Consider the following 288358-nt stretch of genomic DNA (forward strand, 5'->3'; position numbering starts at 1 on the left):
TGCCCTGTGGCTAGGTTCTATTTGGTGGTGGTGACTGTTATTATACTGTAGTTTAAAACTTTTTATATTGTATTTTTAAATGTTTATATTGTAATTTATCATCTTGTCTTTTATGGTTTTGTTGTGAACCACCCACAGAGCTTCAGCTATTGGGCAGCATAGAAATGTAATAAATAAATACAATCAGAATGTTAGTCCTATTCCTCCCACCTTTTAAAATACATTGTTAGTCCATTAGTGATTGTGCATACAAAACCAGGGGATGGTAGTTATTCCCGATCAATAAATTGTACAAGGTGCAATTTTGTGTATGAACTTTGGATTCTGAGGCAGCTTGTCCTAGGGCAGGAGCGGGCAACAAGCAGTCCACAGGTGGCATGTGGCCCCCATTGCCCCCCAGTGTGGTCCCACAGCCAATGAAGTTGGTGGCAAAATATCATAGATTTGCTGATGGAAAGGAGCAGCAAACCACTATGGAATGCTATAAATTCCAAATTTAGCTTGTTTTCAAGCTAGATTTGGCCCTTGTAGCATGCAAACCAGTTATTTCTGCCGCCACTGGCGCATTCCATGGGGCACTGGCAGCAGGTGTGCAGCCCACTGGGGAGGGTTTTTTTCCCCAAGGTTGTACACCCTTGTTCTAGGGTGTCAGTAATTCCAGGGTTACATTTTTCCCCATGAGAACAAGTCCTTAAACCTTCCTACTTTACAGCAGAGCATGCTGTAAGGGTTCTCAAAATGTGGATATATACAGCAATAAAGAAAAAGTGGGTCTATATCTCAGTGAAATCTATCCGCAACAAAATCCTTTATCGCAAAAACCAGAGACTGTTAAATCCTGCGTTAGATGCTTAGCAAGCATAAACCAGTGTTTATCTATTGATTTTTGTGGAGCTATGTGCGTACAAGGGCAGCTAAGGATCAACTCTTGATTTAAAAAGCAGTCTCAAACCGCAGCAAGTGCCACTTTGTGCTCTACACAATGAATAACTAGGCAGCACACATTTCAAAGAAGATACTGTGCTTTGTTTGTGGCATTCTTAGCTGGAGAAAAGAGGAAGCTGAATTAAGCTTCCAGAATGTGGGCGGCAGACATGAATTGAGATTGCAAAAGCACACAGACAAGAGCAAATTGGGCGCAATCCTGGGGCTCTGAAGCTAGTGAATTAGTGTATCCAAAGTCAAAATCTTGAAGTACAGGCTGTTCTTTTGTATCCTGAATAGACTGTTTATAGTTAAGACAACTGGGTGGGCATAAGGTAAACTGTGATCCACTGGCACATCACTGCAGTTCACCAATTACTGGTTGATCACTTGGAACAGGAGTGTGGAAGCTCTTTCAGCCCAAGGACTAAATTCCATTTTGGAGAAGCTGGGGGGCAGGGCACATCCCATTAGCGGGCGGAACCAAAATCAAAGAGGGTGGGGCTAAAAAACCCAAAATAAGACCATATTGTAGCATAAAGCTATTACTGCAAGTAACTAAGCCTTAAAAGAGGCATTTCAACCTTTAACACTGGGGGGAAAACTGCACAAAAGATGCGAAACCATGAAACGATTGGTGATTGGGGAAAGTGAGTGAGGCCTAGGGAACCCTATAGGGCTGGATTGGGACCACAGGTAGGCCAGATTTGGTCGTAGCCCCGCGGTTCTGTACCTGACTTAGAACTTATTGGTTGCTTAGATTCTTGCAAAAGAATGCTGGAACAGCTCGACCTTGATGTGCTCTTGCAGAGTGCATACTCAAAAACACGTAGTACAGATTAGTTATGCCATAACCATTATGAGATCATGACTGTGCACTCCTGCTATGTAAATTTAAAACAGATTGTTGGCCCATGTGGTTTCTAATTAAAAAAAGACATAGACCATGCAAGTGTGAAGTCAGCCACTACTAATTTGGGACAGCATGAAGGGGCAGCTGCTAAACTAAAAGGGATCTGAGATGGAAAAAAGAGAGAGCGCTATGAAAGAGTTAATCCCAAAGGCTCTGATGTATATGGCAGCAATAGGACTCAAGCATATATAAAAAAGAATTTTTATGCTGCCTCTATCACATCTGCAGAGTGCTGTCCCAGGAGGCTGTTCTAAGTGGCTGTTTTTGGGCAAGGTGATTGAGCGGGTGGTGGCTTTGCAGTTGCAGGCACACTTGGAAGAAGCTGATTATCTCGATCCATTTCAGTCGGGCTTCAGGCCTGGGCATGGGACAGAAACGGCCTTGGTCGCCTTGGTGGATGATATGGGGAGAGCTCTGGATAGGGGCAAATGCTCCTTCCTTGTTCTCTTTGATCTCTCAGCAGCTTTTGATACCATTGACCACGGTATCCTCCTGGACTGCCTGGAGGGGTTGGACATATGGGACACCATATTATAGTGGTTCCATTCCTTCCGCTCTGGCAGGTACCAGGAGGTAGCTCTCGGGGAGGAGACTTCAGACCCTTGGCTGCTCACTTGCGGGGTGCCACAGGGTTCTATTCTCTCTCCGATGTTATTTAACATCTATGTGAAGCCGCTGGGGGCTATCATCAGGAGGTTTGGGGTGCAGTGTCACAAATATGTGGATGACATGCAACTCTACCTTTCATTTAAATCCTCACCAAGGTTGGCTGTAGAAACCCTGTCCAAATGTCTGGAGTCAGTGAGTGGCTGGATGGAAAGGACTAAGCTGAAACTGAACCCCGACAAAACTGAAGTACTTTTTGTGGGAGAGAAGGGGAGGTTGGTGATGTTGACCTGGTTTTTAATGGGGTGTGGCTACCCCTGAAGGACCAGGTCCACAGTCTGGGGGTATTTTAGACTCCCAGCTGTCCATGGAAGCTCAGGTGTCGGCTGTCAGGAGCGCTCTAACTGCCTCTAACTCCCTCCAACAGCCAACTCAAGACACAGATGACGAGGATTCTTTCCAAGGCGTTATTCCTTTATTACTTAATGACTCTTACAGATACTAATCACTAGCGACTAAGCAAGGAACTGCACTGTGGTAGATAGCAGAGTAGCCTAAGCTCCAGGTAAGGCAGTTGGTCCCCGTTTGAAGGAGAAGCACGGGAAGACTCTGAACTTATGGGCTATGGAGAGATCCTCCCTCTTACCCTTGGGTCCTTGGGACGCAACCGTTGTTTTAGCGCCAAATGAGCAGAGCGCCTCCTTTCGGCGCCCTCCATCTGTCGCCGCTCTCTGCGTCTGCACTGAGCATCCAGCAAGCCCCCCTCCACTGCTCTCTCACTACCAGAGTTACTCTCTCTCTCAGGAATGCTGGCAGGAGGAATCTCTGCCAGCTACTGTGCTTGTGAGAGATGAGCGAGCTCCTCTCCCAAACTGCTGTTCTTCCTCAGAATCAGAACTGCTCTGGGGCTCTATGGGCTCAGTTTCCACCCTGACATTGGCCGTGAGCTGGGCAGCACTGTACCAACTCCATCTCATATGGCAGCTGTGCCCCTATCTCCCTAACCATCTGCTCCCATCAGTAGTTCATGCCCTGGTCTCCTCTTGCCTAGACTACTGTAATGCGCTCTATGTGGGGTTACCCTTGAAGACGGTTCAGATGTTGCAGCTGGTACAGAATGCGGCGGCCCGCCTGATTAAAGGCAGCCATCGGCGAGACCACATCACTCCAGTGCTGAAGGAGTTGCGCTGGTTACCAGTTGCTTTTTGGGCCCAATTCAAGGCGTTGGAATTGACCTTTAAAACCCCATATGGTTCCGGCCCAGTCTATCTTAAGGGGTGCCTCCAACAACACCAGGGGCGCCGCTCAACAAGATCGACCTCAGTAGGCCTTCTCTCTGTCCCATCAGCCAGGACAGCTAGGCTGGTGAGGACTAGGAAGAGGGCCTTTTCTGTGGTGGCCCTGACTCTGTGGAATTCCCTCCCTAGTGACCATGCCCCCTCTTTGATGAGCTTTAAAAACCTGGCTATTCAGGTGGGCATTTGGGGTAGGTTAGGGTTTTTTAGAGCAGTGGTTTTTTGTTTTGTTTAGTTGATTATGTAAATTTGTTATTAGTATTGTACACGGCCTAGAGTGGCCGAGTAGCTGGCCAGATGGGCGGCTAATAAATCAAATAAATAAATAAATATGCAGAGCAACAGCTAAGGAGGGTATATAGAGAATTCGCTTATTAATTATTATTTACATTTCTATACCACCCCATACCCAAAGCTCTCTACATGGTTTACAAAGATTAAAAACCATTAAAAATACACTGTACAAAGTTTAAAAAACATTTACAGAAAAACACACATACAGACAGTAGATACAAAGACAACATATCTCTAAAACAACTTATGCAATCAACCATGATCATAAGACAAATCCAGGACTTACTTAATCCATCGTATGCTGCCAAATGCCTGAGAAAAAAGACTTGACCTGGCACCGAAAAGATAACAATGTTGGTGCCAGGTAGGCCACGTCAGGGAGATCGTTCCATGATTGGGGAGCCACCACCGAGAAGACCCTCTTCCTTGTTGCTGTCTTCCAAGCCTCTTCAGAAGAGCACCCAGAGGAGGACCTTAGATGCCGAGTGTACTTGAGAGCACTTTGAATCAGGCTTGGAAACATACAGGCAGCCAGTGCAAGCTGTCCAGAGTCAGTCTTATGTGTTCAGACCTTCTAGTCCCGATGATCAAGCGGGCCGCTGCATTTTGCACAAGCTGCAGCTTCTAAACCATCTTCAAAGGCAGAATGGAAGGGGAAAGAGAGGAGGCTGCCACATGGAGCAACTGATGGAGAACACAAGTGTTAAAAAGAATGTCAAGAGAAGAGCCAAGAGAAGGAGAACAATGTGGATACAGCTGGATGACTGGAACGGAGAGGTGCACACCTACAAGCCACAGGGTATCTGTGTGAAGCCTACCGTTGTCTTCCACTAATCCCCATGGCAGGTGAAATTAATAGCAGGGAACATGATGGGTGAGCACAGTTGGGCGCAGTCCAAAAAATGATATTTATTATTTTTTATTCAAGTATTTTTATGCCGCACCTCAGCCAAAAAGGCGTCTCTCAGAGCAGCTTACACATAATCAGTAAAACAAGAAAGTCCCTGCCCACAGGTAAACAATCTAAAAAGACATAACACACATGGAAAAAGGAATGGGGAGGGAAGGGGAATTAAAGTCTTCCAGCAGGGCTGGTTGAATGGCCCTGCTTCCCACTCTCATCTCCCTCAGGATATGCAAGACCCCACAAAAGAGCAACCCTGAAGGCAGGACCATGGAGCTCAAGAAGCACTGATGAAGACATGCCAGAGGGGGAGAGGCAGAAACAAAGCACAAAGATTAGGTCTAGCTCTCACAGAGGTGGTGGTAAACTTGTTTATTAGCCTATCCTTCTCCCTGACAGGTTACTTTTCTATGTGCAGGGTGAACAGTCAATCATGTGAGCCCCTACTGCACTGTAGCAGTACAAGCCAAACACAAGTTGATCATTTCTGTGAGAACTAGACCTCATTAGCAACAATGCAGAGAGACAGAGAGTTGAATGTGTGGGGCTCAATGTGAGCTAAGCTCTGAATACATGAGGTAACTGCCTAAATAAAGTGCAGCCTTTGGTTTAATCCAACCATTTGGCAACCTGTTTGTTTAATAAGAGAAGTTTGAGTTACTGGAATACATTCAGAGCACAAACCTAGATGTCAAGTTCCAATACTAAGTTGATCCATGTATCCATGTTCAAATGAGGGGAAAGGCAAAAAAGTGCAAAACATTTTTAAAAATACAGTGGCGGCAGGAACAGCCAATGGGCTGGGGGAGAACATTCTGAAGAATGTCTGCCCCCAGTATACCCTAAGACACTGGAATAAAAGTTGGTGTCACCATTTAGGATAACATGCTGTGTTTCAAGGGTGAATCTCCACCCTTGCACCCATTTGGAGGCTGGGGCAGGAAAGATGCTAAAGAGATTTGACATGTGAAACCTGAAATGACTTCAGGCCTCTCACACTGTGCTTTATTAGTAATTTGATAGGAACACATGTCGTCATATCAATATAGGAAGCTGCATGGTGCCGAAGGAAAGCATTGCTTCATGGAGGCCATTCTTGCCTTGTTTACTCTGGCTGGTGGTGACTCTACAGGGTCTTAGCCAGAGAGGTCTTTGCCAAAGATCATAATGGGGCCTTTCCACCTGCAAAGCATGTGCTCTTATCGATGAACTATGGGCCCTCTCCCTGCCATGAAAGAGAGATGGTTTTTGACAAAGGGTCTTTCCCCCAGCTGTGTCACATACAGTGGTTGGGGCCAAAACCCAGGGCCCCATAACCTAGCAGACTCCTCAAGTGAGTGGCGGGTAGAGAAGCAAACTCCATTTTATGCCTGTACTCACAATGGTGCTCCGATTTAAGAGAGTTTAAAATGAAAAACTGCACATGCTCAGTGAATTATTAAACACACACACACACAGGGTTGGCAAACAGTTTTGTTGTTTTTCTAAGATATCACAGGAATGTTTTAAAGCTGTTTGGGATGATTTGGACTCCCAGGATTCCTGACCCCTGCCCTTGCTGGCTGGGGCTGATGGGAGTTGAACTCCAAAACGTCTAGAGGGCACCATGTGGGGCAACGCTGTTTTAAGGCGTGGAACAGCAGTTCCAGAAAGGAGCGGGGGATACACGGTAGTTGTATGCTTCACAAACTGAAGTAATACACATGGCCATATTACCACCCCCCCCCCCCGTTAAATACAGGGTCTAAAATGCACCACTGGCCACAGAGGCAAGATTAGATAGCCCGGGGGGGGGGTGTTTTTGTTTTCATGCCAAAGAGCAGGCTCTGAGGTCCCGCATCCCTCCTTTCAGGAATGAGGCAGGAGCGTAGGGTTGAGAAAGCGCTTGGGCTGAGGCCGCAGTAGGTGGGCGCGGGCGCGCGAGCTCAGGCTGACAGTTGCCGAGCGCGCGCCGTCCCTCCTTTCGGCCGTTACCTTCGCGCGCCCGCAGCGGCCAGCCGCGCGCCACGGTGGGGGAAGGGAGCGACGCAGCCCGCAGAGCGGAGCACGTCTTCAGCCCAAGCCGAGCCCTCCTCGGGCTGCTCCGGCTCCGCTTCTCCCGCCTTCCTCTCTCGGGCCCGGCCAGCCCCCTGCTTCGGGGGCGCTGAGGGAAATGGTCCGGCCGAGGCGACGCGTAGGCAAGGAGGCGCCGCCTCCCAATCGCGACGGCGGCGACGGCGCTCCTCCTTCCCCGCCTCCGCCGCCCCCGCCTCCTCAGGAAGAGAAGCAGCAGCAGGGCCGGAGCGGAGGCGGCGAGCCCGAGCGCAGCCCCAGCCGAGCGGCGCCTGCCGAGGACGAGCCGCCCGCCGCTGCCTCCCTGTTCCGTGGGCTGCAACGGTCGCTGGGGAGGCACCTTCCCGGCGGGGCCTCCGCCTACTCCGCGATGAGGAGGGGAGGGGCCGGCCGGAAAGGGGCCAAGAGCGACAGCCAGAGGCAGGAGAAGCGGGACCGCCTGGCCCACGAGCTCGGCGAGTGGCAAAACTGGCTGCGCGGTGAGAGACGGAGGGCGAGAGTGAAGGGATGGGTGGGGGAAGTGGGGAGACGCCGCCGCCGGCTGAGCCCCGGCCGAGATTCGCTTCCTGCGGCCAGATCCTTTGCATGCTGACAAGGAAGGAAGGAAGGAAGGAAGTCAGAGCGAGTTCTGTGGAACTTCTGCTTACGACAGTGCGCGAGCAGCAGAGCGAGACTCGCCTGCTTCCGAGCAACGTGCCGGGGATCGGGATGGAAGGCTGCACTTCGGTGCATGCTCACGCTGGGAAGAAGTCGCTTTGGCTTTAAGGGGAATTACGGATTTTTGCTCCCCCCCCCCACACACACATTTTCGGGGGTGCTACACGGAAGGTGATTCTCGATATTGGGTCTGCCCCCTCCCCTGATGCAAATACGCTTCAGTTGCCTTTGGCCAAATGAAAAGGATGATAAACAGGGATTTTTGCCTCCCACCCTTTTCACACCTTGCCTACCGTCTTTCTGCTGTGCGTGTTCTGAGCTGCGTGCATGATTTTGAGGATAGAAGGGAGGATGGAAGAAAGTAATCTTGTGACTGAATATTTACCAAGGTTGTGTGTGTGTTTTTATAAAAAGTGAAGGAAGCAGATCTGTTGGTGGGACCAAAAACACATTCTTGAGAAAGTTTTATTTATTTATTTATTTGCTTGCTTTATTAGCCACCCATCTGGCCATCTACCTGGCCACTCTAGGCAGTGTACAATACTAATAACAGGAAATACAATGAATTTACATAATCAACTGAACAAAACAAAAGTTGGTAGGGGACAACTCCCAGCCTAGATAAAATCCTTGTGGGAGTCTTGTCATCCTTTTCAGTGGAGCTGAGTTAATACAGCTGCAGTGAAGTGCTTTGGATATGTAAGGCTTTTGTTGTTAGCCTTGTTCTGGTCATTTTAGAGGTTTTGCTCATACAGTATGAGCACCTTTCTTTCTGTAGGTTGTGTTCTCTCAAGCTATCTCCTCAATTCTGATGTAAGCAAAATCTGAAAATGTCAGTCCTTTTACCTTAACAGTGCTGAATGTGCTTTTAACTTCCTGAGATAAAGTAATATCTTTAGTTGGACTACTGTTCCCAGGCAGCATGCTATATGCATAAGCATGCACAGAATTGCATCTTAATCTGAGTACATCCCAACCTCACTGAGACATGTTAGGTGTAAACATCCATAGAATTGGTTTTCACATGCCATAAGCTTATTAGCTTGACAGCTTTAAATATTTTTAGCTTTTAAAATTTTAACTCGATAGGCTGGATCCAGATTTAGACGTGTGCAGCTAGGCTTCCCTGCCTCCTCCTCCCGACAGCAGTGCCTCAAGCCCCACTCCCAGAGTGTTACACAAAGGATCAGGGGACTCTGCTAAATCAGGTAGGGAAGGAGAGATGCCTGAAAATTGAGCAGAGGCACTTTTCATGAGCGGTGGAAGGTAGGCACTCCAGATGCATGCATCTAAATCTGGATCCAATTCTATAGGGCCAGTTCATACGTCACAACGAAGAAACCTTAGGTTGCTCGTGAGCAAGCAAGCATGCTAGTGCATGCTGCCAGCTAAACAACCCAGAGGTGGGTTGTTTAGCATTGTGTGTGAACCAGGAACTCTATTTTTTTGGAAGAGAGAAAACCCTGGGTTGTCATGATGTATGAACTGCGTCTATGAGTATTCATAATCATACAGAAATTAAAGAATGGTGTCATTCATGTTAATAGAATTTGGACTGTACACGCAGTAACTCAGTATTGTTACATGTTGGTGCTGAAAAGCTCAAGATGCAGAGTGTGGAAGAAAAAAGCACTTAAAACTGTGTTGTAAATTTGCCCGAAGCAAATTTTTAAACACATTTTATAAACTGCTGTAACATGAAATACAACTTTTAAAAAAGGGAATTTGAGTAATAAAATGTCTAACGAAGCTGGTTCTTTTTAAACAGCCACTCTGAAAGAAACGGGAGTCTTCATCGCAAGAGCAGATAGCAAGATATGGCTGACACTCATAATGGGTGAGAAGAAGTATATGTCTAAAATTTTAATTTTCTAACATTGCACTCCTACACATGCCTACTCAGAAATAAGTCTTATTGAGTTCAGTTGAACTCACTCCCAGGTAAGTGTGTTGCAGTCTTAGATGTTAATATGCTTTTGATTCCACAGAGATAGTGTGAGTAGATTGCTTAGGAGTATAAAGTTACGTCTATCTGTAAGTTCCTATAGGAAGTTGTAAAATAATACTGTCACTGTTTGGGTTCTGTAGATAAAATTTCAGATCATTAACTTCATACTGTTAATTATTTTAGTGTGAGTATGGCCTAATATATAACAGTTATTAAAACAAAGGAAAGGTTCCTCCTGTGCAAGCACCAAGTCATTACTGACCCCTAGAGGGACGCCGCTTTCGCTGGTGCTTTCATGGCAGACTGTAGCGGGGTGGTTTGTAAAAGAATGGCGTTCGGCTTCCTTTTTGGAAGTGGTATAAAAGATCTGTACACACTTAGGTAATCAATTTTATATAGAATTTTAAGATAAGCATGTGTATTTGGAATACTTAGGAATCAAAGTAACTTTTTAAGGTGGGTGCATTACTAGTGCTTCATTTCATTTCATTTATTACATTTCTCTACCGCCCCAGTGGCCGAAGCTGTCTGGGCTATTCATAAAAAATTAAGAAGCATTAAAACCCCTTATACAAAGTACAAAAAAATAATCTACATAAAAAATATATAAACAGATCACACACACACACACAGCCAACATATATCTAAAAACAATGTGTTAAACAATCAGCCAAAGCTGATCCAGGACCTAATTAAAACTCATTATATGCTGCCAAATGCCTGAGAGAAGAGGGCAGTTTTAACTTGGCACTGAAAAGATAACTATGTTGGTACCAGACAGGCCTTGTCAGGGAGATATTCCATAATTGTGGGGGGACCACTGAGACGGCCACCCTCTGTGCCACCCTCGGAGGAGGCACCCAGAGGAGGGCCTTGGATGCTGAGCATAGTGATCAGTTCATGCCAGGAGAGGCACTCCATCAGGTATTGCAGTCCCAAGCCATGTAAGGCTTTATAGGTCAAAACCAGCACCTTGAATCTGGGTTGGAAATGTACAGGCAGCTAGTGCAAGTGGGCCAGAATTGGTATTATATGTTTGGACCTTCTTGTCCCTGTTATCAATCTGGCCACTGCATTTTGCACAAGCTGCAGTTTCTGAACCATCTTCAAAGGCAGCCCCATGTAGAACGCATTGCAGTAACCTAACCTGGAAATTACCAAAGCATAGACAGTTAAAGCCAGGTTATCCCTGGCCAGCTAGGGGTATAGCTGGGCCACCAACCGAAATTGGTAGAAAGCATTCCGTGCCAGCAAGGCTACTTGAGCCTCAAGTGACAAAGATGGCTCCAGGAGGCCCCCAAGCTATGAAGCTGCTCCTTCAGGGGGAGTGCAAACCCATCTAGAACAGGTTGAGCATCCTCCATCTAGTGAGGAGAGCCACCCACTAACAGCATCTCAGTCTTGTCTGGATTAAGTTTCAGTTTATTAGCCCTCATCCAGTCCATTGTCGCAGCCAGGCACCGATTTAGGACAGCCACAGCCTCACTTGAAGAAGGTGAATAGGAGAAATAGAGCTGTGTGTCATCAGCATACTGATGACAACACACTCCAGAACTCCATGTAGATGTTGAATGGCATGGGGGATAAAACCAAGCCCTGCGGATCCCCACAATGGAGAATCCATGGGACCAAACAATATTCCTCAAGTATCACCTTCTGGACCAACTATCCAAGTAGGAGTGAAGCCACTGCAATGCGATGCCTCCCACTCCCAACTCAGACAATCGCCACAGAAGGATACCATGATTGATGGTATCAAAAGCCACTGAGAGATAAAGGAGAATCAACAAGCTCCCACTCCCTCTATCTCTCTCATTATACACAGTGAGCAAGGCTGTTTCTATGCCAAAACCTGGCCTGAACCCTGACTGAAATGGATCTAGATAATCAGTCTCATCCAAGAATGTCTGGAGCTGGTTGACCACCATCCACTTAAGAACCTTGCCCAGGAAGCGAACGTTTGCCACTGGTCTAAAATTATTAAGAATATTCAGGACCAGGGTGGATTTCAGGAGTGGTCTCACCACCACCTCTTTGAGGCGGCCTGGGACCACCCACTCTCGCAAGGAGGCATCCTGGCCCAGTCAGCTGATCCTTGCCTTCCCGTTTTTGTAAGCCAAGAGGGGCAAGGATCCAGTACGGAAGTGGTCGCACGAACCTGTTTTCTGTCTAAACATGTATAGGATTGCACCCTAAATATAGGAAAGCCTTGCACAGAGTAATATTCTGGGTTTCTAGGGCTATCACATATATATATATAGCCCCTGAGAACTGGGCATATATTCTTAAAAAGTTGACTTGAGATTGCATTCTTGTTTTATTTTTCAAACAGCTGCTGTTGCAGGAATTCTTCACTGGTAAGTTTATCTCTAGTTGAGGGCTGCAGCGGACAAATATGTCTCATCAAGGTCCAACAATTGTGTGTCTGGTTCATGACTTAGGCCAGGGGTGGACAACTTTATTGGTCCTGAGGGCTGCATGTGGATGTGGGTTGGGGGCTGCATGTGGATGGTGGGCGGGGCTCCCTCTCCTCTCTCGCACACATGCAGAATCTTCAGTCTTTCTGGTGCTGGGAACAGCTGAGGAGTGTGCAGAGCAAGGCACTCCTCAGCTGTTTCCAGTGCCAATCAGCTGGACAGTAGGAGGAGACTAATTAGGTGGGGAGGAGGCCCAAGGGCTGCATGGAAGTCCACTGAGGGCTGCACGCAGTCCACAGGTTGCCCATATATGCCTTAGGCAAAAGGTCTTGACTTTAAATTTCTGTCCCGCATTTTGATGGATAAACATACACAGCTTCAGTCTTTCTCCCTCTCTTAACCCACACTTTTTCTTGAACTCACCTTTTCACTCATAGTTTTTCTCTATCAGAAATGGTCTATTTTCCATGGAGATGAACCCTTTCCTAACAAGCTGCTATGGGTTGGATCGTTCCCATCTGTGCTGCCGAGCTTGCAGCCTGTCATTGTTTGTGGCTCCATTGCTGTGTTAGAAGTCCGAGGAAGAATAATGCAGGCCATGCTAGTCAGCCAAAAAGTGGTATAGAATAGATGTTATGGGACAGGCAAACTATTGTGGTTGTTATGTCTTCTTCTCGCTTGTTCTCCTGACAAAGAGATAAGGTCAGGGAAAATTTCCATATGTGGATTTCGTATGCAAAGAAACAAATATTTTTTAGACCAGGACCAGTTCAGAGCTTTCTCTGTACTCTTCTTTTAGTTGGCCCTCAAGCAACAGAGAGTGGAGAACCTACTTTGGGCTCCCTTAGTAGTCATAACTACTCCTGCTGTTCAGGCAGATATGAAATGAAGGACTTCCACTTCTTCAGTTTTCAGTGCTAACAGTGCAAGTGTATGGGGTAATGAGGACCTGGGGCGGGGGTAGGGAGTCTCATCTGCTTATACCCAACTGCAGCACTTACTGAAAAACATCTCATTATTATATGCCTGGTTAAGCCATATGGCTACTTGTAGTTGTCTCTTCATTGCTAGGATCTTGCTAGTTTTAGATAACGTGCCCTGGTTGTGCACCAAGATATAATTTTTTGTTGTAGCTTGGATGAGAGAAATAGCTGCATGGGGCTATTTTTCTAAACCCAGATACATTCAAACTAGCACAGCAGTCTCAGTGTTGGTGAATCCACTCTGACTGAGGGCTACTTCAGATGTTAAACATTTCCTATACAGAAAAAGCTTAGTATTGGAAAAGTGTGAAAGCCATACGTAGGTCATTGCATGTGATACTCTGCATGTAGTGCAAATTTCACATTTTGTTTATTCATACGGAAGTGCTTTCTGTGTAGAAAGTTTGTAATGTGTGAAGTAGCTATAAAAATTCTGTGCAACCAATTGTAATGTAGCCTTTTATTTAATTACCTAGTTGGTCACCATGGGCAACAAGGCATTTCATGTAGGTGAGTGAGTGCGGGCGGGTAGATGAGGGACAAAGTGCTCCAACCCTCCTATGGCACCTCTGCATTTCTGAAGAGGGGACTTCATTCTGTGACCAGCATAGAAGCCAAGTGGTTTTCTTGAGGAGTTGTGGAGCACCTCATCCCTCTTGCAACCTGGTTGGAGAACCCCTTCCACCTCATCCATCATAGGGGCTGGTGGAGGAGGAGTGGAATACTCTGCTCCTCCCCTGTCAGTCCCTCTTATGGGTAAAAAAGCAAGGTAATAAAATTTTTGCAGCCTAGTTAACTTTTGTTGGCTTATTTACAAGGCTGTTATAATGTAATACTGGATTCAACTGATCTTCCGATTTCTGAGTTCTGTCATGTTGTTTTATAGGTATCATATAACAACTCTCTTTGAAAATGACCGTCACTTTTCTCATCTTTCAACTCTGGAAAGGGAAATGACTTTTCGAACTGAAATGGTTAGAGTTTATACTTTAAGTGAAACTATTAATTTTAAAGCTGTTAGCCATAATATTTTTTTCAGGCACCCTGTAGTGAGGTGAGCCAACAATGGATGCATACTAATTCTACAACAGTAATATATAATAGTGTATTTTATATGAAGATTTTTTAATTCATCTTTCCATGAAAGTGGTATTGCAAACATTGGTATGATACTATATAAATGAGAGATTATCAAATAATTGTTTTTATTCTATCACACTACTTACCTAGTATGTGCAGATTTGGGTTTTCAATATTAATTCAGTGTCTGTAGTCTTCCTCTCTTTTTTTGAAAGCAAACACTTCTCACAGATTCTCTTTCTGGTGTTGGAGAATGCTGGAAACAGATGCTTACTTGGAATTAGAACAGGTGTTCACTGAGTTAGTTAACGCTATATGTAACAAGCTACATTATTGGTCAGTGAAACATTATATCCCCAATATATATTTAAAATAAGTACATTGGTTTGGATCTAGACTTAGTTATACTTGGAGTAGACCCATTCAATGCAGTGGTAAGTGAGTTATGACTAACTTAAGACCCACTTGTTTTAATGGGTTTACTCCAGAAGTGACAAATGCTTTTCAGCTGAAGGGCTGGATTCCATTTTGGAGAAGCTCTCAAGAGCCACATTCCAGTGGTTTGTTGTTCAGTCATGTCCAACTCTTCGTGACCCCATGGACCATAGCATGCCAGGCCTTCCTGTCCTCCGCTCTCTCCCGGAGTGTGCTCAAGTTCATATTCATTGCATCGGTGATGCTATCTAGCCATCTCATCCTCTGCCGTCCCCTTCTCCTTTTGCCTTCAATCTTTCCCAGCATCAGGGTCTTTTCCAGGGAGTTTTCTCTTCACAATTCCAGTCGTGGGCAGAGCCAAAGGCAAAAGTGGGTGAGGCTCCCCCCACCCCAGTTCTGTTGTTACCAATTTATAGTAGGAAGCATGAGTAACATGTCTACTCACAAAGAAGCAGGACAAACTTCTATATGCCTTCTATATTCAGAAGCCAGCATGGACATTATGTTTACTCACAAGTAAGTAGGGCATGCCTCTGCAGGAGAACAAGGCTCAGAAGGAAGCAGGACTGAAAGCATTCCAAATATCAAGCCTATGCATTTTTACTCAGAAGCAGACATCACGTGTACTTGCAAGCAGGACAAGGCTCGGAAGGAAGCAGGACTGAATAACTATTTTCATTCATTCATTTCATTCAATACCACCCAATAGCCAAAGCTCTCTGGGTGGTTTACAGAAATTACCATATAAAATACATAATATAAAAACTTTAACATTTAAAACAGTTAAAAAGCTAAAAAGAGTTACAATAGGGCCTGATGTAACAGAGATATTAAAAGCCTCATGATGTGTCATCAGATGCCTAGTGGTAGAGGAAAGTCTTAGCCTTGTGCTGAAAAGATGACAGTGTTGGCACCAGGTGGACCTCAGTGGGGAGAGCATTCCATAGTAGGGCAGGCTGCATCAAAAAGGCACTCTCCCTTGTTGCTGTCTTCTGAAACTCCCTCAGAGAAGGGCCTCAAATGACAATTATAGTGTACAGGTAGGTTCATATCTCAACCACTTCCTCCCCTACCCCATGTAGCAGTGAAATGTTCTTGTTGACTGTTAGCAGCTGATCAGAGATAAGTGCTTTCCCCTGCCAAGTACTGAGAAAGGGAGCCTTTTTCATGCTAAGCAGGGAAATACATGTATTCCTGATCAGCTGGTGATTATTGATAGGAGTGTTTCCCTTCATGGCAGAGGGATGGGGTTAGGGGAAAAGCTACTAGGCCAGATGGGAAATCTCCATGGACCACAGGTTCCCAACCCTGGTCTATTCTTAAGTGTGACTAAGTCTGAATCTAACTCATTGTATTTAATTTGTCTTTGATTGTCTGCTAGTGATTTAGACTGTTTGGACTACAGTCCAGCACAGTGCAAGAATGTCTAAGCCAATTAGGAATGTTCACTTCCTCTATCATGCAATGGTTGTGGTGTTCTGTTTTTGTTCAATTACAGCAGTTAGGTGTAGTCTAGAAAAGGTTAAGTTTAATGGGACTTAAATTAGTATCTGTAATGTATTGACCTCTGTTGCTAGCAGAAAATAATTGTGAGATCCTTGCTGATTAATTTTATGTAAATATATACTCTTTAGGGTCTTTATTATTCCTATTTTAAGACCATCATTGAGGCACCATCCTTTTATAGGGGAGTCTGGATGATTATGAATGACAAGCTAACTGAATATCCTCTTGTAATCAATACTCTGAAAAGATTTAATCTCTACCCAGAGGTAAGTCACTTCTTATGTAGTGCTTCTTTTGTCTTGGGCTTAATTCCATTATATAGTTGTATGCATCTAATTATACTATTCAGAGTTAAAACATGAATTTAATTATTTTAAGTGAGATTGATGGGATTTCCAAGTAGATGTGTTTAGAACAGTCTTCCCCAACCCAGTGCCCTCTATATGTTTGGGACAACTTCCATCACCCCTATCTATTGGCCATGCTGACTGGGGCTGCTGGGAGTTGTAGTTGAAAACATATGGGGGGTACCTGTTTGGGGAAGGCTGGTTTAGAAGGTGGAAGTGTTTACCCAAAACCTAAGAACATGGCTAGATGCAGTACTTCCACAGAAAAGAAATATCGCTTAAAAAAACAAGCAAAATTTTTAGTGCTGTTATTAACATTTTAGTGGAGCAATATAACTAGCTTATGCATTGTATACATCAGCAATTAATTTATTGTAGGAGTATGTTTGAAAGGATCCTCTAACCAACGTACTTGTTCTCCCCACACCCCCTTTGGTTTTATGTCATGTTTTACTTTTATCCATTACACAACTTCTGGAGTTTCCAGAATCGTATGTCAATTCACACAGATTAAAGTAAGTTGGAACAAACCCTTGCCCAATGTGAATGACTTACAGGGGTAGCCATGCACTACTAGCTTGAGATTATTAGTAGTATTATTATTAACACCACCTGGCTAAGGGAGGTGCCTAAGATTTTGAAACACATTACACGTAGCTAGACTTCTGTTGTGAAGCAAGTGTACAGTTAGAATGTGTCTATTGACCTGAGATAGTAAATTATATTTGAAGTGCAGCCTTTTCATTACATCTTCCATTTATATTTTAAACTAGCTGATATACCCAGCGTTGCCCGGGATGTAATTTTGTCATAGGCACTATTTGTTAGAAACACATTAAGGTAGGTTTATGCTTCACAGAAAGGCCCCATAAGAAAGGTGAAAAGTTGAATCCACCAGACTTGATTAAAAAAGCACAACAATTATAATGAGCAGATTAAATAAAAAACACTACTAAAAATGCAAGAGACTGAATCTGTAAGCACTACTACAATATAATCCACAATGAATCTCATACCACTATTAAAATGTTTAACAGAGGCTTCCTTGCTGGATATTGCAGGAACAGGGGAGAGAAACTAAATGCTCTCCACAGTCAGAAAAGAAACCATGAGTAAAGGGGAGGGAACAAACAGCAGCCAGCCAATCCAAGGTGAAGGAAGTCAGAGTGAATGGGAGAGAGACCAATAGAATGAAAGATGGCCAATAGGATGAGTCATAGCTGAAATCAGAAACCTGGCTTGTACCATGATTGAGAGGGTGTATTTGTTAGTAAGGGCAAGTATGAACAAAGTAATAATGTAACCCAGTGACTCCTGTCATATACTCTGGCAAGTGAGAATGTGAAGTAAAAGCGGCAGGAACTCTAGGGCCCAAATGGCAGGCTCAGTGGCCCCTGCAGTGTGAGTAAGCCCAGGGCAGCTCCCCCTTATGCCCTGTCTTACAGATGGCCCTGCAGCCAGCCATAAACACACAACCCCCAAAATCTTCAATTCAGCTACACATAAAACTCCGCTATTTTGCTCTTCATTTTGCAATTGCCCTCTCAGTTCCCCCAAGTTCACTCTTTTATGAATAAAGCCCTAAGTCTCCACTCCACTGTGTCATCCCAGCCCCTCAGACAGGCGAGGACACACCGCACCACATTTCACATTAGTGTTAATCACACACTACTAACAGATACATCTGGCATTGAAAGGGGTAAAGATATTTAACACTAACTTGCTTGCTCGCTGGATATTGCAGGAAGAGGGGAGAGAAACTAAATGCTCTGCACAGTCAGAAAAGAAACCATGAGTAAAGGGGAGGGAACAAACGGCAGCCAGCCAATCCAAGGTGAAGGAAGTCAGAGTGAATGGGAGAGAGACCAATGGAATGAAAGATGGCCATTGTACATTTAGGGTACAATGCTATGCATGCTTACGCAGAAAAAGGTCTTACAACTTCCAGAATTCCCCAGCCAGCCATGCTGGCTAGGGAATGCTGAGAATTGTAGGACATTTTTCTGCTGAACATGTATAGGATTGCACTTTTAGTGTAACATCTAGTTTGGCCCTTAATCAAAATAGAGCCTACAGTAGGCTGTGTGTCTGTTTTACAGCATGTGATTATTAGCTCTGTAGCATGAGTTACCTAATCTCATAAATAGCACCGTAAAAGTTAAAATGGAGTATCTTGGGAGAAAATAACATCTTAAACCAGCCAGATAGTGATGAATAGCCAATAGAGGCTTCTCTTTCATCACTGAGATAATCTTAGGGAAAGTTCTTTTAACATTATAATCCTATTTTCTGCACAGGTTGTGCTAGCCAGTTGGTACCGCATATACACAGGAACAATGAATGCCATTGGTATTCAGACACAGAAGTGTTGGACTGTGAATAGGGGAGAAGGTCTCAGCCCTGTTGAAAGCTGTGAAGGCAAGTGTTGCTTCTTGTTCATTTTGGCTGTTGCACAAGACAGAATATGAAATGACAGTGGGAGGTTTGAAAAGGCTCCTTTCTTACAGATTAATAAGAAAACTGATTAGACTTTCGCTTCTAATCAATTAGTGATTTACCAAATTTTGCATATTACAAAAATCACAGTGTAGATGTCTTTTTGAAGATCACAGAATAATAGAGTTGGAAGGGGCCGTTTAGGCCATCGAGTCTGACCCCCTCCCTGCTCAGTGCATGAATCCAATTTAAAGCATCCCTGACAGATGGCTGCCCAGTCTTTGCTTGAATACCTCCAGTGACAGTGAGCCCACTACCTCCCTAGGCAGTTGTTTCCATAGTCTGACTGCTCTGTTAGGAAGTTGTTTCTTGATGTTCAACCGAAATTTGCCTTTCTGTATCTTAAGCCTGTTATTTCTTGTCCTACAATCTTGGATGATAGAGAACATCCAAGGACATCTTCTGAGTGACAACCCTTTAGGTACTTGAAAAGTGCTATGATGTCTCCCATCAGTCTTCTCAAGGCTAAACATACCTAGTTATAGCATGCTGATTAAAGGACAAGCATATTTTCTCTTAAGTGCTGTAAACAAATGGTAGAAGAAAAGGCTATCTTTAATATTTTGTTTTCTGGAAGTTTCTGTCAGTTTGGAAACCTGGAATCATAAAACCACAATGTGTCTTGGTATGACCCAAAGATGGGGATGCAGATAATTCCTACCCCTCACATCCATTGCAGCCCTGGCAGTAGTGGATTGAGTACTTCAGGGCAGGGAGCAAGGGAAGAGCCCCACTTTCCTGCTCCAGAGCCTTTGCTATGTCTGTTTGTCTTCTCTCTTATCCTGCAATAGTTGGAGTGCAGGCATGTGCATGCATGTAAGGTCACTGGGTGGTTTGGTGAAGAACAAATCTCTTCACTTCCCGCATTCAACCCAGAGTTATCTGGCTGGCAGCACTCTCAGCAATCGACTAAGACTTGGGGCAGATAGGGAGGTATGGAGAAAAGTCTGTACCTTGCCAGGTTGCTATCTGTTTTTCAATGACATGGGACTTCTTCCTGCTCCTTACATTCAACCGGAGTGTAGTTGGGTTGGCAGCAAATCCAGCCTGTTTTGCTTGATTGACTACTTCCCATTAACAACTAATATTCATACATTTGATTCATTGGAACAAGAAATGTATTTGTATCAAGCTCTGTTTTCCTTGTCCCTTCCGTTTCCATTTTATAACAAGCTACTAAATTACAATCTAACTGGAAATAAAAAATTGTGAAGTCTAACATGGATTTGTTTTCACAGATTAGGCATGCACTGTATGTAGCTTTTACGCAATTGCATCCTCCTTGTGTCCTTGTGATGAACAACTGTAATCATAAGAATTGCCTGATACAGGGATATTAAAAAATATCTCATGTTAAGGAATGACAATGGAGAAGATTTTCTCAGTTCATGGGCTCAATAGTATGGCTTATTCTTTATCTTCATAGCTGATCTGAAAATGTAGAAGCGTTGTAAAACTGAACATTGACACTTTTATTCTGTAGAAGAAAAAGGCATAGGAAATCTGTCACTTGTTTTGGTGATTGATGTGAACCTGGATCAACCAAATACATTTTTGGGGTTCCTGTTGTTCCCCTTTGTACTTCCCCTATACAAAAGTCTGATGAGGGGCCTACTATCTGACTCTTGATGTTCCATCTGAGTTGCCCTCCCCCTCATTGCCATTAAAATTCTGTCCAAGGATCATCTTTCTCTGAGAGCAGAAAAAACAGTGTTTTCCCCTGGAGCTTATCTTTGCTGTTATATTATATAGGTTTATTAATGTTTGCTGTTTTGATGACAACCACTTTGGGAGATTTGCCTGAGAAGTGATATATAAATACACTAAATAAATAAATATTAAATTGAAAGAATGCAAGTTTGAGCAAAATTAATTACACCATAAGGTACACAAGTTGTAGGCATTATGATAAAAAGTGTAGCATAAAAACATTATTTGAATATTAATTGCTGTTTGATAGGATTGGGAGATCCTGCTTCCTTTTACGTGGCTATGATATTTCTTCTGAATGGATTAATGGTGTCAGTGTTCTTCCTATATGGAACATACCTAAGGTAAGATGCACAAAGGGAAAGTTTTCATTTTATAAGTTAATATTTGCTGTTGGCCTTTGAATTCTTAAATATATCCTGCACATTGCTAAACACGCATGATGCATTTTATAAGGTTCAAATTATCTGAGGATACCAATGTGACAGATTATAGTTGGAACATGTGATTGTGCATAATTCTTGAAATTCCGGCAGGACAGGTTGTTCTCTGGAAGAGCAATCCTAAGTGGGTTTTGGGGGAGCGTAGTGGTGGACCGATTGCCTCATGCACAGCCTGCCCGCTTGCATGCTTGCCAGGCCAGAAGGGTGCATCCTCCCTCCCCCCGCCTTAGCCCAGCAGAGCAAGCTTTTAAAACTTTTCCTACCATTGGTCACGACAGGAGGGACATTTCCTATGCCAGCTGTTACCACTTTATCACATTTTTATAACATTTTGACCATTTCTGGCAATTTTTTAATCATCTGGTTCAGCTCAGAGTTTTCACATTATTACTGTTTCTGATCATAATGTACTACTTTGAGCTTCAATTTCATTGAGCTCTAAGATGTTAGGTGTAATCTTATCTACTGGAATTACTTGCATGTGTGTGCATGCACACAAACTTCTACTTTGCATGTACTTTTATCCTTTCAGTTCAGTTCAAGAATCAACTTACTCTCCCTTTTTATCAGACTAAAACAAATGTAGATTTATTCTTTTTAAGTGTGAAATGACCTTTTTATTGTTTAAAACACATTGAAGGAATCCTTGTGGATAACAGGAGGAGGATAATAGGACTAAGTGCAGAATCTTTTTGTAGAGTTGAGGAATATTTCTTGAAGTCTTCTTGTGCTTCTAAATGCAGTTCTGTCCATCTCCTCCCTCATGATCAGGCCATGTTCTCCCTCACCTAGAAACTTAATTATATCTGAGCTCAAGTTTGGACCACTTCTGGCATTACCTGTGTAAAACAGTTGTGTACTTGTAGGTCTCTTCACATTCTACAAAATTCCTCCGTAGACGTGCCTTTCATGTAGGAAATAGTGTGTTAACATGCATGTAGATCGGGGTGGGCAACACCCGGGCTGCCCCACCTCCATTTTTTTTTTTTAAATAAAGGCCATCCATGGTGACTATAGAGCACCCATATGGGCAAATTTAGCTTGTTTGCAAACTAAATTTGACCCTTTGGTGCTCTGTAGTTGCTGCAGAGCATCAAAGAGTTTAATTTAGCTTGCAGACAAGCTAAATTTAACCATTGTAGTGCTCTGTAGCACCACAGATTGGATTGCTGCCAAATTTTGGCAGAAAACCAGCAATTTTGGCACTTCTTCTGTTGTGGGGTGTGTGTGTGAGAACTGTATTGCACCTTGCAGACTGCGACCCATGCCGGGCGTCCAGGTGGCAAAAAATCTCCAGACATTACCCATGCATGATGTAGATTGTAATGCAAGATAATCCTACATGCACATAAATAGTTAAAATGGATGTAGCTTGTTAATTCCTACAGAACAATGCTTTGTGTATTTTGCAATGCATTAATAACCTTGTGCTTTCACATACATTGTTATGTAGGAAGGGTACCTGTTTTATATTTGGCAAAACTGTCAAAGCTGTTCAGAAGAACATTGATCTCAAAATGGAGGTGTGCTTATTTGTGTCTTTGAAAATCTATGTCAAAAACAGCCCTTTATAAAGGCTAAGGGTATGTATGGGAGACCAGAGTGCAGAAAGAATCTAGAAATGTAGTCTTGAGACAGCCTTTAACTTTAGCAGTTCATCCTTTTACTTCTGAATTGTGGGTCAGGTTACTAATACATGACTGTTATATCAGCTCTTACTCAAGGGGTTGAATTCAAATTAAGCTAATGGTTAATTCTGTAGCTAAAAATGGTTGTATTTCTACTAGGATCCAAAGGTCAAGGTCATCTCTTTAAAAGTGTTTTAACTGCTTTCTGATTCTGAAGACTGGTGTGTGCTTTGGAGGTAACAGCTGCTATTTTTCACTTTGCTCCTATGGAGAAAAGGCATGATTTGGAAGCATGCGTATTCCCTTGGTGGGGGTAAGGGGTGAAAAGTAGCAGCTGCCACTTTGTGGGTTTGTGTCTAAAGCTACATCTAGCCTGTAACATTTTGCAATTTAAAAATGATGAACAATCTCCTTTCTCTTGTATTTGTATAATTGATCATAATTGAGTGAAATGCTTTAGGCTTATCTGAAAGCTTGAGCAGATGAAGTGCTTAAAACATTTCAAGGCCTGAATAATCATACATGGGTTTTATAGGTGTAGAACGATTAAAATCATGCATGTTTCAGGTTCTTGCTTTTATGTTAAGAACAGTTGCATCTTTCTCCCTATTCAAGCCCTTATCCCAGCACTCCTTACAGATCATGTGTGTGTGTGTGTGTGTGTGTATATATATCTCAATATCTCAATATCAGTATCAGAGGCCTGTTGGCAAAAATCAGTTTGTTCCCAAGAATCACATCCCTGGACTTGATCACAATTTGAATTCTCAGTTTCCATGTAAAAACCAAAATAGCTGAATTTTATGTTCTACAATTTTTACCCCAGCTTTCAGTCAAGAAACCTACTATTTCTTTTATAGTGTATGTTATCACTGAGTAAATCAGTATAGAAAATGATATTTTGGGGTGGTTGTCTATAATCTAGAATTGCATTCTGAAACAATTATCAAAAATAATTATACTTACAAGGGTACATCGTGTTAGGATGTTTAAGGGTTTTTATTTGCCAAGCTAGAATACCCTTGAGCAAAGAGAATGCTGTAGTATTCACATTACTCACCTGTATTCAAAGATTGTAGCGTGTTGAATTCATCACTTAAACTTTAAAAATCTGTACTTTTGGAAGCCATTTACTTACTGTTTGAGAGCACCACAGGTCTGTTTCCAGTTTCTAAACATCCCTACCATTAACTTGAGCTTTGATGTAGGATTTCAGAATGTTGTTGGAAATTTATTCTGGTGTCTGAGCACACTAGTGATACTTGAGTTCTCTAAACAAAGTTGGGAATTCATTGTTTCTACTTGACTTCATGATCTTTTGTGCAATTTGTATCCTGACCATTTTAAACTTTAACACATTGGTAAAAGTAGTTATTTTAAGTTGTTATGAATAATGGTATCCATTTGTTACTTGGCCACTGGATGAAAAATACCATTTTTTAATTTCTAAACATACATTGTTAATGAAGTGGAAAAAATATGTCTGTTGATAACTAGTCCCCACTCGGCCATGGAAGCTCACTGGGTGACTTTGGGCCAATCACAGACTCTCAGCCCAACCCACCTCACAGGGTTGTTGTTGTGAGGATAAAATGGAGGAAGGAGGAGGATCATGTACGCTGCCTTGAGTTCCTTGGAGGAAAAAAGGCGGGATATAAATGCAATAAATAAATAATAAATAAATAAATATGAGGCGTTGTTTCCCCTTCCCCTAATGGTCCTTAAAATGCAGTCTGGGGAGCACTATTATATTGGGGACCGCCAATAAAAATAATAGAGGGAAATGCTGAAGAACTTGTAGTTTCCACCACCCACTTTTTAGCTTAAAATTTAAATTTTCCACCGAATAGCAGTTTTCCTCTTAGAAGCTAGCTCTAGGGAAAATCTTTAAAGAAACCACCAGCTATTTGCATGCTTCTCCCATATAGCTTTGTTGGATCATGGTCAAAGAGGACAAATACAGCAGTTGTGGGTCAGGAAGGATCCATTGCATACTGTGGGGAGGCTTTTAATTCCACCACTACCCCTAACCATGGACTGTCCCCCAGGGCTGGGAGCCCTCTGGAGCAGCACCACCATAAGGCCTGAGCGGCTGCTGCAAAAGGACAAACCAGACACTCATCTTTCCCCCTCCCCATTAGAACTTCATCTGACTCGGGCTTCCCTGAATCCCAGCCAACATTGAGTCGGTTTTCAAGTAACTTCCTATTAGGTAAGGAAGTCAGCAAAGAACAAGCAAACTGGAATAGTTGTGCTCAGTTCAACAAAGTTTGCTGGTCTAACTTGTGTGGGCAGCTACACCTGCTCAAGAAGTTAAGGGAACATATTTCACTCTTCCATGAAATCAACCAATCTTATAAGTGCTTACCTGTACCTTTTCAGGCCACAGGTCCTGTGGAGTCTGGGGGTTAGCCCAGTTGAAGGTACTACTGCACTTGGGTTCTGAGGAATATGATCCCCATGTAAGGGCATAGAAATGGTTGAGTTTATTATTTATTTATTTTATTATTAGCATTTATATACCACTTTATATGGATGATATTCTGGAGGTGACAGACTCGACCTTGGGGGAGCTGGGAGTGGCGATGGCCGACAGGAAGCATTGGTGTGGGCTGGTCCATGAAGTCATGAAGAGTCGGAAGTGACTGACCGAATAAACAACAACAACAACCATCTTATCTGCTAAAAAGCCATCAAGGCGGTGTACAGCAATTTAAAATGATAAACCATAAAACAATAAAAACAGGAACATTACAAATGGTAACAACATTAGAACATTAAAGTACATTTTTTAAAAGCTAACTTGAAAAGTTAGAAAAGTCTAAGAGTATGAGCATCTTTAACAGGTTTTTTAAATGAGATGATTCTCACAGAAGATGATGATTGAAAAACTGTGAAGTCAGGAGTGAATTGCCCACTCTGTGGATCTTCTAATGCGATCTTGGCATTGGTAATCAAATATCTTACAGTCACAGAGATGAGCTCCTTCATACTTCATCTCTAGTCTATGGAAGGTGGCACTTTCCACTGAAGCTTTCATGAGCTGTGAAAAATGCATTTCTTGATTGTTTTTAGGGTGTGTGTGCACAAATAAGGGAAAATATTTTCCCATTCAGAAAGAGGGTAGGAAGCATTGCTGTCATTTTGAATTGGCTTCACATCAACACATAGCCCCATATGATTCAGCTATATGACAGCATCATGCTGTCATCACACTGACAATCCCCAGTTGGCTGTGATAATGTAGTATGAAGAGTGTCTTTTAAAAAATGGCACTGATTGGACAGCAAGCACCACATAAACCGGACCAAAGGGGAACTCTTTTCCCCACTTCAAAAACATATGTATGGAGGCAAATATCCAGCACAGCAGAAATGGGGATCCATTCTGTTTGTATCATGGCAGTTTACAGGCACAATCCCATGCATGGTTAGACAGAAAAAGGTGGTACAATTCCCAGCATTCCCCAGCCAGCATGGGAGTTGTAGGACCTTTTTTCTATCTAAACATGTATAAGACTGTGTCCTAAAGCTGTCTGTGCCCCTTAGGCTGCAGTTCTTGCTTACTTAATAGAAGCTCCATTGAACCCAGTGGGCTTCTGAGTGAGGCCTTTAGTGGAAAGGTATCTGTAGGAATTTTGGGATTTATTCTCTTTGTTTCTTGATTTTTCTGCTGAGATTATCAGATATTGTATTAATGAAGGGAATGCTACAAAGCTAAGAATACACCTATGTGAATAAATTATCTTGGGTTTAATTTCCTTTTTTAAAAAGCTAGTTAGATGTCTAAAATGGAAGTTTAAAGATGACAAAAATTCTAGGATCATTAAGGGCCATTGCAAAATAGGTAAATAATTGAAAATAGCCCATTTGACATTTATATACTTAATGAGTTTGATTTCAACATATGCACTGTAATTCCAAACGATCAACAAATTTAATACTGAAATTATCATCTTAGAACTCCTATTTTTAAATTGGGGTTCTAGCAGTCCCCTAGATGGCAGTGTCTGAAAAGCAATTCATTTGATGTTTTTGGAGATAATTGTTGATTAGAAACCACACTAGCTTTAAAAATCAAGTTTCTCTACATTGCACATATTTTGTTCTCAGTCAGTTCTAGACTGCCAAGAGTATATCATTTCAAAAAGAGAGAAGCTACCAACAGTCGTCGTGAACTGCCCAGAGAGCTTTGGCTATTGGGCGGTTTAGAAAGGTAATAAATAAGTGTGACTGTAACTGAGCATCCTCTTGTAGGCAGAGGCCCACAGCTACATAAACGTCAAATCCCATTGAAATCTTTATTGTGTTAGCTTTTCTTTTTCATCTTATGTAATAAAGTACTTAAATGTGTACAGTCACACACTTCCAACTTCCTTGCAAGGGAGAACAGGATGGGAAGCGCTCTGCATGTTACTTATTCAGAGTAACTGCCACCATCATATTATCCTCCCTGACTGGAACATGTCGAATTCAGACCTGTAGTATGCATTTATGGAGAAGGACAGACCTAACTCTCCTTAAACGCTTATAGGATCGATAAATGGTTTAGCATGTGTGCAAGACACGCCAACATTTGCTGCAACATGGAGAAAGCAAGAGAATTCCAGAAAAACGTCTATTTCTGCTTCATTGACTATGCTAAAGCCTTTGATTGTGTGGATCACAACAAACTGTGGCAAATTCTTAAAGTGATGGGAGTACCAGACCACCTTACCTGTCTCCTGAGAAACCTGTACGAGGGTCAAGAAGCAACAGTAAGAACCAGACATGGAACAACCGATTGGTTCAAAATTGGGAAAGGAGTACGACAAGGCTGCATATTGTCACCCTGCTTATTTAACTTATATGCAGAGTACATCATGAGAAATGCCGGGTTGGATGAATCAGAGGTCGGAATTAAGATTGCCGGGAGAATTATCAACAACCTCCGATATGCAGACGATACCACCCTAATGGCAGAAAGCGAAGAGGATCTCAAGAGGCTCTTGTTGAGGGTGAAAGAGGAGAGTGCAAAAGCTGGTTTGAAACTCAACATTAAAAAAACGAAGATCATGGCATCTGGCCCCATCACTTCCTGGCATATAGAAGGGGAAGAAATGGAAGCAGTGACAGATTTTACTTTCTTGGGCTCCAAGATCACCGCAGACGGTGACTGTAGCCATGAAATTAAAAGACGCTTGCTCCTTGGGAGGAAAGCTATGGCCAACCTAGTCAGCATAGTAAGAAGCAGAGACATCACCTTGCAGACAAAGGTGCGTCTAATCAAAGCTATGGTTTTCCCAGTAGTAACGTATGGCTGTGAGAGCTGGACTATAAGGAAGGCTGAGCGCCGAAGAATTGATGCTTTCGAACTGTGGTGCTGGAGAAGACTCTTACGAGTGCCCTGGACTGCAAGGAGGTCAAATCAGTCCATCCTAAAGGAAATCAACCCTGAGTGCTCATTGGAAGGACAGATAATGAAGCTGAAGCTCCAATATTTTGGCCACCTAATGCGAAGAGAAAACTCCCTGGAAAAGACCCTGATGCTGGGAAAGACTGAAGGCAAAAGGAGAAGGGGATGGCAGAGGATGAGATGGCTAGATAGCATCACGGATGCAATGAATATGAACTTGAGCACGCTCCGGGAGAGAGCGCAGGACAGGAAGGCCTGGCGTGCTATGGTCCATGGGGTCACGAAGAGTCGGACACGACTGAACGACTGAACAACAACAACAAGACAAATCAGTTAGCAAAAATACTTAATCAGCTCCAGAGTTCTAATTCAAGCCTTTATTAAAGAGTGAAAGGTAAAGAAGTAAGAGAACTGAGCAAATGCATTAAAAGGAAACCAACTAATTTCTGACTAACTTTACATAGATACAAGTTCTAAGCAAGTTAGCTTAGAAAGAACCTACGGAAAGAATAGCATTCTTACGTACATAATTACATGGGACTTCTGTGGAGGCTGAAGTAAGCAAGCAGCAATCTTCAGGGCCAATGGAGATAAAAAAAAACCTATCCTATTTTTATGACTTTGGTGGTGGGGTCATGGGGAGGAAGCAAGCATCGAATCAAATATGTTCAGGTTCCGCACGTACACATGGATGACAACATTTAGCATCTTCTGTAGCCCATAGAAGTGGCTTTAGGAGGTATAAAACAGAGGTGATGTCTCTCACCTTTTCCTGCTAGATGCTTTCTGAGTATGCTCAACCTTCTCTCTGATTAAGAAATTCTTAGGGGATAGAGTTGGGGCATGGCTGGGCTACAGCCACAAAACAGAATCCAGATTAACCGAGGATGAACTATGCCACCAATAATTAGCTTGATATTCTGTCCCAGACACTGAGAACCCACACCATCATTACCTCTGTCTTCTCTGGGTTCACTCTCTCCCCATCTACCATAGCTACCACTTGTTCAGGATGAGATAGCTGCTCCTGGGTCAAATGTAAATATAGTATGCTGTCAATATTCTTTGTGTATATGTGTGAAAGAACAAGCAGCAGGAGCAGAAATGGGGAGCTATGGTTTCTTTCTAGGATATATCTATTGGATGTTAGGCTCTCTTTTCCACAGAGAAAAGGAAAAGACCAGACACTGTAAAATAGCTACTATGGTCTGCAAGGTTTGGTTCAAGCCATCAAGAATCAGGCCAAATTACATTGGAACCTAGATAGGTTTTGTGGTTCTTTAGCTGTGTGACTGTAGTTTGGCTTAGTAAAAAAGTAATGCATTTTTGTCTAGTAACATGTATAGAAAAGCCACAGATGAGGTACTGCTGCAGATGACCCAACAATAAAGTAAATGAAAAGGTTTTGTCCTTGTCCTGAGAAATGTCTGTTTGTCTAGAAAAAAGCCCAAGTCTTCCATTAAATCTCAGGCTTTGTTGCCAAAGTAAATACTGGAATTGGATATAAATCTGTGGGTCACTAATGCAAATACTGGTCTCTTTCTGCTACTGCTCCTAGATTTTCCCAGTAGACAGGTCTTTTTCTGAGAGAACCTCAGTTTTTAGGAGAGGCTTTTTGGAGGGGGTGCAGAGGAGGGGGCAGGAAATCCCTACTGTGCAAATAAATGTCTGCTCACGCAACATGTAGATGCTGCCTTGTATGTAATTTCAGTTCCATTATTTTGCCGGACATGATCAGCTGCTTTGGATGTCACAATAAACCATGGTTTATCTTGATAGGAATAAGCTGCAGTGAGCCTGAGGCTCACACGTTTCCCCCTGAACTAAGATTTCTTAGTTCAGTATAACCATGGGAGAGGAAGCATATGAGCCTGAGTACCACTCCTGATCTTTCCACATGTAGAGATGTGTGCACACAGGAGAAGCTAATGTCCAAAACCCAAAGGGACACAATAAGGAAGATCTTGTTAAGAATTCTATTTTTAAAAAATATGTGGTACTTGGATGGTTCATGTAAACTTCTATTCTCCCTCATAAAGTAAACAATATTTTTATTTTGTAGCCAAAGTTTGTGAAGTTGTTACATATAAATATTGTAAGATCTGTTACAGTTCTTCTTCTTCTTTCTCCCCACAGTGGTAACAGATTTGGAGGGCTGCTTACAGTGGCATGCTACTTTTTCAACCATGGGGAAGTAGGTCTCTCAGAATTTAAAATCTGTTGTGTAATATGAAGTCACATCATTGATTTTCAAACTGATAATTTTGATAACCCTTGAAGTAAAGTGTTACGGTTTAAACATGATAAGTTGCCTTTAAAAAGGTAGAGGGTTGGACCTATCCTAGGTTGTTGGTCAGTATTCTCTTATTTACACAGCTTCTTGCTTATGGAAAGTTCATGTAATATGCATCCTAATCTTATGCATGTTTACTTGGAAGTAAGTCCCACTAAGTTCAGTGGAGCTTGCTGCCAAATAACCATGTAGCATAGGCTGAATACTGATGTAACTTTCTCTGAGCTAAAAAACACCATAGAACTCAATAGGTTGCTTACTGGGACAGTAACAATTATAACTGTTAATTAGTTTTGTCATTATATTCTTGATTAATTTAAACAAATGGGACCGGCAAAGAAAATGTTGCAGTGTGCAGTACTCCTATTCAGGGCCCTTCTCCAGAATATTCCACTTACATTTCTCTTCGCATCCAGTTTTCCTTCCCACCACCCCAATAATTACCCTGCATTCCATGCCCACGGAGTGTGCTCAGTCCTCACTGGACTGTTTTGGATGGTCTCTCCCCCCCCCCCCCCGCCTCGGATTGTTGTTCTACTTCTTTGTATTGTTGCAAACCGTAAGGTTTTCTCAAGCCTGCTGATACCTCTTGTGTGTGGACGGTGTCATTTTGGCTACATAAGGGCTGGCTATTAGTATATACAACTGGGACCTGGAAAACATGATGGGGAAGAGAAGAGAGGGCATTAGCCTTCTCAAGCTCCTAAATAGCTTATAGTAAATATCCTGGAGATGGGGATTACGGTTGGAGGGGTTGCATGCTGTGAATTTAAAAGCCTCCCCTCCCTGTACTATACAATTCCATTTCAGAAGGAAGGAGAGGAAAAAGGGCACCTTTACCCTTTCCCACTTTTCAGAAACTTCCCATCCTTGTTACATAACAGTAAAGCACTGGATTTAGGGACTGGTCCCTGAACCTGAGCAAATATTAAGAACTATATAGCACAGCAGGGGAAGCTTTCAGGAAGGTGGGAAAGAAAAAAACATGTCCTCCTTCCTCTTTGTTCCTCTGTGAGCCTCAAACAGTCCTGCAAGGTTCCTGATCCTCACTGTCTGGTCCCTGAACAGGAACCTTCCTGTTGGGGGCTGGGATTCAACATTCTGTTGTGGGTTCCCACTTGTTTCCTATTCTAAATGTATAATATTAGTCAATTACCTCTGTCAACAGCTGACATTCACAACTTGAAAATATTTCCTTCTCAAAAGCTAAAACTATAAAAAGCTAAAACCATATGTGTGAGTTTTTTCCAATTAGAAAATCCTGAAAAGCAAAATTTGAGCTGGTTTGGACATGAGACTAGACCATAGTTTAGCATGTGCATGAGCTGTGGTGACTATTGGGCTTGTGTATTTCCCTCTTCCCTCCTTTGCCAGCAAGATGATATGAAAAGCTTACAGTTTCTATTTTAAACTAACTAAAGTTTCCTATTATATACAGACCTTTTAGTGTGTTTATTCTTCAAGCATATTATTCCATTCATAGGGTCTTGGAATCTATGAATTTCTGGTGGAACTTTCCACAATTTTAGTATTGTTGTTTATAAACTCTACTTGAAAATGCATTGTTTTGAAGAGCCCCCCCCCCCCCCCGTATTGGAACTTACAGTGAATTAACACAGTTCTTATTTCCAGAGTACTCGTGTGATGTGGACTCCCCCTCTTCGTGAAAGCTTCTCATATCCATTCCTTGTTCTTCAGATGCTATTACTAACCTACATTCTCAGGTAGTTTCCATTCCTTTCACTACTTAAATATGAAGAATTAACCCCCCCCCCCCCAAACAAGGTATTGATTTATATACTTATATCTCATGCAGAATAATACTACTAGTGTATGTGAAATACTCTCTTTTTAGCTGTATCTTCACTTGACGCTGTATTGCAGCCATCTAAAATACATGGCTACTGCAAGATGGCACGCCACGCATAGTTCTTTTTTATAGTCTCCTTCTTTTCTCCATACATATCATTTGAGTTAATACTTGATTGACTTGACTCGAGAAAGGAGAACAGTTTTCAGTAATGAAAGCAAATGAAGGGTGTGGGGAAGCGCACACCTGTCTGTAGCCTATCATTCTTGGGGCCCATGGCAGGATTACATCCCCCAGTCAAGGGCTTTTCTAAATGTTAATCCTTCTTTATCCATACATGGGAATGGAACAAATACATTTTGCTATTGCTATTTGTCCATAGCGCCCCCCCCCCCTTTTACTGGGAGAAGGAGAAAGATCACATTTGATGTGGCCAAATACCAGGTTGACCTGTATACAGGATCTTCCTGAAACTGCTATCTCTTCTTCTCTTTCAGTCTAAGGATGAATAGTGGATTCAGGGTGATCCCAGATGTATCTAAACCCAGTAAGTGGCTGAGTCAGAAGTTACTTTCTACCTCTGTAAAAGGGGTACGTGGTGAGGGCATGTGCGAGCCTGAGACTTGCTCCCTATCACACAGGGTTCAGAAGATAATATCTGACCAATGTTACATGAAAATAATATTTGTAACTTTAGGTATTTATTTTAATTTTCTGTGTTGCCACAGTATTTTTTGTAATTAGAAATATTGCACACAAAAGGCATTTTTATATCTTTCTTTTGCATAACATAACTTTTTGGTGCCTTGGTTTGCATATCTTTTGAATATATAGATGTCTAATTTATAGTTCATTTTTTATATATAATGTGTGAGTGATGATCCACATCATTATTGAGGCTTATCCAAAGCTTCTAAAACTCTACTTTTATATCAGTGACAATTTTAAATGACAATTCAAGACAATTTGCTATACTTCATTCTCTCCTGCTCTTTGCATAAATGAACAGTCCTAATATTGTTGAACTTACTGTTCTTTTATTCTTTTTCCCCAAGGACTCAGAATGTTAATAGAAGAAGCCTGATTGCACTATCTGTTTCTAATGTTTTTTTCATGCTTCCATGGCAGTTTGCTCAGTTTGTTCTTCTAACACAGGTAAGATAATTTCAATAAATCTGACTTAAATTATAATGATCCATTTATATTTATATCCCATTTTTAAAATATCTGTTCAAAGCAGTGTATTTATGCATATATATGTAAACCCTCAGCAGTCGCTAAAATTCCCACTGCAGATATATTCCTTTTGGTGGAAGGGGCAGGTCCAGCTGACAAATGAGCCTGCTGATTGTGTTGTGCTTCACTGCCTCCATAGGCTGCTGAGGATGGTTAATGGGTATCACATTTGTATATTTGAGCTCACGCTGTATTCTGTATTGCATGTTGGACATACATTAACAGAATGTCAATATTGCCAAGTCAAGCAATCAAAGGCTATAGTAGCAAAAAGCAAGAGGACAATGTTATCGTAACTCATCCCAGGTTTTTATCTGTCTTTGATAAATTTGGGATGCAATCCTATTCACTTACCTGGTAGTAAATCCCATTGAACTCAGTGGGGCTGATGTCTGCATAAACATGTATAGGTTTGCACTGTTAGGCTTCAATTTTATGGTAAGGCTTCACTTACATACAGATGAAAACAATATTTCTGAAGCCAGAGGCATTTTTTCTTTGTTTTTAGAGGATGAACATAGGTTGTTGTAGACATCATTTTAGAAGAGGCAGTCTCCTTTGTGTGAGAGAAGAAAGATTGACTCTTTTAAGATGACGCTTGCCATCTGCAGGTTTTATAAGCATTTGTATTAAAAAATAGTCTTTAAAAAATCTGCCTGATTAATTGAGAGCACCATTTTAGTCAATTACTTTTAAAAACTATTAATCTAAACTATTAATTGATTAAACACTCCATCCCTAATTATTACATAAAACATACTATGCAGAGCTTATTTGGTTCATGAAGTGTGTAAAAGCAAATGAAGATCTTTTAATACGTTTTTACCTTTGTGACCGAGCCCCAAATATCACACATTATAAAGTGCACCTAGAATAATATTTTCAGATTTTTTGCTTTTCTACTTGTATTTATCACCACGGTGACTGTGTGTTTCTCAAATGTTAAAAATGAATGTTGGTAGGCCTTTAGCATCATTTCTATGTGTGTGAGTAAAAAGATAAGCTACAAAGAAGAATTGTACATATCGCATCCTTTTATAGATTCCATTGATTTCAGACATCGGACCAAGTCTTCCCTTTAAATCACAGACCTTATAGTCAAAATAATGATAGGAACTGGATATAAACATGTGAGTCACTAATGCAAATACCAACCTCTTTCTTGTACTGCTCCTAGCTCTTCAAAGTGGACAGGCCTTTTCTTGAGGGTCCCCTGACCTTCAGAAAAGGCCTTTTGGGGTCCATCAGTGGCTACGGTGGGGACAGGACATTTCCAGTGCATGAGCTGATGTCTACTTGCATAATTTTTGGATGCCTTCCTACCATCCTCTTTGATTCAAATCTTAATGTGGTTGCATTTCAAGTCTTGTGTGCTTACGGAGCCAGAGCAGCACCACCCACACAAAAGAGAGAGGTATCAGGAGACTTAGGGTAACAGTGAAGTTTGCAGAAGTACGAAAAATATTTAGGGGAAAAACCTAAAGAGGGAGGGTGAAATCACTAAATCTAGCCCAGTGAGGACTCAGTGGCCACAGAATAATGACTGGGGGGGGGGGATGAAAAATGGGTGGGATGGGAAATGGAATGGAGTGGCTGGAAAAGGAGAGGCATAGTTATGAAAGGAGTAAAAACCATCTCATTGTCTGGATGGCTCTTTTCCTGGCCCAGACTGAAAAGCTGTTTTTAAATATCTGTAGTGATAGAAATAAAAGCTGCCCATAATAATCAGTGAGAACTCCCAACATTTTAATGTAGCTGGGATCAGGCACAAGTCCGTCCACTCCATAAAAACAAAAAAAAGTGGAATGACCCCCCCCCCCCACACACACACACAAAACCCAGCTCAATGAGGACTCCACTGCTCAGTGGGGATAGAATGCTGACAGACTGGAAGGGAAAATGGGAGTGGGGGGACTGAAACCCTGAACAGAAGCACTCAACACTATTTTAGATTAATGACAGCTTGTGATGTCTGAACCAGGGCAAACTTTGGTCAACATTAACTATGGTTAGTGTATCGCCCCCGCAGTAGGCCTCTTAATTTAGAGGTGCCCAGATAGTGATAAATCAGATCCAGGTTTACTTACAAGGAGTACTTTACTGAGTAACTTACAGAACACAGGCGTACCCAATGGTTGATCAGACAGCTTCTCTGAACCCAGAGCCATGGGGTAAAATGGGTTTTATACCATACGTGTCAGCAGTGAGGCAGCATGACAAGCAGCAAGCATTAATTAGCATTCATTCCCAGCATAGACTAACTGCTTGTTCAGAAGGAAAACAATCAGGACTTTCCCAGCACAGCCACCTGTAGCTCGGCATGAACATAGCCCCACTTCTCAGGCACATCCTAGGCCCTGATAAGATACCAGTCTTTGTTACCATGGAATGTGCTGAGGCCGCACTGTCGACCTTTGACTCATCTCACATACTCAGAGGCCCACTAGCAAGGAAATTACACCAAAAATGAACCTAAGCAAACTATTATGGATTTCTAGGCCCCTCTAAAACTACAGGTGACTTGGTTACAGGCTTGGGGCCAATACATTCCACCCCCAGATGATCAAAGGACAATACCAGTCTGCATGTCACAATCTCTTCTTACCCAGTGGGTTGGATCTTCTTTGCCCTGCTGTTTGATCACTAGGGGGTTGAGATCTACTTTACTGTATACTTTAAAATGTGACAGCCATACGATCAAGCACACAAGGCTATAAAGCTGCCAATAACAGTCACAACATGACCACCACCCCTTCTTCTCCCTCAACCTGGCACACAGAAATGAAGTGCCGAAACTCAGGATGCTGCAGGGAGATGGGGGTCGCCTTATACGTGTATTCTTTATGCAGCCATCAATCTTCTTTGGGAGGCAGTGGCGGGTGATTTGCAGGGCTTCAAAGTAAACTTCACAGTTTGTTTGTATTTGTAAATCCCAAGTTTGAAACAAGACACGATGAGGTACAGGGCAACCGAATCTTTGCCTTGTCAGGGGCAACAAATGACTCAGGTCAGGTTTTTTCTGCTAGGGTCTCAAAAAGGAAAACAGACTTAGTTTGCAGTTGTAACATCACTTACAGCATCAGCCAGCCAGCTATGCAGATCTCGGTGTTTTTGAAGACAGCTACTATGAAAAGAAATCTTCTTTTCTTCTCAATCAGGTTGGGTCTCCCAGCTTACACAGTTTGTTTGCAGCTTGAAGGAGCACGGTAGTAGCATTTTTGGCTTGGCCGGGAACATGCTGTCAGGTTTCTTGATCTCTTCAGCGCACATGCTCAGGCAGTCCAACACTGGACATTCAAATCAGTGAGATTTCTTTACTGCAAAGAATCTCACTGCAAAAGCTTAATGGTTACACTCTTCATATATAGCTGATGGTCAGTAGCTATAGGCTCTCTGAAATTCTAGAACAGTTCAAAGTTAAACACTGTTACCTTGACAGAGATCTTCAATGTGGTCTCTCTGCTTCATTCTGCTTTGGGACCATCCTGTGGTGCACTTTCTGCTCTGAGAGGACCCTAGCCTGTGCCCTGGGTGCTGCTTCTTCACCTTCATCTTGTTCCTCAGCGTCATCTCCCAGGTCTTCATCTTCAGTTTCCATTTCTTAGGGATTTCATCCCAATCAGGCGAGGTGATGATGTTGCACACCTTGTAATGCTGTGGGCACTTCTTCTGAGCTTGGCGTATCAGCCTAACAGCTACTTCTTCAGCCTCACGCTCCCATGCCTCATTGGTGGCCAGGCTATCTTGCAACCTTTCTCTACTTAACATCTTCAGATCTTGTTCTTTTCCCAACTCGTCCTTGAGCTTTTTTGCTTTCTCTTTCCATTCCAACTCCTTCTGCCTGACAGTTTGCAATGCTGTCAGCACAAGCCATGCCAGAGTTCCTGCACTCTGCGCTTCTTTAGCTGACCACTTTTCCAGCTGCAGAGCTTCCAACGCAGTTTCCAGAACCACTGGCATGCAGTTCTTCTTGATCTCTGGGCATGTTCCCGGTCTGCTCAGGACCGCCGATTGCTTTGCAACCGGACCCCACAGCTCCAACTGTAGACAGTCCGGGAGTCAATTTAACATGCCGAGAACCGCATCCTCCTTCCCTTTGAATCTGAACATAGCAGTATTCTTGGCACCCTGCTCCCTGCGCCAATTGTATTGCCCCTGCGGTAGGCCTCTTAATTTAGAGGTACCTGGATAGTGATAAATCAGATCCAGGTTTACTTGCACCCAGAGCCAAGAGGTAAAATGGGTTTTATACCATACATGTCAGCAGTGAGGCAGCATGACAGCAGCAAGCGTTAATTAGTGTTCATTCCCAGCATAGACTAACAGTGCTTGTTCAGAAGGAAAACAATCAGGACTTTCCCAGCACAGCCACCTGTAACTCGGCATGAACATAGCCTCACTTCTCAGGCACATCCTAGGCCCTGATAAGATACCAGCCTTCATTAGCATGGAATGTGCTGAGGCAGCACTATCAACCTTTGACTCATCTCACATGCTCAGAGGCCCACTAGCAAGGAAACTGCACCAATAATGAACCTAAGCAAACTATTATGGATCTCTAGGCTAAAACTACAGGTGACTTGGGGCCAATACAGTTAGTTGGAAGAAGCCAGCTTCATACTCTGTGTTTTGAAACTAGCTTGTTTTAATAAGCCATAGTTAAGATTAACCATTGTTTAGGGTTTGGATGCCATACTAAACTGCCATTACTCTAAAATGGAAGCATAAGCATCCAATCTCCTCCTTGTAGTTGCATCAGAGCAGGAGAGGGGCAGGAGGAGCTGGTTAGTCCTCAGTTTGCTGTGGCTTGTGATAGACCATAGGATAACATTATATTGGGTAATCTGAATGTTTTCTGACAAATTAAGCATATTTTCAAATGGAAATTCAAGAAGTGTTTGGGGATGCACACAAGCCCATCCCTTCCCATACACCTACCTAGAGGTGACTCCCCAAAGCTTCTCAGTATATCTCACCTTAGACACAATATTTGCATATGCACCCTAGGAAAAATATTGCTTCCCCTCTCCAGGCTGAACATCAGGTACTGTTTTCCAATATTTTTTCCTTCTGAAAAAAAGGAAAAAAATAAGATAAAAGTTATAACAGTTAAAGTAAAACTCTTTATAGGATGAATTCACAATGATCAGATAAATAAAACACTATAGCCTTTTTCAGGTGGTCCACTCCGTAACAATTATTTGGAAGGACAGAGCTGGGCTGCTCTTGCTGGCCCTACACCACTGTTGTGTCCCCTGGCAACTTCACTATGTTCCCTTCCACCTTTAGGGGAACATATGTAAAGGGAAGCTGCTGTATGCTCATCGGCCTTCCTCATGATTCCTCTGATCATGCAGGGTTCCAAATCACACATATATAGTAGGCTTTCCTTCACAGACATTCTCCCCAATGTGGGGGAGCATGGCTGACAGGTGCAGCCCCACTCTTCCCCTCCATCTGATTACAATTGCATGAAGGGAAATATCAGAAAACAGTATATATCTTCAGCATCTAAGCTACAAAACTCCTCAGATCATATCAGATCATATCAGGCCAAACAGCCGAGCTTTCTCTCTGTCTGTGGTTTGTACAGCTTTCAGCCATACTGGTCCAGATGTTAGGGCTTGCAAAGAGCAGCGAGCCGCTCTCTGTTTATTTAAATATTTATTTTAAAAACACAGTCTTTGCTTGCTTACTTAGCTTAATGCAATAGCTATTATTGGAAGTGTATAGAGATATCTCCCCCAAAGCTGGTTACTGTAGGTAAAATAATCGCCCCATTTTTAGTCACGGTTTTGAGGTGTTGAATGGCCATTTTTGTATTGACTGTTACAATGGTGTAAAATGCTTATCTTTTATAGCAGTGGCTGATTTCTTCAGGATACTTGTGATTCAACTGTCAGGATCCAAACTGCTGTTTATGCTTACATAAGAAATAAAACATTTGTCCCTTTTTTTTTTCTAGCTATTGATCCCTGTGCAGTATACATTTGAAATTCCCCTCCGTTTCCAGAGCAGTTTCCCATGCTGCTTGCAGGCTGTTTCACAAAAGCAAGTTTAAAGCCCTCCTGGCCTCGTAGAACAAGTTGCGCAGTAGTTTGGAACCTGGCCAATTTTCTTAATACTGTTCTGGGCAAAAAGTTATTTCAATTACTTTATTCTTTTTATTGCAGGTGGCATCGGTTTTTGGTATATATATATTAGGATTCATTGATTCATCTAAACTACAGAAGATACTTTATGCACATATGGTAATACTTAGTCATAATCTTGTTTAACGTTTGGGGGTGAAACCAGTTTCTGGAATGTATATGCTTTTGCTCTTGTACATAGTGTACATAGCTTAGAAATATTTTTAAATATGGTCAGCAGTGTATAAATCTATTAAATAAATGAATAAAAATGGTGGACAAAGGATTGTTATTTATTTATTTAGAAGATGTATGTCCCGCTTTTTGATCAAATCATCCTCAAGGTGGTTTACAACAGAGTATAATTACACATACACACACGAACACCACACCCACACAGTTCAGCAGCCTTTAGTCCCCTGGCCACTGGTCAGGGGCAGAGTGTACTTCCTTTCAGCTCTGTAATACTAGGGCAACTGACAGTTGGAGCCCTTGTCCTTTCTGGCAGGGAGAGGGGAGGCAAGTTCCCTGCAGCTGTTCCTTCTTTGACTGAAGAATGAGGCTAGGCTGGTCACCCTACCATAATATTTTTCCTGGGAAGTGGGGTGCAACCTCCCGGAGGCTCTTGGTCCCGTGGTTGATGGCACAGACCAGAGTGTGCTTCCCTTCAGCAATGCGGTCCCGGGCAATTTTCAATAAGAATAAAACTAGAGGAAGAAGGGGAATAATTAATTGCTTAATTTTTTAATTAATACATTGCATTATACATGTTTTTGTGTGGTTGCCAGCTTACTTGTGTGCACTCCACTGTTCATCGAAGTAGGCCCGCTTCTGTTCGCATAGGGCATTCAGACATGTAGGTCTTTGTTTGTGGCAGAGATTGGAGGAAAAAAAGGGAAAAGGCTGAGCATAATGAAATCCCCCAAAGTGCAGACTTGCAATAACCATCTTAGCACAGAATGCATGAGGTCTGTAACACCTCCTGCACTTAAACTGTTTCAAATTTCAGACTTGGAGCCATACCACTGGCCATGCACCTGATGTCAAGTGACAAGGCTAGCCCCATCTGAGCATTGAAGAGAAACCTCTGTGTGTGAGCAGTTTAGGGAGCTTTTCCATCATGCCCCCACTACTTTTTAGCAAATTAATTGGCCCTAATTAAGTATTACTGTACTGTTATTTCCAGATTTTTTTTCTAATGGATAAACATGACTACCTGCAATGTTTATGAAAAATCATAATTCAAAGTGGGGTCTTTGACCACGAATGAAAGTGCTTGGGTTTTTGTGTGTGTTTTAAGCAGATGCATGTTCTAGCAAGATACATGAAAGACTAAGGGTGTAATCCTATACCCTTTTACCTGAGAATAAACCACATTGAACTCAGTGGCGCTTATGTCTGAGTAGGCATGAATAGTATTGCTGACAGTACGATCCTCTTCACACCTACTTAAGAGGCAAGGCCCATTGAGTTCAATGAGGTTTGCCCCAGGTACGTGGGTACTGGATTGCATCCTAAACCTGCTGCACAAAACAGCTTTTAAAAAGTTAATTTATTTTCAGGTATACTACTGTTCAGAATAAACATAGTGCTATGGGAAGTGGAATGTGACTAGGAATAAGCTCTAATATGGTACATTGGACATATATTCTATATTTTGCATATTCTGAGAGATTCTTTTAGAACACTGGGAAGGTAATTGTTTTGTGATAGCTTTATTTCATTTGCAGATATTGGTTATCTCAAGATAATACCTTTTTATTTTCTAAGTTTTAGTAAAACTCAATAGTTTCAGAGATTCTACATCTGTCACATCCATTGCTACTTTGATTGTTGCATTCAAATATGTCTGTATATTTTTATCCCTTTAGGCATCACTTGCAGTATGTTTTGTCCTTATGTTTGGAAACTCTATGTTGCTGACATCCTATTATGCTGCCTCTTTGGTAGTTAGCTGGGTAAGTTAGTAAAAGAGTACTCAAGAATGTTTTGCCTTACTGTATTGGATTACTGCAATAATTCACACATTACCTAAACAAAACGAAAATAAGATTTTTTTAAAAACCTGGTTCAATATTTGGGGAAGGGGTGGAGCAGGAAAGCTTTTCCATTTCAGAAGTAAGATTAATCTAAAAGTATGGAACATTCTCCAGTGAATACATAGAGCTTTTTGTGAGCATGTCCATTCATGGAAGAAATTTTGGGCACGTAATGGGTCTTTATGCCATGATAGTACTATGGATGGGGAAGAACCTTTGCTCTCTGGAACATTTCAGTATGTGTCAGAAATTCTTTTCTGTATTAACTCTATAAACTAGAGGCAAGTTTCAGTCTCGATAAGAAATTATGTTCACACTTAATTTTAGTACCTTCTGAGTGCCCTGTGTTTATAGAAAAGGGTACTGTTTTCTTTAGTGACAAAATAATTAGCATGACTGTATGGGGTTCCATTACTGGTCAACTGAACTAAAGGAAGAATGGAAGTAGTAGAACATCAAGAAGATAAATTTAGAAGGCAGCAGAATGGCATTATAGCATGGTAGTTTTCAATTTCCAACTTGTCCTTATTGATGGTTGATTGTGTATGTTCTTGAAAACATTTAAGTATGCTTGCTTCCATGTTGTCCTGTGGCTCTTGTGTTTACACATCACAAAATTGGCCCTCTCTTGGGTCTGTCAAAGGTGGAGTATGTGATGTGCAAATAGTTTGCAACAATGTACAACAGAACTTTGCATGGCTGATAGTAGAATGGTTCAATTTCTAGATGCTGAAACAGCAGTAATAATGGGTGTCAGTGTTCTATACATATGTTATGCAATAAATCCAAAGATTTGGTTGACTACATATATTTATATTAAAATCTTGCAATGCTGGCTTCAAGCATCTCCTAACTTCATTTTTACGTATATTTATAGCTTTACCCTTCTGGACTACAATTCAGGGAAATATTGTGTAAATATTGCTGAAGTAATAGTATTAATGGAGCAATTTCATTTTTAGGGTATTCTTGAAGTGGGTCCTAAATACCTGAAAATGAATAGAAAAAATGTTCCGCTATGGGTAAGGATTAACATTTCAAGTTATAAATATTACTAGATGAAGTAGAATAAGTATCACCCTGATGGTCTGTAGACAACAGAATCAAAAATGGTAAGGCCGATTAGGGGCTTTTTCAAGAAATCGTAACATTTAAATCTGGCCAGTATTGTTTTATTATCCCAAGGCATCTGTCTATTTTAATAGGTGTAAGTCCTTTTCTGTTCCACCATGATTTTGGGATTCTGAAACAGAGATGAAAAATATGTTATCTGCTGACTTTGCTTGTTTAAATTACTGCTTCAGATTATTCTTATGGTGCTTTTAAACTTGCTTTAGTGTTGTGTTTGTTCATTTTAATTGAGTCACTGGTGGGGTTTCTAGAGCTACAATCCTATGTCCACTTACCTGGGAGTAAGCCCCAGTGAACTAAATGGGGATTACTTCTGAGTAGATATGTATAGGATTGCACTGCTTAAATAACTTTAAAGTTACAGACTGCATTCAGACATAATGTACAAGCAAAGCAAAGCCTCTCTCATTTGCATACTGCCTGCTCAAATATGTTTGATCCTCTAGGTGCTGTCTAGTCTAACATCTGTGTTGCCCTTAGCCTCCCCTCTCTTCTAAATCTGGCACCTCTGCAACGCTGCCAAGCCTTGGAGCTCAATGCCTATGCATTGGGGGCGAGTGGCACTCTGAGGAAGAAGATGGGCTAGGCTGTGCATATGTCGGTTCCTTCCCCCTCCCTTCTCTGAAGCTGTCTTGGTGGCTTGGTGGGCTATGTACGCAGTCACTTGTCTCCCCCACCCACTGTATGCTTGAGAGCATGGATGTGTAGTGGTTGACTTACTTGTTTTCATGGGGGGTAGGGGAGGTTTGATCCCTTTCGGGTCTGCAATTATGAAACCGTTGTATACACTTTGGGGTTCTCTCCAATATGCTTGAACCTCCCTTTTATGCTTTAGTAGCTCCATTTTGCTTACCAGCAAAATGTTTTTTGCTACTTATTTGGCTCTCATGATTGAATACAAAATTCTGCAGAACAAAATGTGAGAAATAGTTGCATGAAAAAATGCATATTCTAATCAAGGTATTAGGGATACTGTTGTGGTGGAATCAAAATCTGCCCTCTCATTCCTATTACTGGGTTTCCTAGCTGCCAGCAACAGGGATTGGAGTGGGGGAAGCCTTTAGCCACAAAATACAGGTCTGCCCTCCATTCACCCATCATAACAATGGGCTTTTTGATAGTGTTATAATATTAGGCTCAGATATACAATATATTTCATGTAAGCCTGTATCACTTCAGGAAAGCTTTCTTTCCATATTGAATGCCTCTTCCATTGAATGCTGAATGCTTGTTTTGCTGTTCCATCTACTCATATCCATTTTACAGGCCATTGAAGGATTTTCTTGCCTTTTGGGGACAATTATCTTGAAGTCCTTAATGTGCCTAATCTTTGGAATATCTGATGATGTGAGTAAAAACTTAAACATTTTAATGTTGTGTTTTTAATATTGCATTTCAATATTGTGAACTGCTGAGAGATTGTATTATATTCAGCGGTATATAAATACCACAAATAAATAGATAAAAATGAACATTTCATATGTTTACTGTCATGGTCTGTATTGTTAATCTTCCTATAATCCTATAATCTATTCCAGCAATTTCATATTATGTGAAAATAGAAGATTGGGTTCATCAGCAGTATTTGAAATTTTGACTTAGACTGAAGTAAGGCCTATTGAATATAGTCAGAAATGTTTGTGTGAACTGGCCTTAAGCCAGAACTGAAGCATGAGACTTGTGCACATTTCAAAGAATTTCCCCCTCCCCCAATTGCAGTGCTTCTAAAAAATTTGAATACTTAAGAAAATAATCTTACTATCTCGCCTTCAAGCTCATGATTTTTAATGTGTTATTTAGTTAGAAGATTTATATTTCATCTTTTTGCTATAAAAAGCCTTCAGCATGCCCTGCAACTCCAATTAAAACAATATTTAACTATAATAAATAATTTAGGTATTTTTTATTTACAATATTTGTGTACCACTCTACCTCTAAAACAGGTTCTGGCATGGTGAACATAAAAGGTAAAATAATAGAAAGGTAAAAGGAATTAAAACACCATATTAAAATTGTTCTTTTAAAAACAGAATGCCAATAAAACCCCTGGCTGGTCAGTTAAGGAATGCTTCTTGGAAAAGAACTGTTTTCAGGAGGTGGTGGAAGTAGCACAGTGTTGGCATCTGCCTGACCTCCAGGACCAGGAAGTTCCAAAGAAAAGGGACCACCCCACTGAAGGCTCTTCTCCTGGTGAACTCCAATCAGGCCATAGGTCCATGTGGAACCACCAGGAGCATGACCTCTGTGACTGGGCAGGTTGGTAAGGGAGAAAGTGCTTTCACAGGTATCCTAGTCCCAAGTTGTTTAGGGCTTTGTACACTAGTGCCAAAACCTTAAAACTGGCCCAGCAACAAATAGGCAGCCAGTTTGCCCAGCATAGGAGTTGTGTGCTGAAAAGGGGCAGCTCCCAACAACAGCCAAGCTGCTGTGTTTTTAGGTTGTCACTGTTCAGTTGCTGTAGCCTGATGATGTGGACAAGGTACTTGCAGCAATGCAGCAAGGTACATGCCCTCTCGAGCCTTGCCACTAGTTAGCCTTGCTCCTAGCTATGGCTGGGTGGGTCCAGGATTTGGTGAATGCTTTTCTACAGGAAGGGTGGTCCCTGCTGTCCTTAAGGAGGAAGTAATGAGACCAGACATGACGAAGTCCACCCTGGACCCAATGGTATTCGACAACTACTGCCCTTTTCTTAGGGAAGGTACTGGAGGGGGTCCAGGTCCAGCTTTCAGAGCAGCCTTAAGGCATCCCCACATAGAGTGCATTTCAGAAATCCAGCCTTGAAGTTACTAATGCCTGTAGCACTGTGGCCAAATTATCCTTGTCCAGAAGAGGCCATAGCTGGCAGACCAGCCAAAGCCGGTAAAAGGCACTCCAAGCTGCAATGGCCACTTGGGCCTCCAGTGATAATGATGGATCTAGGAGTACCCCCAAACTACGAGCCTGATCTTTCAGAGAGAGTGCAACCCCATCCAGAACAGGCAATGAGCCTACCTCCCAGACTTGGAAACCACTCACCCACAGGGCTTCCATCTTGCCAGGATTCAGCTTGAGTTTATTGGCCCTCATCTAGCCCATTACTGAGTTTAGGCACTGATCCAGGACTTGCACATCCTCTCCTGATTCAGATGTCTCAGGGAAATAGAGCTGTGTGACATCAGTGCATTGATGGAACTTGGTTCCAAATCCCCTAATGACCACTCCCAGTAGCTATACAGACATTAAACAGCATTGGGGACAAGATGGTCCCCTGCAGGACCCGATAGCTCAATTGCCAAGGGGCTGAGGGATGGTCATCCAATGTTACTCTCTGAAATTGACCCTGCAGGTAGGACTGGAACCACTGTAACACAGTGCCCCCAGAGTCGATCCAGGAGGATACCATGGTCAATGGTATCAAAAGCCAATGAGAGATCGAGCAGAATTAACAAGGTTGCCCTCCCCATTTCTCTCTCGATAAGGTCATCCATCAGGGCAACCAAGGCTGATTCGGTCCTGTAATCAGGTCAAAGTCCAGGTTGGAATGGGTCTAGATAATCAGTATCCTCCAAGAGTCCCTGCAGTTGTTCCATCACAACTCTCTCTAGTACCTTCCCTAAGAAAAGGGTATTTACAACTGGGCGGTAGTTGTCTAAGACCATTGGGTCCAGGATGGGCTTCTTCAGGACTGGTCATATTACTTCCTGCTTAAGGACAGCAGGGACCACCCCTTCCTGTACAGAAGCATTCACCACACCCTGGACCCACCCAGTCATACCCCCTCAGCTACCTAGGGGCAAGGATTGAGAGGGCATGTGGTCAGTTGCATTGCTGCAAGTACCTTGTCCACATCATCAGGCCACAGCGACTGAACAGTAACAACCTAAATGCAAACAAAATAGTAGTATATATTCCAGTAAAACAGCTATAGAGAGTTGATCATAATGACTATTAAGGGCTCTGGCAGACAGGACAAACTTAGTCTGGCACCTTAAAGATGGTGTGAGCTGAATCTCCATGGTCATAGAATTCCACAGCTGGGGTGCAGTTGCAGAAAAAGCTCCCCTGCCCTCCTTTGTCACCACTGTCTAATCTTCAAAGGCATGGACACTTGAAAGTCTGCAGAAAACCTTATTGATGGACAGTTTCATATGGGATAAGTTTATGTTTCAAATATCCTGATCCTAGACTTGGCTTTAGAATTCAAAACCAGCACTTTGAATTGTGCCTGAAAATAAACTGGAAGCCAGTGAAGATCTTTAAATACAGGGAAGAGATTTCATTATGACAAGATCCAGTTAACAACTAGGCAACTGTATTCTGAATCAGCTGACTTTTTGAATACTTTTCATGGGCAGCCCCACACATTGTAATAATCAAGCCTGGCTATTACCCAGGCATGGATAACTGCTGGCATTTCAACAAATATTGGGGAAAGGGGCTTTGTGTTATAGATGCCACTTGCGCCTCCATAAGTAATACTTGATCTAGAGCAACATCAAGCTGCAAACCTGACCTTTAATGGGAGTGTATCCCTGTCCAGTACAGGTTAAACAATATATTTGCAGCATCTCCATCTTGTCTTTAATCAGCTTCATTTTATTAGCCCTCATCCAGCCCATTATGTAAACATTTATTCATTCATTCATTTATTTATTTATTTCTAATGTTTATATTCTGCCTTCTCATCTAGGGGTAAAATCCAACATAAGTTCTACTTAGACTAGACCTATTGAAATGCATGGGACTTAAGTTAGTCATGACAAACTTAAGTCCCATTCATTTCAATAGGTCCACTCTAAGTAGGGCCTATATTAGATTTTACCCTTCGAGTTTAACATAGGGAAACAGATTTTAAAAAACCTAGGCTCTGTTTTTCATACAATATACATTCCTGAGCACAACATTTGAAAGTGAAACTTTTGCATGGGAACTGAGATCTGCTAATCAGTCATCATCAGTCATGTTCAGAATCTTCCACTGGGTGTGTCATTAATTACATTGAAGAAAGCATGCAACATGTTCATTATCCATGACCTGGTGTCTATTATATAGTATGCAAATTATGTTACTCTTAACATCACAAATTAAATGTCCTTTATCTAAAACATTTCTATGACTTTTCTTAGTAATGAATCATTTTAGGTCATGTAGCGTAATCCATAAGTGTGTACCTTTCTGTTTTTTGTGATATTTAAAAAAAAATTTAATCCCCGAGATCATTTCTCTAACAAACTTTTTCACTGTAATTTCTTATCAGGCTCATATAAGCAATCTTTTGAAGGCAAAACTTACTGGTTATAAGGATTTTGATACATCCATGTATACCTGTGCTGTGGAGTTTGATTTCATGGAAAAAGAGGTAATTAAAATCCACTGATAATAAAAATAACAGTTTTTAAGTCTTGCAGTTTTGCTCTACCTTTTCTTAATTTTGCCAGCAAATCAGAAAATACTTTGTGGCTGAGTTGCTGCTTTTTTAACAAAGATGCAGGATCCTTAACACTTTCATTAAAATGAGTAACAGTTAGCAGAATAAAACACTTTTGGGTTTGAGCAGTGTCATAGGATGATGGTTCTGCTCTCTTTAATGCAACTACATTTCTTATAGTGTTATCACAGGCCTTAAATCATGTTCATGAGCAGTGAGGGCGAAAGCCTTATCGGAAACAATCAGAAATACTTTAAAACATTATTCTGATTAGTAGTAGTATACTAAGTGGAAACCTCAACATATGTGACAAATGTTAATATGGTTTACAATTTGGGTTTAAGCCTTTGAGCTTCCCTTCATCTATTGCATTGTTTTTAGCTTCCCATACTGCCATGAAATACAATGTAAGACTCTAAAGGTAGATTTACATGTTTATTTTTGAAGTCATGAAGACCTTGCATCATGACTTTTCCATGTCAGCTAAAATGATAGTTTTGACAAGCCTCTTTGTAAACATCTTTAACTTAAGGAAAACCTGTCCAAGCTCATTTTTGCTGACTAATAATTTTAGGAGATTTTTGCTTAAGGGCTATTTCAGATATGCAGAACAACATATTCAAATTCAATGCAAAAAGTCTCCACACTATTTGGTCCTTAATGTGAACTTTTTGAGATCTGTTTTTCCCCTTCCATGGACCTTCCATTTCCACATGCACTTGAGAAGGGAAGGGTATATATTTATTCATTTATTGAGACTTTGGGAGATGATGGTGCAGCTTTGAAACAGTCAAGGTTTAAAGTGCAGTACAGATTGATGCTAACAAATTGGCACAATAAAGTACAGAGGAAGAAACTTCATTGCTCTAAGAAGAGCACAACATTAATCCTAATAACTGCTCAAGAGCACTGAATTCTAAGATAAAGATATGAATGAGAGGGAGGGAAGAAGGGTCCATTTAGTTGCTTATAATTATTTAAATTGGTCAGTTAAAGATTGATTGATTATAACCATTAGGTCATAACAGGATTTCAAAATCATTGTAAGCAAATAAAAATCCAAACTCAGAGTGGATTAACTTAAATCATGGTTTAAATCACCTAGAAAAAATATTAACTTAAATCATAGTTTTAAGTCAACTTTTCTATTTTGAAATGCCTATGTTTCCTGAGCAAGCATGAATTCTAACTGGTTGCTCTAACAATTAAAACATACTGGTTTGTTTTTACAACTAGATAGAGTTTTTATGTGAGCTTTGGCTATGCAGCTCACATATGCCTTCTGTATTGTAGAATTATATCTGCTTATAGATAACACTTTAATTTCATTTTTTATTTTTAGCTGGCTGAAATAGATTGTACGCCTCTCAACTTTACTGTGCTTGTTCTTAGTTTTTATATCAGGGGTGGGGAATCCCTGCTACCCACCCCCACCCTCCAATTCATAAAAAAAATGGCATCCATAGTGGCTGCAGAGCACCAAAAGGGTCAAAATTACACACACACACACACACACACACACATTAATTCCTGCACCTTCAGGGTGGGGCCCAGGGGTGAAAATGGCCCCTGAATCCCCCGAACTAGCCCACCCCTATTTTATATTGTTTTTCTTATAATGATTATCCAGTTTTTGTGGATAACATCCTGAAAACCACTTTTGGATGAAAAGAAATGTCCACAGATTTTTAAAAATAAATTAATTAAGGTATGTACATTTGCAAATAATACTAAGGAAACTTGCTTATTTGAAGGCTAACAGTTCAAATCGGTGCACCATTACCTGGAAACAAATACCTCTGAACACAGTGGAAGTGAATACTGAACCTAATTAGAACCTTGGACTGAGGAGGACTGAGATGCTAGGAGCCAAAGTAATCATCGCACTAAAAGCATAATAGCTCATTTAGTTTCCCCTCAAATGTCTAGTACAGCTTACTTTGCTGTGTGGAGTTTCAGAAACTTGCTCTCCTTCAGAGATATTTATAAAATGTTTGCAAAGTAGTACAGTAATATATAGGAGAGAAGTGCTTTAGAAAGGGAGGAGAGAAACACACATGTGCTAATTGAAGATACTAGGCAAGATAGGATGGAATAGTGGCACATCTGAAGTAAGAATGTCTGTCTTCTTAGAAGAAAACACCCTGCAGTTGTATTTGAAAGTTTCTGTGCCTAAAATTTACCACCAGTTAAAACTTTGCGTTTCAGACTCCAGTAAGGTACATGAAGACACTGCTGCTTCCAGTAGTTCTTGTTGTTTTTTCAGTAATTGTTGTGAAGGTAGGTCATTTCTGTTTTTCATCTGCGTTACATTTAGCATGCAAAGTATGTTAAAAGGAGGCAATTAATACTCTTAAACTGTAGCACATTGGATGCAGTTCCAGTTCATGTGGCCCCAACTAAGTACATGTTCTTCATGTAATGTTAAATACCAGACTTCTTCTTTTTTGGAAACATGTGCAAAGACATGTATGTACCAAGAAAGAAAATCTAGCCCCCATAAATCTGAAGAAGGAACTACCATTACAAAATAGCAAGTGTTCCAAAATACATAATTGAAGACATATTGGGAATGTGGTTCATCTTTTGGCCTTTGGCATGCAATTTTGGTATACAACATAGAAATATATTTATTAGATGTAGAACCTGGCACAATGTATATATGTACATTATTAAAAGTGAAGAGCACAATCCAGATAACATTGAGTGAAATCCAGTGTTGCATGAGCAGAAGGCTGCTCATGCAACTGATCTTTCCTGTCCTCACCCTGTGTCCCCCAAATAGCTTCTCCAGAGGATTACACTTGCTCAACATTGGATTTCACTCATTAGGTTGATTTAGCCTCACTGAAATCATGATTGGGAAAACACAGTTTTGTCTGTTCAGGTACACAAGGCTACTTTTAAGGTCTATAGTGGTTAGCAGTGCAATCCTTCACATGCCTGCTCAGAACCATTAAGTTCAGTGGGGCTTACTTCCAGTTAAGCGGGTGTAGGATTGCAGCCTAAATGTGCTTTAGAGAAAAGGCTGTTAACATACTTCTCTTTTAATAATTTGTTCACAGGCATTTAAATACATTTTATATCGCAAGAAATTATCTGAAAGGTAAATACAGTTTGAGTGCACGTTTAAGCAATAAAATACTACCTAAGCAACTGACTATCAATAAGTTATGTAGCTGAACCTTTCCCTGTTATTCATGTACTCCCACTCCTCAACCTTTGACATCACTGGTGTAGTTTCCTGATAGCACTGCTGACTCTCTTTATGCTATTGCCTGACCTTGCTCTCAGTAAGATAATGAGCCAGGTGCCTGGCCTTAGGCTTACAAGACCCTCCTTGCCAACAGAGAGCCTGATGCAGACATGAGGTGCCATGCCCCTATGAAAACTGCCTTGGCTTTTCTTATGTCACAGAAGGGCTTATAAACATTGAACTGTTTAGGGCCAATGTGGTAAATCTTAGCATCAGAATGTGGCTTGTGAGCAACTTTTGCTAAATTAAATATAAATACTGCGCTTCTGTCTCAAGCTTTCAAATGACATGTTGGTGGTACAGATACTCTGAACCAATTCAGCCATTCACCATAAGCAGATGATTCTTGCTGCTTACGTGTATAGAAAACAACTGTAGAAAATCGTTAAAATTTATAACTGGCTTGGAAGTGAAAGCAAAAATCAAGTGACGTGGCACTTATATAACATAATGTTTGCCAGTACACTCTTATCAAGAGCTGTTTATTCCTTATTTTGAAGAAAAGAGCAACATTAAAATTAGTTCTATAGAAGGACTTCTTGACATCTACATAAAAATATATTTTTATTAATTGCTGCTTAACATTACATTGAATTTTGGAGTAAGATGAAAAAAAATCACCAAAGCTGATACCAAAGGATGAGAAATTTGAACTCAAATTTTCTGAAACACAAATGCAGACCAAGTAGAGTTGCACATTAACTTGAGAGAATCGATGTTACGACTTCCTAAATCCAAATGGTTCACTTGTACATCTACGATCATATTTTGACTTAAGAATATAACATTTTAGGTGACAGAATTCTATCAGCTGTAGCTTGAATTGAGATAATAGGTTTTTATCTCACTACAAGTATTAATTAGCTTACCAATGCCAGGATGTATGTGTTAGCAACACTGCTTTGTGAATGGTCACTGTATTTTATATTTAAGCTTTAACGTAATTATCATAGTCTCTGTGTATTTTCCTCTGGCCTTGCTGCTTACATTTCTCTCTCTCTCTACACCAATGTGTGTGTATACCTGCCAACTGAGGATAACACTTCATGCATCAAAAGTGGACTCTAGTCCATGAAAAGTTTATATCATAATAAGTTTGATAGTCTATAAGGTACCACAAGACACTTCGATGATTTTTGTGACAGCCAACTAGCACAGCTACCCCTCTGGAAATTTTGATGGTAGTCACTTTTACCATTGGCATAATTAATATTCAATTACATTAATCACTTTCTTTAGTGATGTGCATGGGAACTTTGTTTCTCTTATTACATGTGTGTGTTTTAAGGCATGCAAGTTAGTCATTCCCAATCTTGTGGTCAAAGTGCAAAAAGCCATGAAATACAGAATCACTTTACATAATTATTCTAAGCAAATAATAGATCAATAATTATGCATGTATAAAAATGTTTACTAAAAGCAGAGTTGAAGTCTCTTTGAAATCAGTCATTGTCTACTTATATATTTCCCTGTAATTAAGTAAAATATTATCTGCTTACTCTCAATGTGTAATGTCTAGAATTAATCTAACTGTATGTGTCAGTTACTTTATTTTTAATAATAATTGGCATAAATAATTAAGGTACCCTTACCAATGGGCAGCAGTCACATTTCTGAATGAATATAATGTTAGATCTGTGTGTGTACCAAGGATCTTGGTCTTTCTTTTTCTCAGAATATCCATGAATGCATTTACAGTGAGTGGCGGGAGCACAATGTTTAACTTTTTGAGAAGGGCAGAATCAGCAGAAGCACTACCCCAGGAGGAATGGCTCTCAGTTCCCAGATTGTTCATCAGACATAGCCGAAATCAATGTTCCCAGTAGGCTGCGTGTGTGTGTGTGTGTGTGTCGGGGGGGGTCTTCCTTCAACAGCAACAACTTCTCTTCTGTACCCTTCCTCCCCAACTGTTTCCTGATTTTAGGCAAATGGAAAGAAGAAATGGACAAGGAAAGATGAATTCAGAAGGCAAGTTCTTTATCCTGCTAAGTAAAAAGGATGCCAAATCACCACACCTCCAATTGGACGAAATGACAGACATTGACAGTCCTCTGGCTAGCCCTCTCATTCCCCCTAGGGGCTTTTTGAGACAGAGAGGCTGAGACCTGTATCAGTGGAGGACCCTTGGACCTGCATCAGTGGAGGCTGTGGAGATAGATGGCAGTATAGTAGACACAGCTGACATTTAGAGGAAGGTGAACATGTGTGAGGAGCATATCAGGGAAGCAAAGCAGCACCAGGCTGTGTGTGAGCTGTCTGCCTGTATAGCTGTTTTAAGGTGGTAACCTAAAGGCTTCAAGGAGGCCCAACATAGGGCTATATTGTGGCTTGATCACCGAAACTCAGGACAGGTAAGAACCTGTCCAGAACTTCACAATGCAGGGGGATTGCTCCAGTCCCAATCTGGGTCTCCCAAACCTCGATTGCAGAGATCCTAGTCTTTCAGATCCACAAGTACAGATTTTGATCTCATGCACAGACTAATTCAATATAAGGGCTTCATTTTTAGATCTAGAGGCAGTTGTTTCTGTCCTGGATGTACAAGGTTCTTCAATCTTATCACGTAGATGCAATTATTCCAAGACAGATTCAAGGCCCTACTGCCTGGACACATTAAATTGGTTCAGAATTTATGCCAGTCCCCTGTATTCCAGGATAAGATTTCAACTTAGTTTTTATATGAATAGAGCATCATTGGAGTATCCTTGCAGTAGTGGCTCCAGATGGACAGTCTTCTGAGGGACAGCCCGCTATGGGAATAGAGGAGAGGTTGTTGCCCAGTTTGGATAGACAGTCCACTTCATGGAAGACAGTTCAGGCCTGTAATTCATCAGAAGATCAAAAGAGGAATATAGACTGCCTTGAGCTCTGAGCCATCCATCTGGCACTATTGGAGTTATGGTGAGATTATGGCACAATTGCAGCACACATTCAAGTCTTTTGCCCCAAATTTATTGCTTGTGTGGAGGACAGCTTACAGTTGAATAGCACATCACAAGTTGAGAGCACAGCTTTTATCTGCCATTCAGAGTTCTCTCTCTCAGAGAGGTAGCAGACATAAGGAAGAGGCCATATTGGAAGATACTTCCCTAAGAGCAAATTGGTTAACATTACTACAGGTTGGACTTTCTCTTCAGTGGATATGTACTTTGGACTAAACATTTTGTACAGTGTGGACTTATATAAGTAGAGCAGAAATTCTTGCACCCCAGAATGGCTGAGTTTCCAGAGATGGTAAATGTTCTTCTACCACTGACTGGAAAAGCAAAATTCTTCTCACTGTGAATTTTCATTCTAGGTAGTGGCAGTGGAGCATTCTTCTCACTCTCTTCCTGTATCAATGGCAGGTAGTTCAATTCCTGCCTATGTTAATATATTTTGGCCCCAAAATACTTCCTTTACTGTTCTAGTTTATGTTTATTTCTGCTATTGGGTGCCAGTTTGATTTGATCTTTTTTCCTTTTTTTTGAATTTGCATATTCACTTGGAAGCCCTTTCTCTCCATGTAGTGCTTCAGATTGATTCTTGCGTCTGGTCTTGGTCAGCAGTGAGGTAAAAAATGCTTTCCCAACACTTTCTGTAATTAAAAAAGCACAGCAAGTAAAATAATGCTACAGTGGTGAGAAAAAGTTTGTGAATCCTAATGATAATTACAGAAATTCCATAGTTTTACCATGATATTTCATGAATCAAAATCAGTCCTTTTATAAATATCCAGTAGGGTTTATATTAACCAATTTCATGTCTTGTGAAATAAAATGATGTATAAATTAGGCAAATGAATGAGTACTTAAGAGTCAAGGAATGTGCAAAAGTAGGTGAACCCCTTGCTGCATCAGCTCAATTAAAAGGAATAATTAGAATCAGGTGCTGAAGTAATTACGTAGATCTTCAGGGGGTGAGTCCTATAAAAGGATCAGAAACTTTGTGCATTTGGCCTTCACCATATGGTTGTGTGAATACAAGTCATGCCATGATCAAAAGACATCTCGGAGGACCTCAGAAAAGCAGTTATTGCTGCTCATCAGTCTAGAAAGGGTTGCAAAACTATTTCTAAGGATTTGGAGCTCCACGAATTCACTGTCAGATAGCCTACAAATGGAGAAGGTTCAAGGCCACAGTCACTCTATCAGGGAGCGGTCAACCTACCAAAAATTCTCCAAGAACAAACTGGCACATCATCCAGGAAGTAAAAAAGAATCCCAGAGAATCATCTAAGGATCTGCAGGCCATTCTCAGCTTGGCGAATGTGAATGTTCATGACTCAACAATCAGAAAAAGACTGAACAAGAATGGTGGTCATGGGAGGGTAGCCAGGAGGAAACCACTGCTCCCTAAAAAGAAAATTGCTGCCCTTCTGAAGTTTGCTAAAGATCACATAGATGATCCCCAAGAATTCTGGAGCAATGTTCTCTGGACAGATGAGTCAAAGGTAGAACTTTTTGGCCTCAATGAGAAATGTCACATTTGGCAAAAAACAAACATTGAATTCTAACAGAAGAACCTCATCGCAGCCGTCAAGCATGTTCGTGGGAATGTGATGGTTTGGACCTGCTTTGCTACCTCAGGACCTGGACAGCTTGCCACCATTGACACAACTATGAATTTTGCAGTGTATCAGAAGATTCTAAAGGAGAATGTCAAGCTATCCATCCATGAGCTGAAGCTGAACCAAAAGTGGGTCATGCAACATGGGAATGATCCTAAACATACAAGCAGATCTGCAAAAGAATGGCTGTTCATAAAACATGAAGAAATTCCATGTTTTAGAATGGCCTAATCAAAGTCTGGACCTAAACCCCATCAGAATGTTGTGGCAGGACCTGAAGCGAGCTGTTCATGTAAGGAAGCCCTCAAATGTCTCTGAGTTGAAACAGTTCTGTAAGAAGGAATGGGCCAAAATTCCTCAAAACCAATGTGACCAGCAGTTACAGGAAACACTTACTCAAAGTCATTGCTGATCAAGGGGGTGCCACCACGTATTGAATCTAAAGGTTCGCATACTTTTTCACACATGGATATTGAATGTTGAATTTGTTGTGGATAAATAATGTTGAAAATGCATCATTGTTTAATCAGGTTATCAATTTTATTGATTTATTTATTAAATTTCTTAATCGTCCATCTGGCCGGTCACCTGGCCACTCCAGGTGAAGTACAATAATACAAACAGTTTAAAAGCAATAAAATTAGACATTAAAACATCATTTTCTAAAATTTCCCTAGCCCACCCCAAATGCCTGCCTGAACAACCAAGTTTTCAACACGTGGAAGCTCATTAAAGCTCATATTGTTCTTTATTTAGGATTATGAGGTTAGATTAAGGTCTAATAACATTTTAGTTTGGAAATAAGTGACAATCCTAAGGGGTTCACAAACTTTTTCTCACCCTCTAAACATTGTGAACAAGTAAGCTGGGCTGCAGTGTTTAAGTAGAGACTTCAGTTCACTGTAATTTCAGGTTGTTCTTTTGAGCAGTACTCCCTCTGAAAATGGCAGTTAATGAAACCTTCTCTTGTGCTGGAATTCAATTAATGTATCAAAGCATCTTTATGTGTAGCCTCTGGATTGGTGCAAATAAGTTTACAAAATAAATATGGTAGCAACAATCTTTTTTGTAACTTTGTAATCATCTAAGAGATTATATAAATTCAAATATTGCAATGCTTTAAGTTCAGTTTACTTGTAAACAAAGGGTGTAAGGAATATTGTTTCTAATCAGTAAACAAACTTACATTTGTGGTCTTTTGTCCAGACAGGAGGATCGTTTTAATCATGGAGAGGTAAGGATCTCATCCTGCATGATTTCTGTCAGAACACCACTTGTTGAGATTCCCCCCCAATAAATTCAAATATTTGTCTTTTCTGAGAAACAGAATAAGGTCTGATTTAAAAGAAACAAAGAAAAGTGCTGAGAGGGAAGTAGTTGCACAAGTTCACACAAGTTGGTGGTACTTTTTAAGATTCTTAGAACTAAAAAAAAAATGACAGTAGAAGACCCAGTTCTTTGCACAGTTGTTCTCCATGACCAGAAACTGCTAATTTGATGTGTGTATTCTTGGCTAGTTCTGTTCCCCTAAATAGTTCTGCCATGCTAAGTATTTATCACTTTTTCCACCTTTGATTCATAATATGAAGAGAACTTTTTTCTAGTGATATTTACAATTTTACAGAAAAAGACAGAGTCCAAGCTACCTAACTTCAAAATCTTATTTCTGTCTGCCAAAAATACTTGAATTTAAGATGCTGCTACAAAAAGTCTGGCTTTGAGGAAGGAATCTTGCCTTCCACTTGTACAGTCTTCCATGTACATTGTTTAAATACATCAGGTATTATTAGGTAGTGGCCTACCTAATAAATTTAGGTTTTGCATTTTATTTTATTTTGAATATTGGTATTCTCTCACTTATTGAGCCAGCTTCATCTAGCTTAATTTTTTTTAGTGGGCTTGCAAGTGAAGCGTGCATACTGATTTAGATTGGCTTTTTTAATTTTTCACTAGCTTTATCAAGAAACTACTCAAATATGCTGTGAGGTCATTTTCTCTCGTGCTCAACAGAGCACATTTTAACAAGACCATCAAAGCAATGCAAATCTGTGTATTTCAGGGAGGTGAGGGAACTGCCTGTTTTTTAAGTATTAAAAACAGTGCCCCTTTGCTTTCTACATAGGTTTTCCAGCATTAGTTAGTCATCTTACATTTCAATAAACTTCAAAACACACCTGGGAGTGAGGGAGAGGTTATGTAAAAGTGCATAGTATGCACTGTGCATACATGAAAGTCCTGCACAACATTTTGCCATATACCTCCGTGTAAAGGGACAGCTCCATGCAGCAGAAGAAGGCACAATTTTCAAGTAAAGTGAATCAGTAAATCCTTTTTTTACTTTTGGAAGCTCCATTTGCACACCGAATTTAGTTTTAGAGCTATCTTCCATGCAAATCATTGTTGGATTAGAGTGTTTGTGTGGGATAAAGCGAGGATAAAACTAAATTCAATTCTATAGTTTAGTAAAAAAAAAAAAAAAGTGCAGAAAAATACAGTAGCGACAATGGAGCGTCAAACATTGTAGTCTCTTTCATTTCTGCCATTCCCATGGGAGTACGTGTGCTTCTGAAATATTCTATCACTGTAGTCCTTCTGTTCTTCCCCTCTCTCTGCCAAAAAAACCTGGCCCTACATTTTTAATAATAGAGGACTCCAAGGATGGAAGGAAGGGCTTAAGTAAAAAGGTAAACATTCTATTGTTTATATTTTGATACGTCTTTTAATAAACAAGTGTTTTATTATGCTGTTTTGTTTGTTTGCAGATAGTATACCATGCACTGCAGCTTATCTTTTTTACTGTTCTTGCTATTTTAATTATGAGACTAAAGCTGTTTCTGACACCTCATATGTGCATCATGGCATCTTTGATATGTTCAAAGCAAGTAAGTTATTGTTTACTTGTCATACTTCTACTGATACAGTGATAATATATTTTACAGAGTAAAATATTAGTAAAGCATCCGGTTAATATTTGTAATAATTTTATTATGAAATTACAAAAATGTAAAATAATTACTACATAATGCATATGAAAAGCAAAGCAAGTATACTGCCAAATATTGTGAGAACTAATAAAATTATATTGCATATATACAACATAAAGGATAAGTAATAAATGAACAAATTCATAACAGTGACAGTATGTCTTCTCTAACATTTATTTAGGCATAGACCTGTCCTAGTGGTTAGTATTGACATACATACCCAACATCTTCACTTCAGCCAGTGAATGAACACAATCCATGGGCAGAATAAGGTTTCTGCAGCTGGACATACCACACAGGGTGTTAAAGCCTGCTGTGTGGATGGTAGGGGGAGAGGTGGCAAAATTAGTTTCTCATATAGATTGTCATATGGCCCACATTTTTATATTAGGCATTATTTATCTACTTGTGTTCAGCCTTCTGATGCCCTGTGGTTCTCTAGGTTTGGGGACATTTTGGTGGGCTTCTAAAGACATAAAATTTGTATTACTAAAGGGAGATAAATTGATAGAAGCCCACCAAAAATTACTTCCTACACAAACTTTATGTGCTAATGGAGTACACAGAGAGAAGACACAGATGGTCTTTCTGATAAATCATGATGGAATATGAGAGGAGGCAGCATCACAGTTACACATTGGCCCAATGTATTACATGATATATGGGTAAACCATTTACAGTGCAATCTTATACCTGTCTACTCAGAAAAAAGGTCCCATTGAGTTCAGTGAAACTTACTCTGAGGTAGGATTGCAGCCTTAAATCACTTTATTTTTAGATAGCATTAACATAGATTTCCTGTTATACAAGGAGATACATTGCATACAGTATGCTATAGTGGACTCAATTTACATAAACAGTGTATGCTGTGCAGTATCAGCATAGGGTAGAAGACCAGGGAATGGAATATTGCTGTTATTTATAAGGAGTCCATCTCCCACACCAAGACACCAGTTTGAAGTGAGGGGTTTGAGTGTTTTTACCTGGTGTTGGACCAGAAAAACAGATGAGCAATTCTGCTGGTATACTGGCTAGCCTGCTGCCCATCAGTCTCTATGCCCAAGCTGGCTGAAATGGTCTCAGGTTTTGGAAAACCCTAGAATGCTTGTCTTGAGAGATTTCAGCATATATGTGAAGGCCACTTTAGATTTGGTGGGCCCCCCATGAGTAGGTGTGGTGGACTCATTAAGTTGTTCTGCCCTTGGAGACTTATGGAATCTGATGGTTTCTTGAATGCTCTGGGGAATTTTTCTGGTTGACATGGATGGCACTTCTGTTGAAGCCCTGGTTTCGCTATGGAATGGTGAGATGGAAAGGGTTGACATGATTGCTCCCAAGCATCCTTTTCTGCATTGTGGAGCCCAGCCAGTTCCCTGGTTTACCAGAGAGTTGGCAGCAATGAAGCAAGCAGGATAACTAGAACACGTATGGCATAGGTCTCATAGCCTCTATGACCTGACACAAGAACACATTATCATGCTACTTCTTGGTGGTGAGGGCGGCAGATTGTTCTTCCTTTTCTGCTATAGTCACATCCTCAGGTAGCTATTCAGCAGAGCTTTTCAAGTGATGAGGGGACTATTATATCTAGACCCCAGGAAGGATGTGTTGGAACCCTCAGAGGGCCTGCTGTGATAAATTTGCAAGGCACTTTTAGGGAAAAAATCTCACATATTTGCTTTGACGTTGGTACTGTCATTGATACAGTTCCAGAGGAGGCATTCAGAGCACTGTCTAGCCTACTTATATGGGATCGGTTTCAGATTATGCTAAGGTACTTGAAGAAGTTTGTCCAACTACCTGTATACTTGACCTTCGCCCATCTTGGTCCATGAGGCAATTAATGCCAGCTTGAGAGAGTGAGTGGTTCTGGCCACCTTGAAAGAGGTGGTCATGAGACCACTCCTTAAGAAACCTTTACTGGACCCGGTAGATGTAACAACTATCCATTCTTCTCCACGGTCTCTATGCATCACATGGATCGGGTTCTGTACCTGCACGGAGCCTCTATTCGGGAAGCTTCTATAGCTGAGGAATTTTGGCAGGAACCCTTCCTCCAACATCCTAGTTCGCATTCCCTAGCAGGTTCCCACTTATTCCCTCAGTTCTCTTTCGGCTGCCATTGCATGTGCCTCATAAGAAAAGCTCTCTTGTTCTTTCACTACTCAAAATGTTTTTTCATCTGAAAAGCTGAGGCTTTTTTCTTCTTGTATCAAAGCTTTCTTGCTGTCTCATTATTTAATTTATTTTACCTTTCCGACTTTCGTGATTGTCCTTAAGGGTGTATGGCCCGCAGGGCTCCCTTTTGAAAGTGCACCTGCTGCAGGACAAAACTGCCGCCCTCATATGGGCACTCTCTGCCTGTTCTGCCTTGGAGAAGGGCACGTTGTTGAGGCTTGCCCTCATTGTAAAGCCCTCTTGAAGCAAGAGAGAAGAAACAGGTCAGATTGGCTAAAAGCCGCTCTTGGAAAAGGGTGCTGGCATTGGTAAAGGGGACTAAAGATATAGCAAACCTGCCAGTTTCACCTTCACACCAGCCATCTGCTGCGCAGGAGCCTGCTCCAGTGTTGGGGTCGTCATCCCCTCAGCATCGTACTCATCCGAATACACAAAATCCCCCCACTCCAGGCCGATCTTTGGCACTTACACTGGCAAAAAGACTAACAAAAAGGCAAATGTCTCTAAGCAGGCTAGTCTGTCTTCCTATTCAAAGAAGAAGAAGAAAAAGACTTCTGAGTCACATGATTCTGCTCGGGATCGAGCACCTGGACCCTCGGGTTTTTCTTAGTCTGTGCGAGCATCTCATGACTGGGATTAGTTCATACAGGTGGTGCTGGACAGCACTCTGACTTGGATGAAGAGCCAACCATTCCACACGTTTCAGTACTGGCATCTCAGGATCAACAGCAACCATTGATTCCGGCCGTGTCTTCCACTGCTCCACCAATGCCTGCTGCTTATTTTATTTATTTATTTATTTATTTCTATACCGCCCAATAGCCGAAGCTCTCTGGGTGGTTCACAAAAACTAAAACCAAACAACACACAATAAAACAATTTAAAATATATAGAACATTAAAACCACAATATAACAATACAACCACAATAAAACCTAGCAGCAGTACAGGAGTTTAAAATACAGATTTAAAACAGCAAAGATAAAAATTTAGAAAGCTAAAATGCCTGGGAAAATAAAAAGGTCTTCACCTGGCGCCGAAAGGAATACAATGTAGGCGCCAGGCGAACCTCACTAGGGAGCTCATTCCAGAGCCGGGGTGCCACAACAGAAAAAGCCCTCCTCCTAGTAGCCACCCGCCTCACTTCCTTTGGCAGGGGCTCACGGAGAAGGGCCGCTGATGATGATCTTAAGGTCCAGGCAGGCACATAGGGGAGGAGGCGATCCTTCAGGTAACCTGGCCCCAAGCCGTTAAGGGCTTTGAATGTTAACACCAGCACTTTGAATCGGGCCCGGAAATGGACCGGCAGCCAGTGCAGTTGGAAAAGTACTGGCGTAATATGAGCTCGCAGGCCAGTCCCTGTTAACAATCTTGCTGCCCTATTTTGGACCAGCTGAAGTTTCCGGACCATTTTCAAAGGCAGCCCCACGTATAACGCATTGCAGTAATCCAGACGAGAAGTTATCAGAGCATGGATAACTGTAGCTAGGCTATCTCTGTCCAGATAAGGGCGTAGTTGGTATACCAGCCTAAGCTGATAAAAAGTGCTCCGTGCCACTGAGTTCACCTGTGCCTCAAGTGACAGTTCTGGATCCAAGAGCACCCCCAAACTACGAACCTGATCCTTTAGGGGGAGTGCAACCCCCTCCAGAACAGGTTGATTATCACCTAGCCGGGCAGACGAACCACCCACTAACAGTACCTCCGTCTTGTCTGGATTGAGTTTCAGTTTATTGGCCCTCATCCAGTCCATTACCGTGCCCAGGCACTGATTCAGAACAGCCACTGCCTCACCTGGTTTTGATGAGAAAGAGAGGTAGAGCTGGGTGTCATCCGCATATTGATGGCACCTCAGCCCACACCTCCGGATAACCTCCCCCAGCGGTTTCATGTAGATGTTAAACAGCATGGGGGATAGAATAGAGCCCTGTGGAACCCCATGGCACAATTGCCATGGCACAGAGCAATAATCCCCCAGCACCACCTTCTGGAATCGGCCATCCAAGTAGGAGCGGAACCACTGTAGTGCAGTGCCTCCAACTCCCAACCCAGACAACCTATCCAGAAGGATACCATGGTCGATGGTATCGAAAGCCGCTGAGAGGTCCAGGAGAATCAACAGGGTCGCACTCCCCCTGTCCCTCTCCCGGCAGAGGTCATCCCACAGGGCGACCAAGGCAGTTGATTTCCTGCTGCTTGAATGATGTTACTTGTACAAGCAGCCTTACCACTGCTCTGCCAATGTTATTTTCACCCATTCTGATAGTGAAACCTGTGCAGCAAGGAGAACCCATCCCATTAACATCTATGTTGAAAGGGGGAAATCTGACACCTGTGTCCGACGGAACCAATCCCTCATCCACCTCAACATGATGGATGGAAGGCCGGAGCACAAGCAATTATTGGTGCTCACGTTCGCCGGACTCAGTGTGGTCATTTACCTCCACTGCCAGAGGTCATGCGTCTAGTTTTTTTTTTTGAGCAAAGCCAATATCGGGAATCCTAAAGGAAATCAACCCTGAGTGCTCATTGGAAGGACAGATACTGAAGCTGAAGCTCAAATATTTTGGCCACCTAATGCGAAGAGAAAACTCTCTGGAAAAGACCCTGATGCTGGGAAAGACTGAAGGCAAAAGGAGAAGGGGACAGCAGAGGATGAGATGGCTAGATAGCATCACCGATGCAATGAATATGAACTTGAGCACGCTCCAGGAGAGAGCGCAGGACAGGAAGGCCTGGCGTGCTATGGTCCATGGGGTCACGAAGAGTCAGACACGACTGAACGACTGAACAAGAAATACCGGGAAAGGTCCAGATCACTATTCTCTGAATGGGACATACCTTCAACAAGGGACGTGCAGTACAGGAGAGCCCAAGATTGGGTTGATTACTCTACCGAGCTATATGCCCTGTACTGCCCTCACCATCCTGATCCTCCCTGTTGGGGAGAAAGTCAATACCGTCGACAACCGTTGGCTATGGTTTTGAGACCCCCGGGTAAACCAGGTGATCCTTGCCCTATGGCACCATTAATGCTGCCTATTCAGCAGCCACCACCAGCTTAGCAGGAGATTCAAGCGATTGTACCATCTGTCCAGCAAGCCCAGGTGACTTAACAACAGACTATCTTGCCAACTTAAAGCATCCACGGTCTACACAATTACAGGCTGCTCTGCCAGCTACTCAGCCATCATCTGCACTACCTTTTGTTGCGCAACTTGATGCAGGCAGTGCACAATCACTCGCTATAGAACTAAGGGAGAAGTCCTTACTGCTCCAGGTCCCTGCAGGGGAGTCTCCAGTGTTCAGAACAGAGGGTTATCAGTCGAACAGTACATTCCAGTCATCCTGATCTCTTCGCCAGACACCATCATTGGCTCCAATGAAGCCACAGCCCCATCAGAGGATGTAGGTCAATTTTCTAACCAAATCCTCAGAATGGCACATCTCCATAGACAAATCACATCAACACTACCTCCGCTTTGCCATCACTACCAACGTCTACCAATTTCGGGTGCCGCTCCAAGGGTATTTACCAAGTGTATGGCAGCGGCCTGCTCCCACCTGCGACTGCAAGGCATAGAGGTCTGTTTGTACATAGATGATTGGCTGCTGGTGGCGCCAATGAAAGATCAGCTACTTTGGACAATAGAGATAGCCTACAATCTCCTTCAGGAGCTTGGACTTTATATTAATGCAGAGAAATCACACCTTGTAGCAACACTGCAGATCCAATTCATGAGGGCATTGTTGGATTCCCAGCTGGGCCATGCCTTCTTACCCGACAGCAGGGTAAAAGTGCTGACTTCCTAGCACCAGAACTGCAGATCTACCATGGTGCTCAAGGTCCAACATCTCCTGGGTTTCATGGCTACGACAATGGCTGCCGTTCACTACGGTCGGTTGCTTATGAAACAACTCCAAACCTAGTTCATACACAACTTCGATACCGATGCCCGTCGAACCAGACCTATGCCTCCTATTGTGGAAGGTGGCATTTCTGGTGGCCATTACATCTGCACGCTGTGCCAGTGAGCTCTGTGCGCTCAGAGTAGACCAGCTTTGTCTCACCTTTCACCAAGATAAAGTGGTGCTCAGACCTGACCCTGACTTTTTACCTAAAGTTGTGTCTGCGTTTCATTTAAATCAAAATATTGTTTTGCCTGCTTTCTTTGCTTCCCCTTCTACATCTTTGGAATTGACCCTGCAACCCTGGCCTTTATAAGTCAAGGACTGAACAGTTTTGACTGTCACCCCACCTCTTTGTCTGCTACGGTGGCAAGCACAAGGGCCATCATCTGTTGACTCAGCACTTCACATCTTTGGTTGCTAAGACTGTCGAGCTGTCGTATAAGCTGCCTGTGCTCAAACTGTCTGCCCGAGTCTGAACTCACTCAACTTATGTGGTAGCAACATCGGTCGCGTTCAACCGGGGGGGAGGCATCCCTGAATTGTGCTGCGCTGCAACCTGGTTGACACCTTCCACCTTTGTAAAACATTACAGACTAGAGCTGACTAGAGCTGGTCATGCTGTCCTGTCCTCTGTATTGTAGTAGGACACTGACCCACCTCCACTGTAAGTTAGCTTGCTACTCACCCATATGTGTGATGCATAGAGACCATGAAGAAGAAAGGTTGCTATCTGTAACTGTAGTTCTTCGGGTAGTCATCTATGCATTCACACAACCCACCTGCTATCCCCTCTTTGGTGTCATACTCAAGTTCAGTGTTGAGTACCGAAGGTATTCTTTTGTGCAAATTTATCTCAGGTACAAGGGTGCAATGTCAGTCTCGAGGAACTGAGGGAATAAGTGGGAACCTGCTAGGAACACATACATGAGGATGGCAGAGGAGGGGTTCTCGCCAAAATTCCTCAGCTATAGAAGCGCCTCGAATTGAGCCTCCATGCAGGCCCCCATATGTGTGAATGCATAGATGACCATTCAAAGAACTATAGTTACTGGTAGCAACCTGTCTGTAGTCATGAATATCACCTTTTGGGTGCAAGGTGCATCTCCTCCCATACCAACCTGCCCATGCATTAAGATAATCAGGTGAGGCCTTTTTCTGAGTGCCATTGTTAAGAATACTGCCTTATGAAGGCAGTATTTGTGGTGATGTCACCCCAATTCTGGAATATCCTCTCAAGGAACATTGACTGGCACCAACATTCTTCTCCTTGAGGTGCCAGGTTAAAACGTCTTTATTTGCCTGGGCATTTTAATGTGTGCTTAGCTTAATGTTATCTGTACATTTTTAGCTGGTTGAAGAGTTGCTGTTTTATCCCTCTCAATTTTATTTCCAGAGGTTTATTGTGTTTTATTATTGATGTGTTATTTTATCTTGTACCCTGTCCTAGAACCTGCTTTTCTGGGTGAAGGGCAGTTTTGAAAATTTTAAATAAATACAATAATAAACATTCATACTGATATTAAAGTTTATAATTACTACTGTTAATGTTAATGGGAAGATGTATTGTTAACTGGGTTCTAAAATCTTTTCATGTAATCTGTTTAAACTTTTTAAGAATGAAAACTGTTAGAAACTTGAGTAGTATATAAAAATAAATCCCTTTTAATTTCCTTGTACAGCTCTTTGGATGGGTCTTTTACAAAATCCAGCCTGGAACACTTGTCCTTGCAATTTTAGCAATGATGGCATTTGAAGGGATAGCAAACCTTCAAAGAGAATGGAGCATCGTGGGAGAATTTAGCAACTTGCCTCAGGAGGAACTGTTATTATGGATAAAAGCAAACACTAAACAAGGTAAAAACAAAATCAGCTCCCTTTTTGCAATAATTTATTACAACATCTCACAGATCCATGGGGTTGGAAGGGGCCATCAAGTCCACCCCCCTGCTCAATGCAGGAAGCCTGTCTTCCATCCAAGTACTAACCAGAGCTAACCTTGCTTAGCTTCTGAGATCAGATGAGATCAGGCACATCCAGCCCTTTGCTCGTCTACTGCACAGCAGGCAACCATCTTGTGTTCTGTGCAGTTTCTGGAGCAGAAGATCATGCTCTTAAACAGTTTTCTCTGGTGTCATTTTATTGTAGCTTAAATGGTCGGTCTTTGTAAATATGGGCATCTGTAATTGCAAATTGCTTATAGTATACAAAGACTTGTATTCAGTAGAGAAAACTTGTGTGTGTGTTTTGTGGTGGTAGATTACAACTTTAAAATAGCAAGTACAGATTTTTATAGGAACCATTTTTTGCATGTAAACCAATGCAGTTTTAGATTTCCATGAAAAGTGAAATTAAGGCCCAGTTTACAAATCATGGTTATTTATGTACCTTTTTTTAGTTCTTAGAGTGAATGCCATCTAAACTAGTATGCATTTTTACAATATTCCCCAATTATTCCTAGATGTTTAGAAATTCTTCTCTGTCTGTCTGTCTGTCTGTCTTTCAGATGCGGTTTTTGCAGGTGCAATGCCTACAATGGCAAGTGTAAAATTGTCTGCTGTTCGACCTATTGTGAATCATCCCCATTATGAAGATGCAGGGTTGCGGTAAGATTTTAAGTTCATATTTTAAGATTAATCACAATAATATGTTGTGGTTTACTTATACACTGTAGGAATTTTAAGCACTCGCAATGACGGTTGACATGAAAGTATAGGCTATGTTCAACATAGAGGTGTGTGCAATCAGACTCCAAAGAGCTGTGTGAATAATCTATATATTGTCCTCCCTGAAGTATATGAGTGCATTTTTGTGGACAGTCTGGAATTCCTTGTGGATTTTTGCAGATTCCATCTAAAATGCTGCATTTTATGTTATGATTGTAATTTTTATCTTTTCATTGTTCTGGAAGCTGCTATGAGTTTATTAGCTAAAAGGTGGCATATACTCTTTTTATAACACACATATAAATAAAATGGGGCTGGATTGAATCTTTCTAGTCTCTTGGCTAGGGGTCTTACTAGGATTCTGTAGACACCTCTGGCCTTCAGCATGCACTGATGATGTCATGTACATACAATGAAAGCTCTGGGTTAAAAAGGATCCTTTTTATCACTGGATAGCTTAAAATGAAATCTGGCTGAAACACAGTCTATAGAGATGAATAAAAAACAAAACAGCTAAGTCTCTTACTTTTGATGAGTTCAGAGGCAGGATTAAAAACAGGTGTTTTGCATCAGCTAGGCACTTCCAAGTAAATGTGTTAATTGGTTTAATATAGAATTGTGCTATGAAGATGTATTAGTTTTTAATTGACTAAATAGATGAATAAATTTGGTAATTGATTTTAGACAAGAGCTTTACTGTGGAGAGAGAGAGAGAAGGATGAATTGGTAACTGATTTATGTTTCCTTCAGGCATGCAAGCTCATTAATCCCATGGTTTCTCCTGGCTTAAATAAAGAGTGTAGTAGTCCTTGATCAACAAGCAGGAGAGCAGGCAGCAGCAAAGGGTAAACTCATCCTTCAACAAAAAGCAAGGACTGCAAAAGGAAAAACTTGACATACCTTCCAAGGAAGAGAGCTCTCCCAGGTTTGGGGGCGGGGGTTGCTCTCCTTCAACATGAACACAGCATGTCTTTGCTGCTACAGAGTTCCTGTTTAGGAGTAGAACTTTGTTTTGTTTTGTTTTTAATTTGCTGATTTCTCTTCAGAATTTTCTCTCTCATCCTAATGCTTCTAGACAGATGGGAAAGGGAAATATAGGTAGGGAAAGATAGGCCATATCAGCACCAAATCACCTCCAAACAGCAAGTTTAATGAGTTTCCAGAGAAGGTGTGCCTTTTCCTCCAGTGGTTGCTAAATCCAAACAACCTAGCCAAGGGAGCACCGGTGAGAAAACTATTATGCATCTACAGAACCACTGATGTCAGCCTGCCCAGGTGGAAGAATCACTGCCAAAGGAATGTGGCCTGTGGAAGCTGTTGAACCAGTCAACTGGCTAGAACTGATGGGAGCTAAACATCCTCTGCACACATTCTTGGACAGCATTGCGAATACGTTATGATTTGAATAGAGCTTGACCACTGACGACCACATCAGCCATCAGGTGGCACTTTGTCCAGCAGCTTACAAGCAGATTGTGCATCTCTGATATTATGGATGGACATTAGCCTCTTATCCCTCTCAGCAGGGTATATTCAGAGCCTCAACCAGATGGAGTGGGTCCTACATGCAGTTGTTTTCCCGCTGAATACTTGATGGTGGGAAGCATTGGTCATCAATCTCTTTGCAAACAAGAATGATGCCAAAGTGTTCCACTGCTTCCCATCTTTTCCTGTGGAAGTTGCAGCTGCTCTGTCTCATAGCCACAGGCTCCCCTTTATGCTTCTCCCTCCCCTCATCCACTGCTTCCCTTCATAGTGAGAATTATATAGCAGTGAGAGCAGTATAGGTGTAGAAGAGGATGGTAGCTGTGTTCTGGCCTAAGAGGTCATTGTTCTCAGACTTAATGAAACTCAGAATTCCTGGCCATGGCCTCTGCTATCTCTAGAAATGATCCTTCACCCAGATCTAGTGTGGCTCTATCTGTACACTGTTATCTGAAAATTGAGGAATAACAGTTTTCCAAGAGAAGGTTTGCCGGAAGATGTGGAGATGGTCCACACCATCCTGGCTTTCCATCAACAAGAGCTGTGACATGATATGGAAGGTTTTTCCGAGGTGGTGCAGGTGGTGCTGTCCTGGGTACTAATTGTATACTTTCCATGACAACTCAGTAGTTCTCTGACTGGATCAGTAATTGGTTCCCAAGTACAGTTAAAATGTAATCCCACACAATTTCTGCTCCAGTTCAGTCCATCCTAAGGGGAAGCAGTGGCATAAGTTGGACATACTCTATGCCTTCTTGATTTATCATTGCCATTATTATAACAGTTCTTCTCTTCTGTCTGGAGATTGTCAAAGTGAACAACTTTTAAAAGCATAAAAATAATAACCATTGCTAATTTAAAACAACAGTGCCAGCGTAATCTCAGTAAAACAAAACTCCAGCATAAAAACAGATCTAAATTTTTACATTAGGGCTGATTAAGATTAGGAAGTTGCAGGAGTTGTGCTGTCCCTGGCCTCCTTCCAATCTCAATTGGAGGCAGATACATGACTGGTGGGCAGTAAGTCTGTGTTACACAAGCCAAGTGCATGTGGTCAAGGTTAACAGATTCACCATTAGCATTTGAGTAACAGGGTATAGTTCTCCAGCTACTGCAGCTTTATTATGCTAAAAGCAGGCCTTTCCACAATGCAGATTCAAGGAAGCTCTCAAAGTGCCCCAGGCTCTAAACGACTATTCTAAGATCTCTGTTAGGCAAGGCAATCCACAGGGTATTGAAGTTGCCAGCAGTTTGCCTGTGGACACCAACAGGCCAACCTGCCTAATAGTGATGCCCCTCCCTTAGGGCGGCTCCCTTCTACATTGGCTTCTGAGTGACTATCCTGGAAGAGCATCCCTAACTCTGCCCATTTTGACTTGTGATGCACTCTGGCATCTCTCAACTCATGCCCCTCTTTCTCCTCCGTAGAAACTTGGGCAGGAGAGGAGGCAACCCGACCTGGGTTATCAGTTTGTCAAGGCCCCCTTTTTTTGGAACCCCCTGCCCCTGGACACTGTGTTGTTTCCGGCGCCTCCTGAAAACAGCACTGCTCCAGGAGACATTCCTGAACTGACCGGTCATGGTTTCTATTAGCATTCTGTTTTTTAAAAACATAATTTTAGTACGGTGTTTTATTTTTTAAATTATTTTACCATTTAAAAGTGAAATAATTAAAATATTTTTTAAAATTATTTTACCATTTAACTTTTATGTTCACTGCTCCAAAATCTGTTTTAAATATGGAGTGGTATACCAATATTGTAAATAAATAAATAAGATTGTCTCCCAACACCTGGGGGCTCTGGGGGAGGTTCCTAGCTGTTCTAGCTCTGATTCAGAATTGAGACCTCTCTGTGGGCCTGGGCTCAACCCTGACATATACAAGTCCAAGGGGCAGTCTCACCAAACAAGTATCACAGCCCGTTCATTGCAAAAGGCAACTATTTCTGCCCTGAACAGCAATGCCAGCCTGGATGACACATGGTCACTTTTAGTTATAGTCATCTTGCTTGTATGCCAATTTTCCATATATTTTACATTCAGAACTGTCCACAACAAAGCATGAAAAAATACATCACTATCAATATGAAAGACAATTCAAAACAGTGTTAAGAAGAAATAAAAAACACATAATAAAATATCAATATCAATATTTTATCAAATATTGAACAATATCAACATTTATAATTAAGAATTCAGTTATCTGCAAGAACAAAGTGAAATATCCTCTTGCCTAGGTAGTAACAGCAAATGCAGAGTGAATCCTCTTAGAGAGCTGTTGGGGGAGGCAAGGTTGAAGTCCTCAGAGGTGTTAGCAGGTACAGGGTGAAACATCCTTTGATGTAGATGGTAAGCAGCAGGTAACAAAACTCTCCTCTGTTGATGATGGATATCTTTAAGGCAGCCACTTGGGCAATGCTTTCCATGTTTGTATTTTGTTCTTACAAAATAGATGTGTTTGCCTCTGTTGATGACTCCTTCAACAGGAGGGTTCTCCAGCAGATGCTGTAAACATGGTGTCTGTTCTCCCAGCCTAAGATATAGGCACTGCTTGGTGCATGATCTCCTACTTATTGACTCAGAATTGGAAATTGAACTTCCCCTGAGGATCCTTTCTGGTCAGCAGGCAGAAGAGCACACAAACCCAATCAGTAGTGTAGATATGTTGGCAAAGAGATGCATTTTCCATGTTTGCTTGATTCACTTTTAGTATAGGTGTTAGTAAGGGACACTTGGAGTCCCTTCTGTCATTTAATGGTTATCTTTTCTTCTCATTCATCTTTGTTTGGCCAAAACAGTGCTCCCCCCTCCATCCCAGAGTTGTTGGAACTATGGTACTTTTTTTCTACCGCAGTCAAGTCCTGAACCTTGGATGGATCTGCTCCCTGAGAACCAATATCAAGTGCTTTTTTTTCGGGCCCTGCCTTCTTCCCCAGGAGGAGTTAATCTTTAGCTGCTCACTGCCCCTTTGCTTGTTGACCAGAAGGAAACTTCATGGTAAGCCCAGTTTCCCATTCTTACTACAGAAAGCAATTGCCTCCCATTTGAACTTATATTCTGTTTTGTGCCCTAGCAATTGTTTAGTATTCATGGCTGATTAAATGTTTGTTCAATATTATATTCATTCATACATATGTTTTCTTCCCTATTTCCTTCTTTTCTAATCTTACTAATTTTGTTCATCCTCATTGTATTTTAGCACACTTTTTATATGTACTTACTGCCTTCTAAGCCCATTTTGTGCATCTGATGAAGTTCACTGTTGACTATAAAAATGTATGCCAGAATACATCAGCTGTCTCCAGGATACCACAGTCCTTCATGTCTTTTCTTCAGTAATTGGCTTCTTAGCTTAAATTAGTTCTCTTGATTGGTTGATATATTTGTGGCTTTCTCTTCCTCAAAGGGCAAGAACAAAAATAGTTTATTCCATGTATAGTCGAAAGCCAGCAAAAGAAGTTAAAAGGGAATTGCTAAAGATGAGAGTAAATTATTATATTTTAGAAGATTCTTGGTGCCTGAGAAGAACTAAGTAAGTATTCAGTAAGTAACCTTGGCCATTTCCCCAAAATGATCAAGGGGGTGGGTGCTTTCTCTACAAGGACAGGGTAGGATATAATATAGGTTCTGATGTTTGGGACCCTTCCATAAGTCCACTTACCCTTCATTGGAAAACTTTCTGTTTAGCCTTTGAAATAGTGCTAAGCATATTCTAGTCTTTTTCAGCAAATAAAATTCAGATAGTTGGTGCTAATGGTTAAAACTGATCTTTTAAAAATGATTAAAATTAAAAGGTTGTTTTTGTAGTCATTGTGTGAGGTACAAGATATGTTAATGCTTTTAATTTGCCCTTTATGTTCTGAATATTAATAAGATCCAGCTTTGGTCTCCATGGATTTTCTGAAGCCCTTACTGTGCTTCCTTGTGGACATGGAGTTGGCATTTGAATTTAATGATATGGTGATTATTCTTGAATTTTTGATAAGCTTTAGTAAGGATTGGTCATTTAATTTAAATGAGTCCTTACATAAATAAATGGCATGTGTGATTTAAATTCCTCTCCTTGGCCCTCCAGTCTTGCTATATGATTATAATAACAGATTCTAAATGCCCTTATTTGAGCAGGGCTATCATTGTAAGGTTTCAGGACTGCAACATTTCACTGTATTTTACCATAGACTGCACCATTTCAATTCTGATATCGAATTTAATGACTTGGAGGAAGTTCATGGGAGGAAAGTTTCCCATCCCCTTCTACCCGCTGCAGTGCCTCTCTGGACAGTCAGGGGACCCTCCTGAACAATGTGGGAGTGGGATGCAGAAGGAGGCTGCTGTGGGGAGGGGCGAGAATCATCCCAAGTCATGCGTAAGGTATGTTAACTGGTTCACAGAAGGAAACATTCCTGTCCTCTCTCCCCAGCAGCTCCCACCCTGTGCTCCGTTCCACGTTGTTCAGGTGGGGCCCACTCACCCTCCAGAGAGGCTTTTCTCAGGGACTGCAGGGGAGGGAAGGTGATGGAAAACTTTCCTACCATGAACTTCCTTAAGTTAACTTACCTTGGGATCCAAGTGACAGTGAAGAAAAACTGTTAATAGGGGGGAAAAAAATTAGCCCTCATCAGGTTTTCATAGGTCACACAATGAGGGGGAAGAATGGAGCCATGCTCACGGGCCCTACCCTTTCTGTTGCTGCCCTACATTGAGGGAGAAGGTCTGAAGCATGATGGTTGATCATGCAGGCTCCCTTTGATGGACCTTCCCAACTATGTGTGACTGATGGGGGTTGTGATAGAGGAGGTAGGGCCAGTGAGTGCATCCCTGTTCTCCCCTTCCATGATGGCAGTCAAGTGAGCTACAAATACCTGAAGAGGGCTTTTGTTACCTGTATAAAAATTATGCATAATCAGTTTTGTTCCTGTTGCATTCACCCAGATGGTGTGTCCTTGTTCACTGATGGTATTTTTAATATATTTTTAGGCCTGGCTGCAGCATGCCAGAAATTTGGGATATAGAAGATTTTACCAACATTGGAAAAGTTCCCTTATGCAACCTCATGAGCAAGGATTCCAGGCCATACTTCAAAACAGTCTTCAACAACAATATATTTAAAGTATTAGAAGTTACCAAGAAATGAATCTTCTGCGCAACACATTTTCTGAAAGTATAATTTTTTAAATAGTCAACTATTTTAAATACCTCTCTGAATTCCAATTCTACTAAAATTAACAGGAGTCTTGACAGTAATTTCAGTTGATAGCTCCATTATACTTAGGCTGCATTCCAGAGAACTCTGTGCTCAGGAGGTCCCTTTGTCATATAGGAACTGTAACTTGATGTCTATATAGGCTTTATCCCTTTTCCATATAATACAGTAGGATAGTCCCTCATGCTCACTCAGGGCTAATCCACTAGATCAGGCCTGAGTTCAACTGTATTTATTTGCGAGTATGTTCCGTTGAATAGATGAGAGTGACTTCAGAATAAATGTTTAGAACTGAAGTGCTAGTATGCTAGGAGTCCAACACGCTGACTGGAATACTAGACTTCTAAAATATTTTGTTTCAAACTTGATGATTTCTATTTCCGGGTCAGTTTTTAAAAATTTGCTATGCAAATGTTTATGCATTTAAACAATTCTTAATTAATACTGATCCAAAGCATCTGAGCAAAACCAGCTGTAGAAAGAATACCAGATTTCAAAATTAGTGAAATTGTGGAGGCCGATTATCTTTCCTAGCAAAGTTGGTGCATCTTTAAACCCTTAATAGCTAGGAATTAACAAATGGTAGTACAGTATTTAAGGTTCCATACAATAGTCATCACATTGTATTGCCAATCCTACTTCCCCAGCATGCTTCTTATATTGCATCTTTTATGAATATGTATCGTTTTGTAAAGAAATTGGATAGTTTCTCCCATCTATTTATGTGCGAGTGGCTGTTCATTTTATCAAAACTGAAGAAAGCTCATTGATATTTTAATGTCATTTTAGAGCTAGGTCATATGTTTAAACTTTTGTTCTACATGGAAATTACTCTGAATAAGTTTTCAGAGTGAATGTGCATAGTACACATTCTTCAGTTTTACTTTTTAAGCAGTTGCTAAAATCAAACCACTGAAAACTATTTGCAGTAAGCAGTATTTTTGCTGCTGACCGTTGAAATCTTTTGAAATCACCTTGGTAGACAAAACTAACCAATTTTGCACATATGATACTTTAGCAAGGAAGATATTTTCAGGAAAGTCTTTTTATTGTTTGGCTTTAATGCAGAAATAGAAGATATTTTGCCCTTCTTGTAGAAAGAGAGTCTAAATTAATAGGAAATAGCATTTGTTCCCTGAGAACTAAAATGTAACCACTAGAGCAGTGTAAAATGAATCTGAAATAAACTCATTTCATTTTCATTTAACTCTTCAAATAGAGTGAATTTATGTGACAGGGAAAGCAGTAGTGTGGCAAATATTAAATAAGCTATAAGAGTATTCTCTTGTCTACCTTTGAAAAACAAAACCCCTTATTTCTGTCCTCAGCAGGAGTCTGCTGATAATGCACAACTAAGTTTCAGACAAGAATTCAGTTTCTGGTTTGGTAAAACAAGACTGTCATACAATGTGCAGAAATGACTATATGCATTATGTATATGCAACAGCTGCTGAACATTTTTGCAACTCATCTAGATAGCAACCATCTGTTTTTCAGCCACCTGCTGAATTTTAATTTCTGTACTGCAGTCAAAGCTTTGTCTAACAGTAGTAAATTATGTACTGGGAAGCATAGTTTATGACCTAGCATAGTCAAGCAAGTATTAAAATAGAGGTATAATACAAATTAACTCGGGGTGGGCAAACTGTGGCTTTCCAGATGTTGGACTACAACTCTCAGCATCCCTGACCACCGACCATGCTGGCTGGTGCTGATGGGTGTTCAAACCCAACAACATCTGGAGGCCATAGGTTGCCCATTCCTGGATTAACCTTAGTTTGGTTTTCTCTCAACTTGTTAAGAAAGTGAAGAGCAGCAAAGAATAATTTTTAATTTAAAATTTAAGATCTCATTTTGTTCCCTGTTTATTAGACTGGACCATTAATGAGGATTGGGCAGTGGAAAATTAACATTCAAGAAACAGGAGATTGGTGTCTTTATTTTGTAATTATATTACAGCACAAAAATACTGTATTTTTATGGATTTTATGCCAATTGTTGATGTTTGTGGTTAAATAAAAGCTTGATTCATAGTTGTGCTTCTGTGTAATTATTTCTCAAAAAGACCAGTACGTTCTTGTACTTTTTGCCAGCAAATAATTAGAAAAGGGCATTAATTTGCCTTCACTCCAGACTCTCGCACATGGGTATGATTGAGTTTAGATTTTAGGGTGAAGGAGAAACTGAAAATAAGTACACTCAAATGTAGTTTGCACTGCTAAATTTTAACCCTGTCTACTGAATCAATTTGCAGTAGTTCCAATATATAACAAGTTACAGCCAATCATGTCTTGGAAGTGAACGTGCTGGCCAGGCATTATGACCCCTCTGGCGGTATTACTTACTTACTTACTTATTTCATTTCTATACCGCCCAATAGCCGAAGCTCTCTGGGCGATTCACAGAAATTACTGATGTGATGTTCTTTGAGCAGATACAGAGACCTAATGCAATTCCTCTATTATTTGCCATAATTGCATATACTCTTAAGTGAATGATTAATCCTCTACAGAAACAGTTTTAAGTGTAAATAAAAAGAAATGTTTCAGCACATTCTTGGAATATTGTAAGTGGGGTGCTCCATACGGACCCTTTTCTTTCTTATGAGCTTTCAAGACAGAAAGCTCACACCTTGTATGTGATGCAGTAGCTGTTCTAGCACAAAGCACATAAGCTTCATGCTGTTATCACTTGCTCATAATGGTGCTGGTTCGGTCAAATATGTAACAGCAGTTAAGCTTACAATGGCTTAGGCTAACATTGAGCAATAGGTTGGAGTTGAGTGTGCATAAATGGACAAAAGCACCCTAAATTAATGTTCCATTTCTGCTATCAATGTAGCAAATACTTCTCTTGGCAAAAAATATCCACAAGCATTGTACTTCAAACAAAAGTTGGTGGGCCATGGAATTCCTTTATGTGAGCAATCACCAGAACTTGACATTCCCTTTCATACAACTGGGGGAAGCGGGTCATAGTGCAGTGTATTACAAGTAATGACTTTTCAGAACAAGACAATGTACTATGCCATCAAACAAAGAACAAATAGCATTCTGTCTCAAACATGCTTTGATTGCACAGATGTACTTATCAAATATGACAAAAATTTCAACTCAAGCCCCTGGGGAAGACTTTATTTTCTGAGCAAAGTGTGCGAGCGGCAGAATGCATCCAGGCTATGGCATAGATTTACTGCCTATGGCAGACATTTCAGACATTTTGAGTCTTGTCAATAAGTGAATAGTTTTCTAAAATAAACTTACATGACTAAGTAGTTTCAGTTTGGGGGGAGGGGGACAATTATAACTCACATTAGTTGTGAGAACTGGTTACACCCAAACGAAGATGTGGTTTGAAGTATCACCCATTAAGCTTTCTCAGGTGCTTCAGTGATGCAATGGGCAAACTGGTTGAAAAAGATATTCGATTAACAACATAGAAGGGACCAAGTGCAAACCATGGGTCAAATCTAGGATGCAGTTAGAAATTCATGCAATCAACTAATGTCAAGACAAATCCAGCTTTATGACTTTTTGAAAGTCCCAGAGACAACTGTAAAGTGGTTTTAAGAACTGAAAGAGAATTGGCTTATTTGGGGCACTTAAAATGGTTTAGGGAGCAATCCTATGGCCCCTTAGACAGCATCTGAGGGGCCGTACGATTGTTCGGAGTCTGCTGTAAGGTCTGAGACAGTGCTCCAACCTCAGAAGGAGGTGTTGGAGATCCACCTCCCCTCCCCCGCAATCCGGTACAGAAAGAACTGCACTGGCTGTCCTCCGAGGTCGAAAACCTGACTTCTCAGAGGAGGAAAAGGGTGCAGGGAGGGGAGGAGACTGGAGAGGCCAGGATATGAGCTGCCCTGAGCCTCTGCCAGCCTCCCCCCACCCTGAAATGCCTTTGCTAGACAGACCAAAAAAAAAAAAAAAACCCTCACAAATACCATTGCATGATCTGATTTATGGCAGGGGAAACCTACTTTCTAGCTTTTTCAGCACTAGGAAAACATCAGAAAACTGAAATAGTTTTTTATTGCAATGTTAAATAGCCCTACATTTTCTATTAAATCTTTAAAAAAACAATCAGAAATAAGTAGTTCCATTTCACATACTTTAATGAACCACAGTACCCCGCCCCCTTAAAAAAAAAAATAGAGGGCCCATCAGTTCTGGTTAATGATGTATGAACTTCAGTAAGCATAAGTCCCCCAGTATTTTTTTGGACTACAACTCCCACGATTCCTTTCTTTTGTCTATCCTGGCTGAGGCTGATGGAAGTTTTTTTTATGACAGCTATTTAATACATCTGGTTACTATATTCTGCCTTATCTCAGGCCAAACTAAGAATCTTTCTACATCTTTTAGTTTCAGTTAGAAACCTTATCTTTACTGAGTTCAACTTCTTAGCTCCAATTTACTAGTAGGTGCTATAACGATAATCTTTGAATTGTTAAGATTTTCTCACTCTAGTGATTAAACTTCTCTCTTCATTTTAATTTATCACAGTTATTCTTTCTGGCTTGTTTAAGATTATATCCTGACCTCGCATGCTGCTTGTTATCTCAAGCAGTGGCTGCCCCCAGGCTGTGGCTCTCTGTTGAGGGAAGCTGCAGTGGCCCCCACTCGAGTTGCCCTTTGGCTGGCAGGCAACATGTCTGTTCTGGTAGGCCTTTGGCATATAAACTGGTCTGTTGCTGAAGGAGGTTTTCAGGGCCAGTTCCCCTTAGATCCCAGGTTCCCCCCCCCCTTTCTTACATTTTATCTCACACTTCCTCCAAAGCACTTATGATGGCATCCATGGGCATCTGCAGGAAGGGGCAAGAGGGTACAGTTGTGACTGCCTCCCCCCCCCCAGCTAGATGAGCCATAATTTCCAGATTCTCAGCTTTCATTTTTCTTAAAAAAAAAAAAAAAAAAGAAGAAGCAAAAAAGCATGTCTAGTCCTGGTAGAACCCAAGATAAGAGGCAAAATGTGCAGCCACTATCTTCTCATTCGTTCTGTGAAAATTTAGCCCGCTCCCAACTTTCAGTATCGTCAACGAAGGAAGCCTAGCAATGGTTAACACACTACCTGGGTGTGTTAACCCTTCTGGGTATGTTAATATGGGGGTCTTCCCTGTTAGGAACTGTTTGCAGCCTTATAAAAAAAAAACAATTTAGAAATCAAGGAGTTTAGTGTAGCTTGAGTTTGGGCAGAAAGCAAAGTTTATTATCTTTCTAACTCAAGGGGTTCTTAATGTATTTTTGTCTAGTTTATAAACAATAAAAAAATTACCTGGACCATGTGTGCAGATATTATACCCATAGTACAGGTGGTGGGGCTGTGGCAGAGAAAGTGTGAGTTACACAACCCCTGCAAAGTAGCCCAGTATTGTTATTACCATTTTGCGGAGGGTGGTGGAGTGTAAGACAGCTTTGTAGTATAGTTATCCAGCGTTGTTATCCAGTCTTCTTAAAATGTGTTTTAGGGAAATGCAGATGGGGCTGTGAAACCAACTGTAGCAGCAGTGCAATTTGTTAAGAGCTAGAGGGGCTTGTTTGTGCGTCTATGGCTTTAAGAGAACCTGCCGTATTTAGCTGTTGCAGGAGGCCCAAGTGGAGCCTCTCCACACCTCTCTGTTAGTGCAGGCCTTGGAGCAGAGACTGTGTGCCACGCAGCTCCTCAGAAGCAAGCGATTTCTGACGTGCTGTAGTAATACATGACCCTGTTGCAAAGGTACCTGGATATATTGTGTGTTGCCTACAGAGCAGAGCCTAGGACTGGACTGCACCCCACCCCCCAACTGGCAGTATTAACCGCATCCTTCACCCCTGTAATGGTTGTTGGCCCAAAGGGCCAGTACAGGGGTGAAAGGAGACAAGGAAAGAATTGAAGGCTTCAACTGTGGGTGGAAAGATATTGTTCAGACACCAGGTCTATCCATGGAGAAACAACAGAAGGGGAGGCCTGGTATACAAATTTCTCAGAGGCCAGGACTACGTATCTTGGAAGATATGGTGCCCTGACCTTATCACTGCTCAGTCACCAGATCTACCAGAAATGGTGGACCTGTACTCCAGATGTTTTGGACTTTAACCCCCATCAGCCCCAGGCAGCATGACCTATGGTCATCTAGTCCAAAACATCTGGAGTGCGCCAGGTTGGGGGAAACTGCTCTAAATAATGTTCATCAATGTTTCCAAGATAAAGAAAATCATTCCAGGCAGTCATGTGAAGTTGCCAATGTTATGATAAGAGCAGTGATGCCATAAAATATCTGATAGGATATTCTTAAAACAGCTGCACTGTATTTGTGCATTATTATTATTTTTTCTCTTGTTCCTAGCGGTGTGTTTTTATCCCTCACTCCAAATAAAGGTTTGTTGGAGTTCATGACACTTTTTGAATATAACACTCTTTTGCATTTGTGCCATTCAATTCCCAGGATCTTCTGATATTTTGTGTAGGCTTCTAAATGTCATGGAAAATTATGCCAAGCAACAAAGTGTACACAGAAGGAAACTGCCCAAGTGTGCTGTGGCAGCACTTGCTATGTGTGTGAATTACAACCATAAATTGCTGTGACCCAGTACTTTTCTTGAAAAACAGGTGATGATTAGTTGGAGTGTGTTTTCCAAAGGCAAAAAGAAAAAAATCCCATCCCCAAAATTTGATCATGCACCTGTCATTTCCGAAGACTTTATCATGCAACCAGCATTTGTTTCAAGCAGGGCTTGCCATTCGGCCAAGCAGAAAGGCCAGCTGTTTGAGTGGCTTCATCAGCCAACTAAGCATTATAACCTTCTGTTCGAACATATGTATATGATAAGAGATCTTGAGCAGAATAATAAACAGAATTAAGGTGCATAAACTTACACCTGGTTCCCTGCAGAGTTAGAGAGAGAAAAAAACCCAACGGTAGCAGTAAGGGAAGTACTTGTACTAGGACCTAATGTATTTATGTATTTATTTCATTTTTAGACTGCCCAATAGCCAAAGCTCTCTGGGCAGTTCACCAAATTAAAAACACAAAAATACAACAGAAAATACAATATAAAATATAATAGATTAAAACTACAGAATAAAAATACAACCAGAGTAAAACCTAGCAGCAGTGCAGATATTTAAAATGTAATAGCAGATTTAAGACAGCAGACCTAAAAACTGGAATGCTAAAATGCTAAAAAAATTCCTGGGAAAATAAAAAAGTCTTCACCTGGCACCAGAAAGAGTACAACGTAGGGGCCAGGTGAACCTCTCTAAGGAGTTCGTTCCACAACCAGGGTGCCACAGCAGAAAATGCCTTTTTTTCCTGTTAGCCACCTGCCTTACCTCTTTTGGCAGGGGCTCCTGGAGAAGGACCCCTGAAGATGATCTTAGGGTCTGGGCAGGTACATATTGGGGGAGGCGATCCTTCAGACAACCTGGCCCCAAGCCATTTAGGGCTTTGAATGTTAATACCAGCACTTTGAATTGGGCCTGGAGAGGGACTGGCAGCCAGTGCAGCTGGGAAGTGACTGGCATAATATAATCTCATTGGCCAGTTCCCGTTAACAATCTTGCTGCCCTGTTTTGTACCAGCGGAAGTTTCCAGACCGTTTTCAAAGGCAGCCCCACGTATAACACATTGCAGTAATCCAGACGAGAAGTTATCAGAACAAGGATAACTGTAGCTAGGCTATCTGTGTCCAGATAAGGCATAGTTGGTATATCAGCCTAAGCTGATAAAAAGTGCTCCGTGCCACCTGTGCTTCAAGTGAAGTGACAGTTCTGGGTCCAGGAGCATCCCCAGACTACGAACCTGATCCTTTAGGGGGGCTGCCACCACCTCCAGAACAGGTTGAACACCTAGCTGGGCAGACGAACCACCCACTAACAGTACCTCCATCTTGTCTGAATTCAGCCAAGGACTCTTGTTTTGTATCATGTATTTTAAACCAGCTAGGTAAGCTTCGGGTTTAATTTTTCAAAATGATATTTAATGGACACATGTATTTATCAAATTTTGGAGAATAATGGAGTAGGCCTTGTATATGGGGAAGAATGACAAATAGAACATTATGACCTCAATCCAGCTGTAGTCACAGACAGCTACATCTACTTATGTTTAAAGCGGGGGGGAGCCCACACATTGGATGTATATCTCTATTCATATCAAAAGATGTATCTGGCTAGTTGAATAAAGTTCAGAAGGGCACCACAGTGCAGATGGGGATGTATCTAGATCAGCAATGCATGCAGAAGGCTACCCATATCCAGGGGGGAGCGCCCCTAGCGCCCCTTTTGTTTGTGAAGCACTGCTGTGCCAGCATTCCCCCCCCTCAAATGTCACCCCTGCTTGTGGGGTGGGGGTGAGACAGACACACGAATGAATACCGCGCAGTGTCCATTTTCTAACTTGACTGAGTGCCATGAACTCAGTCGCTACTGTGTCTAACATAGCGTCGTAATTGCAGTAGAATTAGGGGTTTGAAAGGTTGCATCTTTTTTATTGTCTGTGTTTGCAGCATGAGCACATGCCACAAGCCTTGGTATAGTGCTGCAACTACAGGAGAAATGGGGCAGGGCATGCTGCACTTTCAGCTTGGTTTTTGGGGAGACTCTGCTAACTGCATGCACATCTTTGATGCTGTGCAGGAATGGAGGTTTAAAAATAAATGGTGTGGTTATTCCTAGCTGCATAGCTTTGGATATAGAGAGTGAAAAATAACTAAAGGGAAAATCAGGAAGGAGGATGAGGAAGATGGCAGAGGGGGGAAAGAGGTTGGGAAAGTCATGGTGCAATTTTCAGTGTGTGCTTCTTAAGCCTAGTAACAGCATGTGCACGTTCATAGCTGTGCAGAATGGTTTAAAAATAAATTGTGTGGTTATTCACAGCTGCACAGAATTTCCTTATATTGGCAAGATAAAACACTCAAGTAGATTGGCTCCCAGTCTCTCTCACTGGATTGGGTGATAGTGTTTATGCCACCTGGGGATGGTAGGAGTTGTAGTCCAACATATCTGGAGGACACCAGGTTGGGGAAGCAAATTTCAGACATCCTTAACTATCTGATGGACCCTCTGCTATGCTTTTTTGTAAACTGGTTCAGGAAAGTAGTGGAACTAGTCGTTTCTCATTTGTTGTTGTCAATTTTAAAAATGTAGAATTATTCAATAACATTGCAATAAAAAACCATTTCCCAGTTTTCTCTCTGATATTTTCCTAGTGTTGAAAGAGCTAGAAAGTAGATTTCCCCTGCCATCCTCCTCTTTTTCTGATTCCCTTACAAGTTCAACTTGAAAGTGATGCAACAGCAGTAATATATTTGTCAATATGTTTGTCTGAGTGTGATGTGATTTTGATTATCCATTTCCTTTCTTTTGAAGGGAAAGCTTGCTTTTTTTCTGGGGTACATTTTAGTTCATTTAAACATGAGTTAAGCTATGGGCACTTCCCAAATCAGATACCCAAACTTCACATCATCTTATACTGTTCTTAAATGCAATATAAAAACATACCATGCAGTCACAGAGGTGCTGTTGACACAATTCAATATATAGGGGTCAAAAACCACCCCAATTACTTCATAAAATGAGTACCACATCAGAGACTGAGCATCTGGGCTAGTTCTAAGGCTATTTTTATGATGCCTTCAGAGGTGAGCTGTTTCTGCCCTATAGGAACTTCCCTTATTTTTTCTGTTCAACTCATATTGAGAGCCAATTGTCAGCAGGAATTGATTGTCTCGGAGTGGCCTGAGATACAGCATCAGGTAAATGTGGGGGTTGTGCTGATGGTGTGGAGACAGGGATCAGAAACCCGTTATTATCCCCCAGGTCTTCTTTCAAAACAGAACAGCCTTGGGTGCCCTGGGGAAGCTAGTAGCCATCACCAGCATGACAAGTTCACTCCTTGGGAAATTCCCGGTTCCCCTAGGATCCCATCTACCCTGCAAATGTAAGTGAAAGGCATAGACCTGAGTTCAGATCCCAGCTCAACTATCTACTCCTCAGTTGACCTTGGGACAAGTTAGTCCAACACATCTGGAGGGCACCAGGTTGGGGAACAGTGTTCTAGAGTGTAGCAAGCTACCCATTTCTCAAAGGGTCATGTAAAAGGGAGGAGGATTCCTGGCCAGTTCCCCTCAGTTTCTCTCCTAACAATTCTTCCTGGCTCCTGAAAGAATGGTAAACAGATTTTTCTGGCCAGTGCTTGATGCATTGGTGGTTTCTTTCTATATTGCCAACATGGTTGCCTGGTGGCCAGCTGTTGTTAGTGAAATGGCCGATGAGAGAAAATAATTCATTACAGCCCTAGGTAGGGATAGGGGAGAAATTCATTCAGTTCTCATTTTAATATGATCTTGCATAATTTTGCGCTTCTGAACCACTCTGCGGACTGTAACTCAGTTATTCTGCACTTCCCCGAATTTTGCGACAGAGGTCTCCAATTAAAAATGTGTACAAAGATGCATATATCAGGGGAAAGTACATTAAAAATGCATTATATTAGGGAAACTGCTTGCAAAAATGGGTACACTAGACAAAAATGCATGTAATAGGAGAAACGCACACAGAAATGCTTATGAATTGTCATGCAAACCTTCAAAACAAAACAAAACCATTCTTAAAGTTCCGGACAAACCAAACTTAAGATTGGAGAAATTAAGACGGGCAAGTCAGTTTATTTATTATTTATTTACTGCATTTTTATCTGGCTTTGCAGACAATTGTCATTTCCCAAAGCAGCTTACATCAATAAAAAGAGAGAGACAGACTGTGCCATCAGGTTTACCTCCCCACCCCAAGTCATCGATGCACATTTCTTTTGTCCAGCGGTAGATGTGGAGCCTTTCTACATGAGGCATTTATTGGGTGCTCATGATTCTTCACTTACGGTAGTCTGGGTGCTTTACACAACGTCGTCATCCTCCAGGGCCTCAATCATTCTTTGTAACAATATAGCTTCTTCTTTTTTTTTAATGAGGGAAGTGGTATTTCTCTGAATGGTGTCATGAAACCTGGTATATTTGCACAATTCTGCTATACAACAGTGCCACCTAGTGGTTGTGTAATGGAACATATAGAAAGGCAGAGAAAGAAAAAGCCCAGAAAAAAACACGTGTAAAGGAGCTGATCTCAAACCATGAAGAATCTGGAAGCAGAAGACTTGGTAAAATGGCGGGTTAAAAGCCTCATGTAGAAAAGCCTGTGATGTCTGAGACAGTTTTCATACTGTTTGGCCAACACCCTATTTGCACAAATTATCTAGGCCGAGATAGGCTTGCTTGCTTTCCACCAGCTTTCCAACGGTGCCCTTCTGATGAATGGGCAGGGAGATTAGAAACCAGCCTGTTTGTTCAATAAATCCATCCCTCCACTTTCTAAGGCAGTTATGGAGGTTGAGGAGATGACATCTGTTCCTTTATGACAAGGGTGTTGAATCTCTTTCAGCTCTTGGGGCCAGCATTCCAGTGGGGCCAAAATACCAAAATTGCCAGTATATTTCAGCTTATAGCTCTTACGGCCAGTAACTAAGCCTTAGGAGAGGCATTTCATCCTTTGAGAATGGGGAAAACCTTCACACAAAAGCCAGGAAACCATCAAACTATAGGTAGACCAGTGGGGAGGGGAAGCAGGAACCACCTAGTGACATGGAAAAGAAGGGCATGGCTTTCTGGGGAAACCCAGAGAGTTGGATTGGGACCTCGGGCAACCTGGATTGGGACTCCAGGTCTGAGATTCAATGCCTGTGTTTAAGCAGTAAATGTGCATATTATCCAAACTCAGATATCTTAAGACAGGCATTGTAAAGATGAGAAAAAGAATGGCATTTCTTCCGCTTCATTTCTCTTCCCACAGAGAGACAAATTACTGCCGTCATAGATAGCTGGGAATAGTTCAGTGTTCTGGATGCCTCTGGCCCAAGATTGGCCCATATGAACAAGCAAGGGGAACGTTAATAAACATTGCATAAAATACTCCCCACACTGTTAGAAATTTCCAACGGCAGGAGGGCCCAAGGATCCAGATGGGATCACATATGTATTTTGTTCAACACATGTTGAGCGTGAGATTTAGATTATGGAAATAAAGTCAATATTACTGTAACACTTCAGGCATGCAAAACAAAATGCAAGCAGCTACAATCTTGTAAGAGTATCTTCATCAGGTTTCCTGATCCCCCCAGTGCACATGCTCAGGCAATCTGACATCGGACACCCAAATCAGTGAGATTTCTTTATTGCAGGAAATCCCACGGCAAAAGCTTAATGGTTACACTCTTCAGAAATCATACAGCTGATGGTCAGTAGCCATAGGCTGTATATAATGCCAGAACAGTCCAATGCTAAACACTACTACCGTGACTGAGATCCTCATCAACGTGGTTTCCCCGTTGTCATTCTCCACGGTTCTGAACACAAGGGATGGGACTCTGGATTCCTGGATACCTAACCCAGGCAATCCTTTCACAGGGTTCCTACCCTGGACATGGAAAGGGAATGATTCCTGGAATGACCCCACCAGGCAACCGAGGGATAACAACTTGAAGAGCCTATGCAAACCACACCCATAGAGAGTCCAGCTTTGACTCTTTTATTGATAACTCCATGCTACATAGTCAAGACCTATCAAAATCAAAGGAAGGGTAAACCCAGACATGCAGGGAGTTCAGTGTCACCACTTTTGCATTGGTAACGCCACACTGCATGCATCCAGGCAGAGGAAAGTCCAGAAGTTGTAGATCAAACCCAGCCTGCCAATACGCTGAGCTGATGACAAACAGACACACACAATCCACAGCAACGAGAGTTCAAGTCTATGAAAAACCTCACAGTACTTTTCATGGCAAGTCCTTAACAATCCAAAGTTCCAGTCCATGTGCAGAGTGCCTCCAAAAGCCCAGACAATGATGGATCCAAACAGAAAAGGCTTTGGACAATGAAGACAAGATGTTCCTAGCAAAGGCTCTTCGCCTTTGCTTCAGCTTAAAAGGGACAGCGGACTGTAAGACACCCCCTCCAGATCCCTTGACAGACAAGGGCCTTTAGCCTTTCAGCAAGTTCCCTGTCTAAACAGGGCATCACTGCTCAGCCCTCCAGCAGTGACGCTTCAACCTGGGCGACCCTTCTGCAAACCCCACCCCACCTCTGACAGCTTCCAGTCTCTCTGCCTGCCAAGGCCAGATCAGCAGGTGGGCAGGGAGTTGGGTGACTCCCCCTGGCTCTGCTCTGGGAACACTGACAGAGATGAGCTCATACTAGGGGTGTACGAAACTGCCTTACCTTGGGTCCGCGGGGTCCGCGGGGAGGGGAGGTGATCCATTCCTCCCCCCCGGAATCCTCACCAGCCCCGGCCAGCTCCGCTCCATGGTGAGTCCGCAGAGCTGCCGGCCAGCTCCGGCTGCTGGGACGCAAATGGCATCAGCATAGTGGTTGCCATTTGCGTCCCTGTTCTTTGCAGTAATAGGCTACGTAAATCTTTACAAAGCCTATTACTGCAAAGAACAGGGACGCAAATGGCATAGTGGGCGCCATTTGCATCCCTGCCATTTGCTGTGATAGGCTACGTACATCTTTACATAGCCTACCACGGCAAAGAACGGGGACGCAAATGGCATAGTGGGCGCCATTTGCGTTCCTGTTCTTTGAAGTGATAGGCTACATAAAGATTTATGTAGCCTATCACGGCAAATGGCAGGGACGCAAATGGCGTTCGCTACGCTGGATGCCATTCGTGTCCAAAGACAGGCAGGAGCAGGCAGCAGTGGCCGGCTGGCAGAAGGTAGGATCCGGCCCCACGCGGATTCCCCTGGGTGGTGGAGGTTAGTCTTTCTTAGAATCCGGCCTCATTGGAGTCCATGGCGGAATTCTCCGCCATCCCTAGCTCACACAGGTTCTGACATTCCAGAGGCTGCATAGGCCCAAGCCCTTCCAGGCTACTTCTAGTCAAATCCTGGCTATAACCTGCAAGGCCATGACATCTCCTTTTCCAGTATTCTAGTATGTTATGCCGTGCTTATCATTACTACTAAAGAGATGAAGAAATATGATTGAAAGAGACACTGATAATGATTGCAAAATTCAAAGTAGAATACATTTTTTTCTGAACTCCTGAAAACCAATGGGAATGTTAGAGCCATTCCTTGAAAAGTCTCTGCAGGTTCTTGAAATCTGCTGAGAGCACATTGAAGTTTTCCATTATTTATAAGGATGTGAACTGATTACTCTCCCTCTTTTCTGATGAGTTTGCATTAAACGAAGGCAACTACAGGTGAAATATTAAGAGGAATGTATAAAGCAATAGAATAGGTTGCTTTAAGGGAGAGTGCAATGTTCTTACCTGGTTGTTTTCAGACAATGAGTAGCCAAGCTTCTACAAGGACTTCTTTTATATATGAAAGCTCCCGTTTTAGTACTCAGTGACTGTATTAGATGTTCATGGAACACCTCCAACCCTATTTGCATAGGTCATGCTAGCACTTTTCCAGTTACAAGTGGACAATAACCTACCAACACAATGTAGCACTTCAATGGACTGTTGCTGTTCAATGGACTGTTCAATGGACTGTTCACTTTTCTTCTGGTCATGGAGAGCAAGGCAGTATTCTAATCGATCTTTCAGATCCTATATTCTTGCTTCATTCGCTGAACATTTTTGTGCCTCACATTCCAACAGATTCACCTCCAGTCCTCACCCCCCCCCCAGCTGATTCTCATATTATCTGCCAGGGCCCAGTCGCAGGGCCCTACTGCTACTGCCTGGAGTTCCAGAAAGCTGTGGGGGTGCTGTTTTAATTTCCCACAATGATCAAGAGCAGGGTTAGGCACCTGGCACCCTCCAGATGTTTTGGACTTCAATTTCCATGTTCATTGACCACTGGCCATGCTGGACTTATGAGAAGATGTAGTCTAAAACAGCTGGAGGGCACCAGGTTGCCCAGCCCTGCTCCAGTAGTAATGCTATGTTGGGGCCACTCTTGAGCATTAAAAGAAATGTGAGTTTCCAGCTCCCACAGGGCTCATCAAGGTTCCCCATAACTGTGTCATGGATTAATCGACTGGCCCTCTCACTGGGCCACGATTAGAAATCCAAATGTGCCCATGGCTCCAAAAAGTTTGGATATCCCTGTTGTAGTGCTAGGAGGACCGTTATGAGCTTCTTAACATGGAGCTGTTATCCTCCTATTGTGATTGGTTACTCATGGAAATTTGTGGGTCCTTTAGATGACATCATGAACCTCCGGGGCTTCTCCTGCACTAAATGACCTTTATTTATTTATTAAATTTATTAAATTTATTTATTAAATTTATTAATCGCCTATCTGACTGGTCACCCAGCCACTCTGGGTGGGTGACCAGTGGGTGGGTGACCAGGGTGGGTGGCCACTCTGGTCACCCAGCCAGCCTTTATTCCATTAAAAAATTGGAGATAATGAGCTATCAAATTACAGCACTTGACTTACGCTTCAGTTCCTTTGTGAAAAGAGAAAAAACCACAATAAGAGGATCTAGACCAATGAAATATATGGACGACTCATATAAGGGGGAAAAGGGGCGGGGGAAGGAAGCACATGTAAAGGGAATCTGTCGTGATCCTGCATTTACAACAGAAGCAGGAAGCCCCATTTTTAATGCAGGATTTTAGGCTGGTGTAGAGATGCCCTCTAGCTGCTCAAACCATCCATGATCACATTAGCTCTAGTTTCACTCCCCAGTCGTGCAGTGTTGTTTCCAAATAATGCTTGCCCCACATACCCCCATTCTAACACATCCACTAACAGACTGCAAATTTGCCCTTGACCCTGTTGCAGGGGTGGAGGAATGTAGAGGAAACATCCTGTTAGTTGCAGTAACAATATTTATCTGAAACACAGGGCAAAGAGTGGATTCTTTTAGTTAAGAAAGCCAACCCAGCATGGAATTGTACTCGGTACCACTTTAATCAAACAGTGAATGAAAACTGTCAAAGACAGGCCACTTTTGTTCTTTCATAATTTAATGACAGCTAGAGAGAAAGATGGGTCTTGGTAGAGGAATAGGTTTATTTAATTGAAGCAGTGTAGTGTAGTGGTTAGAGTGTTGGACTGGGAGTCAGGAGATCCGGGTTCTAGTCCCATTCAGCCATGGAAGCTGACTGGGTGACTCTGAGACAGTCACAGGCTCTCAGCCCAACCTACCTCACAGGGTTGTATTTAGCTTGATCATTGATCAGCAAGTAACATATCCTATGCCATATTCCCAAAGTGGCACCAAGGAATCTCTGGCTTTACAACATTCCTGGTATTAACATATAGGGTTTTTTAAAAATATCAAGGGCATCAAGGGTACCCTACCCTACCCTGGGAATATGGGCAGGGGGGGGCAGTGGTAGGACTCATGTTTGCATGCAGAAGGCCCCAGATTCAATCCCCAACATCTCTAGACAGAGCTGGAAAAACTCCTGCCTGAAACCCTGGAGAACCATTGCTGCCAGTCAGTGTGGACAATACTGGGCTAGGTGGATCAATTGTCTGGCTCAGTATAAGGCAGCTTCCTATGTTTCTGTGTTCATCCTAGCTCAGTAAATAGCTATGACTGGGATGCCCTTGGCCGAAATACTGGATTGTATGTCATTTCACTCTACTGTAAATCTCATTCATTTCAGTGGTTGTACTCTAACTAGGACTAACTTTGGATACAACCCATTCATATGGAAACAGCACAGTCCTGGAGTTGGTTCCAGATTTAGTCATACTTCCTAGTAGCTGCACTGAAGTCAATGGGTCTCCTGTAAGCAAGACTAAACCTAGAATAACCCCTGGCCAGCAGGTAACTCTTTTTTTTTTCTTTTTCTTTTTTAATAGAAGCCATATCTTGAACTGAATAAGGGCTGAATGGCTAGAGTCTTGGGCTCCACTCACTGATCCACTCCCACATTAGTTGAGATATAGGCAAAAGACTCTTTCACCACTTCCTCCCCACAGCAAACAGTATACGGAGGCTTGGGCAGAGCCCTTCTCTTATATGGAGCTCCTCCATTCACTGCAAAGCACAGAAAAGTGAGAGCAGGAAGCTGGAGTACATACGACAAGAACTCGGGCAGAGCCTGTGTTGCTGCTCATCGTGGGAGGACGGGGATAACAGCCCTTTTCTTGCATATTGGCCTACATGAGGAAAAGGAGCTGAGGTGTGTAATAAGGGCAAGGGTTTGAGGTTGTGCTGGGGGCCACATGGTTGCCGTTTGACTCTATTACAACACAGACAAACCTACTGTGATCCCTTTGCGTATGTATTTATTTAGTGATATAGATTAGTTGTTTACATTAAATACATTTCTAAGCGGTGAACATTCCTAGGGATGCCTGTTGGGAAAAGTGTGTTTTTAGTGACAGGGAGTTCTAGAGCATGGGCCTGTGACACTAAAGGCCCTAATCGAAGCCAAGAGGGACCGAACCCTCGCAACCTTGGGCATCATCAGCTGGGCATCTCCTGATAAGCATAGCAACTGAGCTGGCCTGTAGGGGATCAGTCAATCTCTCAAGTATCCTGGTCCTGAGTTCTTTAGGGTTTCGTAAACAAGAACCCAAACCTTAAACCCAGCCCGGCAGTATATAGGCAGCCAGTGAAGTTCCCTCAGCATGGGTGTAATATGCTGGCGATAAGCTGCTCCTGTTACTAACCTGGCTGCTGAATTCTGCACCAACTGCAGCTTCTGAGTCAACCTTAAGGGAAGCCCCACAGTCATTCAGTTTTGAGGTCACCAATGTGTGGACCAGAGTGGTCAAGCTATCCCTGTCCAGGAATGACCATGGGTGTCTTACCGCCAAAGCTAGTAGAACGCACTCCTAGCCTCCAGTGACAGTGCTGGACCAATGAGCACCTCCAGACTGTGCGTTTGTTCCTTCAGGGGTAGTGTAACCCCATCCAGAGCAGGGAACTCCAGTTATCCCTGTGTATGTGGATATGTACTTTGGTTATGCAATGTATAGGAGTGTGTGTGTATGTGTGTCTACCCAACCTAAGGAGCTGCTGTGACAGATTTGTCCTTGCCTAGTGATATTATGATCTCGGATTTTTGTATTTAGCTTGATCATCGACCAGCAAGTAACATATCCTATGCCATATTCCCAAAGTGGCACCAAGGAATCTCTGGCTTTACAACATTCCTGGTATGAACAAGTAGGGTTTTTTAAAAATAGAAGACTGTGGGATCAGATGTGTCTTTTTATCTTTTACTTCAAAATCTTAAGCAGTTTCTAAATTATTCACATTTGATTAGGGATGGCACGGACGCCCGACTGGGTCCGGGAGTCCGTCAGGCTCCCCCTCCCGCCTGCTTCCCAGGACCATGCCCACCGAGCCCCTGGCCTCACTCGCCCCTGCTCATGCCCTCCCGGATACTTCCCCACTCACTTGGATCTGTCCACGAGTGCTGGCCATTGGGGCACAATGCCTCTAATACTGCGTAGACCAAGCTTTCCCAGCCCAAATGTGCACGCATTTAAATGTGTGCATTTTTAATTAGGTCTTTTTTTCGTAAAACAACAACAACAATCCCTCAGCAAAATGCTGGGTGCTCGCAGACAGGGCCCAGGGTGAGTGTGGGTGGCTCACCGAGCTTGTGGGGGCTTGAGTGCAAGTCCGGAGGGGCTTGAGCGGGGGTAGTGCTTCAGCGGGCACCTGCCGATCCTGGATGGAGGTGGGTTCGCACATCCCTACATTTGATATAAGAGCATTGAATAAATACAAAAAAATACATCATTGTTACAACCGTAACACCTTTTAGAAGCATTTTAGTTTAGTTCTAGGAGCATTGCCTTTTTAAAGGTTAACGCACCTTACCCAATTACATTTCTGAGCTGGTAGCAAAACAGAGTACAGCAAAACTAGTGCCATTGTCCTCCTGAGGACAGGTGTAGCATCCTGTGTGAACCAATGTTTGGTCCTGAAGTCCCTGTATTTTACCTCTCATATTTAAATGATTTCTTCTGAACTGCTGATGTATGTTTCTCACAAAACAAGAATTTCTCTAACAATTAGTTATTTTTCCCCCAAAGTTCTCAGCTATGGTTTTGGAGTGATATATTTACTTCATATTTTGTCAGCTTTTCTGAGACATACTTCCTTAAGTTCCCCAAACAGGATACCACCTGGTTCTCTTTCATCGGTCCTGTTCATTATTTACAATTTTTTAAGTTCACTTATTTGCATCATAACCTGAACATATACAGTTGTTTAGTAAGCAGTTATCCTTCCTTTCCCCAGCTTTCTTATCTGAAAAACCTGCTGACCTTTCCTGAGGTCAGCTGGGAAAATTTCTTCTTTCCCATAGCTGGCTCCTAGGTCAGTGAAAAGTTCAGTCAAAAGTCAAAGCATCATGAATGATTCTGCTAGAATGCCTCTGTTAGAATCAAACTGATTCAACTTTGTAATGTTTGTATATAATATAATACATTTTAATATTTTATGAAATAAACCATATTCATAAAAATTAAGCTTTATAAAAATCATAGCTTAGGGGAGTTTAGCAATGTAGAAGAGAAATGTAGAAGACCAATGGCTCTTTATTTTGGATAAATATTTTCAAGGTAGCCTGTTATATGCTGGAGTCTTGCAAGATACAAAGACTTTTGGGGGAAATATTCATCACACCAATTCAGAAGTTATGTTGGAATATACAGCCATTCACTGATTTAAACAAATGGCTTGTAGCTGTGATCTTTAAATTTTCATAAGCTCAGACATGATGAGGAGTATATGAGGCTAATGAATATTTTTGTATTTTTAGTGACCTTTTTCCAATTCTGAAGCGGTCGGATGGGCTGCAAAACCCTCTTCAACTAGAGAGGTTGAGCATCTGACAACACTATTTATACTAGGGCATAATGGTTGTGGGACCAAGGGGTGGGGGGAGACACTGTTAAAAGCACCAGATTAATTAGTTGGAATTATTTTTTAGGCATTAAAAGCATATTTAAAGCTTTGTGATAGATCAAATAATTTTTCACAACTGAGCAGGTTTATAAATATGGAGGTATGTTTCGCCTTGGATGTTTGATTCTCTCTTAATACCCTCTCAGTGAATTGTTCAGTAATCATGTAAAGGACAGTTATTTGTTACTGGGGGGGGGGTATGTTTTCCCCATCCTGAGAGTATTTAAAACACAGATCCTGATATTTCTATACAAACTGAAGATAACTTGAACTGGGAGTCTATGAACCATGTGCACACTCAGCCTGTGCTAACTCTGGCACTTTCAACATCTAAATCCGCCTTCCCCAACCTGCTGCCCTCCAGATGTGTTAGGCTACAACTCCCTAGGCTACAACTTCCCCAGCCAAGGTTATGTGTCTATTTGCTCATCCAACTCACAGCTCACCCCGTTCAGGAGGGTCTTCTGACTCTCTGTCAGGGGGCTAGAGGGGCTGCTCTGGGAAGGAGACCATGAGGAAGTCTACTTCTATCAGTGCAGTTGATCCAGCATAAATCTGGATCCAACCCTACATTTATAGGGTATCCTATATTCTAGGGATATAGGGTACCATAGGGGTTGTAGGAATGGAAAGGAGGGTATTTTATTTAAATCTATAATAGTACAGTGACGACATAAACTCAACCACCACTTTATGTATGAGTTCAGGCCCAGCTCTGTGAATTTATAATTCAAAAGCTTAATGGCAGAAGAAACCCTCAAGCTTGTCAGGTGTGCAGGACTGTTGAGTTTCAGAAGTGTTTTGTGTGGCAATGACATGGGGACGGCAATATAGCTATGCCTTTGAATGGTAATCCACTAGTTGATAATTTCTTATTAATGCAGTCATAAAGAACTTCTTCTTTTTACCAAAGTTCAAACAGCAGGCTCATCCAGCAGTATATTTTCCTCATTACGCAGTCTTTCTTTACAACAAACAAACAAAACCCCAAGTACTCCTCTCCTCAGCTCCAAGTAACCTGAAATTCTTAAAGCCAAACTGTAGGTGTTGTTCAGTCATAGAGATCTTTTTATGCAATGTTTTCTGCTTTTACGAAAGGCAGCCACAGAGGCTGCTATCTGCACAAGAACATAAGACCAGCAATGCTTGGATCGGACCAAAGGCCTACTTAGTTTGCCATCTTGTTTTCACAGTGGCCAACCAGATTCCTCTAAGAAGCCCACAAGCAGGACGCCACTGTTTCGCCTCAAAGTCTTGGCGTACTTCCTCTGAATATGGACATTTTACTGTTATGATTAATAGCCATTGATTGGCCTATCCATTAACTTAACTAATCCCCCTTTAAAACTAAAGGCCATCACTATGTTGTGTGAGGAAGGACTTAGTTTTGTGTGGCTTGAATCTAGAAACATAGGAAGCTGCCTTATACTGAGACAGATCATTGGTCTACCTAGTCCAGTATTGTCAACACTGACTGGTAGTGGTTCTCCAGGATTTCAGGCAGGAGTCTTTCCTAGCCCTACCTAGAGATGTTGGGGATTGAAGCTGGGATCCTCTGCATGCAAACTATATGCTCTACCATGGAACAACACTCTGTCCCTCCTACTGTCAATCCATTCCAGTGGGTGAATCCAAGTTCTAGTATTGGTTTGCAGTGGTTTTGTTCTACTTGGATGGTCGGCTCCAGAAGGTGGTTGTTGAGGAATATTGCTCGGCCCTGTGGATTCTCCAGTATGGGGTTCCACAGGGGTTGGTTTTGTTGCCCATGCGATTTAACATCTACATGAAACTGTTGAGTGTGGTCATCCGGAGTTTTTGAGTGTGTTGTCATTAGTAAGCTGATGACACGCAGCTCTATTTCTCCTATTCATCTTCTTCAGGTGAAGCTGTGGATGTGCTAAATCAGTGCCTATCTGTGACAATGGACTGGATGCGGGCTAAAATAAACTGGAACTCAGTCCAGACAAGACTGAGATGCTGTTGGTGGGTGGTTCTTCTGACCGGATGGAGGGTGCTCAACCTGTTCTGGATGGGGTTGCACTCCCCCTGAAGGAGCAACTTCATAGCTTGAGGGTTCTCCTTGAGCCATCTTTGTCACTTGAGGCTCAGGTGGCCTCAGTGGCACGGAGTGCCTTCTACCAACTTCAGTTGGTGGCCCAGCTACGCCCCTATCCGGACAGGGATAACCTGGCTTCAGTTGTCTATGCTCTGGTAATCTTCAAGTTAGATTACTGCAATGCACTTTATGTGGGGCTGCCTTTGAAGATGGTTCAGAAGCTGCAGCTCATGCAAAATGCAGCAGCCAGATTGATGACAGAGACCAAAAGGTCTGAACATATAAGACCAACTCTGGCCCACTTATAGCGGCTGCCTGTATGTTTCCAGGCCCGATTCAAGGTGCTGGTTTTAACCTATAAAGCCTTACACAGATTGGGACCACAATATCTGATGGAGCACCTCTCCCAATATAACTTACCTGTACACTGCACTCAACATCTAAGGTCCTCCTCCGGCTGCCTACTCCAAGAGAAGCTCAGACGACAGCAACAAGGGAGGGCAACAAACACCACTCCATGGTGGCTCCCCAATTATGGAAAGATTTCCCCAATGAGGCCCACCTGGCGCCAGCATCTTTTCGGCACCAGGTTATGATCTTCCTCTTCTCCCAGGCATTTGGCCACATATGATAAGTTTTAATCGATCCTGGATTGTCTTATGCTTATGGTTGTTTGCTTGAGATTGCTTGTTTGAAGTTGTTTTACATACACGTTCTCTTGTGTATATTGTCTGTTGGTGTGTTTTTCAGGTAAATGGTTTTAAATCTCTGTATACTGTATTTTCAATGTTTTTAATCTTTGTAAGCTGCCCAGAGAGCTTTGACTATTGAGGGTTATAGAAATGTAATAATAAATAAATATTATTTTGAGAGGAAGAGAGACAGAAAAAACATCTATCCCCTTTTCTATACCATGCGCTATTTTATAAACCTCCATCTGCCTCCTCTAAAAAGTTCCCAAACATGAGCCCCTTCTCACAGGGAAAGTGCTCCAGCCCTTTGTTCATGTTGGCTTCCCTTTTCTGTACTTTTACCAGCTCTACAATATTCTGTCTGAAGTGAGACTACTAGAACTGTACACAGTAAATGGTACACAGGGCAGTGGAAGACCAGCAAAGATGGAGCGGCTTTTTAGTGTTTTCGCTGCTGCCAGTTTTCTCACTAAATATCTCACCCCCAAACTTCTTTTGCTCGTGTGTAGGGAAAGATACAGCCATCTGTAGCCTCTCACTCATGCCAAGACTTTCTTGAGGATTATCAGATTGGCAGGCCTCTACAGCAACAGTAGTGATAACCCATCCCCTGGCACTTCTTCCTGCTACTGATAGAACTTCTGGAACCCCATTTTATAAAAGAAGAAAATGTCATGGGAAAACTACACATGACCGAGTGTCACGTGTAGTTTGGCCCTCACCATGAAAGCAGGTTTGTTTCAAATCCTAGCGCTCTCAGTGGTCCACAAGCGCTACCTATTCCATTGGCAGAGAGGACTGTCAATCTAAGTCCTGCAGGATCTCTTTACATGAGCGAGGGCCCACCTATATCCCGCCTTTTTGCCTCAACAAGACCCTTATTCAAATGTCATGTTCAGTCAAAGAGGAGATCCAAATGAGATGAACCATCCACCTGACTTGCTACTCTAAAAATAAAGTGTTATATAGAATAATTTTCATGTACTTAAAGAAAACACAACAATCTCTTCTATTAATAGGGACGTTACACTATAAATAAGTCACAAATAATGAATGGTCTAAAATGTCTGCTTATATAAGCAAGAATTGACATCATCCATTATAAACAGCTATATGCCTGTCTATTTTTTACTTATAGAAGACATTTTATTTCATTAGTAACAAAAAAACAAAAACAATTACCATTTCTATTTTCATAAACAGGGCTTTTATGTTGTTTGTGTTTGATGTAGCTTGCTTTGTTTAGAGTTTTGTTTTGTACCAGGGAAATATTGGGCAGATTATGCAGTCTTGGATTGTGTATGTTTATTTTGCAGATGACAAAATAGCTGGAAAAGGGTTTATTTATTTATTTAAAATTTTAAAAGGCATACAGACAATTTCAACCAATTTCACCTTACACAGATGTAATTATGGCATGAGAAATAAAAAGCAGATTAAAAATCGATCAAACAATATCCAGCAAAACAAGAGGGAGTACAAATTTGGAAAAGATTGGGTGGGGCTTTATGATGGAGTTATTAATACTGATGTTAAAATAACTTGCCTGGCAGCCAAAGTCATTTGTTTTAAAGGCATTTGCTTTTAAGTATGAAAACATTAAGGAAAGGGGTTTCCCTGAGAAATTCTGAACGGGAATTCTAAGAGATGTCTCACACATTACAGTTGACATGGGGTTGCCACCAGAAATGGCCTCCTCCATGGCAACACATTCCTGCCCTGACTATAATGTGGAATACTACTCACCATATGGATCAAGACCATGACATGTGAGTCTCTGACCCCCTCCCTGTGTTCCCAGTGGCCACTGGAAGGAGCATGGATTACATATTCTAGCTCTATTTCAACAGAATGTCCACATCACTTTCAGAAATTGGTTTTGACCTTTAAAACCCTATACGGTTCCAACCCAGCCTATCTCAAGGAGAGCCTCCAGCAACACCAGACAGGTTGCTCAACAAGATCAGCCTCAGATGGCCTTCTCTCTGTCCCATCAGCCAGGACAGCTAGGCTGGTAAGGACAAGGGAGAGAGCCTTCTCTGTGGTGGCCCCCACTCTGTGGAACTCCCTCCCTAGGGAACTCTGCCATGCCCCCTCTTTAATGAGCGCCACGCATTGAAAACTTAGTTGTTCAGGCAGGCATCTGGGGTGGGTTACAGTATTTTTAGAAAATGGTGTTTTAATGTTTAAATTTACTGTTTTGGATTGTGTTTGTACTGCTGTACATCGCCCAGAGTGGCTGGGTGACCAGCCATATGAGCGATTAAATAAATAAATAAATGGGGTGTGCCAATCCACAGTTGGTGGATATGCTATACATACTCGATGAGTCTTCTACTTGGAATTATTACTATAGTATTAGATGGCTACGGAGAAATTGAGGCTGTGCTTGAATGTCATAATAATCCAGGATTCCCCAGAACCCTGGTTTATCAGTAACAAGCAGTGTAAATGTGAACCTTGCCCGATTGCACCCGCTTGGCTCCTCTGGCAATCGAGAGTGGCCAAACAAACCATGGACCCTCCATCCGTGATTGATTTATCATGATATCTGAACTGGGGATTCTGGTTTGTCTCTCCCCAAACAAGCCAAAGTCATAAGCCATAGTTTGCTGTTGGCTTACGACTCCAGTTTGTTTGGGGGAGAGACGATCCAGAAACCCTGGTTCTGATGTCACAATAAACAAACCACGGATGGAGGGCCCGTGGGTTGTTTAGCTGCACCCACTTGCAGGAGGAGCCAAGTGGGAGCAGTTGGGCAGCATGCATGAGCACACTGCTCGTAAACAACAAGCCAGTATGATCTGGAACCCTGATTGCATCTGAGCACAGCCTGTCTCTTGAAAAGATCAATCATATGATTTATTTATTTATTTTTACTGAATTTAGACTGACAACTTTCTTGGTACGTGTTTTTAACCCTTTAGTTTGTTTGTTTGCCATCACACTTCCATATTATTTCTGCAAGAACATCGTCAGTGAATACTAGACTTTTCAGAATGTGACACCAATCTCCTGGATCCCTCGCTGACTTGTGGGCCCATGTTGCTGCGAGAAATCTTTCTCATTTAACTGGAGCCTCTGGCACCCAGATGTGACATCATCAGCCGGCACCATGGGATTCCCAGCCAATCACATGTGTGGAGCAAGACAGGCCTTAGCACAAGGGTAGGGGGAGTGCCAAAGGGAACTTGAAGCGGACGTTCAGGTCTGGTGGGGAGGGGAGAGAGAAAGGAAGGATGGGGCAGTGACCAACTGGCAGGACAGGCCAAAAAAGGAGGCTGCCAAAGTTCCTTGCATCTCCTTGGCAAAAGACAGGGCCATCCATGTTCCTTGCCTTAAGCTTTGATGAAGCAGCCCACAGGGCAGGGATTAAGGGAATAGAGACCAGCTAGGTACCTAATAGATATGGGGCTTGGAGCTATGCAGGGTCTCTTCTTATGCATATGCAAGAGTGATGGAACTGCCTGGAATAAAAGGAGCATTTGTCTGAAAGGATATGGGTGGCTGTGGAAGTCTCCGTCACTGAACCAGAGCAAGTATGGTTTGATGCCTTTCCTATGGATGTGCTCTTGCTGGGGAAGCAGCGAATAGAGGGATATAACAGATGCAGCCTGTAGAAAACTGCACTGGTGGCTTTGTGCTATATGATCGTCTTCCCCAATGAATGTTTTCCGGCAGGTCATTAGCTTGCTTTGCTACATGTAATCAGTGAATGTTTTCCAGCATGTCAGTAGCTTGCTTTGCTATGTGTAATCAAGTACAATGGCAATATGCCTACCCGCTTTGTAGAGCCAGCGTGATGTAGTGGTTAGAGTGTTGGACTGGGACTCAGGAGATCCAGGTTCCAGTCCCCACTTGGCCATGAAGCTCACTGTGTGACTTTGGGCCAGTCACTGACTCTCAACCTAACCTACCTCACAGGGTTGTCGTGAGGATAAAATAGAGAGGAGGAGGAGGAGAATCATGTGCCCCACCTTGGGCTCCTAGGAGGAAAAGGCAGGGTATAAACGTAACCAAAACATAATATTTGCCTGGTGCAATAAGTAGCACACCCCATCCTAAGTATATTATTTTATTTAGAAACATAACAAGTTGTTTGACTATATGTAGGATGTAGGTTTATAGAATCATGATTCTTATATTCAGGGTCAATATGGTGACTTAAACATCTGTTCCTACTGGGAGCTTTGCAAAGCATTTCGACAAAAGCCTGGACTGGATTTAGTGAAAACAACATAGCGTGCATTTGTTCTGTGCGTTGAAGTACCAGCCATGGCAGGAACAGTTTTATAAACAGGACCCAAGCTCCAAGTGGCATCAGTGTGCTTTATAATGTAACATCAGAGGCAAAAAAGGAGAAAATCTCAGTGTCGGTAGGAAGAATAGCCTTTGGATGATAATGTATTATGGTATCATCCATAGTTTTCAAAACTGAATTTTTGAAAAAGATTCTTTAAAACTGTGGGACAGGACTTCCCAAAGAAGTTCATTTAAACCATGTCTAAAGTGCTAGGTTAGGAGTAAAAAACTGGAAACATCTGGGCCAAATCTGTCCCCCAGAGTGCTGCCTCCTTCCCTGCCCCCTTCCCACCAGTTGACAACTTAGAAGTGAAATAGAAGAGAAAGTGGAACTTGTGAGAACATTTGCTGGCATGTCACTGGCCGGCCTTGTGACTCATCGAGTAGACCACTGCCCAGCAGCCATGTGTTACGGTTTGACAAGCCCCCGGTTCCCAGCTGCAGTCTATTGCTGGGTTGACTGGGCCTTTGGTGGGCCACCATAGATGGTTGGGAGTGGGCTTTTTTAAAAGGGAAATTTGAAACGACACTGTAATATGTAATTGTAATTCATGCACACAGTGAAAAATGCATGCTTCTCGGATTGGACCCAATCCTTGCACAAGCAGGAGTCTGCTCATGCAACAAGACTTCCACTTGCATGACAGGACTTCCCTATCCTCTCCTCCCCCTGCAGCTCCCTGAGCGTGCCCCAGCTCTGCTCAAGAGGGTCCTCCAACCCTTCAGAGCAGATAAGGGGGGCATGCAGGTGGCTGCAGGAGGGAGGGGGAAATTGTTCCGCCAGTGGTTTCCTCCCAGACTCTTATGTGTGTGAATGTGCTTTACTGCTTAGAGACAAATTCATAGAATCATAAATAGTAGGATTGGAAGGGGCCTATAAGACCATCAAGTCCATCCCCCGGCTCAATGCAGAAATCCAAGTCAGAGCATCCCTGACAGATGGCTGTCCAGCCTCGTCTTGAATGCCTCCAGTGTGGGAGAGCCCACCACCTCCATACGGAATTGGTTCCATTGCATATTGCTCTAACAGTCAGGATGTTTTACCTGATGTTCAGCGGGAATCTGGCTTCCTGTAACTTGAGCCCATTATTCTGTGTCCTGCACTTCGGGATGATCGAGAAGAAATCCTGGCCTTCCTCTCTGTGACAACCTTTCAAGTACTTGAAGAGCGCTATCCTATCTCCCCTCAGTCTTTTCTTCTCAAGGCTAAACACACCCAGTTCTTTTAGTCTCTCTTAATAAGGCTTTGTTTCCAGTCCCCTGATCATCTTCGTTGCCCTCCTCTGAACCCTCTCCAGCTTGTCTGCATCCTTCTTAAAGTGCGGTGCCCAGAACTGGACACAGTACTCCAGATGAAGCCTAACCAGTGCTGAGTAGAGGGGAACTAGTACTTCCTGGGATTTGGAAGCTATGTTTCTATTAATGCAGCCCAAAAGAGCATTTGCCTTTTTTGCAGCCACATCACATGGCTCCTATTCAGCTTGTGATCGACAACAATTCCAAGATCCTTCTCGCTTGTAGTGTTGTTGAGCCAAGTCTCCCCCATCTTGTAACTGTGTATTTGGTTTCTTTTTCCTAGGTGCAGAACTTGGCATTTATCCCTATTAAATTTCATTCTGTTGTAGGGATGTTAGAGAATTCCACCACAGATCCCAGGGAGGCCGAATTCCAGTGAATTCGGCCCCCCGGAATCCATGGCAGAACGGAGCAACCCGCCCCACCACCCCACGAAAGCCCTGCAAAACGGAGCCTACCTGGCTGCGGCTCTGGCGGCAGCGGCAGCAGCAGCAGCTCCGGTGGCTCCAGCCATTGCCGGGCTGCAGTCGCAAATGGCAGCAGCTACGGCAGCCGCCATTTGCGTCCCTGGCAAGCCGTGATAGGCTACGTAAGTATCTACGTAGCCTATCACGGCTCAGGGCAGGGATGCAAATGGCATAGCTGCTGCCATTTGCGTCCATGTCTTTAGCCATGATAGGCTATGTATATATTTATGTAGCCTATCACGGCTAAAGACACGGACGCAAATGGTGGCGGCTACAGCAGCTGCCATTTGCGTCCCTGTGCAGCCCAGCGGCCAGATATCCGGCTGCGGGCAACCCTGGCCGGCGGCTCCACAGAGTTGCCATGGAGCAGAGCCGGCCGGGGAGGATTCCGGGGGTAGGGACGGAGCACCTCCCCCGCACCACGGATTGCCCGGCGCGGAGCCAGGTAAGGGATTCATACATCCCTATCCTGTTGTTTTCTGCCCAGTGCTCCAGTCTATCAAGATCACTTTGAATTTTGTTTCTGTCTTCCAAGGTATTAGCTATCCTGCCCAATTTTGTGTCATCTGCAGATCTGATCAGCATTCCCTGCACCTCCTCCTCCAAGTCATTAATAAAAATGAAGAGCACTGGGCCCAGGACTGAGCCCTGTGGTACCCCGCCCATTACCTCTCCCCAGTTTGAGAAGATCCCACTGATAAGCACTCTTTGAGTCCGATTCTGTAGCCATGATATTTAAAAGCCTACACCGAGTGGGACAAATTCCCCCAGACTGGGAATTTGACAGTACTTCTACAGAAGAGTGTTATGTTGAAGCTACACATACTGGGGACCAGACTGGCTGCTGTGCTGTGACGATACTGTCAGTTGTCAATGTTTTGTGTAGCTTTGGCCCAACACGTTCCCTGTTAAGAATGTCAGATTGGATATTTTCTGGCATCGCTGCCCTTCTCATAAAATTGACAACTTCATGTGACGTATCAGGAAAAGGGCCCCCGCATTCTAGAAGGATTCCCTTCCTCTTTGAAACATTGGTGAGCACTGCGGGGAGCAGCAGTGGCAGTGTGTCTGGCAGGGGGAGGAGAAATAGGCAGACTTGATCAGGGTATTGCATTCTAAGGGAGCCGGGCTACTCACTTTCCATTTCACATTCTTATCAGTCACTTTTCACATCAGCTAACACAATACCATTTTTGCATGACATGAATTTTTGTACTGCACAAATGTTCTTTTGGGACTGCGCATATTTCCCCCTGGAACTGCACATTGTGTGTCTGGTTGCATACGGAGACCTGGCTGGCTGAGGCCACTGCTCCAACTCTTGCAGCCATGTGTCCAGCCGGATTTTCGTATGCACGGCAGCCGAGGGCTGGGGATCGGGGAGGGGGAGTGGCTGTTATCTACCGAGAGTCCTTGGTCTTCACCAGACCCCCTCTCCGGGAGACCAAGGTTGCTGAGTGCATGTACTGGAGCTTGGGCCCAAAGGGCAGTCTGGGGATTCTGTTTGTGTACCGTCCATCCCGCTGCACGACTGCCTCCTTGGCCGAGGTGCTTGAGGTGGTCTCTGATGTGCCTGTGCAGTCCTCTAACTTGTTGGTGTTGGGGGACTTCAATGTACATTCAGAGGCCATCCTCACAGGAGCACCTCGGGACTTCATGGAGACCATGGCTTCCTGGGAGCTGCACCCTATTCTAAGTGGGCCCACCCATGTAGCCAGTCATGCGCTAGACCTTGTGTTTGTTTCTGGAGAAGCGGGGGGTGATCTGGAAGTCGGGGGTATATCCACCACCCCCTTGTCATGGTCAGATCACTATCTGGTAACATTGGACTTCTCGGTTCCACATCCCCTCTGCAGGGGTAGAGGACCCATTAAAATGGTCTGCCCCAGGCATCTTATGGATCCAAATGGATTCCTGAACGCGCTTGGGGATTCTCTGGAGCACGCCAACGTCGAGACCCTAGTGGGTGGCTGTAATGCCGCAATCACTGGGGCATTAGATCAGGTGGCTCCGAAATGCCCTCTCCCCCTGAACATGGCTTGGACTGCACCATTGTTCAATCCGCAGTTACGAGCTCTGAAACAGGAGGTGAGACGGCTAGAGCGCCGGTGGCGGAAGTCTCGCTCCAAAGGCGATCAGACACGGGCTAGAGTTGTATATTCAGCCTATTATGTGGCGGTGAAGGCAGCAAAAAAGGAATATTATGCTGCCTGTATCGCATCTGCAGAGTGCTGTCCCAGGAGGCTGTTCCAAGTGGTCTGGAGCCTGGTCAGTCCAGTGGCTCCGGAACCACTGGAGCATTCCAAGGCCTCCTGTGAGGCCTTGGCAAGGCACTTTGCAGATAAAATTGATCGGATTAGGAGTGTTACTCAGTGTGCTGTGGATACAGTTAGTGAGCAAGAGGCAGCCTGTGGCAAACCGCTTTTGTGGGATCGGTTCCAGCTTCTTACTTCTGATGAAGTGGACAAGGTGCTTTCATCTGTAAGGCCGACCACCTGCTTACTTGATCCTTGCCCATCTTGGCTCATTATGGGCTGCAGAGAGAGACTGGGTGACGGGATCAGGGCGGTGGTGAATGCCTCCCTTGAGGAGGGAGTGATGCCATCAGCCCTCAATGAGGCAGTGATAAGACTGCTCTTAAAGAAGCCCTCCTTGGATCCCCAAGTTCTGAGCAACTTTTGCCAGTCTCGAATCTGCCATTTTTGGGCAAGGTGATTGAGTGGGTGGTGGCAATGCAGCTGAAGGCACACTTGGAAGAAACCGATTATCTAGACCCATTTCAGTCGGGCTTCAGGTCTGGGCATGGGACAGAAACGGCCTTGGTTGCCTTGGTGGATGATATGAGGAGGGCTCTGGATAGGGGTGAATGCTCCTTTCTTGTTCTCCTCGACCTCTCAGCGGCTTTTCATACCGTTGACCACAGTATCCTCCTGGACCGCCTGGAGGGGTTGGGCATTGGAGACACCGTATTGCGGTGGTTCCAGTCCTTCCTCTCCAGCAGGTACCAGAGGGTAGCACTGGGAGAGGAGGTTTCGGACCCATGGCTGCTCACTTGTGGGGTGCTACAAGGTTCCATCCTCTCCCCGATGCTATTTAACATCTATGTGAAGCCCCTGGGGGCTATCGTCAGGAGGTTTGGGGTGCAGTGTCATCAATATGCGGATGACACGCAGCTCTACCTTTCATTCAAATCTTCACCAAGGTTGGCCGTAGAATCCGTCTGGAGACGGTGAGTGGCTGGATGGGGAGGAATAAGCTGAAGCTGAACCCTGACAAGACCGAGGTACTTTTGGTGGGAGACAAGAGGAGGCTAGGGAATGTTGACCTGGTGTTGAATGGGGTATGGCTACCCTTGAAAGACCAGGTCCGCAGCCTGGGGGTCATTTTGGACTCCCAGCTGTCCATGGCGGCTCAGGTGTCAGCTGTGAGCCGGACAGCGCTGTATCAACTCTATCTGATACGGCGGCTGCGCCCCTTCCTTCCGACCATCTGCTCCCATCGCTAGTACATGCCTTGGTCTCCTCTCGTTTAGACTACTGTAATGCACTCTATGTGGGGTTATCCTTGAAGACGGTTCGGAAGCTGCAGCTGGTACAGAACACGGCGGCTCGCCTGATTAAAGGCAGCTGCCGGCAAGATCACATCACTCCAGTGCTGAAGGAGTGGCACTGGTTACCAGTTGTTTTCCGGGCCAAATTCAAGGTGTTGGTTTTGACCTTTAAAACCCTATATGGTTCTGGCCCAGCCTATCTCAAGGAGCGCCTCTAGCCACACCAGACAGGCCACTTAACAAGATCAGCCTCGGATGGCCTTCTCTCTGTCCCATCAGCCAGGACAGCTAGACTGGTGGGGACGAAGGAGAGGGCCTTTTCTGTGGTGGCCCCCACTCTGTGGAACTCCCTTCCTAGGGAACTCTGCCATGCCCTCTCTTTAATGAGCTTCTGCCATGCATTAAATACGTGGTTGTTCAGGCAGGCATTTGGGGTGGGTTAGGGTATTTTAAAAAATGTTTTTATTGTAGAATTTTATTGTTTTAAACTGTTTTATTATATGCTTTGTACATTGCCCAGAGTGGCTGGGTGACCAGCCAGATGGGCGATTAATAAATTTAATAAATAAATAAATAAATAAATAAAATATTCTAAAAAATCCTGGGCTGGTGGGCTGCATCCAGCCAGTTAGGTCACAAGTGGTGCAGGCTTTCATCCTTGACCTTCCCTCTTAAAGTGGCCCTATAGGAAAACGAGTTGCTCTATGTTCTGTCACAACACTCTTCCAAATCTCCCTCTCTACCCTTCATTTCCTCTGTCCATCTTGCCAAAAAGTCTATTCCCCTCCCTCTTAGATTTTTAGGACAGTGTTTTAATATACAGCAGGAAGGAGCAACTCTCTCTCTCCCCTCTCCCTTCCACCCCTAGCTAGGAAAGTCTTTGGAGTTACCACTTTACGGCTGTGACCATACAGAAGGCTGAGTTCCATATTAAGTCCATGAAGCATGTAAGCACCTACTTATCCTAACTTATTCTAGAAAGCCCCTTGGCGTGCCTCCTGGTAAGTTTAAGGGCTTTGTTGAAAGAAACTAGAGCACCAACAAACTAAAAGGTTAAAATGCATTATTATTTAAATGAATATGTCCATTTGAGGGAACTGCCCAGAACCAAACTGCACATTACACGCAGTTGCACATCTTTTCATCTTAAAGAAAGTCGCAGCCATTGAAAGTGGAAGGGTAGAAGGGAGAGAGGCCTTTTCCTTCCTGCCTTTTGTCTACATAAAATTGCTCCCCACATCTGCTTTCACACCCAAGAGGGAAAAGAAATGGGGTACCAGACTTGTTTTCTTGAGGATGGGAAAGCATCGGGGGGGGGGGAGATTTTGAGTGGACAAACAACAGGAAGAGAAAGACATAAGTAGCCACTTCCCCCACTACTTTTTTGCTCCTGCTTTTCATTTAAAAAAAAATACCAAAAGGGAAAGAAAACATGTAACTGTACATAATATGTAGTTTGGCCCTTGAAGACAAAAAGTCAGAGGTAATATTATTCAGAGCACTAACAGCGCATGTAAAACTATCATTAAGAACATAGATATAAAAGAAAATGATCACAATCCAACACAGAGTTAAGCAAGCTAAAGTCCACTGATTTCAATAGGTTTAAGCAAGTAATCTTCTGCAATTACACATGCTTTGGAATATTATATACATGTTTCTTAACTATTTAGACTAGATCCATGGCTTCTGTAAAGATACAGTTTTCCATGGGCAATTCCACTTTTTACACCAACTAGGAATTTAGTTCATTCATTCCAATCTTTCCTCTCCCCCCCCCCTTCACTTAATCATCTTTCAAGCTCTAAATATAACCTCCAAAGAATAATACTGGCGGTAAGATGTTCTATGTTCAGAAGGAAGTCAACCTTTCTTAATACCTTAGAGGACCCACCTAAAAGCAATTACCCAGTTATGTAGTCAGTCCCATTGTTATAAACTTGTTTGGGCTAAAATAACAGCCCTCCTGCTCGAGTCAGGAATTGGAATTAACCCCTCTTGTTCTGCACCTGCCAAGGGAGGGGCACGGTGAAGATATAAATGCCATGTTCTCACTGTGCCAAACTGTCAGCATCTGTTAAGTCATCAGAACTGCTTTGGTTCTTTTCCTAATTGCTAACTCCAGCTGGGTCTTTCTCCCCCAACCCAATGATACTTGCATGGGTAGACATCCAGCAGACTTACCTTCTGTGACCTGTTTTGGAAGCTTTCTGGTGAAATGTATCTGCAAATATGATCTATCTATAAATAGGCAAAGGGCTGTGGCAGTGATTTAAACTATTTTTACATGAGCTGGGACCAGAGGATCCATGTCTGGAAAGGAAAGGCCTTTCATATACCACAGCTTCCCCCAGCCTGGTGCCCTCCAGCTGTTTTTGAACTACAAGTCCCAGCATTCCTGACCATTGGCCATGATGGTTGGGGCTGATGGGAGTTGAAGTTCAAAACATCTAGAAGGCATGAGATTGGGGAAGGCTCTTATACTCCATCCCAACCTCATCACACAAACCATCTTTATCATTTAGGTGACAGCATATATTTTATGAACTGTATGGTACCATGTAGAAATTTGGTATCACCTTTAAAAATAGAACGTTCTCATCTGGATAAACACTATTTACCCTGAGATATGCTCATGAATCAATATTATAAATGTGTCCGAAGAGCAAAGGGAAGCTGCTGACGGGGGAGACACCTCAAACGTTCAGCTCCTGCCTGGAATGCAGATTGGCCACAAGAGTGTACAGCGAATGATTTTTCCATTCCTACCTCCCAGAATACATCGATTTTGCACAAGGTTTTTACTTTCATCCTTCGGAATCAATGCGGTCTTTGTAGTCACATGTGGTCTTTAAATATATTCTGGCTTGGACAACACCTGCATCTCCTGCCCTTCTGTTCTTTCTCTGAAAGTCCCCAAATTTCCTGATCTTCTTTGCCTAGAAAACAAAAATATTAAAATTAATCCACAGTATAGGGGTGGTGGGCACTTGTTCCATACATCCATTCACACACACACACAGCCATCTATGTCCATCACACTTGCACCTAAACAGATGTCATTCCTTAGAAATTAATGGGGTCACAGAATAGCACATCTGCACTGTAGGGCTGGTGGGTCACCACAGAGCAGGTGACCTACCAGATATAACTGAGACCTGTGAGGTGCTTGACAAGTCTCCTGTTCATGCAGTCCCAGGGAGAGGTTTATCCAGCCTTCAGTGCATTGCCATTCATGGTGGGTCATCAGTTGTACAATAGAGGCCTGCAATATAGAGATGAATCCTTGTAGGAAACATGCTCCATGCTTAGTGCAGCCTTCCCTAACTTGGTGCCCTCCAATGGCCATGTTGTCTGGGTATGATGGGAGTTGCAGTCTGACACATGGGGAGGGCACCAGATTGGGGAAGACTGACATATTTGAGTGCTGGGATTGCTACTCTGAAAGCCTAGCAATCCTACTTTCCTTGATGTTTCTTGAAAGTGACAAAGGATTCAAAGTAAAGCCCAAATAGGTTACTTTTAAAGGCCCAGGAAATCCATACCGTTAATTTCAGCATGGCACACTTACACATGAAACATACTAAAAGAAGATCTTCACCATTCTGATAGAAGTTTGTTGCTCCTTATCAGCATTCAAGGCTATTGGTTCAGACAGCATGTCTCAGACACACTCCACACAAACAACAGTAATTCACTGGAAACTATGTAGAGGGCCTGATGCCTATTGCATAGGCTAGAGCCTGTGTAGAGGCCTCTGTACCTCATCCTGAGTTGATGACATCACTGGCCAGTTCCCAGAGGCCTCTGCGTATAGATCAGGCCCTTCCCATGCCTTGGGTTGAGGCAGGAGGGCGCAAACTGATCTCTATCAAACTAATGTAAAAAATAATAACATTGACTTCCCTCACAATGGTGGAGATATGTAAATACACAGCAACAGCCCACAATTCATGGTGACGTGAGATAAAGAGAAACTGCCATAATTATCAGGCAGGAACAACTTTCTGGAAACTTCTCTGAGTCAAGGTGGGGCAATTGCCAGTACTGAAAGGTTTTAAGGCTGAAATCCTATGCCCATTTACCAGGGAGTAAGCCCCCATTGAACTCAGTGGGACTTGCTTCTGAGTAGACATGTATAGGGTTGTGCCATGAAAATAAGTTTATGGTTACACAGGGTTTATTTATTATTTATTTGTTACATTTATAACCCGCCTTTCCTCCAAGGAACCCAAGGCAGCATACATGATCCTCCTCCTCTCCATTTTAACCTCACAACAACCTTGTGAAGTAGGTTAGGCTGAGGATTGGTGACTGGACCAAATGTCACCCGGTGAGCTTCATGGCAGAGTGGCGACTAGAACCTGGATCTTCTGAGTTCCAGTCCAACACTTTAACCACTACATCAGACTGGCTCTCTGGGCTATATCCAATGTTAGTCCTACTTAGAGTAGGCCCATTGAAATGCGTGGGACTTATCTGGGTTGTACTACTTCAGACTGCAGGTGAGGAGGGTCTCACATTACTGAATACTGTTCCATATAAAACAAAACACATGCCCCTGTTTTCTCTCTTTCCAAATTCTTGTAATGGCCCCAGGAGTGTAACCAAGTCACCTGTAGTTTTTGAGGGGCCTAGAGATCCATAATGCTTTGCTTAGGTTCATTATTGGTGCAATTTCCTTGCTAGTGGGCCTCTGAGCATGTGAGATGAGTCAAAGGTCGATAGCGCAGCCTCAGCACATTCTATGCTAACAAAGGCTAGTATCTTATCAGGGCCTAGGATGTGCCTGAGAAGTGAGGCTATGTTTTTGCTGAGTTACAGGCGGCTGTGCTGGGAAAGTGCTGATTGTTTCCCTTCTGAACAAGCACTGTTAGTCTATGCTGGGAAAGTTGCAGATGAACGCTAATTAATGCTTGCTGCTGTCATGCTGCCTCACTGCTGACAGGTATGGTATAAAACCCATTTTATCCCTTGGCTCTGGGTTCAGAGAAGCTGTCTGATCCAACCATTGGGTATGCCTGTGTGCTGTAAGTTACTCAATAAAGTACTCCTTGTAAGTAAACCTGGATCTGATTTATTACTATCTTGGCACCTCTAAATTAAGAGGCCTACTGCAGGAGCAATACACAGCTCTACCTTCACTGTGATATTTTTTATTCCCTCTAAAGTTTTCTCTGCTTGTCTGTGTCTTCTGTCCTGCTGCACTGCCTTTTCTCACACGTGCTCAGCAGAATTCTCAACAGGCATACTCACCTGGTGAATGCAATGTGAAGCCAGGCTCTTATTTGATGGGATGTTGCCTATTTAAATGCCTTTGGGCTGGGGGATAGAAACATCTGGTACCTGAAAGCATGACAAAGGGTGTTGCTGAAGATGCAATATATGATGGGGTTGATGGCGCTGTTTAAAGCAGGCAGGTTCTGAATAATCGCTGCTGCATAGGAGCGTTCTTTGGTGTCGGGGAGGATGTTGAAGTTGTCCAGGATATCAAAGAGAAAGTACGGACTCCAGCAGAGCACAAATGCTGCAAGAAATTGAGGAAGACCTCTGAAATGTGTTCAGGTTTAATGGGATAAGTTACTCCGGGAGATCTTAGCAACATCGCCTTGGCAGCTCTTGCAAGTTCCCCCTTTCTCACTAAAAGGGGAACTGCAATTAAATCTGAAGAAGCTCCTGTAAGTGTTTGCAGCCTGATCCTAGACAGAGCGAGATCTGCCCAAACCTGCTGATTTCAATGGGCTTACACATGCCTAACTCTGCACAGACATACATGCTCTTGGTGTATGTATGTATAAGAAAGAAGCCATCCATACAAATACACAAAGGTGTTGTTGTTTTAAGGATGAGATTTGTTTTTAACCTGTAACAAAGCCTCTTTTAATGGATTACAATTATTAAATGCTGAAAGGACTTTTGTTCTATGCTGAAAACCTCAAAGGCATTCCTACATCTGCTTATGGAGGTAGCTGTAAGGAACTAGCTAAGCTTCTCTTTTTGCATAATCCATTTGTGGCAAATCCCCCAAGGTTCTTTGGCAAACAGGAGCAGCAACTGTAACTGCCTCATTTGTGCATCCCATCTGCAAAGAGACTCTTTAAGAAGAAAAAGCGTGGTGTGCACAACCCTTTTAATATCAATTTACCAATCCCTCCAGACGAATCCAGGCAAACAGAACATTTAACAACAGTGATATAATCACATTAAACACAAATGCATATCCAATTAAATCATTATCAAATGCCAGGGAGGACTTTTTAATGTGCCCCCCTGTGCATTTACAGCCAGCCTAATCAAATCAATATTTTTTCCAACACCTAATCCTGGGATTCTTCAGCTTCGTCTTTGGTAGCCCCTACAGCAAATGAATATTAAAGTTTAAATAAGAGAAAAGAAAATGAAAGAGCTTGGCCAGCAGGGGGTAGGCCTGGGGGTAGGCGGATAAAAAGGAACAGAGGAAAGCTCATAAGGACTTTGAGGGAAATCTTCCAGGAAACACCAACCCTACATCCAGATTTAGTCATACCTAGTATGCCCATTAAAATAAATGGAATGCAAATTGGTCATAATTAACTTAAGTCCTATTTGTTTCAATGGGTCTGCTTTAAGTATGACAAACTCTGGATCCAACCCTTAGAAATTAGCTTCCTGGTAAATCAATGCAGGGGTTAAGGGGTTAAGGACCAGTTAAGGGGCCACGGTGGCTTAGTGGTTAAGACGCTGAACTGCAGACTGGAAGGTCGGCAGGTCAGCAGTTCGAGACCCGAGTGCTGCGTGACGGAGTGAGCTCCTGTCTTCCGTCCCAGCTTCTGCCAACCTAGCAGTTCGAAAGCAAGAAATTGCAAGTAGATAAATAGGTACCGCCTCGGCGGGAAAGGTAGCAGCGTTCCGTGCACCTCGGTGTTCAGTCATGCCGGCCACATGACCACGGAAGCGTCTTTGGACAGCACTGGCTCTTCGGCTTAGAAACGGGGATGAGCACCGCACCCTAGAGTTGGACATGACTGGTTGGGGACACCTTTACCTTTTTAAATCAATGCAACAAGGTGGGCACACAACCACTACATTGCCTTTTTTTTTTTTTCCTTTGGCAGACAGAGGAGCACTGTGCTTACTAGTGGGTGGGAAGGCATCCAAAGACTCTCCATATCAACTGCCTGTTGAGGGGCGGGGATTAGGAAGGGGCATGAGACAAAGCATTAGGGCATAGTGTCTGGAAGAATATGATGCTTCATGATGCTGTACTCTAGCCAATGGTTAGAACAGCAAGTGTGGTGGAATGTTGCGCTCTAACCAATGGGAAGCAGCAAGTGGCGTGGTGACAGATCATGGAGCCTCACCTAAAATATTAAATGGCACTTTACTGACCCACCAATTTTGCTACAGAGCATGTGCCAAGGACCCTGCCACTTGCGACAAATGCTGCCACAACAAAACATGCATTTTCATGGTGTGTGTTTTTCCAGCCAGGTAAACCAAAATGCTTGGATTTGGAAATAGTTTTGGAGGGTAAATCAAAACCATTTCAAAATGTGAAATCAGCAGCCTGTTCTGTTTGCTCAGAACTAAGTCCCAAGGGATTCAATGGGACGTACCCCCTAGTACGAGTGTTTAGGATTTTGGCCTAAGGCAATGACCAGTTAAAGTTTTTGCTGAGCTTGTCTTAAACTGAGTAATTGGTTAACCATGCAGTCCCTAGGCATGTCTCATCAGAAGGAAATCCCACTGAATTCAATGGGACTTGCTGCTAGGTGAGTGTCTATAATATCATTACAGCCCAACTGATATAAAAAGCATCTCACAACAGTTAAAAATGTGCAGGATTTTGATTAATATAAGTTCATCTTAACTAGCAAGCCTGGCAATATTTATCTTGGAAAACAAATGCCTGAGTACAGACACACCCAGGTTGTTGGCTGAAGAACCATGAGCTTTACAGTATTTATGCTCCCTAATTCAACTAGCGCATTCAGTTAAGATGATACGCAGGTAGGCATTGGTTTCACAAGGCTTCCGCTATGCACTGGGAGTGACACACATTGGTTTGGTTTAATCTGGAATTGTAGAACGGAAAGAAATGCATCCATGGTGTGACCATTTTGCTACTGTGTAGCTGTGTGAAGTACATTGTTTCTTCATCAATATGTGACCAATATATAGCTTTACACTGCCTGGCCTCAGTATACCAACAGGAACACTGGCTTCCATTTAAATCTCCTTTTGGAATAGGGTGTGTGTGTGTGTGTGCGCGCGCGCGTCTCCGCATTATGCTGAGCACTATGCTGTTTTAAGAAAGGGCCATAGGTAAGGAAGGGCCATAACTCATTAGAAGAGCACATGCTTTGATGACAGAAGATTGCAGATTCAACCCCCACATCTCTAGGTAGGACTGGGAAAGACTCTTCCCTGCTGAAACCCTGGAGAGCCACTGCCAGTCAGTGTCAACAGTACTGGGTTAGATGGATCAGTGGTCTGTCTCAGTATAAAATAGACATCGTGGGCTCTTATACTGATGCTTCTCTTGAGCCTATTGTCTTGCTGTTTGAAATTGTGCCTATGTCTTTTAGCTGAAGCACTTTTATTTTAAATTGTTTTTCAATCTGCTGTTTGAGCGGGGGGGTTAAAATTGATTTTGTAATCATGATTTTTGTTACTTTTATGAACTTCCGTGACTTGACCTAAGTGTGATGCCCTGGCAGAATGGTGATGTAGAAGTGTTTAAAATAGATCAGTAAATAGCAAAACAACAAGTGATTTGAAACATGATGGCATGGGGTGGGGGGAGCTGCCAACATGAGCATCTCTACACCAACCTAAACTCCTGTATTTAAAATGGGGCTTTCCACTTCTGTTTTAAATGCAGGATCATGACGGACTCCCTTTACACATGCATCCTCCCCCCCTTCCCCCTCCTTTCCCCCGTTATCTGAGTCTTCCATGTTTCATTATACAGCCATTAGATGGCGCTGTGGTCTAGCTCCTCTTGTTGCAGCTTTTCCTTCTTCACAAGGGAACTCAAGCGTGGTAATTTGATAGCTCATTATCTCCGATCTTTCAAAAAATGGAATAAAGGTCATTTAGTGCAGGAGATGCCCTGGAGGTTGACAACATCATCTAAAGGGCCCGCACACTTCCGTGAGTGACCAGTCGTAATAGCAAGGTAAAAGCTCTGTGTGAAGAAGCCTCATATCTGCTCAGTGGTGCCCCTTCGGCACTGCTTCTCTTTGGTTGCTACATAGATGGTTTTGAAAAACATTAGAGATTTCAGAGTCTTGGGGAAAAAATGATCTCACTACCCAGAAAAATAAGCACATATTTATTATTTGAGAAAAATATACTGTGGATAGGACAAGACTTGATTGTTTTGATGGTAAGAAAATCTATGAGCATATTGACATAGGAAGTTGTTTTCATTGCTGCAGTAGAAGGAGATATCAGCTATGTGAGTAAATGGCTCATCTACAGCACACGAGGCCAAACCAATTGGAATCCATCATGATGCTGTCCCAAATGACAGTCAGTAGTAGCATCTTTCCACCTTTCACCTTTCTGTTTCTTTTCATTTTAAGTGCAGAAGGAGGACACCTGCAGAGAGTGAAGCTTGGTTCACGCAAATGGTAGATATGATAGTAAACCAGTTCTCTTCGGACTGCAGGTGGGGGAATCACATATTTTAGAGGGGGGAAGCATACAAACCACAGCAGTTCTGCATATATAACACTAGATGTCAGGAGCAGACTGCTAGCCTACTGGTCTTTTGTGTTAGTTTTTTTTTTATGTGCAGTAAGTTTTTTATATGGATGACCGCTCATTTGTGCTATCCCCTACCTGAATTCTGAAAGGTTATAGACCAGGAACACTTTTTCTCACTTTAACTGCTGCTTGTGTAAACTAATCTGCAGTTGCTACACTGGGAGATATAGAAAGCTGATTGTGTCCAACTTCCCAGTATACAGTAATCATACTTTCCTGGTGGCCAATAACATGGTTCCCCTTCTGCTTCTCACAAATATTATTATTATTATTATTGCATTTATATCCCGCCTTTTTTCCTCTTTCAAGGAACCCAAGGCGGCTTACATTCTCCTCCTCCTCTCTGTTGTATCCTCACAACAACAACCCTGTGAGGTAGGTTGGGCTGAGAGTCTGTGACTGGCCCAAAGTCACCCAGTGAGCTTCCATGGCCAAGTGGGGACTAGAACCCAGATCTCACAGCTCCCAGTCCGTCACTGTTGGGATTTTTTTGACATAACAATCCTAGCTTTTAAAACCACAGGTAGAAAACTGGGAATGGGTGTCAGAAATGTGCAGTTTTCTCTCCCTTCTCCCCTCCCCCACCTCATGTGCCACCTTTAGCACTACAATCCAGATTAAATTAAACCACTGTTCTTTATTTACATCTAAAATGGGGAACTGTGGTTTGATGTCAGTTTACTAACCAAGATCTTAAATCAGGAACAAACTGTGGTTTCAGATTCTGGTTAGTAAACTGACATCAAGCCCCTGTTTCAGACATAATGGGGAACTGTGGTTTAAAAATGCCAAAGCTAGTGTGCGACGTGAGAAGAGGCGGGGAGCACCCTGGCTTGATGCTCCTTCCTGGCTTAATTAAACTATGGTTTATTAAGCTAGGAATATTATGTCTGAACCAGGCTATTATCTCCTTCAGCTATTGCAGACGTAATCATTGGGAGATGGTCAGGGTACAATAGTTTTTAATGGCACCTAATAATAAGTGTATGGTTTGAAGAAACCTCATTCATTAAGCAAGCTAAGACCACTTTGTCTTATGGTTAGGCTGGTATGAAAACTATTATATTGGTGTACTAGATTGGGCCTGCCCAATCACTTGCAGCTACATTGGTTTTACATGCTACATTGCTGCATCAGAATAAGGAAGCAAATTAGGTATATTGTCATGAGATAGGTTGCCTGAAGGCACAAACCCAAGAGTTGTACAAAAATTCTCTTGCTCAGGATTGGGGAATCTTTTTCCTGTTGAAGACCACATTCTTGTGGATTAATATGTCAGGAGCCGTGAACCAATGGTGAGTGCACCCAGAGCCATTGTGGGTGGGGCCACACTTTTTCTCTCTCTCCCTGCCACCCCGTTTTCCCCTGTCTCTCTTTTTGCCCTCCTCCTTTCTCTCTCGCTCTCTTTCTGCCACCCCCCTTCTCTCTCGCTTTCTTTCTGACACCCCCTTTTATCTCTCCCTCCTCCCTCTTCCTTCCTGCCCAGTGGCTGCCAGGATTGCACCATTAGTGTGGTAATAATCCTTGGCTAGCTGGGGAATGCTGGGAGTTGTAGGACTTTTTTCTGTCTAAACATGCATAGGATTGTGCCCTAACTAGCATATCTTGTCACTTACCAAGGATTATTACCACACTGTACTTGATAGCTTTGATTTTTGCCTTTGATATGAGTCCTCGCTGGGCATAGCTGGCACAGAATTTGCCATCTGCAAAGAGGAGAGAAGCAAGAAAATTACAGAGGCATAATTAGGGATGGACAAATCTGTTAGTTTTGCTTTTTCCCTCATTTTAATTTTGTAAATCTCAAGTTCTTTCCATCTGGTATATGAAGAAATTTGCAAATTTTGATAATTATCAAGAACGAACTGAAACAAAATTCTCACCCATCTGTATCAGCCAAATTCAATAGGTACAGTTGTTCTCAGCCTGGAGAGAACCATGTTGTACCTGCCTGCCATATCTAGGCTGACCATACGTACCGTTTTAAATGGGACAGTACCGTTTTTTTCATATTTCCCGACCATCCCGTCATTTTAATATAAATGTCAATTTTGTCCTGATTTTAAATTCTTTGTAAAACACTGAATGCGTTCATCATAAGGCTCTATGCTAATCAATGTGTGCAGTAAAACTACTAGTGTGATGGAAGAGGAAGGTCCATTTACTTTATCCAGTCAGGGCCAGGCTTCTTGAGCTAGTGACGATCAGACGCCACCCCCTTGCTTGTCTGCAGTGGCGTGGAATTCAAGAGGTGGCCGCTAAGCCCCATTCAGTGTGTGGGAGCCAGGAGGGTGAGTCTTACTGCTATTTCTACCATCATTCCCCTCACAGAGATTCTTTCTGCCCTACATTCAGTTTGATTCGGACTTTTCAGACTCATATTTTGGTTCAACAGGCGGTTAGCTATTTTTTTATTACAGTGGAACTCTCCGGTGGGACATTACATAACCCCGTCCCGTTTCTGTCATCCCAATATCCTGTTTTTGTCTCAAGGAAATATGGACAGCCTACATATAGCTGTTAAAGATGAGAAGTCTGTCAGAAAAATGAGCTATCCACCCTAATTCAGTACTGTGAACATGGTGAGTTACAAGGGGCTTATTCAATATTCACCACGCTGAGTCACAGCTCACCCTTGGTCAGAGCTGGCCTGTTTCCATGCAGGCCTTGACAAAATATTTCTGAGTACCACACACATGACCATTGTGCTAATTTTGTTGAGCCCTAAGTAAAAAACATTAAAGTAGAAAAAAGAAGAAGAGAAAGAAAGCTCTTCCTACATATTTCTTGTACTTATTCCAGGTAAATTAATGCCTCTGTTTTGCTTTTTGAGGGGAAATTGGAGATGCGTATTTCTAAAAGCTTTTCAGCTTATGCATATGTACACACACACAAACTACTCCAGTATATACAGTAAGCAGAGAACAAGGAGGGGAGGACACTCAGGGATTCTTGGTGTGAAGATAAGGATACTACAAGTATATATTTTCACCTCAGAAATGCTGAAAGGAATGTCATAAGAGTAATCTTTGTACATTTCCATTTTAGTATTAACAATTTATTTGATTAATCAGTATTTCAGTGTAAATGTATTTTAAAATTTAGAAGCAAGGGTCCTGATTTTTCTCTTCCTGGTATAAATCTATCTCAGTTAATGGTGATAGATTGGTGTATCTCAGCAATGAAAGTGTATTTTTGACTAATTATGCCAGGGTAATTAGGGTAACAACATGCTTTGATCATTCATTTTCTCTAAGCTATGGTTTTCCCAGTAGTAATGTATGGCTGTGAGAGCTGGACTATAAGGAAGGCTGAGCGCCGAAGAATTGATGCTTTCGAACTGTGGTGCTGGAGAAGACTCTTACGAGTCCCCTAGACTGTGAGGAGGTCAAATCAGTCAATCCTAAAGGAAATCAACCCAAACTGCTCATTGGAAGGACAGATACTGAAGCTGAAGCTCAAATATTTTGGCCACCTAATGTGAAGAGAAAAGTCACTGGAAAAGACCCTGATGCTGGGAAAGATTGAAGGTGAAAGGAGAAGGGGACGGCAGAGGATGAGATGGCTAGATAGCATCACCGATGCAATGAATATGAACTTGAGCACACTCCGGGAAGAGAGCGCAGGACAGGAAGGCCTGGCGTGCTATGGTCCATGGGGTCACAAAGAGTCGGACATGAGTGAACGACTGAACAACAACAAAAGATGAATGAGATCCAACCTGGTAAGCACATGTTTTAATAGCTTTTGGCAATTCTGTTCTAGTCTCATGTAGATTTGATTAACAGTGGGCATTTTAATGACATCCATGATAATTGCACAATGAGCCTTTTAATGCCATGAGCATTAATGTTTGGAAGTGTTCCCCCAAATTACATACCAGCGCAGTTGGATATAATCACAGCATGGGCTTTACTCTTAACCCATATCGTCCGAATCACAATGAAGTAAATAACACTGCAAATGGGAAAAGAACAGCAACAAGTTAACAAGTTATCTTCAGCTGGGATAAACCCAAGAGCTGTAACTGTATCTCTATACCAGTTTGCCAGTACTATGCATATTATGGATTGGAGCTAGACTTAGTCATACTTAGAGGAGACACAATGAAATCAATAGGATTTAAGGTAGTTGTGACAAACATTGGTTTCAGTGGGTCTATGCAGAGTACAACTAACTCTGGATCTAACCCTTTTTAATCAATAGGTTTTGCATACAGATGACATTTCTTTATTTATTTTACAACATTTATATACCGCTCCACATCTTAAACAGATTCTGGAGTGGTGAACAATAAAAGATAAAAAGATAAAAGAATAAAACACCATATTAAAATGTATTATTTTTAAAAAACAGAATACCAGTAAAAACTGTGGCTGGTCAGTAAAGGAAGGATTCCTGAAATAAAGGCATTTTCAAGAGGCGCTGAAAACAACACAATGTTGGCACCTGCCTGATCTCCAGAGGCAGGGAGTTCCATAAAAAGGGGCCACCACACTGAAGGCTCTTCTCCTGGTGGGCTCCAGCCAGGCTATGGGTCCATGTGGAACCACCAGGAGCATGCCCTGTGATGACCTCAGTGCTCGGGTGGGTTAGTAAGGGAGAAGGTGCTCTCTCAGGTATTCTGGTCCCAAGTTGTTTAGAGCTTTATACACTAGTACCAAAACCTTAAACCAGGCCCAGTAGCCAATAGGCACCCAGTGCAGTTCCCTCAGCAAAACAGCATGCTGGAAAGGGGCAGCTCCTGACAACAGCCTTAAGGGCAGCCCCACATACAGTGCACTGCAGTAATCCAGCCTTGAGTTTACTAGCATCTGTACTACTGTGGCTAAACTATCCCTGTCCAGGAGAGGCCGTGGTTGGCAAACTGTAGTTGGTTGGTAAAAGGCACTCCAAGCTGCCACAACCACTTGGGCCTCCAGCAATGATGGATCTAGGAGTACCCCCAGACTGCAAACCTGATCATTCAGAGGGAGTGCAACCCCATCCAGAACAGGCAAGGAGCCTATCTTCCGAACTCAGGAACCACTCACCCACAGGGCTTCCGTCTTGCCAGGATTCAGCTTCAGTTCATTGGCCCACATTCAGCCCATTCCTGAGTCTAGGCACTGATCCAGGACTTGCACAGACCTCACTGATTCAGATATCACAGGGACATAGAGCAGTGTGTCATCAGTGTACTGATGGCACTTGGCTCCAAATCCCTTAATGATCGCTCCCAGTGGCTTCATATAGATGTCGAACAACACTGGGGACAAGATGGTACTCTGTGGGACCCAACAGCAAAATTGCCAAGGAGCCGAGGAGTGGTCACCCAATGTAACTCTGAAACCAGCCCAACAGGTAAGACCCAAACCACTGTAACACAGTGCCTCTGATGCCCAGCCCACGGAGTCGATCCAGGAGGATACCTTGTCAATAGTATCAAAAGCCGATGAGGGATCAAGCAGAATTAACATTGCTGTCCCTGTCCCTGTCTCGATAAAGGTCATCCAGCAGGGCAACCAAGGCTGATTCAGTCCCAGACCCAGGTCAAAACCCCGTCTGGAATGGGTCCAGATAATCAGTATACTCCAAGAGCTGCAGTTTCTCCACTACAACCCTCTCAAGTACCTCAGGAAAGGGGTATTTGCAAGACGGCAGTAATCCATGGCAGAACAAAGCCCCCCGCCCCACCACCACGCGAAAGGCGTGCGAAACGGAGCACTTACCTGGTGCCGTTCACGCTGCTTTGCGAATGGCAGCCGTGTCTGCGGCCGCCATTCGCTTCCCCATTTTTGCCATGATAGGCTACGTAAATACTTATGTAGCCTATCATGGCTAACGCAGGGACTCCATTTGCATCCCTGCGGAGGCTGTGATAGGCTATGTAAATATTTACGTAGCCTATCACGGCAAAAAAAGGGAACGCAAATGGCGGCCACTGTAGCTGCCGCCATTTGCGTCTGCAGGCTCTGCACGCCTGTGAATGCACCCAGCCAGCAGCTCTGCAGAGTTGCCGTGGAGCAGAGCCGGCCAGGTTAGGATTTCGGGGGGAGGTGCGGAGCGCCTCCCCCCACCACGTATCACCCCCTTCGAAAAGGTAAGCGACTTTCGCACATCCCTAGAAAATCCCCAGGAATGTTCAGAAACCCATTGGATTCCATCAGTCTCCTGGGGCGGACCATCCAAATGGGTCCCCCACCCCTGCAGGAAGGAAGTAATGCTATGAGTTCCAATCTCACCAGGAAATGGTCCGACGTTGACATTTATACTTCACAGGCTTTGATTTAAGCCAGGGATGGCAAGGGGTGGTGGGAGTTGTAGTCCAGCAACTTCTGGGGGGCACAAATTGCCCACCCCTTATTTAAGGCTTACAATTCTGCAAATGTTTAACCTCGATATTTCCTGAACACCTCCCCCCCGCCCCCAATGTCAGCAATATCTGATGGCGCAGGAGGTTGTGGAGGGCAAGGCAGGAGTCTAAGAGGAAGATTCTACGCTCTCCTCTACTGTACAATCCAGGTGGCGAGAGTGGGGTAAAGGAAGCAGCTCAGCTGAGTTTTCCATGAGGACACCGACGCCCGAAATACACATGGCTTTTGTAGCAGCCCTAGATATATCTTGAAGGGGAAATGACAATGTACAAACAACAATTAGTAGATTCATTGCTATCACCATTTTAAATCTCTTTCTCAATCCAATTAATTTTTCTCGATTTTAAAAAAAAGTTTCCACCCTCTGCGGTGACTCCTTAGGATATTCCTTCAAGACTTTTGCTGTGCGCTCCCAGGCGGCAAATGCAAAAGCTTTCTACTTGCCTGATGGACGGCTGCTACATTGCAACCTGGAGAATGTGTTACACGTATTCAGATAAGGCAGGAGATGGGGTGGCTGTGGCTGCTTCCGCTCGTTCCCGTCCCAGTTCTATTGTTCTCTCTCCTCCCCTGCCTGCAGTAGGACAGAAGGAGGGCAATGGAAAGGGTACTCATTCCCTGGGTTGCAACCTGGTGACCCTCTCTGAGGCAGCCGTTTCTGGTCTGGTAGCGCTGTGCTCCACTTTCAAACCCTCATTGTTCCAGACAACGAGAAGCCATCTGGGGCTCCTTGATCTCTCCACTAGAGATGTGAAGGCCGGGGGGAAAAACAACAATGGAAAAATTCAACCCCCCCCCATTTTTCCCGCCCTCCATTTCCCCACCAAAGTTTTCTAGTTTTTTCCCATTTCTTTCCTAGGCATTTATGTTGCTACACTGGAGACATCCGTGAATCACACTTCTCACAATACTTTAAAACCAGAGGAAGATTTTGTGCATCAGAAGCACCAACAGCATTTCTATAGCACTTCTGAGGGTTTGGCAACTCATATATATTATCTCTGTAATCCTGACAACAACAATGGCAAGGTATGGCAGTGTTATTATACCCACACTTTGCTTCACTAAGTTTTGAGATTTGAACCAGGGACATCCCGGTTGCCATGGTGCTGCCAGAACAGGACTTTAGAGCAGACATCCAGGGCCCCTCTCAGTAGAATGAGCAGCCAGGCTGGCTTACCATGGTTTGAAGTTCATGAAAGCACATTACCCTCTAAACCAGAGTCCCCTCCATGACACTGAAGTCCAGAGTTTACCTAACTACACCCCTGCCTCAAAGCAAGCTCCAATCAATTCCTCTTACTGGCAGCATCCTTCTTTTTGTTCTTTATTTCGAAACAGACACATTTGTTTTAGGGTTTTTTTTGTTTTACAAATCCTTTCAAAATACATGTTTGCTATTTTCTATAAACTCCTATTCTTGGTTAATTATTGGTCGCCTGACTTCTGTAACTGGTCCTACTGTTCTTTAATACCATGGCAGTTATCCACTTGATTTGTACTTCACCCCCTGTCTTCTGATACAGCCTCCTCCCAAGCAAGCCTTCCTCTCACCCTTGAACAGTGGGGCCTCTGCTCCTTGTCCTCTGCATACAGAGGGAAAGGCTGGGTCCTAAAATCCCAAGGGTGCTTCCAAAGGAGGCATTGACTGTGCCATCGCCCTGCCTTGTTCATGGAATTTTAGAGGGGGTCACAGGTCGGAATTAAGATTGCTGGGAGAATTATCAACAACCTCAGATATACAGACGATACCACCCTAATGGCAGAAAGTGAAGAGGATCTAAAGAGCCTCTTGTTGAAGGTAAAAGAGGAGAGTGCAAAAGCTGGTTTGAAACTCAGCATTAAAAAAACTAAGATCATGGCACCTGGCCCCATCACTTCCTGGCATATAGAAGGGGAAGAAATGGAAGCAGTGACAGATTTTATTTTCTTGGGCTCCAAGATCACCGCAGACAGTGACTGTAGCCATGAAATTAAAAGACGCTTGCTCCTTGGGAGGAAAGCTATGGCAAACCTAGACAGCATAGTAAGAAGCAGAGACATCGCCTTGCCGACAAAGGTCCGTCTAATCAAAGCTATGGTTTTCCCAGTAGTAATGTATGGCTGTGAGAGCTGGACTATAAGGAAGGCTGAGCGCCGAAGAATTGATGCTTTCGAACTGTGGTGCTGGAGAAGACTCTTACGAGTCCCCTGGACTGCAAGGAGGTCAAATCAGTCAATCCTAAAGGAAATCAACCCTGAGTGCTCATTGGAAGGACAGATATGAAGCTGAAGCTCCAATATTTTGGCCACCTAATGCGAAGAGAAAACTCCCTGGAAAAGACCCTGATGCTGGGAAAGATTGAAGGCAAAAGGAGAAGGGGACGGCAGAGGATGAGATGGCTAGATAGCATCATGGATGCAATGAATATGAACTTGAGCACGCTCCGGGAGAGAGTGGAGGACAGGAAGGCCTGGCGTGCTATGGTCCATGGGGTCACGAAGAGTCGGACACGACTTAACGACTGAACAACAAGAACAACCAGATGTCATTGTCAACTACTTGTAACCCTCCCATGTTTACCGTCCATTTCCTCCCTCTTGGTTCTTACCATGGAAACTCCATTAAGGAAGAAAAGATGGAATGCCATCTGATTGTTGCCGCTAGGACCCTACCGTTTGGAAGCATCCCAATATTTTGGTCTGTTGTATGAGGCAAAAAGCAACCCTATCTAGGGCTGACAGACTTCAAAAATGGGGTGTGAACAAAAACATGACAGCACAATCCATGCATGTCTAAACAGAAGTAAGTCCAATGTAGTACATGGGACTTACTCCCAGGTAAGTGTAGGATTGCAGCCTGAATGTAATTTTTTCTATGCTCCCATTGTAGGCAGAATCGAAGAGAGTTCTCATTTAGGCTGCAATCATATGAACACGTACTTGGGAGTCCCAATGAACTCAGTGGGGCTGACTTCTGAGTAGACCAGTATTGGATTTCATCATGTATTGCATTTGCCTTAACAAATCTCACATTCACGGCAAGTGAAAATAATTCGACATTACTTTTCATCCACCTTCATTGCGTTTTGCTTTTAAAACCGCAAGTGCCTCAATTCCCTCTAATAACAAAGTTAGGTGGCCGAGTCTGGAAGTGGAATGGGGCCGCGCCAAAATAAGGAGCTGGTTTTTACATACTTGGGAGATTCTTTCAGGTGGTACACAGAAGTATGTACATTTGTATATTAAAAAGATTAAAAAAAAAATAGCACCATAGCAGTTGGGCCAATAAGGGATGGGGGGTGGGGAGGCTCTAAAGAATCCAGAAATCAGGCAGACTGTAGACCTGTGCAGACATTCTCCTGAAACCATGCCAGAGTTGTGTGTGCTAGGCCCCGCCCCCTCCGTCCCCACCCTTGCCAGCTTGTGCAGCAGGTCTGATGTTCTCTGCGATGGGGAACCCTTCTCTGTCAGGGTCCCTAATCGCACAGAGTGCTCTACTCACATTCTATGTGAGTAGAAAGGAAAGGTTCCTCCTATGCAAGCACTGAGTCATTGCTGACTCCTAGAGGGACGCCACTTTCGCTGGCATTTTCATGGCAGACTGTAGCGGGGTGGTTTTGCCATTGCCTTCCCCAGTCGTGACTACCTTTCCCCCAGCAAGCTGGGTACTCATTTTACCGACCTCGGAAGGATGGAAGGCTGAGTCAACCTGAGCCGGCTACCTGGGACCCAGCTTCTGCTGGGATCGAACTCAGGTCGTGGGGAGAGTTTCAGTTGCAATACTGCCACCTACCACTCTGCGCCACACGAGTAGAACCACGTAGCAAAATCAAGTAGAATTTTGCTTCAGGGCGGCATCATGGTCAAGGACTGGAGGGCCGGGGCTGAGCATGCAAACGGACATAGGGGCGGGGCCAGCACAGGCACCCCCGCCACCCTTCACACTTTTGAGCCCTGCCGCATTCAGGAGAACCCCTGCATAGGGCTTGTGTGCGTCTCTCAACTAAAAGCAGTTGAGACATAGAACATCTCTACACCAGCCTAAAATCTCGCATTTGAAACGGGGCTTTCTGCTTCCATTTTAAATGCAGGATCACACAACAGACTCCCTTTACACATGCTCCCCTTTCCCCCTTATCTGAGTCTTCCATATGTTTCATTGATCTCGCTCCTCTTCTTGCGGCTTTTCCTTTTTCATGGAGGGAACTCAAGAGGAACACAAGCAGGGTAATTTGATAGCTCATTATCTCCAATCTATTTAAAAACTGAATAAAGGTCATTTAGTGCAGGAGACGCCCTGGAGGTTGACGACATCATCTTAAAGGTCCCACAAAATTCCATGAGTGAGCAATCCCAATAGCAGCATAAAAGGTCTGTGTGAAGAAGCCCACAGGGTTAGATCCAGAGTTAGTCATATTTAGAGTAGGTCCATTTGAATCAATGGATCTACTCAAAGTGGGGCTAAATCTGAATCCAACCCATGAAATGTTAGTGTTAGTTCAAAACCAAACAGAAAATTGGGGAGATGCTATGCAGTTAAAAAAAAAACACGAGTTCCTTTTCCCACTCTCTAGCACGATGTCCTCTCCACTATATAGCTGTTAAAAAGTCAGTTTTGTGGCTGGCAACCCTCTAGTATAATACAGCCCAGCGAGGGAAAGCCTAGAGGAAAGGTAAGAAAGAAGAGCTGTATTTTATCCCCTTCCCTACGACTGGAAATCTGCTTCCCTAGAGGTCAGAACACTGAACAGCACTGCAAGCACTGAACAGAAACACTTCTCTCAGGGCAACATCCCCCAACCTGGTGCCCTCCAGATACATTGGATTACAAATCTCATCATCCCCAATACCATGTTGACTGGGGATAATGAATGTTCTAATCCAACACAACTGGCAATGTCAGCTGGAGATAATGGAGTAAAACACAAATGCTGTTCTGGCTGGGGATATGAAAGCTGGAAGTCAAATAGATCTGGAAGGCACCAGGCTGGGGAAGTCTGCCTTACAGCAGGCGTGGGGTGGGGGAGAAAGAGAGAGTGCAGCATTGTGCTATAGGTTCCACTTGTACTTTTCTAGAACTGAAGAACTGAATTCACAGAAGCCCCCACTTCAGGAAAGCACAGAAGCATGAGTTAAGTTTGATCAAGTCCAATTAACCTGATCAAGTCCAATTACCATGAGTAGGATTTCATTGTGGGAATTTATAACAAGCACATGTATTTATATCTTCCCGGAATATGACACTATTTGAATATATAATTTCTATGTAGGTAAAGACAGAGATAATTGTAGTTCATACTTTCAAGCAGCTCAAGAGAAGCATCACTATAAGAACCCAGGAGGGCTGTTCTACACTGAGCCAGGCCACTGATCTGTGTAGCCCAGTAATGTTGACACTGACTGGCAGTGGCTTTCCAGGGTTTCAGGCAGGAGTTTTTCCTGTCCTACCTGGAGATGCTGGGGATTGAACCTGGGACCTTCTCATGCCAAGCGGGTGCTCCACCAGTGAGCTATGGCCCCTCTTCATAGTTCTTTGCATTTTTGTTTCAGGTATCACAGAATTGGAAGGTATCTTGGAGGTCATCTAGTCTTGCCTTGGCATGTTAGCATGCTAGAGATGCTTCTCTCCCAAAGAAGGCCAGGGTCCTCCACTTTGGCCATGCATTGTTTGTGGATATGGAGGAGGGAGGAGCAAAATCAATAGCAGAAAGTTACAGAACTGAACTTTTGGTTGTCTTCATTGCTCCCTTTACCTATTTCCATCTATAAACTGCTTTTTAGCTATGCTGTTCTCAAAGCTGGATAAAACAAAATAAAAACAATCTTGAAAAATGAAGCATATTCAGGCCTGGATCATCAGCACAGATATTTCAAGTGGTTTATTCAGAAGCTGACAGTCCCTCCTGTCAGAGTGTTCATTGTTCTTTAATAGCGCGTTGGTCATTCATGTGCTCTATGTACACATTCATGTACACCCATTTTACTCGAGTTCTGTGGTGACTTTGGGTGACACAAAGCAAGCTACCCCAGCAAAATACCTAAAGGAACCTCATTCGCCACATCTCTAAGCATCTCTATGCCAGCCTAAAATCCCGCATTTAATAGGGGGCTTTCTGCTTCTGTTTTAAATGCAGGATCACAACAGACTCCCTTTACACATGCTCCCCTTTCCCCCTTATCTGAGTCTTCCATATGTTTCATTGATCTCGCTCCTCTTCTTGCACCTTTTCCTTTTTCATGGAGGGAACTCAAGAGGAACACAAGCAGGGTAATTTGATAGCTCATTATCTCCAATCTATTTATGCGCCTAGAGGTGACAAGGGAGAGGGGGAGATCTTCCCCTCCCACCCCTTAAGTTAAGAGAGTTTGCCGCCTTTTTCCCAAATGGAGACCAACTTTCGTAGTTGCCCTTTGAACACCTTGAAGGCTGTTTCCTTTGTAGTCTGTGAGTCTCTAACAACTTGCATCTGTATGCCTCATGAAGGTAAATGGAATTAAAGCCTTGGAAATGCAGCCTCTTGTCTGAGTGTTGATTTGGCTATTGGAGTTCTCAGCAGGACAAAAGGGAATCCTGACAGGATTTCCCCTTCTGAGGCTATAGTTCTATCTATGGCTTCAGAGGGGGAATTCCCCAGTATCCTCTGTTTTCTCAGACGCTGTCTGGGAGTCATAGGGTTCCTCTCTAAGTGGAACTTGGTGGGATCATCTGGTACCAGGCCATAATGCTATTGCGTTGTTAGAAAAGCTGAGCATCATCCATACATTGTGCTAGGGACAATATACATTTTCAGGCAGTAGAAAATATGTCATGCAGGCAGCAAAAATAAGCAATTTATTTAGCCTTTAATGGGCCACTGTACGTAGCTGATGGGCTGCATTTGAATTGGACCATCACAGATCACACAGGCTACCTTTATGTGTTTGTTGTAGTAAATACTGATGTACTCACAAGAAACACTAATGATGTGGTAAGATGGAGATAGCCCATCACTAGCCAGCTAAGCAAAGCAGGGTGGGAGAAGTGATGGAGGCTTTCACAGACTCTCTGTCCCCCTTTATTGTAATTTGAGCTGGACTCACCTACATGTCTGGGCGATATTTTACATCCTAAGCGCTTCTGAGTTTTTCCTCATCCTTTCTGAAAAATTGTGACAAAACTGACAGCATTATTACTAGTCTGTGTGAACTTTGAGGAGTTAGTGGTGTACAACAGTTGCTCCTTCTGAGCCTAGGTTTCTGGTCAGGCCTGTGGCATTTAATGATTCACCATGCTTCTTCTTCCCAGGGCCAATTATCTGATTGAGACTGAACAACTTGAGAGAATAGTAGAAAAGCCACTGGCAATTTCCCACTGTTAGCCAGAGTAGCTGGGATGGAATTATTTATGCTGGTTTACTGCCAAACATTCATGAAGTCATTGAATTATGGCCAGATAGGAGAGGGGTTAATATGAGCATAATAGTGTATATGAATCCCTGAGATTCTCCCAGGATGGGGGATTTTGATGAAGGCCAATCTGGAAAGCTGCTGTGTAAGGAGAGGTTGGTATCGGAGTCGCATGGGTTTGATGGTATCCCCGGCAACTCTAGGGACATAAGCTTATAATCTTGCACTGTAGTGCTTTGCTTTTTTCTGCTTTGTTCACTTGTTCCTACTTAATGAAGTCTTTAGCCTTCACCCAGTGGTGTGTTCATTGTGTCCTAGAAAGAACACTTACATATCTACTCACACAAGAGAATCATGGCCAGTGATGGGACCTGGCTGATTAATGCCTTGGACTGAAAATGCTAGGGTAACTGCGTTTAAAAAGAAATAATTAAAGCATTTTTTCTTCTCTGCCAAGAAAATAATGAGACAATAGGAAGAGATCATTAGGAAGCCCAAGGGTAAGTTTTTTATGCTGTATAATGAAGAATATACTTTTGTTCATATAGATGTCTTTAAATATTAATGCAACAAATTTCACTGCTATTAGGTGATGGGGGCAGTGGGTATGAGAGGGAAAAGAGAAATACTGAGCTCTACCACATACCAAAGTATTGAATAATGAAAAATTTATGTCAATTAATTGATAAATACCTTCATAAAAATATCACCCATCTGAAGCTCATTAATACATAAACAAAATTTCCATATCAATGAATTAATATCTTATTCACGGGAATAACTGGGCAAACATGGTTACCAAAATATTCATCCAATCTAGCAGTCTTCTCTGGATACACGATTTTCCATGTGAGAACATTAGGTATAGGGTGGATTAGAAATGTAATAAATAAATAAGTGCACAGAGTAGGGATAGATGGATCAATCTATTTCTGGTCTGTATTACTTTTGCACATGTTCATTCATAAGTCTGTTCTGTCCTTTTTCTGTAATCATCTGCGATTTTTAAAAAAATCCTCACAAAATTATATTTAAATATATACTCAAATATGTATTTTTGAATGTATTTTCTCACTAAATATGCATTTCTAAATGCACTTTCTCTCAAAGTATGTATTTCTAAACTCATTTTATCCTAAAATACACATTTAAATACACATTTTGGTATGTTTTTTAGCCTGAGAATTGTATCACAAAATTTGGAGAAGTGCAGAATCCGAAGGTTAACTGAGTTATGATCTGCATATTAGTCTCTGAAGTATGGATCAGGTCAGTGTGCTTCAAAATGTGGACTGAACAAAATACTAGAGATGTCAGAGAATTCTGCCACGGATCTCGGTGAGGCCGAACGCCAGTGCATTCAGCCCCCCAAACTCCATGACGGAACAGCCTGCCAACCCCCGCCCCCCTGCGGATCCCCCCCGGGACGAGATTCACCTGGGGCGGATCTTCCGGGCGGTGGCGGCTCCGGCGGCGGCTCCGGCGGTGGCCGGTCTTCCGACCAGCTGCCGCCGCTGCCATTTCCAGGCTTGTGTGTAAACAAAAAAAAAAAAGACGTGATAGGCTACGTAAATCTTTACGTAGCCTATCATGGTTGGGTGGGTTTAAAAAAAAAAAAACGCGTACGCAAATGGCGGCAGCTACAGCCGCCGCCTTTTGTGTTCCTTCTTTTTACCGTCTTAATCTACGTAAATATTTATGTAGACTATGACAGCGAAAATAAAGGGGATCGCAAATAGTGTAGCGGGCGCTATTTGCGTCCCCTTTTGATTCGCCGTTTTAGCCTACGTAAAGATTTATGTAGGCTAAAATGGTGAATGAAAAAGGGACGCAAATAGAGACCGCTACGCTATTTGCGTTCCCCTTTACTTTCGCTGTCATAGTCTAAGTAAATATTTACGTAGATTAAGACGGCCAAAAAGAAGGAACGCAAATGGCGGCGGCCGTAGCCACCGCCATTTGCATACGCGGTTGGTTGTTTTGTTTTTTTGTTTTTTTACCGAGAGCCCTCCGCGGCCGGAAATCCGGCTGCAGACGGCTCTGGCCTGGCCAGGCTGGGCCTGGCCGGCTGCTCCGCGGAGCTGCCGCGGAGCACAGCTGGCCGTTCGAGGATTCCGGGGGGAGGAACGGAGCGCCTCCCCCCCTGGCCAGGATTCTGGGGGGAGGGACGGAACGCCCCCCCCACCATCAACATAATCCGCGAAAGTTAAGTCACTTTTGTACATCCCTACAAAATCCTCAAGCACTTGTCAAGCTGCTTCCCCGTTCATTTTAATGGAAGGAGCCAATCCACACCCTTATCCCTTTGCTCCTGCAGATCGGTTCCCTCCATCGAAATGAATGGGGACTCCCACATGGATATGTGACCCATGCCCACATCTGGAATGGGTAAGTGTGCATGAATGATCAGCATAAGATTCTTACCTGATAATCATCAGAGGAATAAAATATACGAGGAAGGCAACTGTGGTCATGTAGGGGATCCAGTAAGAGTCATCCGGCCAGGCGGCCCAACACTGCACCTCCCCATTGGACAGTTTCCGCTTCCCGAATATGATGAGAGTTGGGATTGAAAACAAGAAAGAGAGGCCCCAGGCAACCACAATGAGAATTTTTGCCTGCCTTTCTGTTCAAGAAAGAAGAACAAGGTCTCATCAGGTAATTCCAAGGAAGGGGATAGGGGAGAGTGAGAGAGAAGAATGATCACAGTGCAGAGAGAAATGCAGTGGGTTGCATTCTATGGAATAAGACTGACTTACTGTGTTCAATTTTAGGATTAAAAATAACCAGGGGTTGTTTACCAAATGTTTTATTGTCAAGAATAAAGGATAATTGAGGGGCTGTGTCAAAAACACCACAAGCTCAGTGTGGTGTTGTTATTTTTTTAGCTTTCTGATGAAGAAAGGTCAGGCACAACAGCTGAAATGCAATTCATCAGATCCCATTCCATCCCACTCCAACTGAAAGCAAAAGGAAGCTTACTTAATACTAAAAATGCAAAAACACACATCAGATGCCTTTGTTTTTGTAGGGGTCGGGTAGCTTTTGCCTGCTAAAGGTCCCTGGTTCAGTCTCTGGTATGTCCAATTAAAATGATTTCAATTAGTAGGGCTGAGCAAGTCCTCTCTCCAGGTCCTGCATCAGCATGTGGCATCCTTGGGCCAACACTGGGAAACAGGGGCTCCAACAGGGCGCACCACTGCCACCACCAGCCCAAGAACTGAGCTGGGTGGGCCTCTTAAAGAAAGTTTTCCTTCCCCCCTGGTGTTTAGGATTGCACCAAGAGTCAGCAAGGAATGAGCAAGCTGCCCTTTAATCCTTCCCCCAGACAGTGCTCTTGATGTAGCATTGGTCCAGAGTGATGCTATGTCAGGGAATTGGGGCGGGATTAATGGCAGCTGACGTGCTTGCTCGGTGAAGCTGCCCAGTGCAGCTTTCGGCAGTGGGCAGCAAGGATAAAACAATTCTTAAAGGCATGAGTGGGCAACATGCAGCCCACACGCTGCATGTGACCCCCCCCCAATGCAGCCCCTGTCTCCCCAACTGCTCCCCACCCCCTAAAAAAAAAACTTTAACCAAAAAAAAAAAAGTGGGATCCGGAATACTATGGAGTGCCAAAAAGGTCAAATCTAGCTTGTTTGCAAGATAGATTTAACCCTTTTAGGGCTTAATACTGCTACAGAGCCCTAAAGGGGTCAAACTTAGCTTGTGCAAATGAGATTTGACCATTTTTGATGCTTCGTAGTGCTCCGGATGCCATTTTTAGACATTCGTTTTTCAGGAGATAGAAGCCTGCCAGGAGGGTGGGCTCCAGGGGGCAAAAATGGCTCGCAGACCACCCGAAGTTGCCCACCCCTGCTTAAAGGAGTCCATCCATGCAGGCAGATGCTGTGCCCTGCCCTGGGTGAGACCTTTTAAGAGCATTTTAGACTTGCTACCTGGGCACTTCATTGAGACTATAGAGTGTGGGAGGGGAGTTTTAACTCTTCCCTCCCCAGCCACAGTCCCAAGTAAATTAACCCCCATGTCGCAATTAGTGTCAGAAAAGCCTCCCATTGGCATGTTCGGGTTGCAAATGCTGTTGTTTATGTAGCTAAAACAACACCGCCGTCACATAAGATGGAGGTATCAGCAAGCCTGGGGGAACCCCAAGATTTCCAGAAGTGCAAAAACTCTTCAGAGGGGAAAAAAGCAAAGGGGCGGGGGGAGAGACACCCCAAAACAGTCCAATGACGACTATGTTTAGTGGTCATGGAATGCTGAAAGATTAGGGAGGGTGGGATGGAAAACTGGGTGGGAGGAGAAGTAATGAAAGATTGTGCATGGCTGAGTGACTGGCACACTGAACAGAAGCACTCCACACTGTACCATTTTGTTGCAGTTCCCACCTGTCCTATGAATAATGGAATTGACATGAATGGAATTCTTGCTGCATTTAAAATTACATGATTGAAATGTCTGGGGTCCAAAGCTAATCAACAATTTGAATTCACCAGTGATGTTGCTGGATTTCCACAGGGAAATTTGGTTTCCTAATTGTTTTGTCTCACAATGGTAAAAGACACGGAAGGTTTTCAATATTCTTTTAAAGCCAAGTATCATCTGACATTAACGTAATGATTATCATAAAAAGCCAAAGGCCACCACCGCCGCCACTTGAAAAATGGCAAGGGAAGCCGAAATGTACCCAAGAAGAAGAATTAATAAAGGAGGGTGCTGCATTATTCATGGCAAAAAGATTATTTGCTTGCACTGAAACGTTATCTATTAAAGCGAGGTTGTCCAGGGGGTCGGGGCGAAACTACTGGAGCACTGCAGGGGGAGGTTTCGAAAATCTCTTACCTCCTTGCAAGAACTTCATGGGATACACTATGGCATGATATCTGTCGATGCTTAGCGATACCAGGACATAGGTCGAGGCATACAAAAGCACAACCTGGAGCAGAAGGAAAGAATCTGTCATTTGTCACAGGGAGGGAATGATCGAGGGGGGTGGGTGTGCGGTTGGTATAAAATCTTGTATGAAACCAAGGCTGCAATCCTAGGCCATTTTACCTGGGAGTAAGCCCATTTGAACTCAGTGGGGTTTAGTTCTGAGTAGACATGTATAGGATTACACTGTCCATGTTTTAATATGGCAAAGTTTGTTCCTTGGAATGTACCCCCAAAGCCACCGCATAATAAAATTTGTAATGTCAGCAAGACTCATCACCGTGCCCAGTGGAGACTGGTAGCTCCGATGTCGGGCGGTGAATCCACTCTGGGTTTCAATCAGAACTCTAAAGGAACTAAAGAAATCCCAAACATCTGGAGGGTGCCAGGTGCCTAAGCCTGCTCTCAATCATTGTAGGAAATTAAAACAGCATCCCCCTGCCCCCATCCCCACTTTCTGAAACTCCAGGCAGTAGCAGATAATATAAGAATCAGGTGGTGGTTCCAGTGTCAGGGAGGCGGTGAATCCGCTTTGGGTTTTACTCAGAACTCCAAAGGAGCTATCCAAGGTGCTCCATGCCTTGGATAATTCCTTTAGAGTTCTGACTGGTTCTGACTGAAACCAAGAGTGGATTTGCCACCCCAGTGACATCAGAGCCACTAGCCTCCACTGCCATGTCCATTTATGAGGCAGATATGAGTATTGTTCTGTCTTCACACCAACCAAATGCTTGTCATATTAGTCAAAGCCTTCCCCAAACTGGCACCCTCCAGATGTTTGGACCACAACTCCCATACCACTTGACCACTAGCCATTCTGACTGGGACTAATGGGAGCTGCAGTCCAAATTTGGAGGTCACCATGTGGGGGAAGGCTGCATTAGCATAGCATGTCATTGCTTAGGACAGGGCACACGGACAGCTAGTGCCACAGAACAGCACAGATTAGCCCAACAGTGCAGTGACTGTTTGCCACCATTGCAGCCAGATATTTTGATGCAAACATTGCTTGGAGTGCAAGAGTGGGAAGAACGAGTGTGGATACAGAGTCAGTTCTGTACTGAGGAGACTGAGGCTGAAATCCTTGCTCCTCTAGGAAGCTCACTGGGTGCCATTGGGCCAGCCTCTACTTATCGGCCTTCCTCACAGGATTGTTGTGAAGATAAAATGGGATAACCCCCATGTTTACTGCTCTGTGTCCTTGGAGAAGTATACTAATGTAAATTATCCATAAAATCCATGTACTCTGATTTAAGGAATTTGCAATTCCCAAGATCTACCTTCAGGAAACATATGTAGTCGCTTATGTTTAGTATATATCCTGCAGATGGGAGCTACATGTTTTTCTTTTCTCGATGCATGTTTCTGAATAAATATAACTAATGTAAGGACGATCAATCAATGAACATAAAAACGCAGTAGAGTTTAACCCTGCCACACAGTGTGTTTCCATTCTGAAAGGTTAAATCATTTAATGATGCAAGCTTCTTCATGTTTCTACTTTTTAACCCCCACCCTCAACATACAGTGATTTAGATTTTTAAGTAATAGCTACATCAAGACGCTCAGAAAGACTTTGTTCTATTCTTGTACCTGTAAATAGCGGACAATTCGGCAGACAAGATCAGGGGCCATGAAATCTCCAGTGAAGCGCCAAATTATATCTGTCATAATATTTATAAGGCCTGTAGAGCAATCTATTAAAAATATAAAAAGACAGCGTTAGAGAGGAACACAGATGTGTGACTGCTAAAATGATCTTGGAGACACCAATCTTATTCTGCACCTCCCACCCCCTCACCCCACCCTGCAAGCGTGGGCAGCAGGTTGGATGGGCTGCCAAAGGGCTCTGATATCAATAGTGCTCAAATTATAGGGAGGTGAGAGGGCCGCTGTCCTAATTAGCTACTGTTCTGGAAGGCTGTAGAATAGGGTGGCCACTTTTGCATTGCCCCCAAAAAGACACAGGTTTGCATGATATTTGTATAGGCAAACATATATGTACAGGTGCAAATTTAGACAGAATAGCTATAATTTAAATAGAAATACAATACTTCACCATAGCAGGGAAGACTGTGACTCTCAAGGTTCCAAGCCCTCCCACTGAGTAGTGAGCCAACAGAGACTCACTGGGCTACCCACAAAGTCTTGATTTCGCTTAAGCACGTCTTCACACCTGTAGTGTCTGTGAGAGCTAAGAGCTGCCCTCTAAGCCTAATTAGCTAAACAAAGCAAGGCAGTTGTCTCTCTCCTAAATGAACAGTTTCTTGCTGTGCCTGACAGGCTTTTACTGGGCTCCTTCTTCAAGGAGGGTCCTCTTGACCCAACTTCTGACATGCAGCCAAGAGGGCAGACCACCTCCCACCTCCCCTCAACTCCGTCCACTTAACCCTGTGGCAGACTCTGGGATCTATCAGTTCTGGTACTCCCTCCCCCTCCAACAAAGACTGAGTTCTCACAGGGGGCGGAGAGGGGGAAGATGGTCTCTGAACCTGGGCCTCCTTTTCGATAGGCTCCTAGGAAGATTCATACCTCACTCAGGAGCGTCTTGGGGAATTTCCTCCCCCACTCTCTGTCTCGACTGGGCTTCTTCTAGCTCTGCCTCTGAATCTGACTCAGAATCTGAAACCATACCAGGGAGCCTGGGTCCTATCCTGACAGTGATGTGTGTGCCTGCTCAGTCTACTGTCCAAGTGCTCACTGTGGATTAGCAACTTCAAGGTCCCTGCCTCCCCCTTCTTATGGTTCTTTGACTTTAAACCTGACTTGGACTGAGCAGCCCATTAAATAGAGGACACCCTCAGATAGAGGATTGTCCTCTCTACAGTAGGACACCTGGACACTCTACAAAGTAGGCCATAATGTGGCTAAAATTGTGGGGAATCAGAAGCTTCCTTTACGACGCAGGTAGAAAGGCCCTGTGCCTCTGATCTCACCCCTGACAACACATGGCTTCCCCTCCCCTACTGTCCATGTGTTAATGTGGATATCTGGGGCAGGGAAGCCCATGCACATAGACCTCTACGCGATCAAGGTTCCAGGATCTGAGAAAGTCTACGCATGTGGGCTTCCACCTCAAATGTCCATGCTAATTCATGGATGGTGTTGCTGGAGACAAGGCCAGAAACATGACCAAACAGCCCCTTTCTACCTGAATTGCTTCTTCATGTGAGTAATATGTGAAGTGGGTTTCAGGGTGGGACTGATTAAGGCTGATTTATCCACCATAATTTGAGCCCAAGATACAGCTTCCCTCCACCATGCTGTCCACTTGCTAGGGTTGCCAGCAGTGGTGCAGCTGGGTAATTTTAGACCAGAGACTTAATGGTCGGGGGGGGCGGGCTTTAGACAGCCATGGGTCTTCAGTAGTGAAACACACCACAAACATTCACTTCTCCCCCTCCAACTGCCATTCCATGCTATAGAGCATTTCTGTAATATGTTAGAAGAACAACAAAACTGTTTGCCAACATATATATGTATATGTATATGTATATGTATAAACACACACACACACACACACACACACACACACATATATATATATATATATATATACATACACACACACACACACACGGAGCATGTGCAATTTTGCATTTTAAAGTCACTAAATCAAAGCACAGACATGGGTATAGGAATTAAATGGAGTTTGCTTCTGCACCTGCCACACTCTGGGTGGTCATGGGGGGGGGGGCATGGTTTTGGGGCCCTGGATATTTTGGCCCCAGAGTCCAGCCCCTGCACCACTGGTTGCCAGTTCTCCTCAGGACAAGGCCCAGAGACTTTGGGTGGAGCTCAAGGGAGCTCAAGGGTGAAGCCTGACAGCACTTGGTGACTTTAAAAAGACAGAAATCTAAAGCCTTTCTGACTACTTTTATCTCTGATGTAGCATTATTGCACTCTTTCCCATGTATTTCCAAAATACATTTATTATGCCTGTATTTAGTGTTTGCCTCTCAGTCCCCTCTTCCTTATAAAGAGAGAAAACTCCTGCTATGAAAAGGGCAATTCCATATTGGACATAATTAGGAAAGGAACTGAAAATAAAACTGCCAAGATCATACTCCCCTTATACAAATCTATGGTACAGCCACACTTGGAATACTGCGTACAGTTCTGGTCACCGCAACTAAAAAAGGACATCGTAGAGCCGGAAAATGTGCAGGAAAAGGCAACTAAAATGGAGGAATGCCCCTATGAAGGAAGGTTACAACAGCTGGGATTGTTTAGCTTGGAAAAAAGATGAGTAAGGGGGGGGGGACATGATAGAGGTCTACAAAATTATGCATGGTGTGGAGAATGTGGATAGGGAGACATTTTTCCCCTCTATCATAATACTAGAACCCACGGTCATGAAGCTGGTTGGTGGGAGATTCAGGACAGACAAAAAGAAGTACGTCTTCACAGTGCATAGTCAGACTATGGAATTCGCTACCACAAGATGTAGTGATTGCCACCAATTTCGATGGCTTTAAAAGTGGATTAGACAAAGTCCTTAAGGAGAAGGTTATCAATGGCTACTAGTCCTGATTGCTATATGCTACCTTCAGTATCACAGGCAGTGAGCCTATGTACATCAGTTGCTGGGGAACATGGGTGGGAGGGTGCTGTTGCACTCGTGTCCTGCTTGTGGGTTTCCTGTGGGCAGCTGGTTGGCCACTGTGTGAACAGTATGCTGGACTAGATGGACCCTTGGTATGATCCAGCAAGGCTCTTCTTATGTTCTTAAGGGCATTTTTGGAGCTGACTCAAAATGTCTGAGTCCATATAACAAAGACAGCTTGTTCCTATCACCTTGTATTTCCTCTCACAAGTTTCATGGGGTCAGATATTGAGATCAGACTCTGATGAATATAACAAGGTTCAAAATATAAAAATTGAAGTCCAGATAGAGATTTGAGCTTTCAGAGAAGGTGGAAAACGTGCAGGACACGGAATAATGGGCTCAAGTTACAGGAAGCCAGATTCCGGCTGAACATCAGGAAAAACTTCCTGAGTGTCAGAGCAATATGACAATGGAACCAATTACCTGGGGAGGTGGTGGGCTCTCCCACACTGGAGGCCTTCAAGACGAGGCTGGACAGCCATTTGTCAGGGATGCTCTGACTTGGATTCCTGCATTGAGCAGGGGGTTGGACTCGATGGCCTTGTAGGCCCCTTCCAACCCTACTATTCTATGATTCTATGAAATGCATTGTTTCTGGAGAACCTGTATACAGGGATGGGAGAGAAATTTGTTGGGTTTACATTTTAATGTAAAATTACCAAGTTCAATATTCATTGAAAAATGGCTTTTAAAAATGCACACATTTGCAAAGCATGCACAAAAATCCATACATTCTTTTTCTTTTTTAAGTGTGTACAAAAATGTCTATTTTTCAAAAAACGTGAACAAAAATCATACTATGTTTCTGTATGGATATATACACCTCTCTCTCTCTCTCTCTCTGATGCAGAAATGAGACAGAGTTAACTTAATTGAAAAAATGAGAACCTGACCAAATCAAACTTGGAAGATTCACCCATCCCCATCTGTATTAGTTCAATATATATGATCACATTAATATATTATCCTTGTTTTGTTACTATATCTATCGTTGTTTTTGCTTTTTCAGAAAAGCTTCAGAACATCTAAAAGTATTATATTATTATTATGTGGGGGGGAGTGTGGGATAATATCCACATAAATATTTGCCCAGTTTATGTCAAACTAACTAGCCTGATTAATTATGTGGCGGGGTTTTTGTTCTACTTGGCTTTCAAGCAAAGATAAGAGGAAATGGTTTTATTTTGTAAAATATTTCTGTTCAGTTCCGTTCTCGCTGGCTATTTTGTTTTAAAAGAACGACAGACCTAATTTGATTTATTTGCAATGTAGAGAAATGCACAAAGTGCTAGAAATATTCAGTCATGTCATTTCTGGATCGCCAGTTAAATATGTTCCTGCCATTCAGAAAGTTACAGATACATGATACAGTTTGCAAGAGGTCCTTGGAGTGAGGAGTTGATTATTTTTGCCTGTCACAGGATTAAGCAGACGGGACACAATTAACCAGGAATGTCCCCCGCACAAACACCTGGGGCGCCCAACTAGCAGCTACTCAAGATGTGTGCTCATCCAGTCTCAGTGACTGTGCCTGTTGTCTTGATATGAAAGTAAAATTTATGACTTGGTGGGTCATAAACCCAATTGGTGGGTCCCAATCGAGCTCTGGTTGCACACAACTAGTCAAATGCAATAAACAGTGACCTTGGATGTGGGCCTCCTGTCTGCATCCAAAGATACATCCCACTGATTCAGCAGGGCCAGATGAGCATATAGCGATGCGGATACACATCTACAATAGTTGCACATATCGAAGCTTACTTCTCTGTAGATCTCTCTATGAATGAGGCAAGGGATGGACTCACAAAAGAAGCCATGACACTAGTGTGTTAACGTCACTTCCTGTAACAGCAGACTCAGTGCCCCCGTGCTCACAGGAATGGAGCCAAAACAAGAAATGGAGCCAAAACAAGTGGAGAGAAACAAGAAGGAGGTATGCTTGGTTAGCAGAAGTACAAAAAAAGAGGGGGAACCCCTTCACCCTCCTAGGGAAATGGCCCAGTGAGGACTGAGCATGTTCTGTCGACCTGACAAGCCATGGAATGTTTGAGGGGGGAGAGAGCCCGCCTACTTTGGAGGACCTCATCCACACCTGCCTTCAGATAGATAGTCGACTGGAGGGGCGCCGGCAGTCCCAGTGGGGAGCCAGGGGCCGGTATTTCCCTCCTCCCATTCCCCCACGTTTCCTGCCTCCTCCCCCACCCCCCGCTCCGACGCTGGGGGCAGAGGAGACCCCGATACAGCTGGGAGCTACTCGAGCCTCGCTGCCGTCAGAGGAGTTTAAGCGCTGCCGTGCTGAGCGCCAATGTTTTCGATGTGGAAAGCTGGGGCATTTCGCCAAGACCTGCCGAGTGACATCCACTGCTCCGCTGCCTCCTCCTCCTCCTCCTCCTCTCCTTCCCCCTCCTCCTCGTCCCCAGGCCTGACTAGGCTGCCCCCCAAGCCTGTTGGAGGCCTCAGTTGTGGGGGTCAGTTCCCCACCGGGTGGGTGCTTTCCCCAACCCCCCCCACCCTCCCATCTGCTGTTGCATGTTCACCTCTGCTCCTCTCAGAGGGGGGGGTGGAGGCCCTGGCTTTAGTGGACTTGGGGGCGACGACCAGTTTCATGGATGGGAACTTCGCCCTTTTCCACAAGATTCCTACCCTGCCCCTTCCTGCTCCCTTGGCAGTGGAGACCATTGATGGGCATCCTCTCTCTTCGGGCGCGGTGACCCGGATTACAGTTCCACTCGCTATGCACACCCAGTCCCACGTTGAGCAGATTCAGTTTCACTTAGCCAAGGTTCCCTTATGCCCAATCGTGCTGGGTATTTCCTGGCTCTCTAAGCACAACCCTTAGATTTCTTGGGGACTTCAGCAAGTGGAGTTTGCGTCTCCCTACTGCAGGGAGCATTGCCTCCTGGAGGAGGCGCCAGTCCCGGCCCAGGCCTTAACCCTTTCCTCCCCCTCCTTGTCTGCTTCTGGCAGTCCTTCAGCTACCGTCATCCTCCCAGAGAAGTATGCAGCTTTTCGGGATGTGTTTGACAAGAAAGAGGCTGACCGGCTTCCCCCCCACCGCCCTTCTGACTGTGCCATGAACCTCATTCCGGGGGCGACCATTCCCGCTGGCCGGCTGTATCCGATGTCGGAGCCGGAACTTCGAGCTCTGCAGGAGTTTTTGGACACAAATCTCAAACACGGTTTCATTCGCCCCTCCTCCTCCCCCGCCTGCGCCCCTACCTTCTTTGTGGCCAAGAGGTCTGGAGAACTCAGGCCGGTGCACAATTTCCGAAAACTAAATTCTGTCTCCATCCCTGACAGGTACCCCCTCCCCCTCATACCAGAGATGCTGGAGTGCCTGGGGCGAGCCAAGATTTTCACAAAGTTGGACCTGCGTAACGCATATAATCTCATTCGCATCCGGGAGGGGGATGAGTGGAAGACCAGTTTCGGGACCCGGTACAGAGCGTATGAATACCTAGTAATGCCTTTTGGGTTAGCCTGCGCCCCTCCCACTTTTTCGCGTTTTATGAATGCCATCTTCAGGGTCTATTTGGACACTTTCCTCATTGTGTATCTCGATGATTTACTTATATTTTCTGAGGACTCCGAGGCCCATCAATGCCATGTCTCTGCTGTACTCCAGCGCCTCCGCGAGAACCATCTTTATGCCAAGCTAGAGAAATGTGCGTTTGACATAACCTCTTTGGACTTTCTTGGCTACGTTATTTCGCCTGACGGTATCAGGATGGATCCTGCAAAGGTCCAGGCTGTCCTCTCCTGGCAGGCTCCGTCCACCAAGAAGGACTTGCAACGTTTTCTGGGGTTTGCTAATTTTTACAGAAAGTTCCTGCCCAGTTTTGCTTGGCTCACTTCTCCTCTCACGGACCTCCTTAAGGGCAAGAAATCTTTTCATTGGACAGCATCAGCCCAACAGGCTTTCGATGAACTTAAGAGGCTTTTCAGTTCTGAGCCGATCCTGTTGCATCCTGACCCGAGGAAGCCTTTTGTAGTTCAAACTGATGCCTCTGACTTCACGGTGGGGGCGGTGCTCTTTCAGCCTCTTCGGGAGGGCGGAGGGCTGCAACCCTGCGCCTACCACTCCTGGAAACTGACCATGTCTGAGAGGAATTATACCATCTGGGAGAAGGAACTGTTGGCCATCAAGTCTGCTTTGGAGACCTGGCGTCATCTCCTGGAGGGGGCACAACACCCAGTCGAACTTAGAACCGACCATCGCAACCTCGAACATCTTCAGACAGCCCGTGCCTTAAACCAGCGGCAGATTAGGTGGTCGCTTTTTTTTTCTCGGTTCCACCTTAAGATTTGCCATGTGAAGGCCTCAGACAACCTACAAACGGATGCTCTTTCTCGTAAGCCTGAACTCCAGCCAGGGAGTGAGGAGACTTCCCCCCCCCTCTGATTCTTCCCCCTCAAGGCCTGGCGGCAGCTGCAGTGCCTCATTCTTGGGACAGGCCTGATGAGCGATCCTGGGATCCCGCGAAAAATGTGCATGCTCCGTTGCTCCTGAGGCGCTTCCACCAGCTGTACCCCTACAAACCTGGGGTCCCAGGGGAGGAGCAGGAGGGAGGGCCTCATGGGAGCGGGGATGATGTCAGGGTGGACACGGAGCCCATAGAATCCCAGAGTAGTTCTGATGCTGAGGAAGAGCAGTCGCTCCTTCGGGAGAGGATCGCGTTCCTTTTTTCCCAGGACCAACAGCTGACGGAGCTTCCTCCCACCCACATTCCTAGTTTAGAAAGCAGTCCAGGGAGTGACTCAGCACAGATAGCAGACTGGGGGGGATGCGCGGCGCAGACGCAGAGAGCGGCACCAAATGGTTCGTGCTCAAAGAACGGTTGCGCCCAGAGGATCCAAGGGAAAAGGGGAGGGATTCTCCCTAGTCCTTATATTCAGGGGTCTACCAGTAATTGCCCTTCAAACGGGGACCAACTGTTCTAACTTAGGGCATAGGGATGCTGCTGCTCAGATCTAGTTGCTACCTGTAGAGCTGTTAAGTTGTAATGTTGCAGAATCCAGAGTCAGAGAGACCATGGAGTGAAGGAAAAAGAGATTCTTTATTTAACGCGTGGGCTTAAGGCTGGAATCATCTCCAAAGAGCCAGAAGCCCCGAAATACATCAGCACATTGTTTTTATAGACATTGTGACACATATGAAACGGCTCCTCCTCCCCCTCCCGCGTGGGGTTGCAGTCCTCAACATTTCTTCTCCTAGCACTATTGTTTATAATACAAGAACTGGGTTATAGGGTAGCCATGATAAGGAGAGAACAGAAGAGAACAGCAGAGAACAAGATATACAATTGTATGACCTTTGACAAGATAAGGAATTCCTGTGTCTCGTCAGCTTACAACAATATATTCAAGGGAGAAAGAGCTCAGCAAGAACATGAAGCATGAGACTGCATGAGGCTACTTAGTCTGACCCCCGATATGGCTGCTACATTCCCCCCTTAAATGCATAATTTCATTACAATTATAGCATTTCTGATAACTATACAAAGCTTTTTGTGACATACATATTACTTAGCCTCTTGTTGGGCTATTAGAGCGTAGAGGGCAGCAGTTTTACTAGCTGAGACATAAAACAGATTGGTTAAACAGCGCATAAGACAAGGAACGCAGAGACATAACAGTATCTCTATGAACAACACTGGTAGAATTAGGACGAACAATGCTTTAAACCAGCTAAGATCTGGAAGCCAAGGGGTTAACTAATTTAGCTAATTGTTTTATCTTATTGTTTTGTTAGCTACTATATTGTGCAGCTTGTTGATCTGTTCATCTACAGCATTGCCATTATCAGTTAAGTTAAAACAACAGAGCTTTTGATGTGTCTCACAACTTAAATGATGAAGAAGGAAGAGGTAATCTATACCAGCTCTATTTTCTAGAACTGCACCTCTTAGATCACGCAACTCTTTATTTAACAATGACAATGCTCGTGAGGTGGCATTTATGCTTTTGGCTAAGCTGCAAACTAACCAGTTGATCTTTAGACCATTGTTGTTGTTCAGTCGTTCAGTCGTGTCCGACTCTTCGTGACCCCATGGACCATAGCACGCCAGGCCTTCCTGTCCTGCGCTCTCTCCCGGAGCGTGCTCAAGTTCATATTCATTGCATCCATGATGCTATCTAGCCATCTCATCCTCTGCCGTCCCCTTCTCCTTTTGCCTTCAGTCTTTCCCAGCATCAGGGTCTTTTCCAGAGAGTTTTCTCGTCGCATTAGGTGGCCAAAATATTGGAGCTTCAGCTTCATTATCTGTCCTTCCAATGAGCACTCAGGGTTGATTTCCTTTAGGATGGACTGATTTGACCTCCTTGCAGTCCAGGGCACTCGTAAGAGTCTTCTCCAGCACCACAGTTCGAAAGCATCAATTCTTCGGCGCTCAGCCTTCCTTATAGTCCAGCTCTCACAGCCATACATTACTACTGGGAAAACCATAGCTTTGATTAGACGGACCTTTGTCTGCAAGGTGATGTCTCTGCTTCTTACTATGCTGTCTAGGTTGGCCATAGCTTTCCTCCCAAGGAGCAAGCGTCTTTTAATTTCATGGCTACAGTCACTGTCTGCGGTGATCTTGGAGCCCAAGAAAGTAAAATCTGTCACTGCTTCCATTTCTTCCCCTTCTATATGCCAGGAAGTGATGGGGCCAGATGCCATGATCTTAGTTTTTTTAATGTTGAGTTTCAAACCAGCTTTTGCACTCTCCTCTTTCACCCTCAACAAGAGGCTCTTGAGATCCTCTTTGCTTTCTTCCATTAGGGTGGTATCGTCTGCATATCGGAGGTTGTTGATAATTCTCCCAGCAATCTTAATTCCGACCTGTGATTCATCCAACCCGGCATTTCTCATGATGTACTCTGCATATAAGTTAAATAAGCAGGGTGACAATATGCAGCCTTGTCGTACTCCTTTCCCAATTTTGAACCAATCAGTTGTTCCATGTCTGGTTCTTACTGTTGCTTCTTGACCCTCGTACAGGTTTCTCAGGAGACAGGTAAGGTGGTCTGGTACTCCCATCTCTTTAAGAATTTGCCACAGTTTGTTGTGATCCACACAATCAAAGGCTTTAGCGTAGTCAATGAAGCAGAAATAGATGTTTTTCTGGAATTCTCTTGCTTTCTCCATGATGCAGCGAATGTTGGCGATTTGATCTCTAGTTCCTCTGCCTCTTCTAAACCCAGCTTGTACTTCCGGTAGTTCTCGGTTCGCATACTGCTGAAGCCTAGCTTGTAGGATTTTGAGCATCACCTTGCTGGCATGTGAAATGAGCGCAATTGTGCGGTAGTTTGAACACTCTTTGGCGTTGCCCTTCTTTGGAATTGGAATGTAAACTGACCTTTTCCAGTCTTGTGGCCACTGTTGAGTGTTCCAGATTTGTTGGCATATTGAATGCAGCACTTTAACAGCATCATCTTTTAGGATTTTAAATAGCTCGGCTGGAATACTGTCATCTCCGCTAGCTTTGTTGTTACTAATGCTTCCTAAGGCCCACTTGACTTCACTCTCTAGGATGTCCGGCTCAAGTTCAGTGACCGCACTATCATGGCTATCAGGGACATTCAGATCTTTCCTGTATAGTTCTTCTGTGTATTCTTGCCACCTCTTCTTAATCTCATCTGCTTCTTTTAGGTCCCTGCCTTCTTTGTCCTTTATCATGCCCGTCTTTGCACGAAACGTTCCCTTGAGATCTCCAATTTTCTTGAAGAGATCTCTAGTCTTTCCCATTCTGTTGTTTTCCTCGATTTCTTTGCATTGTTCATTTAAGAAGGCCTTCTTGTCTCTCCTTGCTATTCTCTGGAACTCTGCATTCAGTTGGGTATATCTTCCCCTTTCTCCCTTGCTTTTCGCTTCCCTTCTTTCGTGAGCTACTTGTAAAGCCTCATCAGACAGCCACTTGGCTTTCTTGCATTTCTTTTTCTTTGGGATGGATTTCGTTGCTGCCTCCTGAACAATGTTACGGACCTCTGTCCTTAGTTCCTCAGGCACTCTGTCTATCAGGTCTAATCCCTGAAATCTATTCCTCACCTCCACTGTATATTCATCAGGGATATGATTTAGGTCATACCTGAACGGTTTAGTGGTTTTCCCGACGTTCTTCAATTTAAGCCGAAATTTTGCAAGAAGCAGCTCATGATCTGAGCCACAGTCAGCTCCAGGTCTTGTTTTTACTGACTGTATGGCGCTTCTCCATCTTTGGCTGCAAAGGACATAATCAATCTGATTTCCATATTGACCATCTGGTGATGTCCATGTGTAGAGTCGCCTCTTGTGCTGTTGGAAAAGAGTGTTTGCTATGATCAGCGTGTTCTCTTGGCAAAACTCTATTAGCTTTTGTCCTGCTTCATTTTGTACACCAAGGCCATGCCTGCCTGTTATCCCAGTGATTTCTTGACTTCCTACTTTAGCATTCCAATCCCCTATGATGAAGAGGACATCTTTTTTTGGTGTTAGTTCTAGAAGGTGTTGTAGGTCTTCATAGAACCGATCAACCTCAGCTTCTTCAGCCTCAGTGGTTGGGGCATAGACTTGAATTACTGTGATGTTGAATGGTTTGCCTTGGATTCGTACTGAGATCATTCTATCATTTTTAAGATTGTACCCCAGTACTGCTTTTCCCACCCTTTTGTTGACTATGAGTGCTACTCCATTTCTTCTAAGGGATTCTTGCCAACAATAGTAGATATGATAGTCACCTGAATTAAATTCGCCCATGCCTGTCCATTTTAGTTCGCTGATTCCCAAGATGTCGATGTTCAATCTTGCCATCTCATGTTTGACCACCTCCAGCTTACCTTGATTCATTGATCTGACATTCCAGGTTCCTAAACAATATTGTTCTTTACAGCATCGGATTTTCTTTTCACCACCAGACACATCCACAGCTGAGTGTCCTTTCGGGTTTGGCCCAGCCGCTTCACTCTTTCTGGCGCTACTTGGAAATACCCTCTGCTCTTCCCCAGTAGCATATTGGACACCTTCTGACCTGAGGGGCTCATCTTCCGGCGTCATATCTTTTAGCCTTGTGATACGTTCCATGGGGTTTTCTTGGCAAGAATACTGGAGTGGGTTGCCATTTCCTTCTCCAGTGGACCACATTTTGTCAGAACTCTCTGCCATGACCTGTCCGTCTTGGGTGGCCCTGCACGGCATAGCTTATGGCTTCATTGAGTTACGCAAGCCCCTTCTCCACAACAAGGCAGTGATCCATGAAGGGGCTTTAGACCATTAGCCAAGGCTAAACCTGGAACTCCAACTAATGACATTGTTAAGGCCAATTTTTCTGAGTCAGAATATAACTGGACATGACTATTACAATTTTTAGTTAGTTGGAGTGCTCAAGGCTGCCGTCGACGGATTTTCTCGGGCCACAGGGGAAGAATTGGCACCAGTTCACTTGGCGGCTGAGGCAACATGGGTGGTTATTAGACAAGTTGGCAGGAATGAATGACCAAGTGCGGGAACTACATGTCTAAAACCATCCATGAGGCAAAAGTATGTGGGCATCATTAAAAGATATGTTTTGAATTTTATTACAGTGGAAGGGGGCCAGTGATAGCTTTATATTTTCTGGAAAAAATTTTGACAATTAAGCATTCGTGCACACGTAGCATTTGTTTCAGCAATGATGGGGGTGCGTAGAGTGAACTCTGTAGGGGGTAGGATCTTTGCAACCACGCCCCAATTAGCATTTTGGGAATAAGTTAAACTTACACCATAAACTCTTAACATGGTATCTTTTTGAATTTTCCCAGGATGTCTACAGACAGGTATTAGGCAAGAGCTAATAAGCCTGTTTGCAGGTATACCTCTTGGCAAACAAAAATGTTTTACTCTCGTGATGTTAGCCAGGTGAAGCCAGTAATTATCAGCAAATCACTGGGACAAACTTTTCTTTCCAGGGGCAGACCCCCCTTTTTGCACCTTATTAAGGAAACACAATGCAACACTACTAACACTACAACACGCATGTTTGATCTTCTTTGGGATCTGACCGTACGCCGGGCAGCTATTCACCTGGCAAGCTGCAGTAGGGTCTAGTCCCCTTCTTCAATTCTCCAGTTGCAGGTCTGACCGTACGCAGGGGGACAGTCTCCTGGTATGTCCACAGTAAGGTCTAGCCTGAGTCTTTTTACTGCTTTTTTAGAATGATTTTTAAAGGATTTTTGAAAAGGAAAGAAATCCTTTCAAAGGATTTTTAGGATTTTTGTTCATAGTCTACTCTCCCCCTCTCACTCTCTTGACTCGTGTCCAATGTATCCAGGGTTTAATTCTAGCTGCTTTCATAGCTGTGGGGGTGGAAAGTATGACAGTTTTCAGTCTTCTCCATCTGGGAGTCAAAGGGTTATTTTTCCCTCTTTAACTCATACTTTAACTCTTGGTTGGAAAGGATGAACTTCTGTGATGGGAATGGCTTATTTTCTAAGACAAAGCGAAGCTGGGCTTGATGAACTTTGCTCAGTGTTTGGACTTCTTGTTTAAGGCTAACGTTTGCTTGCTCTTGATGCCACTCCAGTGTCAATCATGAAGTCAATGTTACGGCCCCTCTCAAGCTGTCTCCCTCTTCGCCCATTCTGGCCCCTTTGGTTTTCTCCTTTGTGTATTTGATTTATTTTATTTGGGCATTCATGCCACTAATGTCCATCTTGTCCACACTGGGCACACTGGTTCTTTTTTAAGAATCTTCTGCCTCTGCCGGGTCTTCTTTTTTCTTTCGTCCACGTCTTCTTGGGCCTCTGGGTTGAGGGAGGGGGCTATACTGGCGATAGGCATTTGAAAGACGCTCCAAGCACGCTCTGGGGCCTCGGTGGCACCTTGCAGCACTTTAGACACTTTGGTCATATTAATTGACTTCTTCATACCTGCCTTTATGGCTTTTAACAGCAGGGTTTGATACTGGGTGAGGCGCTCTAGCCCCACTTGTGTTTTGGGATTCTAGTGGGGGGGGGGTTACTTATAAGGAGTCTTTATTGGGTAACTTACAGCACACAGGCGTACTTAATGGTTGGATCAGACAGCTTCTCTGAACCACGAGCTATTGGGCTAAATGGGTTTTATACCATACATGTTACCCATGAGGCAACACAACACTAGCAAGCATTTTCAGCATAGGCTAGAAGTGTTTGGTTCTCAGGCACAGCTTCCTGTAAACAACTTCGCTTCCCAAAGTGCTTGATAACACTTTTATTCATTAGTATTGGAAGACAAATTTTTTCTCTTTCTTTTGCTTTCTTTTTCTTTGCTGATCTGCCTTTATTGCAGATCATGTTTCAAACTTTTTATATAAAACTTTCTGCTCCATGCACCAGCCTTGTCTCTTTATTTGTCTTTTTCAAGTTAAACTCACTTACTTAAACCTTTCTGCCTTACCCTAGTCCCAATGACACACATTTGGGATAGGCTCTTCTTCTCCTTCTAGTTACATTTTCTTCATCTTAAAGAACTATTACATTATTGTGGCTACTTTACCCCAGGTAATAAGCTCCAGGCACAATCAGCTGCTTTTAATTTACCCTGGGGGCAACTATGGCCACGCTTCTTTTCTACAAATGTTTTTTTTTCTTTGCCTCTTGCCTTTTCTTTCTTCTTTTTTTCCCTCCCTTCTCTATCTGTCTTCTACTTTCTCTATTTCCTTCTTTTCTACTTGCCTTTGTCTTTTCTCCTTGTCATCCATCGGGAACCACACTTAGTATCATTTGGAGTTGCAACTAACACTAATCTGCAAATATCACATATATTTTATGATATCTAAGAAATCATAAAATATACACAACAAACTTTTTCCTGCAATTTAACACAATGAATGGAAAACACTTTTTGCATGGTAAGGCATGATGGAGCAGATCCAGCAATCATACTGCTCTTCTGGCTGAAAGCTCAGGGCTCATCAAAATCAAGGGACGGGCATACCCACACACGCAAAGAGTTCTAGGTCACCATTTTTGCCTCGGCAACTCTATGCTGCATGAGTTCTGGCAGAAGGAAATCTAAAAGTTATAGATCAAACTCAGCCTGCTGTACACTGAGCTGACTACAAACACAGACACACGGTCCACAGCGATGAGAGTTCAAGTTTATCAAAAGCTTCACAGCACTGTCCATGGCAAGTCTTTGACAATCTAAAATTTTAGTTCATGTGCAGGGTGTCTCTAAAAAGCCCAGACAATGATGGAGGCAAACAGAGAAGGCTCTGGGCAATGAAGATGCGATGTTTCCAGCAAAGGCTCTCCACTTTTGCATCAGTTTAAAAAGGGAAAGTGTGGCCCTACACCCCTTCTGACAGACAAGGGCCTTTAAGTTTTTAGCAAGGCCTCTGTCTAAACAGAGCGGCACAGCTCAGCTCTTTAGCCGTGACGCTTTAACCTGGGCAACTCTTCTGTAAATTTTATTCTACTTCTGTCAGGTTCTCAGAGACATTTTAAAAACTTACTCTTTTTTTTTTCTCTTCTAACCTGGTACACGAAAGCACTGAAACACTGAGTGCCGAAACTCAGGACGCTGGGGGGTGATGGGCATCGCTTTATACTTGCATTTTTCAGGCAGCCATTAATCTTCAGGGAGGCGGTGGGGTGATTTGCAGGACTTCAAAGGCAAGCTTCTTAGTTTGTTTGTATTTGTAAATCCCAAGCTTAAAACAGGACATGATGAGGTACAGGGCAGCCAAATTCTTGCTTTGGCACGGGCAACAAATAACTCGGGTCAGCTTTCTTCGCTGGGGTCTCAAACAGGAAAACAGTCTTAATTTAAAGTTGTAACATCACCGACAGCGTCAGCCAGCCAGCTACACAGATCTCATTGTTTTTTAAGACAGTTGCTCCAATATCTTCTTTTCTTCTCAATCAGGTTGGGTCTCCCAGCTTACACAGTTTATTGCAGCTTTTAGGAGCATAGTAGTAGCGTGATTTTGGCTTGGCCAGGAACATGCTGTCTGGTTTCTCGGTCTCTTCAGCACACACACTTAGGCAGTGTAACACTGGACACTCAAATCAGTGAGATTTCTTCACTGCAGGGAATCCCACGGCAAAAGCTTAATGGTTACGCTCTTCAGAAATCATATAGCTGATGGTCAGTAGGTACAGGCTCTATGCAATTCTAACACAGTTCAAAGCTAAACACGGTTACCTTGACAGAGATCTTCAACATGGTCTTTCCGCTTCATTCTGCTTTGGGACAGTCTTATGGCACACTTTTCACTCGAAGAGGGGTCTAGCCTGTGCTCTGGGGGCTGATTCTTCACCTTTATTTTCTATTTTGCCTTCATCTTCTGGGACTTCATTTTCAGTTTCCATTTCTTAGGGATTTCATCTCAATTAGGCGAGGTGATGATGTTGCACAACTCAGAATGTTGTGGGCAATTTTCCTGCCCCACATCTCTCGGCGCGCTAGGCTAACAGCTACTTCTTCAGCCTTACACTCCCATGCTCCCACGCTTTGTTAAAAGCCAGACTGTCCTGCAACATTTTTCTAATTAACAGCCTCAGATCTTGTTCGTTTTTTCCTCTCAGCTCGACCTTGAGCTTTTTGCTGTTTTCTCTCTCTATTCTGAATCTTTTTTTTTTAAAAACCCTTTTCCTTCTTTGTTTGACATACATCTCAAGGGGGTGCAAGGTTTGCTTCCCCCACCACCCATAGCCTCCCTCCTAAATTGAAGACAGACACAATTAGGGAATGGGAATTGGTCAGTGAGTAAGGGGTCTCACTGGCCGACACAAGAGGATTTTATACACCACGCACTTTGCTACTGGCCTGGGCACCCGGACGGTCAACGGTATGCGTCAGAAACCGCAGTAGCCACTCACACAATCATCAATCTCTCCACTGCATCCATATGTCCCTGCCACCCACTTTTCCCACTTTTTACCAGAGCAGAAAGCGGCTTCCCCAGCTTCCTCAGCTTCCTACTGAGTACTGGCGTGCTGGGTACTGGCGCCCACTCGGGGGTGTGATCAGGCCCCCCTTCTACCCGCAAGGAGTAGGTTCTTTTGTATATGTATACCACCAACACTGACCTTCTTCATAAGGCGGGGCCCTCTTTTTTTCTGCCCAGTGGCCTTTCTCCCTAAAGGCGGGGCCCTCTTTTTCCCATTTACTTGCCTTTCTCCTGAAGGCTTCCAATGTGGGTTTCAACTCAATTGCAGCTGCGATACAGGCAGGGCTCAAGTTCCTTCCTCCGCTTCCCAAGGTTCTCTTGCTGCTCGCTGCCGTTTGGGCGATCCCGGTGCAGGCTTTCTCCCATTCTCTCAACAAAAAGGTCGGTGGCGCCAAGAAAGGGAGGCATGCGCCGAGCTCGTCTTCCCGGTGCGGCGATCAAGAGCAGGCAACTGCCACCTGTCTGGCTCAGAGCCTGCCACATCCGAGTCACGGCACCATTTATGTTGCAGAACCCAGAGTCAGAGAGACCACGGAGTGAAGGAAAAAGAGATTATTTATTTAATGCATGGGCTTAAGGCTGGAATCATTTCCAAAGAGCCAGAAGCCCCGAAATACATCAGCACATTGTTTTTATAGACATTGTGACACATATGAAATGGCTCCTCCTCCCCCTCCCGCGTGGGGTTGCAGTCCTCAACATTTCTTCTCCTAGCACCATTGTTTATAATACAAGAACTGGGTTATAGGATAGCCATGATAAGGAGAGAACAGAAGAGAACAGCAGAGAACAAGATATACAATTGTATGACCTTTGACAAGATAAGGAATTCCTGTGTCTCGTCAGCTTACAACAATATATTCAAGGGAGAAAGAGCTCAGCAAGAACATGAAGCATGAGACTGCATGAGGCTACTTAGTCTGACCCCCGATATGGCTGCTACAGTAAAAGAAGAATAAAGCTTTGAAAAGAATCCCTTTGTCTGTGTCTGGACTTGGCTACTGGATTAGACTGAGAGCCCTCCAAGGAGCCCTTGACATATGCTAATACACATCCCATAAGTAGAGAATGATGCTAGCTCATTTTCTTCTGCGGATGGGCAAATTGCTTAAAAGCAATGTGGCTGAATAGGTCTTTTGTCTTCTAATAGTATGATCAGGCAGTGCACATATATACCAATTGGAAACAATATTTCCCTTAAAAACTGTAACATAACTAGGGATGTACGAAAGTCACTTACCTTTTCGAAGGGTGACATTCGCAGTGGGGGGGAGGCACTCCGTCCCTCCCCCCCGAAATTTTCTCCGGCCAGCTCCGCTCCGTGGACATTCCGTGGAGCCGCCGGCCGGGGCTGCCTGCAGCCAGACATCCAGCCACTGGGCAGCCTGCAGGGATGCAAATGGCGGCTGCCGTAGCCACCGCCATTTGCATCCCTGTATTTTGCCGTGATGGGCTACGTAAATATTTACATAGCCTATCACGGCAAAAAAAAAAAAAAAAAACACAGACGTAAATGGCGGCGGCTATGGCGGCCGCCATTTACGTCCCCTTTTTTTTGCCGTTTTGGCCTACGTAAACATTTATGTAGGCTATTACGGCAAAAAGAAAAAAGGGAACGCAAATGGCATAGTGGCCGCCATTTGCGTTCCCTTTTTTTCCCGCTGCAATAGCCTACATAAATATTTACGTAGGCTAAAACGGCAAAAAAAGGGGACACAAATGGCGGCCGCCGTAGCCGCCGCCATTTGTGTCCACTTTTTTTGTGTTTTTGTGCCATGATAGGCTACGTAAATACTTACGTAGCGTATCACGGCCTCCGCAGGGACGCAAATGGCATCCCTGCATTAGCCGTGATAGGCTACGTAATTATTTACATAGGCTATCACAGCTATAATGAAGAAGCGAATGGCGGCTGCAGATGTGGCCGCCATTCGCACATCAGCGCGGATGGCAGCAGGTAATTGCTCCATTTCGCATACCTTTCGTGGGGTGGGGGGGCAGGGGCCTTTGTTCAGCCACAGATTTTGGGGGGCCGAATGCACTGGCATTTGGCCTCACCGAGATCCGTGGTGGAATTCTCTGACATCCCTAAACATAACACTAGATGATGGAAAGAAGGAGAGCTATAATTAGCTGAATAGTCAGAGCAAAATAAATGTCTTTCTTTGACATGTTAATAGTTCTGGAAAAGCACAACTGATTTTCTTGTTTTTAAAATATTAAATGGTAGAATAAGAGCTATAGATCTCGGGCATTGTTAAAGAAGGGCCTACTTGGGCATGGGCCCTGGATCTTCTGAGATGTGCCCCAGACCTGAGCAGCCCCAATTGCCATCATCTGCCTTAATACAAGCCTGCTTCTTCCCTCTGAGCTCAGTAGCCTTGCAGTTACTAAGGTAACCTTAGGACTCACTCCCTTAGTAGGTCAATAGGAAGTGTAGTCTGAATGCACCAGCCATTAAACTAGAGAGGAGACTGCCATCTTTCCTTCAACTCATTTTTTTTCTCTCTCTCTCCTTTTCTGCTCTTACATGCCCACTTCTGGGAGCTTGCTTGCAATGATGTTTTGAAGATGGGGAGGGAAGGGCAGGAAGAGCTCCATTTGAAGTACTGATACACAGCATCTAAGTTTACTGCCCCAAACTGGAACCTTTGGCTTCTGCAGAAATTTAGTAGCTTCAGCACAGCAAAAAATTACTCAATCAGCCTCCACAAATGGCTTCCTCCCCCTTCACTTTAAGTTCTTCTAAATAGCTGCAAGCCTCATGATTATTCCAAAAGGAAGGTTAGGAGTATATGGGACATCATGATCGAGGAAGTACTGCGGCTTTTAAGTAGGTGTTACAGTTTTTAAAAAGCAAGAAAAAGCCCTCAGCCACCTTGTTTCATATAGTTAATTTGTGCAGTCTTTACAAACCCTCCACAGTCTCCTAAATTCCTCTGAAGTGCTACCTCTGTGAAATAAGACCCTTGGCTTGGGGAAGTCTGTCTCTTCCCCCTCCATTTCCAATCACCCTTCTTCTTCTTCTTCTTCTTCTTCTTCTTCTTCTTCTTCTTCTTCTTCTTCTTCTTCTTCTTCTCCTCCTCCTCCTCCTCCTCCTCCTCCTCCTCCTCCTCCTCTCCCCTATCCTGGTCTTTCTGTCTCTTCTTTATTCCACCCAGAGCATATTTTGGGGGATTCTCTCTCTTTTTTTTTGAATCTATATTTATTTTATTTTTTATAAGTGAAATAAACAATACCAACAACATAGTTAAAATCTACAGTTTCCAACATTACAGTATTCTGGGGAAGAAAACGGAGGAAAGCAAAAGAAGAAGAGAAACAAAGAAAGGGAAAAAAGGGGGGGGAAGATTATATCTAAGCTTCAGTGAAAGCAAACCACATATCCAAATATAAGTCCAATTGCAAATTATGCCTATACAGCACTCTTCCAAACATTGCAAATATTATCAAATCTTCAATCTGCTGCTCCATAAACTGTGAGCCTTGTCTTTCAATGTTATAACCTCAGTCTTATAGCAAATAAACAGGAGCAAGCAGTCCATTTCCATTAACCATATATTACCATTCCATTGACACATATTAGTAAACATTAAAAGTTTAACCAACAAGAAATAATAACAATCATAATCCCATAATAATAGTAATACTAATATTAATGATAATTAAAAAAGAGAAAAAAGGAGAAGAAAAAAGAAATTTAAGAGAAGGATAAAAAATAAAAAATAAAAACAAACCATTTATTTACTTAAGTAATATCATATCTAAAAATGTATTTAAATGTGTACATTCACATACACACATACAATATAACACACAAAGAAGAAAGAAAACAAAAATATGCAAACATTTAATCTGGCAAACTTCCCAGACAACCCATCAGCTAAACCCTAAACAAGACTTCAGAGGAATAGTAAAAATGGCTAAATTCCAACTCAGTAGGCTGGGGAAGTTGGCTCCCTTGTTTTAATGTTAACACCAATGAGAAATGATTCAGCCGCATCAGGATTTAAAAAGCTTTTTCATTTGGCCTTCAAAAAGAATGCAAAATATAACAGGATATTTAATATGATATTGCAGGTTATTTTGCTTTGCTAAACTTCTCGCTTTGCTGAATTGCCTTCTTCTGTCAGCAATTTATTTACTATAATCGGGAAAGAGCATAATCTTGTCATTTGCTGGTCCCCACCTCAACTCACCTCGTTCTCTTGCCAGACGCAGAACATAATTTTTTTGTAGAAACTCGTGAAAACTGCACAACAACAGTCCCAGAAGTCCTTTTAGTGCCACGTCTTGAGCCAGGAACACAATATGCATGCTCAATATCCAGAAAAAATCAGATGGCAAAACCAATAACTCATGCAAAAGTTTATCCACAAATTCAGCTAAACATACATCAGCAGCCAAGTCTTTAATACCCAGAATACGAAGGTTTGCTCTGCATGTAAAAGCCTCCAATTGGGAAATTCGAGTAGACAAAGTATTGTGCGAAGCTTGCAGAGCAGATTCATGAGCAATAACTCGATCTTCGAGCGCATTAACCTTTGTTTCCATCTTTTGAAGAGAGATATTAATTAAATCCACAGCCCCTTGGAGGGCAGTGATTGAGTCCTGGATTGTTTCAAGCTTCTTTGACTGCACTGATAGCTGAAAAGACATAGTTTTTATCAAAGTGAGCAACTCTTCTTCACTTCCAACTTTTCTAGAAACCTTTGCCAGGGGAGCAGTTGGGGCAGGGGTAGATGGCATTCCCAGACCTTTTGTTTTTCCCTTTGATACTGCCATCCTCCACTTCCAAAAGCACAACAAGCAAGTATAGTTGCAGAAACAGAAAAGACAAACGTTTAATTAGATTTAAGTGCCAGTCCCCAGATATTGCTGGTAGTTTAAGTTCACAAATATTTTTTGAAGCTCATCAGTCTTGTAGTCTCCTAATTGCTAGGAGTTTCAAACAGTGTTCAGTAGATGATAGTCCGGCCACTGACCTTAGATTGCAGCCCTTCTGCTGCGCCGCAAAAGCTGCTGTTCTTCCAAGATTTCAGCCAGATGGTACTGTAAGATTCCCCTTTTAATTCCAGGGGAATTTTAAAAGGTTTCTCAACCTTTTCATAGCTGTTTGAGATAAGCAACCTGCGGAGCTCCGCAGGTCACTTCCAAGATGACATGGCTCCAACCGGAAGTTCTATTTTGGGGAATTCTCAAAGAGAATTGTCTTTGGTAGGCAAGAGAAGTTCTGAACGTTATCTGACTTTATACAAACAAGAGGGCTGGTTTTTCTTCTTTTCCTCACCATCCAAGTCTTCCAGAAAAGTCAGTTCACATAGTTGCAGAGGAACAAATCTGGTGTTCTTTTGTTTGTCACTTGTCATTAACTAGCAATAGGAAGGGCTGTAGCTCAGCAGTGCAGCACATGCATGGCATGCAGAGGGTCCCAGGTTCAATCCCCATTATCTCCAGATAGGGCTAGCAAAGAATCCTGCCTGAAAACCTGGAGAGTTGCTGCCAGTCACTGTCAACAATACTGCACTAGATGGACAGCTTCTTATGTTCCTATGAACAGAAAGCTTTAATAAAAATAGGAAGGGGGGTTGGAAGTGGAGAGGAGATAAATACTGCTCACTCATACAATCTTATGTATGCCTACTTAGAAGCAAGCCCCATTATGTTTAATGAGGCTTACCCCTAGGAGAGTGTGCATAGGATTCCAGCACAAGTTACTTTTGCAAGGAGATTTGCAGCCTTATCTTCTGCATGTTTACTCAGAAATAAGTCCTGAGTTGTGAGCATGGTACTGCAGGCTTAATATACTGCACACCCAATTCCATTCTAATGAATTAACTTCCCTTTCAGCCCAGTCCTATGCATGTTTTGTCATTTGTGCCCCCCCCCATTTTGCATGAACTCTAGCTTCAGTGGTGAGGGAAAGGCAGTTAGTACGTGCTCAGAGTTTCTCCATAACTTAGCCCTAGTTTTGAAAACAGACTCCTTGGCTGGTGAAATCTTGGCACAAATGAAGTTGTGGGGAGGAAGCTACAATGAAAGCTTGTGCATAACAAGGAGGAGGTAGAGGAGACATCTATTTTTATGAAGACATCTTTTTTATGAAGAGTTGCTAGAAGATGGCAGAATGAGGAGGGATTGTTGTATGGAGGGGAACAGAATAGGTAAGGGGAGAATGTAAGTGCTCAGTGGTGGAAGAAAACCATTCTGCATATGCTCAGGGGCACCCTGTATTTAAGAACATAAGAAGAGCCATGCTGCATCAGACCAAGGTCCATCTAGTCCAGCATTCTGTTCACACAGTGGCCAACCAGCTGCCCATGAGAAACCCACAAACACAACATGAGTGCAAAAGCACCCTTCAACCCATGCTCCCCTGCTGCTAACAATGGCAAAATGTAAATAAATTCAAGTAATTCTAAATTTGCACATATATGCAATAATTATGCTCATGCGCGCGCGCACGCACGCACACACACATATATAATCAATGCATATCCCTATTTTTTTTTTTAAAAATAGGATGTGCATTGAGTTCAAACTAAGTCTGAAGTTCAAAGATGGTTTGAACTCAATGTTCATTCAGTTCAAAGCATCTACATTACAAACTACCTGCAAACATCATTCTGTATGCCGCTACTCTCACAAACAGTATTCATGCTACAATGAAAGAAAAAGAAAAGAAACTGAAACACATTGTGGCAACTGCATCCATTATTTTCAGGTACACTAGCCATCTGTAGAAAACTCAAACAGGAAACACAGGCAGAAAGTGCCTATTAATTACATCCAGAGGATCCTAGAGTACTTCCAGTCTAGGCTTTTATCATGTCATCACCCTGCCTCATTCACAGAATTTTATGAGGGGGGTGGGGAGCGACATCGTCTTCTATTTGTAACCATTCTGTGTTTTGCCATTGCTTCTTCCATCTTTTTTCTTACTGCAGAAAATCCATTAAGGCGAAAAACATTGGATTAGCTACACAATACCTTCAAATTGAGATTGCTTCTGGGGGCCCTCCATCTGGAAGAACCCATAGTGTGTACCAGATTCAAACATTTCTTTCCCCACTAATATCATACTAACCTCTTAAGTGCTTAATCTATGGAAATTCTAGATACAAAAAGGGTCATGATAAGAATTCTTTGAAATGTAGTTGAATTTCTCCAGGTCTCTACTGGTTAAAATAAGGATTATAATGTGATACTTTATTTAATTGTGATGAAGGCAGTTACTTTCACAATCATCATTTTTTATTTTTCACAGGTATATGGGCACGGATGAAGGAGGTGTGACATTAGCTTTCTTCCTGGTATGAGGAGCCTTAATGGGGATGTTTATCACCATGACATGAGTTGAGGCGGTGATGTTGGTGGATATCACTAAACTTTCTGGGTTTGTCCTTCCATCAGTGTGTCATGCCTGACATAGGCCCAGGCCAAGATTGCAAAGATTCTAAGGCCCTCAAACTACAGGATTCCCATAGGCACCTCTCACACCCCTGAAGAGGCCAGGACACCCTTCTCACACCCCTGAAGAGACCAGAACTTTCAGTAACAGTGGTCTTTGAGGCACCCACCCACAGATGGGGCTCATGATTAAATTACCTCACGCATGGAGGAGGCTGAGCAACCACCCAACCCCAAAGAGTGTCAGCCCCCAAAGGTGCAGGCAGCCTCTCCTCAGTAAAGCGCACAATTGAGCACCCAAAGACTCCTCAGGAGTAAGAGAGCACCTCATGAGTAAAGGGCAACTTATGAACAAGCCCCTCCACATGAGTACGACCTCTTCCAGAATATCTCTGATGAGCTGCAGTTGAGCCCTTGGTGGGGCTTAGGGAGCTCAGGTTTAAAAGCCTCCGTCTCAGGCCAGAGAGTTGCTTGAACAGCACACGTCTGATGTGCTGCATGACCAGCTACCTTACTCCAGCTGTGTATTCATGACACAATGGCATGGGCTGCAGTCTGCAAGCTCTTTATGGCATGACCAAGGCCTCATGCATGCCTGGTGGGAGTTCCATGTATTGTTGGAAGAGCAACCCTCCAGCCCCATACTGCATTACAATCTGGTTTCTTGAGTTTCAAAAAGTGGTTTGCCATACAACATGAAGGACTGCTGGTGGTAGATAGTAGGACTGCCTCACTGGATGTACACTAGACAGTCAGTCTACACATTCAGAGGAATCACCTCCTGGGGTTGTTTCCACTTTGGGAGGCAGGCTGGAAAATCACATGTCTGGATGCTCCCCCTGCCTTTTTTTTTTTTTTTTTTAAGGGTCTTTTAATATAGAAAGGTAATATGTCAGGGAGAAGGTTATGATAGAATATTTTCTCCTAACAGACTAGCTTTCCACAGGCAGGATGTTTTTGGTACGGAGAGAGAGAGGGAGGTCAGCGAAGAAGACATCAGAGCCTGCTCCAGCTGTACTGCCAATGTATTTTGATGTTACGTGCAAGCTGCCTTGGAAGGATTTGTATCCTGAAAGGCTAGATATAATAAATAATTGAAATTGTGGCTGAATCCCCCAGTGTTGGGGGAAAAACTGAAAAGCAGCTGTGGAGTTGGGGACTGGCTTGGTAGAGTAGAACCAAGGGAAGAGGCTATGAAACACTTTCCCCTATACTGTTTTCTTAATCAAAAAACTGCCCCCCCCCCCAAGCTGCTAGCCCTACACTGGAGGGAAAAAATCACCTGTATTGTGAAAAAAAATTATAAGAAGGCATGAGGGGTGGGGGTGGGGATCTATGACAGAAATAATGTGCCGTGGGGATGCATTTATGTATGGCCCTACTTAATGTGCCAATGATCACCATAGTTCAAATTATCACCATAGTAGCTCCATTAAGTTAGTGGCATTACATATAAGGCACATGGTGTAGGGCATTGGCAGATACTACAAATACAAAAAAGGTCAACAAGAACTTGACTTTAATTTTAAGCCACTGAAGCAGCCAGCTCATTCAAGATGGAAGTTATTTTTATCCATTCACAAAAAGTGAGAGTTCAGGAACAAAGCCCTCAGTTGTAATGTAGTGGAGGGAGACAAAAACAATACTTACAACTACAAGCAATCATGCGCCTCCTTTCGGTTTTACAGTGGGCCTTTGTGTATTCTCTTCCAACCTGTCCAGATTTCCTACGTTAAAATGTTACATTTCCCCCCAGTAATTTGAAAACACTAATTCCTCAAGCTTTTGTGTGTTCATGTCGGTTTTGTTGTAAGATCAACTTTCTGAGTTATGTATGTATGTATGTATGCATTTTGTATATGGCCCAGTCCAGAGTCTTACCAGGTTACTGATCCCTTTCATATTTAATATTTTTTTAATTGGGATATTTATAGGCAGCCCTTCATCAAAAGATATCAGGGTGGTGAACAATAAATATGTAATAAAGACAATACAACAATAAAACATTAAAAGTCAGTAAAATATAGTCATACAGACTGACCAACTTAAAATGCCCAGACAAACAGAAACATTTTGACCCAGCACTGAAATGATGGCAAGATTGGCACTCGCCAGTGCAGTGCCACATGTCTGGAGTGAGGGTGTTCCACAAACAGAGTGTGTCAACAGAGAAGGTTGTTCCCTACAAGGAGGAGGCACCTTGAGAAAAAGGGAGTGGTGAAGGAACTTGGGGCAAATGTCAGCCAAGCTGCTCTCACCTTGCCTGAAACTAATTTGGAGCTCTTTTATCTCCCCCTGCTAGTTGTACCGAGCTTTCCCCTCAGCTAAAAATTCTTGCAAAGTTCCTTGCTCCAACTCCCATGAGCCCATCTAGAGCAATAATTTGCTGCTCCCACTGATACATCAGCAGCATATAACCACGACATCTTCCATTCCAGCATGTCTCTGGCTCCACTTCTAAATGAAATCCAATGGAACCTTGTAAGAGAGTTTCAGAAACACTGAGCCAAGATTTGTTTGATGTTCCCAACACATTCAAAAGCAACGAAACAATTCATTATGCAAGTTCCTCCAGTGAGTGACGCTTTGACGTTCCTTGCAGTTACTTTACCCTAAGTTCATCAAGCATGGAGAGCACGACCCTTTCTCAGAGGTCTCTGTAGGGGCTAAGGGCTTTGCACAGTTCATACTGTCTTTATTATCCAGTTTGCCATTACAAAATCAGAGTTGCCTAGGAAGGTCCATCACTATATTCTAATGGCTATTTTTTTTGACATTAAAAACATTTAATGAAATTGTATGGGGATGAGAACTGGTTTTGGGGCCTTCCCTAGTGCAAATGCTTCCCTTAGAGTTTTGCTGGCTGCTTCAGGGAACCTTCAAGAGCTGATGTCACAGAATGGCTAAGAGTGTTGTTGCGATAACACTTAAAATGTAGAAGGACACTTTCTTCTTCTTTATTTATTACATTTATATCCCGCCTTTTTTCCTCCAAGGAACTCAAGGTGGCATACATAATCCTCCTCCTCCATTTTATCCTCACAACAACAACCCTGTGAGGTAGGTGGGGCTGAGAGTCTGTGACTGGCCCAAAGTCACCCAGTGAGCTTCCATGGCCGAGTGGGGACTAGAACCCAGATCTCCCGACTCCCAGTCCAGCACTCTAGCCACTACACCAGACAGGCCGCTTAACAAGATCAGCCTTGGGTGGCCTTCTCTCTGTCCCATCAGCCAGGACAGCTAGACTGGTGGGGACGAGGGAGAAGGCCTTTTCTGTGGTGGCCCCCACTCTGTGGAACTCCCTCCCTAGGGAACTCCGTCATGCCCCCTTTTTAATGAGCTTCCGTCGTGCATTAAAAACGTGGTTGTTCAGGCAGGCATTTGGGGTGGGTTAGGGTATTTTAGAAAATGTTTTCACTGTAGAATTTTATTGTTTTAAACTGTTTTATTGTGTGTTGTACATCGCCCAGAGTGGCTGGGTTGCCAGCCAGATGGGCGATTAATAAATTTAATAATAAATAAAATAATAAATACACCACACTGGCTCTCTTTTACACAGCCTTGTGCCAGCAAGCTAGGAAGAGCAGATTAAGTCCTTGTGGGAAACTGAAAATACCTGAGCCAACTACAAATAACGTAGAACCTGTTCTTTCTTTTTGTTGAAAGTTCATAGCATGTATACTTAATGAAACCTTGACATGGCATTGGAAGCGGGGAAGTTTCAAACCAGTTTAATTGTTGTGAACTGCCCAGAGAGCCTCAGCTGTTGGGCAGTATATAAATGTAATACATATAATATATATAATATATTATATATTCATTAGTTATGCTATCTTCATTCTCCAGGGATATGTTTAAAAATACAGCCACTCTCTGATTAAATATAATTATGTTCAATCTAGTCATTTGCTGTCATGTTATTTTTAATATAGCACACTCAGCAGAAGATGGTACTGTGCATCTCAAGTCCAAACCCTGGAGATCTGCCAAGTTAAACTGCAGCAAATCCAACTCCTGTTTTGCCTCTGTCTTTTCCCACAAGGGGAATTGTGTTCGACTTGGGAAATAAGTTATATAAGGAGGGACTTGCAGGCCAGGTTAGGTAAGGAGATTTATAGAGGACACCTAGCTATTTTAAATGAGTTTAAGTTTCCAGGGCCAGACAAATTACATCCTGGGGGGATCTTCACAACAGTGGAATGAGAAGCGCATTGGAGTATTACCCAGATTTTCATGACATCGGCTTTGTCCATCAGAGACACACGAAGCAAGATAAGCCAAGTGTAGCGTACATTTAAGATCTGGTTTTCAGGGTCGCACAGCCCTTGAAAGGAACATACTTCCAGATGTGGGGGGGGGGAGTAGAACTGAACATCATCAACCTGGCAGGTGCTGCTCAACTAATGAGACAGGCTTGTTTCCCACCCCGTCCAGGCTCTCCCCTACTACTAGGTTATGAAAGGAGAGCAACTAATTTCCCTATGTGTGCAGATTTCCTTGGAGAAGCCAAAACCCCGGTTCTCCAGTGTGGCATCTGATGGCTCCCCCTGAGAGCTTCTCCCCACACCAATTTTGCCCCATTCCAGCACTCTGCTGCAGAGTTATTGCTTCTGACCCCCCTTCTCCCTTTCTCCTTCTCCCTGCTCTCAGTGAGAAGCTCCTGTAAACCAGGAAGATATAACGCAGAGAAGGAGCTTTCCATAACAACAGAGAACCTACAGAACATCAAAGAAGCACAACATCACAATAGTGATTTAAGGGAGCATTGGGGAAACAGAAAGAGTGCTTTAGGGCACGTGACTAAAGTTAGCCTTTAACCCTTTTGTTGCAGGAGAGCAAGATTTATTTCTTACTTCTGAGTAAACATGCACAGAAGGGAGGTATGTTAAAGATTAAAAGCAGGCTACTTAAGGTGAATGAATGTCCCCACTACTGTGGCAATGTGAGGGGTGCTGCACTCCTGGAAATTTTCTCAATGGGAAAAACTACTTTCATTGGGGAAACAAGAGGGAATGGGGCATCCCACCCCTTTGACCAAGTCACTGGCAGGTCACAGAGGCACACCCAGGATTTAATGCGGGGGGAGGGGGACATGGCACACTGTGATAAAACCGCCAGAGAGCTGCTTTCAGTTAAAAAGTCAGAGTAAAAGGAGTCTCAGAAAATGTGGCTTTTCAAGAGGGAGGTGGATGGTTGGCGACAGATTGGTGACCACGTCATCTGTCATAAAGGAATTCAGACTGCTCTAACTTCACATTAAATTGCTCATGAAGACAGTCCCCAGGGTGCTGAAGGAGATTGCAGACATTATTTCAAAGCCATTGGCTGTAATCTTTGAGAATTCTTGGAGCATGGGCGAGGTGCTAGAAGGCTGGAGACAGGCAAATGTCCCTATCTTCACAGGAGGAGGGGAGCTGGATCCAGGAAAGACAGACTTGCCAGCTTGATGCAGATGCCAGGCAAAATTCTAGAACACATTATTAAGTAATTGGTCTGTGAACTTCTAGAAAATAATGCATTGATTACTAGGAGCCAGCATGGGTTTATCAAGAATGTGCCATGCCAAACCAACCTTAACTATTTATATATATAGAGAGAGAGCCTTTGGCTATCAGTTACGACAATAGCGGTGTCAGGATTGAGCCCAGGCCCCCTGTTTTGGTTTCAGACTCTATTCAGATTCAGAGACAGAGTTAGAAGAAGCCCAGCAGAGACAGGATATGGGGGAGGAAATTCCCCAAGCCTCCCCAGGAGACAGCAAAGAACCTTCCCAGGGGCTTATCGACGAGAAGGGCCAGGCTCAGAGACCATCTCCCCCCCTCCCTGTGGGAACTCAGTCTCTGTCGGAGTACAGGGAGCTTCGGGATTGACAGATGCCAGAACTCACCACTGAGTTAAGTGGGCAGAGTTGAGAAGAGGAGGTGGGAGGCATCATACCAGATTGGCTGCCCATCAGAAGTTGGTTCGGGATGATTCTCCCTGAAAGCAGGAGCTCAGAAAAAGCCAGCCGAACATGGCAGAAAACCTGTCTGGAGTTGAAAGGCAGCTAACTTGCTTTCAGTAGTTCTCTTACCAAAAGATTTACTTTGCAAATTAGGCCTAGACAACAGCTCTAAGCTTTTTTTGGTCATTTCAGAGGTGAAGAGGTGCTATTAGTTGAATAAAGACTTTGTGGATTGCACAGCAAGTCTCCCTCAGCGAGAGGGCTTAGCATCCATGACAAGCTGCTCCTAATGTCACCTGGGAGCCTCTGAAGGCATGGTAGCTGGATCCAAAGCATCCCATATATCTGCATGTTCTCCCTCTATGCCTCCATAGACAAGTTGAATAGCGGACAATGAGAGAGAGGAAAGAGCAGGGTGCAACCCCAGGAGACCTCATGGCAAAAGACTTGTGAAGATGTCAAGTAAGCCCCATCACTGTATTGGAATATTGCTACCAGGAATGCACAGAGTATGCTTTAAAAACAAACACAGATCTCACAAGAGGTGATATTTGGCACAAGTCAAGTGCCACCAGTACTTTATCAGCCCACCTTTCTGCTTCATCCAGTGGAGGGAGAAGCCCCATAAAACCGGGAAACCTGTACCACTTTCTGCTGCTAGATCTACACAACTGCTTTATAGTGGTATTGAAGTGCACTGATAACTGTCGGGGCACATTACACATTCTTTATACCGCTATCATAGTGTTATTTCCTGCTTTTTATTCCACATTAGCCAAAATACTGCAACAAATGTCATTGTGTGACCTACAAGGTATAAATGCACAAGAGGGATATAGTGATACCAAAAGGTGTAGATGTGGTCTACATTTGATGATATACCTATCTAGTTTGATCTACAGGTCTTTCCAACCAAATTGTCTTTTATAGATCTTCCACAGCTTATCAGTTTCTTTCTCTACCTCACCCACAGCATGAAGCAATCACTGATGAAATGAAACCCCGTGCTCTTCAGTAGGAACACTCTGAAAAAGAAAAACAGTTATACAGTCCATCTTTCATTGGATGTTGCTTTCTGACAACTTAGAAATACAAGAGCACTTGTATTAATGTGACCAGATGGCAGTTTGTACTGATCCAAGAGCCCAATTTTGCAGTATTGTTGCTATTTCAGAATGAGCACAGAATTCTGATTCAGCCTCACCCTAATGTGAAAGCACATAATTCTGTGGAGTGCCAAGTTTACCTGCAGAGAGCTAGCATGAATGAACAGATAGGCAAAATAGCAGAAATGGCTTGTTATAGATATGGAGGAGAAGTGACATCTAGATATTTACTGGGAGCCTAGAAAAGCATGTGCTTCCCTTGGTGCTAGCACGTTTTAACAATGTGAGTAGAGAAGGAGACAGGAAATGGACAAGAACCTATTAATAGTGCCAGAAAAATATAAGATGCTTTAACTAAAACTAGCATCTAAAACAAGGATGGGGCAGATGTGTTGCTCCAGATGTTGACCTGCCACTCCCACTATCCTTTACCATTGGCTATGCTGGCTAGAGATCATCCTCAGCAGTCCTTCTCCATGAGCCCCTGTCAAAGGAAATGAGGCTGGTAGCTGCCAGGAGGAGGGCCTTTTCTGCTGTGGCGCCCCAGCTGTGGAATGAGCTCCCTAGTGAGGCTTGCCTGGTACCTATATTGTATTCCTTCCGGCGCCAGGTGAAGACCTTTTTATTCTCCCAGGCATTTTAGCATTTTAGCTTTCTAGTCTTTTAGCTTTGCAAATCAGTATTTTAAATCTCTGCATTGCTGCTAGGTTTTATTCTGGTTTTATTCTGGTTGTATTCTGGTTGAAATGTTATATTGTGGTTTTAATGTTTTCATATTTTATACATTTTTATCTTGTGCATTTTGGTTTTAATTTTTGTGAACCGCCCAGAAAGCTTTGGCTATTGGGTGGTCTAGAAATGAAATGATAAATAAATAAAGCAAGCAAGCAAGCTGATGGAAGTTGCAATTAGGGATGTACAAATCCCCTACCTGCCAGTCCGGGGGGGGTCCACGTGGGGGGAGGCGATCCGTTCCTCCCCCCGGAATCCTTGCTGGCCGGCTCCGCTCTGCAGCGATTCCATGGAGCCACTGGCCAGCTCTATACAGCAAGCGATATGGCCGCCATTGCCGTGCCGTATCACTGAGCACTCACTGCAGGAAGGGATCCGGATGCAAATGGCGTCTGCTACAGCATTTGCGTCCCTGTTTTTTCATGTGATAGGCTACGCAAATATCTATGTAAATACAAATGCGTAGCCTATCGCGTGAAAAAACAGGGACGCAAATGGCGTAGCAGACACCATTTGTGTTCAGATCCCTTCCTGCAATGAGTGCTCAGCGATACGGCACGGCAATGGCGGCCATATCACTTGCTGTACGGAGCTGGCTGGCAGCTCCGCAGAATACGGATCTCTCTTAAGGAAAAAAAGGGCAACAAAGTGGTTCAAGGGAAGAATGGAGTACTCTCTCTGACCCTGGAAACATGGGACAGGCACTAGAGTGGAGTGGGGGATTATGCTAGGAAAGGATCACAAAGAACAATCTTGGAGACCAAGTGAACCCTAGCTTAATCTTAGAGCTGAACTAAGACCCAAGAATGTGCTGAGTGTCCAAGCAAAAAGGAAGAACAACTGGTGCCCAAATTCAAACGCAGTAATAGCCTTCAAAACAAAGAGTACAAAGGACTCATTGGCTCAGAAGCAAAACACAAGATTGGACCGAACAGAGAGAACAACAGTTTGACTCTAGGAAATTAAAGGTAACCTCAAGGAGAGTCCTTGCTACTTGACTCTGTTAAGCCTTGCTGGTTGTACACCGTAGGAACTGTACAGTGGAAAATAATAAGTATACAAAACAAAAGGTATCACAAGGGCTGCCCTCAGGTGGTGTCTAAACCTGCTGACCTGTCTGGTGGGTGGGAATGCTTCAGGATTGAGCCATATTTCCCCCCAAGGCTCTGGATTGGCCATCTTACAGGTACCCTCATAGGTTAGCTGGCTGTCAGGTAGGTATTTGCATGGGGGAAGCACATATGCAGTTAATCTGGCCACTCTGCATTATTCTTATTCAAGGTAGCCTTCCACAGCTGTGGCTCTGCTGTTTTTTCCAGAACAAAATGGATTCTTGAGCCAAAGCATCAGTGTAATGTCAATGGAAATACAAAGCAGAACTAGACATGTACAGAGAGCCAGTATGTCTAAGATCCTCTGTAACAGTTCTCATCTGAAGACCCAGAGAGGGCCATCTCCTCTTCCCCCGTTCCACAAGTCAGAAAGACTGTGGACAAATTCCCCAATCCAAGAAGGGAGATACGAGTAACAAAACTCATATCTCATTATGCTTGGATTCTCTTGCTGGATTGGGAATCACGCATGCATTAGACGCAGATTAATTTTTGTGAACCACCCAGACAGCTTCGGCTATTGGGCGGTATAGAAATGAAATAAATAAAATAATAAATAAATAAATGCACATGTACATTTAAAAATGAGCCACCCAATGCTCTCCCAATCTACAGTGGACAGGGATGAACATCCTTAGCCATAACACCGGGTCACTAGTAGCACACATTACCCTTCTTGGGTAAGGCTATGTGACTTGCTGCAAAAGACAGCAGTGTTTGAGCACTCGACTGTTTTGGAATCTGAAAGTGGAAGAAGTCTAAGAAATCCTTTTATCTAAGAGTGTGCACCAACCACAAGCTTCAGTTCAGATCCCGATCCAGTAACTAGGGATGTTGGAGAATTCCGCCACGGACTCCAGTGAGGCCAGATTCTAAAGAATCTGGACCCCCGGAATCTGTGGCAAAATGGCCTCACCCCCCTGCCACCCCCCCGCAATCGCCCCCAAAACAGACCTACCTGACAGTGGATGTGGCGGTGGCTCCGGGTCGTCTTTTGGGCTGCTGCGGCGGCCATCGTGGCGGCCACCATTTGCGTCCCTGCTATAGCCATGATAGGCTATGTAAATATATACGTAGCCTATCACGGCCTAGCGTAGGGACACAAATGGCATCCCCTACGCAGGATGCCATTTGCGTCCGCAGCAGCCCAGCAGCGGATGGGCCCCCCGCTGCGGATCAGCCCGGCCGGCGGCTCTGCGGACTGGCCATGGAGCGGAGCCGGCTGGGCAGGATTTTGGGGGGGAGGACCAGATCACCTTCCCCCTTGTCGAGGATTCTGGGGGGAGGACCAGATTGCCTCCCCCCCTCACAGAACCCAGCAGAGCCAGGTAAGTGGGTTTCGTACACTACCAGTGACTTGGAAAATAGCCCAATTCAGCTCGGCCTGATTCGGAGACTGCCCACTTCACTTGGATCCAAATCTCAATTCAGAAATCCAAATCTTGACTATCATTGAAAATCAATAAATGGCTATTGCTTTTTTCTTGTTTGTCAGAATTGGATGGAAGTTGCAGGCATAATCCTTCCTATGAGGGGATTATGCCTGTCAAATTTCAGACAAATAGGTGTAGGGGTGTTTGGTGCTTTACATGTTGATTTTTATTTTATTTTTTAATAATGGGAACTGCCAATAATGTTTTCAGTTCTTGGCAGAACTGGATGAAATTTTCAGGGAAATTTACTTGTTCCTTTTTAGGGGAACAAGCCTGACCAGTTTCATATGAATAGGTGCAGGAAACTTTGTGCAACAGCAGCCTTTATAGTTTGGGGATTTCCAAAAAAAAGGATATGCTTATTGCCCTATGTTTTTTGTAGACGATTCTTATGAAAATGACATACAGTAGAGAGGTGGCCCTAGTTAATAAACCTGAAAATTTGAAAAGGATAGATGCAATGATTTTTGTGGAAGAGGGGTATTCAAATTTTGGGAGAGGATCCACACTCCTCCATGGTTTTTAATTTTTTTTGTCAATTTGTATGGAGATGGCATACTTAATAGAGATTTCCCTAGGCAAGAAACCTGCAAATTTTCAGAAGAATGGGTGCAGGGGCTAGGAAGTTATGACAAATGAAAAACAGTTTAATACTTTTTTGTTTTCTGTTTTTCTGTTTTTGTTTTCTGTTTTCAAAATCACAGAAAGCACAATAGGATGGGGGTGAACGATGGATGTAGAGCATACAATGGCAGAGGGAGTTGAACATTCAGCATTTTTCAAGCAAGCACCCAATGCAACATGCTTCCAGGCTCCACACTCTCCAGCAAACCTCTTTTAATGTTCTTGCTCCTGGGAGAAAGAACTAGCTCAGTTCAGTTCAGTTTATTGCTTATTAACCAATCAGGTCGTATGCATACAGAAACATAATAAAATACCCCTCTTAAACTGAAAATGACACCAAACTGAGAAATATTAAGGAGGATGATTACGACAAAGGTAATTAAAACATTTCATAGGGGGCTATTAAAACATTTCACAAAGTCTAGACAATATTTATTAACCTATTATAACTCAGTATATTAATATATAATAGCAGGCTTAATCTTCTATACCTGTCAGGGTGGACACTGAGCCCATAGAATCCCAGAGTAGTTCTGATGCTGAGGAAGAGCAGTCGCTCCTTCGGGAGAGGAGCGCGCTCCTTTTTTCCCAGGACCAACAGCTGACGGAGCTTCCTCCCACCCACATTCCTAGTTTAGAAAGCTGTCCAGGGAGTGACTCAGCACAGATAGCAGACTGGGGGGGATGCGCGGCGCAGACGCAGAGAGTGGCGCCAAATTGTTCGCGCTCAAAGAACGGTTGCGCCCAGAGGATCCAAGGGAAAAGGGGAGGGATTTTCCCTAGTCCTTATATTCAGGGGTCTGCCAGTAATTGCCTTTCAAACGGGGACCAACTTAGGGCATAGGGATGCTGCTGCTCAGATCTAGTTGCTACCTGTAGAGTTATTAAGTTGTAAAAGAAGAATAAAGCTTTGAAAAGAATCCCTTTGTCTGTGTCTGGACTTGGCTACTGGATTAGACTGAGAGAGCCCTCCAAGGAGCCCTTGACAATACCAGTCAATCGTTTTTGTTTCTCCCCAGCCCATTGGACAAAACTTGACAGTCCTGTAGGATGTACAGTAATCTCTACCAGCCAGTAATAATAAGGTTATACTTAGAGAAGATTTGTTACTGGACCCAACTGTTAAGGGCTCAAGATATTGCTTCCTCAGCTCTGCATACAGGGGACATTCCACTAAAAAGTGTACCAAGTCCTCTATCTTGGTACAGCCAGCTGGGCAGTATCCTTTCACACCATGGTAAACTCTATAGCATGCCTTCACCTAAATGCAGACTGAATTTTGTGCAGCTGAAAGAACTAGCAATGAGCACTGAACACCGGATCAGTCGTGCGATATATTACGTCATCACCCCTTTCCAAGAACACTCAGGTTGTGTTTTCCTTGGTAAAACCATTCACTGTGCTTAGAAGTTAGAGCTGTCATTCACAAAACTACACCTCTCCCTGCCTGCTGCCTCTCTGTCTGAAACACTTATCTGGTGTTTTCATTATATGAAAAGCTTGGAGAGAAATGTATGACTTTTTCAAGACACACTGTTCGTATCTCTATGTCCCTCCAAATCCCAAATCTTCAGGAGTGTTCAGATTTGAATTTGATCCACTTCAGAGGAGCCCCACTTCAATTCGGACATCTCCCAAATCAGCCCAGTTTGGTGTAGGATTCAAAATCCAGCTGAATCTGAAGCACAGCCCTATGTTTATGTACTTTAGCTTTCACATGACCAGTGAGAACCAAGGCAGTTCTCACATTCACATGGCATATTACTATATTAACTGTAGTGTAGTAGATCAAGGGGATTTTTAAAAGCCAGGTTTGCTTCAAGGTTTCTGTTACATATTCCAGAGCAAAAAGAAGTAAAGACCGATAAATTATGCAAGAGATATCAATATTTTGTATGATTTCTCAAATTTAGTTAAACATAGGAACTGACTAAAGATTAAATAAGGTACAATTGATTTAAGTTTTAATAATGTCCACATTCTCTCATCACCATAGCAAAAAAGATTAAATGTTTGCTGAAACAGTTAGTTTTAAATAAATGTACCACACTGAAAGAGAGGGCGTTATTTTTTGGCTCAGTATATATAAGCCCCAACAACAAACTAATTCAGAAAGAACAACATCATCCAATCATCACAGCTTGAATTTTATGCTTCCTGTCTGACAATTTCATTCTCACATACTGAAAGGAAGAACAATTCAGACCAGCAAAAGGATTTATTTTTTCTTTTAAGTAAAATGTCTGGCATTTGTTCAGGTAATGGCAAGTCGGACGTTTGTGGCAAACGTGTGTGGAGCATAAGGAGTCAAAGCAGTGTGACCTATTTGAGATGCATTTGCTGTGGAACAAAGAATACCTCAGATTGTCATAGATTTGGGGGGCATCTTCACGACAACGGAATGAGAAACACATTGGAGTATCATCCAGATTTTCATGTAATTGGCTTCGGTTCGTCAGGGACACAAAAACCAAGAAAAGCCGAAAGTACTCTACCTTTAAAATCTTGTTTTCAGGGGTCATGCAGTGCTTGAAAGGAACATACTTCCGGGTTGGGGGGCGGTAGAACTGAATGTCATCAACCTGGCAGGGGCTACTCAACCAATGAGAGGTGCTTATTTTCCGGCCCATGTCCAGGCTCTCCCCTGCTTCTACGGTATTATTAATGAAGAGCAACTAATTTTTCCCCATGTGCGCAGATTTCCCTGAAGAAGCCCAAATCCCCAATTCTCCAGTGCAGCATCTGAAAGCTCCCTATGAGAGCCCGCCCCCATTTCACCACATTCCAGCAATCTGCTGCGGAGTTATTGCTCCCATCCGATTTTTCTCCATGTGCACACTTTTACCTTGGGAAGCCCAAATCCCTGATTCTTGAGTGAGGCATCTGAAGGTTCCCCCTGAGAACATCCCCCCGCATTTTGCCCCATTTCAGCAAACTGTCATGGAGTGATTCCTCTCTCCCCTATCCCCCAGTGTGTGCACTTTTGCCTTGAGAAGCCAAAATCCCTGGTTCTCAAGTGCAGCATCTGAAGGCTCCCTCTGAGAGCATCCCTACCCCAATTTTGCCTCATTTGAACAAACTGCCACAGAGTTATTGCTTACACACACACACACACACCCTTTCTCCTCCTCTGGGCACTTTCTCCCTGCTTGCAATGACAGGCTCCCAAGACCTCGCCAGATCAGAGAAGTGGCTTTACATAACATCAAAGAAGTGACTTTACACAATATTGGAGACGCAGTTTAACACAACGATGGAGAAATGAAGTACTGCAAACATCATCATGGAGGCTAATTACTGGTGCAATGGGAGTGCAGGGTGATTCTGAAGGCTGGAAAGCCTCAGTGAGGTCATGTCCAGGTGAAAGACACATCCCTGGGCAGGACTATCATGCTGAAGTAAATGCGGAGGATAGGGGCACACAGCACCATAAGCGCAGAGAACCTGAATCAAAGAAGTAAAACAGAGTAAAAGTTGTCTCAGAAAATGCTGTTTTTCCACCGGAAATCTCTGGGGTGGCTGCAGATTGGTCACGACATCATCTGCCACAAACAACTTCAAAATGCTCCCAATTTGCAGCAAATCCCCCATGAGGGCAGCCCCTTAGACTCAGAGTGACTTCAAACACAGGGTGGCAGCTATGATCTTGCCCAGGTCTCCATCTCCTCTTCTTCTCACCACATCTATGAGCAGCAACACAACTGGCATGTGAATGAGAAGAGCCATACTATACGATTAGACATGTCACATGGTACAGGCTTCCTAAGACAACACTACTTTAGAATGCAGGCATGTCTATGTGGGGCCGGACACATTTGAATGCTCCCCCCTATTCAGTAAGGCTAGATCTACACTACTGCTTTATAGCAGTATTGAAGTGAACTGATAACTGTTGGGGCACATTATACATTTGATATACCGCTTGTGTAGTATTATTTCCTGCTTTTTATTCCACATTATTCAATATACTGCAACAAATGTCACTGTGTGTCCTACAAGGTATAAATGCACAAGAGGGATATAGCGTTACCATGATGGGATTGTAATGATGACACAAGGTGTAGATCTGGCCTCTAACAACACAAACAGTCTCTACACATTAAAAAGTAGCAGGCCAGAGAAAAGATCACCCTAAAAACATTCTCTACAACAGGGGTGTTGAACCTCAGGCCTGTGGAGCAAATCTGGCCCACCTGGGGTTCCAATCTGGCCCAGAAGGCCCTGCCTGCCCTTCCTGCCCCCTTCCCCTGGCCCAACCAGTTCTCCCCTGACCACCAGTCATTTGCTGGTTTCTGGCTTTTGCATGTTTCCCCCTCATTCTAAAAAGTGAAATGCCTGTCCTAAGGCAGCAAAAGCTTTAAGCTAAAATATGCTGGTAGTTTGGGTATTTTGGCCCAACCTCTTTTTGCTTTCAGTCTTGCCTACCATCTGAACGTGGACCCTGAGAGCTTCTCTGAAATTGAATTCAGCCCTGGAGCTGAAAGAGGTTCAACACCCCTGCTCTACAATGTGTTAATTTTTCACTGGCAGTGAGTTTTTGACAGGGTTGCAGAGCATTCAAACATATGATCCCCTAATTTGCATATTGGAGTGGTGCAACTTTAGGAGGGCTGCACCGTGTCATGTTTCTCAATATGCAGTTGACATACCTTTTTTGTGTTTTTAATTAAGAAGAATGTGCTTTCAATAATCCTAGAGGGACTCTACATTTAGCAGAAGTTTGATGCTTTATATGTTTTGGACACTGCAGAGGCTTGTTAAGAAGAAGCTGGTGATGTAATGTGGATAATGCGTCATTGAGGCATATGATATGGGCATATCCTGTAGTGGCTTCTTTGGGGTTGGAAGTCATCGCTCATAAACATTTTGTTCTTGAAAAGTCTGTGTAACTGTGGATATTCATGCACTTTTAAATTATATTCCTGTGATGTGAGGATTACTAGAGGGACAGCAAAAGCGGACACTGAGAGCCCTTACAGTTGCAAAGAAAATCATACTTCAAGCTTGAAAGGATACCTACTACCTATTACTCAATGGTTTGAAGATCTTACTGTTCTTCTTGCTACATTTGAATGTATGTCCTACAATTGTCAATTTTGTATGGATGCTTATTTAGATATATAGACTGCTTATATTAATATATATATATATATATATATATATATATATATATATTTGAAACAGAACTGTTAAATCCTCCCCCCCCCCTCTTTCTTTCTTAATGATATTGTAAATGATTACTCTATGGATATGTTCTATGTCTTGTTCTTCCCTTCATCGTCATTGTCAACTTCCTCATCATCATCTTTGCCATCGTCTTCTTTGTCATTGTCTCTTCTTTGTTGTCATCTTCTTTGACATCATCATCTTTGACATCATCATCTTTGTCATTGTCTTTGTCATCTTCTTTGACATCGCCTTTGTCAACTTCTTCGTCATCATCTCCATCGTCTTCATCATCTTCGTCATCATCTTCATCTTCGTCATCGTCTTCATCTTCTTCATCATTGTCTTCATCAGCATCTTCAGCATCTTCTTCATTGACTTCATCTTTTTCTTTGTCATCATCTTCATCTTCTTCGTCAGCATCTTCAGCATCTTCTTCATCGACTTCATCTTCTTTGTCATTTTCTTCATCGTCATCATCATCATCATCTTCATCTTTATCATCTTCATCTTTATCTTTTTCTTCATCATCTTTCTTTTGTGGTTTCCTCATCCTTTCTTTTTTGTTATTATTATATTTGTAAATTTTAAAAAATGGAGTTGTAATTACTTTAGACCAATACTGTGACATTTGCAATTACAATCCAATCCAAACCATGTTTATTGGAAGAAAGTCCCATAGATTTCAACTGGCATACTTCCATACTTAGGACTGCAGCATATGATCTACATTTTTGCAAGGAAAATGACACAATATACTGCCAATAGGAAAAAAATACGGTTAATGTTTATAATTGTGGGCACTTTGAATGATCAATCTTTTTCTTTGTCATCATCTTCATCTTCTTCGTCAGCATCTTCTTCATCGACTTCATCTTCTTCTTTGTCATTTTCTTCATTGTCATCGTCATCATCATCTTCATCTTTATCTTTTTCTTCATCATCTTTCTTTTGTGGTTTCCTCATCCTTTCTTTTTTGTTATTATATTTGTTATAATATTTTTTGTTATTATTATATTTGCAAGGAAAATGACACAATATACTGCCAATAGGAAAAAAATACGGTTAATGTTTATAATTGTGGGCACTTTGAATGATCAAGTGGAAGGAGTTATTGAAATTCAAGATAACAGAGATGTATTCCTTTGGCACTGAGACCAAAGTATCCTGTAGGATAAGTTCCTTAGGGAAGTTGTAAAGTCTACAGGTGTTTAGACAGAAGCTGGATGATTATCTGCAGAGATGAGGTAAGACCATGGATCCCTCCTCAGTTTGTCTCGGGCTCCCCAGGGCTTGTAAGTCTATGATGTACAGATATTTCTTGTCTGAGATTCAGGAGACATACTCAACACATAGCCCATATATTAAAGGTTATCTGTAACACTCATGCAATCATGAAAATGACTGACAATGTGATACTAGGTGCAGTCTGAATTATCAGGCCCATTCATAACAGCTGTGCAAAATGAGGGACACATTTTAATTTCCATTTGTAATCAGTCATGAGGACTAACAAGCCTTTAGTGTTGGTTAATGTAATTAAGCAAATCTTCTGAAATTATAGCAATAAGATTATGACAGCTATGGGTGCTGCTGATCTATTTGGAAATTGCTAATGCTTAGTATTAAAGGTAACTGACCTTCTTTCTCTATAGTATACCAAATAATGGGCTCGATGCTTATTATGGATTCTAATCTGTCGGGAAACTCTGAAGAATTGGGGCTAAGTGGCTTGAATCAGCAGAGGCAATCTGGCAATTGTTCACTCTAATCTAAACAGACAGCTGTTCAATGGTAGGCTGATAGAATGTGCAATGAACAACAGGTGATAACAGCTCCCTGAAGTTGCCTCCAACATTTCCTACAGATGGTTCTAATTAGGAGTGTGCAACGTAGAACAATTGTGCATTTGTAATAAAAGCACAAGAGTTTGCTCAAAGACTAATACCAAGAGTTCATTTTCAGATATTAGGACTTATGAATTTATAGCTCCTGTGTCTGGATCTCTCCACCATGTCTCTCTAAGGCTATGTGCCACATAGTAGCAATGATCCAACGTTCAATGGGTGTAATTTAAAAAGTGCTTAACCTGGGACAAATACCAGTTCTGACCTTCAGCTATCACTAAACTGATCTGGTGGAAATGCTCTGAGAGGTATGGAGAAGATCAATTCCTAGTAGTGTTTGGAGGGCTTCATATGTTATTTATGTATTTATTTAATACATTTCTATGCTGCCAAATATATGAATATATAGAGATGGAGCTCTGGAGACCCTGAATAAGTGATGGAAGGGAATGATTGGACCTAAGCCTTGATACAAGCAGGAAACCACCTTCCACATTTGTGATGAAACCTTGGCAAGCCTTTTGAAGAAGAGAGTAGAAACTTGTCTGTCCTCTATAAAAAAGGAAATCACAAATCTTTCCGGTGTCGAGACACTTAAAAACATGGAGAAAACTGACCAAGACCAGTTCAGAGTATACATAAAAGAACCAAACCCATCAATGATGTTATAAGTCCCAACAAGCTAACATTGATTGGTGGCTTAATGAGAAGGCATTGAAGAAAGGAAAACATCTTGATGTAATGAAAAAAAGGTATTGAGTTCTTTTTGTGAGTGTATATTGGCTGTCAGGTAAGGGTTGGCACACTCAAATCAAAGTAGGGATCTAAACCAGGGGGGCAGAAGCTCAGGTCAATTCCAGCCTGCCTCATGTCCCAATCTGGCCTCTGAGGTTCCCCAGATGTCCATGCCCCCTTCCCCTTTACCCCATCTGTCAGTCATTTGGAGGTGCCCTTGCTTTGTGTGGCTTTCCCAGGTGGAAAAGGTCCACCTGGAAAGCCACCCAGTGCTACCCAGGCAGAAAAGGTCTGCCCCAGCTTTCTGCAAAGGTCAACTTGGGAGGTCAGAAAGAGGTTTTGTTCTCATGCTGGCACAGATATCATATTTTTCAGTTCTCCAATAGAGCAGTTTGCTCAACCCCAGCCCACAAAAAGGGGGGAGGGGCTAAAAAGAATAAAAAGAGAGAAACTAATTCTCAAAAGTGCCAATAATGAAAATTTATTGTAGCCCAGCATGTTTCAGAATGGTAGGCTCCTTCTTCAGGGGCAATCTTTTACATCCAAAGGTCTGACAACAGGCTAAACCAGCTTACAGAAATACTGACTATCTTCCTTCCATTACAGATCCTGACTTTTCAGTACGATTATGAAACATTCCTCTTTAAATATGTTTTGTTGAAGAATAACACAGTACTGACTCACACTCAGCAAAACCTTGTGGAATAAAGATGGGAGGTCGTGTTCATTTATTTACCTTTAAAAAATCCTCGTGGGGTGTTGTTTTGAAACTGGTCTTCTTGGGAAGTTAGAATGGAAGAAAAGCAACAGAATAATTAAAGTGGAAACTCAGAACTAATGAAAACATTATTCCACCAGTTCAAGACCTCTGCTGGGCTTATAAACTCTGATTCATTCATTACACCAATGGTTTCCATGTATTCCTTACATAAATAAAGACCCTGCCATTCAACTCTTTTTGATTCAACAAGTATTTTCAGTTTACCTAATCTTTCTATAATGCTCTAATAATAGAAGTGTGTGTTTCCCCTCCCCATTTATAACATTTTATAATGTGATCTCCTGTATGATGCTGTAATCTTTTCAGTTCAGTTAATGTTTCCATTGTTTCTTACTGTAAAAATGGAAAAGGTGTTTCAGTAAAAGCAATAAAAAAAACAGCAGTTAAATGTGTTTTGCACTCTTTGCTTTTATCTTCCACTGTCTCTAGCTCTAAGCCTAAGCTACTTTATAGAATTGCTGTGTGGTTGTTCTATACCTTCAAATGAGACTAAGTTTTACCCCCTCCTATCCCCTGCTCTGGATGTTTTTTTTTAAATTAAGGCGTTATCCTCACAGAATCAGGGCTTCTCCGTGATTTTTTTTTTTCTAATTCAGGCATGATCTTCGAAGATCATGCCTGAATTAGGAAAAAAAAAAAAAAATCATGGAGAAGCCCTGATAATGCGAGGATGATGTCTTAATTAAAAAAAAAACATCCAGAGCGTGGGATAGGAAGGGATAAAACTTATTCTCATTTGAAGGGATAGAACAACCCCCTGCTCAGTGCAGGAACCCTGATTCCCAGGTGGTCGCCCATCCAACTGCTGACTAGGGCCAACCCCATTTAGCTTCCAAGATCAGACAAATGCGCACACTTCCAGCCCTTTGCTTGTTGCTGAGGAAACGGGGGCTGCTGAGGAAGCTATGTGATCAGTAGTCGGAAGAAGACATGGGCCCACCGAGAGCTGTGATTGGACAGGAGGGAAATACAAACACCGCCGTATATGGACGGGGGGGGGGGACTACGACCAGATATGGTAGCGAAGGTGGAAAATCAGAGCACATTAAGGGGAAATACCGGGTTATCATGGTATTGAAAGCGGAAGCACAGAAGTGGGAAATTCCAGTTCCAATTTGAGGCGGGTACTGTGTAGTGTGAAAGGCGGGCAGTGAAACCTCATTGGAAGTGAAAAAAGGTGGTAAGTGTAGATCCAGCCATAGTTACATAGGAAGCTGCCTTACACCAGATCAGACTATTTGTCTAGCTGAGCCAGTATTGGTTACTTTGACTGGTAGGACCAGCTCTCCAGAGTCTCGGGTACATGTCTTTCACCTTACCTGTTACCTGTTACTTATTAAATGGAGATGCCAGGGATTGAACCTGGAACCTTCTGCAAGCAAAACATGTCCTGCTCTAGCACGGACCTTTATCCCTCCCATAAAGAATCAAGAATCCTAGCTAGGGATTAGATCTACATGCTAAAATGAACTTGTACCAGTCCTTGGCTAGCCTACTCTGATGTCAGGGAATGTTCATGAACATTCTGATTGCTCAGGGGAAACAATGACCAACAAAATAGGGCAGCTTCTGTGAGGGCAGTTATAGTTCACTTTAGGAAAAATCCCACATGGTGTCTAGAAACAGGAGGAGCTGCATGATAATGATAGGAAGAAGGTACAGAAGCACTGGAATTAGTCAGGTAAGTCAGTGGCTTAAGTTCATTGGGAAGAGGGACCAGGAAGCAATGAGACAAGGAATGAGCAATGAGACAGGGAACCTTGAAGCAGGATGACTACAGGAAGAAGAGTCAGAGGGCTTCTAGATGAGGCTTTTATGGTGCCATCACCCTGCCTCATCAGTTAAGAAAGAAAAGACAAATTAGCTACACAATGCCTTCTGATTGGTGGTCCTAGGAGCCCTCTGTCTGAAAACACCCTCAGCCAAGGGCCAGTCTGTGGGGGGAAAAAAACTGAGGGAAGGGTAGATGGGGAAGCCTGAGAGGGTGAAGGGCTGAGGAGATTGGGAGTTAAGGTGTTGAAAAATATTGACACAGGGCTTAGGAACAAAAGGTTTTTTCTCCAGCAGCAAGGTGGGAAATCATCTTGCATGTACAGAATGTCACAGGCTTTGAGACTTACACAATGTGTGGGAACATGTCCCCAATGAACTGGGTTCTCTCCCAACCCATAATAGTATCAGTGGCAGACGTCCATGTACAGTGTATGGAACATACATCAGTGCCCCGCTTCATTGTACATCAGAATCCCTGCACTCTTTTAACTTCACAGCGGGAGCTGCTCACATTCTAAGTGTGAAATTCTCAAGCAGGGCCTGAGAGCTTCCATTATCAAATCTATAGCTAGGGAAAGTGTTAAAAAATTTCCATGACGGAAGAACAATGTTCCAAAAGAAGCAGAAAACAAATAGAATGCAGCTGGAGTCTTAAATGAAATGCAACAGAAAGATAACAATAGCTAGCAAGAGGATAATGAGAATTTTGAATGCAGAATGGGCTAAGACTCTTCAGAGAACATGTGTCACATAGAAGCTGCCTTAACATGACCTCTGCGACCTCTGTATGGCATGCCGTTCATGGATAGTGGCTTGCCACAAAAGCCCCCCCCCCCAATGTAAAGCAATAGAAAATGCCTTGGTCAGTTCCGGTTCAGACAAAAGAACCAACAAATTTTGAGAGAAGGAACAGAAGTGTTCTGACCATGAACCAGCAATTTTATCCATGCTCCTGCAAGCAAACTGTGAAGTTTGCAAAGAAGAGCCCCCCTTTTTTGGTGAGAGAATAAAAGCCAGACAAAGACGCAACCTACATAACCTCTTCAAATAATATTAAGAGTTAAGATGAGGTATGCCAGGTATCTTGAACGCTGAACAGTTTTGCAAGTCTATCCATTTAAACTCCATATCACTAGTCTTATTCATAAAAGAAAGAAGTTACACTTCAAGCTGTAAAGTATACCCTTTAAAAGTTACAATGAAGTATTGGGATCATTTCTATGTGTTCTTTTTCCAATTAGAGGCATTCAAACAGCGCTTTTGTTCAAGAACAACTGCTGCTGTGGAAACAGGAACAGGTAGTCAGGGGAAGGATTTTTGTTTGTTATATCATCCCCTTGGCCCCTGTTCTTCCACTGCTGCTGAAGTGAGGGCCAGGCCAGCTAGAGAGCCACAGGGCAGCCTGGGAGTGTGCACAGTATCACTAGGAGAGGGTCCACACAGTAGGTCTATCCATTGCATGCTGCACTATTTCCAGGTTGGGCTACTGCTTCAGGGCTGGCATGGGTGGCAGGTTGCCAACAGCTGGTCACCACCAATGGGGCTACACGATAGGGAGGCATCCCTTTGGGTCATCCCTTTGGGATGAGGCATGGGCATGGGCAAGGTAACTGTTAGTAGGAAAGGCCTCCAGTCAGGCGGCAAGAGGACTCGAGTTCTTTTCTGGTTGCTTTTGTTTTGTCCTTGCTATAGTCATCCTTTACTAGTGAAAAGTCCATGTTGCCACAGGCACTAGTAGCCTGAGAATGATTGGATGGAGCTATGTTTGGGTGTTTCCCTTGTGAATGGAACAACTTTCAGGGGGCATTTCCTTCTTTCCCTCCCTCTTCCTCTCTCAACTTTCCAATTATGTCCTGCGTCAGCTTCCCTGCAGTGAGCACCCCAATAATAGGAACTCTTCCCACTACATTAAAGCAAGCCTCCCTGCACCACAGCAAATGGGGTCTTCCAATCCACTTCCCTCCCTCTCATTTACCCACACAATTAGCCTCTCTCCTTCCAATAAGGACCCTCTCCCATTACATGAAAGCACAGACAGACCCACCCCTCCTCTGTTGCAGGGAAAGGGGGTGTTCCAAGCCTCCACCCAAGAAGTCCCACCCCCACCTTCACCTGGGCCTGAAAAACAAAAGGTGAGACAGGGGCGGGGGGAGAGAAGAAAAACTGCTGCCTTTCTTTCACCTGCCAGAGCCATCCAATATGGTGTCGGTCTTGCACCCCGCCCACTACCCCCTCTGTCTTACACACACACACACACAAATACACAAACCCCAGCTACAGCAGCAGCCCCTCCCTCCTCCCTCTCTGATCCATCCTGTTTGAAACAATACAATCCAGAGGGGAGCATGGCCGTTGCCCCTAGCAACTGCCCCAAGGCCTAGCAGTGCCCTGTAAAGCCTGTCTGTGAAGCAAAATGAATAAAAACAAACCCAAACAGAAACAGAAAAAAGGAAAGCGGGGAGATGCAGGTAATGGAGGCTGAAAACATGTGATGTCAGATCAGGCACTGTTTGGTGCATTCTTTTTAAAAACGCCACTTAGCGTTTCTTGAAGTTTCAGGTTGAAAACACATGATGTCAGATCAGGTGCTGTTTGGAGTGGAGCAAATAAGCCAGCACTGAAGCATACAGCAATAGGAGACTGCTTGGCACAAAGCAAATAAACATACTGTTTTAATATTAAAGCTCAAGCTTTAAACTTCTTTGAAGTTTCAAATTTTTCTGCACATCTACCCTGCTCAAGCTTCAGTTTTAAAAAAATGAGCAGAATTGGTCTGGTAGATCTCTAGTAATAACTGTTACACTAACATATTCCTATATAGACAGATGGATGGTTTTAGGTATGGGTGTGTGGGCCTGTTGAAGGAGTAATGAAGAGTGTGGAATTTTGAGGTATAGCTCAAGCTGAAATTGGCGAGTATTTAAGTGCAGGGTAGGGTAGGGGAAAGCAATTTGATTGCCATCCTCTGGTGAAATAGGAGAAAGTGATGTTTTACTAGCTCTCACCTGCTATTTACATTATTTATTTATCTGTATTTCATTAGAATAGTTGGCTCTTAATTATGAAGGGGATTGTAAGACCATTGAAGCTGGAAGGTGTTTAAGGAGGAGAAATGGATTGACTGGAGCTAGGAGGAAGGTGGGCCTGAGAGTGCTATGGCAGGCTGAGGCATCAAGTGAGAGGAAGCCAAATCAGGCGTCTATGTGGTATTCTCCCCCTTTGACCCATTCTCCAGCCTCCATAACACTGATGGCTTAACTGCAATCCTCTCAAACCTTAAAGTGTGACTAGTGGATGCAAGGTCAGCTCATGGAAAAGCTCCAACCATCTTTGATTTTCCCCTTCATGGATCACTGTCTTGTTGTGGCGAAGGGGCTTGTGTAACTCAGTGAAGCCATAAGCTATGCCGTGCAGGGCCACCCCAAGACGGACAGGTCATGGCAGAGAATTCTGACAAAAAGTGGTCCACTGGAGAAGAAAATGGCAACCCACTCCAGTATTCTTGCCAAGAAAACCCCTTGGAACGTATCACAAGGCTAAAAGATATGACGCCGGAAGATGAGCCCCTCAGGTCGCAAGGTGTCCAATATACTACTGGGGAAGACCAGAGGGTATTTCCAAGTAGCGCCAGAAAGAGTGAAGCGGCTGGGCCAAAGCCGAAAGGACACTCAACTGTGGAATGTCTGGTGGTGAAAAGAAAATCCGATGCTGTAAAGAACAATATTGTTTAGGAACCTGGAATGTCAGATCAATGAATCAAGGTAAGCTGGAGGTGGTCAAACATGAGATGGCACGATTGAACATCGACATCTTGGGAATCAGCGAACTAAAATGGACAAGCAAGGGCGAATTTAATTCAGGTGACCATCATATCTACTACTGTGGGCAAGAATCCCTTAGAAGAAATGGAGTAGCACTCATAGTCAACAAACGGGTGGGAAAAGCAGTACTGGGGTACAATCTCAAAAACGATAGAATGATCTCAGTACGAATCCAAGGCAAACCATTCAACATCACAGTAATTCAAGTCTATGCCCCAACCACTGATGCTGAAGAAGCTGAGGTTGATCGGTTCTATGAAGACCTCCAACACCTTCTAGAACTAACACCAAAAAAAGATGTCCTCTTCATCATAGGGGATTGGAATACTAAAGTAGGAAGTCAAGAAATCACCGGGATAACAGGCAAGCATGGCCTTGGTGTACAAAATGAAGCAGGACAAAGGCTAATAGAGTTTTGCCAAGAGAACACGCTCATCATAGCAAACACTCTTTTCCAACAGCACAAGAGGCAACTCTACACATGGACATCACCAGATGGTCAATATCGAAATCAGATTGATTCTGTACTTTGCAGCCAAAGATGGAGAAGCTCTATACAGTCAGTAAAAACAAGACCTGGAGCTGACTGTGGCTCAGATCATGAGCTGCTTCTTGCAAAATTTTGGCTTAAATTGAAGAACGTAGGGAAAACCACTAAACCATTCAGGTATGACCTAAATCATATCCCTTATGAATATACAGTGGAGGTGAGGAATAGATTTCAGGGATTAGACCTGATAGACAGAGTGCCTGAGGAACTATGGATGGAGGTCCGTAACATTGTTCAGGAGGCAGCAACTAAATTCATCCCAAAGAAAAAGAAATGCAAGAAAGCCAAGTGGCTGTCTGATGAGGCTTTACAAGTAGCTGAGGAAAGAAGGGAAGCGAAGAGCAAGGGAGAAAGGGGAAGATATAGCCAACTGAATGCAGAGTTCCAGAGAATAGCAAGGAGAGACAAGAAGGCCTTCTTAAATGAACAATGCAAAGAAATCGAGGAAAACAACAGAATGGGAAAGAATAGAGATCTCTTCAAGAAAATCGGAGACCTCCAGGGAACGTTTTGTGCAAAGATGGGCATGATAAAGGACAAAGAAGGCAGGGACCTAACAGAAGCAGATGAGATTAAGAAGAGGTGGCAAGAATACACAGAAGAACTATACAGGAAAGATCTGAATGTCCCTGATAGCCATGATAGTGCGGTCACTGAACTTGAGCCGGACATCCTCAAGAGTGAAGTCAAGTGGGCCTTAGGAAGCATTACTAACAACAAAGCTAGCGGAGATGACAGTCTTCCAGCTGAGCTATTTAAAATCCTAAAAGATGATGCTGTTAAAGTGCTGCACTCAATATGCCAACAAATTTGGAACACTCAACAGTGGCCACAAGACTGGAAAAGGTCAGTTTACATTCCAATTCCAAAGAAGGGCAATGCCAAACAGTGTTCAAACTACCGTATAATTGCGCTCATTTCACATGCCAGCAAGCTTATGCTCAAAATCCTACAAGCTAGGCTTCAGCAGTATGCGAACCGAGAACTACCGGAAGTACAAGCTGGGTTTCGAAGAGGCAGAGGAACTAGAGATCAAATCGCCAACTTTCGCTGGATCATGGAGAAAGCAAGAGAATTCCAGAAAAACGTCTATTTCTGCTTCATTGACTATGCTAAAGCCTTTGATTGTGTGGATCACAACAAACTGTGGCAAATTCCGAAAGAGATGGGAGTACCAGACCACCTTACCTGTGTCCTGAGAAACCTGTACGAGGGTCAAGAAGCAACAGTAAGAACCAGACATGGAACAACCAATTGGTTCCAAATTGGGAAAGGAGTACGACAAGGCTGCATATTGTCACCCTGCTTATTTAACTTATATGCAGAGTACATCATGAGAAATGCCGGGTTGGATGAATCACAGGTCGGAATTAAGATTGCCGGGAGAATTATCAACAACCTCAGATACGTAGACGATACCACCCTAATGGCAGAAAGCGAAGAGGATCTAAAGAGGCTCTTGTTGAGGGTGAAAGAGGAGAGTGCAAAAGCTGGTTTGAAACTCAACATTAAAAAAACGAAGATCATGGCATCTGGCGCCATCACTTCCTGGCATATGGAAGGGGAAGAAATGGAAGCAGTGACAGATTTTATTTTCTTGGGCTCCAAGATCACTGCAGATGGTGACTGTAGCCATGAAATTAAAAGACGCTTGCTCCTTGGGAGGAAAGCTATGGCAAACCTAGACAGCATAGTAAGAAGCAGAGACATCACCTTGCCGACAAAGGTCCGTCTAATCAAAGCTATGGTTTTCCCAGTAGTAACGTATGGCTGTGAGAGCTGGACTATAAGGAAGGCTGAGCGCCGAAGAATTGATGCTTTCGAACTGTGGTGCTGGAGAAGACTCTTACGAGTCCCCTGGACTGCAAGGAGGTCAAACCAGTCCATACTAATGGAAATCAACCCTGAGTGCTCATTGGAAGGACAGATATGAAGCTGAAGCTCAAATAATTTGGCCACCTAATGCGAAGAGAAAACTCTCTGGAAAAGACCCTGATGCTGGGAAAGACTGAAGGCAAAAGGAGAAGGGGACAGCAGAGGATGAGATGGCTAGATAGCATCACTGATGCAATGAATATGGACTTGAGCACGCTCCGGGAGAGAGCGCAGGACAGGAAGGCCTGGCATGCTATGGTACATGGGGTTACGAAGAGTCGGACATGACTGAACAACAATCTTTGATTTTATCCAGAGTAGGGGTGTGCAAAACACTTACCCCGTTCCAGCCAGCAGTCCGGGCGGGGGGGAGGCGATCCATCCCTCCCTCTTGGAATCCTCCCCGGCCGGCTCCGCTCCATGGCAAGGTCACAGAACAACCAGCCGGGGCCATCCACAGCTGGACCTCCGGCTGCTGCTGGGCTGCAGCTGCAAATGGCAGCTGCTACACCAGCTTCCATTTGCATCCCTGCCAAGCCATGATAAACTACGTAAGTATCTACGTAGCCTATCACGGCAAAAGGCAGGGATGCAAATGATGGGCGCTACGCCATTTGTGTCCCTGCCTTTTGCCGTGATAGGCTACATAGATACTTATGTAGCCTATCACGGCTTGGCAGGGATGCAAATGGCAGCCGGCGTAGTGGCTGCCATTTGTGGCTGCAGCCCAGCAGCAGCCGGAAGACAACCTGGAGCCACTGGAGATGCCGCCGCCGCTGCCAGGTAGGTCCGTTCTGGGGGGGATTTGGGGGGATGGTGGGGGGGTAGTCCATTCCGCCACGGACTCCAGGGGGGGGGAGGATTCTAAAGAATCCGGGCTCACTGGAGTCCGTGGCGGAATTCTCCAACATCCCTAATCCAGAGAGAACTTGCCAACCTGGGCTGTATAGCTGAAACTGGGTTGGATGAAGGGGGAGGTGTTGAAAATGGAGTTCTGCTTACGCCATTGCACACATCCTTATGCTACCCAAACCAGTTTTTTTTAAAGGAAAAGTCTTTTCCACAGAAGTTGCTCAAGGCATTTGGTAACTGAGGCAGAAAAACCAAATGTCCCCCTCCAGTGGTAAAATATACTAGTAAATTAAATTATTGACAATTTGCTGCCCTTTACTGGAAGCCCCAAATTTTCTGCCTGAAATAGGTACCTACTAATGGGTTTTCCTTCAACCTCACTTCCTGATCCCTGCCCCCTTCTGATGAGTAATGAAACTGCAGTCATTCCACCTGAAGGCTTATGCTCAAATGACATATTATGTATAGTTCTGGAATTCTTTCCCCACGTCTTTAACCAAAAGCAGCCCCCTGGATAGACTGTGTCTAAGTGGAAGAAGGGCAGGTAGGGAGAAGCTGCTAAACTTCCCTCCCCTTCCCTCCCAACTTACAGAGCTGATCTACATTGCACCCACCATCGCAATGAAGTTGGCGTACTCTTGGGTTAAATGCAATCTCATTAAAATGTGATTATCCACACTCACCCCGTTTCCCCATTCCAGTACTTCGTCGAATGCGCAAGCACGGTTCACAGTCTGGTGCTGTGCTGTTTTCCAGCTCTCCAGCAAGGCAGCTTTCATTAGAGGAGCAGCAACTCTTCCTGTTTTAGCCAATCCCCCACCCATCGTCCCTCTCTTCCTCTATCCCTGTGTGTGTGTAGGGATGACGCGAGGATCCTGTTGGGGCTCAAAGCCCAGTGAGAAGTTGCCACTCTGCCCCCCCAGACACCAGTTCCCTCAGCAAGAAGAGGGGAAGAAGGCAGCACCTCTCATCCTCCCCCCATCATTGCTACACCGGCATTGGCGCGGGAGAGGCTGGTCATTTTCCGTAAGTTCTCCTGGCCTTAGGGGAAATGACCAGCTTGTCCCTCACCACCGCCACTATAGCAGGTGGGGGTGGAGGGAAGAAGGAGGCACCTATCCTCTTCTCCCCCCCACCTGCTGGAGGCCAGGGAGAGAGGCTGGGGGGTGTCTCCCAATGCTCTCTTCCCTGCGCCAGCCCTTGACAGCCGATGTGAGGAAGAGGGGCAGCGGTGGCGGCACCCAGTGTTCAGGTTTAGCGGGGGCTGCTAGAGTCTTCAAAGCTTCGAAGCTACAAAGACTACCCTGTGTTTGTCCACCACTCATGAGATAATGCTAAAATTGTCCACGGACATTTTTATTAGAATCATAGAATCATAGAATAGTAGGGTTGGAAGGGGCCTACAAGGCCATCGAGTCCAACCCCCTGCTCAATGCAGGAATCCAAGTCAGAGTATCCCTGACAAATGGCTGTCCAGCCTCGTCTTGAAGGCCTCCAGTGTGGGAGAGCCCACCACCTCCCCAGGTAATTGGTTCCATTGCCGTATTGCTCTGACACTCAGGAAGTTTTTCCTGATGTTCAGTCGGAATCTGGCTTCCTGTAACTTGAGCCCATTATTCCGTGTCCTGCACTCTGGGATGATCAAGAAGAGATCCTGGCCTTCTTCTCTGTGACAACCTTTCAAGTACTTGAAGAGTGCTATCATATCTCCCCTCAGTCTTCTCTTCTCAAGGCTAAACATGCCCAGTTCTTTCAGTCTCTCTTCATAGGGCTTTGTTTCCAGTCCCCTGATCATCTTTGTTGCCCTCCTTTGAACCCTCTCCAGCTTGTCTGCATCCTTCTTAAAGTGTGGTGCCCAGAACTGGACACAGTACTCCAGATGAGGCCTAACCAGTGCTGAGTAGAGGGGAACTAGTACTTCCCGGGATTTGGAAGCGATGCTTCTATGAATGCAGCCCAAAATAGCATTTGCCTTTTTTGCAGCCACATCACATTGTTGGCTCATATTCAGCTTGTGATCGACAACAATTCCAAGATCCTTCTCGCTCGTAGTGTGGTTGAGCCACGTATCCCCCATCTTGTAACTGTGCATTTGGTTTCTTTTTCCTAGGTGCAGAACTTGGCATTTGTCCCTATTAAATGTCATTCTGTTGTTTTCTGCCCAGCACTCCAGTCTATCCAGATCACTTTGAATTTTGTTTCTGTCTTCCAAAGTATTAGCTATCCCTCCCAATTTTGTGTCATCTGCAAATTTGATCAGCATTCCCTGCACCTCCTCCTCCAAGTCATTAATAAAAATGTTGAAGAGCACTGGGCCCAGGACTGAGCCCTGCGGTACCCCACTCGTTACCTCTCCCCAGCTTGAGAAGGTCCCATTGATAAGCACTCTTTGAGTCCGATTCTGTAGCCAACTGTGGATCCACCGGATCGTTGTTTCATCTAGCCCACTTCGAGCAAGTTTGCTCATCAGGATATCATGGGGCACTTTGTCGAAAGCTTTGCTGAAGTCGAGGTATATGATGTCTACAGCATTCCCACGGTCTACAAGGGAGGTGACTTGATCAAAAAATGAGATCAGATTTGTCTGGCAGGACTTGTTTTTGACAAATCCATGTTGGCTTCGAGTAATCACGGCATTGTTGTCAAGGTGCTTCCAGATGGATTGCTTTATGATCTGCTCCAGAATTTTCCCAGGGATTGATGTCAGACTGACTGGTCTGTAGTTCCCAGGTTCCTCCTTTTTACCCTTTTTGAAGATAGGGACAACGTTAGCCCTCCTCCAGTCATCTGGCACTTCCCCCGTCCTCCATGATTTCTCAAAGAGAATAGACAGCGGTTCTGAGAGTTCTTCTGCCAGTTCCTTTATGACTCTAGGATGCAGTTCATCTGGCCCTGGAGATTTGAACTCATTCAAAGTAATGAGGTGTTCCTTGACCATATGCCTGTCGATCTCAAGCTGCAATCCTGCCCCTTCAGCCTGTACTTCGCCTTTGCCAGGGGGGTCATAGACCCTCTTTTGGGAGAAGACTGAGCCAAAGTAGGAATTGAGCACCTCTGCCTTTTCTTTGTCCTCTGTTATCATTTTGCCATCCTTATTTAATAGCTGAACAACCATTTCTTTCCTCTGCCTTTTACTATGCACGTAGCTGAAGAAAGCCTTTTTGTTGTTTTTAGCATCCCTCGCTAACCTCACCTCGTTCTCCGCTTTAGCCTTCCTGACGCCATCCCTGCAATTCTGTGCTACCTGCCTGTACTCTTCCTTTGTTACTTGGCCTTCTTTCCACTTCCTATATGTGTCCTTTTTTGTTTTCAGGTCATCCCTAAGCTTTTTGTGAAGCCACATTGGCTTCTTCTGTTGTCTTCCACCTTTTCTTCTTGTTGGAATTGTTTGTGATTGTGCCTTGAGAATTTCCTTTTTTAAAAGTTCCCACCCATCTTGGACTCCTTTTCTCACTAGCATTGCTTGCCATGGGACCTTACTGATCATTGTTCTGAGTTTATTAAAATCAGCTTTCCTAAAATCCAGGGTACGCGTTTGAGTACACTCGGCTTTTGCTTCCCTTAGAACCAAGAACTCAAGTACAACATGGTCGCTTTCCCCCAGAGTTCCTGTAACTGCTACTTTCTCCACTAAGTCATCTCTGTTGGTTAGGATCAAGTCAAGGATAGCCGATCCTCTAGTTCCTTCCTCTACTTTCTGTAGGAGGAAGTTATCCGCCACACAAGTCAGGAATTTCCTGGAGGGGCCATGTTTTGCAGAATTTGTCTCCCAACAAATATCGGGGAAATTGAAGTCCCCCATTACTACTACATCATGCTTCCTTAAAACATTGGCTATTTGCTTTTCAAAAGTTTCATCCTTGTCTTCTCCTTGATTGGGTGGCCGGTAGTAGACTCCGACCACCAGGTTCCTTTTATTCTTTGCTCCATTTATTTCAACCCAGATGCTCTCGATGGGGCTACCAAGCTCCTCCTCCTGTATTTCTGTGCAGAGATATGTATTTTTCACATACAGTGCAACCCCGCCTCCCTTTCTGTTCCTCCTGTTCTTTTTGAACAAGTTATATCCTTCAATTGCTGTATTCCAGTCATGAGAGTCATCCCACCAAGTCTCAGTTATACCTATCAAGTCATAATTTCCCTCCTGTATTAAGAGTTCAAGTTCGTTCTGTTTGTTTCCCATACTCTGGGCATTAGTATATAGACATCGAAGACCATGTGCTTCATAGTCTGGCTTTCTTCCTACCTGTGTCTGAAGACTATTATTGGACGCTATCAGAGCTGTTTTCTCCATTGCAGTGCATGCGCCTACGTCCATTGTTACCCCCAACATTACATCTCCCTTCCCCATAGGATTCAGTTTAAAGCCCTCCTGATGAAGTTCTTCATGCTGTGGCCAAACACATTCTTCCCAGCCTTTGTGAGGTGCAACCCATCCCTAGCCAACAGCCCATCTTCCAGGAAGTATAGCCCGTGGTCCCAGAATCCAAATCTCTCTCGTCGGCACCACCTTCGTAGCCAGTCATTCACCTGGAGTATTTTTCGTTCCCTTTCTATCCCTCTTCTAACTACTGGAAGGATGGATGAGAAAACTATCTGGGCCCCAAAGTTCTTGAGTTTCCTTCCCAAAGCTTCAAAGTCTGACGTGATCTCTTCGTAGCTCCGCTTGGCGGTATCATTTGTTCCCACATGGATGAGAAGAAAGGGATACCTGTCAGTGGGCTTTATGAGCGCAGGCAACCTTTCAGTCACGTCTCTAATCTGTCCTCCCGGGAGACAACATACCTGGCGAGTCCACGGGTCTTCGCGACATACTTGGGTCTCGATCCCACGCAGCAAGGAGTCTCCCACTACTACCACTCTTCTCTTCTTCTTCTTGTAGGCCTGGGTTTCATCGCCTCTGTTTGACTGACCTTTAGCCTCTTGCTCACTCTCATGCAGGTTCCCCTGTGATTCTTCCTCTGCAGGCTGTCCTCCAGTCTCATCTGCAAGTACCTGGAATCGGTTCCACAGCTCCACCGCTTCCACTGGTGCAGAGTGTCGTCTAGTTCTTCTTCTCCTAACTGTCACCGTTTTCCAAGGAGTATCCTCTACTCCATTTTTCTTCACCTCAGCATTTCCCACTGCCTCATCTTGCTGTTGCTCTTCAAGCTTCTGGTCTGCCCTTTGCTGCTGTAGTTCCCCCATTCTGTCCAAGAACTCTTCGTGTTCTCTTATTCCCCGGAGGGTTGACAGTCGCCGCTCCAGTCCACTTACTTTTTCCTCCAGCAGCGTGATCAACTTGCACTTGTTGCAGGTGTAGGCCATGTTGTTCTCAGGCAAGAAAACAAACATTGCACACACCTTGCACGTCACCACCACTGGAGAGTCTTGTCCTTCCATAGCCTCTTTTCCCTTTTTGTGTCTAGCTTTGTGATTGTTCTAGACTAGCCTGTGCCTGCTCCTCTACTCAGTAGAGGTTAAAAGCAGAGTCCCACTGGTGTGGAAGTGTGTGTTACAAGACAAATAAATGAAAAAAAGTTAGTAAAAATAAATAAATAAATAAAATAAAATAAAAAATGTTAGGGGCCTCCCCCTTGACCTCCCCTGCCGAACTCCCCTGGCCAACTCCTGTTTGCTCCCCCTGTTCGCTCGCTCTCTGGGAGCTTGCTTGCTTCTGTAGTCCCTGGACCAGCTGGAGCAGCTTGCTCTGCTCTGCTCTGCTCAGCTGGGAGGCGGGAAACAGACTGAAGCTTCCCGCCCAGTCAGCTGCTGGGAGTACTCAGGCCACACCCCTCCAATTCAGTTGGAGCTCTCAGAAGCTCCTGGTGAGCTCACAGCCAGTCAGAAGGATAAAGGGCAGCGCCCTGGGCTTCCTGCAACCCACTTACCTCTTAGCCTCTGTCTCCTTTGTCTCCTTTGTCTCTTCAACCACTGCAACTCCCCTGGCCAACTCCTGTTTGCTCCCCCTGTTCGCTCGCTCTGTTCGCTCGCTCTCTGGGAGCTTGCCTGCTTCTGTAGTCCCTGGACCAGCTGGAGCAGCTTGCTCTGCTCTGCTCTGCTCAGCTGGGAGGCGGGAAACAGACTGAAGCTTCCCGCCCAGTCAGCTGCTGGGAGTACTCAGGCCACACCCCTCCAATTCAGTTGGAGCTCTCAGAAGCTCCTGGTGAGCTCACAGCCAGTCAGAAGGATAAAGGGCAGCGCCCTGGGCTTCCTGCAACCCACTTACCTCTTAGCCTCTGTCTCCTTTGTCTCCTTTGTCTCTTCAACCACTGCAACTCCCCTGGCCAACTCCTGTTTGCTCCCCCTGTTCGCTCGCTCTGTTCGCTCGCTGTCTGGGAGCTTGCCTGCTTCTGTAGTCCCTGGACCAGCTGGAACAGCTTGCTCTGCTCTGCTCTGCTCAGCTGGGAGGCGGGAAACAGACTGAAGCTTCCCGCCCAGTCAGCTGCTGGGAGTACTCAGGCCACACCCCTCCAATTCAGTTGGAGCTCTCAGAAGCTCCTGGTGAGCTCACAGCCAGTCAGAAGGATAAAGGGCAGCGCCCTGGGCTTCCTGCAACCCACTTACCTCTTAGCCTCTGTCTCCTTTGTCTCCTTTGTCTCTTCAACCACTGCAACTCCCCTGGCCAACTCCTGTTTGCTCCCCCTGTTCGCTCGCTCTGTTCGCTCGCTCTCTGGGAGCTTGCCTGCTTCTGTAGTCCCTGGACCAGCTGGAGCAGCTTGCTCTGCTCTGCTCTGCTCAGCTGGGAGGCGGGAAACAGACTGAAGCTTCCCGCCCAGTCAGCTGCTGGGAGTACTCAGGCCACACCCCTCCAATTCAGTTGGAGCTCTCAGAAGCTCCTGGTGAGCTCACAGCCAGTCAGAAGGATAAAGGGCAGCGCCCTGGGCTTCCTGCAACCCACTTACCTCTTAGCCTCTGTCTCCTTTGTCTCCTTTGTCTCTTCAACCACTGCAACTCCCCTGGCCAACTCCTGTTTGCTCCCCCTGTTCGCTCGCTCTGTTCGCTCGCTCTCTGGGAGCTTGCCTGCTTCTGTAGTCCCTGGACCAGCTGGAGCAGCTTGCTCTGCTCTGCTCTGCTCAGCTGGGAGGCGGGAAACAGACTGAAGCTTCCCGCCCAGTCAGCTGCTGGGAGTACTCAGGCCACACCCCTCCAATTCAGTTGGAGCTCTCAGAAGCTCCTGGTGAGCTCACAGCCAGTCAGAAGGATAAAGGGCTTATTGATGTTAGTCCATGAGTAGTGATGACTGTCTGCCTGGATATGTGTGTGTGTTTCTTTCCATGCTGTGAGCATGGTGGGGACTGTGAAAAAAATTATGGTTGCCTGGGCTTGCCCGGGCAAGCGTGCAGAGAAATCAGGCTGGAGAAGCTACGATTCTTCGAAGATTTGAAGATTCAAAGATTTGAAGATAATGCCTTAATTAAAAAAAAAAAAAAAAGCCAAAGCAGGGGATAGAAGGAAGTAAAACTTAGTGTCATTTGAAGGGAGAGAACAACTCTCTGCTCAATGCAGGAAGCCTGATTCCCAGGTGGTTGCCCATCCAAGTACCAACCAGGGCCGACCCCACTGAGCTTTCAAGATCAGACAAGCATGCACACATCCAGCCCTTTGTTGGTTGATGAAGAAACTTTGAGCGCTGAGGAAGCTATGCAATCAGTAGGACATGATGGCCTTGTAGGCCCCTTCCAATCCTACTATTCTATGATTCAGTATGCGGAAGACTGCATGGGGGCATTGCGAGCTGTGATTGGACAAGAGGGAAATACAAACACTGCCGTATATGGGCAGGCCTGGGAGGGGACTATGACCTTATATGGTGATGAACACGGAAGAGCAGAGCACATGAATGGGAAATACCAGAATATGAAAGCGGTAGCAGGGAAGCAGGAAATTGTGGTTCCAATACGAGGCGGGGATGGCATAATGTGAAAGACGGGGGTGAACCCTCATTGGAAGCATAAAAAACTGTAAATGTAGATCAGCCCACACAAGCTGATTTTTCATCCACAGGGGAAAAGATACAGGGAAGCCATCTTCCCCTACCCCGTCCCACTGTCCATGGTTGATAAGGCAGCTTAGGGGAAATGATATTCAGCTTTAAAAAGAACTAGAGAGGAAAGAGTTAAGCAGCCCTTTCTGTCCTCCCTTCCTCTACTCCTACTAACAGCTTGCCTGGGCTGCTTTATGTTTTTCTTAAAAAAAGAAAAAAAATGCAGAGGAAAGAATCACGGACCTCTCTGTAAAATGCAGTTTGAGCCTCACCACACGATTATTAAGCTCTTACTTGAAAGGTGCTCTGCTGGGTTTTCTACAATAAATTATTGTAACTTAGCTTTATCACCTCACTAAGTGATAAACAGGATTAATATGTCTTGATCTGCAGATCTCTTTTGTTCTCTTCTGTCCCGTAATGATACACAGAAGTTGACAGGACCAGTCAAGAATCATTTTAAAGAAATTTACCTACCATTAAAATGTTACTTTTGAAAGCCAGTCAGTATTTTGACATAAATGGAAAATTACTCAAGACATAAGCTTGACATTAAATGTCTTATGAAGACATGGTGACCAAATGACTATATTAAATTTTCCAAAGGAAAATTGAAGCCAAAGGCATGAAATTAATAAATCTTAACATTAGCTTCTGATGGTAGAATTAGTTGCATAATTACTATATTAAAGGAAATGAATACTAGACACCGAGTACAAGTCACTTAGATGGGGATGTTCTTACATCTTTGCATATGTTTTTTTCTGTTTACTTAGATTGCTCACAAAAATAGTTAAGGCTGCAATCCAAAGCACAGTTATTAGGGATTAAGCCCCACTGAGCATGCTGGGACAAACATCTGAGTAAAAATGTATAGGAATGCAGTGCATGGGTATTACCCATAAACGAAGCAAAAGTTGTCCCATTTATTTCTATGGAAGAGTTAAGCATATGTTTATCTTCCACCAATTGAGGTCAATGGGATTTTAACGTGCTTAACTTTGGCTGGAACATGCCCAGTGTCACAATTACTAGAATATACCTTTCTAACTGCCATGCATTGTTGATGTAACATGGCAGAAGTGAGGGTATCACCTGCATAACAGTTATATCTAAATTCTAGCAGACCAGCCACGTCTTGCCTTGTTGGGTCCTAGAGTCCTTTCATTCAAGTTTTGAATGAACCTGAATGAACCATGTTTCCTCACTTTAATTTGTTGTGAGCTATACCACAACACTAATGCTAAGGACTTGTAGTTCATGCAAAGGTTCCCCAGCACATCAGCATACTATTTAGTAACATAACTTTCTCTCCTTAGTCCTAGCAGTCTTGAAAACTTTGGTGATGCTGGAAAGATGGACATAGCCATCTTTTATTTTAATAACACTTGGTACAGTAGAGGATCCCATGTGCGTCACAGCACATGGTGGAAGCATTCATAAAGAGTGGCAATTGTGGCTATTTCAAATTTCACATGCTACAACTACCCATGATGTTTGTGCCAGTTGGACCTATGCTCACTGTAGACTTGAAGTGTTTGCATCTATGCATTGAGCATATGTACAGAACAACAACTGTTAGTAATCAATGGAAATCTTCCAAAGCATATAGTTTCTTGAGCTCTTACCAGACTTCTCTAAACTTAAGTCTGAAATTCTAAACAGAAGGCCAAAACTGTGGATGAAATTCTCTCAGTCACTTCATTCCAAATTAGAGATGCTGCCAAATTCCATTCAAGTTTTTATTATTGTTATTGTTGTTATTCATTTATTTCATTTCTATACCGCCCAATAGCCGAGGCCCTCAGGGCGGTTCACAAGAATTCACACATAAAAAATACAAAACTACAACAGTATAAACATTTTAAAACAACACTATAATAAAAGTTGATCTTAAAAATTTTAAGGTATAAAATTTAAAACAATTAAATAGCTAAAAACAATTTCAATACACAGTTTCAATAACAGACCTGTTCAAGAGAGCTGACATAAGTGCCCCATCGTATGCCATTAAAAGCCATTAAGCAACAAACCAATTCAGCCACAAACGTCCTAGAAACTCTGCTGGAAGAGAGAGGAGGTGCTTACCAGAGTCCACCACATTTTGTCATGGGTCTGGAAGTATCAGCAATACAAACCCACATTCAGGTGTTTCACTGTAACCGTGGTGGAAGCTGGAGATGCTCCACCCCCTTCACTCTGGATCTCTACACGTTGACAGGGAAGGTCTGCAAGGGCAGCAAAAGCATGTTTTGCTAAATGTCACTGCTCCACATGACCAGTAATTATTAGGGAACCCAAACGCGTGCAGTCTGTGTACAGCACCCTTTGCAGCCCTTCTCCATCAACATGGGGAGCTCAGGAGTGGAGAGGGTGATGTTCACATTCCCAGCTCCCTCCATACTTACAGTTATCCCCTTTTTGGTGAACACCTAAAGAGGGCTTTATTATTCAAAAAATCTATAGATTCTGGATAGAAAAATGTAGATCTGTTGAACCAGTTGTGGAGCAGAGCCTGCTAGCTGCATTAATTTCTTGCAGATGTATTCCAAAAGTGGTTTGATGATCAGAAGTTGACCATAGCTGTGTGTATATATTGATACTGACAGTGATATCTGTCCGTCCATCTATCTATCTATCTATCTATCTATCTAATTGTTCAGGTCTACCCCCAACTGCCTTTCTTCTCTCACCCCCCAGTCATGACAAAGCACCTTCCTTTATCAACAAAAGAATAACTTTGTTATTTTGACTGGGTGCCCCCAACCCCCACCCCGTTTCATAGTCGGTGTTTCTCAGGAATGCCTCCATTCTTGACCACCAAAATAAGAAGCCACTCGATATCTACTTCTTTCTGCTGTCTCCCCATTCCAGGAAAAGCTAAGCAGCCTAATGAGAAATACAACCTCTGGATCCCCATGCAGAGCCATAGCACAGTGGTCAAGCCCCTGCTTTGCAGGCAGAAGGCCCCACCTTCAGTCACTGGCATCTCCAGGGATGGCTGGGAAAGAGCCCTGCCTGAAATCCCCGAGACGAGTTCTGCTGTCACAGTCAGTGTAGGCAATGTTGTTGTATATTCACTCAGTCGCTTTCACCTCTTCGTGACCTCATGGACCAGCCCACGCCAGAGCTTCCTGTTGGCCGTCGCCACCCCCAGCTCCCCCAAGGTCGAGCCTGTCACCTCCAGAATATCATCCATCCACCTTGCCCTTGGTCGGCCCCTCTTCCTTTGGCCTTCCACTTTCCCTAGCATCAGCATCTTCTCCAGGGTAGGCAATAGTGAGCTATAAAGACCAATGGTCTGACATGGTATATGGCAGCTTCATATGATGCTACGGTAGTTAAGAAGACCTGGTCTAAATGAGAAATGCGACCCTAGATTTCCCACAGGTTTCCCACAGGTGATAGTGGCAGTCCTTTGCGATGTGGTAGAAGCTCATAACAGGTCCTCTCCAGAGCTGAGAGAGGTTGGAGTCCTAGAGAAGCTGTATCAACAAAGCTGTATTTAATTAGCATTTTGTAATTTAAACCAGAGAGCTAACTGGCCAAAATGCTTTCGATGAAAAATATTCAGTGTCAGACAGTAACCAGCCAGATATTTTACAAATGATTCGATTTGTGTACTTCTTTTTAATCACTTGGATCCTATACATGGTTTCTCAGAAGTAAGCCCCATTGAGTTCAATGGAGCTTACTCCAAGATGAATAGGTATAGGATTGCAACTTCAGAGCATCACCAGAACTTTTCTTTCCAATCCCAATGGACAGTGATTTTGTTTGTTTATGATTTTTTTAAAAAATAGTTGCCTTTCAGCCCATGAAGGCCCCAAGTCCACATGTAGCTATCCTAACCCAGCCTTTCCCAACCTGGTGCCCTCCAGATATGTTGGACGGCATCTCCCAACATTCCCAGCCAGCATGGCCAGGGATGATGGGAGATGCAGTCCAGCACATCCAGAGGGCATCAGGTTGGGGAAGTTTGCCCTAATATCGTTTTAAATAGATAACTAATGTAACAAAATAAACCACCAACATCCCCCAAATCGTGCCAAGTATGAACCCTTGCAAATTAAAGAAAGCAATCTTTGTCTGGTTTTTCCCAAATGCACATAGCTCATCAAAAGGCCAATTTGGATTGCCCAGGGAACTGAACACTGTCATCACTCAAGAGACAATCAACTTAGGGAGCAATCCTATGGCTGCTAGAGAACAGCTAGATGGCTATAAGATATGCTGTTTTCCAGGAATTGACTTTGGAGCCCACGCTCCAAGGTCGGTTCCCGGAAAACTGACCTCCCCCCATGTCCGCACTGTCTCCAAGGCAGTGCAGAGAAGCCCCATCCTCTATGCTTGGAAGAGGACCGCAGAGTGGCTGAAAAAGGGCAGGGCTCAGGGCGTTCCAGGGTGGGGAGAGTGGATCTGCCTGTATGACACATCCTATGTGTCGTACAGCAGCCTCCTCTCCTGTTTGCCCCCCATGTGGCTAGACAGCCAAAAACAGCTGTCTAGCAGAAAAAGGAGGGCAGGAGAAATCATAAACAAACGATCCCCCCCCCCCCCGTGCTTCTCCTGCATGGCTTTGAATAGGTGATCGCCTCCGAGCTCAGAGGTGGCCGCCTATGTAGACAGGATTGCACCCTTAGCTGCAAATATTGTCCATTGACATTGATGGGATTTACTCTCAAGGAGTTTGTAGTGGTTTGTGTTAGGTTTATTTATTTATTTATTACATTTATATCCCGCCTTTTTTCCTACTTAAGGAGCCCAAGGCGGCATACATAATCTCAAAGAGGATTACGTACACCGCCTTGGGTTCCTTGAGGAAAAGGATGGGATATAAATGTAATAAATAAATAAATAAATAAATAATCACTCTCCTCTCCATTTTATCCTCATAACGACAACCCTGTGAGGTGGGTTGGGCTGAGAGTCTGTGACTGGCCCAAAGTCACCCAGTGAGCTTCCATGGCTGAGTGGGACTAGAACCCAGATCTCCCAGCTCCCAGTCCAACACTCCCACCACTACACCATGCTGGCTCTATAAATAACTCAGCTTTAATACCCCAAAGCTTAAGAAGATAATGGGCAAAACCCAAGCTAATTAAAGCATATTTAGGTCTCATTAATTTCAACTGGAAGCAAGCAAACATGTGCATAAATGTCCTGTTGAAATCTTTAAAATGGTTAAGTGGGACATTTGGCATTATGTCTGCCTAGTTTTATTAATGGGAGCAAATTCACAGATGAGTAGTCCACCAACTCTGTACAATTAATCCACATGATTCTTCTTGGCATCATGGGTTGACTGTGCTATGTAGACTGAGAGGACTATTAACACAACCAGCATGACAACCTGTAACCCACAGGGGCTTCAGAACAGTAACACAACTGGTTCTCTCCCATGTGGCACAATTCCTGACGTTAGCAATCCAAATGACGTTAGTCATCCCTCCTCGCACTTCCTGATGCATCGAAGTGGCAGCAGTGGAAAATGTAGGGTGGAATTGAACAAAAGCCACAGAATCCTGCCCCAAACTACAGCCCCATGACATGCTTCCCCACCCCTTCTGTAACATATAGTACAGCTTACTTACCCCGTGTCCCGATATCATTACACTGTGTTTCCCTACCCCTATCATTTCTCCCACTGGCAGGAAAATAGTAAATATAATGACATCAAGACATATGTTAAATTGCACTAGCACCTCGGAGTGGAGGCCCTTCAGCTGTTACCCCAATGACACGAGAGCTGTTTTTCTATGGGTTTGTCCTATGATCCTGTGGTAATGCCAGAAACTTAGAATCACGTGGGCAAGGCCATGCCCAAACAATCTCCACCAGGCCAGAAGGACTGCAATACACTCTCTGCTCATGTGGTTTTCTGACCGCTATATGTTACTGTGGCCGTGTGGGATAAAGCCACAAAAAAAGCAGGTGGCAATGTAGAAATGTTCCTTCAATTGCTGTAGTGGAGGCAGAGGGAGCTTGCTCAGGGCTGGCCCAAGATATTTTGCTGCCTGAGGCAGAGCAGCAAATGCACCCCAGCCAATGCAAGTCAAGGTAATAGTACCTCAGACCCATCAAGTTAAGGCAGAAAATCTCACAAGCGCCTCCCCCATTCCCTGGCAGTCAAAATACAATAACAATAAAAATAATGGAATTTAAATTAATGCAATAATGAACAATTTGTTGATCTTTAATGACACCCCAAAATCAGCTGCCTGAGGTAGCCACCTCCCTTTGCCTAATAATGGTAGGGCCAGCCCTGCTTCCTCGCTGAGGAAGATTTGTCCATCTTGGCAGCATCCTGTTGCTTATCTAGCAAAGCAGAATCACATTGGCAAAACCTTTTTTCTGTGCTTGAATAACTTTTGCTAGAGTGTGGCTCGTGAATCAATTGTCTGTTCCATGGCAAGTATTCTTCCCTGAGGCCAAATACTGGCATCACCCGACAGTGCAAATGGTTGAATCATCACAGCATTCTTCATAGACTTTCTCCACTTGTTTATCCCAAGTCTTTAAATGGAGAATAACTTCAGAATTCAGAAATTGATCCAAAAAGTAGCACTGACTTTAAAAAGAAAAGAAAAAGAAAGACAATCTTTGTTTCCTCATGACTTGTCATTCAAATTCCAGCTTGGGGATGTTAAGATGCTCTGTCTTTGCTCTGGCATGTCACAAAGCAAAGTAATGAGTCTTCCCATAATCTACAAATCAATGATATAAAGCAAGCTGCTATTAAAAATGTCTGACTAGTGATTATTTAAATTGGTCTAGTTGTAGCAAGTTTTGTTTTCAAATCATCCATGAGTCCGCTAGACAAAATGCTTCAATAGCATTAAAAAAAAAATAAAAGTCTTTTTTTGGTTGAGAAGAAAAAAAAGTACAAATCACTGTAAAAATTTGCCTCATGCACAATACAATGAATGTCAGTTGAGCTCTGCAATAGCTTTGCCCTCTTTGGCTAATATTTGCTAATTATACAGTTGGATGATGGAGTAATTTTGACCTGCCCTGGTTAAACAAAGGAAGCATTGTTGAACTTAATATAAAGAACTTGTGCATTAGACTGTAACCCAAACTGTTCTTGGTGGGGAGGGGGACATCTGTTAAACTTAATAAGCTCCAAGAAAATATGTGAAGGCTGGGGTGCCAGGTTATGAATAAGTTCATTCTTAACGTTAGAAATAAGCATCATTTAAAAAGATCCAAGAGACAGGGATCCGAAAAATATATATAAACCAAACAATTCCTAATTCTTTTGGATTTTATCCAAGATCCTGTCTTAATTAATAAGAAAACAACCATTATAATCAAAAATCAAATACTGGCTACCGAGCTGTGGATCTCTTGGCCATTCCATGTGATACTACTACTATCTTCACAACTCATTGGGCTGGTTCACAGTATAAGAGGAAAGACTGCTGTGTGAAAATGCAAGTGCCCAACTCCCTTGGGCATGCAGAACTAATTGCACAGTTCTTTAGATTCAGGCCAAGTGGCAAGACAGACTACTGGCTGATCTATCGTGCAGCATGTGGTTCCTTGATTTGCCACATCTCTATCCCTTGCTTCAAAGTTTGGGGCAGCACACAGAAAATCATTCTATTTTACCTTCACAACAACCCTGGAAGATAGCTTTGGCTCATAGTAACTTGTCCAAAGCTAGCCCAGTGAGCTTCATGGCAGGGATGGGGGAAGAGGGTTCAAACCAGGGCCAGATCTACATGGAAACGGAATGAGAAGCGTTTTCTGATTTTATCCGGATTTTCATGAAATTGGCTTTGTCTCGTCAGCAATACACAAAGTAAGAAAAATGGAGTATGCACTACCTAAAACCTGGGTCACTCAGCACTTGAAAACGGCCATACTTTGGGGTTGGGTGGGTGGAATCCAGCAAGTAGAACTGAACGTTATCAACCCCGTAGGTGCTGCTCAGCGAATGAGAGAGGCTTGTTCCCCACTCCTGTTCACACTCTCCTGCTCAGGAAAGTTTACCGGAAGCCCTGAATTAGGCCCCTGCAGTTTACCCTACACCTCTCCCCTCTCATCCACTACTGGGATAGTGTGAAAGATTAAAACTGCACTTATATGGGTGAAAAAAACAGATCTGTTAAGCTACTGCTGTGCAATTCTCACCGATTGGAACAGCAAAACTGCTTTTTTTATGAGTGGGGAAAATTCTGGAAGTCCTGATGGAGCAGCATGCGTGTGGATGGAAGAGGCGCATTGCTACACATGCTCTTGCCCAAGGCGCTGAGCAGCAACTCAGGCTCCTCCCCCCCCTCCCACCACCTTGGCTCCACGTGTTATGCTCAGGCTTTCTGCTTCAATTCACTCCCCTTTGGATTACTGGGGCCAGCGGCTGCCGCAGCTCTTCCAATCTTCTGGTCTTTCTCTTGCTCACCCTTACACCTTCCCAGCAGTTGATGAGGGAAGAAGAAGAAGCAAGTGGCAGGGAGAGGGGGCGACCGCCTCAATTCATTTTTTGACAGAGAGCCGTCAATAACTTGCATCAGGATCACTTGGGCAGGGGGGAGAAGGAGGAGGAAGGGAAGGGAGGAGGAGGAGGCTGAAGGATTTTGAAAAAGGAAATCCCACACCTGCAAATCGAGCGCAACAGAGTTCATTGACTCCAAAGGAATGGAAAAGTGCTTATATGAATGGGAAAAACAGGCTGCATTCTGTGAATGGGTAAAGCTGCCACTGCGGTATTCTGAATGAGGGGGAAAAAACCAGGCTGCATTCTGTGAATGGGAAAGCAGCCCCATTAGAGAATGGAGGGGAAATGGGGGCAGCCCCACCCCTTGACCATGTCATTGCCAGGTCACAGAAATAGGCACACCTAGGATTTAATGAGGGGGGACAGGGCATACGGCAGCAGAACTGCTCCAGAGACGAATTTAAGAAAAACAAAGCACTAAAACAACTTTCCGAAAATGCGCCTTTTCCGGAGGGAGGCTGTGGGGTAGCTGCAGATTGGTCTCAGTGACATCTATCGCAAACATCCCTGATGTGCTCTTGCTCCGCATTAAATGGCCATGTCGATTGGACCCAGGTCTCCAGAGGCAGAATAGAGCTGTCATGAGCATCGGGAAGCATGCAAGTTTCCCAGTCCAAGTCAAATGCTCTTAGCCACTTGCCCATTGGCTGTGATGAGTTAGCAGCCACAACGTGCAAATAGCAATGGAAATATCCTACTTCTTATTTAGTGGCTGCATCACTTCCAGACATTAGTATAATGAGGTCAGCTTGTACATTTCTCTCTAACCAACGGTATCTTTAGAGCTTATATAATATGGGAAGAAAGCTCACCTTCAAAATGAAACATTTCTTCCTTTCATCACATTCTTGTAAGATATTCGAGGCAAGAATGAAAGTGTGCACAACATATTTTATTATGTATAGCCTTATCTTCCACCTTTTGACTCATTATACTAAGTAGAATCTACTTCTTTGTGCATCTTAATCCTAGATGGTAAATTTCAGGAGGGATTGTCTTTTAATTCCCACCCCTTCACATTTGCACAGTGGCATGGCTTTGATCTTTACCAGGATGATCACATGCTCCTAGGAATAAAGAAATCTGAGAACAATATTGTTTTATCTTCTTGCAGACATAAGGTTTGTAACAGGAAAGAAAAATGTTGAAGTGAAGCATTAACAGCATGGTTAGGATAATAAAAACAGTCTCGTATTAAGAATTACTCATGGGAAATTATTGTAGCAGTCAGGAGCTATTACAAAATACAAACATATCCTTCCTTCTATCACTTGGACTAATCAGTCCAAATTACATTCTGCATTCTTCCATGCAGAGTGGCAAGTCTACCGCATTTACAACATTTGTGTTCACATTCATCACATGACGATGACAGCAAGTCGTGGTGACTTGCATGCAGTGATGATGAATAACGATGTGCAAGAGCTGATCATGACAACCCCCATAGCTACACCCCCAAAGTGCATAGCCATACCCCCGAGGCAGCGGTAGGCAACCTTTTCGGACCCATGGGCAAATCTGGACATTTTAGAAACTGTTCTGAGCACCACTACAAAATGGCTGTCAGGGGAGGCATGGCTAGTCACAAAGGACAAGTAACCTTCCCGTAAGACTGAGTAGAAGGCAGGGGTGGCACCTGAGCCACAGTGTACTAAAGAATGCTTTTGAACTCACGGTTTTCAGCACCAACAGAAATGTATTTCACAGAAGGCAAATTCATTTTCTCTCCTGCCCCCTCTAGGAGACAACTCATTTCCTCCCCCCCCCATCCCTTTTTCCTCTCTCATTCTGGATCAGCACCCACTCTGGATCACCTCTCTCTCTCTCTCTCTCTCTCACGCACACGCACACACACATGCATCCCATGTGTCCATTATGCAGGTGGGAGGGGTGGGGCACTTTGGCGGATGCCAAGAAATGTGTCCAGGAGCAAATTGGTGACACCAAATTGCCTACCCCTGCCCTAAGGAGTGTCTGTTTTGATCTTGTGTGTGTGTGTGCTGTCTATACATATATCATAGCTTCCATCTATGTGAAAACAGACCAATTCCTTAAGGGGCCTGAAATAATGTTCAAACTTAAGGCAGCTAATGGGTCAAAATTTGGTTGTTAAAGAAAATACATCTAAAAACATAGGGCTTTTTCTTCACAGTGGCCCAAGAAAGGCTGTGAGAACCAGGCCTCCATGTACATGGGCCTTCCATCAGCCTTACCATTTCTTCATGATGGGAAGGGGGTTGTGTCCCAGCCACTCCTTCTCTTCCCAAATGCTGCCACTGGTCAAGTGAGTGTATGAATGTGTCCAATGCTTCTTCACGGAGTCCATTTCACACATTATCCTGCGGAAGTCGCCCTGTGCAGGCGTTCAGCCTGTGCATGTGAGGACGAAAACTGTGGTGGGGGCGGGTCTGTAAGCACATTCAGCCAAGCATGCTTATAAACCCCCTTCAGAGCCTAGAGCTGAATGGATGAAGGTCTTTAGAGAAGCCGGGCATGTGGGGGCATTTGAGGCAGGGCTTGCACGCATGCCCTCGCTCCTACCGTATTGGTAGCCCCCATGGGGATAGGCTGAATGCCGGCATACTGCTAGTGCTGAGTAATCAAGGAATACACACACATGTATGAACAAGGGCCACAACTTATTTTCTTATCAGAGAGGTAATCTTGGTTTGTGCCAGCACATATCTGAAGGGCAGTTGCTCATGTGATGCATGCCAGTGTACAACCCACTGGCTGGATCTGTACTCAAAACAACATTGCCATCTTCAGTGTGCATGGCTGTCTGGGCCCCATGGTTGTTTGAAGATCTCACCAAGTCTTGTGCAAGACTCAGTGCAATTCTTAATCTACTCTTCTCAGTCTTCTACTGGCACTTGGGAGACCAGCAGGAAGGGTGGATTAAGATCACAAAAATGAATGGCACCCCATCACCACGGAGGGTACTTCTTTTGCCCTGGAGGGAGATACTGCAGGTCTCTTGCCCAAGGGCTCACTAAAACTGAGGGCAGCTCTACATCTGCATAACAGTTATGTCACATGCCGTATCTGTCTTTGAACAGGTACATTCAGCCATAGGGATGATTAGGACAATAGCAGTGCAGGTACAGCCAGTGGTGACACAACATATTTGTTACACCAAATGATATTCAGGCTGATCCAGTCAGAAACTGGCAGTTGGATGCCAACTTAGAGTACAGCCATTGAAACAAATGGGCCTTAAGGCAGTCATTACTAATTTCAGTCCCATTGAGTTTAATGGGTCTACTCTAAGTATATCTAAATTGGGATCCAACCCTGGGAATGTAGTAAAGCCATTAGCAAATGGTATGAAAGCAACACATACACACCTAATTAAAGCCAAGTTTCTCAAAATTATCACTACAGGATTTCTCATTAGAAGACATATTGCATACTCCATGGCACAATCACATGTAGACATGTTTCCAGATCCATTGGTCTCATAGAGGATAAAGATGTAACTGAAATTTCAGATAGCTGCAGAAGTTCCCAAGACTCACTGGAAATCAGTGATGTCCAGGGGAGGAGAGGCCCATGCTAGGGACGTCAGAAAAATCTGCTATGGAACCAAATGAGTCTGGATTTTTATGACTCCAACGCACAGATTCTACAGCAGCGCGGTTTTGCAGACTTGTGAACCATGTTTCTAACCTTCAAGAACTTTGCACAAGTTTTGTCATAGAAAAATATGCAATTTTTTAAAAAAAAACCCAGCAAAAAATACGCATTTCCCCCATAGGCTAAAGAGTGAAAATGTGCACATTTTCGCACATGTGAATTTGCGCAAATTTGGGAGGGGATTAAAAATCCAATTCCTATTCCATCGATGGGCAGACAACAGAATGATAGGTGCCTGACAATCCACAAAGCACAGACAGAAAGGATTTTACGCAATTCGTACATCCCTACCCCATGCTTTTACCGGTGGACATTGTGTGTGGTAGCAATGGAGGCAGAAGCAGCAGAAACAACACAATGTAGGCCTATAGTTGATCAGTGACCAGCAATATCTAGCACAGGCTGATGACATCATCAGCCCATGCCAGGCCTGCCAGCCCTTAAGCAACTGCGCTCTTGTTCAGAGTTGCTTCTGCCATCAGCTGCCACCAATTAAGTCCTGTAATTATTTCACAATGTTAATTGTTAGCTGAATTCTTCATTAAGCATCAAATTTTTGCTGGTAAGTAGAAAGAAATGAGGCGGCTCACATCCCTTCTGCCAGAGCTTTACCTGTTATGGCTAGCTGAGTAACAAAAAAAGTCATTCTGGATTTCCTCTTCCTCTTCCAGGTGGAGAGCAAAACAATGGAGTTCCCTGTAACTGTTACGACAAATAGAATCCAAAGGGTCACAAGCTGTTCTGTCTGTGGGGAAAGAAAATAGGAAGGTAAATGGGAGGACCTGATTGTGGTAAACCTTGAGCTGTAGTTAAGCAAATTACCCAGGTGGCTCAGGCACTTGGGAATATGAAAGAGATATTTTGTTACAAGGCAAAAAATCTGAATTTTGACATGCTCAGACTTGATGCTGTAATCGCTATTCAAATTTTGGGACTATTTTTAAATTATAACCCCAAGTAGTGAATTATGAACCAAAATCTGTTGTGTCACATGCTGAGCCAGTTAGCGTATTGTCACTCACAGTGCAATTCTAACAAGTCTACTCAAAAGTAAGCCCCATTGAGTTCAACGGGGCTTACTCCAAAGTAAGTGTACATAGGATTGCACTCAGTCATTTCAAGCCAAAAGGAGCTGTATTATGCATTATAGAATGGTTTCTTCAACAATAAATATGGGGGGTTAGCTCTTTGACTAAATCAGAGATTTGGATGACCTTTCTTGCGGCATACTTTTACATAGTCTGTTATATTTATTTATTTTCTATATTTGTATCCAGGCTTTTCTTCCAAGGAACTCAAGGTAGTGTACCTGATTCCTCCCCTGCCCCCTGTCCCATTGTCTCCCGGCAACAACCCTTTGAGGTAGGTTAGGCTGAGAGAGAGTGACTAGCCCAGGGTCACCCAGTGAGCTCCGTGGCTGAGTGGGGATTAGAATCTGAGTTTCCCCTTTCCGAGTCCAATACCCTAACCACTACACCACACTTGCTCCATTATTGTAAGCCTGAAATAGGTTATTGCTATATTTATTTATTAATTAAATTTAAATACCACTCTTCATAAACAAATCTCAAAGTGGTTTACAAATAAAATCGATGCTACAAAACACAAGCACTAATTAAACAATACTATTAAATGCTAAAAAATTAATAATCCTCAAGTCAATCAGCAAGATAAAACATTCCCAAGACTACTCAACAAATAAAAAGCTCGATGGTCTCATCTAAAGAACCCACACACCATACCAAAACAGACCATTAATTTGCCAAAGGCAAGGGTACTGCTGAAGATATGCAGCATATAGAAATATATGGGAAAGTGTCCCGTAGTGGTTTTGTAGCTATATATTGAAATCAAACGACTATAATTAAGAACAGAAGAAGAGCCATACTGGATTAGACCAAAGGTCTGTCTAATCCAGCATCCTGTTTCCCAGACAAACAGATGCCCATGGAAAGCTGACATGCAGGACATGAATTCCATCCTCCCACTGGCAACACAGGCAGACTACCTCTGATACTGGAGATTCGTAGCCGTCATGACTAGTAGCCACTGATAGCCTGATCCTCCATGAATTTGTCGAATCCCCTTTTAAAGCTACCCAGGTTGGTGGCCATCATTGCATGGCCATCACTCATTCATGTTCACTGATGGAGAGGAAGGGGTGATGGACGACCGATTCGTGGTCTCTGCAACTTCTATTACTGCTAACTTTCCTTCGAACTGCAGCAGTTGTTTATATGGCTCTTTTAATACTCTTTGGGTTTTGCAATTCTTAGTTTAATAACTTTATGAGCAAAGTTATTACTATTGCCATCTTTCCTCAAAGGCTAAGAGAATGATATGCCCAAGGGTGCCTACTGAGGTTGAGCTGGATTTTGAACCCAGATCCATACCCTATGTGGAGGTCCATTCAAAACACCCCCATTTCTACTTGTCAAAGAGGTGAGCAGCAGCTGGTGGAGGCTGGTGGCTCCGGCTTCGGTGGAGCGGCGAATCCATGCTGGGTTTCAGTCAGAACCAGACGGAACGCTAATGGAGCTATCCGAGGTGCTGACCTCAGTTTGTGGATAGCGTTCAGCACTTTGGAATGCTCCCTTAAAGTTCTGGCTGGTTCTGACTGAAACCCAGGATGTATTCATAGCCCCACTGAGATCGGAGCCACCAGCCTCCACTGGAAGCAGCTGCTAGTACTGGAGCCCTGGAGAGCCTTAGGGCATGAGCGTTATCCACCCCGGAGGCACTACGGTTCGAGGCAGAGCTTGGGAGGGAACAAAAGCCGGATCCTGGAGTGCAACAGGCCAGACAGGTCTGCTCTCTTGACCAGCGAAGAACGGAGGCCAGGCTTTTGTTAGTTATATCTGACCTGGTCAATCCAGAGACATTTCACTTCCTGCCTACCACATGCTGGGTGCCAGTATTCATTTGTTGTGACCGTAGAAGGGCTCTAAGCCTTAAGCACACACATAAAGGGGATACGTGGCTCAACAACACTACAAGCGAGAAGGATCTTGGAATTGTTGTCGATCACAAGCTGAATAGGAGCCAACAGTGTGATGTGGCTGCAAAAAGGCAAATGCTATTTTGCGCTGCATTAATAGAAGCATAGCTTCCAAATCCCGGGAAGTACTAGTTCCCTTCTACTCAGCACTAGTTAGGCCTCATCTGGAGTACTGTGTCCAGTTCTGGGCGCCACACTTTAAGAAGGATACGGACAAGCTGGAGAGGGTTCAGAGGAGGGCAACAAAGATGATCAGGGGACTGGAAACAAAGCCCTATGAAGAGAGACTGAAAGAACTGGGCATGTTTAGCCTTGAGAAGAGAAGACTGAGGGGAGATATGATAGCGCTCTTCAAGTACTTGAAAGGTTGTCACAGAGAGGAAGGCCAGCATCCCTTCTTGACCATCCCAGAGGACACGGAATAATGGGCTCAAGTTACAGGAAGCCAGATTCCAGGTGAACATCAGGAAAAACATCCTGACTGTTAGAGCAATACGACAATGGAACCAATTCTCTAGGGAGGTGGCGGGCTCTCCCACACTGGAGGCCTTCAAGACGAGGCTGGACAGCCACCTGTCAGGGATGCTCTGACTTGGATTCCTTCATTGAGCAGGGGGTTGGACTCGATGGCCTTGTGGGCCCCTTCCAACCCTACTATTCTATGATTCTATGATTCTATGAAAGCTAAGTAACTTACAACGTCCTAGCCTTAGAACTCAGTGGCACCGCCAGGGCCGGACCACAGAGTCCAGTTCCAGCACTCCCCAGCCCAGGAAAGCCCCTGAAGGCAGCCATGTGGCCGTGGCAGCAGCTTCTCCTCCTCCTAGCCTGCTGGCAAAAGGATGCCCTGAATTAGCCTGCCAAGTGAGGCTGAAGCCCAATGGACTTTGTCTTTCTTTCATAACTTTGAATAGCAGTGACCTGAACCAGGTAGACACTGCCTTTGCAGGGGGATACAGCCAAAAGTGGGCACAGGGGCAGTTTAAAGTCCACCGTTTTGCCACTCAGGCCCCCCTCAGAGCTAGCAGTGCCTCTGTTAGAACGTGCAAGTTCCTGGTCCAAGCTCCAGAGTCCCCTGATAGATGCCACCAATGATCTTCCAGGGAAAGGAGGAAGAGCTTTGTAGCACATACATAGCAGTGTGCGCATAGGCTTCATTTGGACTTAGAGTAGCCACTTATGCATAGTAAAAAAAGAGCAACTGCATCACAAAAGAAGAGAACAAAAGAGGACACTGATTTGCATAACATGTGCATATGCAAATTTATAAGTACAGATTCAAATTTAGAAATAATAATTCCTGCCTACCACATGTTGCTGGGGAACATGGGTAGGAGGGTGCTGTTGCACTCATGTCCTACTTGTGGGTTTCCCGTGGCCAGCTGGTTGGCCGCTGTGTGAACCGAATGCTGGACTAGACAGACCCTTTGTCTAATCCAGCACAGCTCGGATATTCTTAATTTAAATAGAAATGCAATACCGTAGTGGGGAAGGCTATAACTAGGTGGCCTGTGTGCCTGCTCAGTCTGCTGTCTAGGTGCTAACTGTTGATGGAAAACTCCAAGGCCTCTGCTCTCCCTTCTTATGGTTCTTTGACTTTAAACCAAACTTGGACAGGACAGCCCATCAAATAGAGGACACCTTTAAGGAGAGGACTGTCCTCTCCCAAATCTCCAAAATAGAGGACTGTCCTAAAGTAGGACACCTGGCCACCCTAGGACCCACAGTTGACTGGATTACAGTGTACATATTCATATTAATATGCAAATATATTAAATCCATATTAATGTGCAAATGTATTAATTCATATTAATATGCAAATCTCCAAAATAGAGGACTGTGCTAAAGTAGGACACCCGGCCACCCCAGGACCCACAGTTGACTGGATTACAGTGTACATATTCATATTCATATGCAAATGTATTAAATCCAATGTGTTGTGTTTCAGGCCCCCACGTGCATTATTGAAATACAGTGATGGTCTGCCATATTTTCACCTTCAGTGGAAGAATGTAGAGTAACCTAATCAATTCCTGTACACAAACTCCAGCCTCAGGGTTCTCGAATGCTGGGTACTGTGACACAAGTATGCAGGCTGAACCAGTCAGTGATGATAAATAAGTTTACAGTCCCCTTTCAATCCAGGCTGAGAAAACACACACACACACACACACAGCAAATCCTGGAGAGCCCATTAGGGAGGTTCCAATTTCCCTGACAGATTGTTCAGAATGGGAGCCACTAATTCAGGTCCATTCCAGTTTAGCCAGATTTCTGTGCTGCGAGGTTCAGTAGAAATACTGCAGTTTATCATGACTCATAGCTGAGGACATAGTTGTGATTCATCTACAAAAGCCTGAACTTCCTTTTTAATGGATTTGGCTAAAATGCCACAATACTCCAAGCTCCTTGCTTGCAAAGGGATTATGGGTAGCAGAATTTCAAAAGCATATTAGGCCCACAGCAAATGAGTCATGGTGCATCGGACAGCCTGTGATGAGATATGCAGGCACATATGCAAGCAATTCGCCACTGTAATTCTCAAAGTGTTCTTTGTGCATAAATGCCATTCAGATCCATAAGGCTTGCGCTGGTTAAATGTTTTGATCATCAGAGTTGTTTGTTCTTACATGCCCATTTGTTCATCTGTGAGTGAATCTTTTCCCCCATGTTAGCACATTAAATTCTACAAATGTATATCGTATTAAGATGTTTTGATCTTCTTTAATGGAAGAATTTGGATTCAAATCAGTGCAGTCCTGCTGCAGTCAATGAAACTGCCCTGCCTTAAGTCCAAATTGTAAATGGTGCTTCCTGTCTATGATCCTAGACAATAAAATAGTCATGAACGGATAATATTTTTCCACAGGTCTCCGTGTAGATATATGCCAAAGGACTGAACCAGATGCTAGCTTGATGCTTTGCATGGCTCAATCAAGCCTGTTGATACATTAGAAATTCATATTTGGTTTTCTTTATCTGGTGTCCTAGTTTTTTGTGATTGAACTGAGTTTCTCTATTGTCAAGGAGTGAAACCTGCTGGGACATTACTTTTTCATTGTCAGGTTAGCTAGCTGTCACCACACAAATGCTTAACCATTTTTGGGGATTGCTGTTGTCTAGCCTTCGATTGACAAATGTCGATGCTAGAAAGGTAAAACAGGGTTGCTCTTGATATTTTTTTCAGTTAGTAACAATCCAGTAGGAAACCATGAAAAAGGAGCTGTACACACACACACACACACCCCTGCCCTCTTGAAACCTGTTGTGGGGGAGGAGATGCAATGCAGCTTTAAGCACAGCCAATTTTAAAATGTCATTCCACTCGAAAATTCACTTGCGCTCTTTTCTACGATGGTATTTCAGACAGAATTATAATCTGAATCCTGTTTTTAAACTGTTTTTCCCAGTGACAAAACACTCTCTGCCCCAATCCAGTAAGAGGGGACGTGCGTCGTCCAACTGTGTGGGAAAGATGTTTCCCACTCAGTCCTGTCTAGACTTGTGGAGTCCAGCTCATTCCTTCCTCACATTTGGGCCAGGGGAAAGAAGGGCATGCATACCCCTTCCCTCCACCACTGGGGAGAGGCGGGTGGCTGGGAGATCCAGTCTCTAAAGCGGGCCAATTTGCCCTCATCCTGTGCACAATTATGCACTCATAAAGCCCATGATATAGATGCAGTATAGCTCCACAACAGATAGTAAGCTCCACGTGGAAGTAAGCGCCACTGATTTGGAAGGAATGTGCTCCCACCTTTCGGGCACAATCCAGCCAAAGTTAAGTCCTTTTAAACAGGGCCGGTGCAAGCTCTCTCACTGCCTGAGGCAGGAGAGCATACACACACCTCCACCGCCACATCGCCCCACCACCACTTGCCACGTCTCCCCCAACCTCCACTGAATCTCCCAGCCCCTGCCCCATGTCCCCCACCCCTGCATCCCCCCTTACCCTCCTATTGCCACTACTGTTCCTCCTCTCTAAAGAGCTGTGTCGGCTGTAAAAAGCAGCTGGAGTGGCTCTTCACAGAGCCACGGTACAGGCAATCTCCTGAGACATCCCCTCCCACAATGCCTGGCTCTGTGGAAGGACCTTCTCAGAGCCAGGCATTTGGGCCTGGCTGGCTCTCTGAAGAACCACGACAGCCACTTTCTCTGGCCAATGCAGCTCTACCCAGCTGCTTTCTGGCTTGCGCAGAGAGTCCTTGCTTTTACGTGATAGGCTACGCAAATGTTTGCGTAGCCTATCGCGTTAATGAAAAGCACGGACGCAAATGGCATCCAGGATGCCATTTGCGGCTGTAAAGGCCTTAGTTTAAGGTAAATGCAGCCATTTACGGCTACATTTACCTTAAACTAAGGCCTTTACGGCTGCAAATGGCGTCCGGGACGCCATTTGTGTCCGCAGTCAGTAGTCCCCTTCAGCCAGCGATACAGCATGGCGGCCGTATCTCTGGCACTTCGGTGCCAGCCAGCGGCTCCGTGGAATTGCTGTGGAGTGGAGCCAGCGGAAGAGGATTCCGGAGGGGGGGTGTGGAATGGATGGCCTCCCCCCCTGCAGACCCCCCCCCCCGGACACAGGGACGTCCCTGCTTTTACGTGATAGGCTACGCAAATATTTGCATAGCCTATTGCATTAATGAAAAGCAGAACGGCTGCAAATGGCATCCAGGATGTCATTTGCGGCCATAAAGGCCTTGGTTTAAGGTAAATGCAGCCATTTACGACTGCATTTACTTTAAACTAAGGCCTTTATGGCCACAAATGGCGTCGTGGACGCCATTTGCGTCAGCAGTCAATCTGCCCTGCCAGCAATACGGCAGTGGCGGCTGTATCACTGGCGCTCTGGAGCTGGCCAGCAGGGAGGATCTGGCTGGTGAGGATTCCTCCTGGAGGTGGAGGTAAGTCTTCTGATCCTCCATGGACTCCAGGAGGCCGGATTCTTTTGAATCCAGCCTTGCTGGGGTCCATGGAAGATTTCTCTCTCATCCCTAGTATTATTATTGTTGATAATTAAGAGATTAAGGGTCAGTGGCTTGACAGCCATAGGATAGCCCACACTCCGAGGAGCCCGCACTCTGAGGTTGGTTCCCAGAGAACCGACCCCCACCCCCTCCCGTGCCGCCTCGTAGGCAGCACAGATCGGCCCTGCATTCCACGCTCGTAAGAGCAGCACAGAGCAGCGAAAACAGGGCATTCCTGGGGGCAGGGTGGGGAAGTCGGAAATCTGGTAGGACACACCCTATGTGTTGTCTGGCCACCGCTTCCCATGCTCTGAGTTCCTGTGGCTAGACAGCTGAAATCGGCTGTCTAGCCACGAAAGCAGGGCTGAGGGAGTGAGGAGGAGATCCGCTCCTCACCACTCCTCCCGCCCTGCGCTGGATAGGTGGTCGCCCCTGAAGGCGGCTGTCGATCTTGATAGGATTGTGCCCTGAATGCTATGTTAGTTGTCCCTGTATAAGGCCTTTGCTGTGAGTCCCGTTAGAAAGTGTTACATAAGCACACACATACAGCTTCTCCAGTTCAAACCCCAACACTAATAGAAGTGGCCACTGGGGTTTTGTTTCACATATTTACATGTAACCCGAAGGTGCACCGCAGGATGTGCTGTCTGCAGAGCAAGGTCCTATATTCAGAGGCAGTAAAGGTGGGAAGGGCTATACTGCCTTTGTGCCCTGCGCATGGGCCTCGCCAAGGCTTCTTGTTGGCTGTGTGAGAGGCAGAATGCTGGACTTGATAGACCTGATCTCGCAGGGCTCTTCCTATTACTGTCCACGTGACTGTACCCTGGGAGAATAGTATCAGCCTTTCCCAGGAACACCTTAAGCGTGCATACTGAAGAGCCAGCAGTGAGCGCAGACAGCTTTGCACAGGCATGCCTGAAACATGGAAATCAACTTAACTTGCTCTGTGAGTGTCTATGCCACTTCCATGCAGACAGGAAATACATTTTCCAGCTTCACATTTTAGAAAGTGCATCTGAATGAATGGAGCTGCCTGCCTGCCTGCCTGCCTGCCTGCCATTAGCGTTGGGACACACACAAACTCAGATGGACACCTGCGGAAATTAATTGCCGTCAAGGGATTGGCAGCAGCCCATAACATTACATTGTAAACTAACAACGGTCCATGTTATTACATGCCCGTCTTTCTCTTCTTTACCTGCTATGTGATGGGAAACAGCAAAGCACTCCCCCACTGAGAAGACTGGATTGAATTGTCTCCATTCACAGATCTTCTCTCCCCATGGCATCTTAAGAATGAGATCTTGAGAAACTTTAGTCGAACAAATTAAACTCGCACAAAAGCATATAGCCCAGCGGCAGCACTTCCTTTCATTCACCCCAACTCAGCTGTGCATTGCTAACATGTCTTATACATCCACAGTATATCTGCCTACTCAGAAGTAAGTTCCATTCAGTTCAATGGGACTTGCTCTCAAGTTAGTTGGTATAGGGCTGCAGTCTTGAAGTATGTTGTGTGTCTGTCTGCATGTGTGTGGGTGGGAGGTTCTATAGCTTCATCAACATATATGACACTTTACACAGTAACATAAGAAGGAAAAACAACAACAGAGTATTGCAATGCCTAAAAATAAAAATTAAAAAATAATAAAATAGAGGAAGATAGAATATAAACATCTTTAAAAATCAAAGAAATCTGGCATATCCTTTTGTGGAAGAGAGCCCAATTAGTCAGATGTGTGAAGTGACAGAAGCGGGAGGAAAGAGAAGCAGAAATATCCTATTGCCTCTGCTGAGAGACCAGCCAACTTTGGCTCACCATGACTATCACCTGGCCGGCAGCCATTCCATCCAACTACTTGAGCTGGTTCCATCGTAGCTGATGGTTATTAGAGGTGTAACTTTAAAAAGTGGTGCAGGCTAATTCTTATTTCTTCCTCCTTCCCCAGCCCTTTTTCCTTGCCTGTCATGTCCTTTAAACTGTAACCCTGAGGGAAAAGACAGTTCTCCTAGTGGGATTGGTAAGCTTTTTGGCTAGTGAGCAAGGTAACAATGCTTTAAATAAAATAAATAAATCATCCTAAATTGGCAGGCATAGAGACATACAGTTGCAGGGGCTGGGGGAATGGACAGGAGCATGGTCAGAAGGGAATGAAGTGCAAAAGGAATGAACAGTGGCAGTTACATAGAAAGATGGAACAAGCTTTTCTCAATTTCAGTCCAGGAATATGTGGGTTTTGTTTTGTTACAACTGCACTAGAAAAATCAACCGAAAGATTGCTTCCAAAGGGAGAAAAACTACTTGGCTAATTCCCCCCACCCCACCCACACACACTCACGCACACGTAATATGCATACATACACACACACACACACACACACACACCCTCCTCAGGACGTACAAAGAACACTTCAGTACTTTCTGCTGAAAGCTGTAATTTCCTCCCATATATTATTAACACTAAGCAGCAACTGAAAAACTGACACTCTTGCCTCGAAGTCCCTACTGAAAGAAAGCATGAAAAAACACACACCCCCAACCAGCTGTCAACTCCATGCGAGAAGCTTTCTGTATCTAACCAGTGAGCATTCCGTGCTTGCCAAGCTCCTGGAAAATACAAAGGTGCGGGACAGCAAGAAAGCTTAATGTTACATACCTTAAAGGAATAATAAAAGGATTCCCATTCCTCTTCCTCCAGCGCTTCAGCGAAAGTCACAGCTTCTGTGCGAGCAACGAGTGTGGCATCTGGGCTCTCAGTGCCGCTTCCATTTGAGTCCCTGCTGGTTGCCGTGACCCCGACTTGCATGGCTTTGTTGCTCCTTCCTGAACTGCTCCAGTTCTTCTTGTGACAGCTAATGGCAGCCAAGCTCTCCTTGGAGAAGCGCAACAGCATGAGCTGCTCCTCCACGGGCTACTACAGGCATCAGGCTTCAAAGCAACTGAGCAACACCGTCCAAGCTGGAAATCCTTCCCCCACTCCCCCAAAGAACTCTGCTTGTCGACAGGACTCGCTCTCCAGCTGTTTATCCTCAGCATCTGGAGCCGATAACACACATCGAGTCGTCTTTGTACCTGTGCTAGCTCTAGGTTGCCGCACGCCTAAGGGGTCAACTGGCAAAGCCAATGTCGGATTCTTTGCAAAATAGTGCAGCTATTTCGCATTCTGGAGTAGCAGCGTGCAGCGCAGCCCGCCCAACAGAAGTGTGCTGTTTCTGCTTGGATTGGTCCAGTGCATCTCCTCCATACCAGCGTGCCAAGGTCAGGAATGAAGGTCATCGCCACCCAGAGAAATCAGACCCATTTACTTCTTTGATTGGTTCAATTTCACTCAGCCACGATTGCATCTCTGCTCTGTTTTCTTATAGCCTGCTCTGTTTTCTCATAGTGCATCTGTAGTCCAAAAGCCCCAATCAAAAATGGTTCAAAAGCTACGGCAATAGCCAAAGGTCAACATTTTACACTTCAGCTTGACTGCTAAGATTTTGAAGTAAATCATTTTCTTTCCTTTGTGGAAGGCATGGCTCCCCCCCCCCTTTCACAAATGTAGTGGAAATACTTGGCCCATCATTTCCTGATTGCGCAATATTCTGATGATCAAACAGCATGTTACAGTGTAAAAGGTTTGAAACTAAGCTTTCTCCATACACACAGGCAGTCTCTGAATTTGCTGCACGCATGGCCTGATTTGGAGTAACAGCAGGTGAATGGGTCAAGTCCACACAGTATTCTGTAGCCACTATGATTTGCATGACTGCAGCAACCTCATTTCAGCCACCCCTGGAAGCACCAGTTTTTACAAATGGAGCCTCCAGATGAGTGCTGCTGGCTACGGGCTCGTGATGACCCTGCGTACTTTCCAAGGCACTTGTGTGTGGGGGGGGGGAGGAGAGGAGGAGCCATTAGACTGAACTAGGGTTGGGAGAGAATTTCATTTGGTCTGCATTTTTAGGCACATCAACCTAATTTGCATTTGCCAGACTAATACATAGAGTGGAAGACAGTTATCCTTTTGATTGTGCACATATCTGAGTTTTGTTCTTGGCTCAGAAAGTGTGCACAAAAATGCACATATTAGGGCAAGTTGTATGCAAAAATGCGCATATTTCCTATGCACATATTAGGGCAAGTTGTATGCAAAAATGCGCATATTTCCTATGCATACAGAAATCCGTATTTTGGGGAGAAATTGCATACAAAATGTGTATGTTGGGGAAATTGCATATGAAAACACATGTGGAATTGTGTGCATTTCTTTTTAAAATTGCAGACCGATGTGGAAATTGGATGGCATGGAACCTATGACTAAACACATGCAAATGGACTTACGACATACGAAACACTGATTTGCTTATCCCTAGTCTCATGTGATTTCTACCTGGCTGCATCCAAGGGAGAGGACAGACAACAAAGCCAACTCTATTGGATCAACTGGGACTAGCTGCCATTTTGGCTTCTCTCCTAGAAATGTCTCCTCCATGGCCAATGGCTATTCTAGCTGGACACTTTAGGACCAATTACACTTTAAGAACTGTTACTTGAATTTGCTTACTTTCCTGTTCCCGCCCCATTTTGTATTCCTTTTTAATTTTGCATCATGTCTATTAAATTGTAAACCTGCTGGCAAGGACTAACTTGTCTTTTAATCTCTCTACAGTGTTTAGGAAATTTTAGGTGCTTTATAAATTAACCATCATCACCATATGGAAAACTGTTTATGTCAACAAAACACTTCTGTGAGAAGAGAGAAAAGAAGAAATGAGTAGCCATTGTTTCAAACAATTAGATGAGACTATAGCCCTATTTAGGCATGATGCCTGAACGGGGTACAGTAACAGGTGTACAAGGCATGGGGCCATGGGTGCCCCACCCCCAATATCCTCATGCATGCCAGCCCCATCCTCCAGGCCCCTCACCCCCCTGTGTTGTGTGGGGAAGTCTGCAAGGGCCTTCTCATGTTTGTTTGAACATAAGTGGAACCCTTTGCCTCCCAGATACATAGAAGCTTCTACTCATGTTCAAGCAAATATGAGAAGATTCCTTCAGACCTCAACACAGGGAGGTTGGGAATATTGGAGGGCTGGTGGGGTCAGTCCCATGCTTCTTACACATGTTAAAGTACCCTCTACATAACACCTGAATGCTTTATTTCATTATTTATATTTATTTTTGTTGTTGTACCTTATAACTGTTTATTGAAATATTCTATTATATATGCATATTAGCAGTAGGCTTTTTTTGTAGTATATTTGTATGTTAACTGCATAGGGATTTTTAAAAAAAATATTAAGCATTGTATAAGTATAATAGATAGATAGATAGATAGATAGATAGATAGATAGATAGATAGGGCTAATGTTTTGAGTTCGCATGTTGAAGAGACAAAACCATTTGCCTAGAAAAGTGGAGAGGGATTGGTAGATTGGTTGATAACATCACTGTAATTATTACATGTATTAAAAAATATAACTACCATGAATGCTATTACATTGCTTTCAGGGGGGCTTACAGTGCAATCCCACACATGACTACTCAGAATTAAGTTCCACTGCAGCCTTAGTTGTGTGACTGACGTTTGTTAGTTTGTGCTCATAAATGATCCCGTCAAACTGAAACACTTTTCTCAGTGGTTTCAACAGAAAACAAAAATCAATAGGGCTTAAATGTGCTGTTCCAAATATAACCAGATATTGCTCTCATAACTTTCACTTCAACTGAATAATTCCTGTTTTTGTTGTTCAGTCATAAAGTTGTGTCTGACTCTTCGTGACCCCATGGACCATAGCACGCCAGACCTTCCCATCCTCCACTCTCTCCCGGAGTGTGCTCAAGTTCATATTCATTGCATCGGTGATGCTATCCAGCCATCTCATCCTCTAACATCCCCTTCTCCTTTTGCCTTCAATCTTTCCCAGCATCAGGGTCTTTTCCAGGGAATTTTCTCTTTGCATTAGGTGGCCAAAATATTTGAGCTTCAGCTTCAGTATCTGTCCTTCCAATGAGCAGTCAGGGTTGATTTCCTTTAGAATTGACTGATTTGACCCCCTTGCAGTCCAGGGGACTTGTAAGAGTCTTCTCCAGCACCACAGTTTGAAGGCATCAATTCTTCAGCGCTCAGCCTTCTTTATAGTCCAGCTCTCACAGCCATATGTTACTACTGGGAAAACCATAGCTTTGATTATACGAACCTTTGTCAGCAAGGTGATGTCTCTGCTTCTTACTATGCTGTCTAGTTTTGCCATAGCTTTCCTCCCAAGGAGCAAGCGTCTTTTAATTTCATGGCTACAGTCACCATCTGTGGTGATATTGGAGCCCAAGAAAATAAAATCTGTCACTGCTTCCATTTCTTCCCCTTCTATATGCCAGGAAGTGATGGGGCCAGATGTCATGGTCTTAGTTTTTTTAATGTTGAGTTTCAAACCAGCTTTTGCACTCTCCTCTTTCACCCTCAAGAAGAGGCTCTTTACATCCTCTTCGCTTTCTGCCATTAGGGTGGTATTGTCTGCGTATCTGAGGTTGTTGATAATTCTCCCGGCAATCTTAATTCCGACCTGTGATTCATCCAACCCGGCGTTTCTCATGATGTACTCTGCATATAAGTTAAATAAGCAGGGCGACAATATACAGCCTTGTCGTACTCCTTTCCCAATTTGGAACCAATCAGTTGTTCCATGTCCAGTTCTTACTGTTGCTTCTTGACCCTCGTACAGGTTTCTCAGGAGACAGGTAAGGTGGTCTGGTACTCCCATCTCTTTAAGAATTTGCCAGTTTGTTGTGATCCACACAATCAAAGGCTTTAGCATGGTCAATTAAGCAGAAATAGATGTTTTTCTGGAATTCTCTTGCATTCTCCATGATCCAGCGACTGTTGGCAATTTGATCTCTAGTTCCTCTGCCTCTTCGAAACCCAGCTTGTACTTCCGGTAGTTCTCAGTTCACATACTGCTGAAGCTGAGCTTGAAGGATTTTGAGCATAACCTTGGCTGGATCTACACTTACCGCCAGTTCACATACTGCTGAAGCTGAGCTTGAAGGATTTTGAGCATAATCTTGGCTGGATCTACACTTACCGCCTTTTTTTGCTTCCAATGAGGTTTCACTTCCTGCCTTTCACACTACGCAGTACCCGCCTCGAATTGGAATTTCCCACTTCCGTGCTCCCGCTTTCAATACACTAATATCCCAGTATTTCCCCTTAATGTGCTCTGATTTTCTGCCTTTGCTACCATATCCGGTCATAGTCCCCTCCCCCACCTGTCCATATACAGCGGTGTTTGTATTTCCCTCCTGTCCAATCACAGCTCTCGATGGCCCCATGTCTTCTTCCGGCTATTGATCGCATGGCTTCCTCAGCAGCCCCTGTTTCCTCAGCAACAAGCAAAGGGCTGGAAGTGCGCTCACTTGTCTGATCTCAGAAGCTAAGCGGAGTCAGCCTCGGTCAGTAGTTGGATGGGCGACCACCTGGGAATCAGGCTTCCTGCACGGGACTTACCTTGGGCGAATCTTTCTGGCAGGGGCAGCTCCGGCGGCGGGGCGGCGGCGGGGCGGCGGCGGCAGCGGCGGCGGTGGCCGGTCTTCCGACTGGCTGCCGCCACCGCCATTTCCAGTAAAAAAAAAAAAAACGTGATAGGCTACGTAAAGATTTACGTAGCCTATCATGGCTAGATTTTTAAAAAACACCGTGATAGGCTACGTAAATGTTTACGTAGCCTATCATGGCTGATTTAAAAGAAAAAAAAAACACACGTATGCAAATGGCGGCGCCCATAGGCGCCGCCATTTGCATTTCTTATTTTGACACGTCTTAGTCTATGTAAACATTTACGTAGACTAAGACGGCGAAAATAAGGGGAACGCAAATAACGTAACGTCTACGCTATTTGCGTTCCCCATATTTTCGCCGTCTTAGTCTACGTAAATGTTTACGTAGACTAAGACGTGTCAAAATAAGGAACGCGTACGTGCATTTTTTTTCTTTTAAATCAGTCGTGATAGGCTACGTAAACATTTACAGCCGCCGCCATTTGCAGACCTGGCCGGCCAGGATTCGGGGGGGGAGGGACGGAGCGCCTACCCCCCGGCCAGAATTTCAGGGGGGGAGGGACGGAGTGCCTCCCCCCTGGCCAGAATTTCAGGGGGAGGGACGGAGCACCTCCCCCCCACCTCGAATCAAATTTCGTTAAAAGGTAAGTGACTTTCGTACATCCCTACAACCGTGAAGCTTCACAACTTCGAATCTTCGAAGATCATGCCTGAATAAGAAAAAAAAAACATTGCGGAGAAGCCCTGATTCTGCGAGGATAACACCTTAATTTTTTTAAAAAATCTGGAGCGGTGGATAGGAGGGGGTAAAACTTAATCTCATTTGAAGGGATAGAACAACCTCCTGCTCAGTGCAGGAAGCCTGATTCCCAGGCGGTCACGCATCGAACTGCTGACCAGAGCCGACCCTGCTTAGCATCCAAGATCAGACAAGCGCGTGCAGGAAAACAGCACAGCGCTCGAGTGTGAACCGAGCTCGCACATTCGAAGAAGCACTGCAATGGGGTAAATGGGTGAGTGTGAATAATCACGTTTTAATGTGAGAGCATTTAACCCGATTGGACACTGAATTCATTGCGATGGCGGGTGCAATGTAGATCGGCCCCTTCCTGTCATGTGAAATGAGTGCAATTGTACAGTAGTTTGAACACTGTTTGGCATTGCCCTTCTTTGGAATTGGAATGTAAACTGACCTTTTCCAGTCTTGTGGCCACTGCTGAGTGTTCCAAATTTGTTGGCATATTGAGTGCAGCACTTTAACAGCATCATCTTTTAGGATTTTAAATAGCTCAGCTGGAAGACTGTCATCTCTCCTAGCCTTGTTGTTAGTAATGCTTCCTAAGGCCCACTTGACTTCACTCTCGAGGATGTACGGCTCAAGTTCAGTGAGCGCACTATCATGGCTACCAGGGACATTAAGATCTTTCTTGTATAGTTCTTCTGTGTATTGTTTCCACCTCTTCTTAATCTCATCTCCTTCCGTTAGGTCCCTGCCTTCTTTGTCCTTTATCATGCCCATCTTTGCACAAAACGTTCCCTTGAGGTCTCCAATATTCTTGAAGAGATCTCTAGTCTTTCCCATTCTGTTGTTTTCCTCGATTTCTTTGCATTGTTCATTTAAGAAGGCCTTCTTGTCTCTCCTTGCTATTCTCTGGAACTCTGCATTCAGTTGGCTATATCTTCCCCTTTCTCTCTTGCTTTTCGCTTCCCTTCTTTCCTCAGCTACTTGTAAAGCCTCCTCAGACAGCCACTTTGCTTTCTTGCATTTCTTTTTCTTTGAGATGGATTGAGTTGCTGCCTCCTGAACAATGTTATGGACCTCCGTCCATAGTTCCTCAGGCACTCTGTCTATCAGGTCTCATCCCTGAAATCTATTCCTCACCTCCACTGTATATTCATAAGGGATATGATTTAGGTCATACCTGAATGGTTTAGCGGTTTTCCCTACGTTCTTCAATTTAAGCCGAAATTATATTATTACGATACATCCACCTTCTGTACAATAGTGGCTTTACAAGTCAGAATCAGTGCCTTTTATTCCATAAATGTCCGAATTTCCTGAAGAAAATATTCTATTCTAGTCTGTTCTTTCATTCTAACATATATCCGGCCAACCATCCAGAGGTGGCTCTTGTTGCTGATAATCAGCACATTAAAAACATTTAAAATAATATGAACAAATCACTCACTGAAGATATAGATTTGGATCCTGAGAAAAGTTAATTTAAGGAAGCTCATGGAAGGAAAGTTTGCCACATTCCTTCACCACCCACCCCACTCCCCAAGCCAAGGAAGGGCCTTCCTGAACAATTTGGGACAGGATAAAAGGAGCTTCTGAGGGAGGAGAGAATCGCCTTAAAATTCACCAGCCACCAGCTGTTTAGTACTTCTAAAGCTGGTGATAAACTTCCAGTCCCCACCACTGTGGCCATTTTGTTCTTCAGCAATTTCTTTTCCCTTGTACTTCCCCACCCCACCTTCCTCCATGAAAAAGACTCTATTTCCCATGGGCCTTGGGTATCTCGTTCCATATATTCAAACATCCTAGAAGTAGTAAGTTGCAGAGTTGTATGGCCCCAGCCCAACTGTGCATCTATGCAGCAGCTGGGACTGTTCTTCCAAAAGCAGTAATCATGCTAACTAGCGGTTTGGCAGGAGGGGAAGAGGAATGGATTATACACCCACCTCAATACCACTGAGAGGCACTTACAGCTTTTCTAGGGTCCTATTAGATGCTGAGTGTATATAAAAAAAATCTGTGGTCAAGGTTCTGTGTGCTTGGCATAATGTGTATCTGCCTGGTGGCTCTAACACATGTAATCCTTTGGTTTTATTTATTTGATGTTATTATTTGTATCCCACTTTTCTATTAGCAATAACCCAGGGCCCTTACAGTAAAAAAGGACTGTAACATAGTAAAAACAAATACAATTAAAAATAACAATTAAAATAGCAAAAAGTGGCAGTATTAAAACTCCACCAAAAATATGTATCATCAAAACAATAGGTCACTCATTAAAAACTAGCTTGACTAGGTTGTGGCACCACCACCAAGAAGGCCCTTCCTCTTGTACCAGCCCTCGTGATCTCACATATGGATGGGACAGAGAGCAAGGCCTCTGAATCCAATCTGAAAGGCTGAAATGAGGCAGATTCCAGTGGCAGCCGGTGACTCCAGTTCCAGGGGGGTGGTATTCCATCCTCGGTTTTAGTTACCACCAGCCAAAACTCTAATGGTCCTATCCAAGATGCTGAACCTTATCCCTAAGATAGGTCCAACACTGTGGACAGCACCTTTAATGCTTTGGCTGGTTGAAACTAAAACTCAGAATGGAATCACCACCCCTTCGGAACTGGAGTTACCAGCTGCCACTGGCAGGTTCATATGGGAGCCAGTGATTTTTGATGTAAGCTGGACTATTAATGGCTAATACCAGTACTTTAAACTGAGCTCCAAACTAAATGGGCAACCAGTGTAGAAGGGATAAGAATGAAGTGATATCTTCAAGCACCACACAAGAGTCCAGCAATAGCATTTTGCGCTATTTTAGAATGCCAGAGATCCACGTTACCCAGGAAAGTGCAACACCAGCTAACTAATACTGAACATTTAGCACTTAGTTGACATATATTGTTTAGGGAGTTGTGGGTCTTTTTTCTGTCTAAAGCTGCATAGGATTGCACTCTAAGAGTACCTGAAGGAGAACCTTCCCCCATAAGTTCCTGCCCGATTACTACAATCATCTTTAGAGGCATTTCTCTGGGCACAATCCATACCTCCTTCAATGTATGCCTGGCATTTCTCAGAGGGACATAAAAGGATTCAACTGCATTTTCAACCAGAAATAAGAAAGCAGATGTACAAGGTTAATTTAATTTAACATACAGTGCTTGGAGGCCCCTTAAACCCCGCCGGGTTCTGCTGGGGGGGGGAGGTGCTCCGTCCCTCCCCCCGGAATCCTGGCCAGCCAGCTCTGCTCTGCGGGGATTCCGTGGAGCTGCCGGCCGGCTCCGCCAGCAGCCAGACATCCGGCTGCTGGCTAGCAGGGATGCAAATGGCGGCGGCCGTAGCCACCGCCGTTTGCGTCCCTGAATTCAGCTGTGATAGGCTACGTAAAGACTTATGTAGCCTATCACGTCTGGGTTAAAAAAAAAAAACGCGTACGCAAATGGCGGTGGCTACGGCCGCCGCCATTTGCGTTCCTTATTTTTGGCCATCTTAGTCTACATAAATATTTACGTAGACTAAGACGAAGACAAGAAAGGGGAATGCAAATAGCGTAGCGGACGCTAGGTAAATATTTACGTAGACTAAGACGGCCAAAAATAAGGAACGCAAATGGCGGTGGCCATAGCCGCCGCCATTTGTGTACGCGTTTGTTTGTTTTATAACTCAGATGTGATAGGCTACGTAAGTCTTTACGTAGCCTACCACGAATGGGGGGGGGGGGAAACAGACTGCAAATGGTGGTGGCAGCCGGTCGGAAGACCAGCTGCCGCCGCCGCCGAAGCCGCCACTGGAGCCGCTGCCATCCGGAACATCTGCCCAAGGTAAGTCTTGTCCCGGGGGGGATCTGCGGGGGGCGGGGGGTGGCAGGCCATTCCGCCACGGAGTTCGGAGGGCCGAATGCACTGGCATTCGGCCTCACTGAGATCCATGGCGGAATTCTCTGACATCCCTAAAAGAACCAGCAGTTGTCCATCAATAGCACAACAGACTGAGCTGGCGCACAGGTCACCTGGTCACAGTCTTCCACCCTGTGCTGTGATAGACTGTGATTATGATGATGATGAATTTATAATACATATAAATGAGCATGTGGAAAATGTATGCAAGTTTGTGTCCTATTTTTTGGCAATTCACACCTGGCCATCCAAAGTGTGTGGGGACACTGCCAAAATTCCCTGCCCCCCACTCCACCTCATCCCACCCCACCCCAGGATTCATTTTTAATACAGAAGCACATGAATCATCAAATAACTAGATACAAATCCACAGCTGAAGTAAACCAAATTCAGTGAACCATTACCTTCTAAAAAGAAAAAAGCAACTCCCAAAGACAGATACCACCTAAAAGCCTATAAAGTGCTATATGGATATCTGGTAGGATCAGATCAAGAGTAAAAAGCCTCTGCAGGCCAGATGGGGAACCAGTAACAGGGTCTGCAGGCCAGATGCTTCTCTTCTTCAGGCAGCAAAATGTTTTGGACCAGCCCTGAATTCATTTACAGTATATCATTTTCTGGAATCTTGTACCATTGTCCTAGCATGAAATTACAGCAAGCAAGAAACCAGACATCCAGAAAGGAGAGAAAGAGAGAGAGAAATTATCCGTCAACAGTTAGACCTGTCATATGCACCACTCCCAATGCTCCAAAGGAATTGTGGCCACGGCCAGCATCAAGGGTAGTCATGGTGAGGCACCTGCCAAGGGCCTCCATCCCTGCAGGGGTCTACTGACAACAGCCCTCTGGGTTGCTCATTCTTTTCACCATTGTAACCTGCTTGTTCACCTGCCTCTCACTTTGGTCCAGACAATGGTGGTGGTGGTGAGAAGGAGGAGCAGTAGAAGATACCAGTGCCTGCTTGCTCACTGGCTCTCTGCTTGTCAAGCAGACAAGTGGTAAAATGATGAGGATGAGGAGCAATAGCAGCTGGTGACAGTGGTGGCCAGGCAGCAGACTCACTGAGGGAGGGGCCCCGTTGAGGGTGTCTTGCCCAAGGGCCCCACAACACCGGGAGCCAGCACTGACCATGGCCTACCTTTCCGGTGTTTCTCCCCATTCCCTTCAAACTTCAAGTTTCTGAGCATTACTTCTATGGCTCAGAATTGTCTGTCATTCGCAAAGTTCTCAGGTTTTATATCAATAACAACCACTCTGGCCTTCTCAGAGGTCAAGAGAGGCCCGTGCCACTTCCATTGTTTGATGCTCCCAGTATATGAAAAAAATGAAGAAATGCCAAAACAAGGTTACAAAAATTGTGGTACTTCTTAAATGTTTACATGAAAAACAAACTCAAAAACATCATAAACCAAAATCGCTCTGAGAAATACAAATTAGTAGAAGTCACAAAGCAAAAATATGAGCTAAATTCTGAGAATATTTTATTTCTCTGCACACAAAAGTGTAACAACGGAAGTGTTTTTGACAGATATGAAATATCAGAATTTTTGTGACAAAATAATGTCACTTTAGAATTTTTGATAAAACAGAAAGTATTATACCAATTATGGTGTGAATGGAAGCTATGTGTCACTCGTAATCTATAAACTTAGAGAGCAATCCTATGCCCCCTAGACAGTGTCATGGGGGAACACAGGACCGTTCGGTTTCTCAGATCCAAGGTTGGAACCTGGGATCTGACCTCGGAGCCCAGAAACCGCACTCCTTGCCCCCTCTCCCTTGTAGCCAGCGCAGTTCTCTCCATACTGGCTATGTCTCCGTGCTTGGAAACAGAGCGTGGAGACAGGGAAAAGGTGGCAGGGTGGTGAGGGGGCTGTGGAAGCTGTGTGACACAGCCACCTATGGCTGCCCCAGCCTCCTTCCCTTCTGCTCGGAAGCACCATGGATAGATGGGTGAAATCATCTAGCAAAAATGCAAGGCCGCTGGAGCACGGAGGTGGGGCTCGCCTCCATGCTCCCGCCGCCCTGCTCTCGGTAGCTTCCGGCTTTGGAGGCTGCTGACTATCTCGATAGGATTGCCCCTTAATTCTGTTTTAAATGTTCCACCACAGATGGCAATGTCCTGCAATATAATTGTGCCATTCGCAGAATAATTGCAGGATTTATAAAAAATATTAATTCATGGTGCACTACAGGTGGTGCAGCCCGGTAACGGGACACAAGTTTAAAGTTGTATGGTGAATGCCTCGTTTTTTCAATCCTGTCAGTTTATCTCTGGGTCTGTATGTATAACTGCCTTTGGAGATAAAGTCAAGTCCAGATTTGAGCACCCCCGTGACTGTGAGGCCCAGGCCAAATGGTCCTCCTGGGCCCCCCGTGATAGGCCCTGAGACCACTATTAGTGAGCTTATTTTCTTTAGTCTTTCTTCCTCACCTGGCACTAACACGTCAAAGCTAAGACTTAAGAAGTAAGCACTGCAACATTCCTTACGCTGTGAGGCCATTCGAAGTCACAACTGGAACAGAGGCAACATATGCGGAATCAATCAAGCTGCTTTTGCGCCTCTCTCTGGCTCACATTTGTAAGGCGTCAGGGCTCACTCTATCACGTGAAATACTGTGGCATCCTCAGAATGCGGATATAGATCTTTATAAAATGTCCACTCCCCTTCAATAATGAACTCAGTTGGTGTGGGCTGTCAAGATTTGGCTGCCAGCCAAAAGCGGGCCACCGATGAACAAGAAGGAGATACAGTATATCAGCAGGCTTGGGGGAATGTTAAGGTTTGGACTAGTGCAAAAAAAATAATAATGGCGGGGGACCTAAGGAGTCAGCGCCCCCCCCCCCAACAGCTTAATGAGGACTAGGCATGCTCAGTGGCCACAGAATGTTGAGTGTCTGTTGGGGGTGAATGGAAAGGAATATCTTGGACGAGGACATGACTGACTTGCTGGAACCCTGAACAGGCGCACTCCACACTGCAGTTTTTCATTGCAGGTCCCACTCATGAGAAAATGCATCAAGTCTGCCAATTCATAAGTCCAGCAAAGGTTCTAACTCAGGGTTCCCCAATGCGGCCTCCAGTCATGCCTGTGAACCTCTCCATTCCCTGCCCCCTTAAAAAAAAATTGAAATAAAAAATTGAAAAATGTAGAGTGCCAGGTTCTCCTTCCTGTTCCTGTTGCTGATCAGCTGTTCAGTGGGAAGGAAGAGGAAGCAAGGCAAAGGGGCAGAGGGGAGAGAAAGAGAGCGGCTAGGAGAAACAGCAAGGCAAAGTGGTGGGTAAGAGAGAAATAGCAAGGCTACAGGCTGGGATTGGGTACTAATGCTATTAATAAATGGGGCCTGCAACAAAATGTCGCAGTGTGTAGTGATCCTGTTCAGGGGTTCAGCCAGCCACCCATGCTGTTTTCCAGAATACCCCATTCCATTCCTGATGTCCCCGGTTTTCTCTTCTCCCCCACCCCCAAGTCAATCAGGATTCTGCACTCACTGAACATGTTTAATCCTTTTTGGGTTGTGGGGGGAGTTGTGTCTGGGGGTCCTTTTAGGGTTTTTTGTTTGTTTTTTGGACCTGAGGTTCCCCTGAGCCTACTGAACCCCCCGCCTCTTACTTGTGGATGGTGCCGTTTTGGCTATATAACAATCCACACTCAGAGAATGGGTTCAGTATTGCCTTATAAGATTATTATTTTGCTTTCTAACATGCAGCTGCCTTTAATATCTTCTTGTTTAAAATAAAGAATTAGTGGTAATACTGTATGTTTGAGTACTCTGCTTGAGCAAGAAAACACTCATTGAAACTTCTTGGCATTCATTACATCGCTGCATTTAACAAACAGTTCCCCTAATGGTATTCCAGGTTTTCAGAACACATGCTCATAAAAAGCACATGAGGTGGGGCGTCTCCTGACAGAAAATTCAGGAGACACACAGCGGACAGATACACCAGGATCTGTGACAGATGCACAAATGTTTTGGTTACATCATCTTCATTACCATATCAGAATCAGGCTTGCTGCTTCATGATACCATAGCAAAATGTGTTTGTAGACTTCAGGAGTTGCTGTGCAATGTGATAATTGGAGACACAAAATAATCAAAGCCTTAAGCTGGTTACTGTTGCTTCATTATTATTTTTTTGGCCATGAACATAATCTGAAATGCTGCATGTAAACACAAATCTCCTGAACATGGGAACATAGGAAGGTGCCTTACACTAAGTCAGATCATCGGTTCATCTAGCCCAGTATTCTCGGCACCAACTGGCAGCAGCTCTCCAGGGATTCAGGCAGGAGTTTTCCCAGCCCTGCCTGGAGATGCCAGAAATGAAACATGGAGCCTTCTGTATGCAGACCATGCGCTCTGTTACTGAACCCCGGCCTGTTCTTCTCCTTGACATGCTGTGTTTCTATGTGCAGGGAGAGTTTGTTGTTCTTGGGAGATAATTCAAATATATACCCGTGTAACCACCACCACCACCTGCAGCCTGAAGTACAACAGTCTTGGAAGGGGGTGCACAACCTTTCTGGCCCCGAGGGCCGTGTCGGATGTTTGCAGGACCCGCACAGCTGTGTGCGCACATGCACGCACACTCACATACAGCTCATACATACACACACCACTCACCCTGGCAGCCACAGGCCTTGGTCTTGCAGCAACAGCATCTGTTCCATGTCACAGCACCCAGGTGCCAAAACCCCTCCCTGCCCCCAGCCACCCCAACCCAGTCACAAAAAGGCGGGGGAGCTCTATAGTTCCTGCCATAGAAGCCTCGTTCCAAGAGTGTCTCCCAAGCATCCAAGGAAGCAAGCAGAAACACGTGAGCACCACTTCCTTGCATGCTTTAGGTATGAGGCTTCTGTAGCAGGAACCACAGAGTCAGTTCCTAGAGCATCTTGTCCTCCCCCTCCCCTTTTGGCAGTAGCAGATGCTGGGGCCTGGGGGCCACCAGACAGGGCTTGAGTTGTGGTTGGCAGCTAACATTTTTGTACCCCTGGTCCAGGATACACCTTGCCACTTAATTCTGCAGATTGTACAGACTGCAAATTAAAATGAGTGGTGCTCAGCGATAAAGTGCACCTAGATTGAAGGGTTAACGATCATATTTTACCCCAACATATCTCAGTGTACCGTTTTAGTCTGTAACAGACAGGGGAGAATAGCCAGTTCTGCTTTAATACTGGGTCTGTTTCCTCACTCAACTCCTAAGTTGTTTGGCCTTGCTACTGAGGAAGTGTTTAGCTACTGCCTGCCTTTCCTCAACCTTGGGTCCCCAGCTGTTGGACTACAACTTCCATCATCCCCAGCCAGTGGCCAGGGTTGATAGGTGCTGTAATCTATCATCTGGGAAACCCAGGGTTGGGGAACACTGCCCTGGTGCTCCTCTGAAGGAGATAGTCCACTCCTAGAACACATTCTGAGTGGAAAGCTGGGTTAGAAACGACTCCGCCCATGCATAATGGGACACATTTATCAGACTTCCCCAACTTGGTGCCCTCCAGATGCATTGGACTACAGCTCCCATCAACCCCAACCAGCACAGAGGGCACCAGGCTAGGAAAGGCTGGCACATGCAAAGAATAGCAATAAAGAACTCTAGAAAGTAAGCAATTATTTCCCCAAGCACTCTCTCTGATGACATCGTAATTGCTGATCCCAAACTATGCGATCCTTAGTCTAGATGTGTCTTTTGGAGGACTTGACCTAGAGCCCCCCTTCAGACTTTGGGCCCTTCACCACGCCTGCTTCTGGACACCTGTTCTGGCTGCACATGCTGTCGATACAGCTGGCAAACACATGAAAGCACCTGATCAAGGGCATCAGCTATTTCTTCCACGGTGCCTTTCAGATGACCATTTCTTTTGCTGCATTCATCCCTTACATCCCTGTATTCATGAAACTGGATGTTTTTCTTCTTCCGTTCACAGCAGATCGTGGTGACTGTGGGATCATGGTCAGTGGGTGCCCAGAAATGCCTCCCTCCCACTCAGTGGATGGACTCAAACTTGCCCTGCCAATCCTCATCAACAATTCCTTTAACCGCCAGCAGGTGGAGCTATTGATTTACTCAAAACTCTCATAAGGTCAGGAGCAGCGCAGGTAAAGAAAGTAAAGACCTCTGGGCAGTTGCACTTTATAATTAATGCAGTCATTAGTCCTACCTGACCTTTTCCAGCATGCTTAGAAACACTTTATCGGTATGAGGCGCAAACTGGCAGTCATTTTGCTCATCTACACCTCCCACCCACCTCCGCCCCCACGGTCAAACCAATGGGACATTTTTAATCGGGTTGAATAGGATCTGGATAAAGATTCATCTGAATAAATCTATACGCCAGGTCTGTATGAAAAAATGTTACAGAAAAGCTGCAGAAACTATATTTAGCTGTTGTTGTTTTAAAGTGGTTTTCATATCTTGCTGCAACTCTGAGATGGATGGGGGCGGGAATCATTTTAGTTTTTCATTTAAGACATCTCGAGTTGGGGGAAACAATTCGGCAAGAAAAAGCACATACGCATATATTTCTAAAAAAATAGCTGCAGTGTAAAGTAGAGAAAGAAGAAAAACACATTATCTGAAACAAAGGCTTTAAATGAAGGAAATAAGAAATAATCTAAGTCTGAGCCAAACTTTTCATATCAGACTTTTTTGGCTCAAACGGGGGGCGGGTCTTTTGCCGTTTTCTCCCTTTCTTTCCCACAAGATTCTGGTCCTGGAAGCAGTGCCAACCACGCTTAAGCAGCTGGGCCAGCATCAAGGGTCGGCATGGTTGGGCACCTGCTGAGGGCCCACACCCCAGCAGGGGCCCACTGACAAGAATCCCCTGGAGTTGCTCCTCCTCCTCACCATCGCATTGTTCACCTGTCTCTCCCTCTGGCCCAGACAATGGAGGTGGTCAGAAGGCCGAGCGGTAGATGCCACTGGCTCTCTGCCTGCTAAGCAAGCAAGTGGCTGCAATGATGAGAGAGCGAGAGAGAGAGAGCAGACAAGGAGCAATAGCAGCTGGCGACAATGGTGGTGAGAAGGCAGGCTCACTGAGGGAGGGGGTCCGTTGAGGGTGCCTTGCCCAAGCGTAGCTGGATCATCCACAGGCCTAAGAGGGCTGTAGCCCCTGGCCCAATGTTTCAGGGGGTCACAAGCTAATCCAGATTCCCAAGTTTCAATTAAAAAAAGAACAAGTCTCTAGGCCTTGTAGAACCGAGATCCGAGGCAAAATGTTCAGGCATATTCCAAACGTTTTGTTGGGAATGGGCAATCGTTTTGTCCGCTCATTTTGTGAGAAACAAGCCCACGACCACCTTTCCATCCGTTTAGCCAGTGGGTGAAGTTGCAGCTACGATCAACGTTTGGCCACAGAGATAAGTGTTGAATGAAGACCTGTCTGCAGAAGGGACTTCCTGGTTCATTTTGACCCCGTTTTTTGTTGTTGTTCTACTCTCGTAGAACAGTGATTGCTGCCAGAAAAAAAAATTAGGAAATTCAGAGTTTTAGTGTAGCTGTGATTGGGCAGTAGCCTATCCACCGCCAAATAATGCGTAGCAAGAATGACAGGAGTTTATGTTATTTCTAGTTCAGGTCTTATTTCGGGCAACAACAAAATCACCTTTCTTTTTTTCTTTTTACTGCATTTGTAACCATTAAGAAACACGCCAGCCAATGTAAGTGTGTGTGTGGTGTGTGTGTGGGGGGGACGGGACGGTAGGTGAGTATGGGTCAAGTCAGCACTGCAAAGTACTCCATTATTGTTATACACATATTGCTGGTAGGGAGAGTAGTGCATGACATCACTGCAGTGTAGTCCAAAGTTGTTATCTAGTCTGCCTATGGGTTTAGCTGGTGTGTGTGTTTTTAGGGAAATGCAGTTGGGACAGCAGCTGTGAATTGTTTAATGAGAAGAAGGGTACTTTTCTTTATTTCCTTCAATGAATACTTTCTGGATTTAATAACCTTCTCACCTCAGTGTTTACAGTCTCCCACACAATACATACTGTATTTAAACCTGAAAATCCCCATAATACTGTGTGCACCTGATGAAGTGGGTTGTAGTCCACAAAAGCTTACGCCAGAATAAATGTATTAGTTGTTAAGGTGCTCCAAGACTCTTTGGTGTTTTCGTTGTTAATAAAGTTTGTTTGAGTTGATGTTCATGCAGAAGATGGAGGTATATGGGTGGGGTATATGAGAAACAAGAGGATGTTTTTCAAATGTTGAATGTTCAATATGAGTTATAAGAGGTAGTGAGTGGCCCAGATCATCCAGTGAGGAATTGGAGGAATTTGCTGGGCCTCCTCAGGCAGCAAAATGTCCTTGGCCAGTGTTGGCTGTGTATGTGTGTGTCGTTTTTGGCTGTTGTGTCTCAGTGAGTCAGTGTCTCTTTCTTGAGTGTGTGTGTGTGTGTGAGAGAGAGAGAGAGAGCTTCGATTTCTGTTTCTGTTTTCTTTGTCTGTATGCTGTAAAAGGGGAAGCCTGTGTTTGTATTTGAGTTTATGGAAAAGATATTAGCTTTTGCTTCCAGGAAAGCCTGGAAGATGATTTATGCTAAAATATGTAGTGAAAAATATTTTCGCATTATTATTGTACACTGTTGATGCTGTGTGCTCATGCACAAATGTCATGTGGGAGTTCAGTACTGGGGCAGAGTACGGAGCCCACTACAGACAGCTAGGCCCAGGTCCCACCATGGCCTTGATTTGGCCCTATGCCCAAGAGCCCTCAAAAACCTGGAGCCGGTACTGCATAGTTTACTACTACTACTACTACTTATTATTAATAATAATATCTGTACTGTGTGAGAGAGGGAGAGAGTATGTCCCACAATACATCTCTTAGCCTTTAAGGTGCCACAAGTCTGTTGCTCTTGCAGTAACCGACTGGCAGGCTTCTCCCGCTGATATTTCTCTCTTTTTATATAATCTTCTCAAAGTCCAGTATAATTGGAGGTCAAGTCACTGCTCCAGAAAGTAGCAGGGATGTTTTGAATCAGAGCCAAGGTTTCTTGCTATAACTGGAAAGTGTTTAATGGATGGCCAGGATTATTCGACTTCCTGTTATTTTAGCAGAGATGAGAAAAGGGCATCGATTGCAAGTGGGCATTTGAAGCCAATCCATCAATATAATGAACATGCCCAGCAGTTGCTCTTTGTCTGCCCGATCCCTCTTCCCAGCTCAGTAGATATTAAAACATACGGATTATTAGGGAGGAAAAAAACATATATTAACTTCCTTGGGAGCCTTATTTCAGATTACAGAAGCCATGTTAAGCCTTGGCTAGCTGCGTTGACAACATCACCTAAGTTCGGAGAACATATTTTTAAAAGTCACCGCAACAGAAGCTCTTAAAACACACTGAGTTGGATCCAGACTTAGTTATATTTAGAGGAGACCTATTGCAATCAATGGGGCATAAATTAGGCATGACTAACAAGTCTCATTGATGTCAATGGGTCTACTCTGAATATAGCTAAGTCTGGATCCAACCCAATTTATATATAATTAGTATTTTCTGTCGTTAATGTATAATTGGCTTGACGAGGAGCCATATCAGGCAAAACCATAGTTCAGTGGTAGAGTGCAAGCTTGCCTGCTGAAGGTGCCAGGTTCAATCCATGACATCTCCAGGTAACTCTGGAGAGCTGCTACCAACCACAGTGGACTATACTGGCCTGCTTTTGGCTACCAATGGACTCCTGCACTAGTCTGCCTTCACTAACCCATAAGAAATGTTTATGATAAATTATGAAACTGGTCATAAATCTTTTTTTAAAAAAATCACGTTATCTAAAATCATATATACCCAAAGAAACAAAATTTTCTCAAGATGTAATTTTTAAAAATGTAATGTATGTAATGAAAATGGATTGAATCCAGACTTAGTCATACAGAGTGTAGACCCTTTGAAAGCAGTGGGACTTAAGTTAGTCATGACTAATTTAGGCCCCATAGATTTTAATGAGACTAAGCTAAGTATGATGGAGGGAGCAATCCTATCTGGATCAACCATCGCCTCTGCTCCTGGAGGTGACCGCCTATCCAGTGCAGGGCAGGAGGAGTGGTGAGGAGTCCCCCACGCTCCCACACCTTGCTGTTGCAGCTAGACAGACAATTTCAGCTTAACCACAGGACCTCGGAGCGCAGGAAGGGGCAGCGCATAGGATGTGTCATACTGGCACTTCTGACCTCCCCACCCCAGCCCGCCCCAAGGAATGCCTTGTTTCCCCTGCTCCACGCTACTCTTCCGAGCACGGAGTGCAGGGCCGATCTGTGTTGCCTACAAGGCAGCGCGGCCGGGGGTGGAGGTCGGTTCCCTGGGAACCGACCTCGGAGCTTAGCATAGGCTCCGAGGTTGGTTCCCGGGAACCAACTAATCCTATGGCCGTCTAGTTGCTGACTAACGTCCACAGGATTGCACGGGAATATTGCAACCTCATCTGCAAATTGCTGGGAGGGTGCAGTGTTGCAGTTAGGTAGTTCATGGGAATTTAGGCCATAGCTAGCCTTAGGATTGCTATAGCCTACAGTGTGGTTTCTTGTGATTTTTTTTTTATTATTATTTTGGCCCTCCCCTTTCTCCCCCACCCTCTGACCTTCCACCATTGCTGGGAGTGGTTGTGTTTGCTGTCTCACTCTCTCTTTCTTGCCAATGTTATAGAATACAAATGGACTGAACAAACCCTTTTTGAAACTGTACGCCGTACCTGCATTTTATATGTAAGCATATTGTGAGTCCCCTCATGCTGATCATAGCAAACACTCTTTTCCAACAGCACAAGAGGCGACTCTACACATGGACATCACCAGATGGTCAATATCGAAATCAGATTGATTATGTCCTTTGCAGCCAAAGATGGAGAAGCTCCATACAGTCAGTAAAAACAAGACCTGGAGCTGACTGTGGCTCAGATCATGAGCTGCTTCTTGCAAAATTTCGGCTTAAATTGAAGAACGTAGGGAAAACCACTAAACCGTTCAGGTATGACCTAAATCATATCCCTGATGAATATACAGTGGAGGTGAGGAATAGATTTCAGGGATTAGACCTGATAGACAGAGTGCCTGAGGAACTATGGACGGAGGTCTGTAACATTGTTCAGGAGGCAGCAACTCAATCCATCCCAAAGAAAAAGAAATGCAAGAAAGCCAAGTGGCTGTCTGATGAGGCTTTACAAGTAGCTGAGGAAAGAAGGGAAGCGAAAAGCAAGGGAGAAAGGGGAAGATATATCCAACTGAATGCAGAGTTCCAGAGAATAGCAAGGAGAGACAAGAAGGCCTTCTTAAATGAACAATGCAAAGAAATCGAGGAAAACAACAGAATGGGAAAGACTAGAGATCTCTTCAAGAAAATTGGAGATCTCAAGGGAACATTTTGTGCAAAGACGGGCATGATAAAGGACAAAGAAGGCAGGGACCTAACAGAAGCAGATGAGATTAAGAAGAGGTGGCAAGAATACACAGAAGAACTATACAGGAAAGATCTGAATGTCCCTGATAGCCATGATAGTGCGGTCACTGAACTTGAGCCGGACATCCTAGAGAGTGAAGTCAAGCGGGCCTTAGGAAGCATTAGTAACAACAAAGCTAGCGGAGATGACAGTATTCCAGCCGAGCTATTTAAAATCCTAAAAGATGATGCTGTTAAAGTGCTGCATTCAATATGCCAACAAATCTGGAACACTCAGCAGTGGCCACAAGACTGGAAAAGGTCAGTTTACATTCCAATTCCAAAGAAGGGCAACGCCAAAGAGTGTTCACACTACCGCACAATTGCGCTCATTTCACATGCCAGCAAGGTGATGCTCAAAATCCTACAAGCTAGGCTTCAGCAGTATGCGAACCGAGAACTACCGGAAGTACAAGCTGGGTTTCGAAGAGGCAGAGGAACTAGAGATCAAATCGCCAACATTCACTGCATCATGGAGAAAGCAAGAGAATTCCAGAAAAATGTCTATTTCTGCTTCATTGACTACGCTAAAGCCTTTGATTGTGTGGATCACAACAAACTGTGGCAAATTCTTAAAGGGATGGGAGTACCAGACCACCTTACCTGTCTCCTGAGAAACCTGTACGAGGGTCAAGAAGCAACAGTAAGAACCAGACATGGAACAACCGATTGGTTCAAAATTGGGAAAGGAGTACGACAAGGCTGCATATTGTCACCCTGCTTATTTAACTTTTATGCAGAGTACATCATGAGAAACGCCGGGTTGGATGAATCAGAGGTCGGAATTAAGATTGCTGGGAGAATTATCAACAACCTCCGATATGCAGACGATACCACCCTAATGGCAGAAAGTGAAGAGGATCTAAAGAGCCTCTTGTTGAGGGTGAAAGAGGAGAGTGCAAAAGCTGGTTTGAAACTCAACATTAAAAAAACGAAGATCATGGCATCTGGCGCCATCACTTCCTGGCATATAGAAGGGGAAGAAATGGAAGCAGTGACAGATTTTACTTTCTTGGGCTCCAAGATCACCGCAGACGGTGACTGTAGCCATGAAATTAAAAGACGCTTGCTCCTTGGGAGGAAAGCTATGGCAAACCTAGACAGCATAGTAAGAAGCAGAGACATCACCTTGCCGACAAAGGTCTGTCTAATCAAAGCTATGGTTTTCCCAGTAGTAATGTATGGCTGTGAGAGCTGGACTATAAGGAAGGCTGAGCGCCGAAGAATTGATGCTTTCGAACTGTGGTGCTGGAGAAGACTCTTACGAGTCCCCTGGACTGCAAGGAGGTCAAATCAGTCCATCCTAAAGGAAATCAACCCTGACTGCTCATTGGAAGGACAGATAATGAAGCTGAAGCTCCAGTATTTTGGCCACCTAATGCGAAGAGAAAACTCCCTGGAAAAGACCCTGATGCTGGGAAAGACTGAAGGCAAAAGGAGAAGGGGACGGCAGAGGATGAGATGGCTAGATAGCATCACGGATGCAATGAATATGAACTTGAGCATGCTCCGGGAGAGAGCGCAGGACAGGGGGGCCTGGCGTGCTATGGTCCATGGGGTCACGAAGAGTCGGACACGACTGAACGACTGAACAACAACAATATTGTGAGTAAATTATTTGACCTTTCTTCGGTAAAGCAGGGTGTTGTCTCCTTTTTAGCCTTGTGTGCGTGTGGGACTGGTAAACACTCATTCTGTTCTGCCTTTTGTTTTTTCTCTCCTAGCTGCCTCTCTAACAGGAGGCTTCAATACTAAATAATTCCCATCATATCTAACCTAATATCATTTTCTCTTTTTTCCAGATCTCCATAATAAATTCTCTCTTTTTCTTTTTAATGACATTTACCATTACCCACTTACCTGGAAACAAGCCTCACTGAACTCAGAGGGACTTACTTCTGAGCAGACATGTAGTGGATTATGCTGTGTGTGTGTGTGTGTGTGCAAGAATGCCAGGGAAAATGGAGGGATATAGAAGAGCCCATGTGCACACCGGGTAAGGCGATGATGAAATAGCCTAAGGCAGGGGTGTTGAACCCCTCTCAGCCCAAGGGCTGAATTCCATTTCAGAGAAGCTCTCGGGGTCTGCATTCCAGTGGTGGGTCGGTCCAAAGGAAAGGGGGTGATACCAGATATGCCAAAATGGCAGGAACTAAGCCTATGAGAGGCATTCCAAATCTTTTAGAAAGGGGAAAAAACTCACAAAAGGTGGGAAACCACAAAATGATCTGCAGTTAGGGGAAAGGGATATGGCCATCTGGCAATCCCCAGAGGGCCAGATTTGGCCTCCAGGCCAGAGGTTCAGCACCCTTGGCCTAAAGGCACTGACTGCTTCAGGTAATGAATCATGGGGCTATTTATAGAGCAGCAGACCTTGGGCCACTTTCAAGCAGTTCAAAATTTGCCTTCCCTTATTGATGATTCCTCAAACATGGTGGCCTATATTCACTTGCTTTCCTTCTCCCAACTCTTTATTGCTTTATTCTCTTTTCAGCTTTGCAGGTCTATGGGATTTTTGAAGTTTGGAGATCATAATTGCCAAGGAAGGAAGAACTGGCCTCATTGTGCCTTAAAAAAAAAATAATCCTATATCCCATAGATAAGAACCGACTGAAGGGAGGTGCAATGACTTCAACTGTGCTTGGTTCTTTTCCATCAAAATGTATTTATACTCTTTACCGATTCACTTAAATTCGAACAGTGTGATTATCTGTGCTGTTGTGTAGCAGATAATTAAGTGTTCCTATGGTGCATAATTTGAGATGCCTTTGTGTAACAGATGTACATCCTTGCACTGCTGGAATTCAATAGGATACTTTAGATCTCACTTCAGTGTATAATCATGTTACCATAAGGTGACAACACTCTGTAGGACCATTAAGCTTCCTTCTGACATTCTTTCCTGTACTGTACATCTTGGCTGCTAAGTTTTCACCTTTCATCTGGTGGCTTTTTGTTCAACATGTTTACAGAAAATAGATTTTCTCTCTCTCTCTCTCTCTCTCTCACACACACACACACGAGGGAGAGGGAGAGAGAGAGAATATAGGATAGCTGGAGCTCTTGTGATAATTTCTCTGTAGTTTTTACTGGATAGATTGAGGCCGGAAACAGATGTAGGATTTCAGCAGAGCAATCCTATGCACGCCCTTGGAACAGGGACTGTCTTACATTAGGCAGAGTGAGACAGCCACCTCAGACAGCTGGTTTGGGGTGTCATGAAAGGGCAGCAAATTATTGGTTATTTAATTAGTTATTCTTGTATCTTTGCATCCTTGCACTGTGGCAGAGAGTGGGACAGGCACTTGTGTGATTCTCTACATCATGAACCATAAACATTGGTGCAGCTGTCTTTCTGGTCTTGTTTGGGCTTTTACAGCCTTTTTTTTAACTGTTGTTGTTGTTGTGATTCTTTGCCTCACGAGACAAAATAATTTGACCAGCCTCTGACTTAGGTGGTGGCAGGGCCGGGGGGAATTTGCTGCTCTGTCTCAGGCAGCAAACCGTCTCAGGCCAGCTTTGACTCAGCAGAAGGTCCTATTGAGTTCAGTAGGACTTACTCCCGGGTAAGCGCCCATAGGATTGCAGCCTAAGTGTGGTCAAAGTGGTTTGAACACATAGTCTGGAATATGCGGTCATTATCCCAAATGTGTGTTCAAACTTCAAACCAAGTTCCATCCTTCATGGTAGCCCCCATCCTATCAACATTTACTCAGAAGTAGGGATGTCAGTTTGCATTTTAATGTGAACTTACCTAATTTTGCACTTTGAAACCATGATGTGAACAAAAAATCAGTTACCCTTTGAAAGTCACACTTCTCCAAATTTTGCAATGGAGTTCAATTACAAAATGTGTACGAAAATGTGTATGTTAGTGAAATAAGATTCAAGTATGCATGCATTAGGAAAATTGTTTGCAAAAAAAATACTTATTAGGCAAAAATGCATACAAAATAAGTGTATTACGAGAAATGTGCAGAAAAATGATTATGAATTTTCATATAAACTTTTAAAAATGCTCAAAGTTCAAGACAAATTGAACTTAAAATTGGAAAATTGAGAAATAGGGAGAGACCAAAACTGACAGATTTGTCCACCCCTGCTCAGAAGTTGGGTACTTCCAGATGAGACTTTTATCATGCAATCTCCCCCATTCACGGAATTTTATAGGATGTCCATAGGATGTCATCATTGATTTGCAACCTTCCTGTATTTTCCCACTACTTCTCCAGCCTTTTCTTGCTAGGAAATACATCCATTAAGGAGGAAAAGATGAAAGTGCACAATGCCTTTTGGCTGGGAGTGCTAGGAAACCTCCATCTGGAAGCACCCATAATCCCACTGAGATGAATAGAATTTACTTCCAAATAATCGTGCATAGGGTTGCTGCAATAGATCGTTTATTGTTTTTTTTCATGGCCAGGATGTGAACGATGATTCAATTTATGTGTATGCCATAAATTTTAAAACTTGACTGGTGTATAAGTGATTGACGAATCTGGAACGGTGGTCAAAATGATACAGTTGGTAGTGTCCAATGGTGGTGCAGCACCAGCACAGCGTCATTCACATGAGTGCTGTGCCACCATTGGATTTTACCCATTGGTTAATTCCCACAGCCTAGTATATTTTAATCCACATATTCATCAGATATGGATTATTGAAAAGGTGTATGTTTGATTTTTGGCAGCCAAATTGTGTGGTTTATTTGTCTTTGCCATTTTTTTTCTAATTGCAGGCCCATCTAGGCCGCAATCCTATACATCAGGGGAGGGCAACTTGTAGGCCAAAACATTTGGAGGGCCACAACTCCCATGAGCCCTAGCCAGCATGGCCAATGGTGACGGATGATGGGGTTTGTAGGCCAAAACATCTGGAGGGCCACAACTCCCAGCAGCCCTAGCCAGCATGGCCAGTGGTGCCGGATGATGGGGTTTGTAGGCCAAAACATCTGGAGGGCCACAAATTGCTCACCTATGCTATACATATTTACTTGGGGGTAAGCCCCATTGATCTCAGTGGGGCTTACTTCTGAGTGCATTGTTAGTTTTATGGTAGTCGATTAGAGTTTCTGAGGGCAAGGGGCTCACAGGTCACAAGAGCTGCAGGAGTAGATCGTACAGCTGCCTTTGGGTGCCTGAACAGTTGAATGCTACGTGCACAAAGTCTAGTTTAATATCAGAAGCCAAAGAAGAACATCTGAGGGAAATGCTGCTTCATTCATAATAAAGCAGAGCATTGCAAATACTTAATCAGGCATTTAAGAGTTCCAATGATCTAGCAGATAATAGCAAGTGATGTACTTGCAAGTACTTGCACCTTTTCAATGAGCCAAAAATCTTTATTTTTGTTATCTCCTTTTCAATTTTAAAAATACATGCTTGTTTTTTGTTGATTTATATGACAAACCCCCTAGAATTAATATTGATTTGAATCTCTGAAATGTGCGAAGTGATTGGGGTCTGTATAGTTCAGAGCCTATACATTTTCTATAATAAACTGAATTTCAAGAACTCTTGACTCTGTTTTCCCTATATTACTAGGCTACAGTGAATTTTGAAATTATTCCAAATTAATATGGACCAAGGCATTTTTGGTCATCTACTTTTCACATTTCTCTGCTCAAAAATTGATTGAGGGTTGGCTAAGAGCTACAATCACTCCGGCTTTTGTGTGCACCACTAGCTGGTATTATGTGCAGCCTCTCCACTTGGAATGGAAAAACTAAGCTGTTAAACTAAGCTAAGTCCATCTGTTGATTGAACTTTCAAAAATGCAATTTCAGTTTTGATTAGTATTATTTTTGTGGACTGAGAGTTTTTCTTCCTATAGGCAGGACAACCTTATGGGGGAAGAAGAGAGGGAGAATCCATGGCAGAGGAAACACCACCTCCCAAGCCCCACTGAGCTCACACTGGCAGGGCAGAAGGTGGCGGTGGGTGGCTTGAAGTACACCAGCTCCAGGCCTGTGAACTTTCCCCTCACTCCAGGGGCATGTTGGGGGAATGGGAGGGCTGCCGCTCTAGAACCTCCCCCAACCCATCCCTGGAACACTCCCATTTTGCTGTAACCCCCTTTTTGGCTGCTACCCTTTCTCTGACGGCAGAGCAGAGCGGGCAGCAGAGGCTGTGCTCCTGCAAAATTGAGGGTGGGCCTCCCTCCCCACCCATGGAGGGTGAGATCAGCTCTGACCTATGGTCCCTTAGTCTGAAGAATATAAATAGAAACAGGTGAGCTGTTAAAATGAGTGATGGCAAATGGTGTCTTCTTTAAGCTTCATTAAGCTTCATTAGTCCGCAACAGACCTATGCTGCAATCCTGGAAAGGCTGTCTCTGTGTGTGTGTGTGTGTGTGTGTGTGTGCACGGGGGGCGGGGGGAGAATGGGAGGATGTCTGTGAGATTGCCACACATCCAGAGGTGTCTTGTCATTTCCCACTGCAGCCTCTTCGCACAGCTTGTAGAGTCAAGCCAATTTTAACCCCAAAGCCAGTTGCTTGCCCACGTGCACATAGAGCTTTGTTGGGTTGCACCTTCAGCTTCTAGCAAATTATTACGTCTTCATCAGGGCTGTGCAATCAAATCTCCTCATGAAAGAAGGCTGATTCTATCATGATGTAGTCATTCACTACTGAGTGGTTTTCGTGGCTTCATTGACAAAACTCATTAGCAAAGCTCACATGGTCTGCCAAAATAGGCCTCAAACCCTGCTTTTCACTAGAAAGTCTGGCTTATAGTTAAGCATATGCTTGATTATTTAACTGAAGACATACAAATTTAGTCCTTTTCTCTTGCTCCTCCCACTTTTGCAAATCTATGTGCTAGTTTCCTACATCATCTGGGTCAAAGGCTCAAAGCATCTCTGAGACAAGCTTCCAATTCAAGTCATGAAACAAGTATATTTCTGTTACTCCCAGAGTGAGAACAGGAGGAATTGCCCTCACTTTGAATTGGCTATGAACGTCACCATCATGTAGGCTACATGATGGTGATGTTCATAGCCAATTCAAAGTGAGGGCAATGTAGCAAAGTCTCATTAGTTATATGGCATCATCGTAAAGCCAAATCAGACTGACAGCAGGAAGCACTGTCTCTGATCGGATTTGCCTTCATGATGTCGCCACATCATGAAGCATCACAGTGATGCTAGGCTATGTGATGATGTCTGAAGCCAAATCAGACTGAGGGCACTGCTTCCTGCCCTTACACTAACATCTTGTGGATAAAATAAATAAAAAATAAAAAATGGTGTCTTGCTGGGCAGTACCAGCTCCAAGTTTTTGAGGGCCCTTGGGCAAGACACCTCAACGGATCCCCTCTCACAGTGAGTCTACCTTCTCACCACCATTGTCCCTAGCTGCTATTACTGCTCATCATCTTTCGCATCATTGCTACCACTTGCTTGCTTGCCAGGAGACAGCCAGTGAGCAAGTAGGCAGTAGCATCTGGTGTTCCTCCTCCTAGCCACCTCCATTGTCTGGGTCAAAGTGAGAGACAGCTGAACAAGCAGGATGCAATGGGGAGGAGGAGGAGGAGCAACTCCAGGGGACTCTTGGCCTAGCTGGGGTGTAGGTAGGGATGTATGGATTCCCCACCATCCATTCCAGTGGGGAATCTGTGTGGGGGGGGAATCCATTCCTCCCCCCCCGGAGCGGCTCCGCTCCGCAAGAATTCCACAAAGCCGAGGGCCGCCACTTACCTGCAACCGGAGCCCTTCGCCTCAATGCTAATCGCCATAAAAAAAATGGCGATCAGCAGGATGTCCCCATAGACTTATACGCAAAATAGAGCCATGAATTTTGCATATATGTAGACTTATACGCAAGATTCACTGCTCTATTTTGCTTATAAGTCTATGAGGACATCCTGCCAATCACCATTAAAAAAAAAAAAGGCTATCAGCGCAGAGGCGAATGGCTCCCAGTGCAACAAGCAGCCATGCCATCCTGCGTGGAGTCTTCCAGGAAAGGAAGTAAGTGGGGCCAATCCGCCATGGATTCCTGAGGCCGGATTCCAAAGAATCCGGCCTTATTTGAATTTGCGGCAGAATTCTCTAACATCCCTAGGTGTAGGCCCTCAGCAGGTGCCCTTCATGCTGGCCATGAAACATGAAATACAAGCATGATCATGAAGCATGAAATACAAGGGGAGGGAAACACCCACTGAAAGTTGCTGTGTGATTAGGAAAGGAAATGTAATGTCATTTGTTAATATTTATTGCTAGGTATAAACAAATATAATAATAAACAGTTGCTGCTTCCCATGGGTTTGTTTTTTCCTGACTCATGGCTTGTGATGTCTGTTTTATCGCAGCCTATTTGCAAATCACAACCTATTTGCAACCACTTCCATATTGGATCCTTGCCCCTTGGCTCATAAAAATTGGCAGGGACAGAACAGCTGGCTGGGCCAGGGAGGTGATAAATGCCTCCTTGTAAGAGGGTGTGGTCCTGGGCTTCCTCAAAAGGTGGTGGAGAGAGCACTTCTAAAGAAACCCTTCCTGGACCCGGAAAATATTAATAATTTTAGGCCAGTGGCAAATATTTATTTCCTGGGCAAGTTCTTGAGTAGGTGGTGGCCAACCAGCTCCAGCCATTCTTGAATGAGATTGATTGTGTAGATGCATTTCAGTCAGGGTTCAGGCTGGGTTTTGGCATGGAAACAGCTTTGATTGCCTTGTATGATTACCTATGTCATGAGAGACAGAGAAGTGTGACCTTACTGATTCTCCTTGATCTCTTGGCAGCTTTCAATACCATCAACCATGGTATCCTTCTGGGACGACTGTCTGAGCTGGGAGTGGGAGGCATCACATTGCAGTGACTTCACTCCTACTTGGATAGTTGGCTCCAGAAGGTGGTACTTGAGGAATATTGCTTGGCCCCGTGGATTCTCCAGTATGGGGTTCCACAGGGGGTCAGTTTTGTCCCCCATGCTGTTTAACGTCTAGATGAAATGGTTGAGTGTGGCTATTCGGTGTTTTGGAGTGCGTTGTCATCAATATGCTGATGACATGCAGCTCTGTTTCTCCTTTTCTTCTTCAGGTGAGGCTGTGGATGTGCTAAAACAGTGCCTGGCTGCAACAATGGACTGGATGAGGGCTAATAAACTGAAATTCAGTCCAGACAAGACTGAGATGCTGTTAGTGGGTGGTTCTCCTGACGGGATGGAGGGTGCTCAACCTATTCTGGATGGGGTTGCTCTCCATCTGAAGGAGCAACTTCATAGCTTGGGGGTCCTCCTGGAATCATCTTTGTCACTTGAGGCTCAGGTGGCCTCAGTGGCACAAAGTGCCTTCTACCAACTTTAGTTGGTGGCCCAACTATGCTCCTATCTGGACAGGGATAACCTGGCTTCAGTTGTCTGTGCTCTGGTAACCTCCAAGTTAGATTACTGCAATGTGCTCTACATGGGCCTGCCTTTGAAGATGGTTCAGAAGCTGCAGCTTGTGTAGAATGAGGCAGCCAGACTGATAACAGGGACCAGAAGATCTGAACATAGAAGACCGATTCCGGTGCACTTGCACTGGCTGCCTATATGCTTCCAAGCCCAATTCAGAGTGTTGGTTGTGACCTATAAAGCCTTACATGGCTTGGGACCACATTACCTGACAAAACACCTCTCCCAGCATGAACCAATCTGTACACTACGCTCTTCATCTAAGGCCCTCCTCCGGAAGCCTCCTCTGAGGGAGGCTTGGAAGGCAGCAACAAGGCCATCTCAGTGGTGCCCCCCGTTTATGGAATAATCTCCCTGACAAGGCCCATGTGGCACCCACATTGTCATCTTTTCAGCACCAGGTTAAAACTGCCCTCTTCTCTCAGGCATTCAGCAGCACATAAGGAGTCTCTTTGATTGTCTCTGGCTGATTCTGGCTGATTCTACACTGAGCAGGGTGTTGGACTCGATGGCCTTGTAGGCCCCTTCCAACCCTACTATTCTATGATTCTATGATTGTTTTAAATTGTTTTATATATATGTTGTTATGTATGCTATTTGTTCTATGTCATTACCTGAATGGTTTTATACTTTACGTAATGTATTTTAATGGGTTTTTTTTTTTAAAAAAAGTTATGAACTGCCCAGAGAGCTTCGGCTGTGGGGCAGTATTGAAATATAATGAATGAAATGAAATGAAATGAACGTTACCAGTTAACATTACAGAGAGACCAAAGGCCCCATCTACACAGGAGATTTATTCCAGTGCTGCTGCACCTCACAGATGATCAAGGTATATGACATTGCCCCCTCCCCACAGCAACCGCTTTTTTTACAACGTTGTTTTGTGATGAAATTTCCTGTTGCGCCGGCTTCAGTGAGGTTTGGGAGTCTGTGCATCCTCAACAAGTGATTCTGTCTTGGGCGCTGGCTGGGTGTGTGTGTGTGTGTGTGTGCAGGGCTGATACAAGGAAGGGAACATTGTGTCGTATCCAGAGGACTGGACCTGTTCATGATCGTGCTTTGCTTTTCCCCAAATGAGCCTTAACATTGCTGTGGGATGACTTTTGTTCTTTTGAAATCGTCATTTCTACCCTAAAAACAGCCCACTAAACATGACTACCCAGAAGTAATTCTCATTGTCTTCCATTGCACTTACTCAGCACAGAGCTGGGAGTTTTCTTAAAAATCAAGTCTGTTGATGCGGCGAGACTCCACCCGCATATGCCCGAACTAATGCCATTCTCGTGCAGTCTCCCATGCAAATGGGGATGTGAGAACACATCCCAGCTCAGGTTTGCCAGGCACCCTCCGAGCTCTCCCCCTGCTCGCTGGCCCTCCAGGCTGCAGTCGAGCCCCCCCTCTGCGCACGGTGAGCAGCCCACAACTTACCCAGGCCTATTCATCTCTGTCCCGATCGCCATGTTTTTAAAAAACATGGCGACCAGCAGCGCTTGCCCATAGACTTGTATGCAAAATAGCGCTGTGAATTGCCCAAATACTCTAGTTCCACAGTGCTATTTTGCATATAAGTCTGTGAGAAAGTGCTGCGGATCGCCATGTTTTTTAAAAACATGGCGATCAGGACAGAGACGAACAGGCCCGGGTAAGTTGCAGGCAGCTTACCAAGCATGGGGCGGGGGGCTCGACTGCAGCCTGGAGGGCTAACAAGTGGGGGAGAGCTCAGCGGGCGCAGCTCAGGGGCCATGGGTGCCAGTGGTTCAAAGGATTTGCAAACCAAAACGGGTGCCTGCACCATCCCTACATGCAAAAGCTGTTCTCTTTTTTGTATTACACCATTTTAATTGGCTGCATTTGCCATGGGAGGAGCAAATCCAATTTTATGAAAATGCAGTTTTTCACTGAATTGTGTTGGAAAGGGTCTCCATGTAGATGGGCCCCAGTTTGACCATCCCAAATGACTGTCAACAGATTTCTCCAGCATTTAAATACACATTTCAGTTTTTCTGTACTTTTTGTGACTCAAATCCAGTCATTAGAAATTCTCTGCTAAAAAAGAAGCTGATTACAAGTCAGCAAGCACTGATTAATCTCTCCTGGTGACATGATTGAGGACAAACTCTTGAGCAATCCAAATTTTGTTTCTTCTTCCAAGTTTCATTCAGCACAAAAATGCATCATAATTTGATAATGGTTTCTATTTTTAAAATAAACGATGCTTCTTTGGTGTAATTAGGCCACAAAATCTTTTCTTTAGTCAACAAGGGCTGAAATGTTCACGCTATGCTGGCAAAGTGCTTTACTGCTTATATAAGGGAAACAACTTGAAGGCAGAGAAAAACAACTTTGTGTAGTCAATCAGGAGCAGTACCCAGGGCAGCCAAGCAAATGCAACAGAAAGTGAAGAGGAAATGTATTTGGTGCAGAAGGGGAGAATGCACTGAAGTACACATGCAGGTGGTCTGTGTGGGAAACAGACTTGAGAACAGAAATGGGACCACATGAAGGAGGTGAGACTACAGGGAAAGTGATTGCAATGCAGTGCATGATCACTAGGAAGAAAAAGCCATACAGAAGAATAGGGGAAAATATGAGCTATACAAACATACATACTGCCCTGGTTCACACAAAACAACCCAAATAACATACCATGGTTTATGCGAGGGTTGTTTAACCCTCGCATAAACCACAGTCCATGTGTTCACACAACACAACAAGCCATAGCCAAGTGTTGAGTATTCAAAATGGCCACCAGTGCACACCATTTTAAATTTATTTATTTATTTATTTATTTATTTATTTATTTCTATACCACCCAATAGCCGAAGCTCTCTAGCTTATTTTTTATAAATAATTTTTATTTTCTAGCTTATTTTTTAAATAAGCCACAGTGGGCTGTTCAGTCATGCAAACTGGCGTATTATTGTGGCTCTGAAGTGAGATGGCCTTTTCTCTAGTTTTTCATTTAGCTAATTGCTAAATATGTTTCCTCAGTGGCCAATACTGACTAGAAGATACCAAAGGATTATCTGCTAGCACTGATGGTTGGTAGGGTGGCCATGTGTCCTCTGTCTTGAAGGAGTCCTCTTTTTTAAGGATTGTCCTATCCAAGTCCAGTTTAAAGATAAAGAACCATCAGAAGGACGAGCTTGGTCCTGAAGTTGCCCATCAACAGCACCTAGACAGTAGATTGAGCAAAGCACACAGGTCACCTGGTCACAGTCTTCCATGCTATGATGAGATGTACTGTGTTTCTATTTAATTTATAATAATTATTTCAAATTTACATCTATACATATAAATTCGCATTTGCATACTTTATGCAAATTGATACCCTCTGTTTTGGTGATTGACAATTGCCCACCCTAATGGTCCATACTGTACGATATATACTTTTGTCATGACAAAACACCTTATTCTGAGTTAGGGCTTTAGTGATTTGTTTGTTTTTGTTAGTAATACTTATGTGCCTCTTAATATAATAAAATCTCTTCCGATAATAAAATTTAAAAGGAATAGACTTTCATGCTCAGTTACTAGAATGAGAAATACTGTAGGTAATACACACAAGCTCCAAAGAACTACTTAGGTAACTTAGTGTGATTTTTTTTCCTTTGAAAAGCAGATCCACATGCCATACCAAGAACATTGCCAAAGCTCTATTTACTGATTGATTACATTTCTATACCACCCAATAGCTGAAGCATAATTGCCCTGAGCCCAGTAGAAACTCATAAGAGGTTTCCATTCCACTCTCTTGACAATCACTTGTCTGTCTTGGAAAAATGGAGAACTGATTGGGGTCATTTAGCTTTTTAACGCTGTAATCCTATACACATTTACCTGGACGTTGGTCTAAATAAAATTGCCCTGGGGCAGCTTGAACTCAGCTGGTCATCCTGGTCTTAGGACAAATGCAATCCCCTCCCCCCGAAAGCCTCCAGTACAAGCCCATGAGAAAGGGAGGCCACAACTCACGATGCTGGAAAATATATATTTTATTCCAAGCCCAATGCGTTTTGGCCAATTTTTATTCAGACTTATTTGCCTCCCTCAGGGGTCATATTAAAATTGCCTACAGAGATCTCTAATAGAGGTGTTTCCAAAATTCAAAACTGGCAAACAAACTAGGTTTGAGTTTTGGAGACATATCTGTCAGAGATCTCTGTAGGCAATTTTAATACAACTCCTGAGGAAGGCAAATAAGGCTGAATAAAAGTGGGCCAAAACACATCGGGCTTGGAATAAAATATTTATTTTCCAGCATCCTGAGATGTGGTTTCCCTGTGGGCATCCATAACTTACACCATTCATTTTCAGATGTCATATAAGGAGATCACAGGAGCTTGTTTTTCATGTCTCTGGGCCTTTTTATTCATTCATTCATTCATTCAATTTATGAGTCACCCTATAGCCAAAGCTCTCCGGGTGATACATAATAAAAGTCAAAACAATAAAACCAATGTATCTATAGGCCTTATGAGAGTGCCTTGGACTGTAAGAAGATCAAACCAGTCCATACTCCAGGAAATAAAGCCAGACTGCTCACTTGAGGGAATGATATTAAAGGCAACACTGAAGTACTTTGGCCACATCGTGAGAAGACAGGATACCCTGGAGAAGATGCTGATGCTAAGGAAAGTGGAAGGGAGCTGGGGCTGGCAACGGCCGACAGGAAGCTCTGGCATGGGCTGGTCCATGAGGTCACGAAGAGGCGGAAGCGACTGACCGAATAAACAACAACAAATCTATAGGGCACTTCACTGTAGCTCAGTGAAAAAGGTCCCAGGTGTGATCCCCAGAATTTCCAGGTAGGAAAACCCTGGAGAGCTACTGCCAGTCAGTGCTGACATTACTGGGCTAGATGGACCAATGGTTTGGCTCAGTATAAGACAGCCCCCTATGTTCCCTTTGCAGGTAGGCATGTGGAAACAGGAGAAGGACCAAAGCATGCCTGTGTACATACATTTGCATGCATTTAGGCACTCGACACAATCAGGAGCCCCAGTCATGCAGGCTTCCCAATTGTATGGCAAGCTGGTGCCCTCCAGGTGTTTTGGACATTGTGATCTGGCAGGTTTGGCAGCTGGGCCTGAGGAGCTGTCTGTCAAGAGGTAGGCTCCTCCTCTATGACAGAGCCAGGGAGGAGAGTGGGAGAGAGCACAGCCTCACTGGGGGTTGAGATTTGGCAGTTGGACTGTGTCAGTTGGAGAGTAAGCCATTTACCTGAAGGAGAGAAGGTGATGGATTCGATTTAAGCCTGCCTGTGTCACACACACATATGTAGTTGTACTGCCCTCTACACGACCTCAGGTTTACAGTTAGTGGAACTAGGGATTATAGCCACTTTATTTCTTTTGAGTAAATGTTCTGTATGTGAATCCTTATTTTTCCATCTGTAGACCCTGTCTTTTTGTGTATGACTAAATATGCCCTGTTTTGAATATTCCGTGGATCCTGTGGCATGGTTTTAGAGATAGTCCTCCCCCACAATGCTTTATCCTTATCCGCGTTTACTGTGTTCAGGTGTATAATGATCAAGGGTGCTCCCAGCCCAGCCAGGGAAATATGGTAAACTGGGAGTGGTGGCAGTGATATTGTCTGAAGAGACTTTGGGTATAATTAGTTATTTCTCAATACTAGAGAGCCTCCTAAGTCACAGGGAGGTGTATGCGTCACAGTTTACAACTCCCACCATCCCTGACCACTGGCCATTCTGCTCAGGGTTTGTGGGATTGTAGTCCAAAGCATCTGGAGAACACCAGCAGGTTGCCTATTCCTGGTCTACATTCATACACATGTATGCAGGTAGCAGCATCCCCCCAAACATGACAGGGGCCAGGGCATGCAATCAGTGCCAGCTCCCGGTTTTTGAGGCCTTGGGCCTCAACAGGCCTTCCTCAGTGTGTCTGCCTTTCCATCACTATTGTCACCAGCTGCTATTTCTCCTCCTCTTTCTCCTCATTGCCACCACTTGCTTGCATGACAGGTAGAGAGCCAGCGAGCAAGTAGGCCATGGCATCTACTGCTCCTCCTTTTCACCACCACTGTTGTCTGGGCCAGAGTGAGAGGCACGTGAATGAGCAGGTTGCAATGGTGAAGAGAAAGAGCAAGTCCAGGGAGCTTTTGTCAGTGGTCCCCCACCGGTATGTGGGTCCCCTTGACTACAGCCCTGCATGCAATGTTGGGGGCAGTGAGTTCTTGTGTTTGCTCTACATGTGGAAAGGAACACATGTGAAGACGTATCCATTCCAACCTTGAATTAGGGTGAAATGTGCTTCATCTGCTGCACTGGTTCCCAAAAGACTCATTCACAAGACTCTTACTGTACATACTCAGATGTATGTAGCATCTTGAGTAGCAGTTAGGCAATCCTTTTTCTTCTTTTCTTTTCAGCAGATGCTTTCAGTTATGCATGGACTTGAAGATCATAATAAATCTGGGCTTAAGGTTGAAAGGAAAACATTTCTCTAGATTCCTTTTGGGTGCTACCAGATGAATAATGTTTTCTGAAAGACATTGCATGAGCAATCAAAGAAATGAAGACGTTTCATTGGATGGGGGGGGGGAATCCCAACATCTGAGCACTCCACACAAGACCAAATGTCCTGTCTGATATTTGCTTCACATGATATTAATGGCATTCCTGCATGTTGATCACAGCCAAGTAAGGCATGTGGATTTAGAAACTGATTGGAAAGCCATACATAAATGGAATGCTACATTGTCAAAGCTAAGCTTTCCCCCCATTTATATCAGCTATTTTTATATGTCACTAAAAAAGCAATGCCATATGAAGCTCCTTTAATAAAGTATAGTCACCCCAAAACTCTTATCCCTTATCTACTTCTTTCTTCCCAATGAAGGGAGTGAGGGTATTCCTCCCTTGCCTTATCACTTCTTAAATGTCAGTTTAAAGTTTTTCTCTAAATTTGCCTTCAACAACTTGATAGCACTGCCATTATTTAGAGCTCCTTCCTCGCACACAACTAATACAGGGCTTTTTTTTTAGCCTAAATATAGACATTATCAACCCGAACACATAATCAAGGAAATTACATTCAAAGAAGTAAAGACAATAATCCTTTGGCTGACTATTGAAATGTCTCCATTAAACTCTTCATTGTGTGGGGCCTATCAAAGGTTTCATGAGGATCAGAACACTATAAAGTTCTGGGTTTCCCCCCAAAAAACATCTTCTTTCAAAGACCCATTTCTACAGTGACTTGGCTGCCAAGGAACCCAAGGATGTCTATTGGGGCCCCAGAGGGAATCACACCTGCTCCCCCCACACACATTTATTGCAAGACATCAGAGGGTATGGAACAACAGTGGATCAGGATGGATTGACGGTTTGTTAAGATGTTTGCCAGCAGATTGCTGGAACACTGTGTTATAGATAGTGCTGTGCCAAGAATTTGTCCCACATTTTTTCCCCAACCATTCTCGTTTAATTTGATAGAAAACAAATTGCTTTTGAAAACAAATTCAATGGTGAAGAAATTTCCGAGAAATTCTCATGGGTTGGGTTTGGGTTTCTTGGGCTTACCTCACTTAGGATGATGCCGAGGGGTGAGTGCAGATGTCCTGTTTTTCACTGTACATTCATCTCTCCAGCAGCCTGTAGCCTCCTCAGCTTCCTTCACTTCAATTGAAGCCCAGTGGAAGGCATCACGAGGTAAGTCCTCTCACAGGGCCTTTTCAGATCAAGAGGTGCAGGCAGCCTGGGAGGGTTGCAGAGATTAGGTAAGCTCAAAAACGCCACAAAAAAAGAATTATAAAACGCCCTGAGGATGAGGCAGAACAATGGAAGCCTCTTTCATGGGGGAAGAAAACATTCAGAAACTGGAGGACAGATTTTGGCTCAGCACTAACTCTACCTCTTCCTTTCAACTAGGTACAACACTGCCGCCCCCCACACAAACATCCCTGAAAAATGGGGGCCAGTCTGCCAACACAGTTGATGCTGTTGCAGTATGAAAAACCCAAACCTGCTTATGAAAAAAGAAAGAATCTGTGCTACAAGCCCTGCCAATGGGGAGTCCCACCTGTGAGAAACTGTTGAGAATTTCTTCTCTCCCTGGAGAAATTTGGTGAAATTGTCTCCCAAATTTCTCTGCCCACAAATAAGGTGGAGAATTTTGAGAGACCATTTGTTCACAGGTCTAGTTAGATTCCACTTTGCTTGCTCTACCTACTATCAGAGGGGAATAAAGGCGTTTCAAGTACCTAGATCAGGGGTACATAACCTCAGGCCTGGTGAGCAAATCCAGCCCATCTGGGATCCCAATCCGGCTCTCCAGTGTTTCTCAGAGGGCCAGGCCCCCTGGCCCTACCATCTTTCACTCGACTACTGATCATTTGGTGGCTTCTCAGCTTTTGTGCAGTTTTTCCCCATCTTAAAAGGCTGAAATGCTTAGTTACTAACAGTAAGAGCTTTATTATTTATATTACTTATTTTTTATGAATTACGTTTCTATACTGCCCCATAGCTGAAGCTCTCTGGGTGGTTTGCAAAGGTTAAAACATTAAACATACAATATGCAACATCTAAAAATTTAAGAGACACACAAACAGACAGTATACACAAAGACAACATATATCTAAAAATAACTTTGAGAAATCAGCCAAGCCATAAAACAAATCCAGGATCACATGCTGCCAAATGCCTTGGAAAAGAGAAAAGTTTTGATCCGGCGCTGAAAAAATAAAATGTTGGCGCCTGGCTGAAATATGCTGATGTTGTTTTTTGTATGTTTGTCACTTCCCCTTTTGCCTTTGGTTCCCCCCACCCGCCTTTTGACTTCAGCCCCGCCCATTACTGGAATGTGGCCCCTGAGAGCTTCTCCAAAATGGAATCCAGCCCAGGGCTGACAAAGGTTCTGCAACTGTGAGCTAGATGAATTCTTCACCCTACTGTGAATCGCATCCAGTGGGTCAAATCCAGACACCTCTGGGGGCGAATGCTCATTAATTTTGCAGAAGACACAAAACTGGGTGGGATAGCTAATACCTTAGAAGACAGAAACAAAATTCAAAATGATCTTGATAGGTTAGAAAATAACAATGACATTTAATAGAGACAAGTGCAAAGGCCTAGCTACAGTATTGCAGACTGGTAAGGGTTCCATCCTCAATCAAGACTCCAAAAACAAAGGCGTTTAGCAGCAGGTCTCTCAGGACCCTGGACAGAATGCTCATCTGCTGTGGAGGTTGGTTAGTCTTAGTAACCTACGATGCTGCCTTACACTAAGATAAACCCATCAGTCCAGCTAGCTCAGTATTGTCTACATTGATTGACTGGCAGCGATTCTTCAGGGTTTCAGACAGGAGTCTTTCCTAGCCCTACCTGGAGATGCTAGGAATTGAACCTGGGACCTTCACATGGTCTACAAGCTACTATGACTCTACTCTGTCTTCTCCGCAATAGTTTTAATATAATTTTATTACATATAATAAAAGAGATAATACTTATATATTATACTATAGTTTTATGGTATAAAAACATTGAACTGAGCCTATCAATAAACTGCCTAATATAAAGGACTATAAAACTTTTCCTTATAATATAGGTTGCCATACACTTGTCAAGCTTTGCGCAGTCTTCTAATTGTCCTTGTTGGTTAAAAAAGCAGTTCAGTTGATGAGCAACTAATCTTCTAAAATCCTGTGGTTTTTATGCCTCTCGTCTGTCAATTCTTCCATGTCAGCAATACCCCAACTCTTATTGATACACATTGTGGTGGGTACCAGAGTGTTTCCCCAATTTTGCAACAGGTAAAAAATTAAGGACTTTGAGTTTGACCCAGTAACTGCCTTTCATGAGAGGAAGGGACCTTCCCTGACAGGAAAGGCTCTATTCACAGAAGCTCCCTCTGCTCAATTTTTGGGAATCCCTCTCCTCCTCCCACACTACATATTGTCCCGTTTAGCAGGGGTCTCCTGACAACCTGTGTAGCATTTCCAGACTGCTGTTTGAGGGAATGGGCAAGGAAGGCTACTACCATCAATGCAGTCGATCCAGCATAAATCTGGATCTAACCCATTGTCTTTATAGCTGTGAGGGTGTGACTTTCCAACCACCATTAAGCAATGAGGATTCAGTGATGTCAGCATCCATTAATTCTTTGATCACATCTGTGACCAGTTTCCAAAATTCTGTATATGAATAGGCAGGATTGCCAAACATGCAAGGATGTTTCCTTTTCATCACATCCTTCCCAGCTCTTTCCTTTCTTACATATGCATGGTAGCTGCATAGATGTAACATACTATCCATTCATAATTTTGAACATAATGTCTTTTAATGAGTTACAGAGCTTTATACAAGCATTTTTGCCTGTGATGTCCACCTGCTCATCAGCCTCTATCATTTTGCCTAGGTCCCTTTCCCATTTATCCATACACATTGTTCTCCTCTTTAACATTGCCATTGGAAGACCTTTATTCATTGTAAATGTTAAACCTTTTAACTGAGATCATGTGCTTGAGTTATTGGCTCTGCACCTATTTCAGTTCTTGTTTTGGTCTAGTCTGGATTAGTCCACTTGATACCAACTTTCCAATAGGACTACTTGAAGTATGTCTAAATCTGGATTCAACCCATCATCTGTGGGGGCCTACCTTTTCCTTGTCTTAGATTTCCACCCCTTCCATGTCACCCCACAATTCCCCTGAGGAAGGATGCTACATCATGACATAGCGTCCTACCAGGTGCATTGTTGAAGGAAAAATATGGTTGCTCCTACTGCCCCAAACTTTTAAATATTTAATTGATGCTGATAGGATTGGATTTAAAGGTTTAGGGTGCAATCCTATGCATGTTAGGCAGAAAAAAGTCCTATAACTCCAGTATGCCCCAGCCAGCTGCTGGCTGGGACATGCTGGGAGTTGTAGGATGTATTTCTGTCTATACAAGCACAGAATTGCACCTTTAATTTACCATGAAATGTAGAGCCTTGGTTAGATATTTTTGGTTGATGATATTATTATACCTAACAGTGCTCCCCCAGAGAAGGACAAACATTTCCCTATAGTAAATTATCTACATTCAGGGTCATCTAACACATAAATGCTAATTTCACAGTATATAGTCAGCTGATGCAGAAATTGTTCCAATGAAAGGCATCTGGACTTTCTTAGACTCATCTATGGCTACTGATGTGTTTTTACCAGGCATACTCCCAGGTTAATAACAAAAAACACACCAATATGGTTACTGTTATGGCTGTTAAAAACAGCAAGAACAGGTGTCTCCAGATCGGAAAAATAATTTGTCTCTCACATCTTTCTGTTCTTCTATTAAAAATTATTCATTGGGGACAAAATCTAAAATTCATATTATCTTAGCTCAGGAAGTCATGATAATTAATAATTCACTGAAGCATAATCAGATTCCAACGTAGGTCATAAAAGAGCAATGCATGATTCAGGAATGCAGGAAAGAATTGCTCCTGATGTTTAATTAAAATCTATATAACTGAAATGCAAACTCCCACTTACATCCCTAGGGAGGCAGTATTGATCAGAAATAATCACACGTTTAATTGACCAAGCAGGCACTTTATTCAAAGGATAGACTCAGTTTGTGGAAATGGGTAAGTTGGAACGGAAGGGGTTTGAGTGAGGGTTGGAATTGTTCCATATTCCAGAGCCAGCGTGGTGGTGTAGTGGCGAGAGTGTTGGACCAGGAGTCGGGAGATCCAGGTTTTAGTCCCCACTCAGCCATGGAAGTTCACTGGGTGACTTTGGGCCAGTCACAGACTCTCAGCCCAACCCACCTCACAGGGTTGTTGTTGTGAGGATAAGTTGGAGGAAGAGGATTATGTATGCTGCCTTGGGTTCCTTAAGGAGGAAAAAAAGGTGGGATATAAATGTAATAAATAAATAAATAAATAAATAAATATTCTTTGTATTCAAAGTAGTTTAAAATAAAATGTCTTTAAAAACTGGTAAGACTGATAAGTAATTTACAGTGCAATCCTATACATCAGCCTTCCTATCATGCCCCCACTGGAGGAATGCCCTCCTCAGAGGAAGAGCTGGAGCTCCCAGAAACTGGGAGTACCCCAGATCAGTCACTGTCACCAGACCAGGAAGAACCTGGGCCGTTGGGGGAGATGGCTGCAGGCCCATCCCGCCCAGGAGGAGGGGAATCTGTCTCTGAGGCAGAGGCTGAGCAACCCCCTGGCCCCCAGGAGCACCATCGCCTCAAGCGACAGGCCACTTGGGTTCCCATGAGAAGGAGTGCTCAGTTGCAAAGAAGGACTCCTCAGGAGAAGGTGACTCCCCATGAGTAGGGCTCTGACCAGTACTGCAGCTGAGCTCTGGATGGGGCTTAGCAGGCTCTGGTGTTAAAAGCCTTCTGTGGCTGCCTAGCCAGTGCTGCAACAGCACTGTTTTATCAGCTCTGGTGCCTTGTTTTCCCTGGCCTTGCCAGTGACCCTTAGACTCCATCTTGCCTCTGCTTCTGGACTGTGTAACATATCTGACTACCTAGCTGTGTTTTGACCTCTGCCTGCTTTCTTGACCTGAACCCTGCCTTAGCCTGAAGTCGTTGCACTGAAACCAGTACGCTAGAATTTTTGCCTGCTTCTTTACTTTGCTCTTTGGTTAGCCCCTTCACACAGAGTCTGCCGCAGCCAATGCAGGACACTTCCCCAACCTGGTGCCCTTGAGATGTATTGTACTACAACTCCCATCATCACCAGTCCAGCACCCTGGAGGGCACCAGGTTGGGGAAAACTGCTATACTTGTTTATTTGGAAGTAAGTCCCATTGATGTTTGATGAGGCTTACTCCCTGGTAAGTGTGTTCAGAACTGCAGCCTGAGGGCGCTATCCTATCTGTTTCTACATGAGTTTGATGGGACTTACTCCCAGATAAGCATGTCTAGGACTGCAGTCTTAATTCACTAACAATACAATCCTATGCATGTCTATTCAGACATCAGTCCCATTGAATACAATGGGACTTACTCCCAGGTATGTGGGTATGAGATTGCAGCTAGGGATGTTGTGAGTGCCCAGCAGAGGGCTGGAGTCCAACGGACTTCCTCCTGGACACTGCTCGCCGGGCTGTGGGGCACTGACGGACACCCTCGCCAAACGGTCTGGGAGTGCCCCACAGCCACCTGCTCCTCAACACAAGCTGCTACTTTTACACAAGATGGCAGCTCTACATACAAAAATGTTCGTATTTTTAATGTTGTGCAAAATGGTGCCTGTACAGGCCCATCTCCACAACATTAGAGGCAGAAGGGACCAGGCAGCAGGGGCAGGAGTTGCCTGCCAACCACAGATTCTCCCCTCCTTGCAAGGAGTGGAGGATGTGCAGTTGGTGGGTGACTCCTGCCTTTGCGGCCTGTCTTGCGTAAAAATGGCAGCTCCCTTCAGGGAGCAGACAGCTGCTGGCACTCCTGGACCACTTGTCAAGCCCCCCCCCCGGCTCGTGCGGTCCGGTGAGTGGGGGCGGGTGGCAGCGGCAAATCACCAAGCGCCTGCCAAGCGCGGAAGCGGGTGAGTCTGCCCACCCCACTTGTGGCCTAACAGTGAAAGCCTAGACATGTCTACTCAAGAGTTAGTCCCTTTATTTTCAGCCCGCCACCCCAGGAAAATGCATAGAGGGCTGTAGCCTAAAACGCTCTTGTTTCTATATATTTGTCATGACCATCTAGATTTTATTTATTTTATTTATTTATTGCATTTATACCCCGCCTTTTTTCCTCTTGCAAGGAACCCAAGGCAGCTTACATTATCCTCCTCCTCTCCATTTTATCCTCACAACAGCAACCCTGTGAGGTGGGTTGGGCTGAGAGTGTGTGGCTGGCCCAAAGTCACCCAGTGAGCTTCCATGGCCGAGTGGGGACTAGAACCCGGATCTCCCGGCTCCCAGTCCAACACTCTCGCCACTACACCACGCTGGCTCGATAGATAGATAGATAGATAGATAGATAGATAGATAGATAGATCCCATAATGAAACATATATGCAACCTCAGGAGTGCACCAGGGTGGGGAAGGCTGCTGCTCTAGAACACAAACAGCTGCCTTATCGTGAGTCAAGCCAGCAGCCTATCTTGCTCAGTATTATCTACAACGCTGACTAGCAGCGGCTCTCCAGGGTCTCAGGAGTCTTTCCAGCCCTTCTCAGAAATGCCAAGAATTGAACTCGGGACCTTCTGGAGACAGAGCATGTGCTCTCCCCCTGAGCTACGGCCTTTCTCTGTATTTCATCGCATTAATTAGGCTGACCAAGTTTGTCCCTGTCTAAGGGATCACAATTTCTCCAAATGTTCTAGACCTGTGCTGCCATTTCCAATTCCCTCTCCTGTTCCTCTGTTATATTTGGCTTTGGGGAGATGTTCCCAAGAGACAAGGTAATTTTGCTACCACTTCTGTGGAACTCTTGGCTCTCTCATTTCCTTTGACAGCTCATTCCCCATGCTGGAATGCAACCCATCTGCTCCTGGAGCTTTCAGTACCATTTACTTGCTATAAAACATGCTTGAAACTAATGGTTCATGTGGATTTTTCAAATAAAGCTATAAAATGTGCTACTTGGACCTAATGCTGCAGCTAATTTGTCGCTCATAAAGCTCCTTTCCCTCTGAGCATTTCTAAGCTTCAAATAGAAGGAAAGACATTTTTTTCTCCCCCAATTATATGCGCTTTAAGCACAGTTGTAAAGCATTAAGAGTTACAAAAGCTGCAGCTATATATGATAGAACAGATGCATGCTGCAGAATTTAGTCACATCTGGCTTTTTGTGCCTCCCCTCCCCCCGCCCCAGCCTCCATTCCAGTAGATGAGAAATTCTGGGTAATCCAGACTCTTTTCTCTATGCATACTCTTTCATCAACTTCTTTGGCCTTAACCCTGAGAATATTAATCACCACCAAAGTCTGTCCATGATCTGGATCAAGCCCTCTCTCTTCTCCCAGACAGAGCTCTAAGGAAAGAGTTTGATTTGCACTCTGCAGCCCACAGCCTGACCAGAAGACTGTACACACTAGGATGTAACAGTGGTAACAATCAATACCGCCCCACCAAAAAAACATTTCAGAGCAGGGATAGGCAGCGTGGTGTCTGTGGGCATTAGTGCACCCCCAGACACTTTCCTTGGTGCCCACCAAGGTACTCTACCTCTCCCACTGATTTTTAAAAAACGTATTTTCTTACCAGCAGTTGGGATTTCTGTTTCTGTTCGTGCTGCAGACTGTGGGTTCAAAGGAGTTGTTTAGTATGTTGGAGCTCAGAGCCCACTCTTGCCTTATATTCAGGTTGCTAGTCCTTTGCTATACCTCCCATGGCAGCCATTTTGTCTTAGTGCCCAGGACAGTTTCTCAAATTGCCAAATGTGCCCATGGCCCAAAAAGGTTACCTTCCTGTGGTCAAGAGCAGCTTTTAGAGTTCTCCAAAGGTGAAACAGCGGGGTGGGCTACTTGCAGCCTAATTTCAAATGGCCTCCACAAGCAATCGGTCCAGATCACTGTCAATAGCAATCTGTCCTTCCCCAGGTAGCCTGCTGGGTGGAGATGAAGAGAGAGCGAGAGAGAAGGGGGTGTGAAAGAAAGAGAGAGAGAGAGAGAGAGAGAAGGGGCTACACCCATCACTGGCTTTGGCCCCACTGACCTCCAGCATACAGCCCCAAACAAATTACTTCTGAAGGTATATAGCCCTTGACTGAAAAAAGGTTCCTTACCCTTACTATACAGCAGCCTCCCCCTACAACTCCCATCACCCCCCACCTGGTGATTGAGGATAATGGGGCTTATAGTCCAACAGAACTAGAGGGCACCATGCTGTACAGGCTTCTCATCACCATCACCAAAATTATCTAAAATGGTGTCTGCTTTTTCCCTCCTTCAGTCAAAGTCTCATTTTCCTCCTGCAATACTACATTTCTAGCGATGGGCATATGAGTGATGTTCGAGATCACTAGGATTCTCCAAACATCGTCTCATGCCTGATTCCCATTTGCATTTGTGATCGCTGCTCACTTTGTGCAAATGGGAAACTTGTGTGAAGCAAGCAGCACTCAAAAGGGAGAATTTGGGCAAATATCCTCCATGGACTAAATTGAGGCTGATTCAGTCTACTGAGGAAATTTTCACAAATTAGGAAATTCGTGCAAATCGACCTGGGAGTTGGGAACGAGACGAATGAGAGCATGTGTTTGACAATTTGTGAACATTTTTGGCAGACATGTGCTCGCACTTGCGCTTGGGGCTTCAAACGGGGCATGTCCGCATGTTTTGCGAGAAAAACCAATACGTCCCTATATATTTATCATCTTAATACTGTACCTATTCTAAACAAAGCTCCCTTTCAGGCATGAGCCTCAAGTCTCAACATATTCCCTGAATGCATGGAGCGGGGATTAGGGCCAGGCCAGCTAGCCACAGCCCGCCATCACCTTGCCCCTCTGCCATGCCAATGACCTTCAGAGGACTGCAGGCAAGGGCAGCTCTGTGTGTGAGGGGCGGCCATGCCATCAGACAGCCATGCCATCAGGTGTGCCAATTTCCAGAGGCTCAATTCCATAAAGGTCGGTGAACATCCGACTGTTCCAGATTCCAGAAAAATGTTCGAGTTTAACTTGATTTCTTCCAGATTAGCCCCAGCAGCATGGCTTGCCCACCCTCAGTACAAGGCTTGTCATGCAATCTTTCCACATTGCCATTAAATGACTTTATGCAGACACGAACAACTATTAATTCATAAAAAGCACAGCCTCGTTTTATATTAGAATTACAAATACAATGCACACTCTTAAAAGATCCTCTCCGTACACCCACATATTTCTTGATTTAGCCATTCTTTCAAGTCCTTTCTCCAAACTGCTAGCACATTCATTAATTTGTTTTCTTGGGCTCTAATAGAGTGTGTTTTTAATCAAGCTGTTATTTTCTTTATGGAATATAATTTGCCAGGACTTATTTTTGTAACACTGGAAGCAAAAACTTTTTTTCCCTGTAGAGGATGATTAAGATTTTCCATTGAAGTTCTTTTTTTACATGTTCATCTCTTTGAAAAATCACGGCCCTTCTGAAAGTGAAACTCCATTATAATCTTGATTATATGCATTAGAGACATGCCCTGAGACATTAGCTTCCAGGTATATAATATAGTATTTCTCTCACAGAAATGCCAGCAGAACTCTCCAACAGCGTAGAATTTTTGCTGGTGGCAGGAAAAGTAGTTGCATTGAAGCTAGGAATAGGGGAGAAGTTCATTCACTGCCTAATTTCTCACTTTCAAACCACCATGTAAACTGAAACTTAGGGCACACACCTATGGCGATAGGCAGCTGCCCCCGAACTCAGAGGCAACTGCCTATACAATGCAGGGCAGGAGAAGCACGGAGGGGATCATTCCCTCCGCTCTTCTCCTGCCCTGCATTTGTGGCTAGACAGCTGATTTTGGCTGTCTAGCTGGGGGAAGGCAGAGCGGGGGAGGAGGCTGCTGGACGACACATAGGATGTGTCGTATTAGCATTTCTGTCTTCCCTGGCCCTGAACACCCCGTTTCATCCGCTCCACGCTCCTCTTCCAAGCGGGGAGCACGGGGCTGTTCTGCACTGCCTGCAAGGCAGCATGGAAGGGGGGAAGGTCGGTTCTCCAGGAACCGACCTCGGAGCTCAGGCTCTGAGGTTGGTACCCAGAAAACCAGATATCCTATGGCCGTCTAGCCACTGACTGTGGCCATTGGATTACTCCATCTGTTATCCTTCAAAATGCATGCTTCTCCATATTTTGCAATACTCTAAAAAAAAACAAAGAAGCATACAAAAGTGCATATATTAGGGAAAATAACATTGAAAAATACATCATACTAGGGAAATTGCTTACAAAACATGCATATATTAGGCAAGCATTCATACAAAAAAAGCATGTAGGGATGGCAGAGAAATCCACCACGGACTCCAATGAGGCCAGATTCTTTAGAATCCAGCCCCCCAGAGTCCGCAGCAGAACGGACTACTCCCCCCCCCCTCCAAAATTCTCCCTGGACGGACCCTACCTGCTGCCGGCCGGTCTGGGTCCATCTGCTGCCATCCGTCCACTGCCCCGGATTGTGGACACAAATGGCGTTTGGCATAGCCGACGCCATTTGCATTCCTGCTCTTTTTGGTGATAGGCTACGTAAATATTTACATAGCCTATCACCGAAAAGAGCAGGGACGCAAATGGCATCGGCTACGCAGGACGCCATTTGTGTCCACAGCCCGGCAGCGGATGGAAGTCCGGCTGCGGCCGGGGAGGATTCCAGGAGGAGGGACGGATCGCCTCCCCCCACCACGCAAATGCCCGAACCAGAACAGGTGAGTATTTTGTACACCCCTAAATGCATGGATTTGGAGAAATGTGACAATAACATTTATGAATTTTTGTGCAAACTTTAAAAAGATTTTTCAAAGTTTGAGATGAACCAAACTGAAGATTGGAAAAATGAGAAATTGAGAGAAATTAAAATTGACAAATTCATCTGTCCCTAGTTTGGGAGCAGCCATAAATTTGATGGGTCCAAAGCCTTCTCATTCCCCCAACTCACCCATGGAATCAGCCCAACACTATTCCAACCCTGGCATAGTTCATCTCTTGATAATTATTCTCAAGTGATATCTATCAAATGCTGCCAGTTTTGTCCCCTATATCAAGGATTTCATAACTACTCTGTTTGACGTCATGGATGATAAATAAAAAATAAGCCATTGTTTGGTTTTCTACTATAGCTAGAGGTAATCAGCATCACCATTCAGTAAAGAAATCCATTTCTTTCTAGATCCATTTCAGTCGGGCTTCCGGCCCGGGCATGGGACAGTAACGGCCTTTGCCGCCTTGGTGGATGATATGAGGAGGGCTCTGGATAGGGGCAAATGCTCCTTCCTTGTTCTCCTTGACCTCTCAGCAGCTTTTGATACCATTGAGCACGGTATCCTCCTGGACCGCCTGGAGGGGTTGGGCACTGGAGACATCGTATTACCGTGGTTCCAGTCCTTCCTTTCTGGCAGGTACCAGAGGGTAGCACTGGGAGAGGAGGTTTTGGACCTGTGGCTGCTCACTTGTGAGGTATTACAGGGGTCCATCCTCTCCCCGATGCTATTTAACATCTATGTGAAGCTGCTAGGGGGTATCATCAGGAGGTTTGGGGTATGGTGTCATCAATATGCGGATGACACGCAGCTCTATCTCTCATTTAAATCCTCACCAAGGCTGGCCGTAGGATCTCTGTCCAAGTGTCTGGAGACAGTGAGTGGCTGGATGGGGAGGAATAAGCTGAAGCTGAACGCTGACAAACTGAGGTACTTTTTGTGGGAGACAAGGGGAGATTGGGGGATGTTGACCTGGTGTCGATGTGCACATTATGATGTACATGCGCAAGGTCCCCACAGACCCAGCTGAACACACATTTTGATTGGGACGTAGAAGTGTGGGGGCCCACTAGTTGCTATACATTATTAATGCATCTGACTATAGAGTTGAATCAAGGCCATAGCATCTAAGCCACACCACACTTGGCATTTCTTCCCAGGTTTTCTCAAGTCATTCCCAGACCCAGAAATCCAGACAAATGCATGATCTAAGTGTTCATAACTATGGTTTTGTCACTGCACAAATGATTTTATTTTCTTTAAATATTTTACCATAGCAAATATAAGATCCAAGGAACTGTCTACTGTACTGTGAGAAAGATGGACTTGCTTTGCTAGCCAAAGATCTCCTCTTCTCTCAAAAGGTTCCCACCCTTTCCCCAGTGTTGCCTCATATTCTTGGAAGTGCCTCCCAGAACACCTCTCTTACTTCCTACAAATCCCTCCTCAAAACTCTTTTAACTCTTCCTTTTCCATGAGGCCTTTGGTTCAACCCCCTAGTTCCCATGCCATCCTGCAACTAAGCCTGTAACCAAGCCTAAGTTCATGTAACTGAAATAAGCACATATTTTTCCCTCTCTACCAATTCCTCTTCCCTCTCTTTCCTGTCTTCTTGCTATGTAAAATGCAAAACATTACCAGTGGACCATCAGGATTCGAGTGGAAAGAGTAAAAGACCAGGCAAGACTGAAGTCAACCCACTCCTGAATTCAAAGTTCTTCTTACACACAGCTGTCAAGATCTTACTGTGTACCTTGGGCTTTGAAGGCTGCAGTAGAAGTTAAATAAGAAATCACACCATTAGCAGCAGTATCTGAAGAAGGTTACCATTTCAGGACCTATGCAGATCGCCCAGCCTGGTGCCTTCCAGATGTTTTGGATGACAACTCCCAACGGTCCTTACCACTAGCCATGCTGGCTGGGGCTGATGGGAGTTGAAGTCCAAAACATCTGGAGGGCACCAGGTTGGGTAAGGCTGTGCTGTACTTTATAGGTTGGATCCAGATTTAGTCATCCTTAGAGTAGACTCACTGAAATCAATGTAACTTAACTTCCACTGATTTCAGGGGGCCTATCCTAGGCAAGACTAAACCTAGATCCAATCCTATAGGTACAGAATATTATGGTGGCACCAATGCTGAATGCAGTTGTGCATCCCCCCGCTGCCATTAATAGAGACAGTGAAAACTATGGGTGCTGTTGGATCCAGAAATGGTTTTAGCACTGGATGTAGTGGTTAGAGTGCTGGACTGGGACTCAGGCGATCATGGCTGCAGGGGAACTAGTACCCAGAAGCTCGCCTCACGGGGTGGCTTTGAGCCAATCGCTGACTCTCAGCCTAACCTATCTCACAGGGTTGCTATGAGGATAAAATGGAGAGGAAGAGGTCCATGTAAGCTGCCTTGGGTTCCTTGAAAGAGGGGGGGGGGAGTTGAGATATGTTGTATAAATAAATAGAAAGATGGAATAGGAAGGAAGGAAGGAAGGAAGGAAGGAAGGAAGGAAGGAGCACTCTTAGTCTAATGGGAAAGAAACTGTTAGTCAAGCAAGCATTGAAGCAAGGACTGTAAAAATAGACTGTGTAAAGTGGTTCTTCAGAAGCAGAGCCAGGAATAGAAAGCCAACCAGAATACTACAGAAGCAAGAAGAAATAAAACAACAAAAGCCCCTCTGCACAAACAATTCCCAAAGATGGGAAACAGCTGAAGATAGCCTGAAGTCCCAATGAATAATTTAATGTGCAGAGGCAGCTCATGCATTACAGACATCCTTGGCAAACACACCCTCTCCATATGAGAACCTGCATTTGCTCACCTATGCAAGAAAACCCTTTTTTAAACTTGAGCTTAATTAGCCCCTTATGGTTGTACTCACAATTATTAATCTATGGATTAGAATCCTCTATCCACTCAAAGGAAAGGAAAGGTTCCTCCTGTGCAAGCACCAAGTCATTGCTGACTCCTAGAGGGACGCCGCTTGTGCTGGCGTTTTCATGGCAGACTATAGTGGGGTGGTTTGCCATTGCCTTCCCCAGTCGTGACTACCTTTCCCCCAGCAAGCTGGGTACTCATTTTACCGACCTCGGAAGGATTGAAGGCTGAGTCAACCTGGGCCGGCTACCCAGGACCCAGCTTCTGCTGGGATCGAACTCAGGTCGTGGGGAGAGTTTCAGTTGCAATACTGCTGCCTACCACTCTGCGCCACACGAGGCTCTTATCCACTCAAAAGATTACATTAAATGAGTGAGCCAATACATCCTTTTATCTTCCTGTTGTAACTAAGTACAGCAGGCAGCGAAAAGTGAAGAGATTCAACTAATTCATGGTAGGTGGTTTCGAGTATCCATACTTCATGTTTAACAGACCACCATGCTGTTCCACATAAATATACACTGCTAAGCATTACTGCAATGTAATGCTCAATCATTAGATGGCCTGGGTGGATTCAGCCCAACCACTCAGGCGGTAAACAAATACATTTATTCTGACTTACATACTTAATGTGACAGAACAATCTTCGAAGAAGGAGGTAGGTACATTCCATTCTGGATGTTTAAGTGGATAATGCCGTACTGTGTTTCTTAACCTACATAGAGAGAAGCAGGATGCAGCAATATAATGGATCTCCAGCTATTTCAGCATGCTGCTGCCTGGCAAGCCTCAGTTTAATAAAACATGCAAAGGTTTTGAAAGGGAGGAGGAAAACACCAACATTTGAAGACAAATGCAATCTGAGAGATGCTCCCCATTATCTCACGGACACCTGCTGTGGAGAGATATCAGAAACAATAAAACTGTTAGGATCTGTAGGGTTTCTACACAGCCATCTAATGTGGTTCATCGTATTAATAAGTGAAATGATGCTGAACCTGAAGTAAGTGATGGAAGAGCACAACAGGAACAACAAAGTAGGATATTTCCTGTGCTCTCACAAAATGCTGATGTGAGGCAGCTGCCTCAGGCATCTGATGTTGGGGGGGGGGCACAGGGGCTATCCCCACACACATGCTGGTCCTCCTGAGCCCCCTAAGATAGCCTGCCCTGCGATTCCTGCTACCCTGACATGCAGTGGAGGATGCTGTCCTGTTACCAGTGGTAAATTAAGATTCACTACCACAGAATGTGTGTGGTGGTGTGTTCTCCTCATGCAGACTTGGGCCAGCTCTGATTTTATCATGCCCCAGGATTCTTGGCAAAGCACAGGGGTTCCTTTCCCTGGTAGATACATTAATATGAAATAGAGATGAATAAGAAATTCACTTTGCCCGCCGAGGGTTGGTGTGCACACGTGTGTTATGTTTTGTGTTGTTTTACAGATTTACTCAATTCATATCTTCTGAGGCTTCCCGCAAGCAGAGACAGAGTTGGGGTCTGAAATCCACATTTTTGTGAGCTTTTCGATGCGGCTCATCTCAGGGCAAATGCACCAAAAATGTGCAAATTAGGGGAAGGCGCACACAAGATGCATATATTTGAGAATGTACACACAAAATAGTATGTCAGGTTCTTGAGGGGGAAACAAGTACACTTAAAAATGTGTGCAAAAATGTCTCCATGAATGCCTACATTACGAAAAATGCACACAAAAAAGTAAGAATTTAGTTTTTTATTCTTAAAGCTTATGTGGAAACACAGGATGGAATGAGCTTGACCTCAAAAAATTGACCATCTTAGCAAGATCAAGGTTGACAAAGCCTTCTATTCCTCATGTGGAAGAGGTTCTCTACAGGTAAAAGCACTCAGAGCTGGTTTATACCAGCAGAGAACCAATTAAACCATGAATATGCAAATATACATAGAAAGGGGATTTTTGGTACCTTCTCTATGAGAAACTTCAGTGTGATATAATAGACTGGGTTGTGGTTTCAAATACCATTAAAATGTTTCTGTGAATACAGCTTTACACCCTTTTTGACTTGCAATTAGTGCTTCGCAAGGTACAAAATGTGCTAGGCTATGATTTTAAAAAGTGAAAGAGATGAGTAATTAGTGTTTCAATGTCAGTAAAAATGCAGAAGCCCCAGGCAATATATCGGAGTCATACTATAGCAAATATAGATCTGGAGAAGGGGACGGCAGAGGATGAGATGGCTAGATAGCATCACGGATGCAATGAATATGAACTTGAGCACGCTCCGGGAGAGAGCGCAGGACAGGAAGGCCTGGCGTGCTATGGTCCATGGGGTCACGAAGAGTCGGACACGACTGAACGACTGAACAACAACAATGTATCTTTTTCTTTGTCAGAAAACTCAGAATTGTCAAGAGCCTGGACTTCATGGGTGGTGGATCTAACTTATCACCTCCTTAATTGGACAGAAAATCTGTTCACTCAGTATATGATAGAAAGGTGCAGACAACAAACTTGGCAGCTATCAAAATTTGCTAGTGACAACTTAAAGTAGGGCCTCAGTGCTAAGACTTCATCAGTTGAAGCTGAAAAGCTGAACCAGTTGATTCATTCTGCACCCATCCCTATCCAGGTTAGTTTGTCACAGATATTGATGAAAAATATGGTTTCATTCAATCTGAACCTAACACCTTTTCACCTAGTTAACTTTTGCCTAACAGAACAATCCTATAGTCACATTCCTGAAGAGGGGGGAATCCACCATAGGAAATGTCATTTATGGAACATCTATGTTCAGGGCATAGTCTGAAGGCAAATGAAGCTGTTGCCTTGCTGAAGCTAAGCAGGTCTGAGTCTGGTCAGTGCTTGGCGGGGAGACCACCTGAAAACCACATGTAGCCACCTTGAGTTCCACAATTGAAGAAAGATGGGATATAAATGTAATAAATAAATAAATCTGCTGGATCCAAACCATCACCAGCTTTTTTGGAGGGGGCGACACACACAGAAAAAGTGTGTCTGTGCGGGTGGGGAAAAGGTGGAATGATCTTCATTTTATCTTCTTCCCTGACATTGGAGTCAATGAGAAGGGAATTACACCAGGTCCTGTCTCAGAGTAGATCTCCACCATGTTGTGGGTGTGTCTATGAAATGTGTGTGTGTGTGTGTCAGGGGGCAAGGATCTGGCATATGTGTGCGCCTCCTCTGTGCTGCCCGTGATTCCACCCAATTCTGAATGTTACAAATTTCCATTTAATTCCAGGTCGATTAGTTGTTGCTTGAACTCTTTCTGTTTGTACTAGGTCAGACACTCACTTTAAAAACTAACCAGTCGAGCACCTTTGAATGAGTTTCAAACCAATTCAGATGCATTCCCCTCCCTCTGATTTGTATTTCCCTATAAAAGAAATATGTAATAAGTTCTCTCTGCCTCTCCACCTTTTCTTCCAACAGAAGAGATTTCCTCCCGCCATAGGGCTTGTGTGAGTTTTTCCTCCAGCCGTACCAACCTTTTGCTACCCTCACACCATCAACATTTTGTATCTGGCCCTTCCCCTCCAGCAATTACAATATTTATGAACATTCTTTGACACCAGGGGTGATACCAGCTCAGCCTATGGTTTGGAGTGCCAGGTGACAGCCAGCCATCATTGAAAGTGATTTTCAGCTGTTCCATACATCTGAAAATGTACATGTCCGCCAAATGATATTTTATGGACTATGATGAGGAGCGCCTTGGCGTGCTAGAACAGCATGCCAAGGCGCTCCTCATCACATTCCATGAAATTTCATTTGGGCAGACATGTACATTTTCAGATGTATGGAATAGCTGAAAATCACTTTCAATTAATGTCCACATATTTATCTCCAGACCTAATCAACACCTGCACTAATGATTTTCTATGCATATTAAATGGTTATGAAACAAGCACATTATGAAACATGCACAAGATGGCCACTGCCCACTTGGAGTCAACACTACTGATTACAAATGCCTTCAAGATTTCAGTCAGCAGTTTCAGAGGACAATAACATACCACACATTGTGAATGTTAATAGTAAAATTCCCCCTGCTCCTGAGAGATAACCATATGTTTTCATTTTAAAGTCAGAATTAGAGTTATTACCCAGCGCGGCCACGATCTTATTTGAACCAAAGATGATGTTATTTGTGGGGGGATGGAAGATGAGCAACTTCTCCAGAGAACAACAACAGCTATATTTCTTTCAAATGAATTCATGCAATGAACCGAAATGGCACAGGTAGGCCCTACAGATTTTCCGAGAGGAATTTGTACAAACACTTTTGATGGGGCTGCTAGCCAAGCCGGCTAGATGATTTTAGTCAAGCAGGCCTTTGGCATATAAGCTGGTCTGTTGCTGAAGGGGTTTTCAATTGGTTGGGTGCCATTTATTTCTTTTATTGTGTGTGTTTTGTGTTTTTGTGTTTTTCATTTTGTTTTTATGTTCTGTTTTAATTAGAAAACTGTGTTAATTTGTATTTTATCATCAGCTGTCTTGAGAGCCATTTTTTGGTGGAAAGGAGGGATATAAATTAATTAAGTAAATAATACTGGTCCCACCAATCAAACCATAAAGCAGCCAGTTGTCTCAGGCAGCAGATGCTGGAAGGCGGCAGATGCTCTGTGCCCCCTAAGTTACCTGTTGCCTTCAGGAGCAGTGGAAGATGCTGTCCCATCATCAGTGCCGAAGACTCTGTACATGGCTTTTGTACATGGAATGGGAGGGGAACCATCTTGTTCTTTGCTTCAGGCAACAAAATGTATTGGGCCAGCACTGTTCACCTGTTAGCTGCCCATTTCAGGGAAGATGCAAGACAAGATGGTTGGGAACCTTCTGCATAGAAAGCATGTGCATCTACCATCCAGCTGTGGCTCTTCTGGCAGAGGTTGGGGCCTTCTTCATTTCTTACGACAGTCATAGTAGAGAGCAGGGTAGGGAAATATGGTCAAGAGCAGAGGTGGGGAACCTCTGGCCCTCCTGAGATCCCAATCTGGCCCTCAGAGGTTCCTGAGAAAGCCACACCCCTTTCCCCCAGCCCCAGCCCCTCTCCCCCCAAGCTCTGATCAGTTGGTGGGTTCCTGGCTTTTGTGCCGTATTTTTCCCCATTCTAGAAGGATGCAATTCTTAGTTACTGGCAGTAACAGCTTTAAGCTGCAATATGCTGGTGTTTTTAGTATTTTTGCCCTACCCCTTTTCAGCCCCACCCTCCACTGGAATGCAGCCCTCGAGAGTTTCTCCAAAACGGAATTTGGCTGAAAGAGGATGGACCATGTCGGATGTCTTTCTGAGGCGAACCATGAATGTTGCTCTTCAGCACTTAGGAGAAGTTTCGTCTCTCCGCTCCCTGCACTACCACCATGTTCATAAACAGTTACAGAAGTAAATTTGTATTTGCCACACACATAGCCATCTTTCCCCTCTCCCCTTCCCCTGCTTCGGTCCTACAATGGCAGGGAGTCGTGTCTGGTTGCTAAGGATAGCAAATTTCTCTGGCACAAAACACTATCTATTTGCTCTTCTCTCTGTTAGTTGCATCATTCATGCCCTGGTCATGTATCACATCGATTACTGTAATATGTTCTGCAAACATCAAAGCTTTTCCAACCAGCCTTCTTTTCAATCTATTTAAAATGCCGGAGTCAAAACAAATCTTTTCACTCCTTTATTTTATCTCTCTATATTGAGTCACTCCCCACCCCATGCCCCTGCCACCTTTAAGACTTTGCACGTGCCTTTGCTTGTGTTCCTTACACGGATCTCCTCCCTGCTTCTTTGGTTGCTTTCTTTTCTCTCTTACTTTGATATATACATTGCAGCTGATGACAAAGGCTCTGAGGGTGGGAGACGTTGATCTGGAAGACCACTACATGCTCTCAAGGGCTGCCCCCATGACCCTGGAAAGTCCTTCCCATGGAGATCGGCCAATGGCCAAGCCATTGCATCTTCTGGAAGCATCATGAGATTTTATGACTCAGGCTAGCTTTCAGCAATTAAAGGTACAAGTGGGGGCCCCAGTGAAGGCTGGTGGCTCCAATGTTGGTGGGGCAGTGAATCTGCTGCAGGTTTCAGTCAGAACTGGTCAGAACTCTAAAGGACCTACCCAAGGTGCTTCCACACCTTGGGTAGGCCCTTTAGAGTTCTGGTGGGTTCTGACTGAAACCCACAGTGGATTCACCACCCCACTGACATCAGAGCCACCAGCCTGCACTGGGGGCCTGAAACAAAATGTTACACTGTATCCACACCCCCTAAGAGAAGTACTCCTGTTTAGGGTTCCAGCCAGCCTGGTACAGGAGCCATGTAGCCCTGTTCTTACCTGGGGGAGGGGAGCTTTAGGAGGTTTCAGCCTTCCCCTATTGTGCTCTCTCTCTCTCTCTCTCTCTTTCTCATATTCATTGACCTGGTTTACACAATCATTTTCAGACACAGTGGTTTAAATACGCTACTGTGGTTAGCAGCACATGCCAGGTGCCCATTTTGTAACCCAGCCCCAACTCATAGGTTGTCGCTTTGTCCAAATCCGGCAAAGGTGGGTTCTTGGCGTGGTTAACAAACCACCCACATGCCACATCCTTAAAACAGCCCATGGATTCTAGGTAATTTCTTAATCACACCATCAACTCACCCTTGCTGGGTTTGGATGACACAACAAGCTACAAGCAGGAGTTCGGTTACAGAATGGGCAGTCACGGGCACCTGGCACATGCCACTTAAATAAGCCACTATGGCTGAAAATGATCATGAGAACCTGCCCATTTTCTCTTTCTCAGTAGAGTAGCCACTTACGTATTGCTGGGAAAGAGGAAATGCATCATCAGAAGAGAGGACAAAAGAGGAAATATTTACATAAAATGTGCATGTGTATAAATGCAAATAAAATGTATAAAATGTATAAAATGTGTATAAATGCAAATTTAGAAATAATTATTATAATTTAAACAAAAAATAGAGTACATCTCATCATAGTGGGGAAGACTGACCAGGTGAGCTGTGTGCCTGCTCTGTCCGCTGCCCAGGTGCTCGCTATCAAGGCCCCGCTCTCTGTTTTTATGGTTCTTTATTTTTCAACTGGATTTGGACAGGACAGTCCTTCAAATAATGGACACTGTCAAATAGAGGACAGTCTGCTGTGAAAGAGGACACATGGCCACCCTACTTCTCAGGAAGAAACGTGAATTCTGAACTGATTATATGCGCGCGGCCGCACGCGCGCGTGCACACACACATACACACACACATATACAGTATCTCAATATCAGCAGAGAGAGCACGTTAGTTCCTGAGAAGGAGGGTGACCAGTCCTCTTTTACAGTGGACTGTTCTGACCATACCCTGAGAATGAGATCATCATCTGAGACCTTGCTCCGCTTGCCTCCACAAGCAGTTACTCTTGAGTGGGCCTTTTCTGTGGTAGCCCCCAAGGTGTGGAATGTTATCCCTAGAAAGGTCTGCCTGATGCCTACTTGGCTGACCTTCTGACACCAGGCAAATACCTTTTTATTCTCAGCCTTTTAATGTTTAACTACTCCTTGTTTTGCTTTTAATGATATGTTTGAACTATTGTTTTAAGATTGTCCTTGTCCCAGTTTTATCTTTTTAGCTGCTTTGATATAGAATCATAGAATCATAGAATAGTAAGGTTGGAAGGGGCCTACAAGGCCAATGAGTCCAACCCCCTGTTCAGTGCAGGAATCCAAGTCAGAGCATCCCTGACAGATGACTGTCCAGCCTTGTCTTGAATGCCTCCAGTGTGGGAGAGCCCACCACCTCCCTAGGGAATTGGTTCCATTGTCGTATTGCTCTAACAGTCAGGAAGTTTTTCCTGATGTTCAGCCGGAATCTGGCTTCCTGTAACTTGAGCCCATGATTCCGTGTCCTGCACTCTAGGATGATCAAGAAGAGATCCTGGCCTCCTTCTCTGTGACAACCTTTCAAGTACTTGAATAGTGCTATCATATCTCCCCTCAGTCTTCTCTTCTCAAGGCTAAACATGTCCAGTTCTTTCAGTCTCCCTTCATGGGGCTTTGTTTCCAGTCCCCTGATCATCTTTGTTGCCCTCCTCTGAGCCCTCTCCAGTTTGTCTGCATCCTTCTTAAAGTGTGGTGCCCAGAACTGGACACAGTACTCCAGATGAGGCCTAAGCAGTGCTGAGTAGAGGGGAACTAGTGCTTCCCGGGATTTGGAAGCGATGCTATATAGCTTCCAAATGCTATATATAGCTTTGTTATATATAGCTTTGAAACCTATATATTTATTTTCTGCTTTTAACTTTCTTGCTGCTGCTGCTGCTTTTACGTTCTTCTTAAAGTGACGTTGGTGGTTTTGTTATTGGTTTTAGTTTGGTTTGTGGTTTATTGTGGTTTTTCGTGTTTTATTATGAGTGTCACCATGAGAGCTTCAGCTATAGCAGGAGTGGGGAATGTGTGGCCCTCCAGATGTTCATGGACTGCAACTCCCATAACCCCCAGCCAACATAGCTAATGTTCGGGGATGGTGGGAGTTGTAGTACAACATCATCTGGAGGGCCACACATTCCCCATCCGTGGGCTATAGGTTGTCACATAAATTGAATAAATGAAAAAAAAAATATTCAGGACTGGCTGCCAGCCCCAAACCTGTGCATTGTATAGCTATATAGTGTGTTTGGAGGGGGGAGAGATTCTGGAAAAAAGGAAAGAGAAAAAGTGTCCTTTTTCCTATATCTGCCTCCCTGTTCAGTGAGTTTTAAACCTTACGACACACATCGTCCAAGCCATAGTCCCCTCCCCAGGATGCTGGAGTCGATAGGGGCATGAGAAGGCTAATTGCCTTGTAACACTTTTCAGCATTCTGTGCCTTCTAGAAGTTCACAGGTCATTATCAGGCTGTTGTTGTTGTTCAGTCATTAAGTCGTGTCCGACTCTTCATGACCCCATGGACCATAGCACGCCAGGCCTTCCTGTCCTCCGCTCTCTCCCGGAGTGTGCTCAAATTCATATTCATTGCATCGGGGATGCTTTCTAGCCATCTCATCCTCTGCCATCCCCTTCTCCTTTTGCCTTCAATTTTTCCCAGCATCAGGGACTTTTCCAGGGAGTTTTCTCTTCGCATTAGGTGGCCAAAATATTGGAGCTTCAGCTTCAGTATCTGTCTTTCCAATGAGCACAGTCAGGGTTGATCTCCTTTAGGATGGACTGATTTGACCTCCTTGCAGTCCATCCTCCTCATAAGAGTCTTCTCCAGCACCACAGTTCGAAGGCATCAATTCTTAGGCGCTCAGCCTTCCTTATAGTCCAGCTCTCACAGCCATACATTACTACTGGGAAAACCATAGCTTTGATTATACGAACCTTTGTCTGCAAGGTGATGTCTCTGCTTCTTACTAAGCTGTCTAGGTTGGCCATAGCTTTCCTCCCAAGGAGCAAGCGTCTTTTAATTTCATGGCTAAAAACAAATCTCTTTTATTTCAAGTTCCAAAGGTATATACTTCTGCATCCTTGAAGAGTGCCTGTTTTGTCAATAGGCAATGGTGCTTTTCCCCTTCATGGATCACTGCCTTGTTGTGGCGAAGGGGCTTGCGTAACTCAGTGAAGCCATAAGCTATGCTGTGCAGGGCCACCCAAGACGGACAGGTCATGGCAGAGAGTTCTGACAAAATGTGGTCCACTGGAGAAGGAAATGGCAACCCACTCCAGTATTCTTGCCAAGAAAACCCCATGGAACGTATCACAAGGCTAAAAGATATGACGCCGGAAGATGAGCCCCTCAGGTCAGAAGGTGTCCAATATGCTACTGGGGAAGAGCAGAGGGTATTTCCAAGTAGCGCCAGAAAGAGTGAAGCGGCTGGGCCAAACCCGAAAGGACACTCAGCTGTGGATGTGTCTGGCGGTGAAAAGAAAATCCGATGCTGTAAAGAACAATATTGTTTAGGAACCTGGAATGTAAGATCAATGAATCAAGGTAAGCTGGAGGTGGTCAAACATGAGATGGCAAGATTGAACATCGACATCTTGGGAATCAGCGAACTAAAATGGACAGGCATCGGCGAATTTAATTCAGGTGACCATCATATCTACTATTGTGGGCAAGAATCCCTTAGAAGAAATGGAGTAGCACTCATAGTCAACAAAAGGGTGGGAAAAGCAGTAAGAAAAGCAAAAAAAGAGTTTTGCCAAGAGAACATGCTGATCATAGCAAACACTCTTTTCCAACAGCACAAGAGGTGACTCTACACATGGACCTCACCAGATGGTCAGTATCGAAATCAGATTGATTATGTCCTTTGCAGCCAAAGATGGAGAAGCTCCATACAGTCAGTAAAAACAAGACCTGGAGCTGACTGTGGCTCAGATCATGAGCTGCTTCTTGCAAAATTTCAGCTTAAATTGAAGAACGTCGGGAAAACCACTAAACCGTTCAGGTATGACCTAAATCATATCCCTGATGAATATACAGTGGAGGTGAGGAATAGATTTCAGGGATTAGACCTGATAGACAGAGTGCCTGAGGAACTATGGACGAAGGTCCGTAACATTGTTCAGGAGGCAGCAACGAAATCCGTCCCAAAGAAAAAGAAATGCAAGAAAGCCAAGTGGCTGTCTGATGAGGCTTTACAAGTAGCTGAGGAAAGAAGGGAAGCGAAAAGCAAGGGAGAAAGGGGAAGATATACCCAACTGAATGCAGAGTTCCAGAGAATAGCAAGGAGAGACAAGAAGGCCTTCTTAAATGAACAATGCAAAGAAATCGAGGAAAACAACAGAATGGGAAAGACTAGAGATCTCTTCAAGAAAATTGGAGATCTCAAGGGAACGTTTTGTGCAAAGATGGGCATGATAAAGGACAAAGAAGGCAGGGACCTAACAGAAGCAGATGAGATTAAGAAGAGGTGGCAAGAATACACAGAAGAACTATACAGGAAAGATCTGAATGTCCCTGATAGCCATGATAGTGCGGTCACTGAACTTGAGCCGGACATCCTAGAGAGTGAAGTCAAGTGGGCCTTAGGAAGCATTAGTAACAACAAAGCTAGCGGAGATGACAATATTCCAGCTGAGCTATTTAAAATCCTAAAAGATGATGCTGTTAAAGTGCTGCATTCAATATGCCAACAAATCTGGAACACTCAACAGTGGCCACAAGACTGGAAAAGGTCAGTTTACATTCCAATTCCAAAGAAGGGCAACGCCAAAGAGTGTTCAAACTACCGCACAATTGCGCTCATTTCACATGCCAGCAAGGTGATGCTCAAAATCCTACAAGCTAGGCTTCAGCAGTATGCGAACCGAGAACTACCAGAAGTACAAGCTGGGTTTAGAAGAGGCAGAGGAACTAGAGATCAAATCGCCAACATTCGCTGCATCATGGAGAAAGCAAGAGAATTCCAGAAAAACGTCTATTTCTGCTTCATTGACTACGCTAAAGCCTTTGATTGTGTGGATCACAACAAACTGTGGCAAATTCTGAAAGAGATGGGAGTACCAGACCACCTTACCTGTCTCCTGAGAAACCTGTACGAGGGTCAAGAAGCAACAGTAAGAACCAGAGATGGAACAACCGATTGGTTCAAAATTGGGAAAGGAGTACGACAAGGCTGCATATTGTCACCCTGCTTATTTAACTTATATGCAGAGTACATCATGAGAAATGCCGGGTTGGATGAATCACAGGTCGGAATTAAGATTGCCGGGAGAATTATCAACAACCTCCGATATGCAGACGATACCACCCTAATGGCAGAAAGCGAAGAGGATCTCAAGAGCCTCTTGTTGAGGGTGAAAGAGGAGAGTGCAAAAGCTGGTTTGAAACTCAACATTAAAAAAACGAAGATCATGTCATCTGGCCCTATCACCTCCTGGCATATAGAAGGGGAAGAAATGGAAGCAGTGACAGATTTTACTTTCTTGGGCTCCAAGATCACCGCAGACGGTGACTGTAGCCATGAAATTAAAAGACGCTTGCTCCTTGGGAGGAAAGCTATGGCCAACCTAGACAGCATAGTAACAAGCAGAGACATCACCTTGCCGACAAAGGTCCGTCTAATCAAAGCTATGGTTTTCCCAGTAGTAATGTATGGCTGTGAGAGCTGGACTATAAGGAAGGCTGAGCGCCGAAGAATTGATGCTTTCGAACTGTGGTGCTGGAGAAGACTCTTACGAGTGCCCTGGACTGCAAGGAGGTCAAATCAGTCCATCCTAAAGGAAATCAACCCTGAGTGCTCATTGGAAGGACAGATAATGAAGCTGAAGCTCCAATATTTTGGCCACCTAATGCGAAGAGAAAACTCCCTGGAAAAGACCTTGATGCTGGGAAAGACTGAAGGCAAAAGGAGAAGGGGACGGCAGAGGATGAGATGGCTAGATAGCATCACGGATGCAATGAATATGAACTTGAGCACGCTCCGGGAGAGAGCGCAGGACAGGAAGGCCTGGCGTGCTATGGTCCATGGGGTCACGAAGAGTCGGACACGACTGAACGACTGAACAACAACAACAACAATGGTGCTTTTTGGATATTCAGAAACAATAAACACACTAATGGGTGAAGACAAAAAGAAGCTTATTTAGCAAGAAAATAAAGCAAGGAGAAAGTACAGACCAAGAGTAAATTTACAAAGCAAGATCGATATGCTTACACCCTTTCAGCTACTGGGAGCCCCTTTCAGCAGTGCACATGCCCCGAGAGCTGGCCTGGCTTGTACCCAGCACTTTGCAGGCAGTCTGTGTGCTGGAGACTCCCCAGAGACTTATATAAGTCCCTGGAGACTTATATACTGTCAAGGTCATGTGAACGACACTGATTGGTACATTCATTACAACTGTTGCCTTAGTTATTCAACAGCCTTGATAGACAAGTCTATATTGGCCAAGGCCAACATAGATAACAGTGTGATCATCTCTGTACTCCCTAAACTCCCAAAGCAGGTGAGAGTCTCCTCCCGGTACGTACTGTCTTGGACAGGTAACTAAGCAGGTGGGTAACCTAGAGAATTGGGGCCGCGGTGGCTTAGTGGTTAAGACGCTGAACTGCAGACCGGAAGGTCAGCAGGACAGCAGTTCGAGACCCGAGTGCCGCGTGACGGAATGAGCTCCCATCTTCAGTCCCAGCTCCTGCCAACCTAGCAGTTTGAAAGCAAGAAATTGCAAGTAGATAAATAGGTACCGCTTCAGCGGGAAAGGTAACAGCGTTCCGTGCACCTCGGTGTTCAGTCATGCCGGCCACATGACCAAGGAAGCGTCTTCGGACAGCGCTGGCTCTTCAGCTTAGAAATGGAGATGAGCACCACACCCTAGAGTCAGACACGACTGGTTGGGGACACCTTTACCTTTTTAACCTAGAGAATACTCCCTGGAAAAGACCCTGATGCTGGGAAAGATTGAAGGCAAAAGGAGAAGGGGACAGCAGAGGATGAGATGGCTAGATAGCATCACCGGTGCAATGAATATGAACTTGAGCATACTCTGGGAGAGAGCGGAGGACAGGAAGGCCTGGCGTGCTATGGTCCATGAGGTCACGAAGAGTCGGACACGACTTAATGACTGAACAACAACCTAGAGAATAATATGAGATGAAGCAGTGCAAACCATTTCAGGGGACAGGAACCAAAAGGAGCATTTCCTGTACACCAACTAAACTCCTCAGTGTGCACACGCACATACAAGTAAGTAGTTTTTGGTGGCTCTCTTTCACTTCTAAGCTGGCAGGCACTCAACCCCCTGAGTTCGCTATTAGAGGGAATGACGTCAATGCAGTTTTTAACCTGATTCAATCTGTTGTGCATATGTTGGGGGGGGCATGGGGGAATGTTATTAACCTTCAGGCTCTTGAGGCCATGATGCTACACTGAAAGGAGATATATGGCAAGCAACAAAGAAAACATAATACAAATGATAAACAGTAGAAGTTGCGGTAATGATTTCACACAACTTTAATTTGTGATCTTAATACATAATAGTACATTCTGTAATTACATTGTTCCCGTGTGTGTGTGTGTGTGTGTGTGTGTGAGAGAGAGAGAGAGAGAGAGAGAGAGAGAGATAAAGAAAGACATATATAAACAATAACTGAAATGTGTTTTGTGGTGTCTTCTGTAATACAATTCAGAATGACTGTTTAAACCTTTTTCTTCAACAATCACACAAGCTGGAAATAGAGATACTTGCCTCCTATTGGTGCAACTATTCAAGGTCTTTGCTTCATTGATGAATAGCATCATGGGAGCTCATCATCACCAAGGCAGTTACAGAGCTTCCATTCAGGCCTCACTGGGACAAATTATTCTTTCAGCATTTATAGCCTGGGGTTCAGGGCTATGTCTTAGATAAGCAGAAGAGCTTTGGAAATGACTGGAAAACTATGAATGATAGAACCATAGATCTGGAAGGTACTTTAAGAATTTTTGAAGTGATTTATCTGCACTACAACAGAATTAGACTGATTGTGCCACCAATAAGGTGGCAGAGAAATATATGCCATGAACTAATTTTTGGACCAACCAGTTTTTAAATTCAGCCTTCCCAAGCCTGATGCCCTCACATCAGCCCTGGGGAAGTAAATCTCTCTCATCTTTGCGAACCTGGGTTCTCCATGTTGCAGCAGGCAAGATCGGGGGAGCAGGGAGGTGGAGTCTCAGTGGTCTATCATGATTCTATCCCCCTGTTCAGGTTCCCCATCCCACAAGCTTCCAGTCTGAGGTGTATCTCAAGGTGGGTGTTTGAGATAGGGATGTACGAAAATTCCGCCACGGATCTCGGGGAGGTCGAATGCCAGCGCATTTGGCCCCCCGAAATCGGTGGCGGAACGGCCTGCCCCCCTGCCCCCCCGGGACGAGACTTACCTTGGGCAGATCTTCCTGGCGGTGGCGGCTCCGGCGGCGGTTCGGCGGTGGTGGCTGCGGCGGCCAGTCTTCCGACTGGCTGCCGCTGCCGCCATTTCCAGTTTAAAAAAAAAAACAAAAATGTGATAGGCTACGTAAAGATTTACGTAGCCTATCACGGCTAGGTTTTTTAAAAAAACCGTGATAGGCTACATAAATGTTTACGTATCCTATCACGGCTGACTTAAAAAAAAAAAAACAATGCGCGTACGCAAATGGCGGTGGCCACGGCCGCCGCCATTTGCGTTCCTTATTTTGGCACGTCTTAGTCTATGTAAACATTTACGTAGACTAAGACGGCGAAAATAAGGGGAACGCAAATAGCGTAGCAGATGTAGCTATTTGCGTTCCCCTTATTTTCGCCGTCTTAGTCTACGTAAATGTTTACGTAGACTAAGACGTGCCAAAATAAGGAACGCAAATGGCGGCGGCCGTGGCCGCAGCCATTTGCGTACGCGCATTGTTGTTGTTGTTTTTTAAGTCAGCCGTGATAGGCTACGTAAACATTTACGTAGCCTATCACGGCTGACTGCAGGGACGCAAACGGCGGCGGCTATGGCCGCTGCCATTTGCGTCCCTGCTAGCCAGCGGCCGGATGTCCGGCTGCTGGCGGAGCTGGCTGGCGGCTCCGCAGAATTCCTGCGGAGCACAGCCGGTCAGCCAAGATTCCGGGGGTGGAGGAACGGAGCGCCTCCCCCCCCCCCGGCAAAGATTCCGGGGGGAGGGACGGAACGCCTCCCCCCTGACCATAAACATAATCCGCAAAAGGTAAGTGCCTTTCATACATCCCTAGTCTGAGATGGAATAGGGATTCTGTTGGTGTACTACCCACTCCACTGCTCAATATTCTCCCTTCCTGAGCTAGCTGAGATGGTGATGGAGTCTCCATGGCTTGTTCTGCTGGGGGACTTCAACATACATGCTGAGGTGATAATGATGCTTTCATGTTTTACGATTGTGTCATGCAAACCCAGCTGCCCTTAACAAACCATGATTTGTTAACCATGAACAACCAGAAACAAACCCGTGGTTTGTTGTTGGGTTGTGAACTCGGGGTTGTTTAAACCATGGGTGGTTGCTACAAGTGAACCCAGAACCGTGAGTTGTTCAAGGGTTGTTTTGCCAGGCTACATGTTGGGCAGGCATGAAAAAACAATAAACCAGCCACTCTACATGCCAGAGTACTACAGCACTGCAAAGGCATTTGGGATACAGGAAGGGAGCGGGCGGCGGAGGAGGAGGGAAACTAACAGCTTAGGCTGATATACCAACTATGTCCTTACCTGGGCAGAGATGGCCTAGCTACAGTTATCCATGCTCTAATAACCCCTTCTTTGGATTACTGCAATGCGTTATACATGGGGCTACCTTTGAAAATGGTCTGGAAATTTCAGCTGGTCCAAAACACGGCAGTGAGATTGTTAATGGGGACTGGCTAATGAGATCACATTATGCCAGTACTTTTCCAGTTGCACTGGCTGCCAGTCCATGTCCGGGCCCAATTCAAAGTGCTGGTATGAACATTCAAAGCTCTAAATGGCTTGGGGCCAAGTTGTCTGAAGGATTGCCTCCTCCCATATGCGCCTGCCTGGACCCTAAGATCATCTTCTCTGGGAACCCCCACCAAAGGAAGTGAGGCGGGTGGCTACCAGGAAGAGGGCCTTTTCTGCTATGCCACCCCAGCTGTGGAATGAGCTCCCTAGAGAGGTTTGCCTGGCACCTATGTTGTACTCCTTTTGACACCAGGTGAAGACCATTTTATTTCCCCAGCATTATAGCACTCTACTCTTTTAGCTCTGCTGTTTTAAATCTGTATTTTAAATCTCCTCATTGCTGCTAGGTTTTATTCTGGTTGTACTTTTATATTGCTGTTTTAAGCTTTCATATTTCATATTATTTTATTCTGTGCTTGTGGTTTTAATTTTTGTGAACCACCCAGAGAGCTTCAGCTATTGGGCGGTATAGAAATAAAATAAATAACAACATGGTTAT

The 288358-nt window shown here is 44.0% G+C and overlaps 2 protein-coding genes across 10 annotated transcripts; one reads left to right on the forward strand and one right to left on the reverse strand.

Annotated features, from left to right (window-relative positions):
- Positions 1-6404: 6404 nt before the first annotated feature.
- DPY19L1 (dpy-19 like C-mannosyltransferase 1) lies at positions 6405-76342 on the forward strand. 8 transcript variants are annotated; one of them, XR_014792275.1, is made up of 24 exons: positions 6405-7467; positions 9414-9482; positions 11926-11950; positions 13880-13967; positions 16143-16280; positions 18659-18779; positions 20818-20911; positions 30169-30226; positions 31958-32049; positions 33191-33290; positions 39545-39622; positions 41374-41460; positions 42504-42563; positions 43939-44019; positions 47909-48010; positions 50288-50359; positions 51145-51185; positions 57091-57118; positions 58647-58766; positions 66637-66811; positions 67461-67560; positions 71960-72102; positions 72512-72637; positions 74083-76342. XR_014792275.1 is itself a non-coding variant. In XM_084857889.1 (23 exons), exons 1-22 carry the CDS (start codon positions 7089-7091, stop codon positions 72639-72641), a joined length of 2238 nt encoding a protein of 745 aa, XP_084714015.1. In that variant the 5' UTR covers positions 6405-7088; the 3' UTR covers positions 72642-72648; positions 74083-76340. The 8 variants fall into 8 exon arrangements, 3 of the variants coding, with proteins under 3 accessions (XP_084714015.1, XP_084714013.1, XP_084714014.1); XR_014792278.1 differs by having other exon boundaries at positions 71904-72102; positions 74083-76340; XR_014792276.1 differs by having other exon boundaries at positions 72512-72648; positions 74083-76340.
- A 31776-nt stretch (positions 76343-108118) lies between these two features.
- NPSR1 (neuropeptide S receptor 1) lies at positions 108119-220069 on the reverse strand. Of its 2 annotated transcripts, none has more exons than XM_084860401.1 (9): positions 219920-220069; positions 209916-210048; positions 136548-136651; positions 134865-134958; positions 132447-132648; positions 120179-120255; positions 117915-118004; positions 111892-112072; positions 108119-109484 (listed from the first exon to the last, which is right to left on the reverse strand). In XM_084860401.1, exons 1-9 carry the CDS (start codon positions 220067-220069, stop codon positions 109397-109399), a joined length of 1119 nt encoding a protein of 372 aa, XP_084716527.1. In that variant the 3' UTR covers positions 108119-109396. The 2 variants fall into 2 exon arrangements, with proteins under 2 accessions (XP_084716527.1, XP_084716525.1); XM_084860399.1 differs by having other exon boundaries at positions 109397-109478; positions 111883-112072.
- Positions 220070-288358: the final 68289 nt, after the last annotated feature.

Source organism: Heloderma suspectum, chromosome 5 (genome assembly GCF_057233095.1).
Source record: "Heloderma suspectum isolate Gila_16-S chromosome 5, 16-S_ref, whole genome shotgun sequence".
NCBI lineage: Eukaryota > Metazoa > Chordata > Lepidosauria > Squamata > Helodermatidae > Heloderma > Heloderma suspectum.

Excerpts from the sequence above, each read along its gene's own strand:
- DPY19L1 (XM_084857887.1), top strand. The coding sequence starts at position 7,089 with ATGGTCCGGCCGAGGCGACGCGTAGGCAAGGAGGCGCCGCCTCCCAAT. Across the intron at positions 48,011-50,287 it reads TTGATTTCATGGAAAAAGAG|ACTCCAGTAAGGTACATGAA; the intron begins GTAATTAAAATC and ends TTTGCGTTTCAG. Across the intron at positions 58,767-66,636 it reads CTTTGATATGTTCAAAGCAA|CTCTTTGGATGGGTCTTTTA; the intron begins GTAAGTTATTGT and ends TTCCTTGTACAG.
- NPSR1 (XM_084860399.1), bottom strand. The coding sequence starts at position 220,069 with ATGCAAGTCGGGGTCACGGCAACCAGCAGGGACTCAAATGGAAGCGGC. Across the intron at positions 120,256-132,446 it reads ATTCCTCTGATGATTATCAG|TGTTATTTACTTCATTGTGA; the intron begins GTAAGAATCTTA and ends TCCCATTTGCAG. Across the intron at positions 109,479-111,882 it reads CATGCTTTCAGGTACCAGAT|AAGATCAGGAAATTTGGGGA; the intron begins GTTTCTATCCCC and ends TTCTAGGCAAAG.